This window comes from Camelus bactrianus, chromosome 30 (assembly GCF_048773025.1).
Source record: "Camelus bactrianus isolate YW-2024 breed Bactrian camel chromosome 30, ASM4877302v1, whole genome shotgun sequence".
NCBI classification, from domain to species: domain Eukaryota; kingdom Metazoa; phylum Chordata; class Mammalia; order Artiodactyla; family Camelidae; genus Camelus; species Camelus bactrianus.
In genome coordinates, this window is record NC_133568.1 from 20,607,001 (window position 1) to 20,895,358 (window position 288,358).

Consider the following 288,358-nt stretch of genomic DNA (forward strand, 5'->3'; position numbering starts at 1 on the left):
ATCTAATGTAGGTTGAGTTGTCAACAATGCAACTACCAAGGGATAGTGTTTACCAAAGCTATTGGCATGTTTTGTTTTAACACATGCTGCATGAATAAGCCAGAAACAAAAGGGCAAATATTGTAGGTTCCATTTATATGAGGTACCTAGAATAGGTAAGTTCATAGAAAAAGAAAGTAGAATAGTGATTACCAGGGGCTGGAGGGAGGGGAGAATGGAGAGCCATTATTTAATGGCAGAGAGTTTGTTCGGGTTGAAAGTTCTAACAGGTAGTGTTGATAGTTCCACAACGTTGTGAACGTACTTGATGCCACTGAAGTGTGTACATTTAAACATAGGACAAAATTGTACATTTTATGTTATATGTATTTAATATACATATAACATAATAAAAAATGCTTACTTCAAAAATCTAGAAAATAAGAAAATATAGAAAAATGTTTAATTAGTAATAATTCTACAACTCAAAGAGAGCTGTTTTGGGCTCTAAACTTTCCTCAAGACACCTTCTTGGGATGACCTCACAATACATGGCAGGGTCATTACGATAATAACGTTTTCTCTCTCTAGTTTCTCTTGCCCTGTTGTGTGAAGAGAGCGGGCTTCTCTTGCATGTGGAAACAGGCAAAACCATAATCCCCTGTGAAATACTTTCCTTCCTCCTGGCTCCTCTACCAACAAAGCCTATTCTTTTCTGTCACTAAAGAGATTAAGGCTAATACCTTTGAGAGCAACAGGAGAAAAGAGACTTTGTAGGCTACAGGTAGGAATGGGGACAGATGTCTCACCTCACAAGGTGGGAGGGTTAGAGCCACTCACTCCCCTAAGTGGCCAAACATCAAATGGGATGGCACTGAGGTTCCTGGCTCCGGCAGAGATTCTCAGACTTCGTTACTGGCGTGGAAGGGGAGAGCTGAGGGGCGTCCATTGACTTGAATAATAAAAACATCAGCAGCAGTCTTAGACTAGAAATTTATCCATCTCTAGGTATTTACAATCCTTGGATGAAGAGGTCTAATAAATAACAGTGATTTTCCTGACAACACAGCGGATTTGGATTTGATTTAATGCTAATGTAGAAATACGACGTTTTTGTCTTCTGGAATTTGTGAACTGAAATTTAGACTTGCCATTAGCGAGTTCCCATAGTTTCAACACCCTCTAAAGTGACAGAAAAGTTTGTCGAAAGGTTTTTCTCTATCTTGTAGTCAAGCTTATAGAGGCAGGAATCTGTGAGAACTAATGTTTTAACTCTTAAAGGAAAGGGGTGTGTGTGTGTGTGTGTGTCCCCTTCTATTAAGATTCTAGATATATCACCTTGGAGGTGAGCAGCTGTTGAGAGCTGTTCAGTTTTAAAGTTTTTATTTAATAATCTAGAGCTCTTTTGCATGTTGATACTTTTTTCACATAATCACTTTTTATTTTAGAATTTTTAAAGGCTTCTATAAAGTTGTCAGTGGATTCTTAAAGGAATTATTAATATAATTCCTAAGACATCCTACATTGGAATTACAAACACGAAAGCCTTTTAATGTTGCAACATCTGATGTCTTAGACCATCAATAATTCCTTTAAGAACTCACTGACAATTTTATAGAAGTCTTTGGAAAAATAGGACATAAGTTTTAGAGTTTTGGCAACTTTCCAAGATACAAGATACAACGATTCCCCTATCAAGGAATACCTTGATACCTAGTCTGAGCAAACAGAAGATGCCTTGCCATTTCAGCCAGAACGGTGCTCACTTGTATACAAAAACGACAGTTCCACGACCTTGCTCGTAGACAACCCATGGGTCTGTGTGGAGTGCTTGTGAAGTAGTGTCAAGACCAGTTGGTCATGGATTCTACCACTGCGTGTTTTTGAAGAAATGATCCTTAATCCTCCAGGCTTACTTATTTACTTCATCACATCTGCTTTACGTGGAGGTGTAAATGTGTGTACAACTTCAAAGTAAACTGCAGACTTCATGAGACTTCATCTCTCATCTCTGCACGTCCACAATGCAGGAGGTACCACCTAAAAACAAGGGCCCAACAAACATCAGTGTCATCACATACCGTGTCGCACCCAAGACAGTTACAGTTCCACAGTATCTGATACTTAGTTCGTATTCGGATTTCTTCAATCATCTCCAAGTTGCTTTTTATGGCTGTTTTTTCCCTCAAACCAGAATCCAAATCAAGTTTCACATGTTGCATTGGGTTATTGGGTTGCGTGTCTTCAGTTTCCTTTAATCTAGAAAAGTCCCTCAACCTTTACATTTTATTTATTTATTTTTTGTTTAATGACATTGACTTTTTGGAGAGACCAGGCCAGTTGCCTCGCAATCAAAATAGTAACTGTATGTGGTTATAAAAATAACCAGTATATAGCGGGCCAATAATATATATCAGCAGTTTCCGACCCTCAAACCCTCCTCAACTCCACCAGGGGTAATCACTTTCAATTTTTCAGATCTGGTTCTTGTGGCAGATTTTGTTTTTGAAAAATGGTATCTTCCAACTCAAATGCTCTTCTTACAGTTTCCTTGATACTCCTCACAGGTGGCATCTATATCTTCTGCCCTTCGAACAAGGGCTTTTGTGACTCTTTCAATCATTAGAGTGACAGTATGTGACTTCTGAGGCTATCATTAAAGGTGATACCACTTCCCCCTTGCTCTCTGGAATACTTGCTCCAGAAGACTTTGGTCTGACTGCCCTTTGGCCGCCATGCCGTGCGGATGTCCAAACTAGCCCAGGCAGAGAGGCCGCTTGGGGAGAACCTGAGACTTCATAGAGAGAGGTGTCCCACTGCCCTTAGATGCTTCGGGCCTCTGCACTCCCAGGCCTAGCCACTGTCTGACTGCAACCTGTGCAAGAAATCCTGGCCAGGACTGCCTAGCCAAGCCCTCCTGAGTTTCTGACTCATGGAAACCGAGAGAGAAAATAGTGTTTTAAGCCATGACGTTTGGGATTGCCTTACAATGCAGCAACAGAGAACTGAAGTAACTTTTTGGAGTTACCTCCATACATGCTCATTGTACTGTGTCTTGATTTATTGATCTTAGACATTATTCTGTTTCTTATTTTGATAGATGAGACTTTAGCTCACTTACATTAACCCCTCATTTACTTGTTTCTCTCAGTTTTTAAATATCACCATTTAGAATTCTTTTATTGGTTATCTTTGAAACTTTGTTTTTAAATCTCTATTTCTTGTTCCACCAACTTTCGGAACCTGGCATCACCACTTGTTCGGTAAGATTAAGCTTATATAATTGTGTCCTTTTCCACACAGCCCTTTCAGTTCTCAATTAGCTCATATATATCCTGTTTTTTCACTATGAAATATTAGGCAAACATAAGAATTTATAAACTATGTGAGCCCTGATATTCTCCAAAACTCACTTATTTTCTGCACTGTCCGTCCTGAGGAGTTAAATGGGCTTCTGGTAGATAATACCACATTCACGTCTTTAATGTCCTGGAGGGTGGTACGAGTTTGTGTAATTTCTACTAGTATTATAAATGCTGCTTTACTGGGTGGTTTTTTTTTTTTTTTTTTTTTTTCCCCTTAGGAGGGAGAAGTTCCAGGGGCTTCTTGACCCTTCTTTTTCCACTAATCTTTGCTCCCTGGGCCAGGGAACCACTATGGTGACTGACTGGGGGTACTTTAGAGTTGCACTGGGCCTGCTAGGGTGCAGACTTTGGTCACAACTCCCCTCCATTTATCACTTGCTCCCTGTAAGTCCCCTCTTGGACAGTGGGCCACAGTGATTTTCTGATTCTCTGGTGAAGTGTGAGCTCGGAGCCGGGTCCAGCGATCCCCGGCGGTCTGAGCACTCCCTCTCCCTACCTCACAGCAGCCCTGATACGCAGCCTCAGACCCTCTGGGAAGGCGAAGGGAGGCTCCCAGTGCAGCTGAGATGCTATCGCAGGAGCGTTCCTCAACAACACGAGTCTCCACTTCTTCCAAGTGGTACAGATTCTAGGACTTGATTCTGGCCTGGAAATTGAGTGAGGTGCTCCCTCATGACGAGCAGGCTTTCTGGTTCCACTAACGCAGCAATACCTTAGTGAGCTGAGCTGCCATTTATTTTTGCCCTAAGGACCCTGCCACCACTGAATCACTGCTCAGGATCCCTGTGGGAAAGGCCATCCTGATTACCATGCCAGCCCTGCTACCTAATGTGGTGACCAAGCCTGCCTGGTTCGTGCTGGCCAACTGCCACTGCTTGGCTTCTGCAACAGAGGATCGTTCCAGCTCCCATGAAATCAAAGACCCAGAAAACCACTTTGGAATGCCATCCTTTCATCCATCAAAGCCCTGGTTAAGGGGCTGGGTTAGGGCCTCCCCCAGGAACGCTGTGGCTTTGTGAGTGGTTCTCACGTAACACAGCCACTGCAGCGTTTCTATTTCCTAAAGATACTGGGTTCCTTCTTTGACATTAGTGGAGTTCAGAGTGGTCGACTGTCACATTCAGTTCCTTCAACTAGTCAAGCAGACAATTAAAAGCACTCTCAGCAGCTCAACCCAAAATGCTAAATTCAGAATCTGCGTTGACTGAACCCATTTTGGGAAGACTCAATCAAATCTGAAATTAGCTCACCAACATAATCCATTCCCACACGTGGTCCTCCAGACTTCCTGATACTCAGAATCCTCCAAATTCTCACAAATATGCACATTTCAGTAGTATGGGTCCTGCTCTTGGTTTGCTAAATTTCCCTACCTTCACAGAAAAAAGCTTGGTGAATCTGTGAATTCCACTGATATAAGTTGGCAACCTGCAGGGTCAAATACTGAGTTTCGCTTTTGATTACTTTAGTATCGTGGGTGCAAGAATGTTTCTTTGAGCAGTCCTGGAAGGTCTCTGGGTTTTCCATCCCTGCCTTGATCTCAGCTGGCAGTCTATGAAGTCCTCACGCCTTCATTTTGTCCTATAGCAGCTGCAAAACAGCTCCCCAATGTTTTGTCCTTACTGGACACTTCATTCCATGACACACCAACAATAGTGTCATTAGCTGTCTCACCATGGGCTGCCAGATTCCCAACCAGTTAGATGCTGTTGCTACTGCTACGATTCTGTTTTTAATGTCCTGCCATCTATGTGGTGCTCAAGATCGAAGGACCTGGGTGGCACCAGATAAGCCAAGTCAAGGGCCCTTGTGATGCCTGCCACCTAAAGAAGAAAAATTGGATCTCCCCACTTTGGCTCTGCAACGGGAGGCCAGGAGCCTTCCCAAAACCAGCAGGCAGTTTGGATGAACAGCATTCCTCCAAGGTACATTTGTTTGATGAATAGTTTTGCTGTTTTTTTTTTTTTCCTTTTTCTCTTTTTTTCTTAAAGCCTTTTCTATTATTTTACAGGGTTCCAGGGGAGATAAATTCCCGTGATCAGCTGTCAAGCTAATTCTTCCTTAACAACTATTTCTTATTTAATTTTGGGAAATTAAAATATTTAAAGATAAAAAAAGAACAAGTTAATGAGTATCCATATTTCTATCACTCAGATTAAGCCACTTAAATTTTTGACGTATGTTTTCATTTCTAGTTTTCTTTTTTTAAAAAAAGTAAAAATTGCGAGGTGGCAGGAAAAGAGAGGCAAAAATTATAGATGCTCATTGTAAAGTATTCAGACTTAGACAAAATATGAAGATTCATTCACTCAGTTAATATTTATTGAGCACCCAACAGGCACCAGATACTGGTCCAGATACTGAAGATACAGCAGAGAAAAAAAACAGACAAGAAAAATCCCAGCTCTCATGGAACATACATGTTAGTAGGAAATATTACAAATAAGAAAAATATTAAATTACACAGTATGTTAGATGATAAGTGCTACAGAGAAACACAGAGATTTGGTATGCAAATCATCAGGAGGAAATGCAATTTTTAATAGGATGACCGGTCAGGGGAGGTCTCACTGAAAGGTGGTTTCTGAAAATATACCTAAAGGAGGTGAAAGAGGTAAAGAAAGGAGAGAAGTCAACCCCAATGTCACTATCCACAAATAACATAATGAACATAAGGCGCAGATAATTCCAGATATCTAAGTCTATGCACAGGTATCTGGACGAATGATTATGGATGAACAGAACAACACAGCTGGGAGAAATACACTGTTATATAAAAGGGGTTGAAACTATAGATTTTTGGGGGGATCATCAATTATCTATTAAGCATCTATTTTTGTTTCTGGAGATACTCATGTATATGCACACATATATACATACATCTGCATCACCCAGATTCAGGTTTTGGATTGCATTGTATCTACAATCAATATGGTTAGAAATGATATATTCTTTTTACTGAAGCACAGCTGACTTGTAATTAAAAATATTTTTAATAAGTCTTCCAACTCATGAACAGGGCCCATCTCTCCATGTATTCAGGTCTTACTTAGTTTCTTGTAGTAAGTTTCACAGTTATCTATGTTGAGGTCTTATACATGTTTCAGATTTATTTTAAGGTATTTGATGCTTTCTGATGCTACTGCAATTGGTATTCAAATTTCAAACTGTTGCTAGAATACAGAAATACTGTACTTTTTATCTATTACCCATATCCTGTAATGTTGTTAAATTCAGAGTCTAAGTTTATTAATTTGGATTTTCTACATACACAATCATGTCACCTGAGAATGACAATTTGGTTTCTTCCTTTTTAGCCCCTAAACTTTTCATTTATTTTTCTTACACTGGCTAGAAACTCCTGCACAAAATGAAAAGCTGTGGTGACAGTAGGCACCTCTGTCTTTTGCCTGATCGCTGGGGAATAAAGTTTCCAGTAATTCACAGTTAAGTATAGTGTTTGCTAGAGTTTTGTTTGTTTCTTTGATAGATCCTCTTTATTAAGAAGCTCCCTTCAATTTCTAGTCTGTGAACTTTTAAAAATGCTTTTGATGACTCTACAGACTTTCTCCTTCACTTCTATAAATGTGGTAACTAATAATAATTTTTCAATTTTTAAACTACAGATAGTCCTTGCTTTTGCACTGCACCGTGTAAATGGAAATATGCTGATTTTTGTGGTCTAAATCACTCCCACCCTGGCAGAGTTCAAGCTACCAATGAGATGACTGACCAGGTGGGAAGAGAGATGTAAAACTGGTTGTTGTGAGCCAGGATGAGCCAGCACTGGCACACCTCAGACTTCAGTTCCCAGTAACCAAGACCAAAATTTATTACAACTTCACAGGACCAGCAAGAACAAAGCAACCTCAAGTTATCTATTTTATAAAAAGTCTCACAGATAATCTAAAAAGTTGATAAAATATGGATATAACCCCCTTAATGTTTCAGGCCTTTATTAAATACCTAATAAACAGCCTCTAGCACTATGTTAATGCAAAGGAAATGTAACTGTTCGAAGAGCTTACAGTCTAAATAACCTACACACAATGAACAGAATGGGCCTGAAATTTGGAGAAAAATCTTCAGATAGCTGCAGCAACTTAGCGCCAAGGAAATCTAAAAGGGTGGGGACAGTGTAGGAATTCTTCCTAGAAGAGATTATACTAGGGTCATGAGCTAGGTCTTAATGAAGATAATGGAATCTGGGCTAGCAGAGGGAAGAAGGAAGGAGGCAGGAAAGCACAAGGCACCCGGCAGCCGTGAGCTCGCCCGTGAGACGCTGGGCGCTCCCCGGTGCCGCGCCACTTGCGGTGCTTCCGGCGACGTGTCAGGGAGGGACGCTGCCGTTTCTCAAGCTACGCAAGTGCAAGTGGCTAAATGGTACCTCACGTTAGTCATCAAACGTACTCACTCTGCTTTTCTGCATGGACGTGATAGTGAACTCAAAAGTCCATTTTCTACTGAAATACTTTATAATTAAGGTCCTTAAGGGTTTTTAGGCTGAGACAAAACACATTCTTCAATATCCAGGGTACAGCTCAGAGAGATGATCAAGGAGGGTTTTTACTTGTTGACTCTGAAAACATCTACCCCAAATCATAATGGTCAAGATCCAGATAAACAGAGCCTGAACATTCGGTTTCCTCTGAGTATTTATCTGTTCATAAAGAACACATGGAAAAACCTATGCTCTACCATTCTAGAATAAGTCTACGATTATTAGATTCCAGAAACAGCTTGAAAACCAGAAATGTGGGAAGTGGAGCTATGGCCACAAGTGATATGGATTCTGAGCTAGAGTTCTCAAAGCACATAAAGAATTAAGTGTGATAAAGTACCCTTATTATCAACATTGTACTTATATACTATTTGGTCAATTTAAGGAAAATATTTTGCCAAAACAAATTTCGGATACACAAAAATTCTGGATTGCAACTACTATATAATTATTATAGTATAATTATGCTAATTCTCCTAATGATATGATTAATAGCAATACCATATGATTCTGAGGCTGATAAACTATATAAAATATCGTAAGACTTCTACAAAGAATTCAGTGTTAGTCTGCCAAGTTAATTTCCAATCCTCACATAAAAGTTACTGAAGTAGAATTTTCATGTATACATTCTTAATAATTTTTAATGATTTCTTTGTATCTAATCAATTTAGATAATATTTTCTCCTATACAGAAGACCCCAAAATAAAGAAGCATACACAGAATATAGCCAATAGTGGGTTATATCAATTTACTTCACATAAGAACAGCATTATTTCAGGCCTACGATTTCCATTTAATATCAATAAAAACAATCTGTACAGAAAACCCAAAGGCAACCATATAGCATAACATGTAAAATGTGCAAATATACTTTAAAATGCAAGTTATTCTATAGCATTTGCACGGCAGAACTTTATAGTAAATTAAGGAATCTACCTCATTCTAGCTGACTTACTAATCCTTTGTACGTAGAGCCAATGCAAATGTACAAGGCACAACTTAGTGTTGACACTAACACGTATAACACACACTCAGATTGTTTGACGATATTAAAATAACATAACATCATGTTTGCATTTTATTATTTAAGGAGACATCAGCTCATTTCTAAAGCTTCATGAAGCATTACACTGATAACATATGTGTGGCCAGAATAAACTGTTCCCTGAACTTAAAAGGTAGACTAAAAAGACAAGACCCTTACTATCCTATATTAAAAAAAAAATTTATATATATATGTACACGCACACCCCCACATCACACATAAGAAACTTTCCATAATCTAAAGGGAGGTTGTTCCTTTTAGTAAAGGTTCCCATTACAGTATTTCATGATAGTTATTTTAAAAGTACATATTTATTTACCACCTGTTTTGGTCAATCTTGCTACAAAGACACTGAAAGAGACAATTTTCTTCTTCAAGATAAAGACAATGTTTAATTTAGAAAGTCTTTCTCTTGAGATTGCACAGTGAAAGGTACGATTTAGTTAAATATAAAAGCTTGCTGCTTTCAAAGAAATGATTTAAATCTACACAGAGAAAAATGTCAACCTATCAAAAATCAGTAAGAATCTTGCCTAGAACACAATTCGAAATCTTTCAAGCCCAATCACAGTGCTCTGTGCCGTTTTATTGCCCATCCCTGAGAGTAAACCATTCTTAATTTTTTAATAAAGTAAATAAATTCTACATGGGTGAGAATGAAGCTTATGATTTTTTGCAAAATATGAAATAAGCCTCTCCATTTTAGTAAAGAAAGAAAGAAAGAAAAAGAAAGAAAGAAAGAAAGGAGAAAAAAAGAGAAGACAAAAAAGAAAAAAAAAAAAAAAAGAAAAAAAAAGAAAAAAAAAAGAAATGCTCTTTACAAAGACCACTCACTATTCATAGCAATTTAAAATACTTGCATTTCAATCAATTTTAATCTTTTTTTAACTGGGTAAATTTTTTTTTTTTTGCTGTTAATACTGGGTAATTTTTATTTTTTTTGCTATTTACATATCACTCATTTCCTTATAATCCATTATTTTATAATTGTTGTTAATAGGAGCATTTAATTGGTAATGGAGCAAAAGTACATATAAAACGTAAAGGAATGCTGAGTGAGATCTCTACTTCCCCGTGGTAAGAGTTTTTTTACAGGAAATAATCTGAATGCCATCCAAGAAAGGCAAAAATACCTAAGAGAGGAAGAACACACATGGTATACGTCTTCCTTGTTGTCTTTGGTTTAGCCTTCTTGACCAAAATCTTCTGTAAACTTCTTTAATTTCAACAAGTCGTGTTCATTGACTGTGGGTTTTGTGTGAGATAGTGACAGTAACATATCCGACTGCCAGGAAAAGAAGGGGAGAGCATTAGTTACAGATATAATCAAATAAGAAACATTGCATTATCATCGTTATTATTACTAACTCCCACTAAGGTTAAATCTAAATGTGTATAATGTGCAGCTACTGACGATAAACTCTCTTTTCTCCTAAAGGACATCTTTGACTACGTTACTCCTTTGCTTATAGATTTTCAGTTGCTTGCCTTGTCCTGGTCACAGTCTTCAAAGGTTCCTCAGCACCTAAGAACTACAGTCCGCTTATCTTGAGGATCAAGGCCCCCAGAGTAAGTCCCTGATCACTTTTCTTGCTGAATCTGTTTTTTCTTAAACAAGAGAGCAGTTGTTGAAGTGCAACTCAAAAGGAATATAGTCATTCACTTAACACTAATATGAAAGAGAATAATACCATTTAATCAGTATCAACTAATCAAAAATTTCACCTATTAGTTAAAATTACCATGAAAATGGTAAGAAAATATGCCAATATCAAGGATTCATTAAAAAATTAACTTTTAGGCCATGTTTCTGGTAAAATAGTATGGAAAATGATCAAAATAATTAAAACTTTAAAAATTAAACCAAAGATTAAAACAAAAAAGGGTTTCTGAATAATTTCTCAGATAAGCATTGTGGTTACTTAGCACATAAATATATCTATATACATACGCAAACTTATATACATATGTGTACAAATATGTCTACATATCTTATGAAAGTTTCCCCTTTGGAAGTTACTGTTAATTTTGACAAAAAGCTCTTTGAAAATCTGTAACTAAAGAAGATTTTAAAAACTGAGTGTTTATCAATAAGAAAACACGAACATAATAAATACTTTCTCAATCACAGTAAGTTCCCTAAAATTAACATGCATTACAAAAGAATCTTACGATCCTTAATTCCTCCAGTAGAAACTATAGAAATACAATTTTTATGAATATTTTAATTCATCCAATGTAAACTTCAGAAATGTAATTTTTTATAATAAAGACTTTGTTTTCAGACTTTTTAAAAACAGCACTGCAATATTTGAACTTTCTATGAAGCCTTGAGAAGTAAAAGAGAAAAACACCATTATGAATACTATGATACACACATTAGGGTAACTGGACATTTTATAAAATCTGAGATTCAGGGAAAAAATTTTCACCAATCCCACATTCTAGTTAATTAAGTCTTGACAATAATTTATGTGATATATATGAACATTTCAGTGATAATATCCCAGCTATAAAACTCATAATGTCAGAAACCTATGTGTTTTTAGGAAATAGCTTACTCTCTTAATATTTCCTCTCTAAAGCCCAAGAAAACATTTTTAAAATATTTTATGTTCAATTACTCTTTACAACTTTTTAAGTAGTTAGACTAAATAAACATGTCTGATCATATTAACATTTTTCTAGCTAATTTCATGTAATTGAAAATTTTATCTGTCAGACAAATTACAAAATACAGTGAGTGTTTTGAAATTTTTCTTAAAAGCAAACAAAATGTCAAACCATGGAAACAACTGGCTCCAAAAGTTTATCTCCAGGGACATCCATCCATGTCATTTCAATGGCACCAGGGTCACCTGGAGAACAGGGCGTTAGCAGATCATCTACTACGCTGTTAGGATCTGCTCGTGAAGGTCCGTGAACCTGGAATAAACAGGCATCTGAAATATTTGTTTGAACAAACTAAATGAACATTAATATTTAGATCCTTATTAGGAAACCTGAAAATGTACTGTTATTTTATATTTTGTTAAAATGTTTTCTTCTGAAAATAAATAAAGGGAATATACAACAAACAGTATAGTTGTCTCTGGGTGATGGGATAGATTTTGCTTGATTTTAATTGTTTTCTTGATGCTTTTCTGTATTTGAAATTTCCTGTAACAAATTACTTATATGATTGCAGGGAGGAAATAAGTTAAAATAAGAAAGACTTGCGTGCAGCTAAAATTTTTTTCTAATACTTAGTAAGTGCTAATAATCTTACAGACCCAAAATAGACCCACTCAAGAATTCTCTTAATTTTCTCTATTTTCCACAGCTGAGAAATTTGTGATCTTTGGAAGGTTTATTATTGTAAAATGACTGAATCTTTTTGTCTTTCCCAACAAAAATGCTTTCTTCAAATATAAGTATAAAATTAAATGCTAAATGTAATTTCAGTGGTATTTTATGATTCATAACTGATTTAAAATAAAAAGTTTTAGTAACATCCAGAAAAAGAAATTTTGTGACACAGAGTGACACATCACAAATATATAGACAGGGACACATTTGTATCAAATTGGGGGCTAGCTGCTTTCATTCTTATTTTAATATTTGTTTTACAATGATCAATCTTAAATACTGTCTGAGGACTAGGGCAGAGGTGAAGAAATAAACATTCTTACTTTAATTATGTGTACTTTACTGCTTGTCTTTCCTTACAAAAATTCCAGCAGCAGGGATTTTTGTGTTTTTTTGACTGTTGTACTTTCTGACTTAGCTCTGGGCTCAGATTAGTATTTCAGACATTTAATAAATAAAATAAAAACAGGCAAACTTGTTCTTGCTAACTGGAAAATGGAGCAGAATATGGAGCCACACAGAGACCTGCTCTAGTTGGTGATACAAACGGCCTGATGTTATGACTGAGTTGGCTGCTTCAGCTTTTTGTCCTCCTGACAGGGGCCTGGCTTCAGGGTCACATGAGCTATCCCCGGGAGAAACACAGAGAATGGGAAGCTCAGCAGGAAAGGGCTGAGTTTCTAAGAAACCACAGTGTCTAAATGGCAAAGAGAATTTAAGAAAAAATATGACAGCTGTGGAACAAGCTTTATATTTCTCTCAGCAACAAAGTGGCTGAAGAAGAGATGAGTCATATTTACTGGGCTACTCAGGTAACATGACAGGTGTTTTGTGAACATTATTTCATCTCGTTCTCATAACAGCATTTCAAAGTAGTGTTATTATCATCCTTATTTAAGGGATGATAAAAATGAGACTTGAAAAGGTAATACAATTTGGTCAGGGAGATATGACAAGTAAATTGTGGAGTCAGGCTTCAAATTTAAGTTTTAATTCAAGCTCATTATTTTAAAAAGAACTTATTTTATTGTGGCATATAACAGACATACATGTATGCATATGAGAGTCATGACCTCTTAGTCTTGTCATGTACAGCTGGATTAGGTTTGTTAACAGTTCAGGATTTTCACATCTGTGTTCATGAGCATATTGGAGACTTGTCCTCAGCAAGAGCGTTGGTCCAAGTTACTTAAACTATGTTACTTAACTGGACATTACAAGATACCCAATTTTTTCTTTTTAAACAAAATTCTGTCTCAAACCATATATATATATAGTTCAAGCCATTCACGCAGACAGGATGGTGCACGGCAGGGGTAGGAGAGCAGAATGGTGGTGACTTCAGATTCTGAGGGACACTTATTCAGAGCAAAGCCACACCTCTGCTCCTCTCTAGCTGTACCCTGGCAAACAGTGTTACCATCCAAGTCCCAGTTTAATCATGTTAGCTTCTCAGTCTCAGACTGACCATCAGCAGGTGGCCACCTGCACCTGTGGCAGAGCTTCTGTGAGGACCAGATGAGACAGAAGATGAGGAGAGGACGCAGGCCGGGCACGTGAACACTGAACACTAGCTGCTGTTATTTTCACTGTGTCACTGACGTGTAAACCTGCCAGATTCCGCTCAGGGGCATCTTAGTTACATCAGAGACAACCATATATTTAAGTTTCTATACTTACATCAGAATAGTAAATACTTCAAAAATCACTGCATACAAAGTTTTAAAACACTTTGGGAGAACTTATTTTCAATGAAATGGAAACATGTGTTATGCTAACCCACTTATGGTCTCAAAACTTGATTTTAAAAATCTGCGAAAAAATAGGTGAAAAGTTCCTTACCTTTTTAAAATGGGTAGCTGACTGGACTTTCCTGACTGGCTGCATGAGTGCGTCACGCACAATGATACTTATGTCTGCCCCCGAATACCCTTCCGTTTTCTTCCCAAGTTCCCGGAAGTCTGCTTCTGTCAGACTGTTCTGAGTGGTCCCCAAGTGCAGTTTAAACATTGCTGCTCGGGCGTGGGCCTCAGGCAAAGGAATATAAATTCGCTTCTCAAATCTTCAAATGAAAGAAAAATTACACCAAGAATATTACTAGATAATAATATTTGATTTCCACTGAAAATTAGTGTTTCAAGACACAAGGTATTTAGATATTCTTATTTGTACAAAGCTAAGCTGAATAAAGTAACCGGGTGTATATCCAGAGTTAAACACATGTATTTAGGTTAATAAAAGGAAAATATCCAGAACACACTAACAACAAACAAAACCAAAATAGCCAGGGAACCAGCTTGGAGTGGCTTAGTCTTTCTTTGTGATTTCAGAGTTATTTTGGCCAGAGCCCAGAATTCATGACATGACATGCCCTACAAGATTAGTCTCCCATGGAATGATACTCTGAACTCTGATCAAGGGACAAATATGATTAAAAACATGAAAAGAGATGACAAAATAATTCTCTACATTCACAATAGCAAAATTACTCTAAATCTTATCATTTTGTTTGCATTCTTAGAATTTCAGCATATGGAGCCAAGGAGGAAGCAACAAAGAAAGGACGTTTTCTTCTTCAGATAATTATTCTCTGTAGCAATAAGAATTTTAAGTCTCCAGTATCTCTAGAGATGGGCTCAGATTTAGGCAATCGTTCAGAAATAACCAGGGCCTTTCCCTTCTTGATACTGGATGGTAGTCTGAACATTCTGGCAAACCATCAAGTGAATGCGATAAAAGCAGCAAAAACTGCAGTGTTAATTTTTACCACACACAATTAAATGAACGGAAGAGGGAACTGTGAAGCACTGAAGAGCAATGAGTCTGTATGCCTTTCCTGTGGCTCAAGTTCCATATTCAGTTTAAAAATTACAGACATAAATTTAACTCAAAATATATCTGGTTAGCATACTTTATGTTGCATAATTGTCATTTTGCTAGAAGTTTGTATGAAGGTTTTTCATTGAAATATCAAACTATATTTATAAATTTCTGAAGTATCAATGCACCTACTAAGCATAATTATAACTAAAATAAGCATTAGGTAACATACTTTGCAATGTGAAAGATTCCAGTAGGTGTAAATCTCGTATCTTCAACACAGCAGGCAAATGAACAAATGCTTGCCTCTCTTCCCCAAAGGCAAAGGGGCAGTAGGGCTCGGGCGCATTAAAAACATTCTGAAGTTATCAGAATGCCTCCTCACTACACAGAGCGGGAGTTAGCAGCCACTTGTTACATTGTAGTCAGAAATAAGATATTTACTATGTATTATCATACCTTCGCCTAATGGCAGAATCCAGAACCCAGGGTATATTTGTAGCTCCCAGAACCAAAATGCCATCATTGTCCACACCAACCCCTGCATCAAAATAGGTAACATTTTAAATATTCAGTGTTCTTGAAACCTCTTCTATATGTTCTCTGATGAATGTGGTGCTTTAAGGTTAAAATGCCTCATCTTGAGAGTCTCTCTGAAAAAAACTGTATTTAACTGAATTTTATAAGAATATGATGCAAATATTCTGAAGAACAGATACTGTTTCTGGCATGTTATGAGTCAATGTGTGAATCTCTTCACTATCCATATCAGTGAGCTCTACAAGCCGGTTACAACTGGGTAAAAATTATGTATGCATGTGGAAGACAATCAGAAGGAAACACTTGGCCTATAAGAATGGAGAAATTCTGCTTAAATTTTTTTCTATTATTGTGAATAATAATGGCTATACAATGAAGAGAAACTTTAAAAAATCAGTAATACTACCTTGCATTTGAACTAGGAACTCTGTCTTAATTCTACGTGCAGCTTCACTTTCATTTTCACTTCTTGAACCACACAGAGAATCAATTTCATCAATGAAGATAATGGAAGGTTTATTCTCTCTGGCAAGCTGGAATAAGTTCTTAACTAGCCTAAAAATAAATACAAGCTTTCAGTTTCTAAAAAAAAATAGTAAATGACACATGATAATGAAAAAACTAATAATGGGAGAAAATATTTGCAAATGATGCAACTGACAAAGGCTTCATTTCCAAAATATACAAACAGCTCACGCAACTCAACAACAACAAACAAACAAGCCAATCAAAAAATGGGCAGAAGACCCAAACAGACATTTCCCCAAAGAAGATCTACAGAAGGCCAAGACACATGGAAAGATGCTCAACACAGCATCTTTATTAGAGAAATTATTAGAGAAATGCAAAATCAAAACTACAGTAAGGTATCACCTCACACTGCTCAGAACGGCCATCACTAAAAAGTCTACAAAAAACAAATGCTAGAGAGGGTGTGGAGAAAAGGGAACCCTCTCCTAAACCATAGTTGGGAATATTCGAAAACTGGTGCAGCCACTATGGAAAACAGCATGGAGGCTCCTTAAAAAACTAAATATAGAGTTGCCATATGATCCCGCAATATTACTCCTGGGCATACAACTGGAGAAAATTCTAATTTGAAAAGATACATGCACCCCAAAGTTCACAGCTGCACTATTCACAATAGTCAAGACATGGGAGCAACCTAAATGTCTATCAACAGATGAGTGGATAAAGAAGATGTGCTATATATATATATATATATATATATATATATATATATATACATATATATATACACACACACACACACAATGGAATACTACTCAGCCATAAAAAGAATGAAATAATGTCATTTGCAGCAACATGAATGGACCTAGAGGTTATCATACTAAGTAAAGTAAGTCAGAAAGAAAAATACCATATGATATCACTTACATGTGGAATCTAAAATATGATACAAATGAACTTATTTACAAAACAGAAACAGACTCACAGACATAGAAAACAAACTTCTGGTTACCAAAAGGGGAAAAGGGATGGGAGAGGGATAAATTAGGAGTTTGAGATTTGCAGACACAAACTACTATATATAAAATAGACAAACAAGGTCCTAGTGTATATCACAGGGAACTATATTCAATATCTTATAATAAGTCACAATGGAAAAGAATATGAAAAAGAATATATATATATAAAACTGAATCACTTTGCTGTATACCAAAAACTAACACAACATTGTAAATCAACTATACTTCAATAAAAAATTTAAAAAAAAAACCCAAAACAGAACAATATACTAAAATTATAGGAACTCTACAGAATAAAAAGCTTCATCATGTTTCGATCCAGAAAATAAGATTACTACATCTGGCATAATTAATTTTATAATTTAATACACTATAAATATATGCTATCTTTTCCCTAAGAAAGAAATTCTAAACTAGAGACTGATCTGACAGAGAAATGAATACCTGTGCTACGTCACTTCTTTGAATGTCTATTAATGACAGACATTCATAATGCAATCTATTACTTCATGTACTGATATAGTGACTACCAGGCAAAGAAGAACTAAAAAAATTGACTACTTACTTTTCACTTTCACCTAGCCACTTAGAAACAAGGTCAGAGGAAGATATCGAGAAAAACGTTGAGTTGTTTGCTTCTGTTGCTACAGCTTTGGCTAAATAGGATTTTCCTGTTCCAGGTGGTCCAAATAATAGGATTCCCCTCCAAGGTGTTCTCTTGCCTAAAATGTGCATTAGAAAAATAACATGAGAATTTCCAGATTGTTAATTTCAGTTACCACTGACATTATCCATAGTGAAGATTACTGTGAAGAAGTTTTCACTCTAAAGCTATCAATTTAATAAAACAAAATTTAAATAAATCGATCTAAGGTAAGTTATGTTTTAAATGTACTTCATTTACTTTTTCTAGAGACCACCTTGTCAAAAGTGTTTATCCAGCTATAATCCTTCTAACAGGAAGTTCATTGCTTGCTCACTCATTCAACCACCATGTATTGAAACCACTAGGTGCAGACAGAGAATTATGAATAGAAAAGGACTTCTACCTTCCATGGGCTTACAGTCTAGTGGGGGAAAAGAATTCAGTTAAAAGATACTTCTTGACCACCTACTATGTGCACTGCTCGATATCAGAATATTATAGGAGAAATCATATCCACAGGGGAAGGGCAGCTGTAAATATTTTCTTTTAAATATTTATGACCTTTGGAGGAGTGAAACTAACACAGTTTGGATGACTCATGAAGTTCTACTCAATTCGTGATTCGACAAGGAAGCACAGGTTACATTACACAGGGCATATTCCCTTTCCAAAGGCTAGGTAATGACAAGGGGGCTCCACCTTAAATCCTGGTTTTGCCCAAGTACAGCAAGTGAACAAATCAACTCTTTGTGTCTCAATTTTGCTAATGAGAAATTATACTGCTGCTTAAACAGACCAGGCTGGGTTACAACTGGCAATAAAATAACAAATACACATAAAAAAACTACTAGGTGTAAACTGTGGATGGGCACACGGTGTCTGCAAAAAAATGATATGCACATGACTGATGGCAAAACTAAATACTGTTCTGTTTATTGTTATGAAAGCCCCAACTTTCACTTGAATTCTATTTGCCTATTTCAAATGTCTGCAATTATACATCAGTATTCCCTTAAGTGTGGTGGCAGATGACATGCTTTTAGGTGGTTTACAGATACTTTTTATTTAAATAATTTTTTAAAATGCATTTTAGAAAAACACTACTTTTTCCGTTTACAGAGACAAAAAGAAGTCTTTTAAAATAAAATTACTAAGTCAAAACAAGTGAGATGATTCAAAAGTTCAAATACAGGCAAAACAATCTATGGTGTTAGAAGTGAAGAGAGTGATTACCTCAGGGGAGGAAAGAGGCAGAGAGGGATATCCAGGTTCTGATAATATTTTTTTTATCTGGGTGACGACTATACAGGTGTACTGTGTGATAATTTATAAAGCGGAACACTTGGGTTCCTGCATGTCTTCGTACATATATGCTATACTTGAGTAAAAAAGTTTGCTCTAAAAGTGAGTGATGTAAAGATAAATATTTTAAAAATGGTACGTGTATATGGAAAAATTCATGAAGATGATACACAAAGGACTCATGTTTGGGAAACACTGGTGTAAGTAACATAACATAAAATGAGTTCACCCATACTTTTGTACCTTTATAGGATTATGATGTCAACTTTTACACTGTTAGGCTCATATTCCTGAAGTGAGGTGGGAAGTCATACCTCGAAGCTAGGTGGACAACGAGTGGCCCACGGGTTCTCTGTTCATCACTGCTCTATACGACATCACTGCATGGACCTGTTCAGTTTGAGGCCAGTATCACAGATGTGCTCTCTACATAAACCAGCTTGTTTTAGAAGGATAAACCTCTGTTTCACTCTTAGACTCTGGGTATTGTCATATCACAAACACAAACTATCAGTCACAAAAAGGACAGTGGGAAGGAATGGCTTGGTGCAGCCAAATCCCCTACTGCTGGAGCTTGAAGCTCAACTACCTCCAAATGGTGGGCTGGCAGCACTCTCCTCACAGTGATGATGAGCTCCTACAGACCCGCACTCCCATCAAACTGCTCAATAAACCTTACTTCTCTTTTTGAGAAACAGACATACTCCTATAAACCTAGTACGTGTCCACTAAAAACAATTCAGATGAAAGTCAAAAGAAAAATCACCCATAATCTGATCTCCTAGGCATACATTAACATTTTTACATCAATCTGTCTACACTTCTCAGCACACACATTTATTTAACAAACGCGGACTCCTACTATACATATTGTATAAACTGCTTTTTAATCTCTACGATATATGTGGATGTTCTTCCATGTCAATTATAATGCAGTCCAAATTTCTTAATGGGGATGTAGACTCTATTTTCTTGAGTGCACAGTATTCTACTGCATGTTGGTGATTTACCTGATGCCCGACTGGTTCACATTTAGGTTGTTTCGCAATATATATAATAAATACACATACGCAGAGAAGACAAATACCTCTGTATAAAGATCTTCCACTGCCTTACAATAGAATTTAAGGTAATAACTCACGATATAGTGACAAGAATTCACAGTATTTTATCCTCAGTCATCGATGTGTTTTCTAAAAACCATCAAAAAAATTATTTAAAAGTCATCTCACCGGTAAAGAGATGAGGAAATTTAATAGGCAATATCACGGCCTCTTTCAGTGCTTCTTTGGCTCCTTCAAGACCAGCAACATCGCTCCATTTCACATTCGGTCGCTCTATAACAATGGCACCTACAAAGAATTATGCCATCTTTAAATTAAGGAGGACTAGGCAATCAAATTTAGAAGACATGGAATATTGATTTTAAAGAAATACATTATACATTTGTCTGGAAAAGTTTTACGCATTGAAAGTATTTTTGAAATAGTGTGATGAGGAAGTAGTTGTTGGGGAGCAGCCTGCAGGGGTCAGGACGGCGTGGCTGGCTAGACAATCTAGGGTAAAGTCACTCCACTTCCTCATTGTGAAATAAAAGTAATACCACTTGCCCAAACTACTCAGACGAGTTAGTGTAAAGATCAAATGACATCATGGATATTAGAATGCTTGGAAAAGCACCAAACATTACATCAAGTAGCTACAATGTTTGAATACACTAATTATGAAATACCTCCTATTTTTCCTTAAAAGAACTGGTGCTCTAATGCTTTTCTTAACCACAGAAAGAAAAAATACTTAACAACTGTAACTAAAGATAGGCAGAGGGATGGGTGAGTAGATAGAAGTGAGGAGGGGAGGGAGGGGAGAGGAGCAGGGAAAGGGAAGGGGGTGATGGAGAAGAGAAAGTGGACTCTTACAGATTTGCAATACTTTCCTGAGATTTGCCAGATTTTGTATTTGGCTTCTAAATAGATCTATTTACAGTTTTTGTACATTAACAATGTTATTTAAAAGATTTAGTTTTTAAATACAATGTATTCAAAAGTCACAGCAAGCTATTGCAGTACAAGTACACAAAAGATTTCTTTTACTATAGCTTACTGGCAAAACTTTCTAATTACCTTTTATCAAAAAAGCTTTTCCAATTTTCCACTATATAGAAATTGTTCAACTACAAATTACTAAGTAGCCTGTTCTCGGGTGACGTGTAGTTGTTTTGGCTTTTGGTTTTTTTTTTGTTTGTTTGTTTTTTGATGTATAATTGTTTTAAGTTTATCACTACTTACACAATCAACTAATTATCTATAAAATTAGTTTTATGGGTATCTTCTTCTCTTATGAAAGATCATCTATCGTTATTCTAAGAGTGCTAATACCCTGCAACTTACTTTCCTAAATTATGAAAATCTTTAGTTGTACATTAAAATTAGATGAAACCATAAACATTTTTTGCAGTCTAAGAGTTCAGATGAAGTATAAATTAAGAAAAAAGCCAATTTGCTTTTTCTTTCAGATTACATGAGAAATATACATGAGAAAATACTACATTTTCTGATAGGATTTTGTGTCAGTTAAATGAAAGTAAATTTATATATAAGCATCAGCTAGTCAGCTGAAGTTTTCTGTCATGAATTTTTCTAAATATGTCATATTTTAACTTCACATTTGATTAATATTTTTCTCCTTAAAGTTTAAACTAGGCGACTTTGGAATGTTTAGTGACAAAAGATTATTTAGCTAAAAGTAAAATTAATTATTAGACACTGATTAATGGTTTGCAAAATTAAAAGGAAATAAAAGTTTTATTTGGAAAATAAAAGCCAAGCAATTTGATTGTTCCAATTATAAAAATTTAGTCAGTCTTTGTTTACATACTATTATACTAAAATTTAACTTCAAAGTCACTGCATATCAAAATTAGCTAACGAAAACTCAAATCGTAAACTCTTTAATTTTAATTAATCAAAATTTACACTTTATGTCATAACCTAAAACAGAAGTAAAAGATTTAGAAAACTTTCAGGAAAAAAGAGGAAAGATTCAAAAAAGGATATTATACAATGAAATCCATCAGCAAACCAAGAAACTAAAAGATGGAAAAAAAGGATTCTCAGGTATGAAAGGCTAAGAATCCTTTCAAATTCTAATTCATCCTGAAATTCCAAATAAATTTCCTGACTTAAATATTCAAAGCGTTTGTATTTTTATACATTTCTGGGCCTTGTCATAACTGATAGGGAATTTAAAGAAAAATTCCCTATTAAAAATTGGATTGTATCTTTTTCAAAAGTAAAGATAACAATCCAATTTTTACTTTGGAGGGGATGGAGCCAGAAAGAGGGGGAACAAAATCAAAAAGAACAAATAGAAAAAAGCTTTTTGCCACACAAGTAAGATAAAGCCACTTGGCACAGACCACTGGGCTGCTCCTCCACAAAAAATTACTGAGGATGAAGCGTGCCCACACTGCTCCAGGCAGTGGAGTTACTGCCTGGACTACACCCAGAAACCCAGTTACTGCCCTTGGACTACACCCACCACTGAAGTTCTCAGCAGGTAAAATTATCCCTGTTAATGGTAGTGTTTTCAAGATACTATCATTACAGTATTCCCCTATACCTCCCAATAGGGTGGGTAAGACAGAAACATGACCAAAACAGAGAGACTAGAATAGCAAGGCTAAGGATCTGGCCAAGCTGGGTGTGCTCACCACTCACTAAGGCTGAGACTGTATGATAGATGTCCTTTCCAGTTACGCATTCTATTCGGCAAGGTTCAAATGAATAAAATACAGATTACCAATGATTGAGCATAAAATCCAACTTGAAAAATCATCAGCTACCATATCAAGGAACAATCAAACCTCAGTAACTAAAGAAGCAGCAATTAAATAGATGTCTTTTTAGATACACAGAGCTACTATTAACTGAGTCCTGAGAATTTCTCAGAATATTAAGCAGTTTTTACATTGTCATTAATCTTTTAACAGCCCTGAAAGGAAAGTACTCTTAATTTCCATTTTAGAGTTGGGGGTCTCAGAATCTTAGAGGTTAGGGAACTTGTCCAAGATGAGGCAGATTTAAGTAGCAGACCCCAGGGTGGAATCCAGAGCTGAATGGAGCTGATACCTATGCCCCCTCCATCACGCCACAACACTACAGCAGAGAACAAAAGTGCTTTTAAAGGTGTGGAAGTTAAAAAACTGAAAGCAGAGAGAGAGAAATGTAAATGGGAACACTTGAAGTAGGATCAAAAAGCAGATGAGGAAGACCAGGTAGAAAACATGAAATAAACCATCAATGAATGAGCTCCAGCAATAGCAGTAAAAGTCAAGTGTGAGCCCTAATTCATTCTGTTCCTCTTGACAGGAAATTTTAATACCATCAGATTTTATAGGGTGCTAATAGTATAACTGCTACCCTCTCTGAAAAGGGGCAAATAAGACAAAAAATCAAAGAGAGCAAGCTTTTTAAGGCCAAAATAAAACTAAACAATATTTTTACTGCATGGAAAAAACCAACCCATTAGGGACTCTATAGAGCAAACACTATAAAAATGGTCTCAACAAAGCCAGCACATGACCACTGGGAACCAAAGCCAGTTCTTGAACCTCCTTTAAATACAGGGGGGTTGGGGGTGGGGAAACAATTCAAACAGACAATTCACTGTGAGTTTTTCTTTTTTTAATAAGATAGTAAATTTAAAAATGAAATCTAAAGCAACCTTGAAGTTGATTCTGTAGTTTCTTTTTTTCAGGATCATCAGATTCTCCTTCCCCATCACTGTCATTCCTAATAAAAAGAATTTAATATATGCAAATGATCACTCATTGCTATCAAAATATGGCAAAAATGAAGGAATGATTAATCTGAAATATTTGTAATTTAAATGGCAAAATAAGACATACACATTAAAAGTTATTATTTTATTACTTTTAAGAGTATAAAGGAAACTATTCAATATCTTGCAATGACCTTTAATGAAAAAAGAATATGAAAATGAATATACGTATGTATATGCATGACCGGGACATTGTGCTGTACACCAGAAATTAACACATTGTAACTGACTATACTTCAATAAAAATTTTTTTTTATAAAAAGAGTATATTACACAAAATAGTAGCAGTCATATTGGCATCAATATGGAATCATGAACAGGAAGGGGACAAAAAGACCAGGATGAAGTCAGGAACTAGCTCCTAATTCCCATGACATATCTATGCATGCATTAACTCATAAATGACCCACACCTCATTCTACAAAAGATTTAAGATGAATTACATGAGTGTTGTAAACAACTACAACAAACAAATCAGGACCAGGCAAAACTATATATTAGAAAAAGAAGCCATTAACTAGAAGGAAAAAACCCAGAATATTAACTCTTTAAGGTACAAAGGTCAATAACCCTCAGTCTGGGGGTTCTGAAGGATGGATGAAGCTTCTGATGAAAATGAACTGACCCCGAAGAATAAGGAGATCAACCCAGTCATTTCACAACCAGGGATTTATTCTGAGGAAATGATCAGAGTTCAGGATATGACTACACGGATAATCATGCCCTTATTCTTCACAATAGGGAAAAAATTAGAAATAATGCATGTTCAATTGTAAGGATTAGTATATAATAAAATACATTGCAGTCTTTAAAAATGATGTAGAAATAGTTTGCTGGAAAGATGTTCAAGATGTTTAGTGACAAAGTGATAAAGCAAAAAATACGGCATTACATCATTTTTCACATATAAGATAAAAGGAGGAATAAAAAGCTTGACAGGTATGACCTCAAGATGGGATGGCTTGGTTACCACAGGATGGTGGTGTTATTTATAGGTGAAGTGGAATCTGCAAACTAATTCAGCCAACACTCATGCCAACCTCCTTCTCCCATGCTTTCTTGTGAAGGATGTACCTAATTGCCCTTCCTAGGCGCCCCTGCAGCTAGGGGGGCAAAGTGACCAAAGTCCTCCTAGAAGGTGCAAGCAAGCCACTGAGGTGCGGGCTGCCCACAAGGAGACGCAGCTGTAGACGAAACCACTGGCTTTGCTGACGGCGCCGTGGCAGGTTCTCCTGCCCGCTCCCTGGCACTGGACGTGCTTGGTGAGGGAGCAGGCAGCAGTGGTATCTCCTAGAACAACCCTGGTGGAGTGGGGCATCGCTCCCAGCTGTATGGCATCCAAACTTGTATGTTGTCACTTGGAACCACTTCTGGCACCATGAATAGAATGATCAGATGACGTGAGTAGACTGTTACCACTGCTCAGCACAGAGCTTGGCATGCATACGTTAGGTGCTGAATATACAAGTTCTGCTTCTGTAAGTGATATATCTCCCGTCTAGGAAGACATTTCAGAAATGGGTTTTGATGTTTATAAATTATGCTGTGTTGTTTTCTTTACAATGACAAAATAAAGCAAATTCGATGCAAATCCCCCCCAAAAACTTTACATAAGATATCCAAAAAATTACTTACATTATTAATTTTTCATTTTGTGCATGTGCTCAGTACTAAGAGCCAATACCACTAGTCAAAGATTCAATTCACATATCACTTCCGTAATTTTAAACTTTAATACTACATAATAGCCAGAGGGTAAAAAACTGAGTACCATTCCTACCAAATGTTTTTTCTACTACTACCACCAAGCAGTCACGGAGAGCGATCTGAGTTATATCACCCCCTGAGCTTGGTAAACAGGAGATTGACAAACTTTTTCTGAAAAGGACCAGACAGTAAATATTTAAGCTTTGTCACCCACACAGCCTCTTGTCACAACTACTCAGCTTTGCTGGGGCAGCACAAAAGCCGCCACTGACCACAGGTGCATGAATGGACGAGGCTGTGTTCCGATAAAACTCTAGTTAAGAAAATAGGCAGTAGGTCAGATTTGGCCCATGAGTCACGGTTTGCCAACACCTAGTTTAAACAAAAGGAATTTACTTCACAAATTAAATTTAACTTTATCTTGTAATGCGATACAATTCGATCTCACCCGGTAAAATACATACCCCTTCTCGTCAGCTGGACTTGGCTGTCCCTCCTTCACTGGCTTCTGTGGTTTTTTCTCTTTCTTCTTCAGGTACTCCTTTAGTTTTTCTGCTCTATCAAGATATTCTGTACACTTTGCCCTGATACTCTGCTTGGCTTTATCGCCCTGTGCTTCATCTATTAAGGGGCAATGAGAGATTTTTTTCCATTAGTATTCTACACAGACAGGTTTAAACTCATAGATACACTTTTCAACAAGGAAAATCTATTTTGGGGGAGAGAGAAAAGATCATCTCTAGCTCATGGGAACCAATGATGATTAACCTTTTCTACTCCTTCCTCCAACACGGCTGGATGCCAACGGTGATGTGAGTCAGAAAGAGATCTGAACAAGACACTAGGATATTTTAAGTTAATGTTAAATAATAATAAAAATTATTTAATATTCTGTGGGTTTCATATTCTTCCTTTACATTCTGGGCAGATAGCTGAAAGCTGCTTGTCTCACAAAACCAGTCAGAAGACAAACAGAAATAAAGAAATGTTAACCATTCCCATTAATGTCTACATAAGCTTGATTTCAGAGTATAAAAAGTGATAGAAATCCCATATGTCAGGTGTATCATCAGTACAGTAATTTTACTAAACAAAGTCCCCAGGGAGGCAAAAGGAGACTTCAGGGACATATGCAGTGCACGGCATTGGCCCCACCTTATACGTTATGTATGATTCATTCTTAGCTGCACTTTACTTTGACAGAAAAACTTCAGCATTAAATCGGGAAGCTCGAAAGAAAATACTAAATTATCCAATTGCTAAGATTTTTATTTAAAAATAACTAAGTTTGCCAGAAAGACACTTTTTAAATGTCTTATTTCACTTATGTTCAGCATTAGGTTTAAAATCCACAAAGGCAGCCATTTCTTCCTTACTGTTGAATCCCAGTACCCAGAACAGTGCCTGGCATATGGGAAACATTAAGTACAAGTATCCCCCAACCTATTTTTAAAACAGATTATTTTCAATGAGATGGTTATAAAATGAGTAGGTTCAGATTACATAATTTGGGTATATTACTAGCAAAATAAAAACTTACTTCCATTGACTATATGGCACTTTAATACGTTTAGGTGTCAAAGCTGTGCACATTTGTGGGCTGAGTACTTAAAAACTACTAACAGGCTAGTGGGACGTTTTTGCTAATGGTGATTTATAATTTTCTGGCATTGTATTTCAATTTTTTTGGCAGCTATATTGCTGATTTATTCTCTCCATATTTCAAAAGAATTTCAAAATAATAAAATAATTTTGTACACCATATAATTCAGGATACAGTTGGGCTGAGGGCACCACTTTATTTTTCACTAAGTAGACATATTTCAATTTTTATAAATGAAATAGAACAATCTTTTCTTCTAGTGCTTTTAAATAAATAAAACAAACAAACGAACAAACTATGACCTTACATTTAACTACATGGAGAAAATACTGTACAGCATGTTGGTAGAGCTGAAGGGCTTCCTCATAGTTCCCAGCTTTGTCTTCCTGGGCTGCTTTGCTAGCAAGATCTATTGCTTTCTGTTTGAAGGGAGGCAAAATCATACTATCAAAATCAAAGCATAGTGTAAGCTTGAAGTAAATAATCATGCTGCAAGTTTTCTTGAGAAATAAAAGCAACCTTAAAACAAAGCTATCCTTTTTTCTAAATCACAACTGCGTTGTATTGTAAATTGTAACTACACAAATTACATTCATTATATGGGTAAAAGCTATGTGAACACTGCTTTACCTAGTACCAATCACTAAGATTCTCAAACAATTTTTCACTCAACAAAAGTCAAACTCAAGGTTATTAAGGAATAATTGAATAATACGAAAATTCAAGTTAAAAGCATTTATGGAAATTCTCAAAATCAAATGCTGCTATATCTAAAGCATATAACAATAGTAAAATGTAAATGGTGTAAATCCTTTCAGAAGCAATGGGGCAATGAAAATATCAAGAATCTGGAAAACACTCAAATCTTTTAACCCAGTAATTAACTAAATGGTTTACCAAGCAAAGGCAATAACCAGAGAGGTCTTAAAAAACAAAAAACAAAACATGGAAACTTAAATTTTAAACAGCAGAAAGATACCACACAATATAATATTATAGAATTGTTAAAATAAAGTAACATTTGTGATAACATGGAAAAAGTATTTATAATGGAAGTTTTTAAAAAGCACAATACAATTTTTATATATAGCACAAGAGTATTTGAAACAATAGCAAATAGCACAGAAAAAAGATGAGAAGAAAATTTAACACAGCTTATCTTTGATAAAACTTAAGTTTTTCCAATTTTTATTTTTTCACATCTTCCAAAAATGTCCATAATTAATAATAGCAACAGTTGCAGTATTAAAAACAAAACTAACTCTCAGAAATAGAGCCATATAAATATGTCCAACTGAATTTTGACCAAGACACAGAAAAGCAAGTTCATAGAGGAAGGATGTAGGCTTTTTAAGAAATGGTGCCAGAGCAACTGACCATCCATAAGCCAAAAAAAAAAAAAAAAACCCAGGGAGAATACTCAAACTAAACTTCGCAGTTTATACAAAATTTACTCAAAAGGGATCACTAACTTAAATATAAAATATAAAACTATAAAATCTTTAGAAAAACAAAGAATATCTTCACAATCAAGGGCTAGGCAAAGAATTCTTAGACTGGACACCAAAAGCACTATATATATAAAGTATATACATGTACATGTATATATGTGTACATATATTTGTATATATACATAATGAAATCAGTATGATGTTGGCTTGAAAACAGATACATAATCAATGGAACAGAAGAGAGAGCCTAAAAATAAACCAACACATATATGGTCAATTAATTTACCACAAAGGAGTACAAAATGTACAATGGGGAAAAAGACAGTCTCTTCAATAAACAGCACTGGGAAAATTGGATAGCCCTATATAAAATGATGAAAACAGGCCACTATCTTACACCATACACAAAAATTAACTCAAAATGGATTTAAGATTTGAATCTACGACCTAAAACCATAAAACTTACTCCTAGAAGAAACATAGGTGGTAAGCTCCTTGACACTGGTCTTGGTGGTAATTTTCCAGACTTGATACCACAAGCAAGGCAACAAAAGCAAAAATAAATAAGTGCAACTACATCAAACAAAAAAGCTTCTGCACAGCAAAGGAAAGAATCAAGAGAATGAAAAGGTAACCCACTGAATGGGAGAAAATACTTGCAAATCATATATATCTGATAAGGGGTTAGTTAATAACCAGAAAACATAAAAAACTTATACAACTCAATAGCAAAAAACCCCAATTTGATCAAAAAATGGGCAGAGGATTTGAAAAAACACTTTTCAAAAGACATACAGATGGCCAACAGGTACATGAAAAGGTGCTCAACATGACTAATCACCAGGGTCATGCAGATCAAAACAATGAGATATCACCTCACACCCATCAGAATGGTCATTATCAAAAAGACAAGAAATAACAAGAATCAAGGAGGGAGGGTGTAGCTCAAGTGGTAGAGCACATGCTCAGCATACACAAGGTCCTGGGTTCAATCCCCAGTCCCTCCTCTAATACCAACCAACCAACCAACCTAATTACCCCCCACCCCAAAGAAAAGTATCGGTGAATATGCAGAGTACAGGGAACCCTTCAACTGTTACAGTCACTATGGAAAACAGTATGGAGGTTCCCCCCCAAAATTAAAAATAGAACTACCATATGATCTAGCATGTCCACTCCTGGGTATTTAACTGAAGAAAATGAAAATACTAACTTGAAAAGCTATGTGCACCCCCATGTTCACTGCAGCAATATTTACAATAGCCAAGACATGGAAACAACCTAGTTCCACAGATAGATGAATGGATAAAGAAAAAAATAAATATACATGAAATATTTAGCCACAAAAAAGGAAATCTTGCCATTTGCAAAAACATGGATGGAACTTGAGGGCACTATGCCAAGTGAAGTATGTCAGACCAAGAAAGACAAAAACCATATGATCACACTTACATGTAGATCGTTAAAAAAAAAAAACTCCAAAAAGCAAAAACAAAAAATGAGATCATAGAGAACAGATTGGTGATTGCCAGAGGTCAGGACTGGATGAAACAGGCGAAGGAGGTCCAAAAGGTACAAACTTCTATTTATAAGATAAATAAGTTATGGGGATGTGATGTACAGTATGGTGACTACAATTAGTAATGCTGTATTGCATATTTTTGAAAGTTGGTAAGAGAGTAAATCTTGAAAGTTCTTACCACAGAAAAAAAATCTGTAACTATGTATGGTGACAGACTAACGTTAACTAGACTTACTGAGGTGATCGTTTCACAATATATACAAACAGTGAATCATGTTGTACATCTGAAACTAATATAATGTTATATGCCAATTACACCTCAAACCAAAAAAAGAAAGAAAGAAAGAAAGAGATAAACTGGACCTCATTAAACTTAAAAACTTTTGGTCTATAAAAGAACCAGTTAAAAGGGTGAAAAGACAAGCTACAGACTGGGAGAAATGATAATAACCACATATTTGGGAAAGGACCAGTATTGAGAATATAGAAAGAACTCTCAAAACTCAACAGTTTAAAGACAACTGAAGTAGAAAATAAGCTAAATACATAAATAGACATTTCACCAAAGAGGATATACACATGAAAAATACACATATGAAAAGATGTTCAACATCGCTAGCTATTAGGGAAATGCAAATTAAAACCACAGTGAGGTATCACTAAACATATAGCAGAATGGCTAAAATTAAAAATAGTGACACTACCAAATGCTAGTGAGGATACAGAAAACTAGATCACTTACATATTGCTGCAATATAAAACGGTACAGCCACTCAGGGAAACATTCATTTTTTACAAATCTAAATATGCAACTACCATATGAATATGCACTCCTGGGCATTTATCTCAGAGAAATGAAGACTCAGCTCACACAAAAACTTGTACTCAAACATTCTAGATGTCCTTTGGAGGTTGCATGGTTAAACTGTGGTATACCCACACCAGGGAGTACTACTCAGTAACAAAAGGGAATGAGCTACTGATACATAAAACTTGGCTGAATCTTGAGGGAATTATGCAAAGTGAAAAGAACCAATCCCAAAAGGGTACATACTGAATGATTCCATTCATATAACCTCAAAATGACAAAATCAGAGATGAACAGTTTAGTGCTGTCAGGAGACAGAGACGTAAGTGGAAGAGAAAGAGAAGTGACTGTGGTTATGAAAGGGCAACTAGGCGGATCCTTCTGGACAGAACTTTTCTGTATCACGATTGCGGTGAGAGATACAGGAATTAGCCCACGGGACGGAATTCTGACAGAAATAACCCACTGGACGTGCATGCGTACACTGCCCAGCCCATACACAGGGGTACAAGTAGAACTGGGCAAACTGGAGTAAGATGGAAAAACACAATCAGTGTCAACACCCAGGTTGTGATACTGCCCTACAGTTTCACAACGTGCTCTCCCTGGGGGGACAGCTGGGTGAAAGGCACACAAGATCTGTCTGTATTATTTCACACAACTGCAAGTGAATCTATGATTATCTCAAAATGAAATTTTTATTAAAAAAAACTTTAATATCTTAAAATATGTAGAAATAAAGTACAGCATGGTTTATTAACACATTCCACCTGGTTTAATTTAGGTAGTAAAACTATATTCAACAGAAAGAGCCAGTAGAAAAAAACAATCATGGATATGCTATATTAGAAATAAGTATATAATTAAGGTAAGAAATTACCCAAATAATCAGAAAACTAATCATATATTAAGAATATTATATTTTGAAGCAGTTGCTTGTGAACTGCCTACAGATGGGATAAATGGCAAGAAAAAGCCTTCCATCTCAGGGGGAAGAAAAATAAATGGTGTATTTTAGAATTGATCAAATGTAGCGGTAAATGTTCAAACAGCCTGAACTTAAAGCTAAATTTTCAAGTTTGATAAGCTCAGCAGGATATAAAGGGTGGAGTCACAGCACGTGGTCAACTGGTGGTCTGGTGCACCTGGGCACATAAAACGCACCGGAAGGCTCAGCCGGCTAAGTCACGTAGCAGAAGTGAGTTCTTTCTTTTTCTAGCTGTAACTTCCTTCTCATATTATTCTGAATTGCTGTACCATTCACCTCTTCAGCCATGCATCCCCTTCATTTGCAGTCAGCCCTCTTTTAGGAACCAAAATGATATTTGCTGAAAGAAAACTCGTACAGTCAATATTTAACAATCTAGCTCCAAATATGGTGCCCATGACTTTAAAGCAGCTTTTCTCTGATGAGGGACATGTCTATATTTGCACTGTCCAATATAGGAGCCACCAGCCATATATGACTTTTGAAACTTTTGGCTAGTGTGACTGAAGACTGAGTTTTAAATTTTATTTAAGTAAAATTTAAATTGCCACGTGTAGCTACCATATTGGACAGTACATGTTAAACCTTTAATCAAAGATGATAATTTCAGAGCATGCATCTGTTTTTCCCCTGCTGAATGCTCCACTTCACACTTGTTTCTGTTAGTATTTTTCATTTGAAATTAAATTACCTGTGTCTTGCATGATTTGGGAGTGCCAATTACTCTTTCAGAATATAACCCTGACCATCTCCATCGCTACCATCCTAGCTCAATCCACTATCACATTCAGCAAACCTACCACCTTGCCTCCTCTAAGCGGTCAGCCTGCTTCCACACTCAACACACTGAAGTCCAAGCAGCACCAGTGAAAGGCACCTTCTGATGACCTCCCATTGCAAACAATAAATCTCAAATGCTGGGTCATGACCTACCTATCTATTTGGACCCTGGCTCCATCTGGGACTTAACCTGAAGCCCCACGTCTTCCTCTGCGTAGAACACTCTCCCCGCTCTTCCACAGATGGATGCATGAGGGTCTCCTTTTAGACACAGTTCAAGTGCCAAGTCCTCAGAGAGGCCCCTGATCCTCTATTTCAAAGGCTGCACCCCATCCCTGCTTTGGGCTCTCCCCTCACTCCTGCATGTGTCCCATCTCTGACTATCACTACGTTCCCTTGTATACGCATTTATGGGCCATCTCCTAATATACAGGGAAGGCCCACAAGGACAGGACTTCATCTGGAGCACTGCATTACCCCAGAGCGCAGCACAGTGCCTGGCACACAATGGGTACTCATAAAAATTGTTGAACACATGAAAAACTCCACTATTGCTTTCTGAAAATCGTCTTCCTTCTTGTTAGTCACCTCTGTCATGTCTAACAACTCTCTCCACTGGACATTTCCATCAGCATACAGACAGCCCTCCTTTAGAAATCCTTCACACTAAAAACCCTTCAGCTTGGTTCTGTTTCTCTGCCACCTTCAGAGCCCACGTCCCACCACGGTGGCCACTACTCTTTCCCGTTCCTTTTCTTCTACTTACTCCTCAGCTGCCAATCTATGCTCTGCCCCTTTTCTTATCAATAAAGCTGTTCATATCAAGGTTCTCTGTGATGCCAGATCCAAAGGCCACCTCTGTCTTCATCCTCATCTTTCCACAACACTCTACAAAAAGCATCACCTGTCTGGAACACTGCTCTCTGTTGAGCCCCCAAGCACCACTTTCCAGGTTTTCTTCCCCTCTCTCCCAAGCTCCTGCTCAGTCTCCTTTGCTGGGTCCTCCTCTTGTACCTGACACTGAAATAACTGGGTTCCTCAGGGTCTGGGTGGGAACTTCTTTCTGTTTACTCCCTCCCTGTGTGAGCTGTTTTCAATGATTTAAGCTGATTATCTTCAAGCTGATGAGACTCTCAAATGTGTTCAATTTTAAAACACATCACTCTTCTGCTTAAAATCCTTCCAGTGGCTTATTTCTGTACATGTGGATTTTGTTTGCTTTGGCCTGTCCTCTCCCATTAGAATACTAGCTCCATGAGCACAGGAGTCATGTCTCTTGTACTGGCTTTTTTACACTCTGGAGTCAAGCACAGGACCTGGCACAAGACTGACTGAGTCTATTACCCCAGGACCAGTCAGGATCCAGTCATCAACATGGAAGTACAAAGGCTGGTAACATCTGGGACTGAACTTTTCAGATTAGGAGACCATGACATGTCCACACTAGACAATCCCAAGAAACTGGGTAAATTCCAGAACCATCTATTTCAGGAGGAAAGATGTCCCAGCCCCTGTCTTTCAAGGCTAATTCTTTCCCCTGTGCTCTGGGGCCCACCCCCACCTTCCTCCTCTGACACTTACTCCCTCAACTATATCTACTCAGCTGTTCTCCCCAACCTAACCTCTCCCTTCCCAGGGGAAGCATTATTTAGCATAAAACCATATGCGAGTCCTAACTGAGTCATAGCTCAACACACAAATGGAAACACACCAGTCCTCCCCAGTTCCAAGGTTCCCCTCTAGCTACCATCTCACACCTCTTCACGTCCATAGCAAAGTCCCAAAGAGAACCCCAAGTTCATCTCGGTTTCTTGACTCCTCCTATGGCAATGCTTGCTGCTCCGTGACCATCAGATCTCTCATTTGTCTAGTTACAGGTAACGAGGTAAGCACTTGGCCCTCAAAAGACACCTGACACAGCCTCCTCTGGTCATGAAAGCACCATCCTCTCCAGGTTTTACTCTTGGCTGTGGCACAATTCTTTTTCAGGCTCCCTTTTCTCTCCCCTTAAAGGCTGATTTTCACTGGCTCTGAACCTTAGTCCTTGTTTTTTCCTCATTCTATAAACTCTCCAAGATGCCTTTAACCTCTGCTACCACCTGCATGCTGCTAACTCCCAAATCCTTATTCCCAGCCCAGCCTCTCTAAGTTCTACATATATGTAGCCAATGGACATTGGACTGCTCAATGGACATTTCCACTTGATTGTCCCCACCGATATTTCAAATCCAAGAAGCTCAAAACCACCCTAGCCCCTCAAATGCCCCCTCTTGTAATCCCCAAACCAATTCCTATCCACTCGGATATCCAATCCACGAAATCTGGGAGAAAACCCAGGCTCCTCCTCCTCCCTCACTTTCTAAATGCAAATCCAAGCCTGACTATTCTTCCTCTTCAATTTGTCCCTGATCAATCCTGTCTTCTCTATTCTAATAGGTACTGGACTATTTTGGCTCTTACCATCTCCCACCACACAGAACTCTGCCTCCTAACTGGCCTCCCGGCATCCAGGCTTGCTATCTGTCAAGCTGTCTCCTGTACACATACAACAGTTTCATTCTAAAACAAAAATCTGAGTATACTGTCTTTCCTGACTCTCCATCCACAGCAGGATGGGGACCAATCACCTCTGTGCAGCACACATGGTTCTGTGATGTGGCCTAACTAGGCTCGACCTCCCACCTGGCACACTCTCTTCCCATCACATCAAACTACTGCGAAAACACAGCTGGCTCAGACATCATACCCTTGTGTATAGTGTGTTCTCCACCTGGAATATGCTATGCCACTTCCCCCTATAAAACTCCAGCTTCTCCAAAACTCAGCCCAGTCATCATGGCCCTCCTGCTGCAAAGCCCTCTCCAGCACCCCTAGACGGCCTAGCCTATGCTTCCTCAGAATTTCCACTGCCTCTTGTACATTTGTCCAAAGGTCACACAGTATCCTAGTAGTCACTTTGTATGTCTGTTTTCACATCAGAATATAAGCGCCTGGAAGTCAAGGATGATATATTTCTCTTCTGACTCCCCAACACGAAGCAAAATGCAAGGCATGGTAGACATTAAAAATACTCAGGACTGAGTAAACTTTTGAGTTCTATGCATACTGCATTAGCTGCAATTTCTCCCAACCCTCTCCAAGGTTTATTATACTTTTAGACTGAAGCATATGTTGTTTTTCTCTGCCTGGAATGCACTCCAATTTCTTGTCCAAAGAGGCATAACTTTATAGTGAAAGAAGCACAAACTTATAAGCAGATAGATCTAAACTCAAAAACATCTTCAGTACTAATTAATTGTATGTCTTTGGGCAAATCATAACTTTAAAAAGCTTTGGTTTCTTATACTGCGAAATCAGAATAATATTCATCTTGAAGAGTTGTTCTGAGGACTAAATGAGATCACAGCAAATGCCAGGCAGACAATTAGCGTCAGTACCTTTCACTTTATCTGAGCTCACATCACCTCCTCTATGGAACATTTCTCCTTTATCCTTGAAGAGTTACACAAGCCCTTCCTTCTGCCCTCCTATACTAACCTTAATTCTATCGTAGCATTATTGCATTATTTTATTTTGATTTTCAGTTATCTGCATTTCTCCATTTGATTATAAGCATCTGGCTAAGGAGATTTTTGCCTTGTTTGGTGAGGAAGTTATTCATTATTGAATATTCTTCATCCAAATCCTACATTAGAAGGTTGAAAAAGTTGATGAGAAAGCGCACCTGTGACCCCAACCATTGATAAAATTGTAATTCAACGTCTCTTCCTGTTTAACACTAGCAACTATGCCTTTAATACGGGTCAATCTTCAGCTGATTCACTGAAAAACATCCAATAATCCCCTTCAAATATGATGTAAACTGATTATAGAATGAAACTGCAAATCCTGCAAAAGAAAAAAGCTAAGCAAATAGATAAAAGTTACATTGTAGAATGCCCAAACCACATGAAAAGTCTTGAAAAATTAAAAGATGGTGGACTATGTATAAAATAGATGAGCAGCAAGGGTATACTGTATAGCACTGGGAATTACAGCCATTAACTTGTAATAACTTTTAATGGGGTATGGCCTGTAAAATACTTACTATGCTGTATACCTAAAGCTAATATAATATTGTAAATCAACTACATGTCAATAAAATTTTTTTTTTAAAAGATGGTGGAACAAAACCATGCAGTTAACTGACAAACCAACAAGGATGAAGACAAGATGGGCACTTCAAAAGAAGTTATCTTTGATACTCAAAGGTACAATACTGTTCAACAGCAAGGCCAAGACAAGAATTCAATACAGGTATTCATGCTACTCTTCTGTTCCAAACTTACCTAGTGGACCAGAGCCCTCCAGGTTAAGTCACATTCTAAACCCCACTGCAGCCTCAGATCTATTCTAGAAATGGGAGACTGTTTCAAAAATTTCTCATCTCAATAAATTCCATTCCAAAGACCGAAGAATTAAGTCTAAAATCTTAACATTACATGATTATGTACAAAACACTGTGCTCACTGCAATAAGGGGTGGGAAGGCGTTGTCAAAAAAGAGCTTAAGAGTTCCCCTTGATCTTAACATACTTTGGGAGCCGTAACAGACTGCACATCAACGCACAGCTCAAAGAATTCACGGATTCCTCAGATTCGAAGGCTGTCTCAAGTTTCTATCCACCTGACAGCTCGAAAAGGGCTTTGCTATACCAACTTGAGAAACTAGGAGAGAACTCGGACCACTCTATTTTCAACTGGTTCAGAGCAGTGCTCTGGATACATTACGTTCTTTCCTTTCTCCCTTACACTGTTTGGAGCGTCCGTTGCCTCTCGTTCAAAGCTCTGCCCAGTTCAGTTCAAACTCGGCTGGCATAAAAAGGAAAAAAAAAAAAATTAAAAGCCTCAACAAAAGTCAAGAGTCTCACAAAGCCAGTGGGCTTGGTAGACCCCGGAAGTGGGCGGAAAGCGTCCGACTCTCCCACCTGCCTCTGGGCAAGGTCGCCGCCCTCTTCTGCCCGGCACAAGGGGCGCGGCCGCTTCCTCCCTCCTCCCCCGCTCCTCTACCCCACCCCACGCCCCGAGCCTCCCCTCGATCCAGCTCTCCAGGGGGCGGGAGAGTGGTGATACCTGGAGGTTGTTGGAAGTGGATGCCATGGCGGAGATTCGAGGCGGTTCCTGGAGGAGGAAAGGGGGCAGAGAAAGCCAACAGCACCACTGTCGATTCCGCCCGCAGTTGCCCCAAACGTGAGAAGGCTGGTGGCTCTCGGACCCCAAGTGGCGGCCTCCCTTCCAGAACTTGTTCCAAAACAACACTGCGCCCCGAGAACCGCCCGACCCTCCTCACGAAACTTCCGCAATCCCGAGCCCCTCGGGGCTCTGGTCCCGCCTCTGGCCTCAGAACTTCCGCTTTCGTCATCAGCACGCGCGCCACCCAGTCGGGAAGCCATCCTAGTCTCGCGTTAGCTCGGAGGCTCGCGAGGCCTGGAGAGGGGTCCCGAGGCCTGGCGGAAGTCAAGCTGTGCCCAGGCGCACTGCGGCTCCAGCATGGGAGCAAGGGGACCGACTGGAGCCGAAAACGGTTTGTTTTCCCCCGTTTTTTGGGTGTCTTGTATTTTGAGATGAGTTATTGGCTCAGGCTCGTTTTACTCGACGTCGTGGAGAGTGCTCTATCGCTCTGTGGCTTTTGTGTGAAAACAGTTACCCCGTCTCCCAGACCCAGTGTTTGGGAACTTAGGGCCCGTTACCATGTCCTCCTCTGAGAAGTGGGTAGTTAAGAGTACCGACCTCAGAGTTGTGGAGGACGCTAGTGCGGCGCGACTGGGCGCATAGCACGGTGATGGGAGAACAGGAAGGTCTCAGTACGCGTTAGCGCTTCTTACTGCTCACACTTAACACTTCATCCAGCAAGCATGTTTCCAGTGGTTATTGTCTTGGCTCTACGAGGCCCCGAGAATTTTAATAAAAATTGTGTATGGCCGCTGCCGTCGAGGAGCTTGGCAGTAGTCTAGTGGGGATGCAGACTCCCGAACACAAGTCTTGTGAAACTGTTAGGCCAGGTATTATTTATTCCAGTTATAGTTACAAGGAAGGTTAATAGCTTGAGAGGTTTAGTGCTTTATGTGAGACCACGGAAATCAGGGCTTTGGGGCAGAACTGAGATGAGACCTGTTTGCAGCCACAGTACTCTTTTTCTTCCTTCCTTTCATAGTTCAGCTTCTCAAAGGAAAGTGAAATAGGTGGTTAATCACTCTACCATTTTATTTCCTGCTCACTCCCTAATTCTCCTAAATAGTTAAAGTGCTTCCTCCTTCTTCTTATTTGGTATTGTCAACTACCCAGCTCTTGAAATCTCTTCTGTGTGGTGTCCTAATGTCCTTCTGTCCTCCTCACTTCCTCAGCTTCTTACTCTTAACGGCAGAATATCCTCAAGAGCATCCTCTTTTTTCTCACTACTCAATCTCTGCTAATGTTACTCCCTTTTTGGGCTTCAGATAGCAATATGATAGGAATGGCTTCAAATTTAAACCGCTCAGCCCACCCTGCCTTCTGCCCAGCATTTATAGCTACCTCTCAGAGAACTCCAAAAACCATAGGGTTTCCCCAGAAGACAAATTCAATACATTAGAAGTCAAATTAATTATCTTATACCCCAAACTTACTTCTCTGGTTTTTCCTTCTCAAAATATCACGAAGTCTCCATCATCCAGGTTCAAAGCTAAAGCCCTCTCTGCATGCCATCTACCAATGCTCCTCCTGGCCCCTTCATGTCCCCTTCCAGTTACTGATGAAATTCTGTAGGGACTCCAGCCCTTAGAATATCAGCACATAAAAGACACTTAATAAATATTAAGCTGTACAACTGAGCTCTTTAAAATCACTCGCTGGTTCCTTAAGGTCTTTAATTTTGCCTGAAGGTATAACCAGACTCCAATTTACCTTTCAATTCAATCCCTAAATTTTACTGAACACCCACTAAACACAAGTCTACTAGGCATTAAGAAACTATGAGGATGACTAAGATATGGTCTTTGCCATTTAGGATTTTACAGTTTAGTGGAAGGCACAGACATGTAATAATGAAAAGAGAATTCACTGAGATATTTGAGTACTACAATTGGGTATCACAAAGTGCCAGGCTGTTTTGGAAGCAGGATATAAACCAGTCAAAAATCCCTCTTTTATCACCAAAACGGTAGTAAGTCATGTTGATATCATGTACCCTCTAATGTGCAACGAGAAAAGTATCACCTGTGGTATTCTTAAAAGTCCCAAACCTGTGTCGTCATGAGAAAAAAACTGTAAAAACACAAATTGAGTTGTTTTTTAAACTACGAAATGCCTAACATCAAAGTCATGAAAGACAAGGAGAGACTGAAAAACTTGTCACTGATTGCAGGAGACTCAGGGACTGACACATAAATGCAATATGTTCTGGACTGGATCCTGGAACAGAAAAAGACAGTGGAAAAACTGATCCCCAAATCCGAATAAAGTCCATATTTTAGCTAATGTTGTTATACTGATGACAATTTCTTAGTTTTGTTAAATATACAGTGGTTATTTAAGGTGTTAGCAGTGGGGGATGTCGGGTGAAGAGTATATGCGAATTATTTATGTATCTTTGCAACTGCATCTTTAAATCTTAAAACTGATTTTGACAGTGGCCAGGCTATTTCAGGCAGGAAAAAAAGCATAAATAAAGGCACAGAAGTGTAAAATATATTACGTATTTGAGGGCTGGCTGGGATGTAGAAAGCAGGGGGAGCTGCAGGGAAGGGGTGACTGGAGAGAAAGCTAAAAATGCACCAGCTGGCACTGCCAGGTGCTCCAGCTTTGAAGATAAGGAGTTTGGACTTTGTTCTGTAAGGATTCACTGAAAGGTTTTCTCCTCCCTCTTTCTCTCTCTCCCTCCCTGTTTCCCTCCTTCCTTCCTTCTTTCCCTCTTTCCCTCCCTCCATAACTTTGTTCCTTTTAGAAGAAAGAAGCTAGTGGAGTCTTGATTTGGTCGTATACATGTTTCCCCTGCTCTCCAAAAGCAGCGTGTTCGTACGTGAAACCGTTCCTACATGAAACCTTTCATATTTCATAAGCTGAAATGGCCTAAAGCAAAAAAAAATCTTGCTAACAGATGCGTGAAATAAATCAAGATAAAGCACAGATGCTCACAGACACAGTTCAAAGCTATAGCAACTTGATGCTGAGATGCTGAATGTAGTTCTGGGGAAAGAGCTTGGCGGTGCCACTGCCCATGGTGGTACCTGGGGTGTGCTGCCTCTGTAATTCACTGCAAAACAAGCACTGAATGCTATTTTTTTCTGCATTTTCTTATAAAAGCAAAAGCCCTTTACAAATTTCTTTCAGTTAGCGAAAACGGGTCCTAACACAGGTCTTTTATAAAAGTGAAGTGGCACAAAGCGAATTTTCAAAATGCAGGAAGTCCTGTGTTGGTTTTACGGAGGTGGATCTCACAGTTGGTTTTATAGGAGGGACAGGGGAGACAGGAGGCAGGAATGTCAGGCAGGAAGCTACTGCAACAGTCTTAACGTTTTAGAAAACAAGGTCTTCAGAGATGAACAGCGTATTCCCCACTTCTGAAGCACAGCCCCAATTTGGACTTTGATTAATACATCCTCTCTCCCTCAGTTGTGTTCACCATTTCAGCCTGCTAAAAGCATACCTATTCTTCAAGTACCAGTTCGAGTGTCACTTGCTGAAGACAGCTTTGAAACCTCCTTGAACTCTCATCGCACTTTGGGACCTTGAATTGTCCTGAGACAATGCATGCTAAGTGTCGAATACAGTGCCTGGCGCATAACAGATACTCAAAAAATTGTTAGCCTCGCCTGCATAGTGTTCCTCCTTTCTAGGCTGTAGAGTCACCAGGGCTAAATCTTCATTTTATTCATTTTTCTAACGCCTCCCCCCTCTCCCACGGATACACACAGAGTATGTGCTTAAATAGCCAAGGTTTATTGAACAAAATGAAGTCTCCTTGTGAATGATCAAGGGCTTTGGAGGTTAGGGAGCTTGGTCAGCTGGCAGGTGGCATCTGTGACTCATCCTTCAGCAAGGTCTCACATCCAGCCCGTCCAGGACCAAACCCATCTCCCTCACCTTACAAGAAACACATAATACTGAAGTCGTCACAGCGTGAGTAGGGCAGCCACTCATCCACCCAGGAGTCAGGTCTCTGCTTGTGAGTCACCAGATCCCTCCCTGACCTGGGACACAGCTATAAGGAAGGCCAAGCACTGACAAGGCTGGTCATGTGAAGGAAGTGACTCATCCAGCTTCTCAGGCAGGAAGCCTTTTCTCCATATCAGGCAGCACACCTTTCTGGAACCAACCCAGCAACGTCAGTCAGCCCTGGAAGGGCGGGCGTGTCCGCTGAAGCAGCCTCCTTGTGGATTATCTAAGGTGATTATGTTCTAAGGCATCAGCTCAGAGGAGAAAAGAAGAGGTGCCTGCCATCGGAAGGTTACATGCCAACGCCATCATCCCCCAGACTGCGGATAGTTCAAATACAGAAATGTACACGTACACAGAGAATACATTTCAAACACCTTTCCCCACGACTGCATGACACAAGCCTTTCCTGAACATTTTCTCCAAGAATGTCTCCTTTGCTCTGGTGTTGGATTCAGGATTCAAGTGATTTTGCCTGATAATGTTCTACTTGTTGAAGGAAGGTGGAAAATATTTGATCTCTTCTCAAAACTCCCTCTTCCCTCTCAGAGAGTATCAGGTATGAGCTATCTTCTTTCAGTTTTCTTCTTCTTTCAAAGCCCTCAGCTCAGTTAATTCCAATTAATTGATCTTTGCCAATAGGATAGGAAACATGGCATTTTATAGTCTTATTAGATATTCTCTCTGACATATTTACAGATAAAATGACTTGCTTCATAATAATGCAGTGTAGGGGTGGGTAGGTTGAGTGTGTGTGTGTGTGTATGTGTGTGATAAATGAAACAAGAATGGCCTTGAATTGATGGCTTGTTGACCACTGCAACTGGGAATGGGTTCAGGGTGTGGGGGATGTTGAATGAACCAATGTCTCTGCTTTTCTGTATGTTTAAAATTCTCCACAATAAGAAATTTTTTTAAACAAGTTGCATTTCATATTTGTGTTGAACTCCTGTTCACATTCTTTGTCCAACTTTATATTGTAGTGTTCATTTTTTTCATCTTTCTTACTGATTTACTAAAATCTTTTGTGTATTAAGGAAGTTCATCTTTTGTTATATGTGTTGGAAATATTTTCCCATTTTATTCTTTCAGTTAGTACCTTTTTAGGTATGAGAAAGTAAGTTTCAACATAGTCACATTTATCATTCTTTTCTTTCATTTTTTTTTTGTTATGTTTACAAAGATCTGATACTAGGTTATCTGAAACAGCAGTACACCTGCCTGTTCTTCAGCTACTTTCAGTGTTTCATTGCTTCATTTAAATCTTTGCCCTCTCTGGAATTTATTTTGGTGTAATGATTAAGCTCAGGATCTAGCTTTGTTGTTTTACTTTTATTATTGTGAATGGGTGGTCAGTTGTCCAGGTATTATTTATTTAACACCCATCTTTTCTCCACTCATCTGAATGGCTACCTTTGTAGTATACCAGTTTCTCACATGGATTTATTTGTCTGAAATCTTGATTTTTTAAAAAAATATTCCTTTTCACCACCTTTCCTTATGCCAGCAAAACATTTTTTATGACAGTAGCTTTATAATACAGTATCTTGTGGAACTGCCTGACTTACTCTAAGCAGAACAGAAAACTAGCTAACGGCTCACGCACGGACGCTAGGATGCTTGGTTCAGACCTTGGCTCCCATGTGTATCAGGCAGTTACTTAGTCTCTAAGCTGCTGTTTCTGCATCTATGAAATGGGGCTAGTAACACTACCTGTCTAATGGGAGAATTAAACAGAATTGGGCTTGGAACCTACCAAATGTTAACTAACCATAGTTTTCTAGATAGTTAATATTTTCTCATATTTACTTTTCCATGTTAACTTTAGCATTATTTTCTCAAGGCCCACCTAAAAAGCTTATTGATTTTGTAATTGAATAGATAGATGAGGACAAATGAATATCTTTAAACTATTGAATTTCCCTCTGATACCAAAAACAGGTAATGTCTTTTTTTTTTAAGTCTTCTTGTATGCTTCTAGGTAGAGTTTCATTTTTTTTTCTTCATATAGTTGAAAAGCTCTTCTAGGCCTATTTCTAGGTATTTTATTGTGTTATTGTTGCTATCATAAGTAGTATATTTCCTTCTCATATTTTCTCACTAGTTATGGTTTTTCTAAAATTTTTATTTATTCTTGTGGGAGAGGTAATTAGGGTCTTAATTAATTAATTAATTAATTTATACAAATGGTGGTACTAGGATTGAATCCAGGACCTTGTGCATGCTAAGCACGTGCTCTACCACCAAGCTGTACCCTGCTCCACCCCAGTTATGGTTTATGTGTAGGAAACCATGGGAGCCAATGCAGATTAATTTGTCAGAGCTGTTATTTCTAATAGATTATCAATATATTCTCTTGGAGTTTCTAGGTAAACAGTCAAAACAGCTGCAAACAGTGGTATCTTTACCTCTCTCCCTGACAATGTTGAAAGTGTCAAGAGTAGTCATCCTTTTATTTTTCCTAACTTTGAAGGAAATGCTGGTAGTATTTCATAAATAATCATTTTAAATGGTATTGTATAAGTTTTCTATTTCTGTGTAACACATTACCACAAACTCAGCAGCTTAAAGCAACACATTTTCATTGTCTCACGGTTTCTATAGTTGGGAAGTCCGGGCATGTCCTAGCTGGGTTTTCTGCTCCAGGCCTCACAAGGCTGAAATTAAGTTGCAGGCTGGACTGTGTTCTCATCTGAAAGTTCCGTTAGGGAAGGGGTACTACATTCAAGCTCCCTGAAGTTGTTGGCAGAATTCATTTCCTTGTGTCTGTGGAGTTCATGATAGTTCACTTCATCAAAACCAGGAATACGCATGTGTACACACACACACACACACACACACACACACACTTGGAGTCTCTGCTGTTTCAAGTGTCTGACTTTAGGAAAAGTCTTAGACCCTCTTTTAAAGGGCTTCACTGATCAGGTCAGAACTATCCAGGATAATCTTCCTTTTGATTAAGTTTAAATCAACTTATTAGGACTTTCATTACATGTGCAAATCTCTCACCTTTGCCATATTCTGTTGGTTTGAAGGTAAGTCACGGGTTCTGTCTATACTTAAGGGAAGAGAATTATACAAGGATCTGACTCATTGAGGGTCCCTTAGGATATGTCCACCACAGTAATATTTCACAAGACATCTCTATAAAGGAGAAAGGAAAAAATAATATTCTGTTTTAACATAAGATAAATATGTAAGATTTCATATTGTAAGTACTATATAAAATTTTTATTGGTTCTCTATCTATCTAATTTATGTTTTACAGGATTCTGGTAAGTATTACATTTATTAAGATAACAAAACATAAATACTTAGAAAAATGGAGTGACTGCCAGAGAGAGACATACTGTATTTTATCACTTATGTATAGAATCTAAAAAATATAACAAATGAATGAATATAACGAAACAGAAACACTCACAGATATAGAGAGCAAACTAGCGGTTATTAGTGGGAGAGGGAAGAGGGAGGGCCAAGATAGGGGAAAGGAATTAAGAGATACTAACTACTGTATATAAAACAAATAAACTAGAAGGATATATTGTACAGCACAGGGAAAATAGCCAATATTTTATAATAACTTTAAATGGAGCATAATCTGTAAAATTTTCAAATCACTATGTTGTACATCTGAAACTGATATAATATTGTAAATCAACTATACCTCAATAAAAAAAGAAAAAAATAGCATGACTAAAGACAGGTGCTTATGAAGAAAGGCTTCATGAAATACTGCTGCCTTGGGAAATTGTATGCGCTGAAAGCATTTGGTTTATAAAGAGGAACCACTTCTCTGTACCTTAGAAATATGCTAACCAGTACATAATCTAGCAGCAAAACTGATTGAGACATACAAGCTCTTACTGTCCGCTGAGTTCGTCTCCAGAATGACTCACTCCTGTCTTTTGAGCAGGCGAAAGCTCCCCAGGTTGCTGCCACCAAATCAGCACAGAGGTCTGGAGTGAGATTGTTGGGGTGGAATCATTTTTAGTTCAAAAATTAACCTGCATTTACTTCTCATGGACCAGTTTCAGGAGCAGGATTTGGGAGAGTAACACCTAGCGCAGGATGGCACGCTCTCCCAAGAGCAACAATACCATCATCACGCTAATGACTGTCTACATTAGCAAAGGAATTTTGCCTTTTGTTATCTAAGCCGAATTTTCCCCAAGAATTATAGTCTAATTTAATTTTCATTGTCCCATTTGATTGCTAAATTAAGTCAACTCTACAACGAGATTAGGCAGAAATAAAATAAATACACTATAAGAGTAGCAATTATGTGTTTTACAGGAGAAGGCTCGAATATGATGTCTGTTTAGTGTGTTTTTTTTTTCTTAAAGTAGTGTAATGGTTTCTTCACTATCTTAGAAGCTCATTATTATCAACTTAAAGCAAATCGGTTGAGACTTTAAGCTTTCTTTCCATTTTCCTTTTCTTCCTTTACAAAGTGCATAAACATATCTGCAGACATTTTCAAAGGGATATCATTGTATCAGAAAAATAAAAGTTGGTTGGGGTTTTGTGTAGAAGTGTCATGATTTAATTATGAGCTAAACATCTAGTAAACAGCACTATGGTAAATTTCTGAGTAACTGGTGAAGGTAATACTCTGGGTGGAGAGGGGTATGGGGCAGGACTAGGGACCCCTGAATGAAAGGCCAACCTGACCACTTAAGATTGAAAATCAGCTGGCAACTTTCTGCTTTGTGATTTATCAGTATTTAAAAGCAGATTTGAAAAGAATACGTATCAATGGTGAGATGAAAAAACCAAGAATTGCCAAACCTAAAAAATGTTTTATTGGAAGCTACTGTTTCAGTGCAACATGAGGTCAATATTTTAACTAGATAAGCCGTTTAATCCTCCTGTTTCTACTCTGTAATTGTGTTAGTCTTTGGAATCAAAGCATGTGGGATGGAATTCCTATTTATATGTGTGAATAGGTGTAAACTCTGGGACTTTAAGAAGAGACGATAGAATTGGCGACACACCTATGCTTGGACCAATGATACTTTTCAATCACTCAACTAACTGGTACTAACTGAACTCCTGTTAGGTTTGCAGACCTGAGTCTGGTGTTTTAATGAATCCAAATGAGAAGTCAAACATGGCCCTTTCTCCCCAGAACTTTTAATATAATTGGGAAACAGAGCAGTTACAAACAGAAAGAAGTCTTCATGGGGCAAAACGAATGATAATACAATGTGCACCTTATGAGTTAAAAACAAGTGGTGAGAATGAAAAAGAATATGAAAACAAATACATGTATTTATGTGTAGCGGGAACATTATGCTGTACACCAGAAATTGATACGTTGTCACTGACTGTGCTTCAATAAAAAACAAACAAACAAACAAAAAACAAGTGAGAAATGTTGGCTGCATTGATCACAGAAAAGGCTGGGTCTGAACTGTGCCTAGAAAGGGAACTTTAGATGCAATGAAGGAATTTACATTTGTTCATATAAAGACATTCTGTGCTACTGCAGAGAGTTGTCCTTTCATATTATCCAAATTATAATTACAGAATGAAACTCTTGATAGCTCAAGTGTTTATTCATAATCTTGGCCAAATTCCACCTTGAAAGAGAAAGGATAGGTTAAAAACCACATCCAATTCAATTATTTAGTTTCATTGTATTAAAGCTCAAGGTTGTCAAATGGTCTCATTACCAAATTATATCCTAAGGTCATGCTGGGAAAATATGCTATTCAGTGCCAGACAAACTGCTCCCAAGGGAAACTCCTGGCCAGTGGTGTTTTTGAGGTTGCAAAAATGGCTGTGTTTTTCATTGGAAAATTCCATCCTCCACCCCACCCCCCCATACTCTTGGAGGGTTCTTTGGCTCATCCAATCTGGTGCAACAAAGCTTTGGGCCAAACAGTTATCATGTAAAAGACACTCAGTAACACATGAATGAGAACTAGAAACAATTGTAAAAGCAATTTTGTAGTAGATTTTACAATGGGACAACTTAGGTCTATAAAAATCATAGAAGAAAGCAGCAAATTGTAGTGCTAATGACAAATGCCTTCCATATATTGTTATCAAGTATTTACAGGTTGTTAAAACAATATAGTAAGAAAGTCAAGTGAAGGGAAAATATAAATAAAAATGTGAAAAGACTGAAATGTTCAGCTTTCATTCTTCGTGTTTTAGGATCTGTTTTTAAAGTGGTGGGACTTTGTAGAAGCAAAAAGTTCAGGTTCCCTCTTAAAAGAGAAAGTGTATACCCCTATCAAGGCAAGGAATACCCCCTAAAGAAAGTGGTTTTACTGTGCCAGTGAGAAATTCCAGAAAAGGGATATTATATATATGAGTCCCTAAGGGGTGGATTCAGGTCGGGGGAAATATATACCTTGGAGAGAGATGGAGACATTAACTTATTTAAGAGTTGGCTCTCTTCAAAGACCCCAGAGTGTTAAGTGTCATGTAATTGATCCAAGTGGACAATATGTCAATCAACAAATCTAAATTGAGTTGACTATTTGTGGAAGGCATTGAACCCTCCAAGCTCCTTCTAAACTTTCCGAATGAAAAAGGGCAGCATTGTGCATTGATTGTCTTAAGTAGTGGGTATTACAACACAAATATGTTCGTGATGTGCTGACGGTGATGTTGTAACTACTGTGCGGTCTCTGCACACTGTGGTGTGGTAGGAAGAGCTCTCTCTGGGCTGGAAGTCCTGACATCCTAGGTTCTAATCCTCACTGTCCCACTCAGCAGCTTCATGGCCTTTCTTAGTTAAGAGAGGAGTTGGAATGAAACTCTGTGTGATTTAATCGGAAAACTCCAGGTCTATACTCAGCTATGCCACTCCCTTTCTTTTTGACCTTAGGAACGTCATTATTAGCTTCTGTCGTTTTTAGTCTGCTTTTTTTTGTGTGTGTGCGAAGAAGATGAGCTAGATCATCTCTAAAGTCTCGTGTGGCTTTAAAGCAGTCTCTCAAGGCGTAGCATAATTGTATTACATGAAATGACTAGGGATGCTGAGACGTGCATCTTTGCTTTTAAGCCCGATTTTTGAGGCACTGTGGTATAACATTAAGTATTACAGTTTTTGAAATGAGACCCAAGGACAGGCACTTAACTGCTCTGAAACCTAGTTTTCTTATCTTTAAAACTGGCCTAATAATTCCTACTTTACAAGATTTCTGCAAAAAAAAAAAAAAATACAGATAATGAATTACTATGTCTGGCCCATTGTGGGCATTCAATACCTGGTCGTGCTTTTTATTTTTTACCTCCATGAGCCACCTGATGCCAAAGTGTAGCATTATTCCTATGGGAAAATAAAATAGACTTCATAACGATCTACAGTTTCTAGGGCAGTGTTGTGGCAGACAGAGCGTAATGCTATCTTTTGTAATGGAGATGGTGATCAGGTATGAAATTTTAGGAAAACTTACTAATGGGCTCCAGGAGGAGTCCATTACTTTACAGAGGTATTGGATGTTACCTCTGCAATGCCTTTTTCTCAGATCTTACAGTTAATTCTGACACTTAATGCCCATGGTTTCCACAGGTAGGTAGGCTCACTCTGGCAGGGCCCTAGTTACTTGAAGGGCTATGATGTGGATTGGATGAACCGCCTTGGTCTGGCATTTCTCTTCATCATTCTTTTCAAGATCCTCTTTTTTCATCCTCGTATATTGCATGCCCACTTCTCTGTGCTGCTACACTTTTGCCACATGTGGATACTGTTGGATGCTTCCTCTTTCTTGCACAGAAGAGCACACAGGTTTCTGCCAACCTCGCCACTTCCTCTGTTTGTAGCAATAGTGATCATTGTAAGGTGCAAAGTTGGAAACCCTTTGCATTTTACACAGTAACGCTTGATTCTGGTATCAATTTTGAATTAATTAATTTATCCCATTTTTGAGCATCTGTTGTTCTCTGTTCTGGGACCTGGGCTGCTTGTTTGTTCTCACAAGTGAGCGTGGTTTATAGTCCAGCTTTGATGGTTTCACTGGGAACTCCCTGTAGGAGGCATGATCCCAATTCTCAAAGAGCTTATAGTGCATCCCTGTATGGAGAGATCGGGGGTAGATAGTCCTGAGAGACAAGTGTGAGCTGCGTGTTACAGGCAGCAGTTGTTGTTGGAAGAAGAGATTGCTCTGGGCTAAGCCAGGCTTGGCCGGGCTGGCTACTGAGAGGCATGAAGTTGAGCTGGCTCTTTCCCAGTGGGAGAGGAGAGGCCCGGGTGGGTGTGGGGGTGGGATGGTGCCCACCATGTGGTTTGTGCAGATTGTTCTCCAGAGCAGTTTCACAGAAGATTCTTATTGCCCAAGCAGTTCATAAGCTCATCTCTGCTGGGGACATTCTTTTTAGCCTAATGCAGGGAAGGAGAGTCATGGGAAGGGTGCCCTGTACTGGATGCATGAACTTGCCTGGATAATGTGTCCATGGTTAAGTCAATTTCCTCAACAGTTATGCCCAGTATCAAGAGTTGATGTGACAATTAAGATGGAACACACGTTACTGGGAGAGATCAGCCGATTGATAAATGCGAGGTACCACTTGTCCCTCTGCTCCACATAAATACACAGAGATGATACATGGGGTGCATTAGTATTTATCACCATAGTGTATTTACTTTATGTGAGGATTTATCCACAAATTCACAGATTTATGTGAATAAATCCAAATGTGGTTAATCTGTAGATTTCCTAGCTCTTTGTTATTTCCAGAATATTTCTGTGAGGGATTGAGAGGTGTTAAAAAATAATTTAAAAGAACACCTGTCAAATGTCTAAGCACAAAGAACAGAAGATTGTGTCTGGGGTTTCTGGTGGTTCAGCTCCCAGACCACCCTTTCTTGTTAAGGGGCCCCCAGGGTCCTGGTGCTGCTGTGACAAAGCAGCAACCAAGGAGGCTGGAAGTCCCATGTCAAAGTGTTGGCCACGCTGCCTCTGGACGCTCCAAGGGAGGGTCCTTTCTTGCCTCTCCTGGTTCTCGTGGTACAATACTTGGTTGGTGGACCCATCATTCCAGTCTCTGCCTCTGTGTCACATTGTGTTCTTTTCCCGTCTGAACCTCTGCACCCCAAATTTCCTTTTCTGATAAAGACACCAGCCATCTTGGACTTAGGGATGTCTTGGATATCCAGTATGACTTCATCTTAATTTTTTTAATTGAGATGCAGTAGGCACATAACATTATATTTGTTTCCAGGATACAACATAATGATTTGATATTTGTATATACTGTGAAATGATCTCCACAGTAAGTATGGTTAACATCTGTCACCACACATAGTTACAACTTTTTTTTTCTTGCGTACCTCATCTTCATTTGATGACGTTTGTAAAGACCCTGTTTCCTAGTCAAGTCACTTTCATGGATACTGGAGGTGAGGACTTGAACATGTCTGTTTTGGAAGGGCACACGCAACCCACAACACCCAGATTGCCCAAGCAGAAGAGGGAGGCAGGGCCCTGCTCCTGGGTGGAGGCTGGGGTAGGGGGTGAGGAGACAGCATGTGGACGGAGCATGAACCTGCAACCTCAGCGTGGGTGTTCCTGCTTGAGCTTTTGAATCCTAAGCGGATGGTCCACAGCAGCAAGGTCAGACTCCATAACCAGCAGTGGGATGAGTGGCCCTGGGTGTGGCCGTGGCCCCCAGGTGGGCCAGTGGGGAGGTTTCTGGCCCCCTTTGGTTCCTGCTCAATTCCTGAACTGGATTTTCTGGCCTTCCCTTCAGTTCTGTTATCGTTCTAATATCCTTTCACCTTATTTCCTCTCCTTTGTTTAGATTAGACAAAGTCAGTTTTTCTTGTTTGCAAGCAGGAACTCTGAGTTACGGCGATATCAAATTAAAGTAACGTATTATCCAAACATTACCAGAAGGTTCCAAGGGGCAGCAGAACCCGAGGACAATTAACTTCAGAAGAGTAACTGCCATTAAGAACATTAGTTATGATGGGACATTAAATATTGACTACCAAATCACTCTTTTGTTATAAATATTTTATACAAATGACCAAGCATAAATCTCCTTTATAAAGTAAGTAGTTAACATCAGGAAATTTCAAAATTTTACTCTTAGGTATCTAGAGGTCTGAAAGGGGAATTCAAATTGTTTTTAAAATTGTAATTCAAAGAGTTTTAGGAGAAAAATAAGAGGAATGCAAATATTATTACTCCTTTTAATTATGTTTTGGCTGTTGAAGCAGTTCCCCAATGGCAGGTTCATGTGCAAATTTTAAATTCTTCCACTCAGTATGAATATATTAATTTTCTTATTTCAACCAATCTGTCTGTTAACCAATTAACAATGTGTTAAAATAACTGATACTCCTAGTTTTTCGGTCCTAAGTGTGGTAAGAGGTCCCTCTACTGGCTACTCACTGAAACTACAGCTCTCTACCCAGGCCACTGTTAACGGATTCGAAAGCAAGCAGTTTACCTTTTGTTGTAACTCCCTTGAAAACTGTCAGAAATAGTAGCCTCAGGGCAGGAAAAAGAAAAGGCACAGATTAGGAAACCAGCTGTGAAGCAAATTTAGGCCTACAGCTCTCTGGGTTAAAATGAAAAATGCATCTCTATAGAATAATGCTGTTCAGTAGAAAAATACTGCAAACTGGTTGCGAGGATGAGCCACATATTAATTTTACATTTCCTAGTGGCCACATTAAAGAAAAAAGTAAAGTGGAGCAAGCAAAATTCATTTTAATTATGTATTTTTATTTAGCCCAGTAGATATAAAACATTATCACTTCAGCATGTAATCTGTATAAAAATTAATGAGATATCTTACATTAAGTCTTCGAGATCTGGCTGTGCTGTCATTTGTAGCACATCCCACTTCAGACTAGCCACATTTCAGGAGCTCAGTAGCCCCGTGGGGCTAGTGGTGGTTAACTAGACAGCATGGGACCAGAGGAGCTCCAACAGTGGACAGGAGCATGAGAGATACATGATATTTGCCGTTTCATAATTTACAAATCACATCTCAGGGTGGCATCTCACAGTTTGTCCAAAACCTGTTTAGGAAAGGACCAGTTAAAAAATTGACCCACAGGAGCCTAGAGGTTCATGTTTTCTTTGCATCACTTTTGGTGGTGCTTTGTTCAAGGGCTCCGAATAGTGTTTTGACATCATGTTCCCACAGCTTTCAAACATGCAGAACTTCTGGGCCAGGGCTTACGCCTGTGGAAGTGGTAGCAGGGGATCTGTGCACAAGCTGGCTCTGGGTATCGAGCTCCTGTTGGACGGTTGCTAATAGCTTTTCGGCTTCCCATCTGGCACGTGTCTGTGGGCTCTTGGGATGGCCGCAGTCTTCAGCGGTAGAACTCCACCCACCGCCCGCAGGGGTAGCCTTGAGACTGCCGGCCACACTCTTGGCTGGCTTTCCTTCCCCCTTCATGTGGGGTCTGAGGCTGGGTGGGCTAGTTAAACGTAAGATGCTTACATAGAATTAAGCTAATGAATGAATATATATAATTTAACTGATTAAAATAAATATATCATTAAACTAATTGAACTTACTATTGACTATGAAGGTCTTAGCCCTCAAGGGCATTTTGGGTGGGTCTAATTAGAAGGAGCCATGGGTTATGGTGGAAGGACATGGCTTTTCCAACAGAGTCCACCTCCTTCTTCCCCACAATGGGAATCTAGCTTAGGTGTGACGGTTTTGTATCCCAGCTGCAAAAGGTCCCCGGAAGAGGGGGACCATAGCTTTTTCAGATGCCCTCCTGTGCCTGCACAAACTTTCGGGTGACAGGGAGAACCTCCCTGTGGAGCCTGCTACCTTCCTGGGCCTCCTCCAGGTTGTGAGGCTCAGGCCCTGCCTGTTCCTCACTTTCTGAAACTTCAAAGGAGGCCTTATCTCCCCCGCCTCAAAATGACTTGCCAAGGGCTAGGCAGCTTGTGTCCCACACTGAACATTACCTTCTTGCTTCCTTTTCCAAACCCTCCTCTTCCCTCGTCCCAAACGAGAGGGTCTTTTATTTCACTGGAGTGGGGAACGAGGTGGGTTCTATTGTTTCTCTTTTCACATCTTTTCTGTCTTACTCCTTTTGACATCTTTGTTTTCTAATTCTGGCCACCCTGGGGCTGGTGGGAGGGCCTGAGAGTGTAGATGAAGGATGGATAAACAGGATGGGAGCCACATGCAGTCACATCTCACAGAGCTCCCTCTTTGTTCACCAGAGAACAGGGATTCTGAAGTGGCCCTGTGCGGTAGGCGGTGGTTGAGGTGATATGGGTGTGGGGGAGCACTACAGCTGTCAGGACAGAGAAGTGAGCCTAGGAAGGAGAGGGGCAGAGGTTCGCACCATCAGTGATGGCAGGTACTGGACCCGAGGGGAATTCAGTCGAGAGAAGTGGCATGGTAGTCGAGGTGGAGGAATTCAGAGTAGACAGACAGACCTACGTTCCGAGCCATTCGTACCATGGTTCTAAAAGTTTATTTCTTTTTTTTTTTTCATGTGTTAAATTTAAAAAGTGTTGTGGTTGGAAACAGATTGCTTATTTTATTTCTTGGGCATTAAAACTTACTTTCTTTTAACCCTGAGTAAATGCCTAGATGTTTGAAAATGTAATAAATTAAAAGCATGTGGTAGCTTAGAGAAATATTACCACACAGCCACACACACACACGCGCGCACACACACACACACACACACACACACACAGTGTCTGAGTGGGTCAAATTGAGTGAATGTCTCTTCAAAATGTGCTGTCTGAATGAGGCAGCGATGATGTCACTCATTCATTGGCAGTAAAGTCATGGGGACCATCATTGAGGCTGACAGGAAGTTAGAAAAATGAGTCCCCAGGGAAACACGTTGCTCCACTTCTAGTTTCTTGAGATGTAAATATGTCTCTGGAAGTGAATACAGATATGCGTTATTTCTTATCACCCCATAAAAATTTATCCCTAAGGTAGAGTAAACGTCTTGATGGATCTGTATGCCCAGCAGTCCTTCCTCAAAGGTACAGCTCAGGAGCCTCATTCCTGGGGTGGCTGGGGACCTGAAATGTGATTCTTTTTTAATTGGACCCCTCACATTCCTTCCCAGCCCTTCTTCAAAGTGTGAGTTCCTTGTGTTGAGCCAAGATTAAAAAAAGACAGGGCTTGCCCCACGCCCTGATGAAATGTTCTTTTTGAATGTGTGACAGAAATACATTCATTCCTAGAAACTGGAATCTGGCCATTCTCTTGTAGGGGCTTGTCAGGGTAATCCTTTCCTGGAACAAACCCCACTGGGAACTGTGCCCGGTCCCTGGGCAGACAACCTGCCCGATCACATTCACATCCCAAAGCCAAATATCTTCTCTTATGAGCAAATGAGTGAGTTCTCTTAGATGTTTTATGGGAGCAGCAGAGGGGGTGGATTTGACCGAGGCGAGAAGAAGGAAGACTTGGAGAAAGAGAGGAGCAGATCCTCATTGGTTTAGAATTATTCAGAAAAAGTTGAGTTTAAGTAGGGAAAATTCTGAACTATGGAATATTTGGAATATAATTTAACCTTTTAAAACATACATAAAAACTAAAATATATATGGTTATGAGTCAACTAAATGAAAGGATGAACTTTTTTTTAGTCCTACATTGTATATTAATATAAGTATAAAAAATTATTTAAAACTTTTAAGCAAATACAAATCATAGCACCATATATACATGAAAATAAGTTTCAGATTACTGAAGTAAAAAATCAATGGAGCTGTTTGGCTTTTTACTAATATTAAAGTAATTATGGTTTAATAATTAAAATGAGAACGCCTCTAAGGTCTTTGAAGAGACATTTGAGGGGGAACTCCCCTTTCCAGTGGAACAATTTGAACTCAAAGGTCTGTAAGGATATACCATATTGGTGACAGACTCAGATACCAGGAGTGCTGATTCATTAGAGCTTGGTGCATTCTGTTTTGGAAAATTATTTATTATTTATTCAATTTCTCTAATAGATATAAATTGTTGATCACAGGGGAAGAATTATTCCCTGTGTTGTCTGTCTTATGCTGAATGCCGGCTGAGGATGTGCAGATGGGGAATCGCTCTGTTTCTGTTGGGGAAGAGGGACGGGAAGATTGTTGGGCCAGGAACTGTGGAAAGAAGACTTCTTTCTTGTGCGAGACCTTAAAGATGAGTAGGTGTTCACTGCTGGAGGGAGGGGAAATGAAATAGTCCTGGTGGACTGAAGGACATGGCACCAAAGCAGGAAAATAAATGGTTTATTCAGGGAACAGGGCACTTCCCTGGACGAGAATAGGGGCTCCAGGTCAACTGGCTGAAAGCCAATTCACTGCAGGATTAATTCACTAAAGGAATATTCTTGAATACATTCAATGAATATATATGTACATATATATGAATGTATATAAGAATATGTATATATATAGTGTGTGCACAATTGTGTGTATATGTGTGTGTGTATATACACACACACGTATATGTAATTCTAATGGATACATTGGTGAATATATTATTTTTAAATAAATATATTACTTTCATGTCTTTTCTCTCCTTGAGCTGCAGAGGTGGAAGAAGCTCAAAAGAGGAGAGGGAAGGTGGGGAATCGCAACATATTATTAACTCACATTCCTCCCCAGTTGAACAGGCAGCTGTGTCTCCTACCTAATCTTTCATGTTGAAATGTGATAGTTAAATTGGTTTAGGAATGTCCTCATCCTGAATACAGGTTTAGGCTCATGTATTGTTCAGTTGGTCCTTTCGATCTGAATGCTAGAAGTGGTGAAAGTCTAAATGAGTGAGCCCCCAACTCAGAACCTTTGCAAAGATACAACAAAAGATCGTCTTTTCTAGGGTGAGGCTCCGAGAACTGTCTTTTCAGCGGGGTTTAGGAAACACTGGATACACCCCACACTTTCGGTCCTGAATTTCAGTATACATTCTGTTTAACTGAGGAAGTTGTTAAAAATGGAGATTTGGGGGCTCCTCCCAGAAATTCTGACTCAGTAAGCATAGGGTGGGGCCCTGCCCTGGAATCCTCATTTTACAATCAACCCTGGTGATTCTGTTAAAAGTGATTCCTAGCTCACGATTTGAGAAGTAATTCTCAACCCTGGTTGCTATTTAGAATTACCTGGGAGCCTTTTAAAAATACTGACTCCTGGGTCCTACCCCCAGATCAATTACATCAGATTTTCTTGGGGTAGAGCTAGGAAATTATCTTTGTTAAGTGCTGCCAGGTAATTCTAACATGTAACTTGAACGAGGAGGATCCTGGCTAGACCGCAAATGTTTAGGGCGAAGTTGGCATTCGATTGCGTACGTGGAGAGACTGGTATTTACTTACAATTTAAGATGGTTATTTAAACCTCACAACAATTCTGAGTTCCCATTTTACAGGTGAAGAAACGAGGCTCAGAACAGTGTAATTAATCTGGGGACATTTATCTTATGAGTGTTGGAACCAAAGTTCTCTTGTAATACATCTTGCTGCCTCCTTGCACTGAGAGATGCTATGGACAAATGAAAAATTTGTTTGATTGAGGTTTGGAGTGAAAATAAACTGATGAATGTCTTTATATAAGGCCTATATAATATTTTATAAGCTGAGTTGGGTCATGTGCATGTAATGGGGTGAGTGATTAGACCAGTGGGACACAACCTTGTCAGTTGCTGACTTTCAGGCACCTTGACCATGTGAAAGAGAATGAGGTCTGTCTCTCTGAGACATACCAGTGACTTCCTCTCACTGCAGCCAGAGACCCCTCTTCCACGAGAGCCAGTCAGTTCCTCGCAGGCAGGGGCTGCCTAGGACAGTTGCCACTGTCCTGTCTGGTCCATAGTCGTTTTGAATCTCAGTGGAACATTCATTCATATATAAAAATGGAAAGAGAATACTAAATTCCTTGTCCTCTCCTTTGCAGTGTTTCACACCTGATCTGACACAACCTTTATGGAGGGCTGTGACCATAGCAGTCATCCGTCCCCTACCTCACCTGTGATGTCACTGGCTGCCAGACTAATGGGGCTTGGCCTTGATTTTGGACAGACTCATACTTGCTCACCAAGAGCTCCCAGTAGCCTGGGGCTCTTTAGACACTGCCATTAACTACCCGCACGCATTGCTCCCTTAACGCACCTGCTAAGAGAGGGACTCGATATCGTGCTTCTCTCCGTGAGATACAGGATTCATATATTTTCTGCGTTCACATAAGGTTTGGTTAGGTGCATTTTTCTTCGTGGATCATGACACAAAAACTTTGATGTCGAAGGTAGACTTTGAGTTTGAGAGAGAGACAGGGTTATTCCTAGGGACTAGGAATATTTTAGGTTTTAGATTTTTCTTTTTTTTTTTCATGTTTACTGGTTTATTGTAAAGTATATGAAAAAGAGTACAGATGAATAGTCAGATGAAGAGGTACACAGGAGGCTGTTCTGTAAATGTCTGTGAGGTCAAGGTGGTAGATGGTCTTGTTGAAATCGTCTGTATCTTTACTGATTTTCTGTCTACTTGTTCTATCAGCTCTTGCAAGTTGGGTTTTGAGATCCCCAGCTGTACTTGTGGATTTGTCTCCCTTTTACATTTTTATCAGTGTTTCCTTCACGTGTTTTTGGTCTTTGTTATTAGGTGTAGGTATCTTTGTAATTGTTACATATTCCTGATGTTTGACCCATTTTTCTCTGTGAAATGTCCCTCTTTGTCTCTATTAACATTTCTTTTTTTTTTTAACATTTTTTTGATTTATAATCATTTTACAATGTTGTGTCAAATTCCAGTGTAGAGCACAATTTTTCAGTTATACATGAACATATATATATATTCATTGTCACATTTTTTTCTCTGTGAGCTACCATAAGATCTTGTGTATATTTCCCTGTGCTGTACAGTATAATCTTGTTTATCTATTCTACAATTTTGAAATCCCTATCTCTTCCTACCCTCCACCGCCTTGGCAACCACAAGTTTATAGTTTATTTTCTATGTCTGTTAGTCTATTTCTGTTTTGTATTTATGCTTTTTTTTTTTTTTTTTTTTTTTTTAGATTCCACATATGAGCGATCTCATATGGTATTTTTCTTTCTCTTTCTGGCTTACTTCACTTAGAATGACATTCTCCAGGAGCATCCATGTTGCTGCAAATGGCATTACGTTGTTGGTAGGTTTTAGATTTTTCAACAGTGCTCCTAACTATAACTAGAATGCTACTGTATGATGTAAATTGCAACCCAAGCCATTCCCCAATATAGCTCTGCCCAGTGTAAATTTCTTCTCTCTCCTTCCCATGGTCTGAAGTGACAGCTTCAACCTGAGGGCTGAATGGCCACTCCTGCTGCTCACTGGCTCCCCCTGTCCATCTTCCAGGGATTGTCTTAGCATCATCTCAAAGTCTCACTTCCTATCTTCTTTTCAGAGCCTCTAAAACAGCCCCCGATGCTCAAGGAGCGTCCAGCAAAGCATGATTTCCCTCCAATCTGAAGCTGGCTTACCACTACTACTTATATGTCACTTGGACGTTCCCTGTAGGATTCTTTTAAAAAATAATAGCTTTACTGAGATATAATTCACATCATATAACATTCACTCTTTTAAGGTGTACAATTCACTGTGTATTTTTTTTTCAGTATATTCACAATTGTGCACCCAATACTGCCACCTAATTTTAGACATGGCCACCACCCCTAAAAGAAATCCTGTGCCCCTCAACAGTCACTCCCCATTTTGCTCCAACCTCCCTTCTCCTAGTCCTAGGTAACCACTAATTGACTCTCTGCCTCTACAGATTTGCTTATTCTGGGCATCTCATATGAACAGAATCACATAACATATGGTCCTTTGTGACTGACTTCTTCCACCTAGCATGTTTTCAAGGTTCATCCCTGTTGTGGCGTGTGTTATTGCTTCCCTTCCGTTCATGGCTGAATAATGTTCCATGGTATGCATATACCACATCTTACTCCTCCATTCATTAGTGGATGGACATTTGGATTGTTTTCATTTTTGGACATTTATGAATAATGCTGCTATGGACATTCATGGGTGAGTTTTTGTGCACATGTCTTTTCATGAGGAAGGTATATACTGAGGGCTGAAATTGCTGGGTCATGCATTTAACATTTTGAGGAACTGTCAGACTGTTTTCCAAAGCAGCTGTATCATTTAGCATTCCAACCAGAAATGTATGAGGGTTCCAAGTTCTCTACATCTTCAACATTTGTGGATTTTTCTCTTTTTGATTACAGCCATCTTCGTGGGCGTGAAGGAGTATTTTGTGGCTTTTATTTGCATTTCCCTGATCACTAATGAGGTTGAGCATCTTTTCTTGTGCTTGTTGGCCATTAGCAATATGAAAACGAATATATGTATGTATATGCATGACTGGGACATTGTGCTGTACACCAGAGATCAACACGTTGTAATTGACTGTACTTCAATAAAAAAATAAATATTGTCCATTGGTATATCATCCTTGGAGAAATATCTTTTAAAATCCTTAGCCCATTAAAGAAATTGGGTAGTTTGTCTTTTTATTGTTGAGAGACAAAAATTCTTTATATATTCTGATACAAATCCCTTATCTGATTTGCAAATATTTGCAATTTTCTTTTGTCTTTTTCACTTTCTTGGAGGTGGCCTTTACAGCACAAAATTGTGCTGAAGTCCTATTTGTTTATTTTTCTTTTGCTGCTTGTGCTTTGGATGTCATATCTAAGAAACCGTGGCTTACTGCAAGGTCTCAAAGACGTACTCTTATGTCTTCCTCTAAAAGTTTTACAGCATTTACTCTAATATGTAGGTTAGTGAGCCATCTTGAGTTAATTTCTGCATGTGGTGTGAAGTAGGGCTCCAACTTCATTCTCCCAGCACCATTTGTAGAAACGACTGTTTAGGCCACTGAACTGTCTCAGTACCTGGGTTAGTCAGCTCAGACTGCCCTAACCAAATAGCATAGACTGGGTAATTTAAACAACAGAAATGTATATTTCACAGTTCTGGAGGCTGAGAAGTTCAAGATCAAGGTGCTGCCCCATTTGGTGAATTTGTGACATAAGACAAATTATGTGTTTGCAAAATGTAATGGTGGAACAGGCATAGGCTCTAGACATTCCTATTCCAAAAGGGAGAAATGGGAAAGAAGAAAAGGTGATGGGTCCTAAGCAAGTCCAAAATCTAGCAAAGCAAATTCCATAAGATTTTAAGGCTTATGAACAATAGAAATTTATTTCTCACAGTTCTGGAGGCTGGAAGTCCAGGATCAAGGCTCCCGCGGATACGGTGTGGCTGAGAGGGCCTGCTTCCTGGTTCACAGATGGCAGTCTTCTCACCGTGTCTTCACGTGGTGGAAGGTGCTGGAGAGTCTGGGAGCCTCTTTTATAAGAGCACTCATCCCATTCATGAGGGCTTCACACTCATAACCTAAACGTCTCCCAAGGGCCCCAGCTCCTGATACCATCATACTGAGCATTAAGTTTCAACATACGCTTTTTTGGGGGGAGGGAGGCATAAATATTCAGTCTGTAGCAACTGGCTAACTCAAGTGTGCTTCTGTGTGTGACAAACAATTCTGACCATATATATAAACATACATATGTATCTATCTATATATATGTGTGTTTTTCTTCATCCTAGAATTTTCACTTGAGCATTTTCTAGTATGGTAAATTGCTAACCATTCTGGCTATAGGTAAGATTATCCAAAGGCACCCCAGATGTTAGGTGAAAAATCACAACTTATTCAAATTGGATTTTAGGTGTTGACAAACGTGTTCTAGATTAGAAAAGGTGTTGTGAATCCATGAGTAATCACTGTGGCTGCCTACACTTTTCTATGCACGTGTTTATAATACAATTGATTTATGACAGCAATAGCTCTTTCACAACTGTTGGCCATTTAAACTATAGCATTGTAAAAATGAGACCTAGATTTTGTTTCCTCTGTTTGTCCAATCTAACATATAATCATTTGTCTCAGAGAATTCTGGAAAAAAAACATATTTTCATATGCATAAAGGGTTCCTGTAGGTTCCTGTTCTAGCTTTACATGATTTTTTTTCATTTTTATAACACATCTAGGTATTATTTTGACTAAAATCACAATTAGTAATTATAACACATAAGTTTTTTTATCTAGAATATCTTCTTGGAAGGTTTCTCTTCTTGTCGCTTGTGCTGTGGGGTCTTAAAACATTACAAAAACTATGTACATTAATTGAAATACATTGGAAATATAAGGAAAGGAAGAGAAAAACAAATATTCTATGAGACGTGGCTACTCCTGACCTTCTTAAAATTATTTTGCTTTGGCTATGCTCATCCTTATCATCATAGTCAGGTTCTAAAGCTTCCTCTTGTCACTTCAGTGGGATGAGGAGAGCAGGGATGGGGGCTGGGAGGCTGGAGAAGGAAGCCTGATTGCCTTGGAGCTTGACTTTGGGTGAAAATGACCCGCCCCTGAGTTTGCCACACCAGAACTTCCTGTAGTCTGGATTTTGCTGATGGAATCTCTATGGTATAATTTAAAGTTATTTATTGTATTTCCTGAATTTTGTAATTAAATCTAGAAGCTTGATCGTATTCAAGTCTGATCTGTTTTGGTTAGACTACTTCAAAGGTGATGCTGTGAACTGCCATCCAGAAACACGCAATGTCCGACTTAGTCTCTTTTTTGTGATGGTATCAGCCATTGATGATCATAGCCTGGATGTGTTAATTCATTAGGGTGTTCTAATCTTATCATTTTTTCTTTTTTAAGAATGTATTGCACATTTATTTATTTATTTATTTATTTATTTATTTATTTATTTATTTATTTATTTATTTATTTAAGTGGGGGGGCAGTTAAATAAGTTCATTTATTTATTAATTTTTAGAGGAGGTACTGGGGATTGAACCTAATACCTTGTGTATGCTAAGCATGCGCTCTACCACTTGAGCTATACCCTCCCCCTCTTCATTTTTTTCTTTATTCATTAGCTAGAATACATCTATAGAGATGTGAAAAGTGGCACATGACTAAAGAGGAAGCTCTTTACCAGCTATGTGGTTATCTGAGATTGGCATTGGAAAGGCAGAATGCATGTTGGGCTCTTTCTCTTGCATCTGTTTTCTTTCTTTTTTCTTTTTTTTAACGCATCCATTTTTAAAACAGTTGGTTAGGACAGTGTATTCTTTAAGACGGTAGAAGTAGAAGAATGAAACTATAGACTCTGCTCATTTGCCAAGAACTAACCATACAAACTCTTTCAGTACAGTCTCATCTGTGGTTTTCCCGGAGGACATGCCAGTGCAAATGGAAAACTCAACATCTGCGGCCAGATAATGAGCACAAAGAGTAATGTGGCACTTTTCACCTTCAAAGCGTTTCAGGGCTAATTATTCCTCCCATCTCGCCAAGAAGTAGGTGTTATTACCTTCATTTTAAAGATAAGAAAATGGAGACCTGAAGAAGATATGAGAGCAACTTGCCTCAAGCTAGGAGGGCGTCACCATGAACGATAAGGATATAATTTGTGTATGGCATAATTTAAAATGTCACTCTGAGGAGGAGAGATACAGAGAGAGCCAAAGAAAAGAGGAGCTGGAGACCACTGACTCAGTTCTGACACCGTAAATTGTGCAGTGTGCAGGAATTTGGGGACAGCGTGGGCCATGGGGATTTTCAATGAAGCCTTTGATATTGTAATGTCTGACAAATGGTAGGTGATGAGCAAATATCTGTCAGATGACTAAAAATGAATAATTTGCTACACTTTGCCACTGTGGAGCTCTCTATAGTATGACAGGGACAGAAAACTCTCTGCTAGATTCACAGTTCTCAATTACTGTACACCAGCAGTTGGAAGATGATGGTCATTTTTTTCTCGAAGTTAGTACTATTTAGTGTATGCTGATTACTTCTTGTATAAAGCAAAGAGAGTGTTTCTATTAAACTTTAAATATGCTTTGTTCATGCTGACAGATCACCTATAATTGTGAGACTCCATCAAACAAGAGATGATGTAATTCTTGTGAACTGGTCTTCACACTGGCTTGGTTCTCAGATTTTTTTATGGTAGAGATGTTGAAGTTAAAATAATCCCAGCACTTTAGAGCTGGACTATACAAAATTTATGTTCCCCACCCAGATTAATTACCCCAACAGCCTGGCTTAGGATTTAATAATTGCTTAGACCTTGGATAAGCTTGCCTCATTATCACAAACACCACTGTCAATGGTTTGAGAGTGAGGGGAAAAGCAACATAGGGTGTTTTTCAAAAGGAAGAAACCCAGAAGCTTCTTTCTGACACTAAATCTGTCTTATGAGTCACCTAACAACACCTAGTAACCTAAAACCCACGTGGTGAGCTTTATGATGACTTAGTAATTTATCTCCTCTTTGAAAAGAATGGCTAATTCTTTCCATGTACTGTAGACTTATAACTCAGGAATCAGATGCTTCATGTTTGATTTATTGAGCGAGAAATCTCAGTTTAATTTGTACTCCGTGTTTCTTCTTTCTATTTAATTCTCAACTCCTGTGCCAATAACCCTATTTATTGAGTTTTTTCTAAGGAACTGCATTTGTTTTTAGCTTTTCTTTTTCCCAGCTGAAGGCTAGCCTTGCTATTAGGCTGCTCAGGTATTAAAGGCATCCTTGTAATCTTTTGGACTGGTAAAGAAGGGGGATCTTGCCATTCTCACACAACTTCCTCCTACTCCATATCTGTTCAAAGACTTCTCTCTGCTTTCTTCAGACTCCTTCTCTGGCTGATAGCACCTTCCTGTGAAGTCATGACTGGTGACAGTAGGTAAATGCTAGTATGCTCATCAAATCCTGGACTACTTAGAGCTTGAAAAAAGTATGTGTTAAGACTTATATCAAGAACACGGTATTTTGGGGGGATGGGTATATTTCAGTGGTTGAGCACATGCTTAGCGTGCATGGGGTCCTGGGTTCAATCCCCAGCACCTCCATTAAAGAAGAAAAAAAAAGAACATGTTATTTTACACAAGGAGAGTGACTACATCATCTTGTGATATTAACAAGTGGTGTAGCTGACAATGTAGCTCTGTTTAGGGCTGTGCAAGAATCAGGATTCCGTAATGATGTGGGGGAAGCGCCATCATGGAGGGCAGGGGAGACTCCTGGCCAGTGAACGGCACTGAGCCTCAGGCAGGATGGAGCTTGATTCTAACCAGGTGAGCCAGGATGGTGGTTCTGCTTGTGGTCAGTCTTTGGGCTTCCCTTTCTAGATTTCCTTTGAAAAGAAAACCTATAGTAAATGCGTAAGGAATTTTCTTTGTTTCATTAATTTTCTTTCATTCTTGATCTATATTTAGAATTCAGTATTTACCCTTAAACTTTTTTTTTTTTTTTTTTTTTTTTTTTTTTTTTAGCAGTGGAGGGTGATGTGGTATTTGTACAGGCTCAGGGTTTGGATTCTGGGTTTCTGGGTGTCTGCTGGACTCCATCTCTTACTAGCAATTACTTAAGTTTCCAATATCAATTTCCTCATTTGTAAAATTGGTACCATAACATATAACTGACTTTGAAAGGGATAATATACATAAACTTTCTGTATGAAAGTCGAAAGATGAAAAGGTTGGGTATGCAATAAAAACATATAAACTGCAAAACATAATATAAGTTGTCATAGTGGTAGTAGTGATAAATATCCATTATTTAATATGAAATATCAAATACAGACTCCTCTCTTCAAAGTCTCAATCCTCCTCTCTCACCACAGTAAACTTCACTTTTACTTGTTTTTCATATTTATTCTCTTTGCTGTTTGTAAGACACCCAGACCTAAATGTAGAAAGTGGAAATTTCACATAAATTGTGTGTGTATGTGTATGTGCATATGTATGTGCGTGTGTGATACAGTCAATAAGTCTTAATTCCTCTCAAGCTTTAAAGACTATCGATTTTTCTTCCAATTAAAAAAGTTGTACCCAGGGGAGAAGGTATAGCTCAAGTGGCAGAGCGCATGCTTAGCATGCACAGGTCCTGGGTTCAATCCCCGGTACCCCCTCTAAACATAAATAAATAAATCTAATTACCCCCCCAATAAATAAAAATTTAAAAACCTAGCCTTTTTTCTTTATATTTACTATAAAGGAAAAATAATCTCTCTGAGATATGTAACTTTAGTCCAGTTTTTAGAGAGTAAAAATCATGATGGTTAATATTTATTGGACGTTTATTGGTGGCAGGCATTAGTCTAAGCACTTTACCTGTGTTATCTCATTTAGTCCTCATCCTAACCCTGTGAGGAGTTGCTAATGTCACCCCCATTTTACAGATGAGACTGAGGCAAAGGGAAATTTTAGTGGTTTGCTGAAAGCCATGGAGTCAAACAGCAGAGCTGGGAACCAGCGAATCTCATACCAGAATCAGTGCTCACTATTGGATGACCTATGTCAGTGTGGAATCTGCCAGAAGCCTATGATTTGGAAAGTATGATCTGTGAAAATCCAGTTCTAAACCATGGGAAGGATTTCAGACTCCAGTCTCTGGGGGTTTGGGTCTGGGAACATGCAATTTGATGGCACTTCCTCTCCTGATTCCCCACTCCCCACGCTACGTGATTCTGTTGCACAACAGTGTTGAAGAATCAGTAGCATACACAAGCATTTTGATCTAACTGCTAAAAAAAGAGAAAACCTTGATTTACCTGCTATAATTTTTAATTCTTTGTGTTCCAAAATATTCAAATAGCTACTCTCTTTCTTGGAAGAGGACACCACTTCCTTTCATAGCGATTGTTGTCTGCACCATGCTGTAGTTACAAATAATTTACTGCTCTCTACTACTAGATCCCCACTCGTGTGTCCTTTTACAAATTTCAGACATGTTTATTTAACGTGTAGTGTGCAGAGCCCTGCGTGAGCTCTAGGAGGGGAGTAAGGATGCAGAGAGAAATCACATGTGGTCCTGCCCTTCCTGTGGCTCAGGGTGTGAATGAAGTGCTCACAATAAATGGGTGTGAATGAAGGGGTACAAGGACGGAATGGGGCACAGTGAAGAAATGTCTGGTCGTGAGTTTCTACACTGAAAGGACTTGGAGCTACAACAAGCGGATCCCAGAGTCCTCCAGGTATGGGGGCGTGAGGACACTGGATGGACAGAATCGCCCTTAAATCCCCTCTTAGGAGGTGGAGACCACGGCTTAACACAGATCCTAGCATGGTGCCTCCATACATAGGATAGGTGGATTCATACATTTCTTCCTCTTCCCCCTGACTCCTGGGAAGCCTCCTTGAGAATTCCTTCCCTTTCCACGTGAAGCCAGTTTGGCTTCATGTTTCTGAGACGTGTGACCTCTTCCATTCTCTCTCTCATTTAAGTGGTCCTGTCATCACATAGAACTAATGCTCATTAAAGGAGGGAGTACTTCTTACATTCCACAAAATAGAGCCCACATTCCACATTAAATGGGTACATTTAGTTAAATGTACCCATCTAATCTCAGATTAAACACAAGACTATGGTGATTAATACAGGTGGAAAGTTTAAGAGCATTACTCACCAGTCCTGTGCCTCCTTTTCATTTATAAAGTGGAATAAAAATAGAACTTAAAATGGTTATCACAAGACATGTAGTAAAAGGTCTTACTCATATCACTTTAAAAAAAATGCAAGGCACTGTGGGCCTAGGTTTCACTGTTTGGAGACAAGGGATTTGGACTGGTCCTGGCCAGGTTTCCTTTAGAGCTGAGCAGCGCTTCTCCTTGAGCGCCTTACTGCATCAGGTAGCGAGGCAGAGATGACGCAGCCACTGAGTCAGCACGCGGGCTGGTGCGCGGAGGAGGGAGGAGGTGGAGGAGAAAGATGGTCAGGCCTGTTCCCACTTGTGCTCCCCTCCTGGGGCGGGGATCTTCCCGGAGGTGCTCCTGTGCCCCAGCTCCTCGGGCTCCTGTCCTCCCTGGCCTGGCTCATTTCGGCAGCTGTCGGGATGGGTTGCTGTGACATCACTTCTGCTGGCGCATGGAGCAGTCCTAGACCTCGTCAAGGGAAACTCTGGAATTTCTACTGCTTAAGAAACACAACTTAAAAAAAGCTTGCGTAGCCTTTTATGAGCAACTAAAATAGAAAGTATCTGTTGTAGAGCACAGTAGTCATTGGTTGACTGGAGACTTCTCATGCAAAAGCCTAGTTGTAGCAGACAGCTTTTGGAAAGTAACTGGTTAAGAAATAAAACTTTTTAATCATAAGAAATGATACATGGTGACTGTAGGAAATTTGGAAGGTACAGGAAACTGTAGAAAGAAAATAAAAATCATCTTTAATTTCATTAGCCAGAGATAACTACTGTTAAAATTATTTTATGCATTTTCTTTAAATCTTGTAAGTACACAGACACACACACATATACATGTCAAACAATCTTAAATGCATTACAGCAAGAAACCAGAGTTCCCACATGTATATATATTTCTTAATCTACTCTTATGTAACTTCATCTTGTGAGTATTACTCTTTGAAAACTTTTATTTAGTCTTTTCCTTATTGACAGACGTTTAGCTAGTTTCTAGTTTTTCTGTTATAAATAATACTACTATGGACATGTCTGTACATTAATCATTGACCTTTTCTGTAATTATTTCCTTAAGAAAGACTTCTAAAAGCTGTTTTATTGGGTTGAAGGAGATGAATATTAAAAAGGTGACATATTGCTAAATTATTTCCTGGAAGAGTTGACCAATTTACATTTCTACCAGTTGTATTGAAACTCTTTATTTTTACTGGATATTTTGGTAAGATTGCATTTTGATTCTTATATTTATTCTTTTTGTCCTGTAAGAATTATACATGAAAAGAAAATTAGAAAATCTTTTACATATACAGCTATTTGAACAACTAAATGTGAAGTCACCAGATTACATTGCTCTGTCAACTAATGGATTAAAACCCAGTTATTAATGAACGAATATGTTTAATTTTTATTTAATTTTTTGTCACATCTAAAGGCATTCCACATCCATTTTCTAGAGTAATTGAGCTCTTTTGGGTTAGATAAAGGCAGGCTTTCGCTCTTTGACCGTTACATCCAAAAGGAACATACGGAGAAGGGGTCCAACCCCTCCTTTAGTTTCACTTTGCAAGATTCTGAGGCCCAGAGAAGTTGAATTTTTTGCTGATGATTAATACACAGCGAGCAGTGGAGTGTGGTTCAGAACCAACTCCAAGATGAATCGTCTTTCTCACACTGTCACTTCTCTTTTCTCCACATCCATCAACCAAATCCATGTGATTCGATACTGAATTTTCTGCTTGGCTATCACTTTACACACACTGTTAAGGATTTTGAAGGCAAATTACGCCACTTAAACCTTCTGTTTATCTGTGGATTACCTTTGGGGTCCTGTTCTTTATTTTTTTCCCACTCTTCATTATTATTTCCCCCTTAAGTTTCCTTCTTAGTAGACTTTCATGTAAATTTATGTAAATTAGCAGAATTCATGCCACTTATATTCCAAAACAGGTTATCATTTAATATAAAACATCTTCTAGATGAAATTTTAGGCTTCTCAAACACTAGAAGATGATAAGATAATAAGCAGGAAAGCATATTAAGCAGTTGGATTCTCGAAGTGGACATAGGGTAAAGGATTCTAAATCTGTGGTTCTGGACATTTTTTTTCTGTCTCAGTCAGAAGCACTAAGGTGAAGTTGCCTTATCTTTCCTGACTCAGTTTCTCCATGAGTGAAAAGGAGATAACAGTCCTCAGCAATGAGGGGGAACCTTTATTGTGCGATTTCTGTGAATTGTTGGAAACGCTTAAGGTTCTGGTTTATTTGTTGTTCGGGAGAGCTGTCATCTGCGTCGGTGGGAATCACACTCATCAGTGGGGAAACACTTGATGTTTTGTAGGTATTTGGGGAGAGTGCTCAAGAATTTGTGGCTGAAATTCGCCTTCTTGGAAAAGAAGAGAGAGAGAGGGAGAAAATGATTCTAAGCATGCTGCAACAAAGCTCCTTTGAGTTGTTCCCGGGAGTGCCTGGGTGTGTCAAGCTGTCCCCAGCCAGAGTGCTGAGTAATCAAGTTATAATATTTGCAATGTTTCAACCTATAGGTGAGAAAAAAGCACCAGCAAAACAGTCTCCTAGGCTATTAAATATTTGGGCTGATGACTACTTTTGTTGAACTACAGGAAATTATTGCTTGATAAAATTGTATAATGAACGAATGGATAATTCATGAAGTGGTATTTCTTCCCTTCTATCCCTTACCCCCCAAATCAATCTACTCTTTCAAATACAAAGTCAATAACATGGTTTTGTGGTAAATAAAAGAGAGATAAGAAAATTATAGATTATTTTTGGAATTATAGAGAAAATGCTTCCTCCTACAAGCAGGTATATCATTTCCCACTAATTTTTCTTTTAAAGAAACATTTATTTCCAAGAGTCAAAATTATGTTTGGGCTTCCTTGGGCATTGTGAATCCCTGTCTCTGGAAGTGTTTCTGACCAGGTTAGGCAAGCACTCAGCAGGAGTGTTGTAGAGGGAATTCAGACATCAAAAGGGACAATGGACAAAGATTTCAGATTTAAGATTTCTGATTTAAGTGCAAGTCTCTTAAAATTTTTGGATCACAGTAGCAAGCATGCAGCAGGTAGTCAATAAATGAGTGTAGTGAATTAATTGCGAATATTCTGCACCAGCCTTTTGGCCATCATGATGATTCTGCAAGCCTGTCCTGCCTGAGGACTAGGCAAAGTGGCAGTAATAACCACGTGTTGTGCCGTACACTTTCTATGTATTGTCTGTCTCTTCATGTATGGATGTGTCTCATTTTACAGATGAGGAAACTGAGGCTAGAGAGGTTAAGCACTCTGTCTAGGATTTCTCAAACAATGAGTGGTAGAGTCAGTTTCCAAATTTATGATTAGGCTCTTAAACCCATATTTCCCCACTACTGCTGGATAGTGTTATTTTCAAGAAATATCCTGCCCACATCACCCTCTTATGACCTTCTTGCCTCTATTTGCTCCCCTGATGGCTGAAATTCTACTTTCAGAGTTTAACTCATTTAATGTATGACTTTGATCCTAGTTGGTAATCAGATACCTGGGGCATGGGGGGAAGGGAAGCTATTAGTCACTCTTAGTTTAGCAAAATGTGTTGCTCTCATTCATTTAGTCGACACGCATTAATTGACTGCACATTGTCTATCCAGACCATACCAAGCGTTGGCATTACAAAAATGCATGAGTCTTGGTCCTTACCTTTAAGATTCTCATAGTGAGATAAAGGAGACCTACAGTAAAGAGATTATTATGAGACAGTGTGGTAAATGAACAACAGAGAATATTAGGTGAGCACAGCAGACAAGTAATTGGTTCAGTTACAAGTCCTTTCCCGAGAACAGCTTCTGTAGGAAAGGAGTGGGTCCTCCTGAAAGAAGGAGCTGAGGAAGACAGGAAAACGCAAAGAGCAGGCTCCACCTGCAGAGAGATTTCAGGACAAAGCTGGGTAATCCTAATCAACCTGTTTTATTGGGAACCCCATCAACAATTTCTTCCATCAGTTTGGTACTACATATTTTGCTAAGTATAATTAATTTAATTTATATATCTTCTTCTTTCTTTTGTGATCACCTTTCTGTTTGAAAGGTGGCTGCCTCTTTTGGCACCTAGCAGAATGAGGTTAGGGTGCTTTCTGTGGTGCCACCATATTTAAGAAGTATGAATTATTACGACCATCACATATTCCTTCTTCACCTTCCGGTCCCACATGGGTTTCTAGGATTACCCTTTTGTATATATGTTTTCAGCCCAAGGCTGGATCCACCGACAGCCCCTTCTTGCCTGAGCATGTTGGAGGCCTTTAGAAGCTGGGCAGACAACAGCAACTTCATCCTGAATCATTTTTTTTCAATCGCGGACAAGCTGCCAAGAGGCATGAATAAGAGCTGAGAATGCAGAAGTGGGAGGGACCGAGGGAGGGAAGGTTGGGCGTGGTAACAATGGGCGTGGCCCCGGGAGGCGCCCCAGGTGAGCCAGGCCTCTGCTTCTGCCCCACAGACTTCCTTCCACATCAAGGTCCTTCTGCACCTGGTTTTCCTTTCCCCTGCGTTTCCCAGGATCGCTATAACCTCAGGTAAGCAAAGTGTGGGTAGCAGGGCTGGGGATTTCCTCTTTGGCAAGTCTTAAAAGAAAATAATTCTTTGAGCTGATTTGAGATGGTGAAAAAAGTCGACAAAATGGCTTATTTTCAAGGGTAGGCTGTCGGTTTCAGTACAGCTATATACCCCCACGTGGGCTGCATTTCCAGCGCCCAGTCCTTTGGGAGCTAGGAAAGCCAGGCAGGGAGCAAAATCACTTAACTGCCCAAGGTTAAGAATACGAAGAAACAGCATGGTTGGGAGGTTTGGGTGGTGGGGGTGCCCAACGGTGATTTGCCAAGGAGAAGGTTATTCTGAGGGCATTTTCAGCCCTGCCTTGGGACTCAGAATGAGTTTTGCCGTCCTAGTTTCAGAAAGGGTGTGGTGCTCAAAACGTGGAGAAAGTGGAGCTGTGTATGAGTGTCTGGCTCCCCTTCCCGGTTGGCCCTGTGGGGTGAGATTCAGACTTCGGAAGTGCTCTTCTTTTGGGCATTTTAAAGCATCCAGTCAGCATCCATTTATTTGCAATCGCATTCTTCCAGGCAGCAAATATCCTCCCTCCCTGTTTCTGGGTGTCAGGATACTTGAAGCAAGTCACAGATTTCAGAGGTGTGTTCTCGGGCGACTTTTCGCATAGGTTGTTCATAGTTTTTTCCTCATTGATGCTTACTGTTTTGATGGCTTTCTTTAAGTGTGTCCCACTAAAGGTCAGCTTAACAGACTAGGCTCATGATCAGATTAGGCTCAGATTTGCAGAGCTGAGTGGATGAGGAGCAGGGACTCATAGCGGTAAAGCGGTGAACACAGTCCCCTAATTTATACAGGGCAGGATAAAGTGGAATCCAAGCCTTCAAACTCACAATGAGTGGACTGCTCCTGAACACCATGGATTTTTTTTAACAGCTTTGTCACCCCTACATCACTGAAGAGGTTTTGAGTAGAATTAGGCGTCCAAGCCCAGTCCCCACCAATATATGCAGGTGTTTGATGGGTTCTTGGTTGGGTGGAGAGATGGAAGCTTGTCTGAAGAAAGGATTCTCTGTATGAGTCAGGTTTTTTTTTTTTTTTTTTTTTAATCTTTGCTTCCTAACACCTAAATCCTGCCACTTCAGTCCCTCTGGGTTGTAGGTTAACTTTGATGGTATGAGTCTCAGCAGTCTTGGGTGTTCTGGTATGGCGAGCCTGGCTCCAGTTTACAGTTAGGCAGCAGTGGAATGGCTCAGCGGTCAAGATCAGGCTTCTAAGCAGATGGGAACAGATGTGATGTCTCAGAGCATCTGAGCAAAGCATAGGCTCCCCCACCATCTGAAATTAAAGATTAACATTGTTAAGAGCCACGGCGCCCTTTCCGGCTAACAAAGTACTTTCCATGTGCGTTTGCTTATTTCATCACTTCATTAATCCTCCTGATATTCCTTCACATGACAGAAGCTGCATAATCTCCTGTTTTCTTAATCTGCCTCTGACTTTTTTCCTTGTGAGTTTAGAAAGTGAACAGCAGAGGCTGTGTTTTTAGACATTTCATTATAGCTGTTGTAATAGGCAAAATTTCTCAAGGCATTACCTAAGGACCGGCTCCCCAAAAGGGCCTTTATCTCACCCGAATGGTCTACAGATAAAAAACCTCACTGAGAATCCTACTGTGAGTGTGCTGTCTCCCCTCGGGGCAGCACCATAACTTTGCCCCTCATCAAGACACTCAGCACGCCAACAACACATGCCATGCTCCTTGGAGGCAGGGACCATTCTGTGTTCACCTTGGATTTCTTAATATCTAGCTCAGTGCCTGACACACGTTATCAGGTACTCAGTTAATAATTAAATGAAAGCAATATAATATTAAAAATTTGCAACATAAATGGCAGAATGAGAACAAGACGTTCTTCAAGTAGGAAAATCAGGACAAAAGTTCTATGTTGATGAAAAAAAATGTAAGAAAGAAAAAAGAAAACACGTAAGGTATCTTATTATTTCTAAAAGAGTAATCAGGACACATAGGATTTTTGGAACTCTAAAGACCCCTGAGAGAACAAATGCCAACAAAGACGCAACTGCTGAGAAGGAGGGTGACAAGGTGTGGCCGGAACTCCCGGGCTGGGACACAGAAGTGAGTGCTAGGTCTGGTTTTACCACTCTCACTCCCCGCGTGGGTGGCCTGGGAGAATCACTTCATCGCTGTTGGCCTCCCTTTCCTCATCTGTAAAATGAAGAGGTGGGGCCAGACTAGATCCATTCCAAGATCTTGTCCCACTTTAAAAGTTTGTGACTTTAGGACATACTGCAAATTTAAAAAAAAACAAAACAGGCAACTTTACAATTAAATTCTTACAACTCTTTGTTGCTTGTGTGTTGCATTTGTATTACTACCTAAACTTCCATCTCATGTTTCCCTGATTCAAATAAAAGTGCCTTTTAAACCTTTAAGTGACTAAAAGATGTAGAGGTTTCTACATTGGAGCTGTAAATAAAATTCTCTTTATTTGTTATTTTCATTAGAAGGTTTTTATGAAAATGAAGGAAGTTATTTCTGTAACAATGTGATAATCAAATGAAAAAAGATCTGCAGAGATTTTAGCACTGAACACGTCATTAGACATGTAAATTTACTATTTAAGAATTGCTAATCTCTATTTTTGAACCTGTAATTTTTATAGCATTTGCTCATGCAAAATGGTCTGTGCAGGAACCTGACCCATTTTCCTGGGAATGTAGCGCTAAAGTTGCTGAGATTTGTTTAAATGCTTTGTGTTGCCGCACAGCAAGGTGGCAATTGCCCGTGGCCAAAATCATCCCTTGAACTGCCTGAAACCAGATCAGCTTGACAGTGTTTTTAGGTCACTTGGAACAAATTGCCACTAAGTAACCAATCAGATTTACTATACAGTATTTGATTGATTACTTAGCTGGTGATCATTTGCTGCTATGGACACCTCAGATGTCAGGTGTGCCTTTGATTTACATTTTCCGACAGGGACTGAATCTAAGCCTTGAATTGCAACACAGTGTTCATCATATTGTGTAATTAGCTGTACTAAAAGCCACCATGATCTTGTACTCACGTGGAGCCATTAGGTGAAATGAATCTCAAAGTGTTATAATGAATGAATAAATAATACCTCTGTGGAATGAAATGGCATTTCCTTACCCTCTTGGATCCACTTTTAAGTGTTTGCAGTCAACTCCCTCAGGAGATAACTCCAAGGCCTTAAAGACACAAAGGAAATCAGACTTTAAATTTTGTTATGAACTATGCAAAATTATTCTAATTTCTCCTCTTGGGTGGTTGGAAATACATGCTGGGAAGAACTACTGGTGTTTTTAAAGCACAGTTGGTATGTTTTCATATTATTATTAGTGTGGGTAGGCCTTGAGTTGTTGAAGTTTTGAGAAGTTCACGGGGATTTGGGTTTAAGCTTCTCTATTTGTTGAAGAAATAGCTCATTTAGGCTTTTCTATTTGGTGGAGAAATAGCTGGTGTCGAATTTTAGTCATAGATGAACTCAGCATTATCAGTGTAAAATTTGCAGCTGGAGATAAGCCAGATTTCTTGTTCTGAAAGTCTTGTCCTGAAAGCCTGTTTGGGATTCCCCAAACCTTTAGAGACGGTTCTTTTAATTTCCCCGTGGTGGACATACTGGTCGAAACGCCCCACATTTCTGTTCCTGTCTCCTTGCCCTCTGCTCACCTCGTGCTGGTCTGCTTCCAAGGAAGCAGACACATCATCCAGCCTCTGGAAAACACTGTGTATTTGTGAGAGATTGAGAGTGAAAGGCAAATAGTGTCTAAGTATTATCATGAAGCATTTTGACCTCATGGGCCCACTGGAAGGGTCTTAGGGACCACCAGGTGTCTATGGACACCACCTGGAGAAGCTGTGCATCAGAATGCAGGTTCTCAGACAGGAGCAGAGGCTCACCGCTGCTGTGGCCACTTTACCAGGCTCCATATTTTCAGCTGAAGCTGCCCTCTCTCTCTTTTTCCTTTACCTCCCATGTTCCTTGTTCTGCTGCTCACATGGCACAGGAAGCCCTGATTCCACGCATTTGTCTACATATCTTCCCAAAGAGATGGGAAACTCAGGGAAGTGGGTGGGGCAGAGAACTCAGGTGATCCTTACAACACGTTGTGTAGTATCTTCCACATAGTAGGTCATGTACTAACCACAGAAACAATAGCAGTTATTGTTTGTTAAACACTGCAAGGTGCCGGGTGCCCTACGAAGGCATTACTTATTGTATTAGTATCCTAGGGCTGTTGTAGTAAAGAACCACAAATTGGGTGGCTTAAAACAGTAGAAATTTATACTCCCACAATTCTGGAGGCCAGAAGTCTGAAATCAAGGTGCTGGCAGAGCCGGGCTCTCCCTGCAAGCTCTAGGGGAGAAACTGTTCCATGCCTTTCTCTTGCTTCTAGCGTTGCCCGTGATCCTTGGTGTTCTTGGCTCTTGGAAGCATCACTCCAATAATCTCTGCTTCTGTGGTCACATGGCCTTCTCCCTGCGTGTTTTCACATCATCTTCCCTCTGTGCATGTCCGTCTTTATGTCTTTCCCCCTGTTTTTATAAGGACACCAATCGTATCAGATTAGGACCACGCTGAAGATCTCAACTTGATTAAGTCTGCATAGACCCTATTCCCAAATAAGGTCACATTCATAGGTACTCAAGGGTGGGACTTCAACATATCTTTTGAGGAGGGGACACAGTGCAGCCCATAACACATACTAAATGTTAACTTGAACCACTCAAAACTGCTGTGATTTGACTATTTTTGATCTACAAAAAATTCAATTTTGTATGGTTGAACCTAAATCCTAACTAAAACAATATGGATAAATAAAACCCTTGGATTTTGATCAGTGCTGTCAATTGTTCTGACCGCATGCAGAGGAAGAGGCATGACCACTGGGCTCCCAAAAATAGCCATTGTAGCCAAGTGAACCCGAATTTGGAGATTTTGGGCAGAGCCGTACACACAGAGGACCTCGCACGCTGGACGTTCAGACCTTAGGACATTCGCTCAGATGTTTTTTTCACCACTGGCTTGAAAATTACTGAAAATTCCTTCCTCTTTTCTACCCAAGACCATTACTTTGTTTGACTACAATTTTTATTGCCTTGGCAGAGTGCAGTTGAGAACACATTAAAGATGCTTTAGAAATAACCTCACCCTTGTTCTTTGTTCCAGGCCCACAATGGACGCCCTGCAACTGGCAAATTCAGCATTTGCAGTTGACCTGTTCAAACAACTGTGTGAAAAGGAGCCAGCGGGCAATGTTCTCTTCTCTCCAATCTGTCTCTCCACGTCTCTGTCACTTGCCCAAGTAGGTGCCAAAGGTGACACGGCGAACGAAATTGGTCAGGTAAGACCCACACACCTGGTTTCTGCTTTGAGTGGGAGCAGACTTATTAGAACACGTAGGCAGCGCCCAGGGAGAGAGGAAGGAGGCTCTGCAGTCAGAACTGCTCAGGATGGCGCATTTCTCTCACTCACTTCATCTGGCTCTAAATGTGAAGGCTCCTTATCTGTCCTGCAGCCCATAGTGCCTGTTTAAAACAGACACTATGTTGTGCTAGAAAACCTGGGGATCCACTAGGTGATCACACGTTCTCCACTAACAGGTGGTCTTTGGCAAGTCGCCTGACATCTTTCTGCCTGTTTAGTTGTTAAGCATCCATCAAGATGATGTTTATCAGATGTTCTCCTGCAGACACCCCGACCAGCAAGAGTGTAACCCCGTACCCCTCTCTGATGCACAGAAGTCACTTGCGGCATCATGCTTTCTAGTAAGATGCAGGCTCAGCTGCATTCTAGTCTATAATGTGTTCTACCCTGTTCTAGATCCCTGTGGGATAGATGAAATATATCCATGCTGATTTCAATATAGAAATAACATTTAAAATGATCTGCCTTTAAGTAACAAGGATAAATAAGATGGGTTGTGCTTATTTTTGACAATACTCCCTGGGGCTTGAGAGTCCCATCTGAGAAGAATGGACTAAGACGATGTTTTACACACACACACATATGCTTATAGGTGTATGTATATACATGTGTACACATATAAATAAAAATTTTGAGAGTTTCTTTTTGGCTATGGTTGACTGTCTTTGTAAAATTCTTAGACCCTCAGATGAGATGATTTTCCAGGTTGTTAACATTTTAAGTCCTTATTTACTTTTATTTTATGATTCTTAAAAATTGAGGTATAAATGACATATAACATATTAGTTTCAGGTGTACCATATAATGATCAATATTTGTATATATCACAAAATGACCATCACATCACATCTAGTTAATAGCCATCACCATACAGAGTTAGAAATTTTTTTTCTTTTTTTTTTTTCACTAAATCATGTTTTATTTGGTTTGTTTCATATTTGGGCTTTCTTTTTCTTTTCTTTTTTTTTTTTTAAACTTTTTTTTTTTATTGAGTTAAAGTCATTTTACAATGTTGTGTCAAAAATTTTTTTCTTGTGTTGAGAACTTTTAAGATCTACTCCCTTAGCAACTTGCAAATATGCAATACAGTATTCTTAAGTATAGTCCCCATGCTGTGCATTACATCCTCATGACTTATTTTATAAATGGAAGTTAGCACCTTCAGAACCCCTTTACCCATTTCACCCCCATCCCCAACCAGTTACCTTTAGATAGTAAGTGGAAGCCCTTCTAATTCCATTCCATTATTATTCTTTGATCATTCTAGTTCAACGGATTCTTTCTTGCTGTGAGGTCATAAGCATTTAAAAAGGGGGTATCTTCTTATACCCATAAATCCCCCAAAAGCGTGGCCCACAGAATGTAATTTGGGTCAAGTTGAAGAATTTACACTTGCAATTGACTGGGACTTGACAAGGAAACTTCCTTTGTGGGAAGAGGAGCTGTATCTTCTCATCTGTCCTCCTCTTTCAACTCCCAATCCTTATGCCATCTCTCATTCCTCATTTCTCATCTCCCATTAGAGAGGGGACAGAAAGACGACTTCCTGGCAGGGAGTCTGTTCCTCAGTAATAATAACGAAGGTCTTTTCAGGACATGCAGTTGTTCGCCTGCGGTAGTCACTTGGGTTCTTTAATTTTCTGGTCCTTTTGCCTGTCATTAGGCATGAGAGTTAGGCACGGCCTCAGACCAGCCCATTTGTCCCTTCGATACTGAGGCTGTGTGACTCATCTGTACAGTGTGCCCGTTTAGTGATGTTACCTGAGGTGTGGCATCAGCACACGGTTATTATGAGTGAGGAATGAGGAGAGAATCACCTTATCCTGTCATCATGTTTTGGGCTCGATGAAACAGAGAGGACTCTGGGCTATTGATTGGCACAATGGAAAAGTTACGAACAAAATAAAAGGATTTAAGCCCCCAGGAGATAACATCCTAGTTTTATGTGGCTTAGAACATTACTGTAAGAATAATTATTAACGTTTTGAATCCATATGATATTTTAGGTGTGCTGCATATAATGTCTGTATGCCTCATAGCAACTCAGAAGAGTAGGTATCCTCAGTCCATTTTACAGAGGGGAAGGTGAGGTTCTGAACTGTTGAGCAGGATTGCATTTCTAGTAGGTACAGGCTGGGATTCAAAGGCAGGCTATCTGACTGTAGCCCTCCTGGGCAACCCCCCATCTCCGGCAGCTGCCTACATTCAGTGATGCATCAGCCATTTGGCAGTTGTTAGAGCAACGGAGGGGACTAGATAGACCCTGGCTAGAGACACCTCTATCCTGGAATCTGATTCCTGCCTAGTGATTGTCTCTTTGGAATTAATCTCTTTCTTCTTGTCTCTAAATTGGATAGAAATCAGAACTCAACTTCCCTCTTTTCCAAGTTTGGAAAAGGGCAGGGAGGCATCATTCTGAAGAAAGGGCTCATTTTCCTTAGAGTTAATTCAAGAGCAGAGTGCCCTTTATGGCAGGGTTTCTCAGCTGGGGACAGTTTTCCCCCTTCCCTACCCCAGCCTTCTCCGGGACACTGGGCAATGTTTGAAGACATTTTTGTTGTCACAAATGGAGGAAGGAGCGTTTCTGGCACCCAGTAGGCGAGGATACTCAGGAAAGCCCACCTACAACACAGAATTGTCCAGGCTGATACATCAGTGCTGCTGAGGTGGAGAAGCCTTGCTTTCCGGGAACAATCGATGCTCAGGATGAAGCCCCAGGAGGCTGACCATGACCATGTGTCCATTGCAGCGGGAAGAGGCGATGCTTCACGGGTCATGGGTTTTCCTCTCTTCACAGGTCCTTCATTTTGAAAATGTCAAAGATGTGCCCTTTGGATTTCAGACAGTAACATCGGATGTCAACAAACTTAGTTCCTTTTACTCACTGAAATTAATCAAACGGCTGTACGTGGACAAATCTCTGAATCCTTCCACAGTAAGTGGTTCAAAGCAATTAGAGAGATTTGACTGTTTACCAGGAGTGGCATTTTCTCATGCTTAGACCAACAACCTTTTTTCCCATGAAATTAATTCCTAGGATGCTCATTTATGATTTATTTAAAATAAATTAGTCCTAGTGGAGAGGTTAAATAGAGGAGGAATCAACTGCAGTCACATAATATAGCTTAAAATATAGGGAAGCTGTGAGCTTCCTTTTCCTTCTCAAACACTTGCAGGATCCCACCCTTCCTCTTAGCTTCCTCCCTGAGAGAAATGGAAAATGGGGTTATTAACTCTGTAATAAATGTATCTCTAAAGATGCAAGACAGCTCAGGATTTAAACCTCTTTCTCCTTAAACAGCAGGGCGTGTGGCCTGGGACCACACTTTAAGTTCTTTACCTCATTTGTTTATGCGCACAGTGTTCTCCTGATGTTTCTCAGAATCAAGAAGACAAATAGTAACTGTATGAATTAACGGTTTTCATCAGTCACAAATGGGTTCTGTTTATTGGACAAGGCTGGTCATGTGGGTATCTATATAAGGTAGCTGTGATAATTTCAGCTATTTCTTGAAGGAATCATATAAAGAACACGGTGATGCCCATAGCTTGATCCCAGAGTATATCATAATAGGTTTTAAAAATCTGTATTTGAAACACATAGCCAACATCCTCGACTATATAGATGTTCATTCTCTTCTTTAGTAATGCGGTGTTGGTTCAATCTGTGTTTGGATGGCCAGAATTTCAAGCTTTCCAAATCTGAAGGGGAGATTTCCGTTGCTTTCCGTTGCTCCTGTTGGTTGTGTATCATCTACCAATTTACTAGTAACAATACAAACAGGGTGGTCTGAGGAGGGCCACCTGTGTCAGAACTACCCGGGTGTTTGTAAAAAGTGCAAATTGCTATCCTCAGATCACTTGACTCAAGATCGCCAGGGACAGGATTTAGGGTTTTGCATTTTTAACAAGCATTACAATTAGAAGCACCGCTCTGTTCTGTAAAGCACTGTATTTCCAACTTTACTGTGTAGATGAATCACTTGGGAATCTTGTTAAGAATGCGGATTCTGATTCAGTAGGTCTGAGATGGGACTTGAGATTCTACATTTTTAACAAGGTCCCAGGTGATGCTGCGGCTTTTGGTCCTTGGACCACACTTTGAGTAGCAAGCACAGAATCGTTATTTCAGTGGTAAGATTTTTCTTCTCACACAGTTCTTTTTTTGGTACATTTCTTTTATCCTAAGACATACATATGTAAGTATATATGTATACTTACGTTTTATATATATTTATATTTTAACGTTTCTGGAATTGGAATCTATATTATAATTGTTTTGTGCATTTAGCATGGTGTTTCTTTTTTCCCCCCAAACTGATACTAAATTGATGGAGGCATTTAATAATTGATATTGTCTTGGAATTGAATATATGAACCATTAATACAAAGAAAATTCATTGATTTTTATATGAGGTTTCGATTTATATCGGGTTATAGATTTTGAAGGAGTATTCATGGTAATGGACGTTCAGAAGTCCTTCTGTTAGAGTTGTGTAACAGTGCCGTGCTCTGACGACAGGCCTCACGGATGTTGTGATTTTGTGAACTGGGTGTTTTTCAGGAGTTCATCAGCTCTACGAAGAGACCCTATGGAAAGGAGATGGAGACCGTTGATTTCAAAGATAAATTGGAAGAAACAAAAAGTCAGATCAACAACTCAGTTAAGGAACTCACAGACGGCAAGTATCTTTTACGTATTCTGCTATAACTCCACTAAGTAAACAGACCGTGTCTTCTCAGGCATCTTTCTGCTAAGTTATAAAATTGAACGTCTGGGGAATTCCTTGGCTGTTTTCGGTAACAAGCTAAATTCTTGCCCGTCGAGCCATTCCAACCACTTGGATTTCTGGGCATTTCCTGCATCATGTCATCACTTGGCAGAGGTTCCGGGTGCTTCAGTTTTAGTCTGCCTCGCCGTGCGAGCTTGCTCTCCAGCGAGCTGCCACGTGCCCTCCTGGAGTCTTAGCTGTGTCCCTGATGAAGTATGGCTTTGGGCAAGTTCCAGGCTGGTTTTTCAATCTGGAAATGAAGGGCTTGGACTATGACTTGATAATCCCTGAGGCCACTTTCAGCTCAAAAATTCTACAAATTTATGGTGGAAAAAAGGCAGACGGTCTTAGGCAATCAAGTACACATATAGAAAAAGCAAAACAAAACAAACCACGGTGGAAACTTGTTTTGGTTCTCATGACTTGCTGTCCCAGTCGGTCCCCTGATAGCCCCGAGGTCTCTTCTGCAGCCTCTACCTGGCCCTGCGTCTGGCTCAGTGCTTCCCCCAGGCCTCTCCCTTCCCCGACTCCTCCCTCCACTAAAATTCTCTGTGAGTTGTCCTTCTTGCTAGAAAGGAATTGAGGCCAAGATGAGTTTGGGGTGCAAATCAGTGTTCATGTGCTCCTTCCCGGGGGCATATTTGTATAGGGAGGGACCTCTTGTGACACAGCACCTGATTGTGAAAGAACAAACTGGGTTTTCAGGTGCCACTGCAGTGGCCCAAGTCTAAGGAGAGCTCTACTTCTGTGGCAAGAGACGCTGACTCCCTGTGAGGAAGGCCAGTGCGGTCCTCTTGCTGCACTGGCTCAGGAGTGATGGAGCCCAGGCTCTTCACTGAGTGGGGGCCTGGAAAGAACACGGTCTGGGAGTCATGCAAGACCTAGATTCAAATCCAGACACTGCCACTTATTAACTGAGGTATTTGGATATGGAGCCTCAGTTTACCAAACTGTAAAATGGGGGATATGTTATCTTTCACATAATTTAATTTTCACATGGTGGTTGTGAGGATCAAATTAGATAATGTATATGAACAAATAATATATGGTAGCCATAGAAACATATGCACACACACAAATGTATACATACATATGTATTTGTTATTAAAATGAAGTTTCTTTGGCTTTATATGTAAAGAAAAATCTGGTCTAAGTAATACCAGTTTAGGCATAATTCTAAAAAGTATAAGCAAAAAGCAGCTCCTATTTAAATTTCTGTGCAACAGTTTTGTCTTTAAAATTGTTAGATAATTACAGTTTCTCTCCAAGGTACATCCTCCATTCTGTGTAAATTTAAGGTTTTGACTGGAGAAGGTAGTTGAGTGAAAGGACTTCTGAATTTGAAATCAGAAGCTTGAGGTTCAAGTTGAAGCACAGCCTCTTTCTAGCCCTCCCCCTCCTACTTCTTCAGTGACACTATTACCTGTTCAACACATCATATAGTGCTGGCGGGCCCGGTCACATCATTTGCGGGTCCCAGTGCAAAATGAAAATGAAGGGCCCTTTATTAAAAACTGTGTTAAGAACTGTAAGATGGTAGCAGCAGAGCATGAAACCCCTGGAGGTTCTTCACACAGAGTCACAGGCCCATGAACTGGCCTGAGCCCTGGGGCGAAGATGGAGAGAGATTAGGTAAATGAAAATCCTTTGCGGAAAAAGTCAGTGCTCCTCAAAGGCGAGGACTTAATTTTGTTAAGGGATTATCACCTTTGAGCTGTTTCCACTGGGGGTTTTTGGTCGAAGGTAGTTAGTTGTTCTGGAGCCTAAGGTGGTGACTACTGACCTTGATGTAGCCACGGTGCGATTTGGGGAGGCGGGAAGAGGAGAGCGCTGTCCTGGCATCAGACACGCTTCACAGCTGAGTGACCCAGGAAAGCCACTTCACCTCTTTGAGCCTCAGTTTCCTCAATTATAAAATGGGGATAATGATCTTTGCCCCAAAGCATCATCCTGAGAGAAGTGGGTAAGACACGTGCCAGTACCAAGCACAGACCAGGTGGGAAGTAAGTGCTCTCACATTTTCCTTCCTGAGCACAGGTTTTGGAGTCACAAAGACCCAGCTTTGAATCCTGAATCACCCTTGGGCAAGTGATTTAACACCAAGTCTTAGTTTGCTGATCTGTAAAGTGGGGAGAAATGCATATGCGATGTCTAGCCATAGTCTGGGACAGCATAGGCATTCAACAGTGGTAGCTTGTGTTTTTCTTTTTCCTCCTCTTCCTTTCTTTTCCTTCCCTTTTCTCCCTCTTTCTCCTCCTTAGGTCTCTTTGATAAGTCTGATTGTGGCAAGATGGAAGGAGAGAAAGGGGTCCTTCTGAAATGAGCTGGTTTGGCCTACCAGACCTTACATGGTGGGCTCAGTATTAAATGCCCAGGGAGTGGACATGCATGTGCCCATGAGCTGTGGTTTGGAAGAATAACGCTGTACAATTTGTGGTTTCCTAAAATTGTTTGCAGGCCGCTTCGAGAACATTTTAGCTGACAACAGCGTAAATGACCAGACCAAAATCCTTGTGGTTAATGCTGCCTACTTTGTTGGAAAGTGGATGAAGAAATTTCCTGAATCAGAAACCAAAGAATGCCCTTTCAGAGTCAACAAGGTATGCGAGCTGCATGTAGCTTTCAAAGGATTCCAACTATAGATCCGTAAAATTATAGCAACCCAAGGGACTGTAGGAATTCACTCCGCTGAGAAAAATTAACATTAAAATTAATGTTCACTACCTGTGAACATAAGGTAGTGTGCTTTTCCTGAGATGAACAGCTGGGAGGCGAGTATAGAAAAAGAACCATAATCCAGAGCCTCTTACACTTTTTCCAGAATGTCCTCAGGGTCTGACTAAGTGAGATCTTATAGAACTTATAACACAGTGGGTGGAGCTAAATTACCAACAGGAAAATAGCTACATGTATTTGGGACCATTAGTAAGAAAGGAAGAGAAGAGAAGAGAAGAGAAACAAACTGAATCCCAGCATCAGAGGCCTTTGGATCATCATGAGATGCTGACTGTGTGGGAATCCTGCTCTAGGTTAATAAGGTCCTCTGTGATCTCATTTCGCACCTGTTAATTGTGAAGTCAGTGGTTCCAATATTTTATTTATAAGATGCTTTGAGGTAGGTACTTGGTGGCTGTGAAGAAAAAAGTATAGCTTATTCATCCGCCACGCTGGGAGTCGACATGGGGAAGAATTAGAAACCTGTATTGCAGGGAAGCCTTATAAATACTATTGAGTGAATAATGAGGCCATATCCCACATCAAAAATAATTCATATAAATCGGTAAAGTGCCTCTTCTATAAATGAAACTAAAGAACCGAGACTAGAAAATTGACCCATTTCCTTAGAGGACCTTAGAGGAAGCCCCAGGAATCTATATGATGGTTTGATTTGGTCTCATTTGATGAGATCTGAGTTGTGTTAAGAGCGCGGGCTCAGAACTGTGCTTGAGCTGTGTGAATGGATGTGTGGGCTAGCACTAGGGTTTACTTTCAAGTGCGTTCTGCCAGGCATGGTTTAAAGACCTTGTAATTACAGGCATCTATAAAGATGAAGTTGAAGTTTGCCTATATTTCCAGTCATCCTGTCTTATTTTTAATGTTTTATATATGCAAATACAGTATTACATTATGTACAGTTCCTATAATTATAAAGCACACGAATAGGTTTTCAAAAGAAGTCATAAACTCTTGACAGGACAGTCTCAGATGGCGTGGGTCCCCGTGGCTGCAGCTTCAAGCCATAATGATCTGAAATTATATCAAGAACAAATTGGTGTATTAAAAAAAAGAACAAATTGATGTATATGTGTGTATAGTTGTTTGTGTATATATACGTGTATAGATTTGTGTGTGTGTGTGTGTGTGTGAGTGAGTGTGTGAGTGTGGTGTGTGTGTGAAAAGCAAGCAGAGCAAATTTCTTCTCCTTTTACAGACGGACACCAAACCAGTGCAGATGATGAATACGGAGGCCACGTTCTGTATGGGCCACATTGACGGTATTAACTGTAAGGTCATAGAGCTTCCCTTTCAAAACAAGCACCTCAGCATGCTCATCCTGCTGCCCAAGGATGTGGAGGATGGGTCCACGGGGCTGGAGCAGGTGAGGAGGGAGCGGGTGTTGAGCACGCAGGTGCCCCGGAGCCTTGGAGACGCGCGGGCGGGGCTGTGTGCGGCTGAGGCGGGGTTCCCGGCAGCCCTCCTTACGGGCCATTTGGCTAGTCGTCTCCAAAGCTTTCATGGTTCTTTTGGGACCTTTTTCCTTAATATTAAAACAGCTAGTATTTATTTATCTGGCACTCACAATGCGCCAGGAACTGTGCCTTGCCCACGTGCGCAGTCGGAGTTAGCCACTCTTACCGCACTCGGGTTTACCAGTGAGGGGGCAAGGCACAGAGGGCTAGGTAACTGGTCCGTGGTCACAGAAGCCGTGGGTGGGAGGTGGAATCGGAATGTGAGCCCTGGAAGGTGGTTGGAATCTGTGTTCTTAACCGCAGGCTGACGCCACGGTTGTTTGCATCTTGCGTTAGTGTGGTGTGTGTGTTACAGTTGACCAGCCAATGCTGACAGATTTTTCGCTCAGGTCCACAGTTGACTTTAGGGGGTCGGGCTCCGAGTTGCACATTCTGTGGACTTTGAAAAGTTCTTTTAATGCATACACATGTCTGAGATTGTATTACACTTCTATGCCGGTAGAGGCACGGGGTTTAAGTAACAGCAGAGATCTCAGCAGATTGGAAGTGTCTTTCCAGCTTCCCCTCTGCTCTGGCAGCCCCGTGCAGCCCAGGGCCCGCTGGTCTCCTGCAGCCTCTCCCCTCCTGGCTCTCCCTCACCCACTCTGCCGGTCGAAGACCTTGGCCAGAAAGGAGCGGCTCTTGAGGGACCCACAGATCACCTGCCTCATCTCCAGTCATGCCTCCCTTACTCCCTGACTTTCCAGGGGATGATCTAACATGGTCCCCATCCTGTCTGCTTCTTTAGTTCTCATTATGTTTTATCCATCACTTTATTAGCTGAATTATAACTCCCATCTTCATTCTTCTTTGAGTCACTCTTCTCTCTCTTTTTTTCTCCCACTTCATGCCTTGGTCTCATTCTTTTCCTGCAGTGTGAATGCATGTCTTTATCTGTGTCCAGATTTTCCCTTCTTATAAAAAGGACACCAGTCATATTGGGTTAGGGCCCACCCTAATGACTGCATCTTAACTAATTATATCTACAAGAATCCTATTTCCAAATAAGGTCATATTCCAAGGCACTGTGGATTAGGACTTCAACATATACATTCTGGGGGGATAAATTTGAAAAAAAAGCTTTTTCCCTCTTCTAAATGACCTTTTTGATATATGGATGAATTTTCTCCTATCTTCTCACTGCCAGGTAGTAAGTGGGCAAAAGGATATGCTTTTTGGCTCAAAAATTCTAGTTACCCATAACACTCATAATTTGTCTTAAATGAAAGAGTTTCCATTGAAAAAAGACTTATCATAGATTAGCAAGAGAATCTAATGGTTCCTTCCTCCATTAAAAAAAGAAAAAAGAAAACTTGTGGCCAGCTTGTGACCTTGTCATCGCCCTGATTTTTATAGGCTTCATCTGAGTAACTGTGGTGCAGGACTGCCCCAGATATAACAGTCAAGGTGTTATCATTCTCTGTTGTATGCGTGTTTCTCCTCTAGCCGGTGGGGTGATTGGAAGGGCAAGGAGCAATTTAAGATTTGCTCAGTGAAGAATTTTATGACTAAATCATTTTATGCATCATCGCATCTCTTTCATTTTTAAAATAACCAACTGAAATGGACACATTCATCACCTCTGATCTAAAAGAAGGATCCTAGACAGTTCAAAGTCTCATTTGAGAAGGAGCACCTTAAGCTTTTATTTGGCTTATTAAATTTGATGCCATTCCAAGGATACAAATATTCTGGATTTCCTAGTAGAGAAAGTAAAACAAGCATTCAATAAATATTTTGCATAAAGCCCTTCTGATTTTTTACTTACTCCACTATTATCCATGTAACATCATAATCCATGCATTCATTTCTACAGTGCTGCTCTGTAGTTTAAAAGAGATGGCCTCATACATTTTAGAGCAAAGGGACCAATGTGGTAGAGTGAGTGGAGGAGAACGATGCTAGGTGGCTGCGTGGACCATTTTTAAGAGAACCTAGTCACAGAGCAGAACTGCAAGGCTGATTGCATCTTTGATGGTCCGTCTGTGCTGCTTTGAGACTGGGCTCACGATGACATTTTATGTTTTAAAACAAGCAGGATCTTTTACGATTGGAAATTAAAAAAAGGTAATTTCCTCTCCTTTTTGTCCTTCAGGTTGAAAAACAACTCAACTCAGAGACACTCTTGCAGTGGACCAACCCCAGCACCATGGCCAATGCCAAAGTCAAACTCTCCATTCCAAAATTTAAGGTGGAAAAGATGATTGATCCCAAGGCTAGTCTGGAAAACCTAGGGCTGAAAACTATTTTTAATGAGGATACATCTGATTTCTCTGGAATGTCAGAGGCCAAGGGAGTAGCCCTCTCAAATGTTATTCACAGAGTGTGCTTAGAAGTAACTGAAGATGGTGGGGATTCCATAGAGGTGCCAGGATCACGAATCCTACAACACAAGGATGAATTCAATGCTGACCACCCATTTATTTACATCATCAGGCACAACAAAACTCGAAACATCATTTTCTTGGGCAAGTTCTGTTCTCCTTAAGTGGCAGAGCCCAGGTTAAGCCAAACTCTGCATCCAGAGAATCACTTTCTAAATATGGTAAATTGTTAATATTGCTGAATCAAGGAACAGCTGGCACTCACACTAATAGACACTCTTTCCAATCCTTTTGTTGTTGTTCCCTCTCTTCCAACCCCATAAAAGACAGTGCTTTTAACGAAAATGAATCACCTTAGAGGAAAAATATGTGTTCATTATCTGTCAGACTGTCTGGGGTTTGGGGCAGGAATACAGTCTTCCACCAAGAAAATTCCTATAAGGAGGATGTGGAGGATTTTATTCCCAAAGCTTTGCCTTCCTTCACTGGGATACAGAACGTTCTAGACATTCTCACTTCCCTGAAAGACTAAAGACACCATGGTACGTGAGCTCCTCAGAACTTTTCCTGGCACTGGTGAAACTTGGGCACACGTTCAGGCTACTGTAGAAACACAGTTCCTTAAGCTAAACTCTGTGGGACAAATATTTTCTTCAAACTCTGATTTTTTTTTTGATTTTAGAAAGATAATATTTTGCACATACTGTATTTTATGGAACTCCACTGATAGAGGCTGGAACGGCCCCCTGAAAGTCCACATCTTAATATTTCTGCCACAAAATGTACAATATTTGCAAGAAACAGATGAGCAAAGATGCTAAGTAGCCCGTAAGTGTCAGGCTTGGTTGTCAGGAGCGTGCCACCAGCTTATGAGAAAACCTTTGTTTTCAGAACTTATTGAAATTTTGGGAGTGTGGGACAGGGAATTGCAGACTTCTAGTAGTTGACGGGCAGCACCTCATGGGGAAGTTCAGCTCTTATTAAAAACTCACTTTCACTTTTGCTAGAATGCCCACCTGGTCTTTTGGTTGGTGAGACAACTCTGGCACGGAATTCTAACCGACTCACAAGCTTTTGGGTGTCTGACCACCAGGCAGTTAAAACGCACAGGGGCTTTCACAGTAGCCAATAAAGGGATTTTATGAGTGTTGGAGAAACTGGTCTCTTTGTCTTCTGTGATAGTGGGAAAGGGAAAGGAACTCAAAGCTGTTAGAAAATGTAATTAAAGTTCTTTAAGTGCTCATGCTGTCATGACCGGGATTTTTTTTTTTTTCGAAGTCCGTGGGTTTAGTTACTGCAGATAGCTGATAAGCTACAACAATTTTCAAAGCTGGCCTGAGAAGTTACCTGTGTCACAGGCTCACACTTTAATTCACTACTGAAAGAGGACAGTACTGAAGATTTGGTGACAGTCCCTCCCTCCTCTCTTCTCTGGCTCCACTGTAAATTGGCTCAACTTTCTTCATGCTCCGAAGGTTCAATGTTGAATTTCTTTTTCTGCTGTTGACAATGAAATGTTATTGAACTTCATGACTTACTTTTCCCCATGAAGTTAGAGTTATTACTTTGAAATAGAACCAAGGTATCCATTCATAAAAGCATTCCTGGATGTAAATGCTTTTTTGGAGGGTACGGTGTAGAACAGAAAGGAGCAAGAAGAATGACTGCCCCGTTCTCTGTCTTCCTCCTGCCCACCAGCTCTTGCTGCATCCTTTGCTTCCCTTACGTCTTGGGGAAGACAAGACCAGGGACGAACTAGAATGACTCTCAGCTACATAAAAATATATAATGAAATGAGAGACCTTGCAGGAAGACATGGAACTTTCCTCCAGTTCTTTCCACTTTAGACCCCACCTCAAAATGTAATTTTATCAAGTAAGCTGTACATGCCTCAAATGGTTTTCTTATTAAGTCCATTTTCCCCCTCAATGTCATGTACATTTGTTTTCAATCCATTATAGCGTCCCTGAACCGAATATTCAGCGCAGCCCTTTTCCTGTCCCTATGGTGTGCTCAGATCGAATGTGTCCCCTCTTGCAATAAATGTTGACTATAAAAAGTGACAAATGCCCCCGGAATTCTAAAAAGAAAAGACCATTTGTGCAGGATTTCTGGGACGGGGGTGGCCACAACCGGGTTTTACCATTCTTGGCTCATGAGCCCCCTCTTTTAGGCTGTGAAATAGAAAGTGTGGGCGAAAAAGCTTAGTGAGTGTTTAGAGGAGGGGAGAGATTCGTGCCTCTTTAAGCCAAGTAAGTGTTCAGTGAGCTTAAAGTGTCTCCTGGAATTTGGAGCGCGCTGAAATTTTTTGATTAACTCTTGCCTGGGATAGTCTCTAATCCAGTGGTTTTCACCCAGGTGCACTTCTGCCCCCTAGGGGAGACATTTGGCAGTGTCTTGAGGACGTGGTTATTGTCGCAGCCAGAGGGAGGGGTGCTACTGGCATCTAGCGGATAGACCCAGGAATGCTGCTAAATACACGACAGTGCCCAGAACAAATAATAATCACACGACGCCAACAGCGCCGAGGTTCAGAAACCAGGGGCTCTAGCTAAAGCTCAGATGCTGGCAGAGCAAGGGGCCAGGTCTCCGGGGGAGGGGGGAGGGCAGGGCGGGTGACTGCTTGCTGTCAGCTACAGGGAGATGTGGAGGTAGCCAGGCTTGATTATTTTGAGACTGTGCTCAGCAGGTCTGCCCAGTGAAGCGGGGGTGGGGGTGGGGGTGGGGGGTGTGTGTCTCCAAAGAGCCCATAAGGGCATCCTGTGAGAAAGAGTTCATCTGCGACACTTCTTGTATGAGATGCTGGGTTACAGCGGCGCCTGTCAGGTAAGGTCCTTACTTCCTTACCGCTCCCTCCTCCCTCTGCCCCCACAAGTCGGGTGCCGTAGGGAGGAGGAAAGGAGCAGAGGAGCAAAGTAGGGGAGTCGGGGAAGCCCACCTCCGCTTCCTCTCCTCCGTGGTTAGAGAGCCCGAACCAGACCCCAGCTGTGGCGGAGGGAGACGCTTTCGATCAAAAGAGGGACTGCAGTTCTGATTTGGAAGAATTCGGGGCTTTTTCATTTCTGAAAATGTCTTTATTAAGATAAGAAAGTGGCTGGAGACGTGTTAGTCTGGGGCTGTTTCGGGGATTTGGTCGAGGGGCTGGGGAGGAGGATGCAGTGCAGTGGGCTTCAAAGGGCTCAGAAAAAGAATTCAGCTGCATGTGCCTCGCACCTGCCTGGTCCAGTTCACCAGTACGCTGACTACAGGCCTACTGTCTCATCTAATCATCGAAACAAACAGACGAGGAGGAAACCACCATCCCATCTCATAAACTAGGATAACGGAGACATCGGCATGTAATTGGCTCATGGTCCCAGCTCATGGAAACTGAGAACTAGATCTGAGCTCATGGAGACCGAGGCCAGAGCGAGGGCGCCTGACGTCGGTCCTGCATCCCAGCGTCTTCCCACTGGCACCCGCCCTTGGCAGAGGGCCGCTGAGTGCCCCTGGAGGAGTTCCTCTCTCTGCAGCACCGTCTCCGTTTTAGAGTTCCCAAATGGCTGTCCTTTTCTTTCAACCAAAACATCCCTCAATGTAACCAGCCCAATTAGGCCCATGTGTGGAGCATCTTTTAGGGGCCAGGTGTTGTGTTCTCACAGTAACCCTAGAGTTAGGGGCTGTGCCCATCTATTTCTCCAGGAAATGTGGGCTCAAAGGAAGTGGGTAAAGCCTCCAAATTGGGAAGTAGCAGGATTTGGCTGCAGCTTGGTCTGTCCCAGCAGCCCACTCGCCTTCCGCTGTGATTCAAGGCCTCGGATCACGATTGGGGGAGGCTCCCTCTGGACGGCTTTGCTGTGATCGGTGCATCACATGGGAACTCTGGGCGTCCAGTGTTGCCAACGTGATCAATCTGTTCCTGTCCTTCAGGAAAACCAAACCAAGCCTCCAGGCCAGGCCCTGTGCCTTCCCCGCCAGGACGCCAGGAGCAGCAAGACCTCTCTCCTGCTCTGTGTGGGTGCACAGGGGCCCTGGTGCTCACTGGCAGGATAGCCTATTTCTGCCTGAGGTGGCTGGACCCAGAAAGTATTGGGGGGGGGAGTGAGATTTTAGAAGGGCCTGGAGCCTTGGTCCAGACGTGGAAGGACAGAGTGGAGGCGGGGCTCTCATGAAGGAGATGTGCGTGCCCACTGGTTATGGGAGGAGAAGTGAGGTGACTCGTGGGAGGGCTCAGCGTGGCGGTGGGACCTGAGGGGATAGGCAGGAGCCCAGATTAAGCCTGTGACTGTGCCTGGGCACTGGCGTCCAGACGGCCTGATGACAACGGTGCTCAGGGTGGCGGTGTTGACGCCGGAGCTGCCTTGTGAATGACATATATTAAAATATAGCAAAATATAGCATCTATATATTTACACACACGGACACACACATCCCTGGAGATGGGGTTACTGAGCTGTGGGTTATGCAAATATTCAGCTTTGGAAGTTACTGCCAAAGAGTTTTCCAGAGTGGTTCTCCCAGTGCCCCTCTCTTTTATTATTATTATTTCATCATTATTATTAATGATTACTTTTTCCAGCTACAACTCTTATCAGCGCCACTGCCATTCTTGGAGAAATTATGAGCTGGGCACTGTGCTAAACATGACACATATCACAGCTCACCTTGAGGACCTGTTTGCGGTGAGAGGAACAGAGGATGAGACACACGAGGAGCCTGGTTGAGCACAGGAGGCCAGCGAGCTGTGTTTTGGGGATTTAAACCTCAGCTCTCTGCCTCCAGAGCCCAAGTGCATAATCTCTGTTCGTTTGGTTACATTAACAACATTTCACTTGGTGAAATAAAGCCACTTACCTTCGAGGGCGGATTTTCTCCTGTTTACGTTAAAAATGAAATATTATGCTAAATAGAAGACAAAAAGGAGTGTAGACAAAGAGAAACCTTAGCTAAACATTTATATCACAAACGAACCTTCTAGGGATGTTTACTTTTCCAACCTTTCTGGTTAAATAAACATAACACGTTTTTTGGAAAATTCTGTTTTTTTTTTTCCTCCTCTCAGGGGTCATATTCAGTCAACTGTATGCCATTTGCTATTCATACCAGACTTGAAAGGCTTCCCTTTTTCAGTTTTATTTTATTTATTTATTTATTTTCCTTTTTTCAGTTTCAGCTCTTAGGCCTTTCAGGTTTCACTGCTTCGACAACATTCTTGCCCTCAGCCCCACCCACCATCATGGGAAGGCGTGGAAGATGGGCGTTTCCCTGTTTGGTGGCTCCTGTCCCAGTGGCCACCTGCCACCCCGACAGCTGCTCCAGTTTGCGAAGGCTTTCAAGGGAGGGGGTCCAAGCCTGTTCACCAACAGTAAGCGACTCCTCCTGACCCGAGTTCTGCAACAGAAAAAGTAGATGGTATTGTTTCCCACTAGAAATGGGATAGAGCTAGATGTGTCCCTGGACCTTCTCGCCAACTTCCAGGAGCCTGGCCAGACCCACGCAGCCTGCGCCCGTGGGCCGAGCTCTCCGTGTCTCTTCCGTGGGCTTTCCTGCGCCTCCCACAGATGATAAATAGCAATACGTAATTTTGACTGCTGGGAAAAGAGCATCTGCTGGGACGGGCGACCCACGTGGCTGAGCTGTCGTGGCTGTCTCTTAGACCTAACAAAGGCTTCTTTGATGACTTAAAAAAAAAGTTATTCAGTATCTCTAAAGGAGAGTCTGGAGGAACAGTTGTTCTTCTGGGATGAGAAGCCGCTATGAAAATCGGAGTCCATGGTTAAAAAGTCTTGAAAAGTTTGTGCTAACCAAAGTGTAACATGTTCTGCAGTATTTTCTAAGGTTTTGAGAAGCCATTTGGTGTTTTGTGACTCTCTGGGGGAGGCTGTGAGACTGGTTTCTTAAATGTGTATGACCTCTGAACCTGCTAGGCACACTGCCTCTCAGAGGACTATAGTTTCGTGGAGCAGCTTTGGGAAAAATAAGCTTACCAAAATTAGCTCGAGCAGAAAGACCTTGGTGTGGCAGGTTGCCGTGTGGGTGCTGGCGCGGGAGGCTGTGGGAAGCCTGGATTCCAGCTCCAAGCTGCTCACCGTTTCTAGGGCTCGAGTTCCATTCAGACATGAGGGAGGGCCTTTATCTCAAAGATCTCTGAGAGTCCTCCGGACACCAGGAGTCCCCTGGGCCAAGGCAGATCTTCTCTGCCAGAGCCAGTCCACACCAGTCCTCCCCCAACCAAGAATGTGCAGCCAGCGGCCGCCTCCATCCCCGAGAGGATGGTCAGGGCTCTGACTGAGCTGAGTCTCCTCTTGACGATGGGAGCCCAGGCTGGCCTCTCCAAGGGGAAGAGGCGTGGTGGCCTTGACCCCCGACTTTGGAAGGAGGATGGAAACACCTGAGGTAGAGGCTCTCCTGTGCCAAGTCTAGGACCTCACCTCGGTGGTGAAAGGACCCCTCTCCCATCGGTCCCAGAGAGGAGGTTGTTAAGGTCAAGGCAAGAACGCAGGCTGCTTCTCCCCCACATCACAGAGTTGTTTTTTCTGTCTTATTATGAACACAGACCTGGTTCTTTTCCTGTAGGCTGCTTAGTCTTTTACTTTTGTTTTAAATGGAGGTACTGGGGATTGAACCCAGGACCTTGCACATGCTAAGTGTGCACTCTTCCACTGAGCTATACCCTACCCCCAGTCTTTTACTATTTATTTGGATTTCCCCTACGTAATCACTATTGCATGTGGTTATGTAGACTGAGCAGTGCGCCAGGGCTCCCTGAGAGGGTGAGGGGGGCTGAGGCCGAGCCGGCATACCATCCATGCCGCGGTGCACCAGGGTGCGGGGCTGTGTCTGTCTGCAGAAGGGCCACTTGTTTTGAACTCATACAGAGGTGCTATACAGGCCAACAGTGGCCCTGTTCAGGACACAGTAAAAATTTCCAAAGAAATAATAGCATCTTCACATCATCATTATTGCTACTATTACAATTACTGTCGCTGGTGTCATCATCCTTATCAATTCAATATTTCACTTTGTTAAGATAATGATCCTTGTGTAAAATGAACCTAATTAGAAGCAGATAGGGTTTTCCCTTGTAAACTATTGGTGTGAACGTAAAATGGTGCAGCCACTGTGAAAAATAGTATGGAGGTTCCTCAAAAAACTAAAAATAAAACTACCATGTGATCCAGCAATCCCAGTTCTGGGTATATATTTCAAAAAATTGATACAAGGATCCCAAAGAGATACTTGCTCTCCCATGTTCACTGCTTCACGATTCACAACAGCCAAGAGATGAGATGAGAACAACTTAAATACTCATCAGTGGGTGAATGGATAAAGAAATGGTATACACATACAGTGGAATATTATTCAGTCTTGAAAAAGAAAGAAATCCTGCCATATGTGGCAACATGGATGAATCTTGAGGACATTATAGTGAGTGAAGTCAGTCAGTCAGTCACAGAAGGACAAATCCTGCATGATTCCACTTGCATGAGGCATCAAAAACAGTCAAACTCATAGAAGAGAGTAGAATCGTGGTTAATAGGGCCTGGAAGAAGGGGTTCAGTGGGTATAAAGCTTCAGTTATGCAAGATGAGTAAGTTTTAGGTATTTGCTGTACAATGTCATGTCTACAGTTAACAATATGGTATTGTGCACTTCATTTGTTAAGAGGGTTGATTTCATGTTAAGAGTTGTTACCATAATTAAAAAAAAAGAAGTAGAAAGGTTTTAGGAGCAAATACGCTGATGAGAAATAGGCCAGGTTTTTGAGGACGTACCTTCCCAGGGAGAGAGGGCTAGAGAGGAGCAGGGAATCTCTGTGTGTGTGCTGAGGACTGGGGACAGCTGGGACTGTTGCGTGACCATCCTGCCAGCTGCCGTGACAAGTAGACACTTGACTTGATTCCTTGGTTTCACCCTTGCCCCCTCCTAGGTCAGCCTGTGGTCCAAAAGTGGTCATTACATCACTGTCTCTGGTCCCACTGCTTCTTAGGGAGGACATAGGGATAAACGGAGTTTTACGCCTGAGGATGAAAGCTTGGACATCGCAGGAGCTGGGCACTTTGTGTCCTGCACCCAAGTGAACTTTGATGTTGATGGCTAATTTTAATCCAACACTGAAGGCAGGTTATGGGGAGCTGGGCTGAGCTGCTTTCCCTGCCCTTAATTCTTCTTCTTTGCTGGCTTTGCTGACTTAGGGGAAAGCAGGAACTAGCTGAGTAGGTTAATTAGGTCAGTGGCTTTCCAGGTAGAGAACAGGTTTTCCCATCCTTGGGGAGGCATCATTACAAAGTCATGGGCAGGACAGTCAGCCTGTCTGGGCTGGGGAATGTGAGACCTTGCCGAGTGTCATTTGTTTTCTTTGCCGTAAACTTCATCCCAGTGGGAACACAAGCACCAGTTGTGGAGGTACAGCGGGCAGTGACTGGGCTTTACATTTCCGTTTTCAGTCATTTTAAGCACATCTGCCTCAATCATGAGTTATTTCTTCATTAAATAAAATCGTATTGAGCATCTAGGAGGTAAAGCTGTTTGCCCACCTGACTGTGAAACTACATAACTAATCTGTCATTTCGTGTCTCCATCTAGTCCACAGAGTCCTCAAGAAAATTTTCATCAATTCAATCATTCATTTACTCATTAATTCATTAGATAGACCTTTATTATATTAGCCACTGGCCAAAATGGGGGGAGATGACAGACGTGACTAAGACGCAGAGGCCATCATCACATGGAGAATGAACAATCTGTGGTGGGGAAATTAGACAGAGCACTGGAACACAGAGGGAGGGCACTCAGGCTGAGGGTGCCTGAACTGAGTCTTGAAGGTTGAGCAGGACTTGTTAAGGTGAGTGGCCAAGGGAGGGAGCAGCCTCTGCAAAGCAGACGGGCAGGCTCATGCCTGGTTGTTGGGTGGAAAGTATGTGAGGGACTCGAGATCACTCAGCACAACGCCCTCTGGCCCATCCGTGTCGCAAAAGGCAAGGATTTCCTTCTTTTTTATGGCTGAATAATAGTCCATTGTATGTACACACCCTGTTGAGAAGGGACTTTTATGCAGCACGTGGGAAGTGTCATATTTCATTCAGATCATGTGACCATCCTTGTAAATGAATGAACTCATTTTCAATTGAAAAGGTGTTTTTATTGTTTTTTTTTTTTTGTGCACAAAGGCCAAGGAAGCAAGAGCTAGAGATGTGTCAGTTTCATTAGAAGAAGGGTCCCCCAAACAGTTAAATGATGTCAGCTTTGTATCAGTGTCACGAGCTGTTTCAAATAGAAAACCATTTCCGGTAATTTCAGTAATGGTTCCCTTTTCTTTTGTCTGGTTCATAAAGCTTTTGGAATTTCAGTCTATCAAATATAAAAAATCTGACAGTATTATGAATTCAACAGTAAATTTAGTTAAAAAGTTTCAACATTAGAGATTAAAAATATTTATTTTTCTGGTGATAACAAATAAAAACTTTGGTGACCTCAATGTTACAGTGAAAACAGTTTTCTTTTCTAAATTAAAAGAATCTTCATGAAATAGCAATAGAGCTGAAATTGGTTGTGGTCCTTATAAAATTCACAATTGTGTCCAAATACGCCGATATTCTACCAAAATAGAAGTTACAGTTTTAAAATGTGTCAACTTTCAATGTACACACAGAGAAATGCAGAATTTTTGTGAAGCCATCATCAGTTGGGTCTTAGAAATACTTGAATCTTTGAAGAACTATGTTGTAAACCAATTCATGTGCTACAAAGTCTCAAGATTTTGTTCTCGTTTCTGGAAAATAAATCCTTTACCTTTTGTTTGCATTTTGTTCACTATCGGGGGAAGTCCCTACTCAAAACATGGAAGGAACAGCACCCCCTACAAACCTCAGCTTTTAGCTAATTGCAATGATTGGAAACAAAACTTGTAGACAGAAAGACATTTAAATTAATTACTGAAAAATAAAGGGGGCAACTGAACAAATTTAAGAACAAGAGTTGTTCCATCATGGATGGACCTGGAGGGTATTATGCTTAGTGAAAGAAGTCAGACAGATAAAGACAGATACTGTATATGTGGAATCTAAAAAATAAAACTATTCATTATAGCAAAAAACCCCCAAACAAACAAACCCCGAAACACCCAGGCTCACAGATATAGAGAACAAACTAGTGGTTATTACTGGGGAGAGGCAAGGTGGGTGGAACAAAATAGGGGTGGGGTAGCAGTGTGTATGAATAAATAGGCTACAAAGATATATTGTCCAGGACAAGAAATACAGCCAATATTTTGTAATAACTATAAATGGAGTACAACCTTTGAAAATTGTGAATCACTACATTGTACACCTGAATGTACGTAATATTGTAATGTATGTAGTATCAACTATAACTCGATAACAAAAAAGGAACAAGTTGTTCAACCATGTACAAGGTTTAATTTTGAAATTCTATAAATGCACTTGTGGAAAGAATCTTTTGATAGAACTTGTGTAATTGGATACATTTATATTTCTAACCAGAGTAGAATAAAACTTAGGCCTTCAATTTTGCCCAATCTGCTTTTGATGAAACATTCAAGAGAAGCATACATTGAGATAGTTTTTTTGACAAGCTTTGTTCTGTTGAAGAAATTTTCTCTGAAAAGAGATACAGAGACTGTCCCTGTGACAGTATTGGAGCTGGATTATTTAAGCACTGAAATACAGAAAATTTGAATTGAGAATATTCATCACGTAGCAGAATTTGCTTTGAGCTTACCAGGGACTTCAGCACTTGGAGAAAGACTGTTTTCTCAATAATATAAATTTTATTAATCATCAAATGAAACTTTGAAGAGAATTTCTGGCAATTTTATGAAAGATTTAAAAATAACAAATCATATTGAAAGACTACATTTTTCAGAAAAATACTAGTGACACAAATTTAGAGACGAGTATACTTAAAACACTGCTTAAACTACACAAAAATGCTTCTGCTTATGTTTATGATTTTTTAACCATCAGATAATTGATTCAAGGAAGTATTTTTCTTTCTCATATTTTACTTGGTGTGCAGAGATACAAATTATTTTAAAATATAAATTTATTTTTGAAAGTAATTTTTGTACAGAACTATTTTAAAGGCCCACCAATAAAATAACACCAGCTTGTCAGTCAAGTAAAGATTTCATGTATGTTTGTGTATGTTTGTTTTTTAATTACTGTTGGTGAACTTCTCACTTTCAATAGTGTCCTGGTTTGGAAGATTGACTATATGGTCATACTCTCTGTAAAAGACAATATGAAAAAAATGTTTTTTCCCCCTGAAAGTGTCAGAGAAGACAGAAAGGATAATAAAGTCCATGTAATGAGATGGAATAGTCAAAATGCTGTCAAGCAAAGGGCTTTTTAATGCCCAGCTCATGTGTCGCCGTGGGGGAGGTGTGTTTCGTTCTTGCTGAGCGAGGCTGTCTGGATCTGGTGGTTATCTCCGCCGTGGTACCACGGAAAGGGTTTGTTTCCCTGTTTGGGTTGATGCCAAGACTAAAATAAAGGAAGAGCCCTATGAGGTAGAGTTGAGGATAGGAATTTACTGCTGGAAGATTCTGGAACCGGAGGCGTCTGAGAATTCATATACGGCTTGGGAAGGCACTGGACAGTCCGCATGGCAAGGAAGGGGGATTTGATCCAAAACTTGTGAAGGTCTTAAGGGGCAGGGAGACTCCGGGACACCTCGGCTGTGGTTAGTCCGGGTCCGAGTGCTTTGTAATGAGGCTACTGGCTTAGGATATGACATGCCACCTACTAGTCCTCGCTCTCTCACTGTTGAGTAAATTTTGGAGAAATCAAACTTAGTCCGCCTGGCCTATGTGCCCTCTGTTCTAAAGTTCTTTCCAACTCCAGCACAATTATTATCAACAATCAAGACTTTTTAATTTTCTTTCTCGATAGTATGGTAACCAGCGATGATTCCTTGGAGTGTTCATCTTACCGTCCACTAGATGGCGCTGTTCGTCACGCTATAACGTGCTGCTCAGCGTCCCAAGCTATCCTTTGCTAACAGCTTTTAAGATCCTTCAACTCAGGCAGCGCCTTAGACCTGCCGCTGCTTCTCTGGGGAGAAGAGATCAGTAGCCACATGTAGCCAATGGCAACTGCATCGAGCAGCAGAGACACAGAACGTTATCACCACTGCAGACACTGCTTTTGGACAGTGCTGTTCTTGACCATCACTTTTATATTGTGGGAGCCCAATGATGCTTTAAAAATATGTGGAGGGAGGGACCTTCATGGGACCCAGTATTCCACATGGCCAGAGGAATAGTATGAAGATCATCCAGGCTGAAATAGGGGGACTCAGTAGGAAATAGAAAAGCTGGTTGGAGACTGTTGCCGTAGCACAGAATAAAGATAATGAAGGCTTTTTTTTTTTTTTTTTTTAAGATTCCACATATGAGTGATCTCATATGATATTTTTATTTCTCTTGCTGGCTTACTTCACTTAGAATGACAATCCCTAGTTCCATCCATGTTGCTGCAAATGGCATTATTTTATTCTTTTTTATGGCTGAGTAGTATTCCATTGTCTAAAAAAAAGAAACAAAGGACACTGTGAACTCTTCTACAAAACAGAAACAGACTCACAGACATAGTAAACAATTTTATGGTTACTGGGGAAAGCGGGTGGGAAGGGATAAATTTGGGAGTTTGAGATTTGCAAATATTAGCCACTGTATAGAAAAATAGATTTTAAAAAGTTTCTTCTGTATAGCACAGGGAACTATATTAAATATCTTGTAATAACCTTTAATGAAAAAGAATATGAAAATGAATATATGTATGTATATATATATGCATGACTGGGACGTTGTGGTACACCAGAAATTGACATATTATAACTGACTGTACTTCAATTTAAAAAAATTAAAAAAAAAAAGATAATGAAGGCCTAACCCAGGGCAGTGCTAAGAAGACCAGAGAATAAGGGAGCAGAGGTACAGAACGAAGGCTCCTACTGCCCAATTGAGGGTGGGGGTGGGAAAAATGGAGAAATTAACAGAACTTCCAAGATTTAAACTTCAGTAAATGAACAGGTAGTGACGGCAATCTGTAAGGTAAGACATAGATAAGGCTAAGACTTGAGGAGAAAGCCAGTTGGAAGGAAATAGAATTGAATTCAGTTTTGGATGTGTTGAATTTGATATGTTGACAGTTTTCTATTGGCCCAAACATCACCACTTCAGTATGCAATCATATATTAGAATGGCCTTTCATAAGCATAAACAACTGGTAAAATATGATTGCATAAACTTACAGAGTGCTGTGCGCAGGTGTGGGGAGGGGAGAGTGGCTTGGGGTGGGAAGCAGAGTCCAAATCAGTGAAAACGCAAGCAAGAAATTAAAGGTAAAATCATCGATCGTTCAGCAACTTATGTCTTGTTCATCACTTTGGCACACAAAATTAGGTTAGTTTGTTTTTTCACTGTATTAAAATTAAATGACTGTTGTTAGTCATCTTACTTATTGGATGAATATCTTTCTTCCCTTCTTCAAGTACTCCCTCCCATGACAGTTTCAAAACCTGCAAGATGCTTACTTGCTCCAAGGAATCATTGCTGGTTACCATTCTATCGAGAAAGAAAATTAAAAAGTCTGTAGAGGAGTCCTGTTCTGTCTCTACACTCGCTGTCCTACTGAAACCCAGAAATCCTGGGTGCCGTGCCTCCATCCATCACCAAGCAGCCTAGGTGACCCGGGCATGCAGAACACCAGCCAGGTCACCCCGCAGTGGCTGGTCATCTTTGTCCACTGATGCAAAGCTCTTTGGTGACCTAAGGCTGCAGCTCCCACGGCTGGTGTGAAGTTTTTTGGGGATAAGGTGGGTGATGTCTTTGCCCCCATTACCCTTCTCAGTTGTGAAGACCCCTCTACCACAGCTCTGAACTCTGTTCATGTACTCTGCTGTTTTGTGGCTGTTGTTTATATGTTAATTTATACACACACGGACATTTTTCTAAGGGATGCTATAGGACAGCCAGGTCCGGACCTACCCTTCTCCCCATGTCTCAGTCTTTGAAGCAGAAGATGACACCCCTTCCCTTGGATTCAGGGCTTGGATCCATTTCTTGTCCTAGGATGAATATCTCTCTACTCAACTTGTTAGACATCAATCAAAACAATATTAGCCGAAGTCAGAACTTGCTCTCACACTTCCGCCCTCCAATTACCTTCAGAGGGCTGCCCTCAATGGCTGGTATCATTAAGTTCTATCAGTCAGCAAATACTTATCAGGCTCTCTCAGATTGTGCAACACATCACGCACATAGACTCGGGCCCTCAGGTGACAAGTGTGTAATTAAGTAAAGTATGTCCACAGAAGGGCAGTAATTAGAACAGCATGTTTAACTGGGTTAGAGAGAGAGGGAATGAGCTGGGAAAGCCTTCGGAGGGGGCAGGCTCTGAACAGCTCAGATACTCAGATTGTATGTAATGAGCATTCCCTGGTCAGCTACCAAGCGCCAGGCACTTCCACCTACGTTATTCTGCTGTAAGAAAATAGGGCTCACGCTTAGGTACACAGTGTGTGGCAGGGAGAAACCACAGTGCTTAGAAATCAGCAGCGTAACCTAAGGCAAGGTAGACCTCCACCTTTCATGACAAAATTTGTAGCCTGAAGGACATAGCATGCCGGCCCGGATGTGCAGGGGTATGCCAGGGCTGGCAGCTGGGGTTGGCCAAATCCCCAATACGTGGGAGGGTTCAGTCGGTGTTTGCTGACAATAATAAATCCAGGCACACAAATAGATTAAGAGTATTCCCTTGGGTCTATTACCTTTCTCTCGCCTTACAGATCCTGAGATCTTTAAGCTTGAAATGCCAAAGCCGTTCTTAAATTCTAGTAAACTATGAATTAGTAATTTGTGCAGACTTTACAAGGAGGAAGAAAAAACTGCTGAATATATAAACGGGGTTGTAGTTTTCAACCTTGTTCAGGGATGGACCCCAATACAATTTTCACTATTAAACTCAAATAACATTGTGTTTTGGGTGCGAAGCTCTGGCACACAGTTTTGGAGGCAGCACAGATTTCAGAATAAGGAAGATGTGGGTCTGAATCACACAATTTAAGTTCAGCGAGCTTGTGCAAGTCACTCAACCTCCCCGAGTTTCCACTTCCCAGTCTGTAACATAGTGATAATGGCCCCAGTCTCCTACTGAGGGTTACAGGAGATAAACCAATAAAACACCGAGTTGGAGCCTGGTGCTGGTCCACAGTCAACAAGTATTTGTGACTTCTGCTTTTTCCATCATCTTAAATTAAATATCATCTTCAACCTACTTGTGATGTCAGTAACTTGTAACTAATGCCACAGGTTTAAGGAATTCTTTAAATGGAAACCATCAAATATATTAATATTTCATTTCTGTGAACTGGGCACATGTTAATTTAACTGCAGTTGAGGAACATTTTGATTCAAATTGTGGCACCCAGGATGCTGTGGGGGCCCAGCTCGAGAACATCCAGCCAGTGCGATTTAGGAACGGTGTTCTTCCACATTATATGGCAACTGTGTAACCACAGAATTCCCACTGGGTTAAAGGATTATTTCCGAGTTCTTGGGAATAGTCTCATTGTAATTAACACAGACCCATCACGTGGTACTCAAAGCCGACGGGGCTCTAGCTCACTTTTGCCCCCTTAGTCCTTATATCCTACTGGCTAATACTGAAGACATCACTTTGGTGGTGGACACCTACAGATATAGGACTTAATTATGTTAGTTCAAGAGAACCAGGGGTGGCTTACTTCTAGCTTATACTTACAAGTTTACATAGCTCTGATATTCTCTACCCCAGGTTTGAAAATACTCCCCATTGGTATGTTACTGGTTGACCATCAAGGCTAAGGGTGTCTAGGAAGGCCATACCTATTACAGGAAGTGTTCCATTTAGCACGTATCAGACCAGCTAGTTAACACATGTTCCACTTCAAAGGGAATGATGGAAAGTTTGGGGTCTGAGTGTTGGGGGTTTTGAGATACAGCAAGAGAATGCTGACCGAGGAAATGAGTATTACCTGGTGGAGTCCTGGTCTGGGTGTCCCAGGAGCCATGGGGACTTTGTAGGCAGAGAAGAAAGCTTTGGAGGAAGTTTGCCTGCTCCAGTTTTGTCTTTCACCCTGCCCTGTACTCATCCACAAATCAGGGTTGTTTGAGATTAAAGAGATCGTCTCCATGGTAGATGCAAATGATCCTTGAAGCCCAGTGCGAAGGGTTTGCTAAAGGATTGCTCTCAAGAACAATGACGAACCTCTTCTAAGGGTGTGTCTACAAATCAGGTGGTGAAATTCTGGCTGCTGGGCATCGTTTGAAATGAGGATGATTTAAAAATAAGGGGAACAATGGCAGCAACAACCGTAACAGCAGCAACAGCAAACCCAACACCAGCTTGTTTTTTAGAAACCGGGATATGTTTGTGGTGTGTCTGTAAACCTTCCCCAGCCGGAAAGAGTTTTGACCTTGGGAAGAATAGAATCGCCTTATAAATAAATCCTTGGTATACAGTAAGCAATCAGTATATGCGTATTAAATGAATAAATCAAGAGTTAAGTCCTCACGGTTGGGGGTGTGTAAGAAGGTTGAATCATGTATGTGGCAGTTAATGTCTTTCAACTTTGACATCTTGGTGGGATCACCAGTCAATCCAGCTGTCCTCCCATCCAATTATCACATGAACAAATATGGCACCTGATTATAGCTCACACCAAGTCTGAAATAACAGAATGTCATTGCTGAGATTTCATTCTGTCCAACCCCTTAATTTTACAGATACTGAAACAGAGGCATAGTTTTAAATCCTTTTGAAAACATGTTAATCCAGATTCCCTCATGACCTTAATGAATGGGTGCTGATCCTCATTGCTGACCCAGCTCCAGGGTTTTAGAGATTAGTTGGCAGAATTCCATCTAGATTGGGGCGTATCTGTAACTTGGGCACCCTCCCATCTCCTTTTCCAGAGCATCCTCCCAACTCTTGGATTTCCCCGGCCCAAGAATAGAATCCCCAACAGTAGAATTATAGAAACCTGCACAGGTCTGTGAGAAACATTCATATTTGGAGAAGGAGGGATATTTTTTCTCCCTAATATTTCTCTAGGTCTAAGTGTTCGTGGTCTTCTGAAAATTTGGGGTGTGGTCTTTTGAAAGTTTGGGGTCGGGGGGAGACTTGGATAAAGAGAACAGTGCCTGAGTGAGAATGGATTGAATTCTCTAACAGTTTCTCTTCTGCTTATCATTTCTGGAGAAAAAGTCTATGAGGAGGGGTGGTTGTGGGATGAACAAAGACTGCTGCGCTCAGAGTTTGGAATTCTATTGACACAGGCTACTGCTTCCAGTTCTGCTTGTCATGGGTTCCATTCTATTTTTGTTACACTGTGTGAGATTTTAAGTTGATAACCTGCTCACTAAACTCACGTGCCTTCTTGGAAAATCCTTCATCAGTACTTTCCAGTTAATGTGTCTCCCCTCACGTTCTCAGCATCCAAATGAAGAACAATAGCCAATCAAATGACCCAGTTATGCTTCAACAAGCTGTAAGTTAAAAAATTGGGCTTGCCTTAGCCACAAAGTCAGGTGTTTATTTTTGAGCACATTAACATGTACTCCTTGATGAAAATACTTTCCGGACCCCTTTTGCATGCTTGAGTGGATTTGACCACATCTTTAGCTCCAAGCTTACCAATTTTTTTTTATTATAAGTTATTGTAAGATATCGAATATAGTTCCCTGTACTATATATTAGGACCTTGTTGTTCAATTATCTTGTATATAGCAGTTTATATCTGCTAATCCCAAACTCCTAGTTTATCCCTCCCCCCTTCCCCTTTAGTAACCATAAATTTGTTTTCTATGTCTGTGAGTCTATTTCTGTTTTGTAAATAAGTTCATCTGTATAATTTTTTTAAGATTCCACATATAAGTGATGTCATATGATATTTGTTTTTCTCTGTCTGACTGACTTCACTTAGTGTGATAATCTCCAGGTCCATCCATGTTGCTGCCAATGTCATTATTTCATTCTTTTTCATGGCTGACTAGTATTCCATTGTATTTATATATACCACATCTTCTTTATTCAAGCATTTATTGATGGACATTTAGGTTGCTTCCATGTCTTGGCTATTGTTAAAAGTAATAAATGAAAGTTTGAGAACTCAATTAATTACCCACACACTCAGTTTCCTGTCTGAAAATTGACATGGTTGGACTTGATAAGCTCAAAAAATTCCCTTCACCTATAAAACATTAAAATGGTAAATACAGAATTCACAAAAATCTATGGGCAGAATATTTTTAATAAGGGAAAACTGTTAACAATCTAGATATAAAACATAGGGAAATTTTAAAGTAAACTATTATTTAGCCACGATAGAAAAATGACAACCAAATACAAAATTCTGAAGAGGATATCAAGAAAAAATCAGGGTATAGAATTTAATGATTATACTTAATAAACAGGTAAAAAAAGTATGAAATGAAAACAAGCAGGATGCAAAACTACTAATGTGACATGAATTCAACTATGTAAAAAGAGAGTATGTGGGAAAAAGGAAATTATGTGTTTAGATGGGCCTATAATTATCTTTATTTTTAAAACTTGTATTAAAAGTTTTAAATTTGTATTAAATTTAAAGTTAAAGATCTTTAATTTTCTCAACTGACATATATTGTTTAAAATTCATGTATAGCTCACTACCCAAAATTTCTGACCCTCTCCCTAATTCAAAACTTTTATTACTTTTATAGTTATAATCCCAGCTATACTATATTTTATGAGTTGTCTGACTTACGGAAATCCAATTTCATGTTTGCAAGTTACATGCTCCTTTAAGTTCCTGTAGCGTCTCTGATTCTCTGGTTTGCAGTCAGCTTAGGAGCTCACCACTTTAACATTCCGCAGAACTGTAGGGCTTACTTCTGTAGTGGGGTAAGGATTTCATTTTTTACACAATTACAGGCAGTATTTGCTCCTCAAATTATGATTGTCATTCACGCATGGCCCAGAGATGGGTTTTTACAGAACATTGAGTCCTGAAATTTCATCAAGAGGAAGAGCCTTTGTATGGAAGTTCAGGAGCACAGCTTTGCTGTAAGGCTGCAAAAGAACTAAATGACCTATAAATATCTCAAAAGTCCTCTTTTCCTTAAAATATGAGCCATATTTTGAAAAAGAGCTAATCTTGTTCTATGATGATGGGTAATATCTGGTGGGTTGTGCAAGTGAATTAATTCCTCTGAACTAGCCTAACAGAGAGAGAGAGAGAGAGAGAGAGAGAGAGAGAGAGAGAGAGAGAGAGAGAGAGAGAGAGAGTGAGGGCGCACGAGCGCACGCGCAATGGGGAATGGGTAGATGAGGAAGAAAGCGATCAAGAGAGGGAACCGGGGGGATGAGGGAAGAGGGGAGAACTTGTTCTTTTGCTAGGTTGTGTCTGAGATGCCAGCGTTGAGACAAGCACTGGTGGGGATGCTCAGTGAACTGCGCTGGACAGCTGTGGAGCTGCAGCCATGACTGAGTAGGTGGTACGGCATAGAGAAGAGTGGGCAATGCCTGGCTTCTCTCTCAGCCGCACTTTACTTTGCTTCACATTCTCTGAGACTACAGAGTTCTGTGGCCACTCGATCCATTTGCTGGAAGTGGATTGGGACCAGCTATGAAAACCATTCCTCTTGGGTTTGGTATATTCCGTGTACAAACTATGAACTCATGGGGTTTCACAGTACTTACTGGACTCTGTAATGCGTGTAGGGGGAGGGAGGGACAGAGATAGGAGGTCCAGGCTTTCTAGCAGACCTTTATAAAGGCTTCCTCTGTAACCTGTGGTTTCCAGGAAACGGCAGGCTGTGGGATAGCTTGTAAAGAGAGGCTGGCTAGTGTGATGCTCTATTCTAAAGGAGTGATAACTAGCGATATGGAGCAGTTTTTCGTGTGCCTATTGGCCATTTGTATGTTTACATTGGAGAATTGCTTGTTTAGGTCTTCTGCCCATTTTTGGATTGGGTTGTTTGTTTTTTTCTTATTAAGTTGTATGAGCTGTTTACATATTCTTTTAAGCCCTTGTCAGTCTCATTTTTTGCAAGTATTTTCTCCCATTCTGTAGATTGTCTTTTTGTTTTGCTTATGGTTTCCTTTGCTGTGTAAAAGCTTGTAAGTTTAATTAGATCCCATTTGTTTATTTTTGCCTTTATTTCATCCCTTGGGTAGACTGCCCTGGGAGAACTCCGCTGATATTTGTCAGATAATGTTTTGTTATAGGTGAATTTTGAATTCCATGCAGAAAAAGACTAGTTACTAAAAGGTGAATGATTACGGGTTACGATTAGCTCATAACTCATGTTGCGTCCTAAGATATCTAGGCGGAGTCATCTAATTTGACACTTGATGAAATCCTATTTTTACAACATGTTGACACAGAAAAACTTCTTTAGCTTGCCTTGAATAACACTGACTTCCAAAATTCCTTCAAACTCAAGAGTAATTCTCTGACACTTTGTCACCAATATTAGAGAGATGGACTCTCTTCAGTCACTCAAATGAGATTATGTATGCAAAGTTCCAAACGGTGCTTGACACATGGTAAGTGCTCAATGAATTCTCATGCCCTCTTTTAGTAATTTATCACATTACGTTAACATTTAGCTACATTTGGGGGAGAAATTCATCACTACTGATTGAACAATCTCACCACACAAATTTTTAGGCTTGTAGGGCGCAGTCATCTGTAATCAGATCTTTGTTGGATTATTTGAAAGGATGAACAAATGCAATCCTAGATTAAAGATAATCAAACAAGTGTTGGATCAGCTAGGCAGCCAGCAGCCTGATGTGATGTGAGTATCACCAGCCAACAAAAGCAAACATGATAACCAGACATCCAGGGAGCCAGGCAAACAAATCATGCTGTTCTAAATGTCAGTAGTACCCTTTTTGCATGGCGTTGCTGGACAGCAATAGCATGAAGTAGTTATTGGTCAACTGGTATGAATTATTAATTGATGTAGAGCTTAAATTTTTCCAGCCCCTTGTAACCAATGACCAAACTCAACTGAAAAGTGATGTTTTTTTTAAAGAAGTTTGTGGAAACAATTAGAGGGGAAAAAATTTCTAATGCAAAAGCGAAGCGAAAGGAAGGAAGGAAGGAAAGAAGAAACAGAAAGAAAGTGGGAGCATCTGGGGTGCCGAAATCCTTTGAGAAAAAAAGATGCAAGATGAGCAGGTCACAAGGTGCAGGAAGGGAAATTGGACAGATTTCCTGGCAATATTGGTACAAAATTGATCAGTCTTTTGGTTCCTAGCAAATTAGTTCTTTTCTAGAAAGTTCCCTCCTCCCACCACCCCTGCCCCAGCCAGGCTCTGTCAGTATGTCTTGATAATTTCTACCGTCTGGTTGTTACTCAGTTTTTCTAGTAGATAAATTAAATAGCAATCCCCTCCTCCACCTTCAGGTAAAAAAAAAAAAAAAAAAAAAAAGTGAAAAAGAAAAAAACAAACTATTGCTTAAAGCACATCCTACATGTCCTATGTAATACGTCTAAAAAAGTTTAGAATAAACTATAGAAATTCACATATAAGAGAATGTCCAAGAAATGGGATATGAAGTAAAATGGTTTTTTGCATCTCCATTTATCTAATATAAGGATTTGGGTTGAAAGATATGAGTCAAATATTATTATGAGGCCTCTATAAAGAGAACCAATTGGAAAGAGCAAAGAAAATATAAACACAGTAAGCTAAATATTAAATTTAGTTGAAGTCATAGAGCGTGAGAATTTGTTTAGAAGTATATAAGCCACACATTCTTTTTCTTTTTTTAAAAATCTATCAATGACAGTTTTACAATGGATTCCAAAATGGTACTTGGAACAATGCCGTAGTGGGAGGGACAGAGTTCATATATTTCCATTCCTGACAGGGTGTGGGTTGAAACTCACCTGGCCAGCTGTTAGCAGCAACTCTGAAGGCAAGGAGGTAAATGCTGACATTACCTAGTATCATTTTTAACAATGAATATGCATTGGAATTTTTACTTTAAATGATAGAAACCCAAAGGAGACTTGACTGAAACCAAAGAATATGCTATTTTTATTTTTATTAAGTCAAGTGTTTTTTAAAAAAGAGCAATTTGTTTTTTGATGCTTTGAAGTTTTTATAAATGTGGCAGTGGTTGCTAGGAGATATTAGCAATATCTGTCACCTCCCTCAGCCCCTGAGTACCTGATGTATTTGATTGATTTTTTTTAAAATGGGGATGTTTGAATATTTTTTTATCTTTACATACTAGATAGATTTTATTTCATCGTTTTATTAATTATTTCTGGAATATAAAATGGTAAAATACTTAGAATTCTATCTGTATTTTAAATCATATGAGTTTAAATTTCTCTTTTGCAAAATAAGTTGGAAATGCTTTTAATTGCATTTTTCACAAGTAATTCTTTCTTTACAGATACTGTTTATCATTCAGTTAATTATAACCAGGTTTGTATATTTATTCCAGCAGGGTAGCATCTACTTTTGTGAACTTTGAATTTCATTCTTGGGTTGTTAATAGCTTTGTGGTAATTATGGAAATTATAAGACATGAAATACTTTGGGGATATAAATTTTTCTTTCTGTACTATGTAGGCAGGAATAATTTCACTCAGAATATTTTGGGTTGTTAGAAAATCTATCTAAACTTTTACATTTTTTCTTTAAAGTGAACCATATTTTTAAAAAAATCTATTTAGCCTAAACTTTTACATTTTTACTTTAAAGGAAACCATACTTTAATAAATGAACTATTTTGGGTATAGTAGAAAATTAATTAAAAGCTGATTCTACTGTATAATATCTCTATTGATTATAGCTGCCTGCAGAACATATAAAAAGTTAACATGAAATATTAACATTAATATTTCAAACATTAGAATTATTTACAATGAAGAAGGAGCATATGATAGCAAATAAATCGATAAAAACTTACCAAGTGCTCATATGTGCCATCATTTGTATTCTTTACTGATAAGATACAAAGATGAATGAATAAAGACATGAAAACTACCCTCAAGAGAATTATGTTTTGAAAGCAAAAATAGAAATATCAAAAAGCAAATGATAAGCGAAATAGAAATTCAAACGTGTATACTTCATATCTATAGGAATATACATAAATGTTGTGAATTGCACATATGTATATGACCATGAAATGAGAAAGTGCATGGAGAAATAAAGGCAACTGATTTGTCAGTGTTGTGAAAGCAAAATTCAAGTTTATTGTACAGGCGGCAGAACCTCATATTCTGCCGTCTGTACAATAAATTTGAACTTTAGAATCAAAGTTCTTCTTTTACCTTATTAGAGGTTAAATAACAAGTCACTTCTTTGGGAAGTATTATAGGCAAAAATATAATTATATTTTATTGCTATCAAAGTGATATATTTTTTTCTGAATAAAATTTTCCCATTAGCTCCTCCCTCTGTAGCTATGGCTGGCAGGAGGTGATAATGGGACTGTAAGTATGAAATTATGGAAATCAGTCCCAATTTGGGATAAGGTGTTTACAGTCTTGCAATTCCAATCTATATTATGGTGCATTTGCATAGATTTCAATGCAATGTGAAAAGATTTTCCAGTAAATATTCAATCTAGAGAAGACCTCCTGGGTAGATCACCAGAGTCCTGGAAAAACAAATGGAACCTGAGATGCCTGAAGGCAGAGAGGTATTTCAAAGAGCCTTGATGGGGGCACCATGCTGGGAGGTCCTTTCTACAGCCCAAGACCCCAGTCAGAGACATCAATGTAACACGTACCTGCTGGCGGCAGCATCTCCCTGCCATGGAGCCGTGTGGCGGGTCACTCAGGGCGTGGCCTTTTAGGGCACCCGTGCCGTGTGCTCTGGATGGCAGCACAGTGTGGGAGGAAGAGGGTGGCTTTGAGAGTAGGCTGAATGGACCGGTTTGCACACCAGGTGCATCACTTAATGGTTGGATGTGAAATGAAGATAATTTCTAACTTATAAGATTTTTTGAGAATTAGAGACAACAGAGTGAGTAAGGATGCTTCCAGAATGAGAAACGAGGGCAAAGAGCATCTATTCCAGCAGACAGGATGGGCATGGCGCGGTCTTAGCCCTGCTTTGCTCTTGGCTGGTGTGTGATTGTGTGCAAATCACCTCACCTCTTCTGGCCTCAGGTTTGTTTTTTTTTTTTTTTTTTTTTTTTTAATCTTGAGAAGAAGGGAGTTGGCAGGCTTGAGCAATCATACTCTTTTTAAAGCAGGTAAGACACTAATTGTTCAGTTCTCTGCACCATCATGCCAGGAAGAAACACCCTTCCACTCTGATGCCAGGGGCACAGCTGTACCAGGGAACGAGGGTGACACTGAGCAAATAGCTGGGAGCAGAGGACCAGGTGGGGATCATTCAGCTTTTTAATACAAATCCCTTCTCTTCCTTCAATATCATCTGTCTGTAGTCTTCTTTTTTAAAAATGTAATTTAATTTATTTTTGGTTTTTTGGGGGAGGGGAGAGGTAATTAGGTTTATTTATTTATTTTATTTTAGTGTAGGTACTGGGGATCGAACCCAGGACCTCATGCATGCTAAGCACGCGCTCTACCACTGAGCTATGCCCTCCCCCCCAGTCTCCCTTCAATAGCAGTGAACCAAGAGCCAGAATGTCCATTGCTTTCCCCTCCTTTGATGCCAGACATTTTGATCAAATATTAACCTCGGTTGTACAACCAAGGCTTTACAAATATTAGGCTGCCTTTTATCCAACATTTTATGATTTAACAAAAGCCTGTGAAATCTCCTCAACTCAGATCTTTAATTTACTTGATTCCTCTACTTCCCTAGTGGACTTGTTAGTGCATGGGTAATAGGAGCTGTTGTTGTAGAGAGAACGTGATAGGGGTGAAGATATTTTTGAAGATATGCAATTGTAGCTTTCTGAGGTGTGAGGCATTTAATTTCCAGACACACCCAGAACATATGTTTCTTGGAAAACACCTCCCTGAACCCAGCTTTAATAGCACAAAATGAGAAATACAGTTATGTACAAATTTGGCAGAAAAAAATGTGAGATTAAAAACAGACCCTAAGCTGGACAAGGGGGAAAGTACCAGCATGTAGCAGGCGTGCGTTTGGCAGCCTGTCCCACGCTGAGCGCAACTTAGGAGCAATAGTAGATGCAATAGAAAGAGCACTTAATTTCCAAGTGCAAATGGGATTTGGTTCCTCAGTTTTCTCATCTGTAAAAAGGGAGCGATAATATCTACCCTGCAGAGTAGGATTAAAGCTAATATATATAAAACACGTCTGGCACATTTAAAACAAGTTACCCAATGCTATCTTTTTGCATTAGGTTTAGTAGACTGAAGAGTCCATATTAACTGGGAGGATGCTGAACCCAATGCAAGGGGTAGGTCCAAGGCAGGATCTGTGTAAGATTCTCTGCTACTTCTGGAATTGATTATTGATGGGGGAGCAAAGAATCTGTCCTAAACCAGTTACTCTCTTGCTTTGGTTTGGTGTTGCCTGTGGGTCTACACTGTCAAGAGAAGGCGTTAAACCTAATGACTGCTAAACCCCCAACATCTTTCAAGGTCTGTTATCTCTTGAACAATATCAGTGGCAGACCGCAGTGCCTCATGTCCTGTAAGTTGCATATGGAATGAGTCAAAAGGAGTAAAACAGGTAAAAAAAATGAGTAAAATATTACAAAGAACATGGCCCAGGACAACTGGCTGGGTGCATCCTCAGCCGTGGAACCCTGAGGGGAGAGTGCAGAACCAGGGAGGGCCTGGGGAGAAGGAGGAGGTGGAATGACGCTTCCTTGGCTGTTGACTTGGCTGTGGGGAAATGGTAGCCCATGACCTTATTTACCTGAATAAAGGAAGTCCTACCACAAAGCAGGTAGAATTGGCCCCCAAAAGATAGATTTAAGTCCTGATAATCCCCAGTACCTGTGAATGTGATTTATTTGGAAGTGGGGTCTTTGCAGATATGATCAGGTTAAGATGAGGTCATATTGGATAAGGGTGGGTCTTAAACCAATGACTAGGGTCCTTATAAGAAAAAAGAATTTTGCACACACACACACACACACACACACACACACACAAACACACACACACACACATGACACAGGAAAGAATCCAGGTGAAGATGGAGGCAGAGATTAGAGTGATGCCTCTACAAACCCAGGCTGGCTGGGAGAGAGGAGGCATGACACAAATTTCTCCCCGAGAGCCTCTAGAAAGAACCGACTTGGCCAAAACCTTGAGCTTGGACTTCTGGCCTCCGAAACTGTGGGAAAATAAACTTTTGTTGTTTGAGCCACCCAGTTTGTGGCAATCTGCTGTGGCAGCCCTAGGAAACTGGTTCACACCACTCCATGAAAATAGATCTCTGTCTGTATCAGTGGCAGTATCTCCATCTATATACCAGGAAGCTGGTGACCTTAGCTTTCCAGTTTTTAATAACATATCAGCGTAAGTGCACATGATGGCATCTCGAGTGCTTAAAATGAGAACTGTTTACCTACTGTGCCCTGATCATCATTTTCTCTCTCTCTTGTTTTGTTTTGTTGGTTTTAGACTGTCATCAGATTCACCATGGACTCTCTCATTGCTGCAAACACCAAATTTTGCTTTGATCTTTTCCAAAAGATCAGCAAAGATGATTATCATAAGAACATCTTCTTCTGTCCACTGAGCATCTCAGCTGCCCTTGGCATGGTCCGCCTGGGGGCCAGAAGTGACAGCGCCCGGCAGATCGACCAGGTACAGATCCCGGACTCTTGATCCAGGCTCAGAGTCAGACCCGAATCCCGCTTTGACCTGTCTCTCTGCTCCCTGTGCCCTGGGCTTGCTGGGAGCCCGTGTCTGCCCTGTGCTGTTATTTATGTCCCCGCCTTGCTTTCTCTGCCATCCAGCCTTTATTCAAGACTCACTTAAGCCTCCAACTCCTTCATGAGGCCTCTCCAGCCTCACCCATCTGACAGCTGTTCTCATTCATCTCCTCTGTCTCTGTCCACTCATCTTTCTCTCTGTAATTATCAAGACCAATATTGACAGTAATTTTTAATATGTGCGTGCATTTTCTCTCTCACTCCTTACACTAAATGAAAATTTATTAAGCACCAGTTGTGGTTCCAGACACTAAAGATGCTGGTGTCCTCCTTGACTTCTTGCTTTTTCTCTCACTTCCCATTAAATTTGTCAGAGCTTCCCACCATCTCCCCGAGGTCTGTCCCTTCTAACCTGGGGACGGCTTCCTAACGGGCTGCCCTGCTCCACTGTCGGTGTTCTCAACCCAGGTGCCAGGAAGCTCCTTTCAAAACCAGAGTCAGATCCTGTTTTCTCATTGGCTCAAAATATGGACTTTCCACTTTGCAAATGATAGAAGCCCCAGTCCTTTCAAAGGCCGATGAGGGTCTGGGGATCTGAGTTCCAGGTCAATTGGTGACCCTATTTCTCCCTATCCCCTCACTCCAGCCATACAGCCCACTCCCTTCCTTGGGAAATCCACACCTGTTCCTGCTTTGGGGCCCTTGCTCCACCCCCTTTGCCTGTTGTTTTATTTAACCCACCACATTCAAAATATTATCATATCAACAGGCAACAGTTAAACATTTAAATGAGATAGTTTACTTTTTTTTTCATACTAAGTCTTCAAAATCTGGTGTGTATTTTATACTCACGGGCAATTCAGGCTGGCTCCTTAGCTGCGTGTGGCTCTGTGGCTCCTGGAAGCCTTGATATTGATATTCTTTTGGTTTGGTTACATTCACTTTTAAATGCAGTCCCAGGGGTGGGGGAGCATTCAGCTTACTTCCCCTCCATTCCACCTCACAAACCTGGTCAAAAGAAACATCCACCTTTCTTTCAACTGCTGTTGATTGTTCTGTTTGACTATGTCATTATCGTCATTGCCACGTTGTAAAAACGTGTCTGAAGCTATTCAGACTTCCTGCCATTTGTACTGTCTGCTGTGATCACACAGGTACTACACTTCAATGAGTTTTCCCAGAATGAGACCAAAGAACCTGATCCCTGTCTGAAAAGCAAAAAACGAGAAGGGCATGTCGACAACTCTCTGGAAGGGCAGAAAAAAGAAACGACAGGATCTCTGACTCTGGAGGTGAGACACTGTGAACCCCTGCGCCTCTTCCTTCCGAGATGCTCAGTCTGGCGGCCCTGGGTTTGGTTACGGTTGCTTATCCCCAGGCATTAGGTCCTGGCTGTCATCATCAGCAACATCCGAGCAAAACTCCCGTGTGACCCACAATGCCTTTCTGATATCCTTGTCTGTAAGGACACAGTATCTCCTGCTCATGGCAAAGATCGTTAGAGCGTAGCCTCGGTACTGCCCTCCTTTGACAGGCGCCAGGTCCCCAGGGTGGAGCCTGGGTGAGGGTGAGCGGCAGGAAGGTGGAGGAGGCAGCTACGCCTCACGCTCTCTCCACTTCTGCCTGTTCTATTTCATGCTGAAATCGGCGCTGACACACAGACCTTTCATTGGTTGTCATAAGCCAGGAGCAGTAAAGATCCTCTCCAGGTTAGATATACCCCTACATTAGGATAAGAGGAGGATGGGGAGAAGATGACCTCTTTCTTGAATCGTTTTGAATACAGAGAAGAACAAAGTACACTGATCTAAAATCTAGTGTTCACTGTGGAGTCCCCAGATATATATTTCCTGGGTGATCTTGATTGGTATCATGGGAGCCGTGACTGGGAGCGTGTCTCACCCTCCATCCTCTCTTCTCAGCTTGCTCCCCGACGTGGTAACAGTGTGAAATGACAATGTGCTTTAGTGATGCTGTGACTCTTCCCGTTAGATCACGTTTTATTTCTTCTTCTGTTAGGCTGAGTCTTCAAACGACGAGAGTGGGCTGCTCAGCTGCTACTTCGGGCAGCTTCTCTCCAGATTAGACAGGATCAGAGTTGATTACACCCTGAGCATTGCCAACCGGCTTTATGGAGAGCAGGAATTCCCAATCTGTCCGGTGAGTTAGGCGTGACTGGTGATTGTAGACACCATGTAGGCTAGGATTTAAAAATCAAGGAGTAGCTGGATTACTCACTGGCTACCTAGAGCACAAACCTCCGACAGGAGGATGTGCTGGTGGGATGTCTGGGACCCATCTCTTTCTCTCACACACCTTCTGTTGCCCTCCTCCCAGTTTTCCAGCTTGCACTGCTTACAAGGCCCCTTGGGTGAAACAGAATGGGTGGAAAGAGGGTCACGTGACCAATAGCCTGGGAACCCGTGTGGGTTGGGTAATGGTGCTTTCTCCCGTGACAGCCCTTCCCAATCAAGGTGCCTGGTAGATGCACTTGGGAACCCCTCTTCCCGTTGGCTCCTCCCTCCCCACTCAAGGCACTTCTCTAAGATCACCTTTTGTGCCACGATCAGGCCACCTCCCTATGGAACTCCAAAAGGCGCAAGTCTTGTCTCTGTGGCTAAACAGCTTTGTACCTAGAGCAAGATGTCTCTGAATCTGTCAGTTTCCTCTCTCGCCACTAGAAGGAACCACAGATTTAGCAATAAACACGAGGGGCCTGACCATTGGGAAAGATGAGGTTGAGTGTTTAGGGCTGGTCTAGTAAGGGGAAAGGGGAGACTACTTCGACAAAATTAGTAGGTTCTCTTACAATGGAAATGAGATTTTATATGCTGGTTTTTTAAAAAAACTAGCTTTATTAAAATATAGTTTACAATTCACCTATTAAAAATGCATACAGCAATGGTTTTGGTATATTATATTACAATTTTTAAAAATTGTGGTAAAATATCTATAACATAAAAATTGCCATTTTAACCTTTTCTAAGTATACAATTCGGTGGCATCAATTACATTCAAAATATTGTATAATGATCACCATATCTATTTCCAAAACTTTTTCATCATCCTAAATAGAAACTCTGTCACCATTAAGCAGGGTTCTAACTCTTAAGGATTAGAAGCATTTTACAGCCAAGCCTCTAAAGTTACTTGTTATTTGACCTGTGATGTCCTGACAAATGGAATGTCCAAATCTGGTAGGAAAAGCTTGTGCCGTCGTAACTATGGATTGCTCCATGAATAAGCATTCTGTACCCTAAATTGTCACTACAACCACTGAAATGTTTCTTGTTAATTAAGACCTGGCATAGAAAGAGGCCACAGGCATCCAGTTTAAGTGGTTAGACACATCTTTCTTATTAGGCTTCTCATGACTGCCTCATTCCTAACTTTCTGCATAATTACATGATTTTATTGCATTATTTCCATTTATTCTAATTTGTCAGGAATACTTAAATGGTGTGATTCAGTTTTACCATACAACGATTGAAAGTGTTGATTTCCGGAAAGACACTGAAAAATCCAGACAAGAGATTAACTTCTGGGTTGAATGTCAGTCCCAAGGTAAGAAAGACTCAACACATTGGAGCTCCTATTCTTTCCCATTTAAGACAAACAAATCAGCCCAGCTTTTCAGATTGCTAGTCTGTCGGGACCAGATGCTTACATGTGTGGACTGGGTCCAAAGCTTATTTTGCAGGTGTCAAACAGTTAAAATGCTTAGATGTTACAGGTACTTATTGTTGGTCTGTTGCTCCACCATAAAGGTGAGATGCCTTTCATCCAGGCACAATACCAGCAGGTTGTCACTATTTCCGTTTTTTTTAAAGGGTCAGTAGAAAGATTGTGAAAAAATTTATTCAGAGGGAAATGGAAACAGTAAAATTCCAATTCTTATCAAAATTTCACTAGATACATAAGTGTTTTCTGGGTGAAGGGCATTTAGAGATAGTGATAAGTGGTAAAAAATCTGAGTTCAACATAAATGGAATAATTTTTCAATATGAAACTGCCCTGTCTGGTCTTTCCTTGGGGAAAGCACCCAAACTCCATATTTATTTCTCCTTACTTCTTCTACAATCCACAAAAATTCCCATTCTTTCAAGGTTCCACTCCGTTGCCAAGAGGAAATCGGGCTCACTGAAAATATTCGTACTAAGAAGTGAATATCTAGTTTCTCCTTCATTATTTTAGTTCACTTTCCCACGTACTTCAAGTGTAGGTGACGTCAGTGTCGTCTATTACTGTGGGATTGAAGTGGGACTCTTCTTGAGGTGGAAGAGTCTTCTCATCTTAAGACGTAGGCATGCATTCAAGTAACTGCTATATTGGCATTTTGAGGTGGGGAAGGATACATCCTGAAAATGGACGACTGCTTGATAGCATGGACTCCTCCAGTCTGCCTTAGAGCTGGGTTCTTGTGGAAGGAGCCCAGAGCTGGGCCAGGAGTGGGAAAGACTCTGGACTGATCCTAGCCAGACTTGCCACTGTTTGGCTGTGTGGCCTGACGTCTCATGGGATGTAGTTTATGCTTCTATAAGGAAGGGATAATAACATCTGCATCTCATGGTTGATGTAGGAGGCAATGGGAGATGGCATGTGCAAGTCCCTACAAAACAGAGTTTCTATCATGGTCTAGCACATGTATCTGCATTTTTGTTTATATGTGAGCAAATAGACTCTGCTGTGATGAGTGCTTGAGGTAGTTCTTCTCAAGGAGATTATAATAAAAAAATAAAATAAATTATAAAATAATAAAAAAATAAATAAAATCAGGTGGCAGGATCTATACGTTGAAAGATCAACCATGGAATAAAATATCTGATGACCAGTTCCAAACAACGATACAGAGAATCAGACACTCTGTCAGTTACAGTTCTCCTTTAGGAGGAGTAAGAGGGTCCCTTCCCCCCCATCACTCCCACCCTTACCTCCACTTCCACCCGACCCAGGTGGCCCTTTAGCTGAATCCTCTTGGATTAGTTCCTGAATGAGCCATGCTCCAGCCTTAGGGATGTTAAACCGCAGTAAAAAAAAAAAAAAAAAAAAAAGCCTGTGTAGATGAACACCTTTGCTACAATTCATATCCAGGTTATTCCCTGGAACCTTTTTGTTTTAAGGTAAAATCAAGGAACTCTTCAGCAAGGACACTCTCAACAACGCAACGGTGCTGGTGTTGGTGAATGCTGTTTACTTCAAGGCCAAGTGGGACAAATACTTTGACTGTGAAAACACGGTGGATGCTCTTTTCTCTCTGAATGAGGTACTGTGTGAGAACTCAGAGTTTTCCAGGCAGTCCCCTCACGGGTTCCGCTAAGAGTGATTGGCAGCAAGTATGATCCAATCTCAGCTTAGGTCTCTGGGTTACATCTGACATTTACAATAAGAGCATTTTGTTATGAGCAAAAATCAGCATGTTTACGAAGCGTTTTTTTGCCAGGAGCTGCGTTTTCCCATCATTATTTCATTTAGTCCTCAAAATAACATGAAAATGGGTGTCCTTATTATTTCCATTTAGGAACTGAGGGCAAAACAATGCAGAGGTGAAGTAACTGAGCCAAAATCGTGTGTTAGGATTCACATCTGTGAGTGTTTGCCTTAAAATCCCGTGTTCTAGGCTGCCGGGCTGTAGACAGGGAAGGCAGGAAGGATCAGATCCCAGCCCAGAACTTTCGATGTTATTCTTCCAAGCTCTGCACATCCTTCTCTGCAGAGTGAGGATCCCCCACATACTATGAGATTATTAGGAGATTATTATGAGGTGTAAGGACCTGGGGTGGTGCCCTTTCCTCTGACATAAGTCTATGGAGCAGGAGTTGTTATTTAATATATACAAGATTATTATTTAACCAAGGCTCCCACTGATGGGGCCTTTCAGGCCAGTAGGGGTATGGGGGTCGTGTGAAGCCAAGAGACTGGGATTGAGCAGGCATGGGAGATCGAGCTGGCAGGGCTAGTTTCTGCTGGCCACGCTGTGTGGGTAGACTCCTGGATGGACAGTCTACCAACAAGTGGTCCTGGAGCTGAAGAACCTATTATGGTTTCATCAGGTAGAAAGAGTCTTGACAAAGTAAGAGCCACCTGATCAGTGGGTGGGAGACATTTTTCCGTTCGATCACTGGTCTGGCTCAGAACTTCTGGTGAAGACATTTCTCATCTTAATGGGCTCCTTAGCATGGCAGTCCTGTGACTGTCTACCTTGTCCACTGCAGAACGAGAAGAAGAGTGTAAAGATGATGAATCAAAAAGGTCTATTTAGAATCGGCTTCGTAGAGGAGCTGAAGGCGCAGATCCTTGAACTGAGGTACACCAAGGGCAAGCTCAGCATGCTGGTCCTGCTGCCGTCTCCCTCAGAGGACAACCTGAAGGGCTTGGAAGAGGTAAATCTCCACTTCCATTTCTCTACCAAATATATCATCATAGATCTTTGGGGAACAGCATTACCTACTGTGTACCATCTTAAGGGAGAATGGTAGCTGAGCTATCAGAGAATCAAAGAATACGTAAGAATCTGATTTCGATGAGATATTTATTTCTCATCTGTTGAGAACTAAAGAACAAATGCCAAAAAAGTTGGATGGGATTTTCCTCTCGAATATCATGGTTCTCTGCAACTGGTTTTCCAGACCAAGGAATCTGGGCAACATGTAACCTGAAAATTGCTACGAATGAAACAGCTTTTCCTTTTGCCTGAATATCCTGACTTCTGGCCTCTTACTCAGATTGTTTTGCTGTGTCTCAGTTAAGGACCCTTTAGCTGAATCCTCTTTTTGGGCACGTGTGCCTTGACAGAAGTGGAGATACTGATACTGAAATAGGCTGCTCGCTGAGGTAGGAATTAATAAAGGCTGGGGAAGAGAGAGAAATACAGGGAGATGGAAGGACAGGTGTAATAATCAGAATAATAACCACGATTCAAAATTGTCATGGGTCAGCACGGTGTTAATGTGTTACTTGACATACATTATTTTGTTTAATCCTTGTAAGAGCCCAGTGGTATTATCTCTATTTTTATAGAAGAGGAGGTTCAACTCCAGAACATTAAGACTTGGTCAGAGCTCACCCAACTTAATCAAACGAGCTTGGCTGGGCTTTGAACGCTAGCTTGTCAGACACCAAAGAACCAGAACCCAAATTGTCCTGTAACTTTTAAAGAGGAGAGAGATTTGCTGAGGAGTTTTAAATGAAATCAGAGTATTTTGTGACTGAGGGAAAGACCTTGAGGCTTGTCTCCAACTGTGGAAACAGACCCAGACCCTTTGAAGTATTTGGGGCATCCTTGGCTGGCTCATCTGACCTTAAACATTATTTTCTTCCTCTTGTAGCTTGAAAGGAATATCACCTATGAAAAAATCATGGCCTGGAGCAGCTCAGAAAATATGTCAGAAGAAACAGTAGCCGTCTCCTTCCCCCAGTTCACGCTGGAAGACAGCTATGATCTCAATCCTGTCCTCCAGGACATGGGCATCACAGACGTCTTTGATGAAATGAAGGCTGACCTTACTGGAATCTCTCCAAGTCCCAGTTTGTACCTGTCAAAGGTTGTCCATAAAACCTTTGTGGAGGTGGATGAAGACGGCACCCAGGCAGTGGCAGCCAGTGGGGTTGTCGGCATGGAAAAGTCCTTAGTGTCCTGGGAGACATTTAATGCTGATCGCCCTTTCCTCTTTTTCATCAGACACAACAAAACCCAGACCATTCTCTTCTATGGCAGGGTTTGCAGTCCTTGAAGGGAGCACACTGCCTAGTACTTGGGAGCTGGAAGAGAGTGGCGATACTGTCTTCCCTGGTAGAACATGGGCGTTTGTTTTTTTTGCTCACATCTAAAGCTGACCGAATTCCATCACAACGCCACGCTCCCATTTTCCAGCCATTGGTCCTCGCTCGTCCTGACCTTTCTCTCACCCTGTAGCAGATTTTCATCTAAGTCCATTAGTATCGAAGGGCCCTTGCTCCTCCCTGAGCTTTCGAGCACATACATTCACCCTCTGTGATCTGAAGGTCAGCAGCATTGTGGATGATACTGCTTCTAAGTTACCTACCTCCTTATGAAGGAATCCTGAAAGTTCAAGTCCTTAGACCACTTCTAGGAAATGGCAAACTCAGAAAACACTTTTCCGTGGATGGCAAGAGAAAATGTCTAAATGGCATGTGCTTTGGAAACTCAGCTCTATTTCTGCAGCACTTAAAATCCTGTGCACCCCTGGCAGGATGCCCTGCCTCCCCCTCTTCCATCTTCTGCTGCGCGGAGGCCGTCCTGGGAGGCTCTTCTCACCTGGGAGAAAGTACAGCGTAAGGGTAGCTTTAAGGATGTCAGACCCTCCACCAGCACGCACTTGGCGCAGAGCAGGGGAATGGCATTTGTCTCGTGAATCTGACGTTGACTCAGGAGAGCGGCAAGCCAATTTAAAAGAGGTTAGTGCCAGTTTTCCCTCTTGAGACTCTGAGGCCATCATCATAAAGCACTTCCCTTGGTCTCTTCTCCACCCCCGGCCTAGAGAAGCCTACTGTTGTGCCTCCTAAATGCCCAGCGTGTCGAGGTCGGGAGGGAAGCCGGGCTCCCCTTTCTCCTCTCTCTGTCCTCTGGCCTCACAAGAGCAGGCCTGGGCATGATGCACACGGGTGCCCCTTGCCAGGAAGGCTGGTGGCTTCCTCTCAAGCTCTAGTCCACTAAAGGCCTGATACCGGAGTCTTTAAGACTCCAGGAGATGGGACTTCAGTTCTCTGATGTGTGAGTCTGAGTTCTTGGTCTCTGCCTTAGCTGCACGCCTAACTCGGAATCCGGCAGTCTCTCCTCTTACAGGTGAATTTCTAGTCTTGGTTGTGGCCCAGATTCCCAGCCCGAAGACCGTCCTCCTCCCAGGTGCCACTGTGCTGGCCGGGTGTGGCGGTAGCAGTTTTTGGGGGAGAAGGTAGGTTGACTTCACCCACTGGCCCTCCCCTCGTTCTCTCACTAGTGATTTCCTTGTGCCATGAAAGACGAGCGCCACAATCTCTGTTCAGGCTTCTCATTGTCCAAGCTGTTCATGGTGTAAAAAATTTCTCACTGATAACGTGACCCACTTCTTCCTAGTCCTTTATCCGGAATGCATGTCGCACAAGTCAGATTTATCTCAGGTAATCAAATATTTAGTCTCTCCTGCGGTTGCTTTTGGGGTTGACGTCTTGAGGGCTGATTCCATACTGACCTGGCGTGACAGCTGGACACGGAGTGAATAACCGTGACCCATGTTTAGGTCTGGCATCGCCCAGCGTTGCTCTTGTTCCACTTCTTTTCCTTAACAAGCACATTTTCTCATTTGTGTTGGGATTTTTCAAAATTTTAAACACAAGGGAAAAATGTATCTCTTTACAATAATGAGAAAAAGTGTGTTTCTTTAGTCTTTCGGTAAATCGGTAAACACGTTCTTTACTGACCTTTGATTGATTAAAATGTTTCCTAATGAGTAAAGCACTTTTGTCATTAATTAAACTATGTACCATGTGTTACCAACTGACTTTTCTCAGTGAAATAAATCTAACTTTAAAGCTTTTCATCCCCAAATGTAGAAATACCTACTCCATAAAGCTAACAATTCTTCTCAGTTATGTAGGAATAATGATGTACCTTGTGCCAGTAATAATTGTTTCCAACTTTCCACAATAATTACAGATGAAGGCACACAAAAAAGATGAAAGCTCACAACCATTGTAAAAACCAAAGAGTGATAGCCAATGGATCATCAGAATAAGGAAGACATTTCTGCTGACGAAAAGTTGAGGGGGTGGAGGGAAAGGTGTGGCTGGGGGGTGACCTTCTCACGCCCCCAGTGCTTCCTCCCACTGTTGCCTTCCCCTGAGTTCAGAAACATGAGCTCTCTGCCAGTCTAAGTGCTGGACCCCCATCTCTCTACTTCCTATTTGCTGCTGCCTCCCAGCCTCTGTCTTTCTTATGAGTTTGTTTTCTTTCTGCAGCCATTGGAGGACTGAGGGCAACTCCCCGAGGATGACTCAGAGGAAGCCGGGGACAGGCAGTGGCACTTTGCACCCTAGGCAGTTTGGTCACTACAAGTGAAGTACTTTTGGTGGGACAAGGGCAGAAAGAGCCCTGGTGGCAGTGCTCTTGGGTTTGTATATTTCTTCTACCCTCTCTGTTTAGAGGGTCAGAGAGTGAGATCATACAGAGAGGAGAGGATATTAACTCAGTCCCGTAGAACCGCACTCGATGCGAGCTTATGTGACACTGGGAACTAGGCTCAAAATGAGACGCCCTTTGACTATTCCTTCTTCTCACACCAGCAAGATGGAACTTCAATATGGCAGCCAGAGGCAGCCCGTCAGGCTGCTGTGACGGCTGGAAAACCAGCCAGAGCGTGCAGATCAGGGCAGGGAGCTCCTCCATTTCCAGGTCAAGGCTCTCTCCAGCCAGTGACGTTGATGGGTTGAACAAATGAGGCAACAGAGATTAGAAAATAATTGATTCAATTATGTCAACTATAACTATTCTGGTAGGAGAACCATGGATGTGTGGTGCCCAACAGGCTCCCTAGTAACCTGTAGTTCACAGGCTCTGTGTGTTCTATTTTATTTCAACCCAAGTCCCCCTTAGGATTTCAGATGTTATCTAATGTAAATTTGCACCTCAAACTCTGCTCCACACCAGTTTTTTCTATTTTTTATATTTTTTGAGCCGGGGCAAGCCAGAACATGTATTGCTCCATCCCTGGCTGCTGTTCACTTCTTTTGTATGTGTGCCATTTTAAAAATTACAATACCATTAACCGGTGGTGCAGGGCCCGTAACTAGGGCGACAGGGTGAGGAAGCTGTGCGATTGTCTCAGTGGACTTCTTTGCTCCATGGTTGAATGCCAACTTCGGACGTGTTCTTCATCCACATTACTCATGGGCTATTTTCATTTTCCCAAATCCACTGTCTCATTCTTTCCTTTTTACTCAATAAAAATAACAAAGTTTATCCCCACATACACACACCTCTTACCAAAGTGTTCTCTATTCTTAATATTTAAGTTAAAAGTTCTCATATTTTAGTACACCAATTCCCTTCTAAATAATGTTATTCAGAATGTGCATCAAGCAAGATTTCAGCCCAAGGTGGGTGAAGAGCATTTAAGAAGCAATCAAATGCATGACAGCAGGGTTGATGGAAACTCACACACCCTTTGTTGACAGACGTAGGTTCTAAACAAGCCAACCCATGTCCCTGGTTAAATAAGTGAGAAAAAACTGTAAGGTTATGGAAAAAAAGTAGTGTTGAATAAGGAAGGACTATATAACGCTGTGAGATGACAGTGATTTATGGCAAGAACCAGAAGAGGAGTTTAGACAACATTTTGGCATGATCAATAGGATTTGAGAAGGCATTATGGAATTGGAGCTGAAATCCATGAAGATAAACTGTGGTAGGACATGAAAGACCTGAATGAAATATAAGAGGACTGCTGGGAGCTAAAAATGCAATAGCAGAATTTAAATAGATTTGAGCGGCAGGCTGGAGCAGTAAGTGTGTCTGGGTGTAGAGGCGTCCCAGTGCCCCCACCGGTGACTGCCAACATCAAAGAGGGGAACCCTTGCCTGGAAGCAGATGCAGCCCCTCTGACTCTCAAGTTGCCAAAGCAGGTTGCAACAGCCACCAAACAGCATTTGTAGTTAGTCTGGGGAGAAGTCTTGAACACAGAGATAAGCATATAACCTAGATCACCAAATGGTTGAAGGAAATGGTCACTTGAAGAAAGAAATCAACCTCAACAGAGTTAAGAGGTCTAACAAGAGACATTAAAAAACATAAAATAAGAATAGGGAATTATTCAGATATTCACACAGTTATTACAAAAGGTCAGTAAGTCGACTGAGTACCAGAAGGAACACAGCCGGAAAGCCATCTGGAAGATTTGAACTGTGAAATTCTACAAAACCTAGAGTAAAAAGACAGAAAGTACTTTATTACGTGAAGAGCTCTGCAAGGTATTTTGAAGAAAGTTTCAACATTCATCCATGAACATTTCAGGAACAGAGAACTGAGGGGAGAAGTAGTCAAATTTATCAGAAAAGGAAATGTACAGAATTGGAAAAATGCCACACAGATTGAAAGGGCCCATTGAGAGCTTCCACGCTGTGGCACCATTACAGAAGTTCAAGGAAAAGAGACAGTGTTCTAGAAGCTTTGTGGGTTAGGAGAAATACAGTTCATAAAATGGAATGAGAATCAGATTGAGTTCAGGTTTCTCTTTGGCTCTGGGAGAAGACACAGAGCAATAATTTGAAGTGCTGAGAGAAAAAAACAATCATGAAACTGAAATGTGTGCCCGTACAAAATGTTATTCAAACATGATGCAAAGGCGTGAGGAAGGACCCCAAGTTTACTACCTGCAAACTTTAACCCAAAAGGATGTCCAGACGTTCCACTCCAAAGAAATTTAGAAGATGAATTACTGAAGGAAATGTGAGGTATAAGTAAGCGGGACCCCAAACACAAAAAAGAGCAAGACATGATTGAAGTCTAAATTAGAATTTGTAATCAAAAAAATTAAGATTCAGATGATCTCAGCATGAGAGGTGGGAGACGGTGGGGTAAGGAGTGAGGAGGGAATTAGAGGGAAATAAACCCTCCTCTTGTATTTCAGGGGATGAAAAAGTAGATCATCCCTACATATTAGTAGAAAACTACGTTCAATATTTGCGTTAAACCTAAGGATCACCAGCTGAAGAACTGAGATAGGCTGCTTAATCGGCAAAGCATTAGCAGAAAAAAGAATGAAAAACTCACGGTTTATTCAAAGAAATGCAAAAAAGAAGTAAAATAAGAAAGCATGGTGTGTACAAAACTTAAAACAAAATGGCACTGAAGTCCAAATATGATTAGTCCCAGGAAATGTGGACGAATTAAACGGGACAGTCAAAAGACAGACTGAATTAAAAAAACAAAGATTTATTCATAGACTATATATAAGAGGCAACAATAACATTAGGAAGATTAAAATAATGGCAGAGAAAAAGAGATACCAGAGAAATACTAACAGGAGGGGACTGAGAATTACAACCACCAGATAAAAACATCTAATCAAAGTCCAAAACAGTAATAGGGACAAAGATAAATTCCACTTCCATAAACGAAGCCATCCATCAAAAATAAAAAATACTGTCAACAGCATAATTTCTAAATATAAGGAGGTACACATAAAAGAAGAAAGTGAAAAATCTACAAAAATAATAAAGAACTTTGACACATCTTTTCTAGATACCAATAATTCAAATAGAAAAACTTACTCCTCAGAGGAAAATTTAAAACTTCGAATACAGTTATTAGAGAACAAGAAACCATGACAACACTTTTAAATTTTTTCCCCAGAAGTTTGAAAAAAGAACAACATACTTCACAAAGCCAAATAAAGATAAAAATGATTAAAGAAAGACAGAATTTTTTCAAAATGGAAGACAAACCCTTAAAAAAAAAAAAGAATTGGAGGTATGATAAAAAAAAGAATAAAAGCATTAACAAACAATCTAGGATGAAAAGGGACATATGTTATTTTGTGTTTGGGGAGGTTTATCTTTAAATTGCTAGGAGCAGACTCACTAAGACAAAGTGCAGTAATTTTATTTTAAATAAAGGTTGCAATATTTTATTGGCAAAAAATTTTTAAATGTAATTTTGTTAGCTGTTGCTGAATTCATATTATAAGGGCTACACCGTAGCACACTCATTAGCAATGTATGTAGGTGCCTGGTTCCTTACAAACATGCCAACAGAATGCTGTAAAACTTTTGGATTTTTGCCCCACTGATAGATAAGAAATGGTATATAGATTTAATTTGGGTCTCTCTTGTTCTGAGTGAACTTGAGCAGGTTACCCTATGTTAAGTCATTTTGTTTATCTTTTCTGGCGTGATAGCTTTTCATATTTTTTGGAACCGTATTTATGTAGGTTTTTTCCATTAATGTTTAAGAGCTCTTTATGTGTTAGGACAATTAACCCTTCATGTTAGCATTGGTTAAAACCTTTTCTCAATCTGTCATTTCTCTTTGACATTGCTTATTCTATCTATTTTTTCCTTGGCCCAAACCCCTCAAAAACCCAACCCTCAAACTAAAGATTTTTTTCTTTTATAATTTTCGTAAGCTGAATGTTCCCAGGTACATTGCAGGCCCTCTCAGTATATAGATTCAGGATTTATTTTACTTCTGGAATGCTTTCTTGGATTATAGTTTTAAATATGATTTCTACTCCACTGTTTTAACTTTGTGTTTCAGAGACCATACATATTTTATTTCAGTGTCCATATTTCAAAAATTTATTTATCTCAAACTGTGCATAATGGAGTCAAACTTGAAAATGTACCTGTTATAAGAACGGTATTAGTTCAAATATATACATGGATTCTCGGCAGACTGATTCAATATACAGACTGAATCTTTAAAATACAATTACGGAAAATAAAAGGGGGAAAGTGTTAAAATATCACAATAAATTTATCAGAGACCATACGTATTTTAGACCTGCTTGTCTTCTATTTCTATCCCAATCTCTCTGCCCCTTTTACGCCTTTCTTTACTTTGTTTCCCTGCTCTAGGCTACTTTTATTTCTCCCTTCTCTGTCCCTTGTTGTACTTTCTCCTCTAGGCAGCTTGCTACTCATCTAATTACTGAGATGATTTTGTGATTTGCATACTTTCTTGGATTCGGGCAGACCTCACAACTTCTTTCTTTTTGTCATTGCTGTTGATTCGTATTCTGAGTTTTTGAAATGACGATTTGTAGCGTTCTTCATATTCATGATTGCTCTTCAAATGATTTTTATTTCACAAGGTAGTTTTATGCTCTGGCTTTTTTTTTTTGTCGTCACGGTTGATTTCTTGGAGAATATTTTCATCAGCTGAAAAGTTTTGATTTTTCACTCTTTTATTTTTCTAGTAGTTTTGTATATCTGTTGAGCACCTTTTTCTGTTCATATTGAAATGTATAGGCGTTTTGGACTAAAAATGACAGGTGAAGGCAATTTAGTTTCATCACTGTTTTTTTGGCTCAAGAGTGCCCTCTTCTGTTGGTTAAGCACCGGTTTTAAAATAAATGGTGCCTAATTGCTATGCTTGTTGACCTGACTTATGTGCACAGATTTGACATTATACAGAGGAACTGTTTCCACCAGTGGACCAAATATTGGTAAAAAGAGACCAAGCCATTACTCAGAGACTTTATGATAATTTTTATGGAAAATCTAAGGGAATTAATGAGCTGACAATTTACTTAATAAGAAAGATCTTAAAGATGTCACTAGATAGCCAACATTTTTTTTTAAAAGCTTTTAAAAAAGCCAATAATAGCTATTGGCAAGTTAAATGTTTTATTTAATTCAAAAAAACTCAGTATTTGGGATTTTCTTTTACTTGTTTATTTATAGTGTATATCTCTCTAACAGAATGTGAATTTAATGGTAGATGAGATCTTTTATGTTTTATTCACTGACATACTTCAATTTCTAAATCAGTATCTGTCACAGAGAAGATGCTCAAAAATATGTGTTGAATAAATGAATAAATGGAAAAAACCAAAGACCTTATTCACAAGCATATCAAAACTATGAAATATCCATGAGTAAATTTAACCAAAAATGTCCTTTTGTGATGAATAACACAAATATGGAGTATTATTTTTAATATTTTATGTAAGTAGATAGCTCAACAAATTATTACAAAAGTGACTCTCCATTAAACCACCACTCAGATAAAGAAATAAAACGGTATCATCACTCAGCCCCACCTTGTGTCTTTTTCTAATGATGACTTCCGTCATCCTCTGTAAAATATAACTCATATGCTGACTTGTAGCACCGCAGTTTAGTTTTGCCTACTTTGGAACTTTATATAGAATCAGAGTATGCCTTTTGCATTTGGCTTTTCTTGTTCAATATTGTTTGTGAAATCCATCCATTTTGTTGTCTGCAGCTTTATTTCATTCATCGCCAGTGCTGTGCGGTATGTCTTCGTGTGAATGTCCCAAAATTTATCTATATGGCCAACAGTTATACACGCTTCCTGGTGCCTGAGAACACACATACCTGTTGAGTGTACACCTGAGGTGGAATTGCTGGTCAGAGAGAATGTATATACTTAATAATGTTTTTCGATTAATGAAACTTCAAAAGTTTTATGTAGCCAATTTGTTAATCTTTACTATTAATGTTATCACTTTTGTTGTGTTTCACATAGCTCTGCAATTCATTTCAAATGGATATTTTGTACATGGTGTCAAGGCAGCAGTTAAAAAACTTATTTTTACCCCATATGATTATCCAACTAAATCAGCATCATTTATAGAAAACACCACTCTCCCCCTACTGCTCTGCAGCAACGCTTTTTAAAGAAGTCAAGTGTGCACGTAAGTATAGACACTTTTCTGGGCCTTCGTTCTGGCCTACCCACACTTAAGTATTTAATGACAAGCCTTGCCATCGATAGAACAGGTCTCACCTCCTCTTCCTTCAAGAGCATTTTGTCTGTTCTTGGCTCTCTCTCATTTCATGTGAATTTGGAATCAGCTGATCAGTTTTTTTTTGAAAAAGAAAACCTCTTGGGATTTCATTTGCGATAGTGGTGATCAGTTGTGAGAGAACTGACATCTTTAAAGTTTCAAGTCTTCCAAACAAGTACATATATCTTTCCACAAGTAGAATATATCCCTCTGTTTGCTTAGATCTTTTTAATGTTTCTTTATTATGTTCAAACTTTTTCTAGATACAGCCTTGTACATCTTTGATTTTTAATAGGTACATGATGCTTTTTGATATCCTTTTAAGTCATACATTTAAGAAATTTTCATTTTCTCACTGTATGCTACTAGTATATGAAAAACATTTGATTTTTTACATTGACCTTGCATTCAGCAATCTTGCTAAACTCACTTTTTAATTCTTCTAATGGACGTGTTGATTCTTTTGTGAATGATGATTTTATTTTTTCGTTTTGAGTCTTGAAACTTTTAATTAATTAACTAGTGAATCAGTCAATTACCTTATTGCACTTGCTGGGATCTTTGGTTCAGTTTTGAATGGAAGGAGTGGTAGTGGGCACACTGGTTTTGTTTTTTGATTACAAATAGACAAGGGGTTCTCTCTCTCTCTCTCTCCATTTCTTTCTATCTAGAAACTCCATTGAGGGACACGTAAGATGAGCATGCTCCTTGCTCAATGGGTAGAGATGCCGATGTTCCCTATGTTCATGTGTCAGTGGTGATGGGTCCCCATCCAAATCCTCGGAAGAGTTTTCATAGGCCTCGCTAAACTGCTTCAGAATCTATCCAAAGGAAAATGCATGCCAGAATTGCCAAGGAAGTTTTGGAAAGCAAAAACAATGAGAGGGCTGAGCTAGATATGAAAACGTCTTTGTCTTAGGTCAGCTAACCCTCAAGGCAGAGCTGGAGACAGGGATTCTCATTCGGGGAACTTTGGGGGGCAGGAAAGGTGAGTGCTTCTTTGAGAGAAGCGGGACAGGGTAAGGGAACCATTCACCAATCGTGTGGGTTCCGCTCATGACTGGCTTCAGTGTGAACCCATAGGGGAGCTCTGGAGGACAAGCTGCACGACAAAACTGACCTTATTTTGACGCAAGGGGCCTATCCTGTCCTTTTATAGCCTCATGCCCATGAGTCACACCTGAAGTGTGGCTTAGCTGGCGGTGGGGTGCTGCATAGCTTCCCAGGCCTGTGGCTTCCGTTTAACTGGGAGTCATTCCACCAAGAAAGGGCAGCTGTGAATTATCAGCCAAAACAGCAACTGTGAGATCAGAGCACTGACTGGAGAAGGGAATCTGGTTGGGACCCAAGCAGCATCTATTACAACATTGCGACAGAGGAGGATAATCTTAGGGGCTGGTATCAGTAAAAGACATGGAGAGGTTGTGCCACAACTTGGGATGGGGTGGGGAGCCCATTGGGTACTCAGGTTACAGGCTTAACTACTTCCTTTCCTCACTCCTAAGCACAGAAACCATCATCATATTTTCTAATCATCAACGTGGTTTCTACCATTGGGATAGTTTTGGCAGAGGAAGGAAGAGACTGACAAAAGAGAAGAATGGGGAAGGGTCTGATGATTGGAGGTGTGATGACGTTGGTGATGACGCTGAAAATTAGAGAACAGGAATGAGCTCTGTAACCAGAGGGAGGAATTACAGAGGTCAGCAGTTTGCAGCAGGAGCAGCTCCTGGTGATGCTACCACCCGAAGTATGACCACGGGTATGGGCTGTGAGAGGAGAGGGCAGGTGAGGGTCAGGGAGGGAGCGATGCCTCCCACACGGAAGTGAAGACACTGGGAGGGGTGGTGGCAGTTGAGGGGGGTCAGCAAGACCATATGACAAATACTGGGAGGGCCTCTGGTTGGGGAAAGGGTGACACAGCGAGACAAGATAATTTCCAAAGGAAACTCTGAAGGTGATTGAAGGAGACAGACCTGAAAGAAGTAAGAGTAGGGAGGGAGACAAGGCATGAGGACCTTGTTTCCTGATCCCAAGATGTGAGTGTTTGTCCCCATGTGGCGACTTTGTGGGATGTGCTGGTCTTCAGGGGAAAGCCAGGCTACCCTGTGACAGTGGGGTGGTAGAAAAGATGCTTTAGGAAAAAAGCAGAGGGCTTATGGAAATAGCTGGGCGACAGAACAGGGAGGTGAGGGTCACAGAGAAAGGAATTAGAAGACAGAAACGATTGACAGACAAAAACATAAAGCATTATCGCCAACTCAAAGATTTCGTACCATTTAAAAAAACCTAACATTTTCATTTCATTAGCATCCAGGATTACCTCCATAACTGTTAGTTCTTTCTAAACCTTACTCAATTTGCATATTACTCAGCGGCAATAGAAAGCAAGCTAATTAAATACTGCTTGGAGTTTACTTAAAGAGCTATCATCAGAATATCCAAAAAAAAAAAAACAAAACCCCAAAACAAAAAAACAAAACCCAAAAAGCAAATTGTGAATATTGAGATTCGTACGTACATCACCCACACCTTTAGAAGTGCATTACTCAGCGGCTTCTTTAGACAGACAGGCGAGAGAAGAGCTAAGATGACCTTCTAGGATTTGCTCCCTAGCAATGATGACAAATCTTCACACCCTTTACCAAAGACCAGAGCTGAGAATAATCCTAGCTTTGTTTCTGTTAGTGAACAAGTAAAGCCAGCGGGAATGGCCCAGGGTTGGCAGGAAAAACCGGAATTTGGAGTTGTGATTTCCTAATGAGTTTTTTTTTTAAATAGCATTGTTTTCCTGAAATCAGTGAGCTTGTTGGATATTTATCAATTATTTGCACTTAGCCCAGTGTCTGGTACATAGTCGACTCTTCAAATGTTTGGTAAATGAATTAAAGGAAGAGATTTCATAATGAATGGACAGAATCCTTGAGAACAAGGGTGGTGAGTGTGTCTGGCTGTTTGCCCAAACTTTTCCCACTATATTTTCTCCTTCTTTTCTAGAAAGATAGCTTTGTTATATATATATTTTTTTCTCTATGCATTTGGCATCCCTAAAGAATGCAACTGCAAAGTTGACTTTATTACAGAGCCTGGTCTTGTCAGGACACAGCTCTGTACGTCTGTGGTAAGTAAAGTGTGATTAATTCAGAGCTTCACCCAGGCTCTAAACCAGTGGTTCGCAACCTTGGCTACACTTCACAATCACCTGAGGTCATAAAAATTCTGATGCCTGGTTCCCACTCCAGAGATGCTGGCTCAGTTGTCTCTAAGGTGGGACTTGGCCATAGATTTTTTCTTTTCATGTTTCCCAGGAGATTTTAATGTGCATCCAAGGTGCAGAACCAGTGCTCCAAAGAGTTCTTTTCAGAGGATCCTTGGTATCATTGGGGATGAAGGCCCTCTCATCTCAGTCTCGCCCAGAGTCTCCTCCCCTCTTGGGTTGTAATTCATTTTCCCTGGCCATTTTAGTCCTTTTAGTCCAGGGTTGATCTCCCGCTTTTAGTCTTATTTTGTTGTCTGATTAGTTTAGATCTCTTTATGCTTGGGCCCCCAAAAGAATTTCTAAGGGATTTTGGAGCAGTTAGAATTGAAACCCTATTCCTCTCTATCTGAGGTCTCTACTATTTGAGCTACAGTTCACAACATTTAATGTCTGACAACTTCAAGTGCATTAAATTTATGGCCGTGAATGAAAGAAATGGAAAATTAAATCCTCAGCTTTGTCATGAACCTTGCATGCTAGTTTTATTAGGGAGATCATCATTGGGAAACCAAAGGTTGTTTCACTGGAAATGCAAACTGTAATGACTAGGGAGAGGCACAGAGAGCTATAAATTAAAGATCTCAGCTTCTCATTTTACACACGCTTCCTGGTTCATTGCCTGCCACCCCTGTCTCTCCAAAAGCCAGGTAAGCTCTTCCTTCAGCTCCAACTTAAGAATTCTGTGTTTTGAGAACCCCACTGTTCGTTGATTTGAAAGAAGGACTTTTATTGCGCGTAACTTGCTTCGGAGTGGTTTGATCTCATACTGTGCCTTGTGGCCGTGACGATATATCTTCTACATCTTGTTTGGCAGTAAATCAATTCATTTTGTTTCTGAGCTAACCTGCAAGAAATCCTTGCAAGGAAACTCGGGGTTGGAATGGAAGTTTTAACAGCAGATGTTAAGCAGGGATCGGTCGTTGATAGCAAAACTCTCTCAGAATAGGTAGGCTTTCAAAAATTTTTATTCTGCATTAATCTCATTCTTGCTTTTAGGATTTTTCTTAAAGCTTTTATTAACTAGTTGTAACTTGGCTGGTGACAAAGAAAATATAAACTATGTTCTATTTGTTTATTTTTAGTAAGTATTAATTGCTCTTTAAAAATTAGTTTTTGGTGAGATAAAAGTAATATGAACTCATTGTATAAGCCTGAAACAATGTAGAAAATTATGAAAAAGAAAACTCTTTTGCCCCCACTTAATAATCCTTGACCAGGGATACGTCATTGCCCTTTTAAGGGAAGTTCAGTCCAAGGTCAAGTTTTCATGCATTTAGGGACTGGGGTTGAAGAGAATTAATTTATCCAGCCACTCTCTGCACTGAATTTGAATAAGCTGAAAAATACAAAGTATCAGTGAAGGATGACACATTTGGCTCTGCTCTTGTTAGGGCTGGATCTGAGAACACTGCCTGGACCTGAGGCCAGTGGGGGTCCTAGCCAGCGCCTTGCCTGGTCACAGGCCAGCAGCTGGACATTGGAGGGCAAGGGCTGGGCCTGCCTGGGGGAGCTGAGCACAGGGAGGAGGTGGCAGGCAGGCAGATACGGGCAGGTTCTGACAGAGAACGAGAGAGAATAAAACCACTTGAGGCATTAACCTTGCTCCCGGGGACACGAGAACTCAGAACCACGAGGTGATGCTGAATGATTCAGGTCTCCGGTCTGGAGCAGGGGTGAGATGCCCACAGCCGTGACCTTTCATTGCCAGGGTGAAAATCCCTAAGTTCTGGATCAAGGCAGGAAGAGGAAGCGAAGCAGGAAGAGTTCCCACGACATAAAGCAGCTCAAAGAAGTGAAAAATGCTGGCTTGGATTTGATTGTTTTTGCTGTTCTAGATCTTTCTGGAATTAGCATGGATTTGCAGGGCCCAGCAAACACTTGCTTTGGATTTGATCTTTTCAAAGAGCTGAGTGAAAAAAGGGGTGACAACATCTTCTTTTCCCCTGCGGGCATCTCAGCGGCCATCGGGATGCTCCTCCTGGGGACGCGAGGAGCCACTGCCGCCCAGTTAGAGAAGGTAGGATGGGCTTCCTTGCTTCCCTGGCACAGACTTGTCTCTGGGGGCAGCCCTCCAGCGTTACCTCCAGAATGTGCTCCTCTTGACCTGTGGGCCAGGAAACAGAAAGCATATGAAGACCTGGAGCAACTTCAGGTCTATCTTGAAGTCCTTTTCCTTCCTCACATGTAGCCATGCCATCTACTCCTTGATGCTTGAAATATCTTTGAGGGGATTGTCCTTGTCCAAAGCCATTAACCTCATCATTAAAGATAGAGCAAGAAGATCAGAACCTACTGGGCGAAGTTACCTGATCCCTGCCAGGGTATAAATGTGATGTCAAGGATGAATTCATGAAGGAATAAACCAATGTTGGCAACCCAGACTTTTTCATGGCTTTGCAAGGGGAGGAATGTTACCTGTATACCCACGAGGTTTCTTTAACAGACATCCACTTTCCTCTGACTGACTCTGTGCGGGCTTTTCTCCACTCTGACCACCGCCGTAATATTTTTTGTTTCTTCCAGATGCTTTTCTTGGAAAAAGACACAGAAAGCTCAAGAATCAGAACTGAAGAAAAAGAGGTGGGGAGACATATCTTATGGCCCCCCGTATGGTTGCTTTGTAGATGTGGGATCACTGGGGAAATGGGTAGAAGTAATACTTCATATTTACTGTTAAACAAGAATCATCAGAGCAACCAAATGAAGTTGCTAGGACCATATAGTGATAAGCTCCTAACGTGAAGAAGAGGCCTTAACTTACTGCACACTAACCACTGTGATATACACCTGTGAAAGCTAATAGACGGAAAAGGCCCTATGGCAGAGTGAATGGGTTTTGGAGTTAGATTAGGGTTCAAATCCTGGCTTGGTCACTTAATAGCTATACTAGTTTGGGCAAGTTATTCATCTTCTTCAGGCCTCTGTGAAGTACCCAGTAGAGCATCTGGAACACACTGGTGACTCACCCAGTGGTGTCTGCGGAAGTAGCAGGTGATATTATTACTATTTTCCGTTTTTATTTTAAGTTCCCTTCCCCACCCCTGCTGATGTTGTATTTAAAAAAAAATTAACACAAGACCAATGACCTCCCGCGGTCTCTTTCAGCTCGAGGATGGTAGTATTCCTCACCCAAAGGACAGGCTGCACAACCTGGTAAAGAGTCAGGGGAGGCTTTCAGAGATGGACGGAGCTCCCAGGAAGGGTACGGCTAACCTGACAGGTGTCATGACCCATTCCCAAGCCCTCATAAAATCATGACTCAAATCACCCAGCAATGTGAGCTGTTCATTGCACCATCTAATGTGGCCAGGTTGTCTGAGAGGCTCAGTCACCTAGATGAAGAGCCAGGCTTCCTCCACAGAGTTGGGTGGGATAGCTGCTCCACGGTCCAGTCATTCAGTCAGTGCTCACAGCTGTTTCCATCCTCCCAAGAATGGTAGCCCGTGCCGAATCTTTGTGCAAATTAGAAAAAGGTGCACCCCTCAGACAGATGCCCCGCCCCTGGGTGAGAGGCCTGGTAACTGGGATGAGGGTTGAATTTCAGCTTTGAACAGGGCTGTGTAGCAGCTCTGTCCACCCCCAGGGTTTTTGGGAGCCACAGAGCTATGGAGAAGAATAGATTCACTGCATGAGAGGATGTTAGGACTGGGACACATATTGGAGGCCATCACTCTGATCTTCTCTTTTACTAGATGAGGAAACAGATGAGTAAAGTGACTTGCCCAGAGACAGGTCAGATGTACATTCCTGTACATTTCTGGTTATCACATGAACTCTGAGTATTCTGCATCAGGCTCAAAACACTTGGAGATAAAGCCTTGAGACATTATGTGCAAAAGGAATAAGGGATAATGCATTCCGCAATTCTGAATAAGGCCATTCTGAATCCTCTTTAACCTGCCCCTCCAGGGGAAGAAATAAACCATTGCTAAGCAGGCTAATGCCCCCGGGCCTTTCCTTGAGCACATCCCCATCCTCTCCTGAAAGAGGAAGTTCCTCTATCCTGGATTGGTGTTCATTTTCCCCACATGTTTATTTTTCATTACACTGTTACTTCATGTAGTTTCTTTTTTGTTATTATTCTTTGCAACCTGATTATTTTTGACCTAGAATTCCATGTATAAGACATCTATTTTAAGGTGAATACTTGTAGCCCCAGTGGGCCGATTTTCACAGTGTTAATCCACTTATCCTTTTAATGGGTCCTCTTCTCCCTACCTCCCTCCCTCCCTTCCTTCCTCTCTTTCTTCTTTCTTTTCCTCCTCCCTTCCTACTGTTTGTAACAGTGCTAAAATGACCCTTATTAACTTAATCTCCAGTCCCCCTCCTTTTCCTGGAGGATGGAGGATGGGGCTGAAAGTTCCAAGCTTCTAATCATAGTTTGGACTTTCTGGTGACCAGTTCCTGTCTTAAAGCTATTCAGGTGCCCACCAAGAGTTGCTTCATTGGAACAAAATATGCCCCTGTCACCCAGGAAATTCCAGGGAATTTAGGAGCCCTGTGTCAGAAACTGGAGGCATAGACCAATTATATGTATGTTTTTTGTTGGGTCACAGATGTAAAATATCTCATTAATTTTCATGTTATTTTGTTGAAATAATACAGAATACTTATATATTAATATGTAATTATTATATTTGTATGTTAAAGTGGTGATGTTCTAGTTTGGTTTGATAAAATATTAAACTGGATTTCACCTGTTACTTTTCACTTTTAGGAATGTATTTACTAGAAAATTTTAGATTATACATGTGGCTCACCTTTGTGGCTCACATATTATTTCTATGGGATAGCGCTAGTCTGTGGGGTACACCTGGGAGGTAGGGTGTGGGCATGCTTACCTCATTATGTTTGCCAAAAAGATACCAATATCGATTGCTCTCAGTGGTGTATTCAAGCCCGTTTCAGTGGGACCTGAAATCCCACCGGATTCACAGTCCCCCAGTCATCCATATTCGCGCCTGCATACATACATACATACGTATGCATATTTTTTTTCTGTATCTATTGGTGATTATATGATTTTTTCTGTTAACAGAGTGAATTACATTGATAGAATTTCTAATGTTAAGGTATTTTTGCATTTGTGGGATAATCAACTTGGTCATGATTTTAAAAAATTGTACATTACTGAATCGGATTTGGTAATATTTTGTTAGGAGTTTAAAAAAATCTATGTTATAAACAAGATCAATCTGTGATATATATTCTGGACATTAACCTCTTATCAGATATATGATTTGCGAATATTTTCTCCCATTTTGTAGGTTGCCTTTTCAGTCTATTAATTTCTTCCTTTAACGAGCAGAAGTTTTTTGGTTTGATGTAGTCCCGTTCATCTATTTGTGCTTTTGTTGCCTGCATTTTTGACATCATACTCAAGAAATAATTACCAAATCCAATCTCTTGAAGCTTTCTCCTTGTTTTCTTCTAGGAACTCTATAGTTTTAGATCTTATCTGTAGATATTTAGCTCATTTTGCGTTAATATTTGTATATGGTACAAGCATCCAACGCAGCACTGTTGGTTGAAGAGGTGGTCCTTTCCTCATTGGGCAGCCTTGTTGAAATCATTTGGGTGAAAATTCTGTGAGCAAGAGCTTCTCTCTGGCTATTTTGTTACATTGGTCCACGTATCTGTCTTTATGCCAGCATCGCACTATCTTGATTACTGCTGCTTTGTAGTGTGTTTTGAAATCAGGAAGTGTGACGCTTTCAACTTTGTTCCTCTTTTTTCAGATTGGCTATTCAGGATCCCTTGAGATTCCATGTGAATTTTAGAATTTTTTTTCCTATTTCTGCAAAACATGCCATTGGGGTTTTGATAGGAATTGTATTGGATCTATACATCACTTAGGGTAGTATAAATATTTTAACAATATTGTGTCTTCCAATCTATGAGCATGGGGTTTTTTCATCTATTTGGATCTTCTTGGATTTCTTTTAGTAATTTGTTTTTGTAGTTTTCAATATATAAGTCTTTTACCTCCTTAGTCAAGTTTATGTCTAAGTATTTTATCCTTTTTGATACTATAGTAAATGGGATTATTTTCTTAATTATCTTTGAATTGATCATTGTTAGTGTATAGAGATGCAATTGATTTTTGTACGTAGATTTTGTATCCTGCAACTCTGCCAAATTAATCTACTAGTTGTAACATTATTTTTGGTGGTACCTTTAGAATTTTCTATATATAAGGTCATGTCACCTGTGAAAAGACATAATTTTAGTTCTTTCTTTCTGATATGCATTTATCTTATTTCATTTTCTTCTTTAGTTGTTCTGGCTAGGACTTCCAGTACTGTGTTGAGTAGGTTGAACAGCAGAGGTGAGAATGGACATCTTTGCCTGATTTTAGAGGAAAAGCTTTTAGTCTTTCACTATTGAGTGTGATGTTGTCTGTGGGCTTTTCATGTACAGCTTTTACTGTGCTGAAGTTGGTTCCTTCTATTCCTAGCATGTTGAGTATTTTTATCATGAAATGCTGTTTAACTTCTTCCCTGTCCCCATTTTCAGATCAACTCAGTCATACTTGGACCACTGGAGAAATACTCCCACTACATCTTTCTCTTTATATCAATCCATTCTTTCCCCAATGCTTCAATATCTTCACCTGCTCACATCTTATCTCAGTCAACCCAAGCAGCCACAGAGAGATCACAGCTATTTAAAGGCTCAGAGCAGCAAAGAAGGAGTCAAAGCACTCAGATATATTGTTAGAGCAGCACACTTTGACATTTTCACTTTGAATGCCTTCAAATCTTCATCAATTATTCACAAAAATTAATGGAGTGTCTTTTATGTGCCAGACACTATTCTAGGCATTGGACTACCAGCAGTGAAATAAAGAGAGAAAACAAAACAAACAAAGAAATGAAAACTCCCAGGCTTCACCTTCTAGAGGAAGCGGGCCTTTCTGTTCCCATCACCACCAGGAATACGCTTTTCAGTTCAAAATTAAAATGCCTCTTCTTTGCCTCCAGGGTGAATGGAGGTGTCCTGGCTCAGCTGGCTTTGCTCTGGGGTGCTCACTCCTCCACCTTCATTCCGAAAACTGATGGAGTTTACAAAAAATGTCCAGAAAAGTTTTTTCCCCCCTAGAGACAAGCACAAATCTCACTTCGTCCCAATGTGTAGCTCTGACAAATGGCTACTTATACCATCAGGAGTTACTTTTCTTATTCAGACTGGAACACAAATTACCACATGTTAAAGTAGGTAAGAATCATCCAAGAAATTATCTACTTTCTCAGGTGCTTAGAGTCTTGTGGGAAAGCTAAAGCCTAGCATACGAAACACTGAGCGGGCAATTACACTTGAGTTAGAAAACGCAACCCAAACCAGAAAAGTAGGATCTGTGGTGTTGGGCCAGGGGAGCAGGCTTCTCCGTGGACCTGAGATTGGTTGTTATTTACATTGTCATCTGATTTGTGTAAAAGTCACCTGGCATCCAGTGGCACCCAGAGGTCACATCAAACTCATGGGCCACCCTTAGGGCTGCCAAACTGAGGGAAGGACCCAGCAGCCTTGTCCTCCTGGGGGTGAATCCAGGCTTCTTTTTGCCCAGATAACTCATTGAGCTTTTGTTTTGATTTTGAAGATAGAGAAGACAGAAGAGATACATCACCAGTTCCAAAGGTTTTTGAATGAGATAAGCAAGCTCACTAATGATTATGAACTGAAGGTAGCCAACAGGCTGTTTGGAGAAAAGACATACCTCTTCCTTCAAGTAAGTTTTGCTTGAGTGGTGTTCATGAATGGCCTAGTGACCCTGTAAAGACTGCGGTCCTGGAGGCAAGCTGCCTAGGTTGACTGCCTGGCTCAGCCCACGTCACTGGTGTGCCCTGCTGCCTGTCCTCCAGACACCTGGGCCCTTTAGGAGCTTCTTTTTAATCCTGAGTCTAAATCTAATTTTTGCCTTAATTGCCCTATTACACCTGCATAAAAATGTGCATGGAAGTCCTAAGTGATTCATCCAGGTCTCTGCTTTTCACGTTGATTATCTTGATGTACAGATAAATTTATTTAGCAATGTTGGCAATGGATAAATTGAATTTTAAAGCTATTTCTATTCCTTCCCTGTTTTTCCTAAAGAAATACTTGGATTATGTTGAAAAATATTACCATGCTTCTCTGGAACCTGTAGATTTTTTAAATGCAGCAGATGAAAGTCGAAAGAAGATTAATTCCTGGGTTGAAAGCCAAACACATGGTAGAGTATGGATGCATCGTTCATCATAAAAACATTCTCACTGTGCATGAAGCCTTGTGCTGGGCCCTGCATGGGATGACAGGGGGCACAAGCTGTGGGAGGGAATTTGAGATGGGTTTTTCATGTTGGAGGGGCAGGGCTGGATATGAGGAATTGGAGAAGACACTGCAGAGAGGGGAAAGGTCTCAGCAAATGCAGGGAGATCCAAGGGAATCAGGCAAGAGACCACAGGAAACCAACTTCATGGAAATACTTAGCGGAGAGTTATTTGCACATAGCTGTGGATCGCAGTAAATTTGGGGCTCCTGAATTTGGGCTCGTGTCTGTCTTGGGTTCACATCTTTTATGTGCGAGCCTTTCCTTCCGAGTCTGGATCCATAAGTAAAAATGTCATAGAGGGTTTCCTTTCTCTTCGTCAAGTGGGAAACCTTAAGCTCTCCCATCAGGACCTGCCTTTGCCACCTGCAGCCAGGGCTGCTTGCTCACCTTAACATCATGTAGGGGTGGTAGCAACGCTGAGCCTCAAACACAGCAGAGAACTGGACGAAGCCCGCACTCCATCCTCCCCCTCCCCCTCGCCTAGCATGAGCCAATCACACGGGAAATCCCACAGAGGCAGGGTAACAGGAAATATGCTTTGGAGAGCAAGGCTGATGCTTCAGTGGTAACTTTTCAGAACACATTTTAAAAATTCCAGTTTTCGGGGAGACACCTGCTACTTCAGAACGTATTTTTTTCTTCACACTTAGTCCAAAGGAGATGAAAATTTAAAAAGCAGGGAAAGAGAAGCTTTATCAAAGGGTTGGTTGAAGGTAGTATTCTTTGGAATTCAGTGTGGGATGGTCTAAACCCAGAGGTGAAAACATCAGCCCCTTTTGCAATAAAATAAGAAATCTCTAAATCTTGGGTGGTAACTATATTGAATGGGTAAAAATAAGGATAGCTGACCCTTAGTGCTTCTTAGAAGCCAGATAATATTCTAAGTGCTTTTCTACATATTAAATCATTTACCCCTTTCAGCAACTCTATGAGGCAGGGTTTATTCCTGTTTTACAGGTGTGGAGACTGAGGCACAGAGAGCTTAGGTAACTTGTCTAAGGTTCCTCAGCTGATAAGAGGCAAAGCTGGATCCTAGCAGAGGCAGTCTGATTCCAGAGCCTGAACCCTTAACCATCACACCTCAGTTTATCCAGGGGGGATAAATTGGCAATGGCAAAGGGAGAGCCTCCCTATGATTCTGCCAGTGAACCCTTTGTCAGCAAGGCCTTCAGGTGCTGACCCGGCTGAGATTTGACTGATCGGTCAAGTTCATCGATGTCGTATCTGCCATGCGTAGCACTTGTAACTTTGAAGACGGGCCAATTTTGTTGCTGTTTTTTGTTTGCAGAAAAAATCAAGGACCTGTTTGCAAATGGCTCTTTGAGCTCCTCCACCAAGCTGGTGGTGGTGAATGTAATTTATTTTAAAGGGCAGTGGGACAGAGAGTTTGCAAAAGAAAATACCCAGGAGGAGGAATTTTGGCTGAATAAGGTATGGTCCTTCATTAATTTATGTGATATGCTGACACATAGAATGTAAAACCTGAAGTCGTGTTTGAGCAAATGTACATGGTAGACAGCAAAATGCCGGGTCTGAGGCTCTGATCTTTAGCAGGACTTTCTTTTTTTAATTTAATTTTTTAATTTTCTTTTTCAAGTTAATTTTTAATTGATTTTCTTTTAAATTTTTTTTAAATTTCTTTTTTAAAATTTAATTTTGAAACCTAAAAAAAATTAAAAAAAATTTTTACAATGTTGTATCAATTTCTGGTGTATAGCATCATGTTTCAGTCATACATATATATACATATATTACATTTTCAATTTTTTTTCATTGTAGGTTATTATAAGACATTGAATATAGTTACTTACACAGTATAGACTTGTTTATTTTATATAAAGTAGTTAGTATCTGCAAATCTTGAACTAATTTATTCTTTCCTACCTCTTTCCCTCCGGTAACTGTAAGTTTGCTTTCTATGTCTGTGAGTCTATTCCTGTTTTGTAAATAAGTACATTTGTGTCTTTTTTTTTTTTAAGATTCCACATATAAGTGATATCATATAGTATTTTTCTTTCTCTTTTTGGCTTACTTCACTTAGAATGATGATCTCCAGGTCCAACCATGTTGCTTTATTTTATTCTTATTTATGGCTGAGTAATATTCTATCATATATTCATATATTTATATGTATGTATCAACTTATTCAGTCATCAATTGATGGACATTTAGGTTGTTTCCATGTCTCGTTCAGCATGATTTTCAGTTGAACTTATTACTTTGGTGAGCCCGGTTGGTGGTCTTGTACCTCTTTTGACCCTGCGCTCTGTTGATTCGTTGCAGAGCACAAGCAAATCTGTGCTGATGATGACACAGCACCAGTCCTTCAGCTTCATGATCCTGGAGGACTTGCAAGCCAAAATTCTGGGGATTCCATATAAAAACAATGACCTAAGTATGTTTGTGTTGCTGCCCGATGACATAGATGGTCTGGAGAAGGTAAAACCTTACATCTCCCCACTCCTGCTTTCATTTCCTGAGGCTTGCATCCCAAAGCTTGTTTGTAGGTGAGCCTGGAAATAGGGCTTCTGATCTGGAGCTGATGAAACAGAGCTATTTCTCCCTCTGTGCCACAGGTACTGGTGTATCTAAAGAGGAACACTGAATGGGATCAGGTTTATCGAGAACAACAATACTAAAATATCTGGGGATGAGCTAACATGAATATTTAAGGTCATTTGGGAGTTCTAAAGATCACCCACCATTCTGAGAAGTGGTTAATCTCTGTCGACCTCTTTCCCAGGGAAAAAAAATCGCACATGGACATAGACAGCGAATTTTGCATTCTATTCAGTAGGCTATTGGACCTTCTGAATTTCCTTTTCAGACCTTTAATTTTTTTTAAAGACATTTTAAAGAGAAGCTTTAGGTTTATAGCAAATTGAAAGGAAAGTACAGGGATTTCCCATATACTTTCTGCCCCGACACTTGCCTAACCTCCCCCATGATCAACATTACTTACCAGAGTGGTACTTTTTTTTTAAACCAAAAAATAAGCCTACATTGACTAATAACAATCACTAAAAGTCCATAGGACCCTTAGTCGTGAACCCCTTGGTTTAGTCCCACACACTTTGCAGTTAAAAAAATTGATGTGGCTGGTAGCCTGTATTTTCAAAAACAGAAAGGCTTTGTTTCAAATCCTGGTTCCTCTGTTTAGTAGTTTTCTGCCCTTTGAAGCTTCTTAACTTCCTTGAACTTCAATATTTTCTCATTTATAAAACGGGTTCCATAGTTCTTAATGTGTAGTGTTGTTACACACACACACACATATGTGTGTGTGTGTATACATGTAGAGCAGCATCCAGTATTATAATAATATAGCATCTGTTGTTTATTAAGTGCTTTCCATGTCCTGGACCTATTCTGTCTCCTGGAATGGATCTGGGACATGGAAAAAAATAGTTCCTAGAATGGATCCAGTTCATGGAAAGCACTCAATAAACGATAGATGCTGCTTTATTGTGACACTGGTTGCTATTCTGTTTCTGTGAAATGTCTCTAGTAGCATTATATATTGGGAAATATTTTGGGATAGCAAAATGGCAGTATGTATGAATGCTTTAAGAGTATCCATAATCTGACTTCCCTAGGGAAATAATTCAAGAAAAGGAAGTTACTTTTTTGAGTCAAATCACTAATTTCTGCATTAAATACACAAGATATGTAGCTTGAAATTTTATTATTAGTATTGTATGTATCATAATTCTCAATATTAGAGGATTGTAAAGTGAATGAAAGGATGAATAGTAGATGGAATTTTTAACAACTTGATGGAAATATCTGCCAGTTTGAAGATATTTAGGAGAGATATGCAGCGGTGTGGAAAAGTCTACGTTGCAAAAATAAAAAAGATTTTTTGATGTGATTGCAACTATATAAATATATCATATAATATAAATTATATTCCTTATAATAATATATTTATCATATGTAATTTGTATATTATATATGTAGACAAAGACTAGAGGGGAACAGCAAAAAAAAGAAATTATATATATATACACATTAGCTTGATAGAATAAGAAATGACTTATTTCTCACCTTTAAAACTTCATTTAATGCTATAGAGTTTTCATACATACACAGGTAATTTAAGTAGAGAAATAGGAAGCAAGTACTCTATGTAAAGATAGGAGTTGAGTGAAATGAAATTTCTACTTTCATTTGTTACTAAAATTAGTAATTTTTGACTGGTTTGAATCAGTCGTACACTGTTTCAAATTTTTATTGATAATCATGCCATTCTTCTCTCCTTTTTTTCTTCATAGATTATAGATAAAATAACTCCCAGTGAATTAATTGAGTGGACTAGCCCAGGGCATATGGAAGAAAGGACCGTAAACTTGCACTTGCCCCGGTTTGAAGTGGAGGATAGTTATGACATGGAGGCTGTCCTGGCAGCTGTGGGGATGGCAGATGCCTTCAATGAGCAGCAAGCCGACTCTTCGGGGATGTCCTCACCCTCCGGGCTGCATGCCCAGAAGTTCCTGCACAGGTCCTTTGTGGAGGTCAGCGAGGAAGGCACAGAGGCGGCAGCTGCCACTGGCATAAGCTTTGCCATGACCTCAGCCCCAGATTATGAAAAATTTCACTGCAATCACCCTTTCCTGTTCTTCATCAGGCACAATGAGGCTGACAGTGTCCTCTTTTTTGGCCGATTTTCTTCTCCTTAGGACAGTCGCTGGCAGAAAACAACCATCACCAGTGCTGAAGTATTAATATGATTATGGAAATGGCCCATTCTTTTAAAATTTGTTTTACTTGCATTTCAATCTTACCATCAAAAATTGATGATTTAATGACTGTAATAGTGTGTGTGTGTTTATACTTTTCCTTGAGACTGAAGTGTCCTTTGGTTGTGCGATGCCTATAGTAAGTCAAGACTCCTTAATAATCTTCCATTGATTTCTTCTGAAAGTAAATCAATGTCTTGTAGTTCTGTGCACTAATGGAGAGAAAATCTCCTCAATAAAGTCTATGGACTAGTGATTTGGGGACTCCCACCAATCCTAGTATTTTGGTATATTTTAATGCAGAAGTAAAATAAAACAAAAATTACTCAATTCATGTGTTTCTTTTTTCTTTCTCAGCAAATAAAGTGGCAAACTGAATACAGGGAAGAGAAACTCACTAGCAAAATGTAAATCAAAACTCAAAAGCCAGAACGAAATGAAACAATACAGCAGGCAGAGAGGATTCCCATATCGTCACCCTCTGTTCTAACAGATTATCCATTGTCAGTTGCATAAGTGTTTTGATGTTGTGACATAAATGTGATCATAAAATAAAATGCATTCCTTTAAAGCCCAGAAGGTGATGAGTTATGATAAACGTGTACATCTGTGAAAGCACCGTCACGTCCAAGCTATGGAACATTTGCTTCACCCTCTGTGGTTCCCTTGTTCTGGTTCCTGGTCAACTGTCCCTATACACCCCCAGTCCAGGCAACTGCTGATTGCCTTACATCTCTACAGGATAGATTTGTCATGTCTAGAGTTTCATTCAAATGGATTCATAGAGTATGTCCTCTTTTGTGTCCAGATGCTTCTGCTCAGCATTATGTTTTTGAGATTCATCAAAGTAGTGGAGATATCCGTAGTTCATTACTTTCTGTTGGCAAACAGTACTCCATCAGATGGATAAACCGCACTTTGTTTATCCATTTACCCACTGATGGACATTTGTGTTGCTTCCAGTGTTTGGCAACTATACACAATGCTACCTACGCACATTTGTGCATGTAAGTCTTTGTGTGAGCTATGCTTTCATTTCTCTTGCGTAGACACCTAGGAGTGAAATTGCTGGGTCATATGGTAAGTACGTGTTTAAGTTTATAAGAAACTGCCAAAATGTTCTCCAAAGTGGTTGCAGCATTTTCCATTCCTACAGCAATGAATGAACATTCCAGTTGCTCTGCATACTCACCAGTGGGTGGTGTGCCAGTCTTCTTCATTATAGCCATTATAGTGGGTGGGAGGTGGTTTTAATTTGTGCCTTTCCCTTATGACTAATGATACAGAGCATCTTTTCACATGCATATTGACACGACGTGTATCTTCTTTTGTGAAGTGTCTGTTCAGATCTTTTGGCCATTTTTATTAGATTGATTTTCTTATTATTTGCATGTAATTATTTTTAATATATTCTGAATAAATTTCTCTGTCAGATGTATGGATTGCATTTTCTTGATGGTATCTTTGAAAAGCAATCTTAAATTTTAATGGAATCCAATTCATTAATTTTTTTCTTTTATAGTTTCTTTTTTCTGTCTTATTGAAGAAATCTTTGCCTATCTTGAGTTTCTTAAGACTTTCTTCTACAACTTTTATGGTATTAGCTCTTACATTTAGATCTGTGACTTATTTCGAATTAATTTTTGTGAAATAAGAGTTGGGCTGATTGTTTTTAACGTGGACATCCAATTGTTCCAGCATCACTTGTTGAAAAGGCTATCCTTACCCCCAGTGGATTAGTTACCTTGGAAACTTTGTGATATATATGTGTTGGGTCTGTTTCTAGATCTTCTGTTCTTCCACTGATCTATATTTCTATCACAAGTCACTACCCCTGCATCCCTGATAATAGCCCTTGTCCTGAGATTTAATTTGCTAAATAATAATGTAACAACTCAGGCTTTCATGTGGCTAGGGTTGACATGCTACGCCTTTCCCCATCCTTTCATTTAGCCTAAATGTGGCCTTATATTTAAAGTGAATTTTTCTTTTTTTTTTAATAGACATCATAGCGTGGGATGTTGTGGTCAGGTCATCCCATGGAGGTAAGATGTACTCCCCACAAAAAAGAGAAATTGGTTGGACATTGAGATTGATGATCCATGCCTGCATCAAGAAGGTATGAAGAGATTAATTACTGGTGCAATGAGGCTTTCTGGGGCGAGCGTGGCAGGGTCCCTGGCTGCAAAGAGCCAGGAGGGCTTTTATTGTGGTTGGGAGCTGGGCTCCAGTAAGGGTTCCTGGGCATGGTCAGGGCTTTCCTGGTGTGCACTTCTTACAGGTACCAGGGGAGGGAGCGCACGGCCTGCCTTACCAGCTGGCCCGATGTGAGCTGGAGGGAGAGAGAAATGGGTGGTGCTTGAACGCTGTCAGCAGGCAAATAGCGAAAATGAATCGGACCCTTTACTAATTTGGGTCTTGCTTTTTAAAATGTCATCTGACAGTCTCTGTCCTTTAAATAGAGTGTTAGACTATTAGCGTAGCTGTTTAAATCTACCACATTGTCGTATGTTATCTGCTTCTCGAGTTTGTTTGTTTCTTTTCTTCTTTCCCTGACTTCTTTCTGACTGAGCACTTTGAGTGTCCCATTTCATCTCCACAGCTGACTGACTAGTGGTTGCTTTCAAGTTAATACTGTACATATTTAGCCCCTCCCAGGCTATCTTGAGGAAATATTAACCCACTTACTTTTGAATATGACAACTTTACAGCAGGGTACTTCTCCTGTCCTTTGTGCTATTGTTATAGACTTAAGTTCTACATTTCTTATAAACCACGTAATAGATTGCAATTAAACAGTTAATTATCTTTTCAAAATGAGCAAAATGTCTTTTATATTTACCTAGAATTTTCCATTTGGACCATTCTTCATTCCTTCATGTAGAGCTAAGTTTCCCTTTGGTGTCATTTCCCTACTCCCTGGTGACGTTTTGTGGGGAAACTCGAGCAACTCTTTGACCAGAAGTATGGCGGTGATCTGACTCCTAAGGGCGCGTGGGATGGGCCCATGGGGACATCCGCTTGAACTTCTCTTACCTCGTTGGAGGCTCTCTCTTCCCAAATAGAAATATGAAACAGCAAGCAAGCATAAGTTTCAGACCTATAGTGTAGCCACCAGCCGCACGTGGTTACCTTACATTTAAATTAATTAAAATAATTAAAACCTTAGCTTCTGTATTAGTTATCCATTGGTGCCTAAAAAATTGCACCCAAATGTGACAGCTGAAAACGATAAACATTTCTGATCTCACATTTCCTGTGGATCAGGAATCTGGGCAGAGTTCAGCATCAGATGCTTATAAGAAAACAGAACTTCCTCTCTTCCAGGTTATGACTAGCACACACATTTCCTTTTAGTTCCCATGGCAGGATCCTGGTGAGACAAAGCATATATTCTTCACCACGGTGGAAGGTATTGGGGAAATAAAATTTCTGACTTTGCCTAGAAACCAAACCATGGCCGTCATGTCCTTTGCCACCATATTAGAAGCTGAGCTGCTATTGTTAACAGTTCTAAAATGTTAATTAACTTCAGGTAGAGAAGCATTTTTCTCTCTCTGCCTGATTTGTATCTCCACATCAATATTTGGAGGTGAGTGTTCCAGGACAACAGCGTGTGTATTCAGCCCATTGAAGGTGTTCAAAAGCTCTGGTTCACTAAGCTTACACAGATAAAACCCCTGAGTTTTGACAATATTCACTTATGAGCCTTTATTTGTGATGTGTTCTGCATCTCCAAGCAGATTTTACCTCTTTGCCACAACAGAAAATCTGTCACTGGGGAAGTGTTGATAGGATAACCAGCTCTGAAACTGACCTATGTACAATCTGCCTTTCCATGCCCCTCTCTGGGGGTCAGCAGGAGGTCCCAGGACCTCTGAGCCCTTAGTTTACTGCTGTATTTGTGTAGATGTGTTTTTGGAGAGTGGGAAATGGAGACAACGTCCACCATTTGTGCAACGTGGGATCTGCTCTGGAGAATGAGGAATCAGGGATGTTGTGACAGGCTTCATTGGTCCAGGGATGTAAAGCCCCCCTCTGGTGGAAATAGAGAGATGCTAGGACCCTCTGTGTTAGCTGCTTCAGCATTGCCTTCGAGGTCTTGGATTTGCCACCCCTGGACTGGACATAAACATCACTGCAGGGAGGTGAGAAAGCAGGCGAATCTCCGCTTACCATGTGCAATTGATTTTCACTTTAGGTTAGTCTGACCTCTGTATAACTTAGAATGTACCCCCAAAATGCAAGGTTTTATTTTCTTAAAATTATTGTGATACAAAAAATATAGGTTAAAAAATCCTTCTTGGGGAGGAAACAACTGCATTATTAGTCTCAAATGAAATGTGAATCATCTTAGGCAATATTTTGATTTATGTGGGTTTCTGGTTTCTACTCATTTAGGCAGATAATTAATTCTCAGGAACAGAGATAATACAACCTTAGATGTTTAGATGCCAGCAAGCCAGGGCCTGGGATGGGTGTCTATGCCCTGGGATGGCCCTACTCTCTAGGGGAGTCACATGCGCAGCCACTTGGAAAGGCAGAGCCCTCACTGAGTTCTGGTCTCTTGTGTCTATCGTGAAATGTTTCCTGAATATCCGAGTTTGCCTCCTTTATAGGATCCCTAAGTTTTGTGGATTTTTCTAGTTTTCTGACTGCCTACCAGCTATTTTTCTGTCTGATCTCAGTCACTTCCATGTTTGTATTGTACTCATCCTGCAGCTCTAGTTCCAGACCTTGAACTCCACCTTGGCCATCAACATTAGGACATTTTCCCAAGTTCTTGCCTGCTTGTGTTCTCAGTTTAGTTCCCCTGTTCTGGCCTTCAAGATTCTTTCTTTCTTTCTTCCTTCCTTTCTTCCTTCCTTTCTTTCTTTTCTTTCTTTCTTTTCTTTCTTTCCTTCCTTCCTTCCTTCCTTCCTTCCTTCCTTCCTTCCTTCCTTCCTTCCTTCCTTTCTTTCTTTCTTTCTTTCTTTCTTTCTTTCTTTCTTTCTTTCTTTCTTTCTTTTCTTTCTTTCTTTTTCTTTCTCTCTTTCTTTCTTTTTCTTTCTTTCTTTCTTTCTTTCCCTTTCTCTCTTTCTTTCTCTTTCTCTCTTTCTTTCTTTCCTCCCTCCCTCCCTTCCTCCCTCTCTTCCTTCCTTATTCCATCACACTACATCTGAGAACCCATTGCCTAGTCCAGTGTGGCACACAACTGGTACAGAATAATTGTTGAATGGCCTACACTGCACTAAACACAATGAGAAAGATAATACGTATTTTGGATGTTTATAATGTCTTGTATTATAGAAATACAAATGGGTTCTTATAGAACAAGTAAGAGGCTTCTTGCTCTTCTGTTTCTTAAAAATGATCAGCCTAAATTAATCCTCACGCCATATAGACACATTTTGGGGTGGTGAATTTCACTCCCCAAATATTTGTCTCATTCCACTCCTGACATTCTAATGGTTTACTAATAATTTCACTGTATCCACACTGTTCTTTCTTCTCATCCATTTACATCATAATAAGTAGATGTGTACTTTAAAGTTGCAGATATGATCTCTTTCTCCTTTTGGAAAACAAACAAAACCTTCAGTGTCTTTTCATTTACTTAAGGATGGAATGCAAAGTTCTTAACGTGGCTACAAAGCGTGCCATATTATGGTCCAGCCTACCTCTGCCACCTCATGTTCTACTCCTATTTCATCTTTTTCTTTTATATGATAGCATGTTTACAAATTGTCGTTCCTGTGTGGGGCAGGCCAGTTGCACTTTGTTGAAAATAAAGAAAGCAAAAAAGAAAAGCAACAAGTAATTTGAATAAGTCATTGTTTTATTGATATTGTATTTCATAAAATCAAAAATTTACACACATAAGGGTCCCACATATCACCTAAATTTAAATAAATGTGGGTATCTAGGTGAACGAATTTGAATAGTAGCTATAATTTTTGAAATAGCAGATATGATGTTTCAAATTTAGGTGAGGAGGGCATTGAAATACACTTTTATCATAGCTTGGACATTTTGTCCAAAGGGAAAATATCATAAAGTAGGCCAACATGTGATTGTAGAAAGAGAGAGACAGACAGACATGCTATTTCAATGGTTAGATTCTTAGTGGTGACCGTGAGGTTGGAAAGGGAAACACATCGAGGAGAACCTGTTGCTTCCAGCAATGAGTGTATCAGAAGGACTCTGTGCATGTGCCCCTAGGGCCGTGCAAGGGTAATCACATTTAAGGGGAAGAGACTCTGCCCAAGAAGAGGATGCTGTTGGTCTTGTTGTGTCTGATGAAGAACAGGAAAGCGTGATCACAATGGAAACGTTCATAATGTAATGCTGCAGTTTCACGAATTACTATGCCTGTGGCCGCTGCGGCCTCCGTGCCCTCCTCATTCACCTCCACAAAGGACTTGTGCAAGGCTTTAGACACCGCCAGCCTGTGTTTCCTGGTCATGCCCGAGAGGTCAGCATCCTGTGAACTGAAGGCATCCACCACCCCCAGGGCTACCAGCATGTCCTTGAGGTCATAGGTCTCTTCCACTTTGAACCGAGGTAAGTGTAAATCCACTTGACTCTTCCACATATTCTGTGAGCTCGTCCACTCTAATAATTTCTCAGCAGTGAGTTTATCTTCAAGCTAAAACGATGGAAAACAATAACATGGAGCCCAGCTTAACACTGGATTGTAACGTGTAGGGAACTTTTATCTTAACAGTAAGTGTAAGTACAGGAGATTCACTTCATTAGATTTAATCTGAGGAGGTAAAAGTAACATAGACTTGAAAATATATTATATAATCAAATAAAAGATCTTACATGTTCATGACTTAGCTATTTTTATCTATATGTGTACACATAATTAGTTATAAATATCTATACATGGTATATAGGTATAAATATATAAATATATACATATATGCAGCAACAGAATGATTAAATAAAATTATTTTGTAAAAGATGAACTGTTCAATTCTCATGCTCTGGATGTGTGACACGCCTCATTTTGAAAGACTTCTTTGTTAATGTCCTTTCCTTCATAAAATTTTACTTGTGCATTCATAGCTTACATCCTACTTTTGTTCTTTTCTCTTGCTTGACCTACTTGTAAACTTTTCCCGTAGAGATATATATTTCTCTAATCAGGTTTAAATTGTTACATGATACTTCATTTAATTCATACTCAGTGTATATATCTTTATTTAATGAACATCTATTTGAATTTACATTTACTGCGTGTCAATCCCTAAGCTAAACTACTGGTAATACAAACGTGTACCATTGTTCCTTGTTTAAAATTTTTCATTATTTTGAGCCACTTCTGTCCAAAAGCGTTTGCCTCATTTAGACTTGTTGCCATAGGCTAAATCCTAGAACTGGGGTTCCCGGGGTCCCGGATAATGGGGACCGCAGAGCTGGAGCAAGAGTACTCTGATGTTTGTTCACACTTATTGCCACAGGACTTGCCCCGAGGACTTCCGGTTGCCAGTGTCACTCCGTACACACTCTGAGTGTGGCAAGCTCACTGCCACGTCAGCGTCAGCGTCAGCAGCAGCTACTCCAGTAACTGCAGACGACCATTAACAGAATGTCCTTTATATGTAAGATATTGGCATTGTATATTGCCATTTTTACATATTAATTTTAACTATTATAACATGAGAATAGGAACATTCTCTAATTATTATTATTATTTTTTTTATTATTATTTTTTTTACTGCAAGCAGTGAGGCTCTGAGTGACTTTTGGGCTCCTTGGAACAGAATAATTTAAAATCGAAAAGTGGGGATCAAAATAAATCTAGTTGCCCACAGTCTACAAAACTAAAATTTTATGTGACTTAGTATGCAATATGTCACCTGTGTTATTTCCATTTCCTTGTCTTGTTTGTGAATGAACTTGCAAACATTTCCATCTGTCCCCTACATGTGAGTGTTATTTTCCTGTTTAAATGAGTGGACTGGAATATATTGCAGGTTGTTATGGCTGCAAAACATTAAGGTGTGCGCCTAGGTACATAGTTTTGTGAACTGACATTCCATAGTTTCATCAGAATATTAATGTGACCTGTGATGGACAGAATTTCTATATATTCTTCCTATCATACTGTGATCCATAAGGAATTTTTTTATTTGTTTCTTCTGTGCTGGATCTCTGCCAGCCAGCACCACCAATGTATGAACAGCCTATTTTGTTTGCATTGCTAGGAATCGAAGCAAAAGTAGGAAGACTTGGAGGTACACGGCTTTACCTTCTGCAGTCCATCTACTTCATTGGGCAGCAGCAGCATCATGCTTAGCTCCTCGCCTTTGTACGGTATTTCCAGGATCTTGACTTGCATGTCCTCCAGGGAGGTGAAATTGAAGTCGTTGGTTTCTTTCATCATCTGCACAGATTTGCTTCTATCCTGCAAGAAATTAATGTGGAAACAAGTGCCAAGTGAACACAAGTCAAAAAAAAAAAAAAAAAAAAAAAAAAGAGAATATTATTGAGATACCTAACCCATCCTCCTTCTAAGAGATGATTTGGGACATCTGTGAGTTACAGACAAGAGTTTCTATAAGGATCCCCAAGTAATTAAAGAAAAAATAATTACGTAAGGAAAGAGAGCCTTGACAAATTTGATTTTCTACGTGCAGTTGTACATTAATCATTATGTATGTATATTTCACATTTCAGCTAGAGCTGTATTATGTTATGAAAATAAATTATAAAGGGAGGGTATAGCTCAAGTGGTAGAGCCCATGTTTAGCATGCATGAGGTTCTGGATTCAATCCTCAGTACCTCCTCCAAGAATAAATAAATACATCTAATTCCCTCTCTTCATTAAAAAAAAATAGAAAAAAAATTTTTTAAAAAGAATATAAGTATACACAATACCTTGCTCAGCCAAAATTTTTCCTCGACAGTGTTTTCTTCCTTAAATTTCCGGTGCCACTGCCCTTTGAAATAGATGGCGTTCACCAGCACCAGAATGGTGGAGCTGTCAATAGAATCGTTGAGAAATAGATCCTTGATTTTTCCTGCAAAGAAAGAAAATGGAAGGTCTTCCTGAATGCACAAGTTGTTTTTCTTGAAGATGCTTTGAAAATTACAACTAATCATTAAACATTCACACAAGTCACCATATTAGGGACACCATGCCCAAAAGTTCATAAGGTGCCATTTCCCCGAGTCACCAGCCTGATGAAGGTACCCTCATGGAGACCCCTTCTTGTGACTGGGAAGCTGTTCAGTCTCTGTCTGTGGTGACATCCGTCATCTCACACTGAATGTGGATGAAGTGATTTCAGCTGATCTTTCCAGGATTCAATTTCCTCCCTCTCTCAATGTATCCTTCCTCCTGGTGCCCTCAACACCTGCTTTCCTCTCTTGTTTCATCCGATTTTGTTCTACTCTTCTTTTCTTAATAACTTCTCTCTTCCTTTCTTTGTTTCTTTCTTCCTTTCCTTCCTTTCTTTCCTCTCTTTCTTCCTTTCTTTCCTCTCTTTCTTTTTCTTCCTTCCTTCCTCTCTCTCTCTTTTTCTTTATGCCCTTTTTATCCCCCACATTTGACTCAGAGGAAATAGGCCTGAATGCTCTTCAGGATGAATGACATGGACCCTAACACCATTCCCCAGGGTGTCTTCCTCTTCATTCTCCACTTTGAATTGCTGTAGGTTTGACCTATAATTGGGATGGAGGTAGGACGTGGTTCAGAGGATGGAGACTTTGTCCAGACATCTGCCGTGGTTGGGGAGATGGCTGTGACCATCCCTGCAGGATGTGGGCATGGACAGTAGGTCATGCAGCTCTGCGACAGGTGACAAGAAGGACGGTTCAGAGGAGAGCTGCTTGTTTCCCAAGTAACAAAGGATAAGGGAATCCTTTTAATATTGTCTCTAACTTAAAGAAAAAAGTGTGAAATCAAGTGAAGCTTGAGCCGAGACTTGGGATCCACAAAGACACTGCACCCCCAGACTCCAGCTGTGTTTCCAGGAGCTGGTGCTGGGTTCCCTCCTGGGTCACCTTGTTTCTCTCCACATTTACTGGGACCATCCCACCATCTGCACGTCCTCCCCCATCCTCTGCAGTCTCATCTCACCCCTCTCCTGGCACCCCATGCAGTGTCCAGGTTGGGGGGCAGATCACACCCCCTGGGGACTCAAAAGGGATTCTTAGTGAGTGACCCTCTCATAACGTACCATTAGTTTGTCTTTCCACCCAGGAATTAATCATCTTTCGACTTTCTTCTGGAGCATTCGCAAAATCCGCAGATTCCACACTGGCTAGGTACAAGTTCTTCACATTATCCATGTATTCCTTTGACATGGGAAGGAAGAAAGGAGGAATTAAGAGTAATTCATGAGTAACTATGTAAGCATCCCCAAATTAAATCATGCTCAGTCATGACCAGAGAGAGGACGTGGGACCATCCCATCCCTGCTTCACTGGTGCGCAGTCAGGCTCTGGGACAACCCGAGGGTGGGTTGTGGTGAGGGAGCCCAATGTCCCCGGGGTAAATGCTCTCCGTGGGGGTCAGCCAGGCTCACCTGCCACTCCTCCCCCATTTGGAGACCGGGGGGGCAGAGGACAGGATGCAAATGAAAGGTGTGGGCAGGCCAGGGAAACTCACCTGAAGGAAGGGAAACTCCTTTCTGCCATAGAGCCTGTTGGCGACGTTCAGCTCATAGGCGTCGGTGGGTTTGTTTAATTCAGTCAGAAGCTTTTGAAAGTGATGATTTTCTGGATTTTCAGCCTTCAAACATCAAAACGAGAGCTCATCAGTTTCTCTCGATATAAATATTAAACCCACCTAAGTTTGTCAGATCTGTGCCTAAATTTTGGCACCCCCTCTGTGATGTTTGTCGTTATTCTTCAATTTTGGTGTATTTTACCTCAAATATCCTTCATAATCCTTACATTCAACCTTCTCGGAAATTCCTGCTGCTCTAACATACTCCAAACATTTCTCCTTTGAACCAGAGATGCAGCACCATTCCACTGCTGGCTGTGCCTTAATTGTCTCACAGTCAGATCTGGCTTCCCAGGTAACCCTAAGCGCTAGAACGAGACTGCATCCCTAATAGTCACCAGTGGTACAGGAGTGTCTAATTTGCATCATTTCCTATGCTGTGACATGAAGGCCCCTTGTACTTCTTGGTGGGATTACCTTCTAAGACCTACAGGTTGTGCTCAATGGCTGTTCACTCACGAGCACCACAGTCTGGGTGAGGAGCCATGTGTGGCGGGTACACTGCTATCGGCTTTCCATCAGCATCTCTTTATTTAGTCCAAGTGACATGAAATCAGGAAAGCTTGGATAATTAAAAAACTTCTCCCTGGAGAACAAATGTGCAGAGCCAAGATTTCAACTCAAGCCTGTCTGAATCCAGAACCTCTACTTGCTCTAAAAGTTATGGAGCATTTGGGCTGCACACCAGAACTCTCATTTAATCATTTTCCAAAGTATACTTGAACATATGGTTGCTCTTAATTTAATTTATGAGCTAAGTAAAATTATGTAATTTTAGTAATGTATTGTGATTACCATCATTATGTTTATTATATAATAACAGTATGTATCACCTAGCAGGCTTTTTGTTGTCCAGGCACTGTTGTCATGTTTTGCATGTGTTTGCATGTACAGCAGCAAATCTTTCATTGGGCTGAGGTCTCTGAGGCCCAGAGTAGTTGTATTTTGCCACGTTCCCCATTTGTGATCAGCAGAGCAGGAATTCGAAGCTACCTTTGGGCTCCAGAACACATGCTGTTAAGCAGAGGCTAATCACCTCTCAGGAAAACAGATGAATTAAATAAGTATCTAATATGAAATGAGAAACAATCCGTCCCATCTACTTTGCTTAAGATTCCCCTGAAAATACACTTTTCTCCGTTTATCTGAAATTCCCAGGGTAACCTGTGACCGTCTCGGATGTGTGACCTCCCTCAAGGCCCAAGTGCCCTGGGACTCACGGGATCCGCTGTGGCTCCTGCTGTTGGGTTCTCTGCGACTTCCTTAAAGTGAAGGGCCTGCAGGAGACAGGAAGTGGGACGAAGAAGCTTTACTCTAAAGACCCACCTTCATCAAAGAAAGACAGAGGAAGAAAGAACCGAAGAAAACAAACAAAACAAAAGCCCAAAGCAAACTAAAGTAAAAATCAATAAAGAAACAAAGACTTAAGAACAAAGTAAAGCAAAGTGTAAGCATTTTGCTCCTTGACGACCCAGCAAAGCGGGCTGATCACCAGCCACTTCAAAGAATCCTGATTCATTTTCACTCACTGCAGAGGGAGCACGCTGCCTCCCACGGAGTTTAGTCAATGTGTCACTTCTACCTGAGCTCTTCCCCTCTAGTTGGGGGGCAGTTGTAGGGGTTCATGTGGGTCCCAGAGGAGGGCTGGGCTCAGGGAAGTGAGGGGGGGCACTGGGGGAGACGTGTGTCCCCCACCACCCCGGGCCCACCCAGTCACGCGGCTGCTTGTGGCTCTTTGTGCGAGCCCTGGGGACTGCCAGATCTGGGACCATCTGCACACAAGACAACAGACGGACCAGTGCCAACTGTTCCAGGTAAAGGAAGCTGCCACCTACCTTCTGAAGTTGTGCAGCAGTGTTTCCTCGGGACCCCAAGTAAAGCATGCCAAAGGCTGACATGATGCTGAGCGGGGAATAGAAGATATTCTTCCCTCTTGATCTCTGTCTGATCTGTTCGTACAGATCGACTGCAAAGTGGCTGATTGGTCCACTGAGTGAATCCATGGTGTCTTGACGCTGTCGGGAGCTCCTGGAAAAGCATCTGACATTTTGTAATGACTTTGCTGAAGGGAAGGTTAGTCTATAATTTTCTTAAAAGTCATCATGCCGTGTATATGGGTTGTGGGATTCTGGTAACTAATGTTTATCTTCTTTTTACTTTTCAAGCCTTTTAAAGTGTACTTGTGTACATTTCATCATTAGAGGAGTATGGAAATTAATATTTAAAGACAACTTTTGTGAAAAAACAAATAGACTTTTATCTTTCCATCCTTGCTGACTGTACTAAGACTGGGTAGAAAATGCATTGTAACAGGTACCGAGACAAAGACTGATGTGGTGACATGCATCCATGTCTCACGAGGCACTTCCCTGATTTTTTCTGAAGGATCTGTGGGTGCCAGACATGCTACCCCACGATCCCATGTGCTCCTAATAGATTATTTGATTCTTTTTGGAAATAAAGAAGTTTCCTAAAGAGTAAATCAGATGACAAAGGCGTTTTCCTATTGCCCTGGCAGAGTAAATAAAGTACAATCAGACAAAATGAAACAGACCAATGAGACGATGCACATCATTGTTATCACTTTCAGAAGAGCTCCGTGCAGTGAAGCAGCGCTGCTGGCAGCCCTTACCTGTGATCCTGGAGGAGGCAGAGGTGGGCGGGGAGCCTACGGCGTCTGCGTGGTGAGCGGTGAAATGGGAATATATAGCTCCCTCTTGCACCTCCCACTGCCCAGAGCACTTGCAATTTCAAGTAAATCAACCTTTGGTTTCTTCACCAGGCTAACCACCAGCTTCCTGAGTAACAGTCACCTTCCTGAGGTGAAATCTCCATGAGCAAAGACAAGATTATTTTTTTAATCCTGTATTTCCTTTTCAGCAGCAGAAATTGGGACCTGCAATCATTGGCTCATAAGAAATACATGTAGCTGCCTTTCTATTACCAATGAGAAAACAGTTATCTCCAACGCCTTCCCATGATCCGAGCCACTACCCACAACCAGAAAGAACCCTTAAAATTCTTTCTTCTCTTACACATTGAATGTCTTTATGGTCACTTCAAATGTAAACAATTAAAAAGCTTATATTTTGTATTTTATGCTCTGAAAGGGTTTTTTTCAGAGATCGAGATCCTTCAGAATTATTCTTTATAACCAGAAAATAGCTTGAATTCTCAGCGTAAGAGATAAGGACGAGGTGTCTCAGCCATAGATGGAGAAGAAGCATCATCTGCCTTCCCTTAGCGGCTGGACCTTGGCAGTGGTCCTCCCGGTTGTGCCTCTTGCAGCCAAGCCCAGTGTTCCCTGATTTCTGAGTTCAGAGGGAGGCTCATTTCCCTTGCAGCGTTAACATGTTCTCAGTGAGAAGAACCATGGATGCCATCAGGAGCCAATTTGGTGGCAGTATTCTCATTTTTACACAAAGATGACACAGAAAAATAAATTGTTTGAGCTGCAGGATCACGACATGTCTTGGTCAGTGTGCCCCTGAGCACACCGGCTTCAGATTCTTGGTCTGGACAACAGAGTCTAATGCCTGAGAGAAAAAAGAGGAAAAAGTGTTCTTTGAATGCCATGGTTACGTGCCTTGTCACTGAAGCCTCAGTGTCTTCATGTATCTGGTGTTTCGGTAGCAAAATCATATTGCCTTTTACTGCGTGGGGTAATGTCTTCACCCCTTTCCGTCTTCAACACCTTTTGAGGCTGGTCCCTTTGTTTTCCCCATTTCACAGATGACAGAATGAGGCACAAAGTGGTTGAACTGAAGCCCAGGTTTCTCTGGGTCATGAATTGCACAGGCGAGCTGTCCAGGCAGGTAGCTGGCTCAGAAGTTAGACACACTGTGGGCTTAAAATGACATTTCTCCTCCTGTTTAAATGGAAGCCACCTGTCTCTTCTGCACTCTCCAGAGAGTTAATATCCTCCCACAACATCTGCTGGAGCGGGACTGGGTCAAACACGAAAGCCCCAGAACCCTCCTCTGTGGGCCCCAGAGTCGCTAGGAGGGGAGGCTGGGGCTCAGACACTCCTCTAGGGCTCCAATCAGAGACAACCAGGAGCAGGGAGTTGGGGATGGAGTTGGGATGTCTCTCTGTGTGTGTGACTTAGAGAGAGGACCAAATCCTGCCCACCCTCCATTCCCCCAAATGGCTCCATCCAGCTGGATTTGGAAGAAATGAGTAACTCTGAGAGGGACTAGAGGTGGACAGAAGTAAGTGTGTTTTTTCCCCGGAGTAGACTCTACCCTGAGACACGACAGTGGCAGGGGACAGCCTGTATGTCCAAGGCTTATGGCCCAGGATCTCCCCTATCACCAGATGTGGGAGGTTTGGACAGCGGACTGACTTTCCAAGTGGGATATCATGCACATACAGTCAGCTCTCTATATCCACTGTTCCTGCATCCGCAGATTCAACCGATCAGTTGGAAAATACATGTCAAGAAAATTACAGAAAATTCTAAAAAGCAGAACTTGTGTTTGCCCCACTCCAGCCACTATTTTACATTGTATTCATAATTATTGATGTACCTTTCCCATTGTCTGAGGTATTACAGAAATTGAAGGATGATTTAAAGCATAAAGGAGAATGTACATAGGCTTTAGGGCATTTTATACAAGGCCCTTGAGCATTCATGGACTTGGGAATCCTGGGGTGTCCTTGATCCAGTCCCCCATAGGTCCCCAGGGACGTCTGTATTGTAAGGTTCACCACTTAAAAATGTGCAAATCACTGGTGTTTTGTACCTTGATTGGGCTGTGCAACCACCAGCACGATCTGATTCCAGAGCCATTTTATCACTCCCCAAAGAAAGTCCTTCCATAGTTCTCCCTTCTCCCCCAGTCTCTGGAAACCACTAATCTGCTTCCTGTCTCTGTGGGTTTATTTATTGCGGATATTTCCTGTAACTGGAATTGCAGAGTATGTGACCTACTGTATCAGGCTCCTTTCACTTAGCATAATATCCTCAAGGTTCATTCATGTTGGAGTATAAATTGGTGCTTCATTGCTTTAGAGGACTAAATAGTGTTCCTTTGTATGATATACCACTTTTAAAACAAATCCGTTCATGTGTGGATTACTTTGGGTCTTGTGTAGCCTTGTGAGTTAGGCTGACATAAACTCTCATGTAGACATTTCAGTGTGGACCTATGTTTTCACACCTTAGGCATATGCTTAAGAGTGAAATCTCTGGGTCTTTTGGCAAGTCTATGTTTGATTTAGAAGAACTGCCCGAATGCCGTCCACAGCCGCTGCCCCACTTCACGTTCCCACCAGAATGCGATGAGCGTCCGGAGGCGTGAGTTCTGATTCTCTGCACCAGCCCCGTGACTGTCGACGGTCCTGTCGCTGAGTCTCTGTCTCTGCACGTCACGCATTCTCAGGAAGTGTCACCTACAGTGAGGTCCCAGAAGCCCAGGGGACGGAGACACGCTGTGAAGGGAGAAGGGATCTGTCTTCTACAACTGAAAGCTGTTTCTGCCGATCCCCCTGCCCCCAGGCTCTGCTCTTCTTAGGTCGCCTCTGTCTGTGGGTATAACACCTGAATGGGACTGAAGGAAAAAGACCCCTGAGCTGTGATTAGGTAAGGCTGAGGGAGGGTGTAGAGTATTGAGTCTTGATGAAGAGGTCCAAATCAGAAGGCAGTGGCAGGAGAGAAGTCCTTGGATGAAAAACTACAAACAGAAGGACCGGGAGCTTCTGTTCAGGGTTGGGCCGCACGTCACCATCACAGAGCAAGTGGAGGCTGTGAGTGGGAGGGGGATGGGTTTCTTTGGGCTCAAAGAGAAAGAGGCCCGACCCTAGAGGAGCAGAAGCAAGAAGCTCAGCCTGGAGCATGAGGGAAACGTCGGGGGACAGAGCAGCCCAGGTGGAGTATCGGGAGTTCCTGCCTGAGGCTGATTCGCCCTGTGGCTGAATCACGCAGGTTTGTCATGCGGTTTGTCTTTGAGAAGAGGTGTTGATTGATAAGGACCAGGAATTTGGTTACATTGAAAGAGAGTTCATTTAAATATGAAACCATGTCATACTTCTCCACCAGTCCTGGGGTTGAAAACTGCTCCTGGCAGGTAATAGATGAGTTATGACACGCTGATGTCGTACAGCGTCACAGAAGACTCAGCAAGTGTCACAATGGTTTCCAGGGCGGTACTTGCCGACCTAAGCCATCGGGTATTTTCTGCATATGCACCGACATCATTGTCTCCAAGAATCCAGAACCCAATAAAACTTAAGGGGAAATTACCCTTTCAGGACACACCCTGCTGTTTCTTATACCTTTACAGGTTGGTGAAGAAATATGTCCTGTCTTCCTAAACCTTCCTTCCTTGTGAAGGGCGGGAAGATGGTCAGCGTTGTTAAGTTGCACAACCTAGGAGGCAACTCCCTCTTCTTTGCTTTACCTTGGCCTTCCTGTCAGCTGCCAAGGAACCTACTGCAGCTTCCTCCTTTTCCTAGGACTGTCCCTCTCCCTCCTTGTTTGTCTGAAATAACTGTATGTCTCTTGATATTTTCTCAGCGGTAGCCTCTCAGTCCTCTGTTTTATACTGTGAAACCGCAAAATATTGTTCCCACTGCCTTTTCTAGCCAATATCCCAGTGTCCCTTTTAAAGTTTCTGGCCATGCAGGTAATTTACCAGGTTCCCACCTACCGTCTTGTAAGTTACTCCTCAATATTCACTCATAGACGGTTGCCTCCCCATCATTTATGTGGTGCCCTTCATCCCAAAGGCTTCTAGTTTTCTGGGTGAATTCAAAACTTTTCTTATAGAGGCAACAGATGGAATCCATGCTCATTTTATTTTTTTCAGATTTTTTTAAACATTTTTTATTGAGTTATATTCATTTCACAATGTTGTGTCAAATTCCAGTGTAGAGCACAATTTTTTCGTTATACATGAACATAGATATAATCATTGCTTTTTTCTCTGTGAGCTACCATAAGATCTTGTATATATTTCCCTGTTCTATACAGTATAATCTTGTTTATCTATTCTACATTTTGAAATCCCAGTCTCTCTCTTCCCACCCCCTGCCCCCTTGGCAACCACAAGTTTGTATTCTATGTCTATGAGTCTGTTTCTGTTTTGTATTTCTGTTTTGTGTTTTTTAGATTCCAAATATGAGCAATCTTATATGGTATTTTTCTTTCTCTTTTTGGCTTATTTCACTTAGAATGACTTTTCCAGGAAAATCTATGTTGCTGCAAATGGCATTATGTTGTCAGTTTTTCTGGCCTAATACTATTCCATTGTATAAATATACCACTTCTTCTTTATCCAGTCATCCACTGATGGACATTTAGGGTGTTTCCATGTCTTGGCTATTGTAAATAATGCTGCTATGAACATTGGGGTGCACGTGTCATTTTCAAGTAGGGTTGTGCCCAGGAGCAGATTCCTGGGTCATAAGGTAAGTCTATTCCTAGTCTTTTGAGGAATCGCCATACTGTTTTCCACAGTGACTGCACCAAACTGCATTGCCACCAGCAGTGTAGGAGGGTTCCATTTTCTCCACAGCCTCTCCAGCATTTGTCATTTGTGGACTTTTGAATGATGACCATTCTGACTGGTGTCAGGTGATACCTCACTGTAGTTTTGGTTTGCATTTCTCTGATAATTAGTGATATTGAGCATTTTTTCATGTGCCTATTGATCATTTGTATGTCTTCCTTGGAGAACTGTTTTTTTAGGTATTTTACCCATTTTTGGATTGGGTTGTTTGTTTCTTTCTTATTAAGTCGTATGAGCTGCTTATATATTCTGGCGATCAAGCCTTTGTCGGTTTCATTTGCAAAAATTTTCTCCCATTTCATAGGTTGTCATTTTGTTTTACTTATGATTTCCTTTGCTGTGCAGAAGCTTGTAAGTTTCATGCTCATTTTATTTTACATCACTGTTGTAGTTGAATCTCTTCGTTTGTGAAAATCGTGTCGAGTTTTTTGTTCTTTTGTTAATTGGATCCATGATGTTTCTTACCTATTTGAATATATTCTTTCTATACAGCAATATTAATATAAAGCAATATTAATTATTGTTGGTGTTGGTGTCCACAGTATTAATGAAGATGGAAAATTGTAAAAGTATAAAGAGATTTGATTCCCTAGGACAAAGATGTGCTGGGAACTTTATTTCCCTTCTCCAGTTTCTCCCTTCACTCTCTCAACCTCCTGTGGCCCCTGGTGGCAGAGATGCACAAGACATAGTCAGGGTCCTTGTCCTCTGGGGACATTGCATTTGGTCAGTGGGAGGCAGCAAGGGAAGACTCCCAGCTGGATATGGTAGGGAGCTTGGTCACTCGACTTCTTGTCAGCTGGGTTGTTAAGGGGTGGCTGACATTCCTTACCAAAGGCCACAGGTCTTATTGGGCAGCCTTTTCTGCAGCTACAGCCACTTCCTCTGGATTTTGGTCACCAGACCTGCCTTTGCCCTCCAGGTCCTGGGGTGGCACTGTCTCCCTGCTTTTGCTAGACCTGGAATGCTTCACCTATTCTCCATCTATTCTCTTAGCCCTGACCAGACATTGTATTGTCCCTTTATTATTAATCTTCCTTAATTACCCATTTGACTGTGACATTTGATAGACCCTTGACTAGTACAGTGAGTAAGTAGCTTTAGGAAAGACATCTTCAGATGGAATTTGAGGATCGAGTTGCCCATGTATTGAGAAGCACCTGCTGAGGGGAAATGGGGCACAGGTGTATGGCATGTAGTAGCATCAAGTGGTTAGTGATGGAGGGAAGACAGGAAGTGCAGGTGGAAGACAGGTGTTGGGACATGCGTGGCTGTGGTGCTCAGCTGTTATAGTGACAATGATGATTAACATGATTGTGGGATCAGCTGATTTCTTGTGAAGGGCATGGGAAAGTCATCCAACAGAAATCTGAAGATGATTTTTTTATGAATCATAAGAAGTAAATCTTGACAAGTATATACGTTTGCAGTAATAAGATGCTTAATCTTTCTCTGTAAGGAAAATATAATTAATGTAAACATGAGATTAACACCAGGAATGCTGATATTTGTTAAAAACTAAGGATTGGTGTGATGTAGAAGTAGAGAATTAGTATGAAATGCTGATGAAAATGTTAGTTATTACAAGCAACTTGGTAACCCTTGTTGATACTTGGTTAAGAGTCAGCAATTCTCTATTTAAACCTGAGACCTGGATACCCTCACATGTGGTGCTCAGGGATACGTGTATTGAGGGTTAATGGCAGTATTGTCAGCAATGGTAAGAAGTAGAGAAAATTATGACATTTAAAATGGAAGAATAAGGAAATCTAATTACCATGGGTTCACACAATAGTATATCTGACAGTGCTGAACAAAAATGAATCAGATATTCATGATTGATGATTCAAACATAATGCTCAGTGGAGAAAAATGCACATTGAAAACAGATGCATGACTATCTTTGTTGCTTTGTGGGTGGGGAAAGTGGGGAGACTGGCCACTGAACTGAAGTTCTGGGGCAGGAGGGGGCTTGCTCACTGGGGGTCCCACGACACCCACTTGTGACAGGGCAGCTCTGAGAGCCGTCTGCTGTCCATGTGGTTTGTTGCAGAAACACTGACAACATCTGTGGTTTGTCCTTTCGGGCTGAGGTTTACACCACGCGTGCAGATTCCCCATCTATTTCTGCATCCACTGTGGCCTCACCCCATTACACCTCTCAGTCTTTCCTGCTGAAGCCTAGCAGTGACTCCCTGTTAGCCCCCGAGAGTCCCACTTTACAGTGAATTTTTGAATTATTTGTCACTTGTTGACTCCTCTCCCTTGGATGCTACCTTCAGGTCTCCTCCACATCTCTGGCTTTCTGTCTTGCACTCCCTCTCCACTGCCTCCCTTAAGTGCAGGCTCTTTGCTTTTCCTGGGCGCCCACCGCAGGCAGGCCGTCTGTGCTTACCTGGTCATCTAGCCACTGTAACAGCTTCAATCCAGGCGCTCCCTAGTCCATTTCCCTCACCTTAGGGCCCCTCCTTTCCCTCCCTCCCAGCTCCAGGCTCCATCCCTCTCTGACGTCTCCCACCTCTACTGCCATTCACACAGCCCTTGCTTCCTTTTAGCTTTGGATTGATACCTAAGATTTGCATTGATTGATATCTTCCATGAACGAAGGATTGATTAAAGTCCTCAGGTAAAAAGTATTCTGTAACTTGTCACCTTATCAATAAAATGACACTACCTCCCCCCTCTTGTGTTACGGGGCTCTGTTACTGTTTCAGTGGAATAAGTGTGCTTTTTGGACACAGAGAGATTTTTTTCGTCCCGCATCTATCAGTAGCCAGGAATAACGGATTGTTGTCTTTGTACATTTTGATGAATGCTTCTTGAAGATTCAATTTGAATTTAGCAATGGTTTTATAGTATATGTGATCATATTTTTCTAGCTTCTTCAGTGATCCATTCTGTATACAGTGGGTCCTTAGTTACTTCGTGTGACTTCGTAGTGGGTTAAGTGAGGGGTCTCTAACACAGCGCTGGATGCAGGGACTCAGTGACAAGGGAGGTGTGCCAAGTTTCCCTTACTTTTGGGTCAGAAGTGATTTCCAAAGCCTCATGCCCTAAACCAAACTCTGAGACCATCTCATCACCATAAACTTGTCATCTTATTACCTCTGGAACCAGCCGCTGTTGTCCAAGAAATGATCTTGGTTTTAAGATGCATCTCACCCGGCCTGCCAGGAGCAGTGTCGTCACGTCCCTCAGTTTCTCAGTTGTTCAATATAAAATTTTACTGACCACAATGCCATGAACCTGGAAATCAACAACAGAGAAACAAAGGAGAAAAAAAGGAAAGCATGGAGATTAAACAATATGTTATTGAAAAAACAATGGATCAATGAGGAAATCAAAGCTGAAATTAAAAAATACCTTGAGACAAATGATAATGAAAGCACAACCACTCAAAACCTATGGGACACAGCAAAGGCAGTCCTAAGAAGGAAGTTTATAGCGATACAGGCCTTCCTCAAAAAAGAAGAACAATCTCAAATAAACAATTTAACCCACGACCTGAATGAATTAGAAAAAGAAGAACAAAAAGCCCCAAAAAGCATCAGAAGGAAGGAAATATTAAAGATCTGAGAGGAATTAAATACAATAGAGATTAACACGACCATAGAAAAAATCAACCAAACCAAAAGCTTGTTTTTTGCAAAAGTAAATAAAATCGACAAACCTCTGGCCAAACTCACAAAGAAGAAAAAAGAGAGAGCACAAATTAGCAAAATAAGAAAGGAAAATGGAGAAATTACAACAAACAAAATAGAAATACAGAATATCATACGAGAATATTATGAAAAACTATATGGAACCAAACTGGATAACCTAGAGGAGATGGACAAGTTTCTGGAAACATACTGTCCACCAAAACTGAATCAAGAAGAATCTGAACACTTGAACAATCCGATCACTAGAAAGGAAATAGAAATAGCAATTAAAAACCTCCCTACAAATAAAAGTCCAGGACCGGACGGTTTCACCGGGGAATTCTACCAAACATACAAAGAAGAACTCATACCAGTCCTTCTCAAACTCTTCCAGACAATTGAAAAGGAGGGAATACTCCCAAACTCATTCTATGAAGCCACCATCACCCTGATACCAAAACCAGGCAAAGACACTACCAAAAAAGAGAATTATAGGCCAATATCACTGATGAACATAGACGCCAAAATCCTCACCAAAATTTTAGCAAATACAACCCAACAACACATAAAAAAGATTATACATCATGACCAAGTGGGGTTCATCCCAGGGACCCAAGGCTGGTTCAACATATGCAAATCAATCAATGTAATACATCACATCAACAAGAGAAAGGACAAAAACCACATGATCATCTCAATCGATGCAGAAAAAGCATTTGATAAAATTCAACACCCATTTATGATAAAAACTCTCACCAAAGTGGGTATAGAGGGAACATATCTCAACATAATAAAAGCTATATCTGACAAACCTACAGCCAGCATAGTACTCAATGGTGAAAAACTCAAAAGCTTCCCACTAAAATCTGGGACAAGACAAGGATGCCCACTATCACCACTCCTACTCAACATAGTCCTGGAAGTCCTAGCCACAGCAGTCAGGCAAGAGAAAGAAATAAAAGGGATCCAAATTGGAAAAGAAGAGGTAAAAGTGTCATTATATGCTGATGACATGTTACTATATATAGAAAACCCTAAAAGGTCCACACAAAAGCTACTAGAGCTGATTGAAGAATTCAGCAAGGTAGCAGGTTACAAAATTAACGTTCAAAAATCACTTGCATTTCTTTACACTAACGATAAATCAACAGAAGAAGAAAGTAAAGAAACAATCCCCTTTAAAACAGCACCCAAAGTAATAAAATATCTGGGAATAAATCTAACAAAGGAGGTGAAAGAATTATACACAGAAAACTATAAACCATTGAAGGAAATTAAAGAAGACTTTAAAAAATGGAAAGATATTCCATGCTCTTGGATTGGAAGAATCAATATTGTTAAAATGGTCACACTGCCCAAGGCAATCTACAGATTTAATGCAATCCCTATCCAATTACCCAGGACATATTTCACAGAACTAGAAAAAATCATATTAAAATTCATATGGAACCATCAAAGACCTAGAATTGCCAAAGCATTACTGAAGAGAAAGAAAGAGGCTGGAGGAATAACTCTCCCAGACTTCAGACAATACTATAGAGCTACAGTCATCAAGACAGCATGGTATTGGTACCAAAACAGACATATAGACCAATGGAACAGAATAGAGAGCCCAGAAATGAACCCACAAACTTTTGGTCAACTCATCTTTGACAAAGGAGGCAAGAATATACATTGGAATAAAGACAGTCTCTTCAGCAAATGGTGTTGGGAAAACTGGACAGCAGCATGTAAAACAATGAAGCTAGAACACTCCCTTACACCATATACAAAAATCAACTCAAAATGGATTAAAGACTTAAACATAAGACAAGATACAATAAACCTCCTAGAGGAAAACATAGGCAAAACATTATCTGACATACATTTCAAAAATTTTCTCCTAGAAGAAATAAAAGCAAGAATAAACAAATGGGACCTAATGAAACTTACAAGCTTCTGCACAGCAAAGGAAACCAGGAATAAAACAAGAAGAAAACCTACGGAATGGGAGAAAATTTTTGCAAGTGAAACCGACAAAGGCTTGATCTCCAGAATATATAAGCAGCTCATACGACTCAATAAGAAAAAAATAAACAACCCAATCCAAAAATGGGCAGAAGACCTAAAGAAGCAATTCTCCGAGGAAGACATACAAATGATCAAAAAGCACATGAAAAAATGCTCAATATCACTAATTATCAGAGAAATGCAAATCAAAACTACAATGAGGTATCACCTCACACCAGTCAGAATGGCCGTCATTCAAAAATCCACAAATGACAAATGCTGGAGAGGCTGTGGAGAAAGGGGAACCCTCCTACACTGCTGGTGGGAATGCAGTTTGGTGCAGCCACTATGGAAAACAGTGTGGAGGTTCCTCAAAAGACTAGGAATAGACTTACCATATGACCCAGGAATCCCACTCCTGGGCTTGTATCCAGAAGGAAATCTACTTCAGGATGACACCTGCACCCCAATGTTCATAGCAGCACTATTTACAATAGCCAAAACATGGAAACAGCCTAAATGTCCATCAACAGGTGACTGGATAAAGAAGAAGTGGTATATTTATACAATGGAATACTACTCAGCCATAAAAACCGACAACATAATGCCATTTGCAGCAACATGGATGCTCCTGGAGAATGTCATTCTAAGTGAAGTAAGCCAGAAAGAGAAAGAAAAATACCATATGAGATCGCTCATTATGTGGAATCTAAAAAACAAAAACAAAAACAAACAAACAAACAAAAACAAAGCATAAATAAAGGACAGAAATAGACTCACAGACAGAGAATACAGACTTGTGGTTACCGGGGGGGTGGAGGGTGGGAAGGGATAGACTGGGATTTCAAAATTGTAGAATAGACTACACTGTATAGCACAGGGAAATATACACAAAATGTTATAACTCACAGAGAAAAAAATGTGACAATGAGTGTGTATATGTCCATGAATAACTGAAAAATTGTGCTGAACACTGGAATTTGACACAACATTGTAAAATGATTATAAATCAATAAAAAATGTTAAAAAAAATTTACTCTCATAGGTACCAGCAATTATGTCTTACTGGCCAGGAAACTCCTGACCTTGAAGCTGTCCCTTGAAATTATATATATCAAGATCACACATAAATGAAGGCATGGGGACAGTGAGACTAATGGGAATTTTGCAAAATGACGTATTTGAAATTTTGACTATTTTCCAGTTTGCATTCCTCTGTGCATCAAAGCAAAAGTTCATTTGAATTGCTGCTGAACACTAAATATGAATTTTCTACCTCTGAATTTACTTGTAACAAATTCTCTTCTATTCTTTCTGATGCTTATTTCGGGCACAAAAGTACCAAAAATATTGTGAAAAAGAATATGAAAATGAATATATGTATGTTCATGTATGAGTGAAGCATTATGCTGTACACCAGAAATTGATACAACATTGTAAACGAAGTATACATCAATACAAATATTTACAGAAAAAATACCAAAAAAAACTGGCAGGTTTACTGGCTTATATAGTTTTAAGTGATGTTGGATAAAGCCTGTGAATAAAAGCTATGAAATCTCTTGCAGATACGACGGACATTACTCAGTTGATACATAAAATCTATTCTATCGAATCTCATCGTGATTATCCTCCTGTGCAAGTGACTTGACTCTTTGCTCTATTTCCTCTCTAAAATATTTAATGATTCAATCTGTTATGAACAAGTTCCAAGAATCTATGTTTGATGCATAACCAGTGAGCCTTAAGTAGGATACACTTTTATTTTAAATGAAAAATCCAGAGAAATTTTGTTCTGATTCATCTCATTAAGAGATGCTGCTTCAATGTAACAACTTAGCTTTCATGTTGAATTATTATTCCTCCTATATTTATATTTTGGTGTCTGTTTTTAATTTATACATACAGCCAGGGTACTGATAACTCAATCCAAAAGAGTCCTTTGAAACATTTAGAGAAATACGGTCATGGGAAATGAAAAAAATCCATACTTTAAATTTCGGAACAATTTCATTGGAAAGAAGCATGGTAAAGTTATATTTTAAAATATAAAAGCATTCATTCTAATGAAATTCTTAGGAGAAAGTAGAATGAAAGTATATTTCCCATACAGCATGATTTCACATAAAGTATTTGACGACTGAAGGGGTTGTTCATGTGATTCAAATGGGTGACAGTGGGTATCATAGAGGTAGATTGCATTGGATGGATGTAGAAGTGTGACGTAAGAGTTCTATTTTAAAATAGCAACACTCGTAGTAGGACAGAAATTATATCCTTTCTAACTATTTACATTATGGACAAAATGTGTAGCTGTCAAGTAAAAAATATGGGAGGTTTGAAGGGGAAGTTCTGAGTTGTTCTTGAGCAAAGGGTTTGGCCATCACTGTTGCAGGGTCCAGATCCGGACATGGCGCTGCTGTGTGCTGCCAGGTGCTCCCCTTTCTGGCCACACCACTAGGGACACCGTGTGCAGGGACTGCAACAGCAAGTCAGCAGGACGAGACCTCCCGGGGACAAAAGAGATTTCAAGTGTTTTCTCTTTAAAGAAGCAGAAGGCTGATGACCCCCCCCCTACATCCCAACTTGGGAAACACCCTGCGGATCTTAAAATTATTGAGTGGCAGAATCCGGGAGAGAGAATGATGTTTTCATAGACAGGATGGTGGATGGATTGTATTTCATCTGATCATGAAAATGAATATGGTCCTATTTTTTCTTCACTAAATAATCATGGTTTCTTCCGTAAAAGAGAAGCCCTGGCCTAAAAGGATTCAATGGTCAGTTGTAGCAAATATTTTAGAAAATTAACACCATTCCTTCTCATACTCTACTGATACTTTGAAGAGGAGGGAGCATTTCCCCACTAATTCTTTGAGGTCAACACTACTTTGAAATCAAAGCTAGACAGACAATAGAAAAAATAAAACTAAGAGGAAGTATCTTTTATAAATACGAATCAAAAACCTAAATGTAAGAGCTAAAAGTACAAAATTCTTAGAGGAACGCATAGTAGAAAAATATGACATAGGATTTGACATTGATTTCTTTGATATGCACCCAAACACAGGGAACAAAAGAGAAAATGCATAACTTGGACATCATCAACATTTACAATTGTTATGCATCGTAAGGCACCGTCTAGAGAGTTAAAACAACCCACAGAACATGGAAAAACATTTCCAGCCATATATCTGATAAAGGTTTAACATTCACAATACTTCAAGAACTCCTGCAACTCAACAAGAAGAACAACAAAAATGAAAAAGCCAGTTGAATAATTGCAAAAGATTGAATAATAGACGTTTTTAGAAAGAAGATATGGAAATGTGCACAACAGAAGCTCGCAGTGTGGCAAGGACGTGAAGAACATGGGACACTTGAGAATTGCTGGTGGGAATGGTGCAACTATTCTGGGAACCAGTTTGAGGAGCCACCATACTGGTGACAACCACACAGCAATGTATGTACTTAATGCCACTTGACTGTTGGGTTAGAAATGATTAAAATGGTAAATTTCACTTTATGTCTATTTTGACACACACACACACACACACACACACATGGGCCATGATTTCTGATTTAAGCTGTTCTCCCAACAGTGTTTCCCAAACTTTCTATTATCTTGAGTCAGCTCCTTTTTGCATTTCCCTCAAAGCTCTGTAAACTTGCTTTCCTTTCTTAAATTCTCTACTCATCCCATAGCCTGAACATTTTCACTTGGTGTTTTTTCTTCGTGTTTCATTAAAGAAAAAATGAATATCATTTTGAAACTTCTTCATCTTCCCATCATCCTCTAAACTTCAGACTTTTGTGCCCTGTAACGTGTAACTCTTCCTTCTCTCTTTTTATTACCACCTCCATTTCCTCAGGAACAGTAATTACACACATTTCCTGAATGAACCTCTGTGTCTCGGGTGGGGCCGCCTCCTGGTGTCAACACATTGACATTCTCTCTCATTGTTAAGCAAGCAAAGTCCGTCTCTCCAGCCACTCCCTGTATATAAACTTCTTTTCTCCTTCAAGTTTTTGAGCGACTAGACTCCGTGTTTCTCCTTCTTCACCCTCTGGAATGTGGCTTCTTTCTCAATATTTTAATGGCTCAGTTTCTGCTTAAGTTCAATATATACTTTCTGAAGTCCTAATCCAGTAGACATTTCCAGCATTCCTTGTGTGCAAAGGATTCTTCTTGTGTGTTCCGCAGACTCCAGGAGTCCCCAGACCACAAGATCACAACCAGTTTCATGAAAACAGTAAGACAATATTTGACTTTCCCACTGTGTACAGTGAGAATCAAGGTTCTAGTCCCAGAGCATACTAGTGTACAGATCCTCCACTCCCACCTCCAACACCACACACACAAAAGCCATTTCAGAGTTACTGTCTTTTATGAATTAGGACACATTTTAAGTGGAAGATTTATTGAATCACTGCCTTTGAGTACACACCATTTAAAATTAAGTGAGATGAATGCAATGTTACTCAGCTATGAAAAAGAATGCAGTAATGCCACTTGTGGCAACGTGGATGGACCTAGAGTTTATCATATATCATAGTTAGTGAAGTAAGTCAGACAGAGAAAGAGAAATATCATATGATATGGCTTGTATGTGGAATTTTTACGAAATGATACAAATTTTATTTACTAATCAAAAACAAACTTATGGACATAGAAAACAAATCATGGTTACCAAAGGGGAAAGTGTGCAGAAGGGATAGAGTAGGAGCTTAGGATGAACAGATAGACACTATTATATATAAAAAAGATAAGCAACAAGGACCTACAGTGTAGTACAGCAAACCATATTCAATTTCTTATAATAACATATAATGGAAAAGAGCGTGAAAAGAAGAAATGTATTTCCATGTATATGTATACCTGACTCTCTTGGCTGTACACCTGAAAGTAACATTGTAAATCAACCACACCTCAATAAAAAAAAACTTAAAAAAATGTTTTTAAATAAAATAAAATTAAGTGAGATTAAATGGAAGTATACCTAATGCACCTTGAAAATTGTTTTCCTAAATAGGGGGCTGTCTTAAAAACAGCTTTAATTATGAAGCGTTTCCCTACAGCAGAAATAATTCTGAGGCAATACCTACTATGGGTGCTTTGTTCAAATCTCCTCCTCTATGTCATTCTTAATCAAATCTATTGAGGTGCCATTTACATAAAGTAAAATCCACACGTTATAAGAGTGCAGTGTGATGACTGTGGACAAATGCAAACCACTGTGATCATCATCCAATCAAGTTGTAGAGCATTCATCTCACTCAGACTATTTCCTTGGAGTTTTGAACAATCAGTTTCTTCCCCAAGTCCAGCCTCGGGAACCGTCGAGCAGCTTTCTGTCACCACACGTTTGTTTTCTTGTTCAGGGCACCATATAGCTGGAATCACAGGACGTGTGCTCTCTCTGTCCAGTTCCTGTTTCGCACAGCACAGTGCTGGGCTTTTATTCATGTTTCTGCAGGATCAGTAGTTTCTTCTTTTTACCACCAAGTGCCCCCCTTTAGTTTGCATTACAGCTCACCTGCTGACACAAACTCGAGTTTTTCCCAGCTTTTGACAGTCACAAATAAGGCATCAATGAAGATTTTCATTGTGTGACATGTGTATTCAGAGCTCTAGTGTAACATCAAGGCATGGAATTTCTGGATCCATTGGTAAGTGTACCTTTAATTTTATAAGAAAGTACTGACGCATGTCTCTTTGTACACTGGAGGAACACTTTGTCCACAAGTGCGTTGCTCAGCCATAGAGACTTAAAGATTTCTGGAGTGACATCACCGAAATTGCCACGTAGGAGACCCCAGCCTCCATTCCCCCTCAGAGAGCAACAATTAGACAGCCGTCCTTGATCAAAAACAGCTCACAAAAAGGAGATGGTAACGTTGTGATGTAATTGAGGCCTTAGCTAAAGCTATGGCGGGATCATTTTGCAGTAACTAAGTGTATCAAATCAATATGTTGTACGCTTTAATGAGAGTTGTGGTTGATCCACATTCTCTCCACAGAGAGTATGACCCGTCTTTTAATTTCAACTTTGGTCCATCCAATGGGAATGAGGTGCTATCCTGTGGGGTGGTACTTTGTATGCACATAAGCATTCTATCCCTTGTAAATTTCTATTATTTTTATTTTTTAGGCGTAGAATGCATTTCTTTTTATTACTTTCCTTTAAAACATAGCTTTATTGATAAATGATTGATACGGAATTTGTTCTACCTAATTGATGTGTACAACTTAATGAGTTTTGAGTTGTGTATACATCTATGAAACCATCACCCCAATCTATGTCATTAACATATCTGTCAACTCTAAAAGATTCTTCCTGTCCTTTCTTAAAAAGTTATGTTCTAGAAAATAAAAACTGGCAATACTTGACGTTTATATCTTGATGTACTTCAGGGTCCTATCTTGGTCCTCCTTTCTTTTCACTTTCTCCTTTCCAGTGTGATGCCATCCTTGCCTTTAGCTACAATGACCATATTTCTCTCGGTAACTCTAATCATATCATCAGCCTCACATCTTTAGAGATTCAGTTTTTATCCAGTCTCTGAGTTCTAGACTCATGTTTAAGTTCTGGACATGGGTTACAGAGCCATTCGTGTTCTGGTAGTGGCTTGCCTCTTCTGCGTCATCATGCTCTACTACCTTTGCATGTTTAAAAATGCAGTCATATATTTCTAAATTATTTTTTCTATGTGTGGTGGGTGCTTGCACTTTGTTGAAAAGAAAAAAGAGGAAAAGCAACAAATGATATGAGTAAGTCATTGTTTTATTGATAATGTATTTCATAAAACCAAAAGATGAGGACAGGTAAGTGTCCCACATACCACCAAAATTCAAATACATGTGGGTGTCTAGGTCAATAGGTTTGAATAGTAGCTATAATTTTTTGAGATAGCACATATGATATTTCAAATTTAGATGAATTTAAAGTGTTGAAATATACTTCTATCACATTTTGGACATTTTGTCTGAAGAGAAATTATCATCAGGAAATAAAGTAGGCCAACATGTGATTGTAGAAAGAGAGTGACAGACAGAAATGTTATTCCAATGGTTAGATTCTTAGTGATGACCATGAGGTTAGAAAGGGAAACACATCAAGGAGAACCTGTTGCTTCCAGCAATGAGTGTATCAGAAGGACTCTGTGCATGTGCCCCTAGGGCCGTGCAAGGGTAATCACATCTAAGGGGAAGAGACTCTGCCCAAGAAGAGGATGCTGTTGGTCTTGTTGTGTCTGATGAAGAACAGGAAAGGGTGATCACAATGGAAACGTTCAAAATGTGGTATTGATGCTGATGTTAAAGCCACAGTGATGCCTGTGGCCGCTGCGGCCTCCGTGCCCTCCTCATTCACCTCCACAAAGGACTTGTGTACGGCTTTAGACACCACCAGCCTGTGTTCCTTGGTCATGCCTGAGAAGTCGGCCTTCTGAGAACTGAAGGCGTCCACCACCCCCAGGGCTACCAGCATGCCGTTGAGGTCATAGCTCTCTTCCACTTTGAACCGAGGTAAGTGTAAATCCACCTGACTCTTCCACATATTCTGTGAGCTCGTCCACTCTAATAATTTCTCAGCAGTGAGTTTATCTTCCAGCTGTAATGATGGAAAACAAGGACACGGAGCCCAGCTTAACACTGGATTGAAACGTGTGGGAAACCTTTATCTTAACAGTAAGTGTAAGTACAGGAGATTGAAGTGATTAGATTCAATCTGAGGAGGCAAAACTAACAGAGACCTGAATATATATTATTTAATCAAATAAAAGATCTTATATTTTCACAACTTTGCTATTTTTATCAATATATGTACACATAATTAGATGCATATGTATAAATATCTATACATGTATATAGGTATAAATATATAAATATATATGTATATGCAGCAACAGAATCATTAAATAAAACTATTTTGTAAAAGATGAACTGTCCAATTCTCATGCTGCATATGTGTGGAACGCCTCATTTTCAAAGACTTCTTTGTTAATGTCCTTTCCTTCATAAAGTTTTACGTTGTGCATTCATAGCATACATCCTACTTTCATTCTTTTCTTTTTCTTGACCTACTTGTAAACTTTTCCCGTAGAGATATGTATTTCTCTAATCAGGTTTAAATTGTTACATGATACTTCATTTAATTCATACTCAGTGTATATAGGTTTATTTAATGAACATCTATTTGAATATATATTTACTGCATGTCAATCCCTAAGCTAAAGTACTGGTAACACAAGCATGTACCATTGTTCCTTGGTTAAAATTTTTCATTATTTTAAGCCACTTCTGTCCAAAAGCGTTTGCCTCATTTAGACTTGTTACCATAGGCTAAATCCTAGAACTGGGGTTCCCGGGGTCCCGGATAATGGGGACCGCAGAGCTGGAGAAAGAGTACTCTGATGTTTGTTCACATTTATTGCCACAGGACTTTCCCTGAGGATTTCCAGTTGCCAGTGTCACTCCATATACATTTTGAGTGTGGGAAGTTCGCTGCCACATCAGCGTCAGCAGCAGCTACTCCAGTAATTGCAGACGACCATTAACAGAATGTCGTTTAAATGTAAGATATTGGCATTGTATATTGAAATTTTTACATATTAACTTTAACTATTATAACATGAGAAGAGGAAAGTTCTCTAATTATTTTTTTTAAACTCCGAGCAATGAGGCTCTGAATGACTTTTGGGCTCTTCAGAACAGAATAATTCAACATTGAAAAGTGGGGATCAAAATAAATCTATTTGCCCACAGTCTACAAAACCACTGTGATTTAGTATGCAATATGTCACCTGTGTTATTTCTATTTCCTTGTTTTGTTTGTGAATGAACTTGCAAATATTTCCATCTGTCCCCTACATGTGAGTGTTATTTTCCTGTTTTTAAATGGGTGGACTGGATTTTACTGCAGGTTGTTGTGGCTACAAAATATTAAGGTGTGGAGCTAGGTATGTAGTTTTGTGAACTGACATTCCATAGTTTCATCAGAATATTAATGTGACTTGTGATGGACAGAATTTCTATATATTCTTATAATACTGTGATCCACAAGGAATTTTTTTATTTGTTTTTTCTGTGCTGGATCTCTGCCAGCCAGCACCACCAATGTATGAACAGCCTATTTTGTTTGCATTGCTAGGAATCAAAGCAACAGTAGGAAGACTTGGAGGTGCACGGCTTTACCTTCTGCAGACCATCTACTTCATTGGGCAGCAGCAGCATCATGCTTAGCTCTTCGCCTTTGTATGGTATTTCCAGGATCTTGAATTGCATGTCCTCCAGGGAGGCGAAATTGAAGTCGTTGGTTTCTTTCATCATCTGCACAGATTTGCTTGTATCCTGCAAGGAATTAATGTGGAAACAAGTGCCAAGTGAACACAAGTCAGAAAAAGGTATAATATTATTGAGATACCAAACTCATCCGCCTTCTAGGGGATGATCTGGGAAATCTGTGAGTTACAGACAAGAGTTTCTATGAGGATACCCAACTAATTAAAGAAAAAAAAATTACGTAAGGAAAGAGAGCCTTGACAAATTTGATTTTACACCTGCAGCTTACGTTAATAATTATGTATGTAAGTTTCACATTTCAGCTAGAGCTGTAGTACGTTATGAAAATAAATTATAAGTGGAGGGTATAGCTCAGGTGGTAGAGCCTATGCTTAGCATGCATGAGGTTCTGGATTCAATCCTCAGTACCTTCTCCAAAAATAAATAAACATGTAATTACCTCTCCTCATTAAAAAAAAATAGAAAAAGAAAACAATTAAAAAAAAATAAGTATACACAATACCTTGCTCAGCCAAAATTCTTCCTCGACAGTGTATTCTTCCTTAAATTTCCGGTGCCACTGCCCTTTGAAATAGATCGCGTTCACCAGCACCAGAACGGTGGAGCTGTCAAGAGAATTTCTGGGAAACAGATCCTTGATTTTTCCTGCAAAGAAAGAAAATGGAAGGTCTTCCTGAAGGCACACGAGGTTTTTCTTGAAGATGCTTTGAAAGTTACAGCTGATCATTGAAACATTCACACAAGTCACCATATTAGGGACACCATGCCCAGAAGTTCATAAGGTGCCATTTCCCCGAGTCACCAGCCTGTTGAAGGTACCCTCATGGAGACCCCTTCTTGTGACTGGGAAAGTGTTTAGTCTCTGTCTGTGGTGACATCCGTCATCTCACACTGAATGTGGATGAAGTGATTTCAGCTGATCTTTCCAGGATTCAATTTCCTCCCTCTCTCAATGTATCCTTCCCTCCTGGTCCCTCAACACCTGCTTTCCTCTGTTGTTTCACCCGACTTTGTTCTATTCTTCCTTTCTTAATAACTCCTACTTCCTTCCTCTCTCTCTTCCTATCTGTTCACTTTTGACTCACTACTCAGAAGAAATAGGCCTGAATGCTCTTTAGGATGAATGACATGGACCCTAACACCACTCCCTGGGGTGTCCTCCTCTTCATTCTCCACTTTGAATTGCTGTAGGTTTGACCTATAATTGGGATGGAGGTAGGACGTGGTTCAGAGGATGGAGACTTTGTCCAGCCACCTCCCGTGGTTGGGGAGATGGCTGTGACCATCCCTGCAGGATGTGGGCATGGACAACGGGCCATGCAGCTCTGAGACAGGTGACAAGAAGGATGGTTCAGAGGGGAGCTGCTTGTTTCCCAAGTAACAAAGGATAAGGGAATCCTTTAATATTGTCTCCTAGTGATAATAATCCAGAATTTAAGACTCTAATTTAAAGAAAAAAGTGTGAAATCAAGTGAAGTTTGAGCCGAGACCTGGGATTCACAAAGATACTTCACCCCCAGACTCCAGCTGTGTTTCCAGGAGCTGGTGCTGGGTTCCCTCCTGGGTCACCTTGTTTCTCTCCACATTTACTGGGACCATCCCACCATCTGCATGTCCTCCTCCATCCTCTGCAGTCTCATCTCACCCCTCTCCTGGCACTGCATGTGGTGTCCAGCACGAGGGGGTCACACATCATGGGGACTCAAGTGTTTTTTAGTGAGTGACCCTTTCATAACCTTTCATAACGTACCATTAGTTTGCCTTTCCACCCAGGAATTAATCATCTGTCGAGTTTCTTCTGCAGCATTTGCAAAATCAGCAGATTCCACACTGGCTAGGTACAACTTCTTCACATTATCCATGTATTCCTTTGACATGGGAAGGAAGAAATGAGGAATTAAGAGTAACTCATCAGTAACTATGTAAGCATTCCCAAATTAAATTATGTTCCATTATGACCAGAGAGAGGATGTGAGACCATCCTATCCCCACTTCACTGGTGGGTGGTCAGGCTCTGGGACAACCCGCGGGTGGGTTGTGGTGCGGGAATCCGAAGTCCCCGGGGTAAATGCTCTCTGTGGGGGTCAGCCAGGCTCACCTGCCACTCCTCCCCCATTTGGAGACCGGGGGGCAGAGGACCAGGATGCAGACGAAAGGTGTGGGCAGGCCAGGGAAACTCACCTGAAGAAAGGGAAACTCCTTTCTGCCATAGAGTCTGTTGGCGACTTTCAACTCATAGGAGTTGGTGGGTTTGTTTAATTCAGTCAGAAGGTTTTGAAAGTGATGATTTTCTGGATTTTCAGCCTTCAAACATCAAAACGAGAGCTCATCAGTTTCTCTCAATATAAATATTAAACCCACCTAAGTTTGTCAGATCTGTGCCTAAATTTTGGCATCCCCTCTGTGATGTTTGTCGTTATTCTTCAATTTTGGTGTATTTTACCTCAAATATCCTTCATAATCCTTACATTCAACCTTCTCGGAAATTCCTGCTGCTCTAACATACTCCAAACATTTCTCCTTTGAACCAGAGATGCAGCACCATTCCACTGCTAGCTGTGCCTTAATTGTCTCACAGTCAGATTTGGCTTCCCAGGTAACCCTAAGCGCTAGAACAAGACTGCCTCCCTAATAGTCACCAGTGGTACAGGAGTGTCTAATTTGCATCATTTCCTATGTTGTGACGTGAAGGCCCCTTGTACTTCTTGGTGGGATTACCTTCTAAGACCTACAGGTTGTGCTCAATGGCTGTTCACTCACGAGCACCACACTCTGGGTGAGGAGCCATTTGTGGCGGGTACACTGCTATTGGCTTTCCATCAGCATCTCTTTATTTAGTCCAAGTGACATGAAATCAGGAAAGCTTGGATAATTAAAAAACTTCTCCCTGGAGAACAAATGTGGCAGACCCAAGTTTTCAACTCAGGCCTGTCTGAATCCAGAACCTACTTGCTCTAAAAGTTATGGAGCATTTGGGCTGCACACCAGAACTCTCATTCAAACATTTTCAAAGTATACCTGAACTTATGGTTACTTTCACTTTTATTTATGAGCTAAGTAAAATTATGTAAGTTTACTAACGTATTGTGATTACCATCATTATGGTTATTATATACTAGCAATACATATTATGCATCAGGGTTTTTGTTGTCCAGGCACTGTTGTCATGTTTTGTGTGTGTTTGCATGTACAGCAGCAAATCTTTCATTGGGCTGAGGTCTCTGAGGCCCAGAGTAGTTGTATTTTGCCACGTTCCCCATTTGTGATAAGCAGAGCAGGAATTTGAAGCTACCTTTGGGCTCCAGAACACATGCTGTTAAGCAGAAGCTAATCACCTCTCAGGAAAACAGATGAAGTAAATAAGTATCTAATATGAAATGAGAAACAATCTGTCCCATCTACTTTGCTGAAGATGCCCGTGATAGTAAAGTCTTCTCCGTTTATCTGAAATTCCCAGTGTAACGTGCGACCGTCTCGGATGTGTGACCTCCCTCCAGGCCCAGGTGCCCTGGGACTCACGGGATCCGCTGTGGCTCCTGCTGTTGGGTTCTCTGCGACTTCCTTAAAGTGAAGGGCCTGCAGGAGACAGGAAGTGGGACGAAGAAGCTTTACTCTAACGACCTACCTTCATCAAAGAAAGACAGAGGAAGAAAGAACCGAAGAAAACAACAACAACAACAACAAAAAAAACAAAAGACCAAAGGAAACTAAAGTAAAAATCAATAAAGAAACAAAGACTTAAGAAGAACGTAAAGCAAAGTGTAAGCATTTTGCTCCTTGACGACCCAGCAAAGCGGGCTGATCACCAGCCACTTCAAAGAATCCTGATTCATTTTCACTCACTGCAGAGGGAGCACGCGAAGCTGCCTCCCACGGAGTTTAGTCAATGTGTCACTTCTACCTGAGCTCTTCCCCTCTAGTTGGGGGGCAGTTGTAGGGGTTCATGTGGGTCCCAGAGGAGGTCTGGGCTCAGGGAAGCAGAGGGGTCCGGGCACTGGGGGAGACGTGTGTCCCCCACCACCCCGGGCCCACCCAGTCACGCGGCTGCTTGCGGCTCTCTGTGCGAGCCCTGGGGACAGCCAGATGTGTGACCATCTGCACACAAGACAACAGAGGAACCAGTGCCAACTGTTCCAGGTAAAGGAAGCTGCCACCTACCTCCTGAAGTTGTGCAGCAGTGTTTCCTCGGGACCCCAAGTAAAGCATGCCAAAGGCTGACATGATGCTGAGGGGGGAATAGAAGATATTATCCCGTCTTGATCTCTGTCTGATCTGTTGGTACAGATCGACTGCGAAGTGGCTGATTGGTCCACTGAGTGAATCCATGGTGTCTTGACGCTGTCGGGAGCTCCTGGAAAAGCATCCGACATTTTGTAATGACTTTACTGAAGGGAAGATTAGTCTGTAATTTTCTTAAAAGACATCATGCCGTGTATATGGGTTGTGGGATTCTGGTAACTAGTTTGTCTTCTTTTTACTTTTCAAGCCTTTTAAAGTGTACTTGTGTACATTTCATCATTAGAGGAGTATCAAAATTAATATTTAAAGACAACGTTTATGAAAAAACAAATAGACTTTTATCTTTCCATCCTTGCTGACTGTACTAAGACTGGGTAGAAAATGCATTGTAACAGGTACCGAGACAAAGACTGATGTGGTGACATGCATCCATGTCTCATGAGGCACTTCCCTGACTTTTTTTTGAAGCATCTGTGGGTGACAGACATGTTACCCCACGATCCCATGTGCTCCTAATGGAGTATTTGATTCTTTTTGGAAATAAAGAAATTACCTAAAGAGTAAATCAGATGAAAAAGGCGTTTTCCTATTGCCCTGGCAGAGTAAGTAAAATACAATCAGACAAAATGAAACAGACCAATGAGACGATACACATTATTGTTACTACTTTCAACAGAGCTCCGAGTAGTGAAGCAGCGCTGCTGGCAGCCCTTACCTGTGATCCTGGAGGGGGCAGAGGTGGGCGGGGAGCCTGTCGGCGTCTGCGCGGTGAGCGGTGAGATGGGAATATATAGCTCCCTCTTGCACCTCCCACTGCCCAGAGCAGCTGCAATTTCAAGTAAATCAACCTTTGGTTTCTTCACCAGGCTAACCACCAGCTTCCTGAGTGACCATCACCTTCCTGAGGTGAAATCTCCATGAGCAAAGACAAGATAATTATTCTTTTCCTGTATTTCCTTTTCAGCAGCAGAAATTGGGACCTGCAATCCTGTGCTCATATGAAATGCATGTAGGTGCCTTTCTATTACCAATGAGAATATAGTTAATTCCAACGCCTTCCCGTGATCCGAGCCACTACCCACAACCAGAAAGAACCCTTAAAATTCTTTCTTCTCTTACACATTGAATGTCTTTACAATCAGTTCCAATGCAAACAATTAAAAAGCTTGTATTTTGTATTTTATGCTCTGAAATGTCTTTTCACAGATCAAGTTCCTTCAGAATTATTCTTTATAAGCAGAAAATAGCTTGAATTCTCAGCACAACAGATATAGACAAGGTTTCCCAGCCATAGAAGGAGAACAGGCGTCATCTGCCTTCCCTTAGCGGCTGGACCTTGGCAGTGGTCCTCCCGCTCGTGCCTCTTGCAGCCAAGCCCGGTGTGGCCTGATTTCTGAGGTCAGTGGGAGGTTCATTTCCCTTGCAGTGTTAACATGTTCTCGGTGAGAAGAACCATGGATGCCAACAGGGGCCAATTTGGTGGCAGTATTCTCACTTTTACACAAAGGTGTAACAGAAAATAAATTATTTGTGCTACAGAATCACGACATGTCTTGGTCAGTCTGCCCCTGAGCACGCCGGCTTCAGATTCTTGGTCTGGACAACGGAGTCTAATGCCAGAGAGAAAAAGGAGGAAAAACTGTTCTTTGAATGCCATGGTTACGTGTCTTGTCACTGAAGCCTCAGTGTCTTCATGTATCTCGTGTTTCGGTAGCAGAATCTTATTAGTCACTGTTGGGTTTTACTGCGTGGGGTTATGTGTTCATCCCTTTCCGTCTTCAACACATTTTGAGGCTGGTCCCTTTGTTTCCCCCATTTCACAGATGACAGAATGAGGCACACAGTGGCTGAACCAAAGCCCAGGTTCCTCTGGGCCGTGAATTGCACAGGCGAGCTGTCCAGGCAGGTAGCTGGCTCCGGAGCTGCATGTGTACCCACCCCACACACTACGTTAGACATAGTGTGGGCTTCAAATGCCATTTGTCCTCCTGTTTAAATGGAAACCCCCTGTCTCTTCTGCACTCTCCAGAGAGTTAATGTACTCCCACAGCATGTGATGGGGCGGGACTGGGTCAAACATGAAAGCCGCGGAACCCTCCTCCTTGGGCCCCAGAGTCGCTAGGAGGGGAGGCTGGGGCTCAGACACTCCTCTAGGGCTCCAATCAGAGACAACCAGGAGCAGGGAGTGGGGGATGGGGTTGGGATGTCTCTCTGTGTGTGTGACTTAGAGAGAGGACCAAATCCTGCCCACCCTCCATTCCCCCAAATGGCTCCATCAAGCCGGGATTTGGAAGAAATGAGTAACTCTGAGAGGGACTAGAGGTGGACAGAAGTAAGTTCGTTTCTTCCCCAGAGTAGACTGTACCCTGCGACACGGCGGTGGCAGGGGACAGCCTGTATGTCCAAGGCGTCTGGCCCAGGGTCTCCCCTACCACCAGATGTGGGAAGTTTGTAGTGTGGACTGACTTTCCAAGTGGGATATCATGCACATACAGTCAGCTGTCTGTATCCACTCTTCCCGCATCCACAGATTTAACCAATCCGATGGAAAAAATATATATTAAGAAAACTACAGAAACTTCCAAAAAGCAAACCTTGTGTTTGCCCCACTCCAGCCACTATTTCACATTGTATTCATAAATATTGATGTACCTTTCCCATTGTCTGAGGTATTATAGAAACTGAAGGATGATTTAAAGCATAAAGGAGAATGTACATAGGCTTTAGGGCATTTTATACAAGGCCCTTGAGCACTCATGGACTTGGGAATCCTGGGGTGTCCTTGACCCAGTCCCCCATAGGTCCCCAGGGACGTCTGTACTGTAAGGTTCACCACTGAAAAATGTGCAAGTCACTGGTGCTTTGTACACTGATTGGGCTGTGCAAAAACCAGCATGATCTGATTCCAGAGCCATTTTATCACTCCCCAAAGAAAGTCCTTCCATACTTCTCCTCCAGTCTCTGGAAACCACTAATCTGCTTCCTGTCTCTGTGGGTTTATTTATTGTGGATATTTCCTGTAAATGGAATCGCAGAGTATGTGACCTTCTGTATCAGGCTCGTTTCACGTAGAATAATATCGTCAAGGTTCATTCATGTTGGAGTATAAATTGGTGCTTCATTGCTTTAGAGGACTAAATAGTGTTCCTTGGTATGATATATCACTTTTAAAACAAATCCATTCATGTGTGGATTACTTTGGGTCTTGTGTAGCATTGTGTGTAAGGCTGACATAAACTCTCATGTAGACGTTTCAGTGTGGACCTACGTTTTCACACCTTAGGCATATGCTTAAGAGTGAAATCTCTGGGTCTTTTGGCAAGTCTATGTTTGATTTAGAAGAACTGCCCGACTGCCGTCCACAGCCGCTGCCCCACTTCACGTTCCCACCAGAACGCGATGAGCGTCCGGAGGCGTGAGTTCTGATTCTCTGCACCAGCCCCGTGACTGTCGACGGTCCTGTCGCTGAGTCTCTGTCTCTGCACGTCACGCGTTCTCAGGAAGTGTCACCTACAGTGAGGTCCCAGAAGCCCAGGGGACGGAGACACGCTGTGAAGGGAGAAGGGATCTGTCTTCTACAACTGAAAGCTGTTTCTGCCGATCCCCCTGCCCCCAGGCTCTGCTCTTCTCAGGTCGCCTCTGTCTGTGGGTATAACACCGGAATGGGACTGAAGGAAAAAGACCCCTGAGCTGTGATTAGGTAAGGCTGAGGGAGGGTGTAGAGTATTGAGTCTTGATGAAGAGGTCCAAATCAGAAGGCAGTGGCAGGAGAGAAGTCCTTGGATGAAAAACTACAAACAGAAGGACCGGGAGCTTCTGTTCAGGGTTGGGCCACACGTCACCGTCACAGAGCAAGTGGAGGCTGTGAGTGGGAGGGGGATGGGTTTCTTTGGGCTCAAAGAGAAAGAGGCCCGACCCTAGAGGAGCAGAAGCAAGAAGCTCAGCCTGGAGCATGAGGGAAAGTTTGCGGGACAGAGCAGCCCAGATGGACTAATGGGAGCTACTGGCTAAGGCTGATTCGCCCTGTGACTGAATCACGAAGGTTTGTCATGCGTTTTGTCTTTGAGAAGAGGTGTTGATTGCTAAGGACCAGGAATTTGGTTACATTGAAAGAGAGTTCATTTACATACGAAACCATGCCATACTTCTCCACCCGTCTTGGTTTTGAAAAGTGCTCCTGGCAGGTAATAGATGAGTTATGACACGCTGATGTCGTACAGCGTCACAGAAGACTCAGCAATTGTCAGAATGGTTTTTAAGGTGGTACTTGCCGACCTAAGCCATCGGGTATTTTCTACATATGCACCGACATCATTGTCTCCAAGAATCCAGAACCCAATAAAACTTAAGGGGAAATTACCCTTTCAGGAATCATCCTGCTGTTTGTTATATCTTTACAGATTGGTGAAGAAATATGTCCTGTCTTCCTAGACCTTCTTTCCTTGTGAAGGGCGGGAAGATGGTCAGCACTGTTAAGTTGCTCCTCGTAGGTGGCAACTCCCTCTTCTTTGTTTCACCTTGGCCTTCCTGTCAGCTGCCAAGGAACCTACTGCAGCTTCTTCCTTTTCCTAGGACTGTCCCTCTCCCTCCTTGTTTCTCTGAAATATATTTTCCTATGACTGTATGTCTCTTGATATTTTCTCAGCGGTAGCCTCCCAGTCCTCTATTTCATACTGTGAAAACACAAAATATTGTTCCCACTGCCTTTTGTAGCCAATGTCCCATTGTCCCTTTTACATTTCTGGCCATGCAGGTAATTTACCAGGTGCCCACCTACCATCTTGTAAGTTACTCCTCAATATTCACTCATAATCGGTTGCCTCCCCATCATTTATTTGGTGCCCTTCATCCCAATGGCTTCTAGTTTTCTTTGAGACTTCAAAAGTTTTATTTTAGAGGCAACAGATGGAATCCATGCTCATTTTATTTTACATCGCTGTTGTAGTTGAATCTCTTCGTTTGTGAAAATCTAGTCAAGTCTTTTGTTCCTGTGTTAATTGGATCCATGATGTTCCTTATCTATCTGAATATATTATTTGTATAAAGCAATATTAATATAAAGCAATATTAATTATTGTTGATTCCAGTCTCTGCAGTATTAATGGAGATGGAAAGTTCTAGAAGTATAAAGAGATTCAATTCCCCAGGATAGAGGTGTGCTGGGAATTTTATTTTCCTTCTCCAGTTTGATCCTTCACTCTTTCAACCTTCAATGACCCTCAGAGGCAGAGATGTAGGGAGACATAGTCAGGGTCCTTGTCCTCTGGGGACATTGCATTTGGTCAGTGGGAGGCAGCAAGGGAAGACTCCCAGCTGGGTGAGGTACGGCGCTTGGTCACTCGACTTCCTGTGAGTTGGGTTGTCAAAGAGTGGCTGACATTCCTTACCAAAGGCCACAGGTCTTATTGGGCAGCCTTTTCTGCAGCTACAGCCACTTCCTCTGGATTTTGGTCACCATCCCTGCCTTTGCCCTCCAGGTTCTGGGTGGCACTGTCTCCCTGCTGTTGCCAGCCCTGGGATGCTTCACCTATTCTCCGTCTACTGTCTTAGTCCTGATCAGACTTGGTATAGTCAGTTTATTAATCTTCCTTAATTGCCCATTTGACATTTGATGACATTTGATAGACCCTTGACTAGAATGCTGAGTAAGTAGCTTTAGGAAAGACATCTTCAGATGGAATTTGGGGATCACGTTGCCCACTTATTGAGAAGCACCTGTGGAGAGGAAACAGAGTACAGGTGTATGGCGTATAGTAGCATCAAGTGGTCAGTGATGGAGGGAAGACAGGAAGTGCAGGTGGGAGACAGGTGTTGGGACATCTGTGGCTGTGGTGCTCAGCTGCTATAGTGACAATGGTGATTATAATCATCGTGGCATCAGCTGCTTTCTTGTGAAGGTGTGGGAAAGTCATCCAACAGAGATCGGAAGGACAACATTTTTGGATCTTTCAACTAAATCCGAAAATACATATACACATTTACTGTAATATGATGCTTGATTTTTCTCTGTAAGGAAAATATAATAATATGTAAACAAGAGATTAACACCAGGAATGCTGATATTTGTTAAAAACTAAGGATTGGTGTGATGTAGAAGTAGAGAATTAGTATGAAATGCTGATGAAAATGTTAGTTATTACAAGCAACTTGGTAACCCTTGGTGGTATGTGGTTAAGATTCAGCAATTCTCTTTTTAACCTGAGCTGTGCATACCCTCACATGTGGTGCTCAGGGATACGTGTATTGGGGGTTAATGGCAGTACTGTCAGCAATGGTAAGAAGTAGAGAAAATTTTGACATTTAAAATGCAAGAATAAGGAAACCTGATTACCATGGGTTCACACAATAGTATATCTGACAGTGCTGAACATAAATGAATCAGATATTCGTGATTCATGATTGAAACCTAATGCTCAGTGGAGAAAAATGCACATTGAAAACAGATGCATGACTATCTTTGTTGCTTTGTGGGTGGGGAAAGTGGGGAGACTGGCCACTGAACTGAAGTTCTGGGGCAGGAGGGGGCTTGCTCACTGGGGGTCCCGCGACACCCACTTGTGACAGGGCAGCTCTGAGAGCCGTCTGCTGTCCATGTGGTTTGTTGCAGAAACACTGACAACATCTGTGGTTTGTCCTTTCGGGCTGAGGTTTCCACAACGCGTGCAGATTCCCCATCTATTTCTGCATCCACTGTGGCCTCACCCCATTTCACCTCTCAGTCTTTCCTGCTGAAGCCTAGCAGTGACTCCCTGTTAGCCCCCGAGAGTCCCCCTTTACAGTGAATTTTTGAATTATTTGTCACTTGTTGACTCCTCTCCCTTGGATGCTACCTTCAGGTCTCCTCCACATCTCTGGCTTTCTGTCTTGCACTCCCTCTCCACTGCCTCCCTTAAGTGCAGGCTCTTTGCTTTTCCTGGGTGCCCACTGCAGGCAGGCCCTCTGTGCTTACCTGGTCATCTAGCCACTGTAACAGCTTCAATCCAGGCGCTCCCTAGTCCATTTCCCTCACCTTAGGGCCCCTCCTTTCCCTCCCTCCCAGCTCCAGGCTCCATCCCTCTCTGACGTCTCCCACCTCTACTGCCATTCACACAGCCCTTGCCTCCTTTTAGCTCTGGATTGATACCTAAGATTTGTATTGATTGATATCTTCCATGAACGAAGGATTGATTAAAGTCCTCAGGTAAAATGTATTCTGTAACTTGTCACCTTATCAGTAAAATGACACTACCTCCCCCCTCTTGTGTTACGGGGCTCTGTTACTGTTTCAGTGGAATAAGTGTGCTTTTTGGACACAGAGAGATTTTTTTCGTCCCGCATCTATCAGTAGCCAGGAATAACAGATTGTTGACTTCGTACATTTTGATGAATGCTTCTTGATGATTCAATCTGAATTTAGCAATGGTTTTATAGTATATGTGATCATATTTTTCTAGCTTCTTTAGTGATCCATTCTGCATACAGTGGGTCCTTAGTTACTTCGTGTGACTTAGTAGTGGGTTAAGTGAGGGGTCCATAACACAGCGCTGGATGCAGGGACTCAGTGACGAGGGAGGTGTGCCAAGTTTCCCTTACTTTTGGGTCAGAAGTGATTTCCAAAGCTTCATGCCCTGAACCAAACTCTGAGACCATCTCATCACCATACACTTGTCATCTTATTATCTCTGGAACCAGCCGCTGTTGTCCAAGAAATGATCTTGGTTTTAAGATGCATCTCACCCGGCCTGCCAGGAGCAGTGTCGTCACCTCCCTCAGTTTCTCAGTTATTCAAGATAAAATTTATTCTCATAGGTACCAGTAATTATGTCTTACTGGCCAGGAAACTCCTGCCTTGAACCTGTCCCTTGAAATTATATATATAAAGATCACACAAAAGTTAAGGCAGGGGGACAGTGAGACTAATGGCAATTTTGCAAAGTAACTCAACTTATTTGAAATTTTGACTATTTTCCAGTTTGCATTCCTCTGTGCATCAAAGCAAAAGATCACTTGAATTGCTGCTGAACACTAAACATGAAATTTCTACGTTTGAATTTACATGTGACAAATTCTTTTCTGCTTTTTCTGATGCTTATTTCAGGCACAAAAGCACCAAAAATATTGGGAAAAAGAATATGAAATTGAATATATGTATGTTCATGTATGACTGAAGCATTATGCTGCACACCAGAAATTGACACAGCAGTGTAATCTGACTGTACATCAATAAAAAAATATATATATATACAAACACACCAAGAAAACTGAAATGTTTACTGGCTTATATAGTTTTAACCTTGAATACAACCTATAAAATGTCTTGCAGATATGATGGACAGAATTCAGTAAAATACATACAATCTATTTAATTGAATCTCATCATGATTATCCTCCTGTGCAAGTGGCTCTTTGCTCTATTTCCTCTCTAAAATGTTTAATGATTCAATCTGCAATGAACAAATTCCAAGAATCTATGTTAGATGCAAAACCAGTGAGGTTTCAGTAAAATACACTTTTATTTTAAATGAAAAATCCAGAGAAATTTTGTTCTGATTCATCTCATTAAGAGATGCTGCTTCAATTTAAAAACTTAGATTTCATGTTTTGTTATAATTGATCCAATTTTTGTATTTTGGTATTTGTTTTTAATTTTATACTACCAGTCAGGGTACTGATAGCTCAATCCAAAGAGACCTTGGAACATTTAGAGAAATATGATCATGGGAAATAAGAAAAATTTCTACTTTAAACGTAAAAACAATTTCATTGGAAAGAAGTATGGTAAAGTTATATTTTAAGATATAAAAATATTCATTCTAATGAAATTCTTAGGAGAGAGTAGGGTGAATATATATTTCCCTTACAGCATGACTTCAAATAAAATATTTGAACACTGAAGGGTTTGTTCATGTGATTCAAAATGGGTGACAGTGGGTATCATAGAGGTAGACTCCACTGGGTGGATTTAAAAGTGTGACGTAAGAGCTTTATTTTAAAAATGCAACAAGCATATTAGGACATAAACTATATCATTTGTAACTACTTCCATTATGGGTAAAATGTTAGCTGTCAACTAAAAAGTATGGGGAGTTTGAAGGGGAAGTTCTGAGTTGTTCTTGAGCAAAGGGTTTGGCCATCACTGTTGCGGGGTCCAGATCCGGACATGGTGTTGCTGTGTGCTGCCAGGTGTTCCCCTTTCTGGCCACACAACTAGGGACACCATGTGGCAGCGATTCCAGCAGCAGGTCAGCAGTACAAGACCTTCTGGGGGACAAAAGAGAATTCTGGTGTTTCCTCTTTAAACAAGCAGAAGGCTGATGACTCCCCTCTTCATCCCAACTTGGGAAACACCCTGCGATTCTTAATGTTATTGAGTGGCGGGATCCTGGGAGAGAGAATGATGTTTCGTAGACAGGATGGTGGATGGATTATATTTAATGTGATGATGAAAAGGAATGTGGTCTTATTTTTTCTTCACTGAAAAAATCATTGTTTTTTCTGCAAAAGAGAAGCCCTGGGCTGAAAGGATTCACTGGTGAATTCCAGCAGATATTTTAAAAAGTTAACAGTACTCCTTCTCATACTCTACCGATAAATTGAAGAGGAGGGTGCATTTCCCCACTTATTCTTTGAGGGCAACACTACCCTGAAATCGAAGCTAGACATACAGTATGAAAAAGAAAACTCCGAAGAAGTATCTTTTATAAACACAAATCAAAAACCTAAATGTAAGAGCTAAAACTACAACATTCTTAGAGGAACGCATGATAGGAAAATATGACATAGGATTTCACATTGATTCCTTTGATATGTCACGCAAACACAGGGATCAAAAGAGAAAATGAATAACTTGGACATCATCGACATTTACAATTGTTATGCATCTTAAGGCACCATCTAGTGAGTGTAAAACAGCCAACAGAACGTGGAAAAACATTTCCGATCATATATCTGGTAAAGGTTTAACATTCATAATATGTCAAGAATTCCTACAACTCACATACAACAGCAAAAAGGAAAAACCCAATTGAAAAATTTCAAAGGATTGAGCAGACTTTTTTCGAAAGCAGATATGGAAATGTCCACAACAGAAGCTCACAGTGTGGCAGGGACGTGAAGAACATGGAACACTTGAGAATTGCTGGTGGGAATGGTGCAACTCTTCTGGGAACCAGTTTGAGGAACCACCATACTGGTGGCAGCCACACAACAATGTATGTACTTAATGCCACTGGATTGTTGGGTTAGAAATCATTAAAGTGGTAAATTCCATTTTATGTCTATTTTGATACACACACACATGCACACATTTGGGCCATGGTTTCTGATTTAAGCTGTTCTCCCAACAGTGTTTCCCAATCTTTCTATTATCTTGAGTCAGCTCCTTTTTGCATTTCCCTCAAAGCTTCTGTAAACTTGCTTTCCTTTCTTAAATTCTCTACTCATCCCATAGCCTGATCATTTTCACTTGGTGTCTTTTCCTCCTATTTCATTAAAGACAAACGAATATTATTTTGGAACTTCTTCGTCTTCCCGTCATCCTCTAATCTTCAGACTTTTGTGCCCTGTAACCTGTAACTCTTCCTTCTCTCTTTGTATTACCACCTCCATTTCCTCAGGAACAGCAATTACACACCTTTCCTGAATGAACCTCTGTGTCTCGGGTGGGGCCGCCTCCTGGTGTCAACACATTGACATTCTCTCTCATTCTTAAGCAAGCGAAGTCCGTCTCTCCAGCCACTCCCTGTATATAAACTTCTTTTCTCCTTCAAGTTTTTGAGCGTCTAGACTCCATGTTTCTCCTTCTTCACCCTCTGGAATGTGGCTTCTTTCTCAATATTTTAATGGCTCAGTTTCTGCTTAAGTTCAATATATACTTTCTGAAGTCCTAATCCAGTAGACAGCATTCACTTGTGTGCAAAGGATTCTTCTTGTGTGTTGCACAGACTCTAGGAGTCCCCAGACCACAAGATCACAACCAGTTTCATGAAAACAGTAACACAATATTTGACTTTCCCACTGTGTACAGTGAGAATCAAGGTTTAGTCTCCAAGCATACTAGTGTACAGATCCTCCACTCCCACCCCCGACACCACACACACCAATATCATTTTTGACTTACTGTCTTTTATGAAACAGTAAACATTTGGAATTTAAGATTTATTGAATCTCTGCCTTTGAGTACACACCATTTAAAATTAGTGAGATGAACGCAGTATTACTCAGCTATAAATAAAATGCAATAATGCCATTTGTAGCAACATGGATGGACCTAGAGATTATCATATATCATAGTTAGTGAAGTAAGTCAGACAGAGAAAGAGAAATATTATATGATATGTCTTGTATGTGGAATTTTTATGAAATGATACAAATTCTATTTAGAAATCAAAACCAAACTCATGGACATAGAAAACCAATCATGTTTACCAAGGGGAAAGAGTGGAGAAGGGATAGAGTAGGAGTTGGGGTGAACAGATACACACTATTATATATAAAAAAGATAAGCAACAAGGACCTACAGTGTAATACAGGGAACTATATTCAATTTCTTATAATAACATATAATGGAAAAGAGTGTGAAAAGAAGAAATGAATTTGCATGTATATGTATACCTGAATCTCTTGGCTGTACACCTGAAAGTAACATTGTAAATCAACCACACCTCAATAAAAAAAATTGAAAAAATATGTTTTAAATAAAATAAAATTAAATGAGATAAAATGGAAGTATACCTAATGCACCTTGAAAATTGTTTTCCTAAATAGGGGGCTGTCTTAAAAACAGCTTTAATTATGAAGCACTTCCCTACACCAGAAATAATTCTGAGGCAATACCTACTACGGGTGCTTTGTTCAAATCTCCTCCTCTATCTCATTCTTAATCAAATTTATTGAGGTACCATTTACATAAAGTAAAATCCACACGTTATAAGAGTGCAGTGTGATGACTGTGGGCAAATACAAACCACTGTGACCATCATCCAATCAAGTTGTAGAGCATTCGTCTCACTCAGACATTTTCCTTGGAATTTTGAACAATCAATTTCTTCCTCAAGTCCAGTCTCGGGAACCGCCAAGCAGCTTTCTGTCACCACACATTCGTTTTGCTTGTTCAGGGCACCATATAGCTGGAATCACAGGACGTGTGCTCTCTCTATCCAGTCCCTGTTTTGCACAGCACAGTGTTGGGCTTTTATCCATGTTTCTGCAGGATCAGTAGTTTCTTCTTTTCACCACCAAGTGCCCCCCTTTAGTTTGCATTACAGCTCACCTGCTGACACAAACTCGAGTTTTCCCCAGGTTTCGACAGTCACAAATAACGCATCAATGAAGGTTTTCATACAGTCCTTTTGTGACATGTGTATTCAGAGCTCTAGTGTAACATCAAGGCATGGAATTACTGGATCCATTGGTAATACCTTTAATTTTATAAGAAAGTACTGACGCAGGTCTTTGTAGACTTGAGGAACCCTTTATCTACAAGTGCGTTGCACAGCCATAGAGATTTAAAGATTTCTGGAGTGACATCACCTAAACTGCCACGTAGGAGACCCCAGCCTCCATTCCCCCTCAGAGATCAACAATTAGACAGCTGTCCTTGATCAAAAACAGCTCACAAAAAGGAGATATAATTGTGATATAATTGAGGACTTAATTAAAGCTATGGTGGGATCATTTTGCAGTACCTAAGTATATCTAATCAATACGTTGTACACTTTAAACTTACTCAAAATTGTAGGTCAATTTTATCTAAATATGATGGAAAAAATGAAATTGCAAGATGCTTTCCATAGTGGTTGCATCTTTTGTATGCCCACAGGCAGCGCATGAGAGGTGTGGTTGATCCATATCCTTTCCACAGAGAGTATGAACAGTGTTTTAATGTGAGCTTTGGTCCATCCAATGGGAATGAGGTGCTATCCTGTGGGGTGGTACTTTGTATGCACATAAGCATTCTATCCCTTGTAAATTTCTATTATTTTTATTTTTTAGGCATAGAATGCATTTCTTTTTATTACTTTCCCTTAAAACATAGCTTTATTGATAAATGATTGATACGGAATTTGTTCTACCTAATTGATGTGTACAACTTAATGAGTTTTGAGATGTGTATAAATCTATGAAACCATCACCCCAATCTATGTCATTAACATATCTGTCAACTCTAAAAGATTCTTCCTGTCCTTTCTTAAAAAGCTATGTTCTAGAAAATAAAAACTGGCAATACTTGACGTTTATATTTTGGTGTACTCCAGGGTCCTATCTTGGTCCTGCTTTCTTCACAATTTCTTCTCTTCCAGTGTGATGCCATCCTTGCCTTTAGCTACAATGGCCATATTTCTCTCAGTAACTCTAATCATATCATCAGCCTCACATATTTAGAGATTCAGTTTATTTCCAGTCCCTGAGTTCTAGACTCATGTTTAAGTTCTGGACATGGGTTACAGAGCCATTCGTGTTCTGGTACTGGCTTCCCTCTTCTGCGTCATCATGCTCTACTACCTTTGTATGTTTAAAAATGCAGTCATATATTTCTAAATTATCTTTTCTATGTTTGGTGGGCGCTTGCAGTTTGTTGAAAAGAAAAAAGAGGAAAAGCAACAAATGATATGAATAAGTCATTGTTTTATTGATAATGTATTTCATAAAACCAAAAGATGAGGACAGGTAAGTGTCCCACATACCACCAAAATTCAAATACATGTGGGTGTCTAGGTCAATAGGTTTGAATAGTAGCTATAATTGTTTGAGATAGCACATATGATATTTCAAATTTAGATGAATTTAAAGTGTTGAAATATACTTCTATCACATTTTGGACATTTTCTGAAGAGAAATTATCATGGGGAAATAAAGTAGGCCAACATGTGATTGTAGAAAGAGAGTGACAGACAGAAATGTTATTCCAATGGTTAGATTCTTAGTGATGACCGTGAGGTTGGAAAGGGAAACACATCGAGGAGAACCTGTTGCTTCCAGCAATGAGTGTATCAGAAGGACTCTGTGCATGTGCCCCTAGGGTGGTGGAAGGGTAATCACATCTAAGGGGAAGTGAGTCTGCCCAAGAAGAGGATGCTGTTGGTCTTGTTGTGTCTGATGAAGAACAGGAAAGGGTGATCACAATGGAAATGTTCATAACGTGGTATTGGTAGTGATGTGAAACCCATACTGATGCCTGTGGCTGCTGCGGCCTCCGTGCCCTCCTCATTCACCTCCACAAAGGACTTGTGCAGGGCTTTAGACACCGCCAGCCTGTGTTTCCTGGTCATGCCTGAGAAGTCAGCATCCCGTAAACTGAAGGCGTCCACCACCCCTAGGGCTTCCAGTATGGCCTTGAGGTCATAGGTCTCTTCCACTTTGAACCGAGGTAAGTGTAAATGCACTTGACACTTCCACATATTCTGTGAGCTCGTCCACTCTAATAATTTCTCAGCAGTGAGTTTATCTTCCAGCTGTAATGATGGAAAACAAGGACACGGAGCCCAGCTTAACACTGGATTGAAACATGTGGGGAACCTTTATCTTAACAGTAAGTGTAAGTACAGGAGATTGAAGTGATTAGATTCAATCTGAGGAGGCAAAAGTAACAGAGACCTGAATATATATTATTTAATCAAATAAAAGATCTTATATTTTCACGACTTAGCTATTTTTATCAATATATGTACACATAATTAGATGCATATGTATAAATATCTATACATGTATATAGGTATAAATATATAAATATATATGTATATGCAGCAACAGAATCATTAAACAAAACTATTTTGTAAAAGATGAACTGTCCAATTCTCATGCTGCATATGTGTGGAACGCCTCATTTTCAAAGACTTCTTTGTTAATGTCCTTTCCTTCATAAAGTTTTACGTTGTGCATTCATAGCATACATCCTACTTTCATTCTTTTCTTTTTCTTGACCTACTTGTAAACTTTTCCCGTAGAGATATATATTTCTCTAATCAGGTTTAAATTGTTACATGATACTTCATTTAATTCATACTCAGTGTATATAGGTTTATTTAATGAACATCTATTTGAATATACATTTACTGCATGTCAATCCCTAAGCTAAAGTACTGGTAACACAAGCATGTACCATTGTTCCTTGGTTAAAATTTTTCATTATTTTAAGCCACTTCTGTCCAAAAGCATTTGCCTCATTTAGACTTGTTACCATAGGCTAAATCCTAGAACTGGGGTTCCCGGGGTCCCGGATAATGGGGACCGCAGAGCTGGAGAAAGAGTACTCTGATGTTTGTTCACGTTTATTGCCACAGGACTTTCCCTGAGGATTTCCAGTTGCCAGTGTCACTCCATATACATTTTGAGTGTGGGAAGTTCGCTGCCACATCAGCGTCAGCAGCAGCTACTCCAGTAACTGCAGACGACCATTTACAGAATTTCCTTTATATGTGAGACATCGGCATTGTATATTGCCATTTTTACTATTAACTTTTAACTATTATAACATGAGAAGAGGAAAATTCTCTAATTATTTTTTTTAAACTCCGAGCAATGAGGCTCTGAATGACTTTTGGGCTCTTCAGAACAGAATAATTCAACATTGAAAAGTGGGGATCAAAATAAATCTATTTGCCCACAGTCTACAAAACCACTGTGATTTAGTATGCAATATGTCACCTGTGTTATTTCTATTTCCTTGTTTTGTTTGTGAATGAACTTGCAAATATTTCCATCTGTCCCCTACATGTGAGTGTTATTTTCCTGTTTTTAAATGGGTGGACTGGATTTTACTGCAGGTTGTTATGGCTACAAAATATTAAGGTGTGGAGCTAGGTATGTAGTTTTGTGAACTGACATTCCATAGTTTCATCAGAATATTAATGTGACCTGTGACGGACAGAATTTCTATATATTCTTCCTATAATACTGTGATCCATAAGGAATTTTTTTATTTGTTTTTTCTGTGCTGGATCTCTGCCAGCCAGCACCACCAATGTATGAACAGCCTATTTTGTTTGCATTGCTAGGAATCAAAGCAACAGTAGGAAGACTTGGAGGTGCACGGCTTTACCTTCTGCAGACCATCTACTTCATTGGGCAGCAGCAGCATCATGCTTAGCTCCTCGCCTTTGTATGGTATTTCCAGGATCTTGAATTGCATGTCCTCCAGGGAGGCGAAATTGAAGGCGTTGGTTTCTTTCATCATCTGCACAGATTTGCTTGTATCCTGCAAGGAATTAATGTGGAAACAAGTGCCAAGTGAACACAAGTCAGAAAAAGGTATAATATTATTGAGATACCAAACTCATCCTCCTTCTAGGGGATGATCTGGGAAATCTGTGAGTTACAGACAAGAGTTTCTATGAGGATACCCAACTAATTAAAGAAAAAAAATTATGTAAGGAAAGAGAGCCGTGACAAATTTGATTTTACACCTGCTGTTGTACATTAATAATTACGTATGTAAGTTTCACATTTCAGCTAGAGCTGTATTAAGTTATGAAAATAAATTATAAAGGGAGGGTATAGCTCAAGTGGTAGAGCCCATGCTTAGCATGCATGAGGTTCTGGATTCAATCCTCAGTACCTCCTCCAAGAATAAATAAATACATCTAATTACCTCTCATCATTAAAAAAAATAGAAAAAGAAAATAATTAAAAAAAAATAAGTATACACAATACCTTGCTCAGCCAAAATTTTCCCTCGACAGTGTTTTCTTCCTTAAATTTCTGGTGCCACTGCCCTTTGAAATAGATGGCGTTCACCAGCACCAGAACGGTGGAGCTGTCAAGAAAATTTCTGGGAAACAGATCCTTGATTTTTCCTGCAAAGAAAGAAAATGGAAGGGTCTTCCTGAAGGGACAAGTGGTTTTTCTTGAAGATGCTTTGAAAGTTACAGCAGATCAATGAAACATTCACACCAGTCACCAATTAGGGACACCATTCCCAAAAGTTCATACGGTGCCATTTCCCCTAGTCACCAGCCTGATGAAGGTACCCTCATGGAGACCCCTTCTTGTGACTGGGAAGGTGTTCAGTGTCTGTCTGTGGTGACATCCATCATCTCACACTGAATACGGATGGAGTGATTTCATCTTGTCTTTCCAGGAGTAACTTTCCTCCCTCTCTCGCTATATCCTTCCCTCCTGGTGCCCTCAACACCTGCTTTCCTCTCTTGTTTCATCCGACTTTGTTCTATTCTTCCTTTCTTAATAACTCTTCCTTCCTTCCTCTCTCTCTTCCTATCTTTTCACTTTTGACTCACTACTCAGAAGAAATAGGCCTGAATGCTCTTCAGGATGAATGACATGGACCCTAACACCATTCCCCGGGGTGTCCTCCTCTCCATTCTCCACTTTGAATTGCTGTAGGTTTGACCTATAATTGGGATGGAGGTAGGGCGTGGTTCAGAGAATGGAGACTTTGTCCAGCCATCTGCCGTGGTTGGGAAGATGGCTGTGACCATCCCTGCAGGATGTGGGCATGGACAACGGGCCATGCAGCTCTGCGACAGGTGACAAGAAGGATGGTTTAGAGGAGAGCTGCTTGTTTCCCAATTAACAAAGGATAAGGGATTCCTTTTATTATTGTCTCTAAGTCAAAGAAAAAGTGTGAAATCAAGTGAAGCTTGAGCTAAGACTTGGGATCCACAAAGACACTTCACCCTCAGACTCCAGCTGTGTTTCCAGGAGCTGGTGCTGGGTTCCCTCCTGGGTCACCTTGTTTCTCTCCATATTTACTGGGACCATCCCACCATCTGCACGTCCTCCCCCATCCTCTGCAGTCTCATCTCACCAATATCCCCTGCACCCTATGCAGTGTCCTGCTTGGGGGGCAGATCACACACCCCGGGGACTCAAAAGTGTTTCTTAGTGAGTGAATCTGTCATAACGTACCATTAGTTTGTCTTTCCACCCAGGAATTAATCATCTTTCGACTTTCTTCTGGAGCATTCGCAAAATCAGCAGATTCCACACTGGCTAGGTACAACTTCTTCACATTATCCATGTATTCCTTTGACATGGGAAGGAAGAAAGGAGGAATTAAGAGTAATTCGTGAGTAACTTTGTAAGCATCCCCAAATTAAATCATGCTCAGTCATGACCAGAGAGAGGACGTGGGACCATCCCATCCCTGCTTCACTGGTGCGCAGTCAGGCTCTGGGACAACCCGAGGGTGGGTTGTGGTGAGGGAGCCCAATGTCCCCGGGGTAAATGCTCTCCGTGGGAGTCAGCCAGGCTCACCTGCCTCTCCTCCCCCATTTGGAGACCGGGGGGCAGAGGACCAGGATGTAGATGAAAGGTGTGGGCAGGCCAGGGAAACTCACCTGAAGGAAGGGAAACTCCTTTCTGCCATAGAGTCTGTTGGCAACGTTCAGCTCATAGGCGTCGGTGGGTTTGTTTAATTCAGTCAGAAGCTTTTGAAAGTGATGATTTTCTGGATTTTCAACCTTCAAACATGAAAACGAGAGCTCCTCAGGTCCTCTTGATGTAAATACTAAACCCACCTAAGTTTGTCATATCTGTGCATATATTTTAGCATCCCCATCAATAAGGTTTGCTGTTTTTCTTCAAATTTGGTGTATTTTACCTCAAATATCCTTCATAATTACACTCAACCTTCTCAGAAATTCCTGCTGCTCTAACATACTCCAAACATTTCTCCTTTGAACCAGAGATGCAGCACCATTCCACTGCTGGCTGTGCCTTAATTGTCTGACAGTCAGATCTGGCTTCCCAGGTAACCCTAAGCGCTAGAACGAGACTGCATCTCTAATAGTCACCAGTAGTACAGGAATGTCTAATTTGCATCATTTCCTATGTTGTGACGTGAAGGCCCCTTGTACTTCTTGGTGGGATTACCTTCTAAGACCTACAGTTTGTGCTCAATGGCTGTTCACTCACGAGCACCACACTCTGGGTGAGGAGTCACGTGTGGCAGGTACACTGCTAACGGCTTTCCATCAGCATCTCTTTATTTAGTCAATCTAACATGAAAACAGGGAAGCTCAGATAATTAAAAACATCTCCCTGGAGAACAAATGTGGCAGAGCCAAGTTTTCAACTCAGGCCTGTCTGAATCCAGAACCTTCTACTTGCTCTAAAAGTTATGGGGCGTTTGGGCTGCATACCATAAGTCTCATTTAATCATTTTCCAAAGTATACGTGAGCTTATGGTTACTTTCACTTTTCTTTATGAGCTAAGTAAAATTATGTAAGTTTACTAACGTATTGTGATTACCATCATTATGGTTATTATATACTAGCAATACATATTATGCAACAGGGTTCTTGCTGTCCAGGCACTGTTGTCATGTTTTGCATGTATTTGAATGTACAGCAGCAAATCTTTCATTGGGCTGAGGTCTCTGAGGCCCAGAGTAGTTGTATTTTGCCACGTTCCCCATTTGTGATAAGCAGAGCAGGAATTTGAAGCTACCTTTGGGCTCCAGAACACATGCTGTTAAGCAGAAGCTAATCACCTCTCAGGAAAACAGATGAATTAAATAAGCATGTAATATGAAATGAGAAACAATCTGTCCCATGTACTTCGCTTAAGATGCCCGTGATAGTAAACTCTTCTCCGTTTATCTGAAATTCCCAGTGTAACGTGCGACCGTCTCGGATGTGTGACCTCCCTCAAGGCCCAGGTGCCCTGGGACTCACGGGATCCGCTGTGGCTCCTGCTGTTGGGTTCTCTGCGACTTCCTTAAAGTGAAGGGCCTGCAGGAGACAGGAAGTGGGACGAAGAAGCTTTACTCTAACGACCTAACTTCATCAAAGAAAGACAGAGGAAGAAAGAACCGAAGAAAACAAGCAAAACAAAAGCCCAAAGCACACTAAAGTAAAAATCAATAAAGAAACAAAGACTTAAGAAGAACGTAAAGCAAAGTGTAAGCATTTTGCTCCTTGACGACCCAGCAAAGCGGGCTGATCACCAGCCACTTCAAAGAATCCTGATTCATTTTCACTCACTGCAGAGGGAGCACGCGAAGCTGCCTCCCACGGAGTTTAGTCAATGTGTCACTTCTACCTGAGCTCTTCCCCTCTAGTTGGGGGGCAGTTGTAGGGGTTCATGTGGGTCCCAGAGGAGGGCTGGGCTCAGGGAAGCAGAGGGGTCCGGGCACTGGGGGAGACGTGTGTCCCCCACCACCCTGGGCCCACCCAGTCACGCGGCTGCTTGCGGCTCTCTGTGCGAGCCCTGGGGACAGCCAGATCTGGGACCATCTGCATACAAGACAACAGAGGAACCAGTGCCAACCGTTCCAGGTAAAGGAAGCTGCCACCTACCTTCTGAAGTTGTGCAGCAGTGTTTCCTCGGGACCCCAAGTAAAGCATGCCAAAGGCTGACATGATGCTGAGGGGGGAATAGAAGATATTCTTCCCTCTTGATCTCTGTCTGATCTGTTCGTACAGATCGACTGCAAAGTGGCTGATTGGTCCACTGAGTGAATCCATGGTGTCTTGACGCTGTCGGGAGCTGCTGGAAAAGCATCCGTCGTTTTGTAATGACTTTACTGAAGGGAAGTTTAGTCTGTAATTTTCTTTAAAGACATCATGCCTTATATATGAGTTGTGGGATTCTCTTAAATAACGTTTATCTTCTTTTTAATTTTCAAGCCTTTTATAGTGTACTTGTGTACATTTCATCATGAGAGGAGTATCAAAATTAATATTTAAAGACAACTTTTGTGAAAAAAAGAATAGAATCTTTATCTTTCCATCCTTGCTGACTGTAATAAGACTGGGTAGAAAATGCATTGTAACAAGTACCGAGACAAAGATTTATGTGGTGACATGCATCCATGTCCCACGAGGCACTTCCCTGACTTTTTTCAAGGATCTGTAGGGGCCAGACATCATAACCACCCATCCCATATGCACCTAACGGAGTATTTGAATTTTTTTTGGAAATAAAGAAATTACCTAAAGAGTAAATCAGATGACAAAGGCGTTTTCCTATTGCCCTGGCAGAGTAAGTAGAATAAAATCAGACAAAATGAAACAGACCAATGAGACGATGCACATCATTGTTATCACTTTCAGAAGAGCTCCGTGCAGTGAAGCAGCGCTGCTGGCAGCCCTTACCTGTGATCCTGGAGGAGGCAGAGGTGGGCGGGGAGCCTGTCAGTGTCTGCGCGGTGAGTGGTGAGATGGGAATATATAGCTCCCTCTTGCACCTCCCACTGCCCAGAGCAGCTGCAATTTCCAGTAAATCAACCTTTGGTTTCTTCACCAGGCTAACCACCAGCTTCCTGAGTAACCGTGACCTTCCTGAGTGAAATCTCCATGAGTAAAGACGAGATTATTATTCTTTTCCTGTATTTCCTCTTCAGCAGCAGAAATTGGGACCTGCAATCCTGTGCTCATATGAAATGTATGTAGCTGCCTTTCTATTACCATTGAGAATATAGTTAATTGCAACTCCTTCCCATGATCCGAGCCACTACCCACAACCAGAAAGAAGCCTTAAAATTCTTTCTTCTCTTACACATTGAATGACTTTATGGTCATTTCAAATGTAAACAATTAAAAAGCTTATATTTTGTATTTTATGCTCTGAAAGGGCTTTTTCACAGGTCAAGTTCCTTCGGAATTATTCTGAACCAGAAAATAGCTTGAATTCTCATCGTAAGAAATATAGACGAGGTGTCTCAGCCATAGAAGGAGAACAGGCGTCATCTGCCTTCCCTTAGCGGCTGGACCTTGGCAGTGGTCCTCCCGGTCGTGCCTCTTGCAGCCAAGCCCGGTGTGGCCTGATTTCTGAGGTCAGTGGGAGGTTCTTTTCCTTGCAGCATTAACATGTTTTCAGTTAGAAGAACCATGGATACAAACAGGAGCCAATTTGATGGCAATATTCTCATTTTCACACAAAGATTAAACAGCAGAATAAATTGTTTGAGCTGCAGAATCACGGCATAATTTAGTCAGCCTGCCCCTGAGCACGCCAGCTTCAGATTCTTGGTGTGGACAACACAGTCTAATGCCTGAGAGAAAAAGGAGGAAAAAGTTTTCTTTGAATGCCATGGTTATGTGTCTTGTCACTGAAGCCTCAGTGCTTCATGTGTCTGGTATTACGGTGGCAAAATTATATTGACTTTTACTACGTGGGGTAATGACTTCACCCCTTTCTGTCTTCAACACCTTTTGAGGCAGGTCCCTTTGTTTCCCCCATTTCACAGATGACAGAATGAGGCACACAGTGGCTGAACCAAAGCCCAGGTTCCTCTGGGCCGTGAATTGCACATGCGAGCTGTCCAGGCAGGAGCTGGCTCAGAAGATGCATGTGTATCCACCCCCCACACTATGTTAGACACACTGTGGGCTTCAAATGCCATTTCTCCTCCTGTTTAAATGCAAACCCCCTGTCTCTTCTGCACTCTCCAGAGAGTTAATGTCCTCCCACAGCATGTGATGGGGCGGGACTGGGTCAAACATGAAAGCCCCAGAACCCTCCTCTGTGGGCCCCAGAGTCGCTAGGAGGGGAGGCTGGGGCTCAGATACTCCTCTAGGGCTCCAATCAGAGACAACCAGGAGCAGGGAGTGGGGGATGGAGTTGGGATGTCTCTCTGTGTGTGTGACTTAGAGAGAGGACCAAATCCTGCCCACCCTCCATTCCCCCAAATGGCTCCATCCAGCTGGATTTGGAAGAAATGAGTAACTCTGAGAGGGACTAGAGGTGGACAGAAGTAAGTTTGTTTTTTCCCCAGAGTAGACTGTACCCTGCGACACAGCGGTGGCAGGGGACAGCCTGTATGTCCAAGGCGTCTGGCCCAGGATCTCCCCTACCACCAGATATGGGATGCTTGAACTGCAGACTGACTTTCCAAGTGGGATATCATGCACATACAGTCAGCTCTCTATATCCACTGTTCCTGCATCCGCAGATTCAATCAATCAGATGGAAAATGTATATTAAGAAAATTCGAGAAACTTCCAAAGAGCAAAACTTCTGTTTGCCCCACTCCAGCCACTATTTTACATTGTATTCATAACTATTGATGTACCTTTCCCATTGTCTGAGGTATTATAGAAACTGAAGGATGATTTAAAGCATAAAAGAGAATGTACATAGGCTTTAGGGCACTTTATACAAGGCCCTTGAGCACTCATGGACTTGGGAATCCTGGGGTGTCCTTGACCCAGTCCCCCATAGGTCTCCAGGGACGTCTGTATTGTAAGGTTCACCACTGAGAAATGTGCAAGTCACTGGATTTTTGTACACTGATTGGGCTGTGCAACAACCAGCATGATCTGATTCCAGAGCCATTTTATCACTCCCCAAAGAAAGTCCTTCCATACTTCTCCCCCAGTCTCTGGAAACCACTAATCTGCTTCCTGTCTCTGTGGGTTTATTTATTGTCGATATTTCCTGTAAATGGAATCGCAGAGTATGTGACCTTCTGTATCAGGCTCGTTTCACGTAGAATAATATCGTCAAGGTTCATTCATGTTGGAGTATAAATTGGTGCTTCATTGCTTTAGAGGACTAAATAGTGTTCCTTGGTATGATATACCAGTTTTAAAACAAATCCATTCATGTGTGGATTACTTTGGGTCTTGTGTAGCATTGTGTGTAAGGCTGACATAAACTCTCATGTAGACGTTTCAGTGTGGACCTACGTTTTCACACCTTAGGCATATGCTTAAGAGTGAAATCTCTGGGTCTTTTGGCAAGTCTATGTTTGATTTAGAAGAACTGCCCGACTGCCGTCCACAGCCGCTGCCCCACTTCACGTTCCCACCAGAACGCAATGAGCGTCCGGAGGCGTGAGTTCTGATTCTCTGCACCAGGCCCTGTGACTGTCGACGGTCCTGTCGCTGAGTCTCTTCTCTGCACGTCACGCGTTCTCAGGAAGTGTCACCTACAGTGAGGTCCCAGAAGCCCAGGGGATGGAGACACGCTGTGAAGGGAGAAGGGATCTGTCTTCTACAACTGAAAGCTGTTTCTGCCGATCCCCCTGCCCCCAGGCTCTGCTCTTCTTAGGTCGCTTCTGTCTGTGGGTATAACACCTGAATGGGACTGAAGGAAAAAGACCCCTGAGCTGTGATTAGGTAAGGCTGAGGGAGGGTGTAGAGTATTGAGTCTTGATGAAGAGGTCCAAATCAGAAGGCAGTGGCAGGAGACAAGTCCTTGGATGAAAAACTACAAACAGAACGACCGGGAGCTTCTGTTCAGGGTTGGGCCGCACGTCACCGTCACAGAGCAAGTGGAGGCTGTGAGTGGGAGGGAGATGGGTTTCTTTGGGCTCAAAGAGAAAGAGGCCCGACCCTAGAGGAGCAGAAGCAAGAAGCTCAGCCTGGAGCATGAGGGAAAGTTTGCGGGACAGAGCAGCCCAGATGGACTAATGGGAGCTACTGGCTAAGGCTGATTCGCCCTGTGGCTGAATCACGAAGGTTTGTCATGCGGTTTGTCTTTGAGAAGAGGTGTTGATTGATAAGGACCAGGAATTTGGTTACATTGAAAGAGAGTTCATTTAAATATGAAACCATGTCATACTTCTCCACCAGTCCTGGGGTTGAAAAGTGCTCCTGGCAGGTAATAGATGAGTTATGACACGCTGATGTCGTACAGCGTCACAGAAGACTCAGCAAGTGTCACAATGGTTTCCAGGGCGGTACTTGGGGACCTAAGCCTTTTGTATTTTCTGCATATGCACCGACATCATTGTCTCCAAGAATCCAGAACCCAATAAAACTTAAGGGGAAATTACCCTTTCAGGACACACCCTGCTGTTTCTTATACCTTTACAGGTTGGTGAAGAAATATGTCCTGTCTTCCTAAACCTTCCTTCCTTGTGAAGGGCGGGAAGATTGTCAGCGTTGTTAAGTTGCACAACCTAGGAGGCAACTCCCTCTTCTTTGCTTTACCTTGGCCTTCCTGTCAGCTGCCAAGGAACCTACTGCAGCTTCCTCCTTTTCCTAGGACTGTCCCTCTCCCTCCTTGTTTGTCTGAAATAACTGTATGTCTCTTGATATTTTCTCAGCGGTAGCCTCTCAGTCCTCTGTTTTATACTGTGAAACCGCAAAATATTGTTCCCACTGCCTTTTCTAGCCAATATCCCAGTGTCCCTTTTAAAGTTTCTGGCCATGCAGGTAATTTACCAGGTTCCCACCTACCGTCTTGTAAGTTACTCCTCAATATTCACTCATAGACGGTTGCCTCCCCATCATTTATGTGGTGCCCTTCATCCCAAAGGCTTCTAGTTTTCTGGGTGAATTCAAAACTTTTCTTATAGAAGCAACAGATGGAATCCATGCTCATTTTATTTTTTTCAGATTTTTTTAAACATTTTTTTATTGAGTTATATTCATTTCACAATGTTGTGTCAAATTCCAGTGTAGAGCACAATTTTTTCGTTATACATGAACATAGATATAATCATTGCTTTTTTCTCTGTGAGCTACCATAAGATCTTGTATATATTTCCCTGTTCTATACAGTATAATCTTGTTTATCTATTCTACATTTTGAAATCCCAGTCTCTCTCTTCCCACCCCCTGCCCCCTTGGCAACCACAAGTTTGTATTCTATGTCTATGAGTCTGTTTCTGTTTTGTATTTCTGTTTTGTGTTTTTTAGATTCCAAATATGAGCAATCTTATATGGTATTTTTCTTTCTCTTTTTGGCTTATTTCACTTAGAATGACTTTTCCAGGAAAATCTATGTTGCTGCAAATGGCATTATGTTGTCAGTTTTTCTGGCCTAATACTATTCCATTGTATAAATATACCACTTCTTCTTTATCCAGTCATCCACTGATGGACATTTAGGGTGTTTCCATGTCTTGGCTATTGTAAATAATGCTGCTATGAACATTGGGGTGCACGTGTCATTTTCAAGTAGGGTTGTGCCCAGGAACAGATTCCTGGGTCATAAGGTAAGTCTATTCCTAGTCTTTTGAGGAATCTCCATACTGTTTTCCACAGTGACTGCACCAAACTGCATTGCCACCAGCAGTGTAGGAGGGTTCCATTTTCTCCACAGCCTCTCCAGCATTTGTCATTTGTGGACTTTTGAATGATGGCCATTCTGACTGGTGTCAGGTGATACCTCACTGTAGTTTTGGTTTGCATTTCTCTGATAATTAGTGATATTGAGCATTTTTTCATGTGCCTATTGATCATTTGTATGTCTTCCTTGGAGAACTGTTTTTTTAGGTATTTTACCCATTTTTGGATTGGGTTGTTTGTTTCTTTCTTATTAAGTCGTATGAGCTGCTTATATATTCTGGCGATCAAGCCTTTGTCGGTTTCATTTGCAAAAATTTTCTCCCATTTCATAGGTTGTCATCTTGTTTTACTTATGATTTCCTTTGCTGTGCAGAAGCTTGTAAGTTTCATGCTCATTTTATTTTACATCACTGTTGTAGTTGAATCTCTTCGTTTGTGAAAATCGTGTCGAGTTTTTTGTTCTTTTGTTAATTGGATCCATGATGTTTCTTACCTATTTGAATATATTCTTTCTATACAGCAATATTAATATAAAGCAATATTAATTATTGTTGGTGTTGGTGTCCACAGTATTAATGAAGATGGAAAATTGTAAAAGTATAAAGAGATTTGATTCCCTAGGACAAAGATGTGCTGGGAACTTTATTTCCCTTCTCCAGTTTCTCCCTTCACTCTCTCAACCTCCTGTGGCCCTTGGTGGCAGGGATGCACAAGACATAGTCAGGGTCCTTGTCCTCTGGGGACATTGCATTTGGTCAGTGGGAGGCAGCAAGGGAAGACTCCCAGCTGGATATGGTAGGGAGCTTGGTCACTCGACTTCTTGTCAGCTGGGTTGTTAAGGGGTGGCTGACATTCCTTACCAAAGGCCACAGGTCTTATTGGGCAGCCTTTTCTGCAGCTACAGCCACTTCCTCTGGATTTTGGTCACCAGACCTGCCTTTGCCCTCCAGGTCCTGGGGTGGCACTGTCTCCCTGCTTTTGCTAGACCTGGAATGCTTCACCTATTCTCCATCTATTCTCTTAGCCCTGACCAGACATTGTATTGTCCCTTTATTATTAATCTTCCTTAATTACCCATTTGACTGTGACATTTGATAGACCCTTGACTAGTACAGTGAGTAAGTAGCTTTAGGAAAGACATCTTCAGATGGAATTTGGGGATCGAGTTGCCCATGTATTGAGAAGCACCTGCTGAGGGGAAATGGGGCACAGGTGTATGGCATGTAGTAGCATCAAGTGGTTAGTGATGGAGGGAAGACAGGAAGTGCAGGTGGAAGACAGGTGTTGGGACATGCGTGGCTGTGGTGCTCAGCTGTTATAGTGACAATGATGATTAACATGATTGTGGGATCAGCTGATTTCTTGTGAAGGGCATGGGAAAGTCATCCAACAGAAATCTGAAGATGATTTTTTTATGAATCTTAAGAAGTAAATCTTGACAAGTATATATGTTTGCAGTAATAAGATGCTTAATCTTTCTCTGTAAGGAAAATATAATTAATGTAAACATGAGATTAACACCAGGAATGCTGATATTTGTTAAAAACTAAGGATTGGTGTGATGTAGAAGTAGAGAATTAGTATGAAATGCTGATGAAAATGTTAGTTATTACAAGCAACTTGGTAACCCTTGTTGATACTTGGTTAAGAGTCAGCAATTCTCTATTTAAACCTGAGACCTGGATACCCTCACATGTGGTGCTCAGGGATACGTGTATTGAGGGTTAATGGCAGTACTGTCAGCAATGGTAAGAAGTAGAGAAAATTATGACATTTAAAATGGAAGAATAAGGAAATCTAATTACCATGGGTTCACACAATAGTATATCTGACAGTGCTGAACATAAATGAATCAGATATTCATGATTGATGATTCAAACCTAATGCTCAGTGGAGAAAAATGCACATTGAAAACAGATGCATGACTATCTTTGTTGCTTTGTGGGTGGGGAAAGTGGGGAGACTGGCCACAGACTGAAGTTCTGGGGCAGGAGGGGGCTTGCTCACTGGGGGTCCCACGACACCCACTTGTGACAGGGCAGCTCTGAGAGCCATCTGCTGTCCATGTGGTTTGTTGCAGAAACACTGACAACATCTGTGGTTTGTCCTTTCGGGCTGAGGTTTCCACCACGCGTGCAGATTCCCCATCTATTTCTGCATCCACTGTGGCCTCACCCCATTACACCTCTCAGTCTTTCCTGCTGAAGCCTAGCAGTGACTCCCTGTTAGCCCCCGAGAGTCCCCCTTTACAGTGAATTTTTGAATTATTTGTCACTTGTTGACTCCTCTCCCTTGGATGCTACCTTCAGGTCTCCTCCACATCTCTGGCTTTCTGTCTTGCACTCCCTCTCCACTGCCTCCCTTAAGTGCAGGCTCTTTGCTTTTCCTGGGCGCCCACCGCAGGCAGGCCCTCTGTGCTTACCTGGTCATCTAGCCACTGTAACAGCTTCAATCCAGGCGCTCCCTAGTCCATTTCCCTCACCTTAGGGCCCCTCCTTTCCCTCCCTCCCAGCTCCAGGCTCCATCCCTCTCTGACGTCTCCCACCTCTACTGCCATTCACACAGCCCTTGCTTCCTTTTAGCTTTGGATTGATACCTAAGATTTGCATTGATTGATATCTTCCATGAACGAAGGATTGATTAAAGTCCTCAGGTAAAAAGTATTCTGTAACTTGTCACCTTATCAATAAAATGACACTACCTCCCCCCTCTTGTGTTACGGGGCTCTGTTACTGTTTCAGTGGAATAAGTGTGCTTTTTGGACACAGAGAGATTTTTTTCGTCCCGCATCTATCAGTAGCCAGGAATAACGGATTGTTGACTTCGTACATTTTGATGAATGCTTCTTGAAGATTCAATCTGAATTTAGCAATGGTTTTATAGTATATGTGATCATATTTTTCTAGCTTCTTCAGTGATCCATTCTGTATACAGTGGGTCCTTAGTTACTTCGTGTGACTTCGTAGTGGGTTAAGTGAGGGGTCTCTAACACAGCGCTGGATGCAGGGACTCAGTGACAAGGGAGGTGTGCCAAGTTTCCCTTACTTTTGGGTCAGAAGTGATTTCCAAAGCCTCATGCCCTAAACCAAACTCTGAGACCATCTCATCACCATAAACTTGTCATCTTATTACCTCTGGAACCAACCTCTGTGATCCAAGAAATGATCTTGGTTTTAAGATGCATCTCACCCGGCCTGCCAGGAGCAGTGTCGTCACGTCCCTCAGTTTCTCAGTTGTTCAAGATAAAATTTTACTGACCACAATGCCATGAACCTGGAAATCAACAACAGAGAAACAAAGGAGAAAAAAAGGAAAGCATGGAGATTAAACAATATGTTATTGAAAAAACAATGGATCAATGAGGAAATCAAAGCTGAAATTAAAAAATACCTTGAGACAAATGATAATGAAAGCACAACCACTCAAAACCTATGGGACACAGCAAAGGCAGTCCTAAGAAGGAAGTTTATAGCGATACAGGCCTTCCTCAAAAAAGAAGAACAATCTCAAATAAACAATTTAACCCACGACCTGAATGAATTAGAAAAAGAAGAACAAAAAGCCCCAAAAAGCAGCAGAAGGAAGGAAATATTAAAGATCTGAGAGGAATTAAATACAATAGAGATTAACACGACCATAGAAAAAATCAACCAAACCAAAAGCTTGTTTTTTGAAAAAGTAAATAAAATCGACAAACCTCTGGCCAAACTCACAAAGAAGAAAAAAGAGAGAGCACAAATTAGCAAAATAAGAAAGGAAAATGGAGAAATTACAACAAACAAAATAGAAATACAGAATATCATACGAGAATATTATGAAAAACTATATGGAACCAAACTGGATAACCTAGAGGAGATGGACAAGTTTCTGGAAACATACTGTCCACCAAAACTGAATCAAGAAGAATCTGAACACTTGAACAATCCGATCACTAGAAAGGAAATAGAAATAGCAATTAAAAACCTCCCTACAAATAAAAGTCCAGGACCGGACGGTTTCACCGGGGAATTCTACCAAACATACAAAGAAGAACTCATACCAGTCCTTCTCAAACTCTTCCAGACGATTGAAAAGGAGGGAATACTCCCAAACTCATTCTATGAAGCCACCATCACCCTGATACCAAAACCAGGCAAAGACACTACCAAAAAAGAGAATTATAGGCCAATATCACTGATGAACATAGACGCCAAAATCCTCACCAAAATTTTAGCAAATACAACCCAACAACACATAAAAAAGATTATACATCATGACCAAGTGGGGTTCATCCCAGGGACCCAAGGCTGGTTCAACATATGCAAATCAATCAATGTAATACATCACATCAACAAGAGAAAGGACAAAAACCACATGATCATCTCAATCGATGCAGAAAAAGCATTTGATAAAATTCAACACCCATTTATGATAAAAACTCTCGCCAAAGTGGGTATAGAGGGAACATATCTCAACATAATAAAAGCTATATATGACAAACCTACAGCCAGCATAGTACTCAATGGTGAAAAACTCAAAAGCTTCCCACTAAAATCTGGGACAAGACAAGGATGCCCACTATCACCACTCCTACTCAACATAGTCCTGGAAGTCCTAGCCACAGCAGTCAGGCAAGAGAAAGAAATAAAAGGGATCCAAATTGGAAAAGAAGAGGTAAAAGTGTCATTATATGCTGATGACATGTTACTATATATAGAAAACCCTAAAAGGTCCACACAAAAGCTACTAGAGCTGATTGAAGAATTCAGCAAGGTAGCAGGTTACAAAATTAACGTTCAAAAATCAGTTGCATTTCTTTACACTAACGATAAATCAACAGAAGAAGAAAGTAAAGAAACAATCCCCTTTAAAACAGCACCCGAAGTAATAAAATATCTGGGAATAAATCTAACAAAGAGGTGAAAGAATTATACACAGAAAACTATAAACCATTGAAGGAAATTAAAGAAGACTTTAAAAAATGGAAACATATTCCATGCTCTTGCATTGGAAGAATCAATATTGTTAAAATGGTCACACTGCCCAAGGCAATCTACAGATTTAATGCAATCCCTATCCAATTACCCAGGACATATTTCACAGAACTAGAAAAAATCATATTAAAATTCATATGGAATCATCAAAGACCTAGAAGTGCCAAAGCATTACTGAAGAGAAAGAAAGAGGCTGGAGGAATAACTCTCCCAGACTTCAGACAATACTATAGAGCTACAGTCATCAAGACAGCATGGTATTGGTACCAAAACAGACATATAGACCAATGGAACAGAATAGAGAGCCCAGAAATGAACCCACAAAGTTTTGGTCAACTCATCTTTGACAAAGGAGGCAAGAATATACATTGGAATAAAGACAGTCTCTTCAGCAAATGGTGTTGGGAAAACTGGACAGCAGCATGTAAAACAATGAAGCTAGAACACTCCCTTACACCATATACAAAAATCAACTCAAAATGGATTAAAGACTTAAACATAAGACAAGATACAATAAACCTCCTAGAGGAAAACATAGGCAAACCATTATCTGACATACATTTCAAAAATTTTCTCCTAGAAGAAATAAAAGCAAGAATAAACAAATGGGACCTAATGAAACTTACAAGCTTCTGCACAGCAAAGGAAACCAGGAATAAAACAAGAAGAAAACCTACGGAATGGGAGAAAATTTTTGCAAGTGAAACCGACAAAGGCTTGATCTCCAGAATATATAAGCAGCTCATACGACTCAATAAGAAAAAAATAAACAACCCAATCCAAAAATGGGCAGAAGACCTAAACAAGCAATTCTCCAAGGAAGACATACAAATGATCAAAAAGCACATGAAAAAATGCTCAATATCACTAATTATCAGAGAAATGCAAATCAAAACTACAATGAGGTATCACCTCACACCAGTCAGAATGGCCGTCATTCAAAAATCCACAAATGACAAATGCTGGAGAGGCTGTGGAGAAAGGGGAACCCTCCTACACTGCTGGTGGGAATGCAGTTTGGTGCAGCCACTATGGAAAACAGTGTGGAGGTTCCTCAAAAGACTAGGAATAGACTTACCATATGACCCAGGAATCCCACTCCTGGGCTTGTATCCAGAAGGAAATCTACTTCAGGATGACACCTGCACCCCAATGTTCATAGCAGCACTATTTACAATAGCCAAAACATGGAAACAGCCTAAATGTCCATCAACAGGTGACTGGATAAAGAAGAAGTGGTATATTTATACAATGGAATACTACTCAGCCATAAAAACCGACAACATAATGCCATTTGCAGCAACATGGATGCTCCTGGAGAATGTCATTCTAAGTGAAGTAAGCCAGAAAGAGAAAGAAAAATACCATATGAGATCGCTCATTATGTGGAATCTAAAAAACAAAAACAAAAACAAACAAACAAACAAAAGCAAAGCATAAATAAAGGACAGAAATAGACTCATAGACAGAGAATACAGACTTGTGGTTACCGGGGGGGTAGAGGGTGGGAAGGGATAGACTGGGATTTCAAAATTGTAGAATAGACTACACTGTATAGCACAGGGAAATATACACAAAATGTTATAACTCACAGAGAAAAAAATGTGACAATGAGTGTGTATATGTCCATGAATAACTGAAAAATTGTGCTGAACACTGGAATTTGACACAACATTGTAAAATGATTATAAATCAATAAAAAATGTTAAAAAAAATTTACTCTCATAGGTACCAGCAATTATGTCTTACTGGCCAGGAAACTCCTGACCTTGAAGCTGTCCCTTGAAATTATATATATCAAGATCACACATAAATGAAGGCATGGGGACAGTGAGACTAATGGGAATTTTGCAAAATGACGTATTTGAAATTTTGACTATTTTCCAGTTTGCATTCCTCTGTGCATCAAAGCAAAAGTTCATTTGAATTGCTGCTGAACACTAAATATGAATTTTCTACCTCTGAATTTACTTGTAACAAATTCTCTTCTATTCTTTCTGATGCTTATTTCAGGCACAAAAGTACCAAAAATATTGTGAAAAAGAATATGAAAATGAATATATGTATGTTCATGTATGAGTGAAGCATTATGCTGTACACCAGAAATTGATACAACATTGTAAACGAAGTATACATCAATACAAATATTTACAGAAAAAATACCAAAAAAAACTGGCAGGTTTACTGGCTTATATAGTTTTAAGTGATGTTGGATAAAGCCTGTGAATAAAAGCTATGAAATCTCTTGCAGATACGACAGACATTACTCAGTTGATACATAAAATCTATTCTATCGAATCTCATCGTGATTATCCTCCTGTGCAAGTGACTTGACTCTTTGCTCTATTTCCTCTCTAAAATATTTAATGATTCAATCTGTTATGAACAAGTTCCAAGAATCTATGTTTGATGCATAACCAGTGAGCCTTAAGTAGGATACACTTTTATTTTAAATGAAAAATCCAGAGAAATTTTGTTCTGATTCATCTCATTAAGAGATGCTGCTTCAATGTAACAACTTAGCTTTCATGTTGAATTATTATTCCTCCTATATTTATATTTTGGTGTCTGTTTTTAATTTATACATACAGCCAGGGTACTGATAACTCAATCCAAAAGAGTCCTTTGAAACATTTAGAGAAATACGGTCATGGGAAATGAAAAAAATCCATACTTTAAATTTCGGAACAATTTCATTGGAAAGAAGCATGGTAAAGTTATATTTTAAAATATAAAAGCATTCATTCTAATGAAATTCTTAGGAGAAAGTAGAATGAAAGTATATTTCCCATACAGCATGATTTCACATAAAGTATTTGACGACTGAAGGGGTTGTTCATGTGATTCAAATGGGTGACAGTGGGTATCATAGAGGTAGATTGCATTGGATGGATGTAGAAGTGTGACGTAAGAGTTCTATTTTAAAATAGCAACACTCGTAGTAGGACAGAAATTATATCCTTTCTAACTATTTACATTATGGACAAAATGTGTAGCTGTCAAGTAAAAAATATGGGAGGTTTGAAGGGGAAGTTCTGAGTTGTTCTTGAGCAAAGGGTTTGGCCATCACTTTTGCGGGGTCCAGATCCGGACGTGGTGCTGCTGTGTGCTGCCAGGTGTTCCCCTTTCTGGCCACACCACTAGGGACACCGTGTGCAGGGACTGCAACAGCAAGTCAGCAGTACAAGACCTCCCGGGGACAAAAGAGATTTCAAGTGTTTTCTCTTTAAAGAAGCAGAAGGCTGATGACCCCCCCCTACATCCCAACTTGGGAAACACCCTGCGGATCTTAAAATTATTGAGTGGCAGAATCCGGGAGAGAGAATGATGTTTTCATAGACAGGATGGTGGATGGATTGTATTTCATCTGATCATGAAAATGAATATGGTCCTATTTTTTCTTCACTAAATAATCATGGTTTCTTCCGTAAAAGAGAAGCCCTGGCCTAAAAGGATTCAATGGTCAGTTGTAGCAAATATTTTAGAAAATTAACACCATTCCTTCTCATACTCCACTGATACTTTGAAGAGGAGGGAGCATTTCCCCACTAATTCTTTGAGGTCAACACTACTTTGAAATCAAAGCTAGACAGACAATAGAAAAAATAAAACTAAGAGGAAGTATCTTTTATAAATACGAATCAAAAACCTAAATGTAAGAGCTAAAAGTACAAAATTCTTAGAGGAACGCATAGTAGAAAAATATGACATAGGATTTGACATTGATTTCTTTGATATGCACCCAAACACAGGGAACAAAAGAGAAAATGCATAACTTGGACATCATCAACATTTACAATTGTTATGCATCGTAAGGCACCGTCTAGAGAGTTAAAACAACCCACAGAACATGGAAAAACATTTCCAGCCATATATCTGATAAAGGTTTAACATTCACAATACTTCAAGAACTCCTGCAACTCAACAAGAAGAACAACAAAAATGAAAAAGCCAGTTGAATAATTGCAAAAGATTGAATAATAGACGTTTTTAGAAAGAAGATATGGAAATGTGCACAACAGAAGCTCGCAGTGTGGCAAGGACGTGAAGAACATGGGACACTTGAGAATTGCTGGTGGGAATGGTGCAACTATTCTGGGAACCAGTTTGAGGAGCCACCATACTGGTGACAGCCACACAGCAATGTATGTACTTAATGCCACTTGACTGTTGGGTTAGAAATGATTAAAATGGTAAATTTCACTTTATGTCTATTTTGACACACACACACACACACACACACACACACACACACACGGGCCATGATTTCTGATTTAAGCTGTTCTCCCAACAGTGTTTCCCAAACTTTCTATTATCTTGAGTCAGCTCCTTTTTGCATTTCCCTCAAAGCTTCTGTAAACTTGCTTTCCTTTCTTAAATTCTCTACTCATCCCATAGCCTGATCATTTTCACTTGGTGTCTTTTCCTCCTATTTCATTAAAGACAAACGAATATTATTTTGGAACTTCTTCATCTTCCCATCATCCTCTAAACTTCAGACTTTTGTGCCCTGTAACCTGTAACTCTTCCTTCTCTCTTTGTATTACCACCTCCATTTCCTCAGGAACAGTAATTACACACCTTTCCTGAATGAACCTCTGTGTCTCGGGTGGGGCCGCCTCCTGGTGTCAACACATTGACATTCTCTCTCATTGTTAAGCAAGCAAAGTCCGTCTCTCCAGCCACTCCCTGTATATAAACTTCTTTTCTCCTTCAAGTTTTTGAGCGACTAGACTCCGTGTTTCTCCTTCTTCACCCTCTGGAATGTGGCTTCTTTCTCAATATTTTAATGGCTCAGTTTCTGCTTAAGTTCAATATATACTTTCTGAAGTCCTAATCCAGTAGACATTTCCAGCATTCCCTTCTGTGCGAAGGATTCTTCTTGTGTGTTCCGCAGACTCCAGGAGTCCCCAGACCACAAGATCACAACCAGTTTCATGAAAACAGTAAGACAATTTTTGACTTTCCCACTGTGTACAGTGAGAATCAAGGTTCTAGTCCCAGAGCATACTAGTGTACAGATCCTCCACTCCCACCTCCAACACCACACACACAAACGCCATTTCAGAGTTACTGTCTTTTATGAATTAGGACACATTTTAAATGGAAGATTTATTGAATCACTGCCTTTGAATACACACCATTTAAAATTAAGTGAGATGAATGCAATGTTACTCAGCTATGAAAAAGAATGCAGTAATGCCACTTGTGGCAACGTGGATGGACCTAGAGTTTATCATATATCATAGTTAGTGAAGTAAGTCAGACAGAGAAAAAGAAATATCATATGATATGGCTTGTATGTGGAATTTTTACGAAATGATACAAATTTTATTTACTAATCAAAAAACAAACTTACGGACATAGAAAACAAATCATGGTTACCAAAGGGGAAAGTGTGCAGAAGGGATAGAGTAGGAGCTTAGGATGAACAGATACACACTATTATGTATAAAAAAGATAAGCAACAAGGACCTACATTGTAATACAGGGAACTATATTCAATTTCTTATAATAACATATAATGGAAAAGAGTGTGAAAAGAAGAAATGAATTTGCATGTATATGTATACCTGAATCTCTTGGCTGTACACCTGAAAGCAACATTGTAAATCAACCACACCTCAATAAAAAAAATTGAAAAAATATGTTTTAAATAAAATAAAATTAAATGAGATAAAATGGAAGTATACCTAATGCACCTTGAAAATTGTTTTCCTAAATAGGGGGCTGTCTTAAAAACAGCTTTAATTATGAAGCACTTCCCTACACCAGAAATAATTCTGAGGCAATACCTACTACGGGTGCTTTGTTCAAATCTCCTCCTCTATCTCATTCTTAATCAAATTTATTGAGGTACCATTTACATAAAGTAAAATCCACACGTTATAAGAGTGCAGTGTGATGACTGTGGGCAAATACAAACCACTGTGACCATCATCCAATCAAGTTGTAGAGCATTCGTCTCACTCAGACATTTTCCTTGGAATTTTGAACAATCAATTTCTTCCTCAAGTCCAGTCTCGGGAACCGCCAAGCAGCTTTCTGTCACCACACATTCGTTTTGCTTGTTCAAGGCACCATATAGCTGGAATCACAGGACGTGTGCTCTCTCTGTCCAGTCCCTGTTTTGCACAGCACAGTGTTGGGCTTTTATCCATGTTTCTGCAGGATCAGTAGTTTCTTCTTTTTACCACCAAGTGCCCCCCTTTAGTTTGCATTACAGCTCACCTGCTGATACAAACTCGAGTTTTCCCCAGGTTTTGACAGTCACAAATAAGGCATCCATGAATATTTTCATACAGTCCTTTTGTGACATGTGTATTCAGAGCTCTAGTGTAACATCAAGGCATGGAATTACTGGATCCATTGGTAATACCTTTAATTTTCTAAGAAAGTACCGACACAGGTCTCTGTGTACAGTTGAGGGAAATTTTGTCCACAAGTGCGTTGCTCAGCCATACAGATTTAAAGATTTCTGGAGTGACATCACCTAAACTGCCACGTAGGAGAACCCAGCCTCCATTCCCCTTCAGAGATCAATAATTAGACAGCCATCCTTGCTCAAAAACAGCTCACAAGAAGGAGATGGTAACGTTGTGATGTAATTGAGGTCTTAGCTAAAGCTATGGCGGGATCATTTTGCAGTATCTAAGTGTACCAAATGAACACGTAGTATGCATTAAACTTACACAAAATTGTAGGTCAATTTTATCTAAATATGATGGAAAAAGTGAAATTGCAAGATGCTTTCCCAAGTGGTTGCAGCTTTTGTATTCCCACAGGCAGCGCATGAGGGTTGTGGTTGATCTACATTCTCTCCACAGAGGGCTTGATTAGTCTTTTAATTTCAACTTTGGTCAATCCAATGGGAATGAGGTGCTCTCCTGTCAGATGGTACTTTGTATGTACATAAACATTGTATTTGTTGTTAAAACTCTATTATCTTTATTTTTATTTTTTAGGCATAGAATGCATTCCTTTTTATTACTTTCCATTAAAACATAGCTTCATTGATGTATGATTGATATAGAAAGTGTTGTACCTATTTAATGTGTACAACTTAATGAGTTTTGAGATGTGTATACATCTATGAAACCATCACCCCAATCTATGTCATTAACATATCTGTCAACTCTAAAAGATTCTTCCTGTCCTTTCTTAAAAAGCTATGTTCCAGAAAATAAAAACTGGAAATACTTGACATTTATATCTTGATGTACTTGAGTGTCCTATCTTGGTCCTTGTTTCTAGACACTTTCTTCTCTTCCAGTGTGATGCCATCCTTGCCTTTAGCTACAATGACCATATTTCTCTCGGTAACTCTAATCATATCATCAGCCTCACATCTTTAGAGATTCAGTTTATTTCCAGTCTCTGATTCTAGACTCATGTTTAAGTTCTGGACATGGGTTACACAGCCATTCACGTTCTGGTAGTGGCTTGCCTCTTCTGCGTCATCATGCTCTACTACCTTTGTATTTTTTTAAATGCAACCATATATTTCTAAATTATCTTTTCTATGTGTGGTGGGCACTTTGTTGAAAAGAAAAAAGAGGAAAAGCAACAAATGATATGAATAATTCATTGTTTTATTGATAATGTATTTCATAAAACCAAAAGATGAGGACAGGTAAGTGTCCCACATACCACCAAAATTTGTTGAAAAGAAAAACGAGGAAAAGCAACAAATGATATGAATAAGTCATTGTTTTATTGATAATGTATTTCATAAAACCAAAAGATGAGGACAGGTAAGTGTCCCACATACCACCAAAATTCAAATACATGTGGGTGTCTAGGTCAATAGGTTTGAATAGTAGCTATAATTTTTTGAGATAGCACATATGATATTTCAAATTTAGATGAAGATAAAGTGTTGTAATATACTTGTATCATATTTTGGACATTTTGTCTGAAGAGAAATTATCATCGGGAAATAAAGTAGGCCAACATGTGATTGTAGAAAGAGAGTGACAGACAGAAATGTTATTTCAATGGTTAGATTCTTAGTGATGACCATGAGGTTAGAAAGGGAAACACATCAAGGAGAACCTGTTGCTTCCAGCAATGAGTGTATCAGAAGGACTCTGTGCATGTGCCCCTAGGGTGGTGGAAGGGTAATCACATCTAAGGGGAAGTGAGTCTGCCCAAGAAGAGGATGGTGTTGGTCTTGTTGTGTCTGATGAAGAACAGGAAAGGGTGATCACAATGGAAACGTTCAAAATGTGGTATTGATGCTGATGTTGCCACCACAGTGATGCCTGTGGCCGCTGCGGCCTCCGTGCCCTCCTCATTCACCTCCACAAAGGACTTGTGTACGGCTTTAGACACCGCCAGCCTGTGTTTCCTGGTCATGCCTGAGAGGTCAGCATCCTGTGAACTGAAGGCGTCCACCACCCCCAGGGCTTCCAGTATGGCCTTGAGGTCATAGGTCTCTTCCACTTTGAACCGAGGTAAGTGTAAATCCACCTGACTCTTCCACATATTCTGTGAGCTTGTCCACTCTAATAATTTCTCAGCAGTGAGTTTATCTTCCAGCTGTAATGATGGAAAACAAGGACATGGAGCCCAGCTTAACACTGGATTGAAACATGTGGGGAACCTTTATCTTAACAGTAAGTGTAAGTACAGGAGATTGAAGTGATTAGATTTAATCCGAGGATGCAGATGTAACAGAGACCTGAATATATATTATTTAATCAAATTAAAGATCTTATATCTTCATGACTTTGCTATTTTTATCTATTTGTGTACACATAATTAGATGCATATGTATAAATGTCTATACATTGTATATAGGTATAAATGTATAAATATATATGTATATGCAGCAACAGAATCATTAAATAAAATTATTTTGTAAAGGATGAAGTGTCAATTCTCATGCTCCATATGTGTGGCAGGCCTCATTTTCAAAGTCTTCTCTTGTTAATGTCCTTTCCTTCATAAATTTTTACATTCTGAATTCATAGCATACATCCTACTTTTGTTCTTTTCTCTTGCTTAACCTATTTGTAAACTTTTCTGAAAGAGATATATATTTCTCTAATCAAGTTTAAATTGTTACATGATACTTCATTAAATTCATACTCAGTGTATATATCTTTATTTAATGAACATCTGACTCTATATACCTTCACTGCGTGTCAAACCCTAAGCTAAACTACTGGTAACACAAACATATACCATTGTTGCTTTTCAAAAATTTTCATTATTTTGAGCCACTTCTGTCCAAAAGCGTTTGCCTCATTTAGACTTGTTACCATAGGCTAAAATCCCAGAACTGGGGTTCCCGGGGTCCCGGATAATGGGGACCGCAGAGCTGGAGCAAGAGTACTCTGATGTTTGTTCACATTTATTGCCACAGGACTTTCCCTGAGGATTTCCAGTTGCCAGTGTCACTCCATATACATTTTGAGTGTGGGAAGTTCGCTGCCACATCAGCGTCAGCAGCAGCTACTCCAGTAATTGCAGACGACCATTAACAGAATGTCCTTTAAATGTAAGATATTGGCATTGTATATTGAAATTTTTACATATTAACTTTAACTATTATAACATGAGAAGAGGAAAGTTCTCTAATTCTTTTTTTTTAAACTGCAAACAATTAGGCTCTGAATGACTTTTGGGCTCCTTGAACAGAATAATTCAACATTGAAAAGTGGGGGTCAAAATTAATCTATTTGCCCACAGTCTACAAAACCACTGTGATTTAGTATGCAATATGTCACCTGTGTTATTTCCATTTTTTTATTACTTGTGAATGAATTTGCAAATAATTCAATCTGTCACCTACATGTGAGTATTATTTTCCTGTTTAAATGAGTGGACTGGATTATATTGCAAGTTGTTATGGCTGCAAAATATTAAGGTGTAGAGCAAGATATATAGCTTTGTGAACTGACATTTCATAATTTCATCAGAATATTAATGTGACCTGTGATGAACAGAAATTCTTTACATTCTTCCTATCATACTGTGATCCATAAGGAATTTATTTTATTTGTTTGTTCCGTACTTGATCTCTGCCAGCCAGCACCACCAATGTATGAACAGCCTATTTTTTTCTATTGCTAGAAATCAAAGCAAAAGTAGGAAGACTTGGAGGTACACAGCTTTACCTTCTGCAGTCCATCTACTTCATTGGGCAGCAGCAGCATCATGCTTAGCTCTGCGCCTTTGTACGGTATTTCCAGGATCTTGACTTGCATGTCCTCCAGGGAGGTGAAATTGAAGTCGTTGGTTTCTTTCATCATCTGCACAGATTTGCTTCTATCCTGCAAGCAATTAATGTGGAAACAAATGCCAAGTGACCACAAGTCAGAAAAAGGGATAGTATCATTGAGATACGAAACCCATCCTTCTGAGGGATGATCTGGGAAATCTGTGAGTTAGAGACAAGAGTTTCTATAAGGATTCCCAAGTAATTAAAGAAAAAAATTACATAAGGAAAGAGAGCCTTGACAAATTTGATTTTCTACCCTCAGGTGTACATTAATCATTATGTATGTAAATTTCACATTTCACATAGAGCTGTATTACATCATGAAAATAAATTTTAGAGGGAGGGTATAGCTCAAGTGGTAGAGCCCATGCTTAGCATGCATGAGGTTCTGGATTCAATCCTCAGTACCTCCTCCAAGAATAAATAAATACATCTAATTACCTCTCTTCATTAAAAAAAAATAGAAGAAGAAAAAACTTTTTTAAAAAAAAATGTAAGTATACACAATACCTTGCTCAGCCAAAATTTTTCCTCGACAGTGTTTTCTTCCTTAAATTTCTGGTGCCACTGCCCTTTGAAATAGATGGCGTTCACCAGCACCAGAACGGTGGAGCTGTCAATAGAATCTTTGGGAAATAGATTCTTGATTTTTTCTGCAAAGAAAGAAAATGGAAGGTCTTCCTGAAGGCACAAGTGGTTTTTCTCGAAGATGCTTTGAAAGTTACAGCTGATCAGCTGTGTTTCCAGGAGCTGGTGCTGGGATTCTCCTGGGTCCCCTTGTTTCTCTCCACATTTACTGGGACCATCCCACCATCTGCACGTCCTCCCCCATCCTCTGCAGTCTCATCTCACCCCTCTCCTGGCACCCAATGCAGTGTCCAGCATGGGGGGGGGTCACACACCCCGGGGACTCAAAAGTGTTTCTTAGTGAGTGACCCTCTCATAACGTACCATTAGTTTGTCTTTCCACCCAGGAATTAATCATCTTTCGACTTTCTTCTGGAGCATTCGCAAAATCAGCAGATTCCACACTGGCTAGGTACAACTTCTTCACATTATCCATGTATTCCTTTGACATGGGAAGGAAGAAAGGAGGAATTAAGAGTAATTCGTGAGTAACTTTGTAAGCATCCCCAAATTAAATCATGCTCAGTCATGACCAGAGAGAGGACGTGGGACCATCCCATCCCTGCTTCACTGGTGCGCAGTCAGGCTCTGGGACAACCCGAGGGTGGGTTGTGGTGAGGGAGCCCAATGTCCCCGGGGTAAATGCTCTCCGTGGGGGTCAGCCAGGCTCACCTGCCTCTCCTCCCCCATTTGGAGACCGGGGGGCAGAGGACCAGGATGTAGATGAAAGGTGTGGGCAGGCCAGGGAAACTCACCTGAAGAAAGGGAAACTCCTTTCTGCCATAGAGCCTGTTGGCGACGTTCAGCTCATAGGCGTCGGTGGGTTTGTTTAATTCAGTCAAAAGCTTTTGAAAGTGATGATTTTCTGGATTTTCAACCTTCAAACATGAAAACGAGAGCTCCTCAGGTTCTCTTGATGTACATACTAAATCCACCTAAGTTTGTCAGATCTGTGCCTATATTTTAGCATCTCCATCAATAAGGTTTGCTGTTTTTTTTTCAATTTTGGTGTATTTTATTTCAAATATCCATCATAATCCTTACACTCAGTCTTCCTGGAAATGCCTCCTGCTCTAACATATTCCAAACATTTCTCCTTTGAACCAGAGATGCAGCACCATTCCACTGCTGGGTGTGCCTTAATTGTCTCACAGTCAGATTTGGCTTCCCAGGTAACCCTAAGCGCTAGAACGAGACTGCATCTCTAATAGTCACCAGTGGTACGGGAGTGTCTAATTTGCATCATTTCCTATGCTGTGACTTGAAGCCCCCTTGTACTTCTTGGTGGGATTACCTTCTAAGACCTACAGGTTGTGCTCAATTGCTGTTCACTCACGAGCACCACACTCTGGGTGAGGAGCCATGTGTGGCAGGTACACTGCTAACGGCTTTCCATCAGCATCTCTTTATTTAGTCCAACTGACATGAAAACAGGAAAGCTCGGATAATTAAAAAACTTCTCCCTGGAGAACAAATGTGGCAGAGTCAAGTTTTCAACTCAGGCCTGTCTGAATCCAGAACCTTCTATTTGCTCTAAAAGTTATGGAGCATTTGGGCTGCACACCAGAACTCTCATTTAATCATTTTCCAAAGTATACTTGAACTTAGGTTACTCTTAATTTTACTTATGAGTAAGTAAAATTATGTAAGTTTAGTAACGTCTGGTGATTATCGTCATTACTGTTATCATATAATAACAATACATATCATGCATAAGGATTTTTGTTGTCCAGGCACTGTTGTCATGTTTTGCATGTATTTGCATGTACAGCAGCAAATCTTTCATTGGGCTGAGGTCTCTGAGGCCCAGAGTAGTTGTATTTTGCCACGTTCCCCATTTGTGATCAGCAGAGCAGGATTTTGAAGCTACCTTTGGGCTCCAGAACACATGCTGTTAAGCAGAAGCTAATTGCCTCTCAGGAAAACAGATGAATTAAATAAGCATGTAATATGAAATGAGAAACAATCTGTCCCATCTACTTCGCTTAAGATGCCCGTGATAGTAAACTCTTCTCCGTTTATCTGAAATTCCCAGTGTAACGTGTGACCGTCTCGGATGTGTGACCTCCCTCCAGGCCCAGGTGCCCTGGGACTCACGGGATCCGCTGTGGCTCCTGCTGTTGGGTTCTCTGCGACTTCCTTAAAGTGAAGGGCCTGCAGGAGACAGGAAGTGGGACGAAGAAGCTTTACTCTAACGACCTAACTTCATCAAAGAAAGACAGAGGAAGAAAGAACCGAAGAAAACAAGCAAAACAAAAGCCCAAAGCACACTAAAGTAAAAATCAATAAAGAAACAAAGACTTAAGAAGAACATAAAGCAAAGTGTAAGCATTTTGCTCCTTGATGACACAGCAAAGCGGGCTGATCACCAGCCACTTCAAAGAATCCTGATTCATTTTCACTCACTGCAGAGGGAGCACGCGAAGCTGCCTCCCACGGAGTTTAGTCAATGTGTCACTTCTACCTGAGCTCTTCCCCTCTAGTTGGGGGGCAGTTGTAGGGGTTCATGTGGGTCCCAGAGGAGGGCTGGGCTCAGGGAAGCAGAGGGGGCCGGGCACTGGGGGAGACGTGTGTCCCCCACCACCCCGGGCCCACCCAGTCACGCGGCTGCTTGCGGCTCTCTGTGCGAGCCCTGGGGACTGCCAGATCTGTGACCATCTGCACACAAGACAACAGAGGAACCAGTGCCAACCGTTCCAGGTAAAGGAAGCTGCCACCTACCTTCTGAAGTTGTGCAGCAGTGTTTCCTCGGGACCCCAAGTAAAGCATGCCAAAGGCTGACATGATGCTGAGGGGGGAATAGAAGATATTCTCCCCGGTTGATCTCTGTCTGATCTGTTGGTACAGATCGACTGCGAAGTGGCTGATTGGTCCACTGAGTGAATCCATGGTGTCTTGACGCTGTCTGGAGCTGCTGGAAAAGCATCCGTCGTTTTGTAATGACTTTACTGAAGGGAAGTTTAGTCTGTAATTTTCTTTAAAGACATCATGCCTTATATATGAGTTGTGGGATTCTCTTAAATAACGTTTATCTTCTTTTTACTTTTCAAGCCTTTTATACTGTACTTGTGTACATTTCATCATTAGAGGAGTATCGAAATTAATATTTAAAGACAACTTTTGTGAAAAAAAGAATAGAATCTTTATCTTTCCATCCTTGCTGACTGTACTAAGACTGGGTAGAAAATGCATTGTAACAGGTACCGAGACAAAGACTGATGTGGTGACATGCATCCATGACTCACTAGGCACTTCCCTGACTTTTTTTGAAGGATCTGTGGGTGCCAGACATGCTACCCCTCCACCCCAAGTGCTCCCAGTGGAGTATTTGATACTTTTTGGAAATAAAGAAATTACCTAAAGAGTAAATCAGATGACAAAGGCGTTTTCCTATTGCCCTGGCAGAGTAAATAAAGTACAATCAGACAAAATGAAACAGACCAATGAGACGATGCACATCATTGTTATCACTTTGAGAAGAGCTCCGTGCAGTGAAGCAGCGCTGCTGGCAGCCCTTACCTGTGATCCTGGAGGAGGCAGAGGTGGGCGGGGAGCCTACGGCGTCTGCGTGGTGAGCGGTGAGATGGGAATATATAGCTCCCTCTTGCACCTCCCACTGCCCAGAGCAGCTGCAATTTCCAGTAAATCAACCTTTGGTTTCTTCACCAGGCTAACCACCAGCTTCCTGAGTGACCGTCACCTTCCTGCGGTGAAATCTCTATGAGTAAAGACGAGATTATTATTCTTTTCCTGTATTTCCTTTTCAGCAGCAGAAATTGGGACCTGCAATCCTTTGCTCATATGAAATGTATGTAGCTGCCTTTCTATTACCAATGAGAATATAGTTAATTCCAACGCCTTCTAGTGATCCGAGCCACTACCCACAACCAGAAAGAACCCTTAAAATTCTTTCTTCTCTTACACATTGAATGTCTTTATGGTCACTTTAAAATTAAACAATTAAAAATCTTATATTTTGTATTTTATGCTCTGAAAGGGCTTTTTCACAGATCGAGTTCCTTCGGAAGTATTCTTAATAACCAGATAATAGCTTGGATTCTCAACGTACGAGATACGGACAAGGTGTCTCTGCAATAGATGCAGAAGAAGCATCATCTTCCTTCCCTTAGAGGCTGGACCATGGCAGCGAAGCCCAGTGTTCTCTGATTTCTGAGGTCAGTGGGAGGTTCTTTTTCTTGCAGCATTAACATGTTTTCATTGAGAAGAACCATGGATACAAACAGGGGCCAATTTGGTGGCAATATTCTCATTTTCACACAAAGATTAAACAGCAAAATAAATTGTTTGAGCTGCAGAATCACGGCATAATTTGGTCAGCCTGCCCCTGAGCACGCCAGCTTCAGATTCTTGGTGGGACTACAAAGTCTAATGCCTGAGAGAAAAAGGAGGAAAAAGTTTTCTTTGAATGCCGTGGTTACGTGTCTTGTCACTGAAGCCTCAGTGTCTTCATGTGTCTGGTATTACGGTAGCAAAATTATATTGACTTTTACTGCATGGGGTAATGTCTTCACCCCTTTCCCTCTTCAACACCTTATTGAAGCTGGTCCCTTTGTTTCCCCCATTTCACAGATGACAGAATGAGGCACAAAGTGGCTGAACCAAAGCCCAGATTTCTCTGGGTCTTGAATTGCACAGGCGAGCTGTCCAGGCAGGAGCTGGCTCAGGAGCTGCATGTGTATCCACCCCACACACTACGTTAGACACACTGTGCGATTCAAATGCCATTTCTCCTGCTGTTAAAATGGAAACCCCCTGTCTCTTCTGCACTCTCCAGAGAGTTAATGTCCTCCCACAACATGTGATGGGGCAAGACAGTCAACACGAAAGCCCCAGAACCCTCCTCTGTGGGCCCCAGAGTCGCTAGGAGGGGAGGCTGGGGCTCAGATACTCCTCTAGGGCTCCAATCAGAGACAACCAGGAGCAGGGAGTGGGGGATGGGGTTGGGATGTCTCTCTGTGTGTGTGACTTAGAGAGAGGACCAAATCCTGCCCACCCTCCATTCCCCCAAATGGCTCCATCCAGCTGGATTTGGAAGAAATGAGTAACTCTGAGAGGGACTAGAGGTGGACAGAAGTAAGTTTGTTTTTTCCCCAGAGTAGACTGTACCCTGCGACACAGCGGTGGCAGGGGACAGCCTGTATGTCCAAGGCGTCTGGCCCAGGATCTCCCCTACCACCAGATGTGGGAAGTTTGGACAGCAGACCGACTTTCCAAGTGGGATATCATGCACATACAGTCAGCTCTCTATATCCACTGTTCCTGCATCTGCAGATTCAATCAATCAGATGGAAAACACATGTCAACAAAATTGCAGAAACCTCTAAAAAGCAAATCTTGTGTTTGCCCCACACCAGCAGCTATTTTAAATTGTATTCATAACTATGGATGTAACTTTCCCATTGTCTGAGGTATTATAGAAATTGAAGGATGATTTAAAGCATAAAGGAGAATGTACATAGGCTTTAGGGCATTTTATATAAGGCCCTTGAGCACTCATGGACTTGGGAATCCTGGGGTGTCCTTGATCCAGTCCCCCATAGTTCCCCAGGGATGTCTGTACTGTAAGGTTCACCACTGAAAAATGTGCAAGTCACTGGTGTTTTGTACATGGATAAGATTGTGCAACAACCACAATGATCTGATTCCAGAGCCATTTTATCACTCCCCAAAGAAAATCCTTCCATAGTTCTCCCTTCTCCCCCAGTCTCTGGAAACCACTAATCTGCTTCCTGTCTCTGTGGGTTTATTTATTATGGATATTTCCTGTAATTGGAATCGCAGAGTATATGACCTTCTGTATCAGGCACTTTTCACTTAGCATAATATCCTCAAGGTTCATTCATGTTGGAGTATAAATTGGTGCTTCATTGCTTTAGAGGACTAAATAATGTTCCTTGGTATGATATACCAGTTTTAAAACAAATCCGTTCATGTGTGGATTACTTTGGGTCTTGTGTAGCATTGTGTGTAAGGCTGACATAAACTCTCATGTAGACATTTCAGTGTGGACCTACGTTTTCACACCTTAGGCATATGCTTAAGAGTGAAATCTCTGGGTCTTTTGGCAAGTCTATGTTTGATTTAGAAGAACTGCCCGACTGCCGTCCACAGCCGCTGCCCCACTTCACGTTCCCACCAGAACGCGATGAGCGTCCGGAGGCGTGAGTTCTGATTCTCTGCACCAGCCCCTGTGACTGTCGACGGTCCTGTCGTTGAGTCTCTGTCTCTGCAGTCACGCATTCTCAGGAAGTGTCACCTACAGTGAGGTCCCAGAAGCCCAGGGGATGGAGACACGCTGTGAAGGGAGAAGGGATCTGTCTTCTACAACTGAAAGCTGTTTCTGCCGATCCCCCTGCCCCCAGGCTCTGCTCTTCTTAGGTCTCCTCTGTCTGTGTGTATAACACCTGAACGGGACTGAAGGAAAAAGACCCCTGAGCTGTGATTAGGTAAGGCTGAGGGAGGGTGTAGAGTATTGAGTCTTGATGAAGAGTTCCAAATCAGAAGGCAGTGGCAGGAGACAAGTCCTTGGATGAAAAACTACAAACACAAGGACCGGGAGCTTCTGTTCAGGGTTGGGCTGCACGTCACCGTCACAGAGCAAGTGGAGGCTGTGAGTGGGAGGGGGATGGGTTTCTTTGGGCTCAAAGAGAAAGAGGCCCGACCCTAGAGGAGCAGAAGCAAGAAGCTCAGCCTGGAGCATGAGGGAAACGTCGCGGGACAGCGCAGCCCAGGTGGAGTAACGGGGGCTCCTGCCTGAGGCTGATTCACCTGTGGCTGAATCACTCAGGTTTGTCGTGCGGTTTGTCTTTGAGAAGAGGTGTTGATTGATAAGGACCAGGAATTTGGTTACATTGAAAGAGAGTTCATTTAAATACGAAACCATGTCATACTTCTCCACCCGTCTTGGTTTTGAAAAGTGCTCCTGGCAGGTAATAGATGAGTTATGACACGCTGATGTCGTACAGCGTCACAGAAGACTCAGCAATTGTCAGAATGGTTTTTAAGGTGGTACTTGCCGACCTAAGCCATCGGGTATTTTCTACATATGCACCGACATCATTGTCTCCAAGAATCCAGAACCCAATAAAACTTAAGGGGAAATTACCCTTTCAGGAACCATCCTGCTGTTTGTTATATCTTTACAGGTTGGTGAAGAAATATGTCCTGTCTTCCTAAACCTTCGTTCCTTGTGAAGGGCGGGAAGATGGTCAGCAGTGTTAAGTTGCACATCCTATGAGTCAACTCCCTCTTCTTTGTTTTACCTTGTCATTCCTGTCTGCTGCCAATGAACCTACTGCAGCTTCCTCCTTTTCCTAGGACTGTCCCTCTCCCTCCTTGTTTGTCTGAAGTATAGATTTTCCCCATGACTCTATCTCCCTTGATATTTTCTCAGCAGTAGCTTCTCAGTCCTCTGTTTCATACTGTGAAAACACAAAATATTGTTCCCACTGGCTTTTCTAGCCAATGTCCCCGTGTCCCTTTTAAGGTTTCTGGCCATGCAGGTAAGTTACCAGGTGCCCAACTACCATCTTGTAAGTTACTCCTCAATATTCACCAATATTCGATTGCCTCCCCATCATTACTTGGTGCCCTTCATTCCAACAGCTACTTCTGGGTGAATTCAAAACTGTTCTTATAGAGGCAACAGATGGAATCCATGCTCATTTTAGTTTTTTCAGATTTTTTTTTAACATTTTTATATTGCATTATAGTCATTTCACAATGTTGTGTCAAATTCCAATGTAGAGCACAGTTTTTCAATTTTACATGAACATAGATATGTTCATTGTCACATTTTTTTTGCTGCGAGCTACCAGAAGAGCTTGTATATATTTCCTTGTTCTATACAGTATAATCTTGTTTATCTATTCTACATTTTGAAATCCCAGGCTCTCTCTTCCCACCCCCTGCCCCCTTGGCAACCACACGTTTGTATTCTAAGTCTATGAGTCTGTTTCTGTTTTGTATTTTTGTTTTGTGTTTTTTAGATTCCACATATGAGCGATGTCATATGCTATTTTTCTTTCTCTTTTTGGCTTACTTCACTTAGAATGACTTTTCCAGGAAAATCCATGTTGCTGCACATGGCGTTATGTTGTCAGTTTTCATGGCTGAATAGTATTCCATTGTATAAATATACCACTTCTTCTTTATCCAGTCATCTGTTGACAAACATTTAGGGTGTTTCCATGTCTTGGCTATTGTAAATAATGCTGCTATGAACATTGAGGTGCACATGGCATTTTGAAGTAGGGTTCTGCCCAGGAGCAGATTCCTGGGTCATATGGTAAGTCTATTTCTTCTTTTGAGGAATCTCCATACTGTTTTCCACAGTGGCTGCACCAATCTGCATTGCCACCAACAGTGTTGGAGAGTTCCGTTTTCTCCACAGCCTCTCCAGCATTTGTCATTTGTGGACTTTTGAATGATGGCCATTCTGATTGGTGTGAGGTGATACCTCATTGTAGTTTTGATTTGCATTTCTCTGATAATTAGTGATATTGAGCATTTTTTCATGTGCCTATTGATCATTTGTATGTCTTCCTTGGAGAACTGTTTTTTTAGGTATTTTACCCATTTTTGGATTGGGTTGTTTGTTTCTTTCTTATTAAGTCGTATGAGCTGCTTATATATTCTGGCAATCAAGCCTTTGTCGGTTTCATTTGCAAAAATTTTCGCCCATTTCATAGGCTGTCGTTTTGCTTTACTTATGGTTTCCTTTGCTGTGCAGAAGCTTGTAAGTTTCATGCTCATTTTATTTTACATCACTGTTGTAGTTGAATCTCTTCGTTTGTGAAAATCTAGTCTAGTCTTTTGTTCTTTTGTTAATTGGATCCATGATGTTTCTTACCTATTTGAATATATTCTTTCTATACAGCAATATTAATATAAAGCAATATTAATTATGGTTAGTGCTGGTGTCCAGAGTATTAATGAAGATGGAAAATTGTAAAAGTATAAAGAGATTTGATTCCCTAACACGAAGATGTGCTGGGAACTTTATTTTCCTTCTCCAGTTTTTCCCTTCACTCTCTCAACCTCCTGTGGCCCCTGGGGGCAGAGATGCATGAGACATAGTCAGGGTCCTTGTCCTCTGGGGACATTGCATTTGGTCAGTGGGAGGCAGCAAGGGAAGACTCCCAGCTGGGTGAGGTAGGGAGCTTGGTCACTCGACTTCCTCTCAGATAAGTTGTCAAGGGTCGGCTGCCTTTCCTTACCAAAGGCCACAAGTCTTATTGGGCAGCCTTTTCTGCAGCTACAGCCACTTCCTCTGGATTTTGGTCACCATCCCTTCCTTTGCCCTCCAGGTCCTGGGGTGGCTCTGCCTCCCTGCTTTTGCTAGCCCTGAGATGCTTCACCTATTCTGTGTCTACACTCTTAGCCCTGACCAGACATTGTATTGTCCCTTTATTAATCTTCCTTAATTACCCATTTGACTATGACCCTTGACTAGTACAGTGAATAAATAGCTTTAGGAAAAACACCTTCAGATGGAATTTAGGAATCGAGATGCCCATGTATGGAGAAGCATCTGCTGAGAGGAAACAGGGCACAGCTGTATGGCATGTAGTAGAATCAACTAGTCAGTGTTGGAGGGAAGACAGAAAGTTCAGGTGGGAGACAGGTGTTGGGGCATCTGTGGCTGTAGTGCTCAGTTGCTACAGTGACAATGATGATTATAATGATTGTGAAGTCAGCTGCTTTCTTGTGAAGGGTGTGGGAAAGTCATCCAACAGAAATCAGAAGGACAATTTTTATGGATCTTGACAAGTAAATCCTAAAAGATATATACACATTTACAGTAATAAGATGCTTAATCTTTCTTTGTAAGGAAAATATAATTATTATAAACATGTGATTAACACCAGTAATGCTGATAATTCTTAAAAACTAAAGATTGGTGTGATGTAGAAGTAGAGAATTAGTATGAAATGCTGATGAAAATGTTAGTTATTACAAGCAACTTTGTAAACTTTGGCGGTGTATTGTTAAGTTTCAGCAATTCTCTATTTAAACCTGTGCCCTCTATTTAAACATGTGGTCCTCAGGAAGACACTTACTGGGGGTTAATGGCAGTACTGTCAACAACGGCAAGAAGTAGAAAAAATTTCAACATTTAAAATGGAAGAATAAGAAAAATGAATTACCATGAGTTCACACAATACTATATGGGACAGTGCTGAACATAAATGAATCAGATAATCATGACTGATGATTCAAATATAATGTTCAGGAGAGAAAAATACACATTGAAAACAGATGCATGATTATCTTTCATGCGTTGTGGGTGTGGAAAGTAGGGAGACTGGCCACTTAACTGAAATTCTGGGGTAGGAGGGGGCATGCTTGCTGGGAGTCACACGACACCAATTTGTGACAGGTCAGCACTGAGAGCCGTCTGCTTTCCATTTGATATGTCTGAAGAAACACTGACAACATCTGTGGTTTGTCCTTCCAGGCTCAGGTTTACACAACACATGCAGATTCCCCATCTATTTCTGCATCCACTGTGGTCTCACCACATTACCCCTCTTAATCTTTCCTGCTGAAGCCTAGCAGTGACTCCCTGTTAGCCCCTAGAGTCCCCCTTTACAGTGAATTTTTGAATTATTTGTCACTTGTTGACTCTTCTTCCTTGGGTGCTATCTTCAAGTCTCCTCCACATTTCTGGCTTTCTGTCTTACACTCCCTCTCCACTGCCTCCCTTAAGTGCAGGCTCTTTGCTTTTCCTGGGTGCCCACCGCAGGCACGCCCTCTGTGTTGTACCTGGTCATCTAGCCACTGTAACAGCTTCAATCCAGGCGCTCCCTAGTCCATTTCCAGCAAAGGCAGTGCTAAGGAGGAAGTTTATAGTGATACAGGCCTTCCTCAATAAAGAAGAACAATCTCAAATAAACAATTTAACCCACCAACTAAAAGAACTAGAAAAAGAAGAACGAAAAACCCCAAAAGGCAGCAGAAGGAAGGAAATTATAAAGATCAGGGAGGAAATAAATAAAATAGAGATTTAAAAAACCATAGAAAAAATCAACTAAACCAAAAGCTGGTTTTTTGAAAAAGTAAATAAAATCGACAAACCTCTGGCCAAACTCACAAAGAAGAAAAAAGAGAGAGCACAAATAAGCAAAATAAGAAAGGAAAATGGAGAAGTTACAACAAATAAAATAGAAATACAGAATATCATACGAGAATATTATGAAAAACTATATGGAACCAAACTGGATAACCTAGAGGAGATGGACAAGTTTCTGGAAACATACTGTCCCCCAGACTGAATCAATAAGAAACTGACCACTTGAACAAACCGATCACTAGAAATGAAATGGAAATAGCAATTAAAAACCTCCCTACAAATAAAAGTCCAGGACCGGACGGCTTCACCGGGGAATTCTACCAAACATACAAAGAAGAACTCATACCAGTCCTTCTCAAACTCTTCCAGAAGATTGAAAAGGAGAGAATACTCCCAAACTCATTCTATGAAGCCACCATCACCCTGATACCAAAACCAGGCAAAGACACTACCAAAAAAGAGAATTATAGGCCAATATCTCTGATGAACATAGATGCCAAAATCCTCACCAAAAAATTAGCAAATAGAATCCAACAACACATAAAAAAGATTATACATCATGACCAAGTGAGGTTCATCCCAGGGACCCAAGGGTGGTTCAACATATGCAAATCAATCAATGTAATACATCACATCAAAAAGAGAAAGAACGAAACCACATGATCATCTCAATAGATGCAGAAAAAAGCATTTTATAAAATTCAACAGCCATTTATGATAAAAACTCTCACCAAAGTGGGTATAGAGGGAACATATCTCAACATCATAAAAGCTATATATGACAAACCTACAGCCAGCATAGTACTCAACCGTGAAAATCTCAAAAGCTTCCCACTAAAATCTGGGACAAGACAAGGATGCCCACTATCACCACTCCTATTCAACATAGTCTTGGAAGTCCTAGCCACAGCAATCAGGCAAGAAAGAGAAGTAAAAGGGATCCAAATTGAAAAAGAGGAGGTGAAAGTGTCACTATATGCCGACGACATGTTACTATATATAGAAAACCCTAAAAGGTCCACACAAAAACTTCTAGAGCTGATCAAAGAACTCAGCAAGGTAGCAGGTTACAAGAATAATGTTCAAAAATCAGTTGCATTTCTTTACACTAATGATGAATCAACAGAAAAAGAAAGTAAAGAATCAACCCCCTTTAAAATAGCACCAAAAGTAATAAAATACCTAAATCTAACCGAGGAGGTGAAAGAATTATACACAGAAAACTATAAACCATTGATGAAGGAAATTAAAGAAGACTTTAATAAATGGAAATATATCCCATGTTCTTGGATTGGAAGAATCAATATTGTTAAAATGGTCACACTGCCCAAGGCAATCTATAGATTTAATGCAATCCCTATCAATTACCCAGGACATATTTCACAGAACTAGAACAAATCATAATAAAATTTATATGGAACCATCAAAGACTTAGAATTGCCAAAGCATTACTGAAGAGAAAGAAGGAGGCTGGAAGAATGACTCTCCCAGACTTCAGACAATACTATGGAGCTACAGTCATCAAGACAGCATGGTATTGGTACAAAAACAGACATATAGACCAATGGAACAGAATAGAGAGCCCAGAAATGAACCCACAAAATTTTGGCCAACTAATCTAAAAAATCTTTGAAAAAAGAGGCAAGAATATACAATGGAATAAAGACAGTCTCTTCAGCAAATGGTGTTGTGAAAACTGGACAGCAGCATGTAAAGCAATGAAGCTAGAACACTCCCTTACACCATACTCAAAAATCAACACAAAATGGATCAAAGTCTTAAACATAAGACAAGATACAATAAACCTCCTAGAAGAAAATATAGGCAAAACATTATCTGACATACATCTCAAAAGTGATCTCCTAGAACAATGTACTAAGCAATAGATATAAAAGCAAGAATAAACAAATGGGACCTAATCAAACTTACAAGCTTCTGCAGAGCAAAGGAAATCATAAACAAAACAAAAAGACAACCCACAGAATGGGAGAAAATTTTGCTGATGAATCCAACAAAGGCTCATATGACTTAATACGAAACAACCAAACAGCCCAATCCAAAAGTGGGCAAAAGACCTAAACAAGCAATTCTCAAAGGAAGACATACAAATGATCAATAGGCACAAGAAAAAATGCTCAATATCACTAATTATCAGAGAAATGCCAATCAAAACTACAATGAGGTATCACCTCACACCAATCAGAATGGCCATCATTCAAAAATCCACAAATGACAAATGTTAGAGAGGCTGTGGGGAAAGGGGACCCCTCCTACACTGCTGGTGGGAATGCAGTTTGGTGCAGCCACTGTGGAAAACAGTATGGACATTCCTCAAAAGACTAGGCATAGACTTACCAAATGACCCAGGAATCCCGGTCCTGGACATATATCCAGGAGGAACCCTACTTCAGGATGACACCTGCACCCCAATGTTCATAGCAGCACTATTTACAATAGCCAAGACATGGAAACAGACTGAATGTCCAGCAACAGATGACTGGATAAAGAAGAAGTGGTATATTTATACAATGGAATACTACTCAGCCATAAAAACTGACAACATAATGCCATTTGCAGCAACATGGATGTTCCTGGAGAATGTCATTCTAAGTGAAGTAAGCCAGAAAGAGAAAGAAAAATACCATATGAGATCACTCATATGTGGAATCTAAAACAAAAAGAAAAAGAAAAACAAACAAATGAAGCATAAATACAAAACAGAAACAGACTCATAGACATAGAATACAAACTTGTAATTTTCAGGTGGGGGAGGGTGGGAAGGGATAGACGGGATTTCAAAATTGTAGAACAGATAAACAAGATTATACTGTATAGCACAGGGAAATATACACAAGATCTTGTGGTAGCTCACAGAGAAAGAAATGTGACAATGAATATATATATGTTCATGTATAACTGAAAAAATGTGCTCTACACTGGAATTTGACACAAAATTGTAAAATGATTATAAATCAATAAAAAATGTTTAAAAAAAGGCTATGTCGTAGAAAATAAAAAGTGGTAATACTTGACTTTATATCTTGATGTACTTCAGGGTCCTAACTTCATCCTCCTTTCTTCACAATTTCTTCTCTTCCAATGTGATGCCATCCTTGCCTTTAGCTACCATGGCCATGTTTCTCTCAGTAATTTGAATCATATCATCAGCCTCACATCTTTAGAGGTTCAGTTTATTTCTAGTCTCTGAGTTGTAGACTCATGTTTAACTCCTGACACGGGTTACAGAGCCATTTATGTCCTCGTACTGGCTCCCCTCTTCTGCGTGATCATGCTCTACTACCTTTGTATTTTTAAAAATGCAACCATCTATTTCTAAATTATCTTTTCTATGTGTGGTGGGCACTTGCACTTTGTTGAAAGGAAAAAAGAGGAAAAGCAACAAAAGATATGAATAAATCATTGTTTTATTGATAATGTATTTCATAAAACCAAGAGATGAGGACAGGTAAGTGTCCCACATACCACCAAAATTCAAATACATGTGTGTGTCTAGGTCAATAGGTTTGAATAGTAGCTATAATTTTCTGAAATAGCAGATAGGATATTTCAAACTTAGATTAAGATAAAGTATTGAAGTATACTTGTAACACATTTTGGAGATTTTGTCTGAAGCAAAATTATCATGGGGAAATAAAGTAGGCCAACATGTGATTGTAGAAAGAGAGAGACAGACAAACATGCTGTTTCAATGGTTAGATTCTTAGTGATGACCATGAGGTTAGAAAGGGAAACACATCAAGGAGAACCTGTTGCTTCCAGCAATGAGTGTATCAGAAGGACTCTGTGCATGTGCCCCCAGGGCCGTGCAAGGGTAATCACATCTAAGGGGAAGAGACTCTGCCCAAGAAGAGGATGGTGTTGGTCTTGTTGTGTCTGATGAAGAACAGGAAAGGGTGATCACAATGGAAACGTTCATAATGTGGTACTGGTAATGATTTTGTAACCACAATGATGCCTGTGGCCGCTGCAGCCTCCGTGCCCTCCTCATTCACCTCCACAAAGGACTTGTGCAAGGCTTTAGACACCACCAGGTTGTTTTTCCTAGTCATGCCTGAGAAGTCAGCCTTCTGAGAATTGAAGGCGTCCACCACCCCCAGGGCTACCAGTATGGCCTTGAGGTCATAGGTCTCTTCCACTTTGAACCGAGGTAAGTGTAAATCCACTTGACTCGTCCTCATATTCTGCGAGCTCGTCCACTCCAATAATTTCTCAGCAGTGAGTTTATCTTCCAGCTGTAATGATGGAAAACAAGGACATGGAGCCCAGCTTAACACTGGATTGTAACGTGTGGGGAACCTTTATCTTAACAGTAAGTGTAAGTACAGGAGATTGAAGTGATTAGATTTAATCCGAGGATGCAAACGTAACAGAGACCTGAATATATATTATATAATCAAATAAAAGCTCTTATATGTTAATGTATTTGCCATTTTTATCAATATATGTACACATAATTAGATGCATATTTATAAATATCTATACAAAGGTATATAGCTATAAATGTATAAATACATACATATAAGCAGGAACAGAATCAGTAAATAAAATTACTTTGTAAAAGATGAACTGTTCAATTCTCATGCTCCGTATGTGTGGCAGGCCTCATTTTCAAAGTCTTCTCTTGTTAATGTCCTTTCCTTCATAAATTTTTACGTTGTGCATTCATAGCATACATCCTACTTTTGTTCTTTTCTCTTGCTTGACGTATTTGTAAACTTTCCCATGGAGATATGTATTTCTCTAATCAAGTTTAAAGTATTACATGATACGTCATTAAATTGATTCTCAGTGTATCTCTTTATTTAATGAACATCTGACTGAATATATTTTCACTGCGTGTCAATCCCTAAGCTAAACTACTGGTAACAGAAACATGTACCATTGTTCCTTGTTTAAAATTTTTCATTATTTTGAGCCACTTCTGTCCAAAAGTGTTTGCCTCATTTAGACTTGTTACCATAGGCTAAAATCCCAGAACTGGGGTTCCTGGGGTCCCAGATAATTCAGACTGCAGAGTTGGAGCAAGAATACTTGGATGTTTGTTCACATTTATTGCCACAGGACTTTCCCCGAGGAGTTCTAGTTGCTAGTGTCACTCCATATACATTTTGAGTGTGGGAAGCTCACCACCACATCAGCGTCAGCAGCAGCCACTCCAGTAACTGCAGACGACCATTAACAGAATGTCCTTTATATGTAGGATATTGCCATTGTACATTGCCATTTTTACATATTAACTTTAACTATTATAACATGAGAAGAGGACAATTCTCTAATTCCTTTTTGTTTTTACTCCAAGCAATGAGGCTCTGAATGACTTTTGGGCTCCTTGAACAGAATAATTCAACATTGAAAAGTGGGGATCAAAATAAATCTTTTTGCCCACACTTTACAAAACCACTGTGATTTAGTATGCAATATGTCACCTGTGTTATTTCCATTTATTTGTCTTGTTTCTGAATGAACTTGCAAATATTTCAATCTGTCACCTACATGTGAGTGTCATTTTCCTGTTTAAATGAGTGGACTAGATTATATTGGAGGTTGTTATGGGTGCAAAATATTAGTATGTGGAGCTTTGTGAACTGACATTCCATAGTTTCATCAGAATATTGATGTGACCTGTGATGGACAGAATTTCTATATATTCTTCCTATCATACTGCGATCCGTAAGGTATATATTTTATTTGTTTGTTCTGTGCTGGATCTCTGTCAGCCAGCACCACCGATGTACGAACAGCCTATTTTCTTTGCATTGCTAGGAATCGAAGCAACAGTAGGAAGACTTGGAGGTACACGGTTTTACCTTCTGCAGTCCATCTACTTCATTGGGCAGCAGCAGCATCATGCTTAGCTCCTCGCCTTTGTACGGTATCTCCAGGATCTTGACTTGCATGTCCTCCAGGGAGGTGAAATTGAAGGTGTTGGTTTCTTTCATCATCTGCACAGATTTGCTTGTATCCTGCAAGGAATTAATGTGGAAACAGGTGCCAAGTGACCACAAGTCAGAAAAAGGTGTAATATTATTGAGATACCAAACCCATTCTCCTTCTAAGAGATGATCTGGGAAATCTGTGAGTTAGAGACAAGAGTTTCTATAAGGTTCCCCAAGTAATTAAAGAAAAAAAATTACATAAGGAAAGAGAGCCTTGACAAATTTGATTATCTACCTGAAGTTGTACATTAATCATTATGTATGTAAATTTCACATTTCACATAGAGCTGTATTACGTTATGAAAATAAATTATAAGCGGAGGGTATAGCTCAAGTGGTAGAGCCCATGCTTAGCATGCATGAGGTTCTGGATTCAATCCTCAGTACCTCCTCCAAAAATAAATAAATACATGCAATTACCTCTCCTCATTAAAAAAAATAGAAAAAGAAAACAATTAAAAAAAAATAAGTATACACAATACCTTGCTCAGCCAAAATTTTTCCTTGACAGTGTTTTCCTCCTTAAATTTCTGGTGCCACTGCCCTTTGAAATAGATGGCGTTCACCAGCACCAGAACGGTGGAGCTGTCAATAGAATCTTTGGGAAATAGATTCTTGATTTTTTCTGCAAAGAAAGAAAATGGAAGGGTCCTCCTGAAGGCACACGAGGTTTTTGTTGAAGATGCTTTGAAAGTTACAACTGATCATTAAAACATTGACACAAGTCACCATATTAGGGACACCATACCCAAAAGTTCATAAGGTGCCATTTTCCCGAGTCAGCAGCCTGATGAAGGTACCCTCATGGAGACCCCTTCTTGTGACAGGTAAGGTGTTCAGTCTCTGTCCTTGGTGACATCCATCATCTCACACTGAATACGGATGGAGTGATTTCAGCTGATCTTTCCAGCTGTCAACTTCCTCCCTCTATCACTGTATCCTTCCCTCCCGGTGCCCTCAATACCTACTTTCCTCTCTTGTTTCCTCTGACTTTGTTCTATTCTTCCTTTCTTAAGAACGTTTTCTTCCTTCCTCTCTCTTTCCTATCTGTTCACTTTTCATTCACTACTCAGAAGAAATAGGCCTGGATGCTCTTCAGAATGAATGACATGGACCCTAACACCATTACCACGGTTGTCCTACTGTTCATTCTCCACTTTGAATTGCTGTAGGTTTGACCTATAATTGGGATGGAGGTAGGACGTGGTTCAGAGGATGGAGACTTTGTGCAGCCACCTGCCGTGGTTGGGGAGATGGCTGTGACCATCCCTGCAGGATGTGGGCATGGACAACGGGCCATGCAGCTCTGCGACAGGTGACAAGAAGGATGGTTTAGAGGAGAGCTGCTTGTTTCCCAAGTAACAAAGGATAAGGGAATCCTTTTAATATTGTCTCCTAGTAATCATAATCCAGAATTTAAGACTCTAATTTAAAGAAAAAAGTGTGAAATCAAGTGAAGTTTGAGCCGAGACCTGGGATCCACAAAGACACTGCACCCCCAGACTCCAGCTGTGTTTCCAGGAGCTGGTGCTGGGATCCCTCCTGGGTCCCCTTGTTTCTCTCCACATTTACTGGGACCATCCCACCATCTGCACGTCCTCCCCCATCCTCTGCAGTCTCATCTCACCCCTCTCCTGGCACCCCATGCAGTGTCCAGCACAGGGGGTGACACACCCAGCGGAATGAAAAATGTTCCTTAGTGACTGAACCTTTCATAACGTACCATTAGTTTGCCTTTCCACCCAGGAATTAATCATCTTTCGACTTTCTTCTGGAGCATTCGCAAAATCAGCAGATTCCACACTGGCTAGGTACAACTTCTTCACATTATCCATGTATTCCTTTGACATGGGAAGGAAGAAAGGAGGAATTAAGAGTAATTCATGAGTAACTTTGTAAGCATCCCCAAATTAAATCATGCTCAGTCATGACCAGAGAGAGGACGTGGGACCATCCCATCCCTGCTTCACTGGTGCGCAGTCAGGCTCTGGGACAACCCGAGGGTGGGTTGTGGTGAGGGAGCCCAATGTCCCCGGGGTAAATGCTCTCCGTGGGGGTCAGCGAGGCTCACCTGCCTCTCCTCCCCCATTTGGAGACCGGGGGGTAGATGACCAGGATGCAGACGAAAGGTGTGGGCAGGCCAGGGAAACTCACCTGAAGAAAGGGAAACTCCTTTCTGCCATAGAGCCTGTTGGCGATGTTCAGCTCATAGGCGTCGGTGGGTTTGTTTAATTCAGTCAAAAGCTTTTGAAAGTGATGATTTTCTGGATTTTCAACCTTCAAACATCAAAATGAGAGCTCATCAGGCTCTCTTGATGTAAATACTAAATCCACCTAATTTGTCAGTTCTGTGCCTAAATTTTGGTATCTCCTCAATGACGTTTGTTGTTATTCTTCAATTTTGGTGTATTTTACCTCAAATATCCTTCGTAATCCTTACATTCAGTCTTCCTGGAAATGCCTCCTGCTCTAACATACTCCAAACATATCTCCTTTGAACCAGAGATGCAGCACCATTCCACTGCTGTCTGTGCCGTAATTGTCTCACAGTCAGATTTGGCTTCTCAGGTAACCCTAAGCGCTAGAACGAGACTGCATCTCTAATAGTCACCAATGGTACAGGAATGTCTAATTTGCATCATTTCCTATGTTGTGAATGAAGCCCCCTTGTATTTCTTGATGGGATTACCTTCTAAGACCTACAGTTTGTGCTCAATTGCTGTTCACTCACGACCACCACACTCTGGGTTAGGAGCCATGTGTGGTGGGCACACTGCTAATGGCTTTCCATCAGCATCTCTTTATTTAGTCTAACTGACATGAAAACAGGAAAGCTCAGATAATTAAAAAACTCCCTGGAGAAACAATGTGGCAGAGCCGATTTTCAACTCAGGCCTGTCTGTATCCAGTATCTTCTACTTGCTCTAAAAGTTATGGAGCATTTGGGCTGCACACCAGAATTCTCATTTAATCATTTTCCAAAGTATACTTGAACTTATGGTCGCTCTTAATTTTACTTATGAGCTAAGTAAAATTACGTAAGTTTAGTAACGTCTTGTGATTATCGTCATTACGGTTATTATATAATAACAATACATATCATGTATAAGGATTTTTGTTGTCCAGGCACTGTTGTCATGTTTTGCATGTGTTTGCATGTACAGCAGCAAATCTTTCATTGGGATGAGGTCTCTGAGGCCCAGAGTAGTTGTATTTTGCAACGTTCCCCATTTGTGATCAGCAGAGCAGGATTTTGAAGCTACCTTTGGGCTCCAGAACACATACTGTTAAGCAGAAGCTAATTGCCTCTCAGGGAAACAAACAGATGAATTAAATAAGCATGTAATATGAAATGAGAAACAATCTGTCCCATCTACTTCGCTTAAGATGCCCGTGATAGTAAACTCTTCTCCGTTTATCTGAAATTCCCAGTGTAACGTGCGACCGTCTCGGATGGGTGACCTCCCTCAAGGCCCAAGTGCCCTGGGACTCACGGGATCCGCTGTAGCTTCTGCTGTTGGGTTCTCTGCGACTTCCTTAAAGTGAAGGGCCTGCAGGAGACAGGAAGTGGGACGAAGAAGCTTTACTCTAATGACCTACCTTCATCAAAGAAAGACAGAGGAAGAAAGAACCGAAGAAAACAAACAAAACAAAAGGCCAAAGCAAACTAAAGTAAAAATCAGTAAGGAAACAAAGACTTAAGAACAAAGTAAAGCAAAATGTAAGCATTTTGCTCCTTGATGACCCAGCAAAGCGGGCTGATCACCAGCCACTTCAAACACTCCTGATTCATTTTCACTCACTGCAGAGGGAGCACGTAAAGCTGCCTCCCACGGAGTTTAGTCAATGTGTCACTTCTACCTGAGCAATTCCCCTCTAGTTGTGGGTCAGTTGTAGGGGTTCATGTGGGTCCCAGAGGAGGGCTGGGCTCAGGGAAGCAGAGGGGGCCGGGCACTGGGGGAGACGTGTGTCCCCCACCACCCCGGGCCCACCCAGTCACGCGGCTGCTTGCTGCTCTCTGTGCAAGCCCTGGGGACAGCCAGATCTGTGACCATCTGCACACAAGACAACAGAGGAATCAGTGCCACCTGTTCCAGGTAAAGGAAGCTGCCACCTACCTTCTGAAGTTGTGCAGCAGTGTTTCCTCGGGACCCCAAGTAAAGCATGCCAAATGCTGACATGATGCTGAGGGGAGAATAGAAGATATTATCCCGTCTTGATCTCTGTCTGATCTGTTGGTACAGATCGACTCCAAAGTGGGTGATTGGTCCACTGAGTGAATCCATGGTGTCTTGACGCTGTCTGGAGCTCCTGGAACAGAATCTGTCATTTTATAATGAGTTTACTGAAGGGAAGGTTAGCTTGTAATACAATTTTCTTAAAAGACATCATGCCTTATATATGGGTTGTGGGATTCTGGTAACTAATGTTTGTCTTCATTTTACTTTTCAAGCCTTTTAAAGTGTACTTGTGTACATTTCATCATTAGAGGAGTATCAAAATTAATATTTAAAGACAACGTTTATGAAAAAACAAATAGACTTTTATCTTTCCATCCTTGCTGACTGTACTAAGGCTGGGTAGAGAATGCATTGTAACAGATACCGAGACAAAGACTGATGTGGTGACATGCATCCATGTCTCACGAGGCACTTCCCTGACTTTTTTCTGAAGGATCTGTAGGGGCCAGACATCATAACCACCCATCCCATATGCACCTAACGGAGTATTTGAATTTTTTTTGGAAATAAAGAAATCACCTAAAGAGTAAATCAGATGAAAAAGGCGTTTTCCTATTGCCCTGGCAGAGTAAATAAAGTACAATCAGACAAAATGAAACAGACCAATGAGACGATGCACATCATTGTTATCACTTTGAGAAGAGCTCCGTGCAGTGAAGCAGCGCTGCTGGCAGCCCTTACCTGTGATCCTGGAGGAGGCAGAGGTGGGCGGGGAGCCTGTCGGCGTCTGCGAGGTGAGCGGTGAGATGGGAATATATAGCTCCCTCTTGCACCTCCCACTGCCCAGAGCAGCTGCAATTTCAAGTAAATCAACCTTTGGTTTCTTCACCAGGCTAACCACCAGCTTCCTGAGTAACCGTGACCTTCCTGAGTGAAATCTCCATGAGTAAAGATGAGATTATTATTCTTTTCCTGTATTTCCTTTTCAGCAGCAGAAATTGGGACCTGCAATCCTTTGCTTATATGAAATGTATGTAGGTGCCTTTCTATTACCAATGAGAATATAGTTTATTCCAACGCCTTCTAGTGATCCAAGCTACTACCCACAACCAGAAAGAACCCTTAAAATTCTTTCTTCTCTTACACATTGAATGTCTTTAAGGTCACTTCAAACGCAAACAATTTAAAAGCTTATATTTTCTATTTTATGCTCTGAAAGGGCTTTTCACAGATGAACGTCCTTGCAATTATTCTTTATAACTGGAAAGTAGCTTGAATTCTCATCGTAAGAGATATGGACGAGGTGTCTCAGCCATAGAAGGAGAACAGGCGTCATCTGCCTTCCCTTAGCGGCTGGACCTTGGCAGTGGTCCTCCCGGTCGTGCCTCTTGCAGCCAAGCCCGGTGTTCTCTGATTTCTGAGGTCAGTGGGAGGTTCTTTTCCTTGCAGCATTAACATGTTCTCAGTGAGAAGAACCATGGATGCCATCAGGAGCGAATTTGGTGGCAGTATTCTCATTTTTACACAAAGGTGTAACAGAAAATAAATTGTTTGAGCTGCAGAATCACGACATGTCTTTGTCAGTCTGCCCCTGAGCACACCGGCTTCAGGTTCTTGGTCTGGACAACAGAGTCTAGTGCCTGAGAGAAAAAGGAGGAAAAAGTGTTCTTTCAATGCCATGGTTACGTCTTGTCACTAAAGCCTTGGCGTTTTCATGTGTCTGGTGTTTGGGTAGAGAATCATATTATTAACTGTGGACTTTTACTGCGTGGGGTAATGTCTTCACCCCTTTCCCTCTTCAACACCTTATTGAGGCTGGTCCCTTTGTTTCCCCCACTTCACAGATGACAGAAATGAAACACAAAGTGGCTGAACCAAAGCCCAGATTTCTCTGGGCCCTGAATTGCACAGGCGAGCTGTCCAAGCAGGAGGTGGCTCACAAGCTGCATGTGTATCCACCCCCCACACTACGTTAGACATAGTGCGGGATTCAAATGCCATTTCTCCTCCTGTTTAAATGGAAACACCCTGTCTGTTCTGCACTCTCCGGAGAGATAATCTCCTCCCACACCATGTGATGGGGCGGGACTGGGTCAAACAGGAAAGTCCCAGAACCCTCCTCTGTGGGCCCCAGAGTCACTAGGAGGGGAGGCTGGGGCTCAGACACTCCTCTAGGGCTCCAATCAGAGACAACCAGGAGCAGGGAGTCGGGGGTGGAGTTGGGATGTCTCTCTGTGTGTGTGACTTAGAGAGAGGACCAAATCCTGCCCACCCTCCATTCCCCCAAATGGCTCCATCCAGCTGGGATTTGGAAGACATGAATAACTTTGAGAGGGAACAGAGGTGGACAAAAGTAAATCATTTTTTCGCCAGAGTAGACTGTACCCTGTGACACGGCGGTGGCAGGGGACAGCCTGTATGTCCAAGGTGTCTGGCCAAGGGGCTCCCCTACCACCAGATGTGGGAAGTTTGGACAGTGGACTGACTTTCCAAGTGGGGTATCATGCACATACAGTCAGCTCTCTATATCCACTGTTCCTGCATCTGCAGATTCAATCAATCAGATGGAAAATGTATATTAAGAAAATTCCAGAAACTTCCAAAGAGCAAAACTTGAGTTTGTCCCACTCCAGCCACTATTTTACATTGTATTCATAATTATTGATGTAACCTTTACCTTGTCTGAAGTATTATAGAAATTGAAGGATGATTTAAAGCATAAAGGAGAACGTACATAGGCTTTAGGGCATTTTATATAAGGCCCTTGAGCACTCATGGACTTGGGAATCCTGGGGTGTCCTTGACCCAGTCCCCCATAGGTCCCCAGGGACGTCTGTACTGTAAGGTTCACCACTGAAAAATGTGTAAGTCACTGGCTTTTTGTACATTGATAAGGTTGTGCAACCACCAGCACGATCTGATTCGAGAGCCTTTTTATCACTCCCCAAAGAAAGTCCTTCCATAGTTCTCCCTTCTCCCCCAGTCTCTGGAAACCACTAATCTGCTTCCTGTCTCTGTGGGTTTATTTAATCTGGATATTTCCTGTAATTGGAATCGCAGAGTATGTACCCTTCTGTATCAGACTCCTTTCACTTAGCATAATATCTTCAAGGTTCATTCATGTTGGAGTATAAATTGGTGCTTCATTGCTTTAGAGGACTAAATAGTGTTCCTTGGTATGATATACCACTTTTAAAACAAATCCGTTCATGTGTGGATTACTTTGGGTCTTGTGTAGCATTGTGAGTAAGGCTGACATAATCTCTCATGTAGACATTTCAGTGTGGACCTATGTTTTCACACCTTAGGCATATCCTTAAGAGTGAAATCGGGTCTTTTGGCAAGTCTATGTTTGATTTAGAAGAACTGCCCGACTGCCGTCCACAGCCGCTGCCCCACGTTACATTCCCACCAGAACTCGATGAGCGTCCGGAGGCGTGAGTTCTGATTCTCTGCACCAGCCCCTGTGACTGTCGACGGTCCTGTCGCTGAGTCTCTGTCTCTGCACGTCACGCATTCTCAGGAAGTGTCACCTACAGTGAGGTCCCAGAAGCCCAGGGGATGGAGACACGCTGTGAAGGGAGAAGGGATCTGTCTTCTGCAACTGAAAGCTGTTTCTGCTGATCTCCCTGCCCCCAGGCTCTGCTCTTCTTAGGTCTCCTCTGTCTTTGTGTATAACATCTGAAATGGACTGAAGGAAAAAGACCCTGAGCTGTGATTAGGTAAGGCTGAGGGAGGGTGTAGAGTATTGAGTCTTGATGAAGAGGTCCAAATCAGAAGGCAGTGGCAGTAGAAATGTCCTAGAATGAAAAACTACAAACACAAGGACCAGGAGCTTCTGTTCAGGGTTGGGCCGCACGTCACCGTCACAGAACAAATGGAGGCTGTGAGTGGGAGTGGGATGGGTTTCTTTGGGCTGAAAGATAAAGAAGCCTGACCCTAGAGGAGCAGAAGCAAGAAGCTCAGCCTGGAGCATGAGGGAAACGTCGGGGGACAGAGCAGCCCAGGTGGAGTAACGGGAGCTCCTGCCTGAGGCTGATTCGCCTGTGGCTGAATCATGCAGGTTTGTCGTGCAGTTTGGCTTTGAGTAAAGGCGTTGATTGATAAGGACCAGGAATTTGGTTACATTGAAAGAGAGTTCATTTAAATACGAAACCATGTCATACTTCTCCACCTGTCCTGGTTTTGAAAAGTGCTCCTGGCAGATAATAGACAAGTTATGACACGCTGATGTCGTACAGCGTCACAGAAGACTCAGCAAGTGTCACAATGGTTTCTAAGGCGGTACTTGCCGACCTAAGCCATCGGGTATTTTCTGCATATGCACCGACATCATTGTCTCCAAGAATCCAGAACCCAATAAAACCAAAGGGGAAATTACCCTTTCAGGAACCATCCAGGTGTTTTTATACCTTTACAGGTTGGTGAAGAAATATGTCCTCTCTTCCTAAACCTTCCTTCCTTGTGAAGGGCGGGAAGATGGTCAGTGTTGTTAAGTTGCTCCTCCTACGGGGCAACTCCCTCTTCTTTGTTTCACCTTGGCCTTCCTGTCAGCTGCGAAGGAACCTACTGCAGCTTCCTCCTTTTCTTAGGACTGTCCCTCTCCCTCCTTGTTTGCCTGAAATATATTTTTCCGTGACTGTATGTCTCTTGATATTTTCTCAGCGGTAGCCTCTCAGTCCTCTGTTTTATACTGTGAAATCACAAAATATTGTTCCCACTGCCTTTTCTAGCCAATGTCCCAGTGTCCCTTTTGAGGTTTCTGGCCATGCAGGTAATTTACCAGGTGCCCACCTACCATCTTGTAAGTTACTCCTCAATATTCACTCATAAATGGTTGCCTCCCCATCATTTATGTGGTGCCCTTCATCCTAATGGCTTGTAGTTTTCTGGGTGACTTCAAAAGTTTATTTTAGAGGCAACAGATGGAATCCATGCTCATTTTATTTTACATCGCTATTGTAGTTGAATCTCGTCATTTGTGAAAATCTGGTCTAATCTTTTGTTCCTTTGTTAATTGGATCCTTGATGTTTCTTATCTGTTTGAATATATTATTTGCATAAAGCAATATTAATATAAAGCAATATTAATTATTGTTGATGCTGGTCTCTGCAGTATTAATGGAGATGGAAGGTTCTAGAAGTATAAAGAGATTCAATTCCTCAGGATGGAGGTGTGCTGGGAATTTTATTTTCCTTCTCCAGTTTGACCCTTCACTCTTTCAACCTTCAATGACCCTCAGAGGCAGAGATGTAGGGAGACATAGTCAGGGTCCTTGTCCTCTGGGGCATTGCATTTGGTCAGTGGGAGGCAGAAGGGATGACTCCCAGCTGGGTGAGGTAGGGCGCTTTGTCACTCAACTTCCTGTCAGCTGGGTTGTCAAGGGGTGGCTGACATTCCTTACTAAAGGCCACAGGTCTTATTGGGCAGACTTTTTGGCAGCTACAGCCACTTCCTCTGGATTTTGGTCACCATCCCTGCCTTTGCCCTCCAGGTTCTGGGGTGGCACTGTCTCCCTGCTGTTGCCAGCCCTGGGATGCTTCACCTATTCTCCGTCTACTGTCTTAGTCCTGATCAGACGTGGTATAGTCCCTTTATTAATCTTCCTTAATTGCCCATTTGACTATGACATTTGATAGACCCTTGACTAGAACACTGAGTAAGTAGCTTTAGGAAAGACATCTTCAGATGGAATTTGGGGATGAGGTTGCCCACTTATTGAGAAGCACCTGCTGAGAGGAAACGGGGTACAGGTGTATGGCATATAGTAGCATCAATTGGTCAGTGATGGAGGGAAGACAGGAAGTGCAGGTGGGAGACAGGTGTTGGGACATCTATGCCTTGTGCTCAGTTGCTATAGTGACAATGGTCTTTATAATCATCGTGGCATCAGCTGCTTTCTTGTGAAGGGCATGGAAAAGTCATCCAACAGAGATCTGAAGGACAACTTTTTATGGATGTTTCAAATAAATCCGAAAATACATATACACTTTTACGTAATAGATGCTTAATCTTTTTCTGTAAAGAAAATATAATTAATATCAACATGAGATTAACACCAGGAATGCTGAGAATTCTTAAACCTAAGGATTGGTGTTTTGCAGAAATAGAGAAGCTGTATGAAATGGTGATGAAAATGTTAGTTATTACAAGCAACTTGGTAACCCTTGGTGGTATGTGGTTAAGATTCAGCAATTCTCTATTTAAACCTGAGCCTGAGTACCCTCACATGTGGTGCTCAGGGATACGTGTATTGGGGGTTAATGGCAGTACTGACAGCAATGGCAAGAAGTAGAGAAAATTTCGACATTTAAAATGGAAGTATAAGGAAAATGAATGACCATGAGTTCACACAATAGTACATCCAACATTGCTGAACATAAATGAATCAGTTATTCATGATTGATGATTCAAACATAATGTTCAGTGGAGAAAAATGCACATTGAAAACAGATGCATGACTATCTTTGTTGCTTTGTGGGTGGGGAAAGTGGGGAGACTGGCCACTGAACTGAAATTCTGGGGCAGGAGGGGGCTTGCTCACTGGGGGTCCCACGACACCCATTTGTGACAGGGCAGCACTGGGAGCCGTCTGCTGTCCATGTGGTTTGTTGCAGAAACACTGACAACATCTGGGTTTGTCCTTTCGGGCTGAGGTTTACACCACGCGTGCAGATTCCCCATCTATTTCTGCATCCACTGTGGCCTCACCCCATTACACCTCTCAGTCTTTCCTGCTGAAGCCTAGCAGTGACTCCCTGTTAGCCCCCGAGAGTCCCCCTTTACAGTGAATTTTTGAATTATTTGTCACTTGTTGACTCTTCTTCCTTGGGTGCTATCTTCAAGTCTCCTCCACATCTCTGGCTTTCTGTCTTGCACTCCCTCTCCACTGCCTCCCTTAAGTGCAGGCTCTTTGCTTTTCCTGGGCGCCCACCGCAGGCACGCCCTCTGTGTTGTACCTGGTCATCTAGCCACTGTAACAGCTTCCATCCAGGCGGTCCCTAGTCCATTCCTCACAACTTAGGACCCATCCCTTCCCTCCCTCCCAGCTCCAGGCTCCATCCCTCTCTGACGTCTCCCACCTCTACTGCCATTCACACAGCCCTTGCCTCCTTTTAGCTCTGGATTGATACCTAAGATTTGTATTGATTGATATCTTTCATGAACGAAGGATTGATTAAAGTCATCAGGTAAAATGTATTCTGTAACTTGTCACCTTATCAGTAAAATGACACTACCCCCCCCCCCCCCGTGTTACGGGGCTCTGTGACTGTTTCAGTGGAATAAGTGTGCTTTTTGGACACAGAGAGATTTTTTTCGTCCCGCATCTATCAGTAGCCAGGAATAACGGGTTGTTGACTGCGTACATTTTGATGAATGCTTCTTGATGATTCAATCTGAATTTAGCAATGGTTTAATTGTGTGTGTGATCATATTTTTCTAGCTTCTTCAGTGATCCATTCCTTAAACAGTGGGTCCTCAGTTACTTCGTGTGACTTAGTAGTGGGTTAAGTGAGGGGTCCATAACACAGCGCTGGATGCAGGGACTCAGTGACGAGGGAGGTGTGCCAAGTTTCCCTTACTTTTGGGTCAGAAGTGATTTCCAAAGCCTCATGCCCTAAACCAAACTCTGAGACCATCTCATCACCATAAACTTGTCATCTTATTACCTCTGGAACCAACCTCTGTGACCCAAGAAATGATCTTGGTTTCAAGGTGCATCTCACCCGGCCTGCCAGGAGCAGTGTCGTCACGTCCCTCAGTTTCTCAGTTGTTCAACATAAAATTTACTCTCATAGGTACCAGTAATTATGTCTTACTGGCCAGGAAACTTCTGACCTTGAAGCTGTCCCTTGAAATTATATATATAAAGATCACATGTAAATTAAGACATGGGGACAGTGAGACTAATGGCAATTTTTCAAAATAACTGATTTGAAATTTTGACTATTTTACAAGTTTGCTTTCCTCTGTGCAGCAAATCAAAAGATCATTTGAATTGCTGCTGAAAATATGAATTTTCTACCTTTGAATTTACAAGTCACAAAGTCCTTCTCTTCTTTCTGATTCTTGTTTTAGGCACAAAAATACCAAAAATATTGTGAAAAAGAACATGAAAATGAATATATGTATGTTCATGTATGACTGAAACATTATGCTGTACACCAGAAGTTGACACAACAGTGCAAACCTACTGTACATAAATAAAAATGTGTTTTCAAATTACCAAAAAAACCTGGAATGTTTACTGGGTTTTATAGTTTAAACCTATGAATAAAAACTAAAATTGCTTGCAGATATGATGGACATTATTCAGTTAATACATAAATTCTATTTAATCGAATCTCATCATGAATATTCCTCCTGGGCTTGTGGTTTTTTGTTCTATTTCCCATCTAAAATATTTAATGATTCAATCTGCTATGAGCAAATTCCAAGAATCTATGTTTGATGTGAAACGAATGAGCTTTTAGAAGGATATACTTTTATTTTAAATGAAAAAGCCCAGAGAAATTTTGTTCTGATTCATCTCATTAAGAGATGCTGCTCCAGTTTAAAAAATTAGGTTTCATGTTTAATTATTATTTATCTTATTTTCGTATTTTGGGATTTGTTTTTAATTTTATACCAACAGTCAGTGTACTGATAACTCAATCCAAAAGAGACCTTTGAAACATTTAGAGAAATATGATCATGGGAATTAAAAAAAAATTCATACTTTAAATTTCTGAACAATTTCATTGCAAAGAAATATGGTAAAGTTTTATTTTTAAATATGAAAATACTCATTCTAATGCCATTCTTAGGAGAAAGGAGGTGAAAATATATTTCCCATAGAGCATGATTCAAATGAAATATTTGAACATTGAAGGCTTCATGTTTTTGAAGATGGGTGACAGTGTGTATCATAGAGGTAGATTCCACTGGGTGGATTTAAAAGCGTGACGTAAGATTGCAAATTTTAAAATTGCAACATGCATATTAGGACATGAATTATATCCTTTGTAACTACTTCCATTATGGATGAAATGTTAGCTGTCAACTGAAAAATATGGGAAGTTTGAAGGGGAAGTTCTGAGTTGTTCTTGAGCAAAGGGTTTGGCCATCACTGTTGCAGGGTCCAGATCCGGACATGGTGTTGCTGTGTGCTACCAGGTGTTCCCCTTTCTGGCCACACAACTAGGGACACCGTGTGGCAGTGATTCCAGCAGCAGGTCAGCAGTACAAGACCTTCTGGGGGACAAAAGAGAATTCTGGTGTTTCCTCTTTAAACAAGCAGAAGGCTGATGACTCCCCTCTTCGTCCCAACTTGGGAAGCACCCTGCGATTCTTAATGTTATTGAGTGGCAGGATCCCAGGAGAGAGAATGATGTTTCATAGACAAGATGGTGGATAGATTATATTTCATGTGATGATGAAAAGGAATGTGGTCTTATTTTTTCTTCACTGAAAAGTCAGTGTTTCTTCTGCAAAAGAGAAGCCCTGGGCTGAAAGGATTCACTGGTGAATTCCAGCAGATATTTTAAAAAGTTAACACCACTCCTTCTCATACTCTACCGATAAATTGAAGAGGAGGGGTCATTTCCCCACTTATTCTTTGAGGGCAACACTACTTTGAAATCAAAGCTAGACATACAGTATAAAAAAGAAAACTCCAAAGAACTATCTTTTATAAATACAAATCAAGAACCTAAATGTAAGAGCTAAAACTATAACATTCTTAGAGGAACGCATGATAGGAAAATATGACATAGGATTTCACATTGATTCCTTTGATATGTCACGCAAACACAGGGAACAAAAGAGAAAATGCATAACTTGGACATCATCAACATTTACAATTGTTATGCATCATAAGGTACTGTCTAGAGAGTGTAAAACAGCCAACAGAACATGGAAAAACATTTCCAATCATATATCTGGTAAAGGTTTAACATTCATAATATGTCAGAAACTCCTACAACTCAACAACAACAACAAAAACGAAAAACGCAATTGAAAAATTGCGAAGGATTGAATAAGCGTTTTTCGAAAGCAGATATGGAAATGTCCACAACAGAAGCTCACAGTGTGGCAAGGACGTGAAGATCATGGAACACTTGAGAATTGCTGGTGGGAATGGTGCAACTATTCTGGGAACCAGTTTGAGTAACCACCATACTGGTGACAGCCACACTACAATGTATGTACTTAATGCCACTGGATTGTTGGGTTAGAAATGATTAAAGTGGTAAATTCCATTTTATGCTATTTTGACACACACACACGTGCACACATACAGGGCATGATTTCTGATTTAAGCTGTTCTCCCTACAGTGTTCCCATATCTTTCTATTATCTTGAGTCAGCTCCTTTTTGCTTTTCCCGCAAAGCTTCTGTAAACCTGCTTTCCTTTCTTAAATTCTCTATTCATCCCATAGCCTGATCATTTTCACTTGGTGTCTTTTCCTCCTATTTCATTAAAGAAAAACGAATATTAGATTGCAACTTCTTCGTCTTCCCATCATCCTCTAAACTTCAGACTTTTGTGCCCTGTAACCTGTAACTCTTCCTTCTCTCTTTGTATTACCACCTCCATTTCCTCAGGAACAGCACTTACACACCTTTCCTGAATGAACCTCCGTGTCTCGGGTGGGGCCCCTCCTGGTGTCAACACATTGACATTCCCTCTCATTCTTAAGCAAGCAAAGTCCGTCTCTCCAGCCACTCCCTGTATATAAACTTCTTTTCTCCTTCAAGTTTTTGAGCGTCTAGACTCCGTGTTTCTCCTTCTTCACCCTCTGGAATGTGGCTTCTTTCTCAATATTTAAATGCTCACTTTCTGCTTAAATTCAATATATACTTTCTGAAGTCCTAATCCAGTAGACATTTCCAGCATTCCCTTCTGTGCGAAGGATTCTTCTTGTGTGTTCTGTAGACTCTAGGAGTCCCCAGACCACAAGATCACAACCAGTTTCATGAAAACAATAAGACAATATTCGACTTTCCCACTGTGTATAGTGAGAATCAAGGTTCTACTCCCAAAGCATACTAGTGTACCGATTCTTCACTCCCACCCCCGACACCAACACACAATTGTCACTTTTGAGTTATTGTCTTTTATGAATCAGTAAACATTTTGAATTGAAGATTTATTCAATCTCTACCTTTGAATACACACCATTTAAAATTAAGTGAGATGAATGCAGTATTACTCAGCTATAAAAAAAAATGAAGTAATGCCGCTTGTAGTAACATGGATGGAACTAGAGATTATCATATACCATACTTAGTGAAGTAAGTCAGACAGAGAAAGAGAAATATCATATGATATGATGTGTGTGTGGAATTTGTACAAATGCTACAAATTCTATTTACAAATCAAAAGCAAGCTCATGGACATAGAACACAAATCATGATAACCAAAGGGGAAAGGGTGGGGAAGGGATAGATTAGGAGTTTGGGATGAACAGATACACTTTTTATATATAAAAAAGATAAGCAGCAAGGACCTACAGTGTAGTACATGGAACTATATACAATTTCTTACAGTAAAATATAATGGAAAAGAATCTGAAAAGAAAAAAGTGTATTTGCATGTATATGTATACCTTTGTTGTACACCTGAAACTAACATTGCAAATCAACTACACCTCAATAAAAATTTTTTTTTAAATAAAATATTATTAAGTGAGATAAAATGGAAGTATACCTAATGCACCTTGAAAATTGTTTTCCTAAATTGGGGGCTATCTTCAAAACAGCTTTAATTCCGAAGCGCTTCCCTACACCAGAAATAATTCTGAGGCAATACCTACTATGTGTGCTTTGTTCAAATCTCCTCCTCTATCTCATTCTTTATCAAATTTATTGAGGTACAATTTACATAAAATAAAATCCACAGGTTATAACACTGCAGTTTGATGACTGTTGACAAATGCAAACCACTGTGACCATCATCCAATCAAGTTGTAGAGAATTCATCACACTAAGGAATTTTCCTTGGAGTTTTGAACAATCAATTTCTTCCCCAAGTCCAGCCTCGGGAGCCGCCAAACAGCTTTCTGTCACCACATGTTCGTTTTGTTTGTTCAGGGCACCATATAGCTGGAATCACAGGACGTGCGCTCTCTCTGTCCAGTTCCTGTTTCGCACAGCAGTGTTGCACTTTTATCCATGTTTCTGCAGGATCAGTAGTTTGTTCTTTTTACCACCAAGTGCCCCCCTTTAGTTTGCATTACAGCTCACCTGCTGACACAAACTCGAGTTTTTCCCAGCTTTCGACAGTCACAAATAAGGCATCAATGAACATTTTCATACAGTCCTTTTGTGACATGTGTATTCAGAGCTCTAGTGTAAAATCAAGGTGTGGAATTACTGGATTTATTGGTAAGTGTACCTTTAATTTTATAAGAAAGTACTGACGCAGGTCTCTTTGTACACTGGAGGAACACTTTGTCTACAAGTGCGTTGCTCAGCCATAGAGATTTAAAGATTTCTGGAGTGACATCACCTAAACTGCCACGTAGGAGACCCCAGCCTCCATTCCCCCTCAGAGAGCAACAATTAGACAGCTGTCCTTGATCAAAAACAGCTCACAAAAAGGAGATGGTAACGTTGTGATGTAATTGAGGCCTTAGCTAAAGCTATGGCGGGACCATTTTGCAGTAACTAAGTGTATCAAATCAACACGTTGTACACTTTAATGAGAGTTGTGGTTGATCCACATTCTCTCCACAGAGAGTATGACCCGTCTTTTAATTTCAACTTTGGTCAATCCAATGGGAATGAGGTGCTATCCTGTGGGGTGGTACTTTGTATGCACATAAGCATTGTATTCCTTGTGAAACTTCTATTATCTTTATTTGTACTTTTTAGGAATAGAATGTATTTCTTTTTATTACTTTCCATTAACACATAGCTTTATTGATGTATGATTGATATGGAATTTGTTCTACCTAATTCATGTGTACGAATGAGTTTTGAGATGAGTCTACATCTATGAAACCATCACCCCAATCTATGTCATTAACGTATCTCTCAACTCCAAAAGATTCTTCCTGTCCTTTCTTAAAAAGCTCTGTTCTAGAAAATAAAAACTGGCAATACTTAACGTTTATATCTTGATGTACTTCAGGGTCCTCTCTTGGTCCTGCTTTCTTTTCACTTTCTCCTTTCCAGTGTGATGCCATCCTTGCCTTTAGCTACAATGACCATGTTTCTCTCGGTAACTCTAATCATATCATCAGCCTCACATCTTTAGAGATTAAGTTTATATCCAGTGTCTGAGTTCTAGACTCATGTTTAAGTTCTGGACACGGGTTACAGAGCCAATCATGTTCTGGTACTAGCTTCCCTCTTCTGGGTCATCATGCTGTATTACCTTTGGATTTTTAAAAACGCAACCAAGTATTTCTAAATTACCTTTTCTATGTGTGGTGGGCACTTGCACTTTGTTGAAAAGAAAAAAAGAGGAATAGCAACAAAAGATATGAATAAGTCATTGTTTTATTGATAATGTATTTCATAAAACCAAAAGGTTAGGTCACATAAGTGTTCCACATCCCACCAAAATTCAAATACATGTGCGTGTCTAGGTGAACAGATTTGAATAGTAGCTATAATTTTCTAAAACAGCAGATATGATATTTCAAACTTAGATGAAGATAAAGTATTGAAATGCACTTGTATCACATTTTGGAGATTTTGTCTGAAGCAAATTATCATGGGGAAATAAAGTAGGCCAACATGTGATTGTAGAAAGAGAGAGACAGACAGACATGCTATTTCAATGGTTAGATTCTTAGTGGTGACCGTGAGGTTGGAAAGGGAAACACATCGAGGAGAACCTGTTGCTTCCAGCAATGAGTGTATCAGAAGGACTCTGTGCATGTGCCCCTAGGGTGGTGGAAGGGTAATCACATCTAAGGGGAAGAGACTCTGCCCAAGAAGAGGATGCTGTTGGTCTTGTTGTGTCTGATGAAGAACAGGAAAGGGTGATCACAATGGAAACGTTCATAACGTGGTGCTGATGTTATACCTATACCTGTACTGATGCCTGTGGCCGCTGCGGCCTCCGTGCCCTCCTCATTCACCTCCACAAAGGACTTGTGCAAGGCTTTAGACACCACCAGGTTGTTTTTCCTGGTCATGCCTGAGAAGTCGGCCTTCTGAGAATTGAAGGAGTCCACCACCCCCAGGGCTCTCAGCATGTCCTTGAGGTCATAGGTCTCTTCCACTTTGAACCGAGGTAAGTGTAAATCCACTTGACTCGTCCTCATATTCTGTGAGCTCGTCCACTCCAATAATTTCTCAGCAGTGAGTTTATCTTCCAGCTGTAATGATGGAAAACAGGGACATGGAGCCCAGCTTAACACTGGATTGTAACGTGTGGGGAAACTTTATCTTAACAGTAAGTGTAAATACAAGAGATTCAAACTATTAGATTTAATCCGAGGATGCAAAAGGAATAGAGTCCTGAATATATATTATATAATTAAATAAATGTTCTTGTATAGTCATGACATTGCTATTTTTAGCTATATATGTACACAAATTATAAATGCATACATAAATACCTTTAAAATATATATATGTATAGATTTCTATACACATACATATATGCAACAACAGAATCATTAAATAAGATTACTTTGTAAAAGATGAACTGTTCAATTCTCCCGCTCCGTATGTGTGGCACGCCTCATTTTCAAAGTCTCTCTTGTTAATGTCTTTTCCTTCATAAATTTTTACGTTGTGCATCATAGCATACATCCTACTTCTGTTCTTTTCCCTTGCTTGACTTATTCGTAAACTTTTCCCATAGAGATATATATTACTATGATCAAGTTTAAATTGTTGCATAATACTGCCATTAAATTGATACTCACTGTATCTATCTTTATTTAATGAACATCTGTGTGAATATACCTTCACTGCGTGTCAATCCCTAAGCTAAACTACTGGTAACACAAACGTGTACCATTGTTCCTTGTTTAAAATTTTTCATTATTTTGAGCCACTTCTGTCCAAAAGCGTTTGCCTCATTTAGACTTGTTGCCATAGGCTACAATCCCAGAACTGGGGTTCCCGGGGTCCCGGATAATGGGGACCGCAGAGCTGGAGAAAGAGTACTCTGATGTTTGTTCACGTTTATTGCCACAGGACTTTCCCCGAGGACTTCCGGTTGCCAGTGTCACTCCGTACACACTCTGAGTGTGGCAAGCTCACTGCCACATCAGCGCCAGCAGCAGCTATAATAGTGATGGCAGACCGCCATGTACAGAATTTCCGTTCATGTCAGATACTGTTTTGGGTATTTTTACATATTAACTGTATTAAAGCAACGCTAAGAACAAAATTCTATAGTTCCTCCTTTTTCAAACTCTTGGAGCAATGAAGGTCAGCATGGCTTCTGAGCTCCTAGGGACAGAATACTTCCACACGGAAATGTGGGCATGAAGATAAATCTATGGGCCCACAGTCTACAAAACCACTGATTTCATACGCACTATGTAAACTTGCCTGTTTTAATTTCTTTCTTTTGTTTGCCAGTGAACTGGCAAATACCTCCACGTGTCTCCTACATCTGAGTGTTAATTTTCTTGTCTTCCAATGAGTGGACTGGAATATGCTGCAGGTTGTTAGGGTTGCAAAATAGGAAGATGAAGAGCTAGGTATATAGTTTTGTGAACTGACATTCCATAGGTTCATCAGAATATTAATGCAACCTGTGATGGACAGATTTTCTATGTATTCTGCCTACCAGACTGTGATTCTTGAGAAATTTGTTTGTTCTGTGCTGGATCTCTGCCAGCCAGCACCACCAATGTATGAACAGCTTATTTTGCTTGCATTGCTAGGAATCGAAGCAACAGTGGGAAGACTTGGAGGTGCACGGCTTTACCTTCTGCAGACCATCTACTTCATTGGGCAGCAGCAGCATCATGCTTAGCTCCGCGCCTTTGTACGGTATTTCCAGGATCTTGACTTGCATGTCCTCCAGGGAGGTGAAATTGAAGTCGTTGGTTTCTTTCATCATCTGCACAGATTTGCTTCTATCCTGCAAGAAATTAATGCGGCAAACAAATGGCAAATGACTACAAGTCAGAAAAAGGGATAATATTTTTGAGATACCAAACTCATCCTCCTTCTAGGGGATGGTCTGGGGAATCTGTAAGTTAGACAAGAGTTTCTTCAAAGATTCCGAAGTAAATAAAGAAAGAAAAAGAGAAGAAAATAGAACCTCGACACATTCTATTTTCTACTGCAGTTGCCCATTAATCATTATGCATTTAAAATTCACATTCCTCGTACAGTTAGGTTACATTATGTAAGTAAAGTATAGACAATACCTTGTTCAGCCAAAATTTTTCCTCCACCGTGTTTTCTTCCTTAAATTTCCGGTGCCACTGCCCTTTGAAATAGATTGCGTTCACCAGTACCAGAGCAGTGGAGCTGTCAAGAGAACCTTTGGGAAATAGTTCCTTGATTTTTTCTGCAAAGAAAGAAAATGGAAGGTCTTCATGAAGGCACACGAGGTTTTTCTTGAAGATCTTTTGAAAGTTACAACTGATCATTAAAACATTCTCACAAGTCACCATATTAGGGACACCATGCCCAATAGTTCCAGAAGTGAATGTTCTCTCCTGGCACCGGGTTGACGGAGTTACCCTCGTGGAGACCCCTTCTTATGACTGGGAAGGCGTTCAGTTCTGGTGACATGAGTCATCTCACACCGAATATGGATGAAACGATTTCAGCTGATCTTTCCAAGTGTTAATTTCCTCCCTCTCTCACTGTATCCTTCCCTCCCGGTGCCCTCAACACCTGCTTTCCTCTCTTGTTTCCTCTGAATTTGTTCTACTCTTCCTTTCTTAACAACTCTTTCTTTCCTTCCTTCCTTCCTTCCTTCCTTCCTTCCTTCCTTTCTTCCTTCCTTCATCCTTTCTTTCTCTCTTTCTTTTTCTTTATTTCTTTCTCTCTCTTCCTTCCTTTCTTTTCTTTGCTTTTCTTTCCTTCGTTTCTTTCCTTCTTTCCTTCCTTCCTTCCTTCCTTTCTTTCTTTCCTTCTTTCTTTCCTTCCTTCCTTCTTTCTTTCTTTCTTTCTTTCTTTCTTTCTTTCTTTCTTTCTTTCTTTCTTTCTTTCTTTCTTTCTTTCTTTCTTTCTTTCCTTTTCTTTCTTTCCTTCTTTCTTCCTTTCTTTCCTTCTTTCTTTCCTTCCTTCTTTCTTTCTTTCTTTCTTTCTTTCTTTCTTTGTTTCTTTCCTTCCTTCCTTCCTTCCTTCATTCCTTGCTTTCTCTCTTTCTTTTTCTTTATTTCTTTCTCTCTCTTCCTTCTTTTCTTTTCTTTTCTTTTCTTTCCTTCGTTTCTTTCCTTCTTTCCTTCCTTCCTTCCTTTCTTTCCTTCTTTCCTTCTTTCTTTCCTTCCCTCCTTGTTTGTTTGTTTGTTTGTTTGTTTGTTTGTTTCTTTCTTTCTTTCTTTCATTCTTTCCTTCCTTCCTTCCTTCCTTCCTTCCTTCCTTCCTTCCTTTTTTCCTTTCTTCCTTTCTCCTCCCCCATCTTCCCACATTTCACTCACTACTCAGAGGAAATAACCCTGAATGCTCTTCAGGATGAATGAAATGAACCCTAAACCAGTCCCCGGGGTGTCTTCCAATTATTTCTCCACTTTGAAATGCTATAGCTTTGACCTATAATTAGGATGGGAGAAAGGGCGTGGTTCAGAGGATGGAGAGATTGTCCATCCATTGCCTTGGTTGGGGAGATGGCTGTGACCATCCCTGCAGGACGTGGGCACGGAGAACGGGCCAGGCAGCTCCGCTGCATGTGACAAGAAGGATGGTTTAGATGTTGAGGGAATCCTTTTAATATTTTCTCCTCATGATCATAATCCAGAAGTTAACGAACTAACGAAATAGGTGTGAAATTAAATGAAGTTTGAGCAGAGACCTGAGATCCACAAAGACATTTCACCCCCAGACTCCTGCTGTGTTTCCAGGAGCTGGTGCTGGGATCCCTCCTGGGTTCCCCTGTTTCTGTCCACATTTACTACGACCATCCCACCATCTGCACGTCCTCCTTGATCCTCTGCAGTTTCGCCTCACCCCTCTCCTGGCACCTAGTGCAGTGTCCAGCATGGGGGGGGGGTGTCACACACCCCGGGGACTCAAAAGTGATTCTTAGTGACTGACCCTCTCATAACGTACCATTAGTTTGCCTTTCCACCCAGGAATTAATCATCTGTCGACTTTCTTCTGGAGCATTCGCAAAATCAGCAGATTCCACACTGGCTAGGTACAACTTCTTCACATTATCCATGTATTCCTTTGACATGGGAAGGAAGAAAGGAGGAATTCAGAGTAACTCATGAGTAACTATGTAAGCATCCCCAAATTAAATCATGCTCAGTCATGACCAGAGACAGGACGTGGGACTATCCCAACCCCACTTCACTGGTGGGTGGTCAGGCTCTGGAACAACCCGAGGGTGGGTTGTGGTGTGGGAGCCTGATGTCCCCGGGGTAAATGCTCACTGTGGGGGTCAGCCAGGGTCACCTGCCTCTCCTCCCCCATTTGGAGACCGGGGGGCAGAGGACCAGGATGCAGATGAAAGGTGTGGGCAGGCCAGGGAAACTCACCTGAAGGAAGGGAAACTCCTTTCTGCCATACAGCCTGTTGGCGACGTTCAGCTCATAGGCATCAGTGGGTTTGTTTAATTCAGTCAGGAGCTTTTGAAAGTGATGATTTTCTGGATTTTCAACCTTCAAACATCAAAACGAGAGCTCATCAGATTCTCTCTTGATGTAAATACTAAACCCACGTAAGTCTGTTGGATCTGTTTCTAACGCACTGTATCCCCAACGATGACATTTGTTGTTATTCCCTGGTATTCGGTGTATTTTATCTGAAATATCCTTCAAGTCCTTACACTCAGTCTTCCTGGAAATGCCTCCTGCTCTAACATACTCCAAACATGTCTCGTTTGAAGCAGAGATGCAGCACCATTCCACTGCTGGCTGTGCCTTCATCGTCTCATGGTTAGATTTCGCTTCCCAGTAAACGTAAGCTCCTTGAAGGCTAGAAACGCACTGCATCTCTCACAGTCATCAAGGGAATGAGAACGTCAAAGTGTAAGTTATTCTCTGTTACGACAGGAAGCCCCGTTCCACTGCTTGTTGGGATGACCTTGTGAGACCTGCGCACTGTGCTCGATGGCTCTTCTCTCACAACGGTCAGACTCCCAGTGCAGGAGCCGTGTGTGCTGGGTAACGTGCCAATGGGCTGACATCGCTATCTCTAAGCCTTTAGCCCAATGCCCCTGAAAACAAGAGCCCTCTGAAAGTTCCAAAAGTTGTCCAAGGGGACAGAGTGTAGCAAAGCGAATTATGCACCTCAGGCCTGTCTGAACCCGGAACCGTCCACTTGCTCGCTGAGGGCTTTGGACTGTTCGGTCTATAATCATAACCCTCAGTCAATGTTTGTCCAAAATATATCTGGATGTGTGCTTATTGCTCTGACTCTAATGTATGAGTTAATTAAATTTACATCATTTTAGCCACATTATTCTGATTATGGTGATGATTGTGATTCTGTAAATAGAATACATAACACGTGTCAGGGTTTCCATCGTCCAGGCACTGTTGCCGTGGTTTGCATGTATTTGCATGTACTGCAGCAGACCTGTTACTGCCCCTAGTTAATTGGGATGAGGACTGGATGACTCAGAGCAGTTGTATTTTGCCTCTTCCCTCTTTGTGAACAGCTTTTGTGAGAAGGAATTTGCAGGTAACTTCGGGCTCCAGAGCCCATGATCTTAAGCAGATGCTAATCTCCTTTTCGGAAAACAAATGTATGAAATAAATATGTAATATAAAATGAGACACAACTCTCTCCACTCTATGTTGCTTAAGATTTTCCCTCAAAATGGACTTTTCTCCGTTTATCTGAAATTCCCAGTGTAACGTGCGACCGTCTCGGATGTGTGACCTCCCTCCAGGCCCAAGTGCCCTCGGACTCACGGGATCCGCTGTGGCTCCTCCTGTTGGGTTCTCTGCGACCTTATTAAAGTGAAGGGCCTGCAGGAGACAGGAAGTGGGACAAAGAAATTATAAAGATCTTTACATAAAAAAAAGAAAGAAAGAAGGGAAGGGTGGAAGGAAGAAAAAAGGCAAAACGGAAGAAAATATGCAAGAAAACAATCAAAATTCCCAAACCAAAGCAAAAAAAATAAAGAAAGAAACAAAGACTTAAGAATAAAGTAAATCAAAGTGTAAGCATTTTGATTCTTGACGACACAGCAAAGTGGGTTGATCACCAGCCAATTCAAAAAATCCTGATTCATTTTCACTCACTTCAGAGGGAGCACGTACAGTTGACTCCCACGGATTTTAGTCAATGTATCACTTCTAGCTAAACTCTTCCCCTCGGGTTGGGGGTCAGTTGTAGGGGTTCATGTGGGTCCCAGAGGAGGTCTGGGCTCAGGGAAGCAGAGGGGGCCAGGCACTGGGGGAGACATGTGTCCCCCACCACCCCGGGCTCACCCAGTCACGCGGCTGCTTGCGGCTCTCTGTGCGAGCCCTGCGGACTGCCAGATCTGTGACCATCTGAACACAAGACAACAGAGGGTCCAGTGACAACCGTTGCACGTAGAGGAAGCTGCCACCTACCTTCTGAAGTTGTGCGGCAGTGTTTCCTCGGGACCCCAAGTAAAGCATGCCAAAGGCTGACATGATGCTGAGGGGGGAGTAGAAGATATTCTTCCCGGTTGAGCTCTGTCTGATCTGTTGGTACAGATCGACTGCGAAGTGGCTGATTGGTCCACTGAGTGAATCCATGGTGTCTTGACGCTGTCTGGAGCTCCTGGAAAAGCATCCGTCATTTTACAATGAGTTTACTGAAGGGAAGGTTAGTCTGTAATACAATTTTCTTAAAAGAAATGCCTTTTATGTAGGTTGTAGGTTTCTGGCAAGTAACGTTTTTCTTCTTTGGACTTTTCAAATCCATTTTAACACACATGTAAACATTTCATCATTAGAAGCCTATCGAAATTACTATTTAAAAGAAAACGTTTGTGAAAAAGAAATAGTGTATCTTTTTATCTTTGTGTCTTTGCTGACTATACTAAGACTGGGTAGAAAACGCTTTACAACAGATCCCAAGAGAGGTGGATGTTGCCACATCAGCCTTCTACTGTGAGGAAACTCTGCTTTTTTCTCGAAGGATCTGTGGGGGCCAGACATCTTATCCCTGCAACACATGTATTCCTAAAGGATTATTTTTATGCAAATAAACACATTACCACCAGATTAAATCAGATGAAAAAGGCGTTTTACTTACTTTCTAGCAGAGTAAGTAAAGTACTATCAGACAAAATGAAACAGACCAATGAGACGATGCACATCATTGTTATCACTTTCAGAAGAGCTCCGGGCAGTGAAGCAGCGCTGCTGGCAGCCCTTACCTGTGATCCTGGAGGAGGCAGAGGTCGGCCGGGAGCCTGTCGGCGTCTGCGAGGTGAGCGGTGAGATGGGAATATATAGCTCCCTCTTGCACCTCCCACTGCCCAGAGCAGCTGCAATTTCCAGTAAATCAACCTTTGGTTTCTTCACCAGGCTAACCATCAGCTTCCTGAGTCACCTCCACCTTCCTGAGGTTAATTCTCTGTGAGTAAAGACAAGAGTATTTTTTTAATCCTGGATTTCCTTTTCAGCAGTAGAAGAAATTGGGACCTGCAATCATTGGCTCATAAGAACTGCATGTAGCTGCCTTTCTATTACCAATGAGAATATAGTTAACTCCAACGCCTTCCCATGATCCGAGCCACTACCCACAACTAGAAAGAACCCTTAAAATTCTTTCTTCTCTTACACATTGAATGTCTTTACGGTCAGTTCAAACACAAACAATTAAAAAGCTTATATTTTGTAGTTTAGTCTCTGAAAGGGCTTTCTCACAGAGCGAGTTCCTTCGGATTTACTGTTTGTAACCAAAAAATAGCTTGAATTACAGCATAAGAGATGTTGACGAGGTGTCCCTGCAATAGATGGAGAACAGGCGTCATCTGCCTTCCCTTAGCGGCTGGACCTTGGCAGTGGTCCTCCCGGTCGTGCCTCTTGCAGCCAAGCCCGGTGTGGCCTGATTTCTGAGGTCAGTGGGAGGTTCATTTCCTTGCGGAGTTAACATGTTCTCGGTGAGAAGAACAATGGATGCCAACAGGGGCCAATCTGGTGGCAGTATCTCATTTTTGGCAGAAAGAGGAAGCAGCAAAATAAATTGCTTGAGCTGCAGAATCACGACATGTCTTGGTCAGCCTGCCCCTGAGCACGCCGGCTTCAGGTTCTTGGTCTGGACAGCAGAGTCTAATGCCTGAGAGAAAAAGGAGGAAAAAGCGTTCTCTGAATGCCATGGTTACATGTCGCCACTGGAGCCTCAGTCTCTCCATGTGTCTGACTTCCCATCGCAGAAGCACATTGAGAACTGTTCCATTTCACTGCATGGGGATATGTCTTCACCCCTTTCCCTCTTCAACACCTCCCTTTGTTTTCCCCATTTCACAGATGACAGAAATGAGGCACAAAGTGGCTGAACCAAAGCCCAGGGTTCTCTGGGTCGTGAACTGCACAGGCGAGCTGTCCAGGCAGGTAGTTGGCTCCGGAGCTGCATGTGTATCCACCCCCCACACTATGGTAGACACACTGTGGGCTTCAAATGTCACATCTCTGTGTGTTTAAATGGAAACTGTCTGTCTCCTCTGCACTCTCCAAAGGGACAATGTCCTCCCACAAACTCTGAAGACAGGAGTGAGTCAACTTGAAAGCCCCAAAACTCTCCTCTGGGGACCCCGTAGCCCCTAGAAGGGAAAACTGGGCATTCAGACAGACACTCTTTTAGGGCTCCGGCCACAGGCAAACAGGGCCAGTGAGAGGTGGACAGAACTGGGGTGATTTCCTTATACATATGCTTTAGTTTCCCAGGTGCACACCTGAGTGCGAGATCTCTGGCTCACGCGGCAGGTCTGTGTGGATGTAGAGGGGCTGCCAGTTTGGTTCCCACCACAGCTGCTCCGTTTTACGTTCCCAACAGAATGTGATGGAGGAACGTGTGTTTCGTGTTGTGATTCTTTGCACGTCGCCACCACTTCCTACTGGCGACACCTGCCACGATCAGAGCCTGTCTCAGCACATCACGTATTCGCAGGAAGATTCACCCGCCAAAGGCCCTGAAGCACAGGAGATGGAGACGGGGGGGGAACAGGTGGAACGGGGACTTGAGTTTCTAACACGTAAAGATTATTCTGCCTGCCCCCCCAGCCCCCAGCCCTGCTACTCTTAGGTCTCCTCCGTCAATCTGTGTGTAGTGAGCCTTGAATTCTCCTGTAGGTAAAAGATTCCTGAGTTGAGACTGGGTGGGGGTGAGGGGGGATGTAGACTCCTGAAGTTTGGATGAAGAAGTGAATCTAAAAAATAGAAGAAAATGAAAAGAAAATGATCCAGAATGAAAACTTACGAACATGAGGAATAGGAGCTTCTAGACAAGATTGTGTCACAGGCCACAGAGAGAGTTGGGGTTCCTGGAGAAGGAGAGGGAGGGGTCTCTTTGGGCTGAAAGATAAAGAGACCTGATCCCAGGAGGACAGAAGCAAGAAGCTCAGCCTGGAGCTCGGGGGGAGGAACAGGGGCACAAAGTAGGATAGACTGGCCTTCGAAGGAACTTTCAGCTAAGGATGAATTGTGAAAAGAAACTTCTAAGATTCGTCATGCAGAAGTTGGCTTTGAGGAAAAGGGACTAATTGGTAATGAGCAGACGTTTGGTTTAATTTAAAGAGATCTTGAGATAGTTCAAATAAGAAGCCATGGCATAGGTTTCTGTTTTCCCCAGTCTCTGACGATGGCTTCTGGCATGTAATGGACAGGAATATGACATTCTAATGTCATACTGTGTCAGAAGACTCAGCAGTTCTCAGAAGATTTTGCAAACGAATAATTTCCAACTCATGTCTTTGGGAATTTTCTAAATATGCACCATCATCCCTGGTTCTCGGAATCCAGGAACCCAATAAAACTCAAGAGCAAGTCACACCTTCAGGAACTATCATGCTCGTTCTAATAGATTGATAGATTAGTTAACACATATCTTCTCGGGTTTCCTGGCACTTACTTCCTCGTGAAGGGGTGAATGTCTGTCAGTATTGTTAAGCTGCACATCCTAGGAGGCATGTCATTTCCTCTTTGTTTGCAAGTACGTGGTTGTGCCTGTGTATAGGGAAGCTGCTTAGTGCAGAAGATCCTCCAAGCATCCAGCAGTCGAGTATCTTCTGTAAATTCCCTACAGATGCAGATACAGGCGTGGACCTGTCCACAGTGAAAAGTATCAGAATGGGGTTAATAAGCTTTGCTTGAATTTTCACAGAGGAGAGCCAACTCCAGTAATCTGTTAAAAGACACTACTTAGGGAATTGGTGGGTTTATGAAGGCAGAATGAGACAGAGTCATATAACCTCCACCCCTCGCCTGATTCCCACGTCTCCGATACCACCCAGACAGTCACCCTTCTCTGCTTTCAATCAAATACAGTGCTGTTCCTCGGTGATATTTTGCAACTCCCTCCCTGTTTGATCCTGCCTTTCCTGTTCTGCTGCCCAGAAAAACCAATGCAGGCTTCCCCTTCTCCTGGAACTGTCCCTCTTCCACGTTGCTTTAGCTGAAATATGGATTTTCTCTACGATTGCAGGTCCCTGATCTTGCAGAGGCAGCTCCTTTCTCCCCCATGTCCGTACCCTGAAGCCCGGGTACATGGTCTTCTATTTCGTTCATTCCTGCTGCCTTTTGTAGCCATTGTTGTTTCCCTGTCCGAAAGCCCTGCTTCAAGTTTCTGGCCAATCAGGTAATTCACCATGTGCCCACCTACCTACCATGTTGGATGTTACTCCTTAATGTTCACTAAGGAATTTGTTGCCCCTCCGCCCTTTATGGGTTTCCCCTCCAACCTAACTGCTTCCGAACTGGAGGACCGCAAAACTTTCACTGTGTTGGCAAGAATTCAACTCATTCTTATTCCATTTTACATCTCCTTTCCAGTTGAATCTCCTCCCTTTAGAAAAAAAACCCTTAAAAAAATTAGACCCATGACCTTTAATATCTATTTGAATATATTGTTTATATAGAGGCAATATTAATTATTGTTGATTTTGCTATGGAGTATTAATGGAGATGGAATGTTCTAGAGAGATAAACCAATTTGGTTACATGGGATGTGGGTGTGCTGTGGATTTTATTTTCCTTCTCTGGTTTCTCCCTTCACCCCCTCAACTCCAGTGGCCCCAGGAGGCAGAGATGTAGGGAGACATAGTCAGGGTGCTTGTCCTCTGGGGACATAGCATCTGGTCAGTGGGAGGCAGCAAGGGAAGATCTCCAGCTGGGTGAGGTCAGGGAGCTTGTCACTCAATTTCCTTTCAGCTAGGTTGTCAAGGGATGGCTGCCTTTCCCAAGTGTGTGATTGCTGGATCATATGGTAGGTCTACTTTGAGTCTTTTGAGGAAGAGATGTATGAAATGTTCAGAGCAATATGATCTTGGAAACTAAGAATATTTCATATTTTACATTTATATTTTCATTGGTTACAAGGCTGACAAAGTTATCAATAAAAGACTTTAGAATACAAAATTAGGATAAAATTCTTTGGAGAAAGTGGAATGGAAATGTCATTTCCATGGAAGAAGGAATGATGTAAAACATTCGAAAGTTAAGTGGGCTGTCATGTGTTTTGAAAGTATTCCACTGCATGTATTTGGTAGTGTGTAGAATAGTTTTATTTAAAATAGCAACACTCATAATAGGGTAGGAATTATATCCTTTCTAACGATTTACATTATGGACAAAATGTGCAGCTGTCAAGTAAAAACTGTGGGAGGTTTGAAGGGGAAGTTCTGAGTAGTTCTTGAGCAAAGGGTTTGGCCATCACTGTTGCAGGGTCCAGATCCACACATGGCGTTGCTGTGTGCTGCCAGGTGCTCTCCTTTCTGGCCACACCACTAGGGACACCGTGTGCAGGGACTGCATCAGCAACTCAGCAGGACGAGACCTCCCGGGGACAAAAGAGAATTCTGGTGTTTCCTCTTTAAACAAGCAGAAGGCTGATGACTCCCCTCTTCATCCCAACTTGGGAAACACCCTGCGGTTCTTAACGTTATTGAGTGGTGGGATCCCCGGAGAGAGAATGACGTTCTGTAGATAGGATGGTGAATGGAGTATATTTCATCTGATCATGAAAAGGAATATGGTTTCATTTTTTCTTCACTAAAAACTCATGCCTTCTTCCGGAAAAGAGAAGCCCTGGGCTACGAGGATTCACTGGTGAATTCCACCAGATATTTTAAAAAGTGAACACCATACCTTCTCATACTCTACAGATAAATTGAAGAGGAGGGAACACTTCCCAAGTTATTTTTTTGATGGCAACACTACCCTGAAATCTAAGCTAGATAGACAGTATATAAAAACAAACTACAAACAAGTATCTTTTATGAATACAAGTCAAAACCTAAATGTAAGAGCTAAAAGTACAAAATTCTTAGAGGAATGCATGATAGAAAAATAGGACATAGGATTTGTTAATGTATTCTTTGATATGCCACCCAAATACAAGCAACAAAAAAGAAACTGGAAAACTTGGACATCATCAACATTTAAAATTATTATGCATCGTAAGGAACCGTCTAGAGAGTGTAAAACAACTCAAAAACATTTCCAATCATATATTTGATAAAGTTCTAATATTTGCAATACTTCAAGAACATCTTCAACTCAACAACAGCAACAACAAAAAACCCAACTGAAAATTTGCAAAGTATTGAATAGGCTTTTTTCTAAAGACAATATGGAAACGTCCACAACAGAAGCTCACAGTGTGGCAAGGACGTGACGGACATGGAACACTTGTGAATTGCTGGTGGGAATGGTGCAACTATTCTGGGAACCAGTTTGAGTAACCACCATACTGGTGGCAGCCACACAACAATGTACGTACTTAATGCCACTTGACTGTTGGGTTAGAAATGGTTAAAATGGTAAAATTCATTTTATGCTATTTTGACATACACACACGTGCACACATACGGGGCATGATTTCTGATTTAAGCTGTTCTCCCTACAGTGTTCCCATATCTTTCTATTATCTTGAGTCAGCTCCTTTTTGCTTTTCCCGCAAAGCTTCTGTAAACCTGCTTTCCTTTCTTAAATTCTCTATTCATCCCATAGCCTGATCATTTTCACTTGGTGTCTTTTCCTCCTATTTCATTAAAGAAAAACGAATATTAGATTGCAACTTCTTCGTCTTCCCATCATCCTCTAAACTTCAGACTTTTGTGCCCTGTAACCTGTAACTCTTCCTTCTCTCTTTGTATTACCACCTCCATTTCCTCAGGAACAGTAATTACACACCTTTCCTGAATGAACCTCCGTGTCTCGGGTGGGGCCCCTCCTGGTGTCAACACATTAACATTCTCTCTCATTCTTAAGCAAGCAAAGTCCGTCTCTCCAGCCACTCCCTGTATATAAACTTCTTTTCTCCTTCAAGTTTTTGAGCGTCTAGACTCCATATTTCTCCTTCTTCACCCTCTGGAATGTGGCTTCTTTCTCAATATTTAAATGCTCACTTTCTGCTTAAATTCAATATATACTTTCTGAAGTCCTAATCCAGTAGACATTTCCAGCATTCCCTTCTGTGCGAAGGATTCTTCTTGTGTGTTCTGTAGACTCTAGGAGTCCCCAGACCACAAGATCACAACCAGTTTCATGAAAACAATAAGACAATATTCGACTTTCCCACTGTGTATAGTGAGAATCAAGGTTCTACTCCCAAAGCATACTAGTGTACCGATTCTCCACTCCCACCCCCGACACCAACACACAATTGTCACTTTTGAGTTATTGTCTTTTATGAATCAGTAAACATTTTGAATTGAAGATTTATTCAATCTCTACCTTTGAATACACACCATTTAAAATTAAGTGAGATGAATGCAGTATTACTCAGCTATAAAAAAAAATGAAGTAATGCCGCTTGTAGTAACATGGATGGAACTAGAGATTATCATATACCATACTTAGTGAAGTAAGTCAGACAGAGAAAGAGAAATATCATATGATATGATGTGTGTGTGGAATTTGTACAAATGCTACAAATTCTATTTACAAATCAAAAGCAAGCTCATGGACATAGAACACAAATCATGATAACCAAAGGGGAAAGGGTGGGGAAGGGATAGATTAGGAGTTTGGGATGAACAGATACACTTTTTATATATAAAAAAGATAAGCAGCAAGGACCTACAGTGTAGTACATGGAACTATATACAATTTCTTACAGTAAAATATAATGGAAAAGAATCTGAAAAGAAAAAAGTGTATTTGCATGTATATGTATACCTTTGTTGTACACCTGAAACTAACATTGCAAATCAACTACACCTCAATAAAAATTTTTTTTTAAATAAAATATTATTAAGTGAGATAAAATGGAAGTATACCTAATGCACCTTGAAAATTGTTTTCCTAAATTGGGGGCTATCTTCAAAACAGCTTTAATTCCGAAGCGCTTCCCTACACCAGAAATAATTCTGAGGCAATACCTACTATGTGTGCTTTGTTCAAATCTCCTCCTCTATCTCATTCTTTATCAAATTTATTGAGGTACAATTTACATAAAATAAAATCCACAGGTTATAACACTGCAGTTTGATGACTGTTGACAAATGCAAACCACTGTGACCATCATCCAATCAAGTTGTAGAGAATTCATCACACTAAGGAATTTTCCTTGGAGTTTTGAACAATCAATTTCTTCCCCAAGTCCAGCCTCGGGAGCCGCCAAACAGCTTTCTGTCACCACATGTTCGTTTTGTTTGTTCAGGGCACCATATAGCTGGAATCACAGGACGTGCGCTCTCTCTGTCCAGTTCCTGTTTCGCACAGCAGTGTTGCACTTTTATCCATGTTTCTGCAGGATCAGTAGTTTGTTCTTTTTACCACCAAGTGCCCCCCTTTAGTTTGCATTACAGCTCACCTGCTGACACAAACTCGAGTTTTTCCCAGCTTTCGACAGTCACAAATAAGGCATCAATGAACATTTTCATACAGTCCTTTTGTGACATGTGTATTCAGAGCTCTAGTGTAAAATCAAGGTGTGGAATTACTGGATTTATTGGTAAGTGTACCTTTAATTTTATAAGAAAGTACTGACGCAGGTCTCTTTGTACACTGGAGGAACACTTTGTCTACAAGTGCGTTGCTCAGCCATATAGACTTAAAGATTTCTGGAGTGACATCACCGAAATTGCCACGTAGGAGACCCCAGCCTCCATTCCCCCTCAGAGAGCAACAATTAGACAGCCGTCCTTGATCAAAAACAGCTCACAAAAAGGAGATGGTAACGTTGTGATGTAGTTGAGGCCTTAGCTAAAGCTATGGCGGGACCATTTTGCAGTAACTAAGTGTATCAAATCAACACGTTGTACACTTTAATGAGAGTTGTGGTTGATCCACATTCTCTCCACAGAGAGTATGACCCGTCTTTTAATTTCAACTTTGGTCAATCCAATGGGAATGAGGTGCTATCCTGTGGGGTGGTACTTTGTATGCACATAAGCATTATATTCCTTGTGAAACTTCTATTATCTTTATTTGTACTTTTTAGGAATAGAATGTATTTCTTTTTATTACTTTCCATTAACACATAGCTTTATTGATGTATGATTGATATGGAATTTGTTCTACCTAATTCATGTGTACGAATGAGTTTTGAGATGAGTCTACATCTATGAAACCATCACCCCAATCTATGTCATTAACGAATCTCTCAACTCCACAAGATTCTTCCTGTCCTTTCTTAAAAAGCTATGATCTAGAAAATAAAAACTGGCAATACTTAACGTTTATATCTTGATGTACTTCAGGGTCCTCTCTTGGTCCTGCTTTCTTTTCACTTTCTCCTTTCCAGTGTGATGCCATCCTTGCCTTTAGCTACAATGACCATGTTTCTCTCGGTAACTCTAATCATATCATCAGCCTCACATCTTTAGAGATTAAGTTTATATCCAGTGTCTGAGTTCTAGACTCATGTTTAAGTTCTGGACACGGGTTACAGAGCCATTCATGTTCTGGTACTAGCTTCCCTCTTCTGGGTCATCATGCTGTATTACCTTTGGATTTTTAAAAACGCAACCAAGTATTTCTAAATTACCTTTTCTATGTGTGGTGGGCACTTGCACTTTGTTGAAAAGAAAAAAAGAGGAATAGCAACAAAAGATATGAATAAGTCATTGTTTTATTGATAATGTATTTCATAAAACCAAAAGGTTAGGTCACATAAGTGTTCCACATCCCACCAAAATTCAAATACATGTGCGTGTCTAGGTGAACAGATTTGAATAGTAGCTATAATTTTCTAAAACAGCAGATATGATATTTCAAACTTAGATGAAGATAAAGTATTGAAATGCACTTGTATCACATTTTGGAGATTTTGTCTGAAGCAAATTATCATGGGGAAATAAAGTAGGCCAACATGTGATTGTAGAAAGAGAGAGACAGACAGACATGCTATTTCAATGGTTAGATTCTTAGTGGTGACCGTGAGGTTGGAAAGGGAAACACATCGAGGAGAACCTGTTGCTTCCAGCAATGAGTGTATCAGAAGGACTCTGTGCATGTGCCCCTAGGGTGGTGGAAGGGTAATCACATCTAAGGGGAAGAGACTCTGCCCAAGAAGAGGATGCTGTTGGTCTTGTTGTGTCTGATGAAGAACAGGAAAGGGTGATCACAGTGGAAAAGTTCATAACGTGGTATTGATGTTATTCTTATACCTGTACTGATGCCTGTGGCCGCTGCGGCCTCCGTGCCCTCCTCATTCACCTCCACAAAGGACTTGTGCACGGCTTTAGACACCACCAGGTTGTTTTTCCTAGTCATGCCTGAGAAGTCGGCCTTCTGAGAATTGAAGGCGTCCACCACCCCCAGGGCTCTCAGCATGTCCTTGAGGTCATAGGTCTCTTCCACTTTGAACCGAGGTAAGTGTAAATCCACTTGACTCGTCCTCATATTCTGTGAGCTCGTCCACTCTAATAATTTCTCAGCAGTGAGTTTATCTTCCAGCTGTAATGATGGAAAACAAGGACATGGAGCCCAGCTTAACACTGGATTATAACGTGTGGGGAACCTTTATCTTAACAGTAAGTGTAAGTACAGGAGATTGAAGTGATTAGATTTAATCCAAGGAGTCAAAAGGAAGAGAGTCCTGAATATATATTATATAATTAAATAAATGTTCTTGTATATTCATGACATTGCTATTTTTAGCTATATATGTACACAAAATTATACTAGCATATATAAATACCTTTAAAATGTATATATGTATAGATTTCTATACACATACATATATGCAACAACAGAATCATTAAATAAGATTACTTTGTAAAAGATGAACTGTTCAATTCTCACGCTCCGTATGTGTGGCACGCCTCATTTTCAAAGTCTCTCTTGTTAATGTCTTTTCCTTCATAAATTTTTACATTGTGCATTCATAGCATACATCCTACTTCTATTCTTTTCCCTTGCTTGACTTATTCGTAAACTTTTCCCATAGAGATATATATTTGTGTAGTCAAGTTTAAATTGTTGCATAATACTGCCATTAAATTGATACTCACTGTATCTATCTTTATTTAATGAACATCTGTGTGAATAAACCTTCACTGCGTGTCAATCCCTAAGCTAAACTACTGGTAACACAAACGTGTACCATAGTTCCTTGTTTAAAATTTTTCATTATTTTGAGCCACTTCTGTCCAAAAGCGTTTGCCTCATTTAGACTTGTTGCCATAGGCTAAAATCCTAGAACTGGGGTTCCCGGGGTCCCAGATAATGGGGACCGCAGAGCTGGAGCAAGAGTACTCTGATGTTTGTTCACATTTATTGCCACAGGACATTCCCCGAGGACTTCCGGTTGCCAGTGTCACTCCGTACACACTCTGAGTGTGGCAAGCTCACTGCCACGTCAGCGCCAGCAGCAGCTATAATAGTGATGGCAGCCCGCCATGTACAGAATGTCCGTTCATGTCAGATACTGTTTTGGGTATTTTTACATATTAACTGTATTAAAGCAACGCTAAGAACAAAATTCTATAGTTCCTCCTTTTTCAAACACTCCGAGCAATGAAGGTCAGCATGGCTTCTGAGCTCCTAGGGACAGAATACTTCCACACGGAAATGTGGGCATGAAGATAAATCTATGGGCCCACAGTCTACAAAACCACTGATTTCATACGTACTATGTAAACTTGCCTGTTTTAATTTCTTTCTTTTGTTTGCCAGTGAACTGGCAAATACCTCCACGTGTCTCCTACATCGGATTGTTAATTTTCTTGTCTTCCAATGAGTGGACTGGAATATGCTGCAGGTTGTTAGGGTTGCAAAATAGGAAGATGAAGAGCTAGGTATATAGTTTTGTGAACTGACATTCCATAGGTTCATCAGAATATTAATGCAACCTGTGATGGACAGATTTTCTATGTATTCTGCCTACCAGACTGTGATTCTTGAGAAATTTGTTTGTTCTGTGCTGGATCTCTGCCAGCCAGCACCACCAATGTATGTACAGCTTATTTTGTTTGCATTGCTAGGAATCGAAGCAACAGTAGCAAGACTTGGAGGTGCACGGCTTTACCTTCTGCAGACCATCTACTTCATTGGGCAGCAGCAGCATCATGCTTAGCTCCGCGCCTTTGTACGGTATTTCCAGGATCTTGACTTGCATGTCCTCCAGGGAGGTGAAATTGAAGGTGTTCATTTCTTTCATCATCTGCACAGATTTGCTTCTATCCTGCGAGATATTAATGTGGCAAACAAATGCCAAATGAGCACAAGTCAGAAAAAGTGATAATATTTTTGAGATACCAAACTCATCCTCCTTCTAGGGGATGGTCTGGGAAATCTGTAAGTTAGACAAGAGTTTCTTCAAAGATTCCCAAGTAAATAAAGAAAGAAAAAGAGAAGAAAATAGAACCTTGACACAGTCTATTTTCTACTGCAGTTGCCCATTAATCACTATGTATTTAAATTTCACATTCCTCATACAGTTAGGTTACATTATGTAAGTAAAGTATAGACAATACCTTGTTCAGCCAAAATTTTTCCTCCACCGTGTTTTCTTCCTTAAATTTCCGGTGCCACTGCCCTTTGAAATAGATGGCGTTCACCAGTACCAGAGCAGTGGAGCTGTCAAGAGAACCTTTGGGAAATAGTTCCTTGATTTTTTCTGCAAAGAAAGAAAATGGAAGGTCTTCATGAAGGCACACGAGGTTTTTCTTGAAGATCTTTTGAAAGTTACAACTGATCATTAAAACATTCTCACAAGTCACCATATTAGGGACACCATGCCCAATAGTTCCCAAAGTGAACGTTCTCTCCTGGCACCGGGTTGACGGAGTTACCCTCGTGGAGACCCCTTCTTATGACTGGGAAGGCGTTCAGTTCTGGTGACATGAGTCATCTCACACAGAATACGGATGAACTGATTTCAGCTGATCTTTCCAGGAGTCAATTTCCTCCCTCTCTCACTGTACCCTTCCCTCCTGGTGCCCTCAACACCTGCTTTCCTCTCTTGTTTCCTCTGACTTTGTTCTATTCTTCCTTTCTTAACAAGTCTTTCTTTCCTTCCTTCCTTCCTTCCTTTCTTCCTTCCTTCATTCCTTTCTTCCTTTCTTCCTTCTTTCATTCCTTTCTTTCTTTCTCTCTTCTTTCCTTTCTTTTCTTTCTCTCTTCTTTCCTTTCTTTTCTTTTCTTTTCTTTCCTTCTTTCCTTCCTTTCTTTCCTTCTTTCCTTCCTTCCTTGCTTCCTTCCTTTCTTTCCTTCTTTCCTTCTTTCTTTCTTTCTTTCTTTCTTTCTTTCTTTCTTTCTTTCTTTCTTTCTTTCTTTCTTTCCTTCCTTCCTTCCTTCCTTCTTCCTTCCTTCCTTCCTTCCTTCCTTCCTTCCTTCCTTCCTTCCTTCCTTTTTTCCTTTCTTCCTTTCTCCTCCCCCATCTTCCCACATTTCACTCACTACTCAGAGGAAATAGGCCTGAATGCTCTTTAGGATGAATGAAATGAACCCTAAACCATTCCCCGGGGTGTCTTCCTATTATTTCTCCACTTTGAAATGCTATAGCTTTGACCTATAATTAGGATGTGAGAAAGGGCGTGGTTCAGAGGATGGAGAGATTGTCCATCCATTGCCTTGGTTGGGGAGATGGCTGTGACCATCCCTGCAGGACGTGGGCATGGAGAACGGGCCAGGCAGCTCCGCTGCATGTGACAAGAAGGATGGTTTAGATGTTGAGGGAATCCTTTTAATATTTTCTCCTCATGATCATAATCCAGAAGTTAACGTACTAACGAAATAGGTGTGAAATTAAACGAAGTTTGAGCAGAGACCTGAGATCCACAAAGACACTTCACCCCCAGACTCCTGCTGTATTTCCAGGAGCTGGTGCTGGGATCCCTCCTGGGTCACCTTGTTTCTCTCCACATTTACTGGGACCATCCCACCATCTGCACGTCCTCCCCCATCCTCTGCAGTCTCATCTCACCCCTCTCCTGGCACCCAATGCAGTGTCCAGGTTGGGGGGCAGATCACACCCCCTGGGGACTCAAAAGGGATTCTTAGTGAGTGACCCTCTCATAACGTACCATTAGTTTGTCTTTCCACCCAGGAATTAATCATCTTTCGACTTTCTTCTGGAGCATTCGCAAAATCCGCAGATTCCACACTGGCTAGGTACAACTTCTTCACATTATCCATGTATTCCTTTGACATGGGAAGGAAGAAAGGAGGAATTCAGAGTAACTCATGAGTAACTATGTAAGCATCCCCAAATTAAATTATGCTCAGTCATGACCAGAGAGAGGACGTGGGACCATCCCAACCCCACTTCACTGGTGGGTGGTCAGGCTCTGGAACAACCCGAGGGTGGGTTGTGGTGTGGGAGCCTGATGTCCCCGGGGTAAATGCTCACTGTGGGGGTCAGCCAGGGTCACCTGCCTCTCCTCCCCCATTTGGAGACCGGGGGGCAGAGGACTAGGATGCAGATGAAAGGTGTGGGCAGGCCAGGGAAACTCACCTGAAGGAAGGGAAACTCCTTTCTGCCATAGAGCCTGTTGGCGACGTTCAGCTCATAGGCGTCGGTGGGTTTGTTTAATTCAGTCAGAAGCTTTTGAAAGTGATGATTTTCTGGATTTTCAACCTTCAAACATCAAAACGAGAGCTCATCAGATTCTCTCTTGATGTAAATACTAAACCCACGTAAGTCTGTTGGATCTGTTTCTAACGCACTGTATCCCCACCGATGACATTTGTTGTTATTCCCTGGTATTCGGTGTATTTTATCTGAAATATCCTTCAAATCCTCACACTCAGTCTTCCTGGAAATGCCTCCTGCTCTAACATACTCCAAACATGTCTCGTTTGAAGCAGAGATGCAGCACCATTCCACTGCTGGCTGTGCCTTCATCGTCTCATGGTTAGATTTCGCTTCCCAGTAAACGTAAGCTCCTTGAAGGCTAGAAACGCACTGCATCTCTCACAGTCATCAAGGGAATGAGAACGTCAAAGTGCAAGCTATTCTCTGTTACGACAGGAAGCCCCGTTCCACTGCTTGCTGGGATGACCTTGTGAGACCTGCGCACTGTGCTCGATGGCTCATCACTCACAACCGTCAGGCTCCCAGTGCAGGAGTCGTGTGTGCTGGGTAACGTGCCAGTGGGCTGACATCGCTGTCTCGAAGCCTTTAGCCCAATGCCCCTGAAAACAAGAGCCCTCTGAAAGTTCAAAAAGTTGTCCAAGGGGACAGAGTGTAGCAAAGCGAATTATGCACCTCAGGCCTGTCTGAACCCGGAACCGTCCACTTGCTCGCTGAGGGCTTTGGACTGTTCGGTCTATAATCATAACCCTCAGTCAATGTTTGTCCAAAATATATCTGGATGTGTGCTTATTGCTCTGACTCTAATGTATGAGTTAATTAAAATTACATCATTTTAGCCACATTATTCTGATTATGGTAATGATTCTGATTCTGTAAATGGAATACATAACATGTGTCAGGTTTTCCATCGTCCAGGCACTGTTGCCGTGGTTTGCATGTATTTGCCTGTACTGCAGCAGACCTGTTACTGCCCCTAGTTAATTGGGATGAGGACTTGATGACTCAGAGCAGTTGTATTTTGCCTCTTCCCTCTTTGTGAACAGCTTTTGTGAGAAGGAATTTGCAGGTAACTTCGGGCTCCAGAGCCCATGATCTTAAGCAGATGCTAATCTCCTTTTCGGAAAACAAATGTATGAAATAAATATGTAATATAAAATGAGACACAACTCTCTCCACTCTATGTTGCTTAAGATTTTCCCTCAAAATGGACTTTTCTCCGTTTATCTGAAATTCCCAGTGTAACGTGAGACCGTCTCGTATGTGTGATCTCCCTCCAGGCCCAAGTGCCCTGGGACTCACGGGATCCGCTGTGGCTCCTCCTGTTGGGTTCTCTGCGACCTTATTAAAGTGAAGGGCCTGCAGGAGACAGGAAGTGGGACAAAGAAATTGTATAGATCTTTACATCAAGGAAAGAAATAAAAGCACGGAAGGGTGGAAGGAAAAAAGAAGGCAAAAAGGAAGAAACTTTGCAAGAAAACAAACAAAAGCCCCAAACAAAAGCAACAAAAAAAAAAAAGAAAAGAAAAAAAAAAAAAGAAAGAAAGAAACAAAGACTTAAGAACAAAGTAAATCAAAGTGTAAGCATTTTGATTCTTGACGACACAGCAAAGTGGGTTGATCACCAGCCAATTCAAAAAATCCTGATTCATTTTCACTCACTTCAGAGGGAGCACGTGCAGTTGACTCCCACGGATTTTAGTCAATGTATCACTTCTAGCTAAACTCTTCCCCTCGGGTTGGGGGGCAGTTGTAGGGGTTCATGTGGGTCCCAGAGGAGGTCTGGGCTCAGGGAAGCAGAGGGGGCCAGGCACTGGGGGAGACATGTGTCCCCCACCACCCCGGGCCCACCCAGTCACGCGGCTGCTTGCGGCTCTCTGTGCGAGCCCTGCGGACTGCCAGATCTGTGACCATCTGAACACAAGACAACAGAGGGACCAGTGCCAACCGTTGCACGTAGAGGAAGCTGCCACCTACCTTCTGAAGTTGTGCGGCAGTGTTTCCTCGGGACCCCAAGTAAAGCATGCCAAAGGCTGACATGATGCTGAGGGGGGAGTAGAAGATATTCTCCCCGGTTGAGCTCTGTCTGATCTGTTGGTACAGATCGACTCCAAAGTGGCTGATTGGTCCACTGAGTGAATCCATGGTGTCTTGACGCTGTCGGGAGCTCCTGGAAAAGCATCCGTCATTTTATAATGACTTTACTGAAGGGAAGGTTAGTGTGTAATACAATTTTCTTAAAAGAAATGCCTTTTATGTAGGTTGTAGGTTTCTGGCAAGAAACGTTTTTCTTCTTTGGACTTTTCAAATCCATTTTAACACACATGTAAATATTTCATGATTAGAAGCCTATTGAAATTACTATTTAAAAGAAAACTTTTGTGAAAAAGAAATAGTGTATCTTTTTATCTTTGTGTCTTTGCTGACTATACTAAGACTGGGTAGAAAACGCTTTACAACAGATCCCAAGAGAGGTGGATGTTGCCACATCAGCCTTCTACTGTGAGGAAACTCTCTGCTTTTTTCTCGAAGGATCTGCGGGGGCCAGACATGTTATCCCCGCAACGCATGTATTCCTAAAGGATTATTTTTATGCAAATAAACAAATCACCACCAGATTAAATCAGATGAAAAAGGCGTTTTACTTACTTTCTAGCAGAGTAAGTAAAGTACTATCAGACAAAATGAAACAGACCAATGAGACGATGCACATCATTGTTATCACTTTCAGAAGAGCTCCGTGCAATGAAGCAGCGCTGCTGGCAGCCCTTACCTGTGATCCTGGAGGAGGCAGAGGTGGGTGGGGAGCCTGTCGGCGTCTGCGCGGTGAGCGGTGAGATGGGAATATATAGCTCCCTCTTGCACCTCCCACTGCCCAGAGCAGCTGCAATTTCCAGTAAATCAACCTTTGGTTTCTTCACCAGGCTAACCATCAGCTTCCTGAGTCACCTCCACCTTCCTGAGGTTAATTCTCTGTGAGTAGAGACAAGATTATTTTTTTAATCCTGGATTTCCTTTTCAGCAGTAGAAGAAATTGGGACCTGCAATCATTGGCTCATAAGAAATGCATGTAGCTGCCTTTCTATTACCAATGAGAATATAGTTAACTCCAACGCCCTCCCATGATCCGAGCCACTACCCACAACTAGAAAGAACCCTTAAAATTCTTTCTTCTCTTACACATTGAATGTCTTTACGGTCAGTTCAAACACAAACAATTAAAAAGCTTATATTTTGTAGTTTAGTCTCTGAAAGGGCTTTCTCACAGAGCGAGTTCCTTCGGATTTACTGTTTGTAACCAAAAAATAGCTTGAATTACAGCATAAGAGATGTTGACGAGGTGTCCCTGCAATAGAAGGAGAACAGGCGTCATCTGCCTTCCCTTAGCGGCTGGACCTTGGCAGTGGTCCTCCCGGTCGTGCCTCTTGCAGCCAAGCCCGGTGTTCCCTGATTTCTGAGGTCAGTGGGAGGTTCATTTCCTTGCGGAGTTAACATGTTCTCGGTGAGACGAACAATGGATGCCAACCGGGGCCAAACCGGTGGCAGTATTCTCATTTTTGGCACAAAGAGGAAACAGCAAAATAAATTGCTTGAGCTGCAGAATCACGACATGTCTTGGTCAGCCTGCCCTTGAGCACACCGGCTTCAGGTTCTTGGTCTGGACAACAGAGTCTAATGCCTGAGAGAAAAAGGAGGAAAAAGCGTTCTCTGAATGCCATGGTTACATGTCGCCACTGGAGCCTCAGTCTCTCCATGTGTCTGACTTCCCATCGCAGAAGCACATTGAGAACTGTTCCATTTCACTGCATGGGGATATGTCTTCACCCCTTTCCCTCTTCAGCACCTCCCTTTGTTTTCCCCATTTCACAGATGACAGAAATGAGGCACAAAGTGGCTGAACCAAAGCCCAGGTTTCTCTGGGTCGTGAACTGCACAGGCGAGCTGTCCAGGCAGGTAGTTGGCTCCGGAGCTGCATGTGTATCCACCCCCCACACTATGGTAGACACACTGTGGGCTTCAAATGTCACATCTCTGTGTGTTTAAATGGAAACTGTCTGTCTCCTCTGCACTCTCCAAAGGGACAATGTCCTCCCACAAACTCTGAAGACAGGAGTGAGTCAACTTGAAAGCCCCAAAACTCTCCTCTGGGGACCCCGTAGCCCCTAGAAGGAAAAACTGGGCATTCAGACAGACACTCTTTTAGGGCTCCGGCCACAGGCAAACAGGGCCAGTGAGAGGTGGACAGAACTGGGGTGATTTCCTTATACATATGCTTTAGTTTCCCAGGTGCACACCTGAGTGCGAGATCTCTGGCTCACGCGGCAGGTCTGTGTGGATGTAGAGGGGCTGCCAGTTTGGTTCCCACCACAGCTGCTCCGTTTTACGTTCCCAACAGAATGTGATGGAGGAACGTGTGTTTCGTGTTGTGATTCTCTGCACGTCGCCTCCACTTCCTACTGGCGACACCTGCCA

At 40.9% G+C, this 288,358-nt stretch overlaps 11 protein-coding genes across 27 annotated transcripts; 3 read left to right on the forward strand and 8 right to left on the reverse strand.

Annotated features, from left to right (window-relative positions):
• Positions 1–381: 381 nt before the first annotated feature.
• On the reverse strand, positions 382–38,057 carry VPS4B (vacuolar protein sorting 4 homolog B). 3 transcript variants are annotated; one of them, XR_006727079.2, is made up of 12 exons: positions 37,853–38,057; positions 27,500–27,611; positions 26,054–26,210; positions 23,766–23,833; positions 20,273–20,392; positions 17,658–17,814; positions 16,009–16,157; positions 15,522–15,603; positions 14,085–14,304; positions 11,679–11,819; positions 10,028–10,179; positions 382–2,019 (listed from the first exon to the last, which is right to left on the reverse strand). XR_006727079.2 is itself a non-coding variant. In XM_010961280.3 (11 exons), exons 1-11 carry the CDS (start codon positions 37,877–37,879, stop codon positions 10,078–10,080), a joined length of 1,335 nt encoding a protein of 444 aa, XP_010959582.1. In that variant the 5' UTR covers positions 37,880–38,056; the 3' UTR covers positions 8,574–10,077. The 3 variants fall into 3 exon arrangements, 1 of the variants encoding a protein (XP_010959582.1); XR_835732.3 differs by lacking the exon at positions 382–2,019 and adding an exon at positions 5,639–5,940; XM_010961280.3 differs by lacking the exon at positions 382–2,019 and having other exon boundaries at positions 8,574–10,179; positions 37,853–38,056.
• Positions 38,058–38,147: 90 nt separating this feature from the next.
• On the forward strand, positions 38,148–89,944 carry SERPINB5 (serpin family B member 5). Of its 4 annotated transcripts, none has more exons than XM_045521460.2 (8): positions 38,285–38,303; positions 71,853–71,928; positions 77,119–77,293; positions 80,174–80,311; positions 81,941–82,058; positions 84,606–84,748; positions 86,080–86,247; positions 88,473–89,944. In XM_045521460.2, the coding sequence occupies exons 3-8, from the start codon at positions 77,126–77,128 to the stop codon at positions 88,863–88,865; spliced, it is 1,128 nt and encodes a 375-aa protein (XP_045377416.2). In that variant the 5' UTR covers positions 38,285–38,303; positions 71,853–71,928; positions 77,119–77,125; the 3' UTR covers positions 88,866–89,944. The 4 variants fall into 4 exon arrangements, with proteins under 4 accessions (XP_010959581.1, XP_045377416.2, XP_074211437.1 ...); XM_074355336.1 differs by lacking the exon at positions 71,853–71,928 and adding an exon at positions 58,884–58,997 and having other exon boundaries at positions 38,286–38,303; XM_010961279.3 differs by lacking the exon at positions 71,853–71,928 and having other exon boundaries at positions 38,148–38,303.
• A 20,669-nt stretch (positions 89,945–110,613) lies between these two features.
• SERPINB12 (serpin family B member 12) lies at positions 110,614–125,062 on the forward strand. Of its 2 annotated transcripts, XM_045521451.2 has the most exons (9): positions 110,627–110,666; positions 113,001–113,091; positions 115,280–115,465; positions 116,688–116,825; positions 117,553–117,693; positions 118,980–119,097; positions 120,654–120,796; positions 121,746–121,913; positions 122,859–125,062. In XM_045521451.2, the coding sequence occupies exons 3-9, from the start codon at positions 115,298–115,300 to the stop codon at positions 123,261–123,263; spliced, it is 1,281 nt and encodes a 426-aa protein (XP_045377407.1). In that variant the 5' UTR covers positions 110,627–110,666; positions 113,001–113,091; positions 115,280–115,297; the 3' UTR covers positions 123,264–125,062. The 2 variants fall into 2 exon arrangements, with proteins under 2 accessions (XP_010959578.1, XP_045377407.1); XM_010961276.3 differs by lacking the exon at positions 113,001–113,091 and having other exon boundaries at positions 110,614–110,666.
• Positions 125,063–135,796: 10,734 nt separating this feature from the next.
• Positions 135,797–148,635, forward strand: SERPINB13 (serpin family B member 13). Of its 5 annotated transcripts, none has more exons than XM_010961275.3 (8): positions 135,797–135,905; positions 137,094–137,275; positions 137,782–137,838; positions 142,859–142,987; positions 143,353–143,470; positions 144,858–145,000; positions 145,853–146,008; positions 147,841–148,635. In XM_010961275.3, the coding sequence occupies exons 2-8, from the start codon at positions 137,111–137,113 to the stop codon at positions 148,243–148,245; spliced, it is 1,173 nt and encodes a 390-aa protein (XP_010959577.2). In that variant the 5' UTR covers positions 135,797–135,905; positions 137,094–137,110; the 3' UTR covers positions 148,246–148,635. The 5 variants fall into 5 exon arrangements, with proteins under 5 accessions (XP_010959577.2, XP_045377410.2, XP_045377413.2 ...); XM_045521454.2 differs by having other exon boundaries at positions 135,838–135,905; positions 136,967–137,275; XM_045521455.2 differs by lacking the exon at positions 135,797–135,905 and adding an exon at positions 135,990–136,204 and having other exon boundaries at positions 136,967–137,275.
• A 5,488-nt stretch (positions 148,636–154,123) lies between these two features.
• On the reverse strand, positions 154,124–161,761 carry LOC105073894 (serpin B4-like). The gene is made up of 8 exons (XM_074355318.1): positions 161,662–161,761; positions 160,865–161,057; positions 160,250–160,306; positions 158,910–159,032; positions 158,479–158,596; positions 157,175–157,317; positions 156,545–156,700; positions 154,124–154,933 (listed from the first exon to the last, which is right to left on the reverse strand). Exons 2-8 carry the CDS (start codon positions 161,030–161,032, stop codon positions 154,529–154,531), a joined length of 1,170 nt encoding a protein of 389 aa, XP_074211419.1. The 5' UTR covers positions 161,033–161,057; positions 161,662–161,761; the 3' UTR covers positions 154,124–154,528.
• Positions 161,762–178,993: 17,232 nt separating this feature from the next.
• On the reverse strand, positions 178,994–186,469 carry LOC141575588 (serpin B3-like). The gene is made up of 8 exons (XM_074355153.1): positions 186,429–186,469; positions 185,633–185,825; positions 184,994–185,050; positions 183,656–183,778; positions 183,225–183,342; positions 181,977–182,119; positions 181,367–181,522; positions 178,994–179,783 (listed from the first exon to the last, which is right to left on the reverse strand). Exons 2-8 carry the CDS (start codon positions 185,798–185,800, stop codon positions 179,373–179,375), a joined length of 1,176 nt encoding a protein of 391 aa, XP_074211254.1. The 5' UTR covers positions 185,801–185,825; positions 186,429–186,469; the 3' UTR covers positions 178,994–179,372.
• A 12,829-nt stretch (positions 186,470–199,298) lies between these two features.
• LOC141575615 (serpin B3-like) lies at positions 199,299–206,823 on the reverse strand. 4 transcript variants are annotated; one of them, XM_074355244.1, is made up of 9 exons: positions 206,750–206,783; positions 206,588–206,628; positions 205,952–206,141; positions 205,328–205,384; positions 203,989–204,111; positions 203,558–203,675; positions 202,343–202,485; positions 201,732–201,887; positions 199,299–200,145 (listed from the first exon to the last, which is right to left on the reverse strand). In XM_074355244.1, the coding sequence occupies exons 3-9, from the start codon at positions 206,117–206,119 to the stop codon at positions 199,735–199,737; spliced, it is 1,176 nt and encodes a 391-aa protein (XP_074211345.1). In that variant the 5' UTR covers positions 206,120–206,141; positions 206,588–206,628; positions 206,750–206,783; the 3' UTR covers positions 199,299–199,734. The 4 variants fall into 4 exon arrangements, with proteins under 4 accessions (XP_074211345.1, XP_074211346.1, XP_074211344.1 ...); XM_074355245.1 differs by having other exon boundaries at positions 205,952–206,144; positions 206,750–206,778; XM_074355243.1 differs by lacking the exon at positions 206,588–206,628 and having other exon boundaries at positions 206,750–206,823.
• Positions 206,824–224,280: 17,457 nt separating this feature from the next.
• Positions 224,281–230,998, reverse strand: LOC105073891 (serpin B4). 3 transcript variants are annotated; one of them, XM_074355246.1, is made up of 9 exons: positions 230,963–230,994; positions 230,801–230,841; positions 230,165–230,357; positions 229,541–229,597; positions 228,199–228,321; positions 227,768–227,885; positions 227,327–227,469; positions 226,713–226,868; positions 224,281–225,129 (listed from the first exon to the last, which is right to left on the reverse strand). In XM_074355246.1, the coding sequence occupies exons 3-9, from the start codon at positions 230,330–230,332 to the stop codon at positions 224,719–224,721; spliced, it is 1,176 nt and encodes a 391-aa protein (XP_074211347.1). In that variant the 5' UTR covers positions 230,333–230,357; positions 230,801–230,841; positions 230,963–230,994; the 3' UTR covers positions 224,281–224,718. The 3 variants fall into 3 exon arrangements, with proteins under 3 accessions (XP_074211347.1, XP_074211348.1, XP_010959569.2); XM_074355247.1 differs by having other exon boundaries at positions 230,165–230,354; positions 230,963–230,981; XM_010961267.3 differs by lacking the exon at positions 230,801–230,841 and having other exon boundaries at positions 230,963–230,998.
• Positions 230,999–242,026: 11,028 nt separating this feature from the next.
• Positions 242,027–249,456, reverse strand: LOC105073892 (serpin B4-like). Of its 2 annotated transcripts, none has more exons than XM_074355163.1 (8): positions 249,418–249,456; positions 248,614–248,818; positions 247,990–248,046; positions 246,650–246,772; positions 246,219–246,336; positions 244,978–245,120; positions 244,367–244,522; positions 242,027–242,791 (listed from the first exon to the last, which is right to left on the reverse strand). In XM_074355163.1, exons 2-8 carry the CDS (start codon positions 248,779–248,781, stop codon positions 242,381–242,383), a joined length of 1,176 nt encoding a protein of 391 aa, XP_074211264.1. In that variant the 5' UTR covers positions 248,782–248,818; positions 249,418–249,456; the 3' UTR covers positions 242,027–242,380. The 2 variants fall into 2 exon arrangements, with proteins under 2 accessions (XP_074211264.1, XP_010959572.2); XM_010961270.3 differs by having other exon boundaries at positions 248,614–248,806; positions 249,418–249,450.
• Positions 249,457–262,147: 12,691 nt separating this feature from the next.
• LOC105073985 (serpin B3-like) lies at positions 262,148–270,249 on the reverse strand. The gene is made up of 8 exons (XM_074355248.1): positions 270,117–270,249; positions 269,323–269,515; positions 268,675–268,731; positions 267,295–267,417; positions 266,864–266,981; positions 265,012–265,154; positions 264,564–264,719; positions 262,148–262,992 (listed from the first exon to the last, which is right to left on the reverse strand). The coding sequence occupies exons 2-8, from the start codon at positions 269,488–269,490 to the stop codon at positions 262,582–262,584; spliced, it is 1,176 nt and encodes a 391-aa protein (XP_074211349.1). The 5' UTR covers positions 269,491–269,515; positions 270,117–270,249; the 3' UTR covers positions 262,148–262,581.
• Positions 270,250–278,959: 8,710 nt separating this feature from the next.
• Positions 278,960–286,809, reverse strand: LOC105073893 (serpin B3-like). The gene is made up of 8 exons (XM_074355255.1): positions 286,659–286,809; positions 285,863–286,055; positions 285,188–285,244; positions 283,808–283,930; positions 283,377–283,494; positions 281,826–281,968; positions 281,378–281,533; positions 278,960–279,804 (listed from the first exon to the last, which is right to left on the reverse strand). Exons 2-8 carry the CDS (start codon positions 286,028–286,030, stop codon positions 279,394–279,396), a joined length of 1,176 nt encoding a protein of 391 aa, XP_074211356.1. The 5' UTR covers positions 286,031–286,055; positions 286,659–286,809; the 3' UTR covers positions 278,960–279,393.
• Between the last annotated feature and the right edge of the window lie 1,549 nt (positions 286,810–288,358).

Coding starts and splice junctions, on each gene's coding strand:
- VPS4B (XM_010961280.3), bottom strand. CDS start 37,879: ATGGCATCCACTTCCAACAACCTCCAG. Junction 20,393..23,765: donor ACTACAGAATCAACTTCAAG/GTTGCTTTAGAT, acceptor AATTCTTTGTAG/GTGCCATTGTTATAGAGCGA. Junction 10,180..11,678: donor TGGAGCCAGTTGTTTCCATG/GTTTGACATTTT, acceptor TTTTCCTGGCAG/TCGGATATGTTACTGTCACT.
- SERPINB13 (XM_010961275.3), top strand. CDS start 137,111: ATGGATTTGCAGGGCCCAGCAAACACTTGCTTTGGATTTGATCTTTTC. Junction 145,001..145,852: donor AGGAATTTTGGCTGAATAAG/GTATGGTCCTTC, acceptor GATTCGTTGCAG/AGCACAAGCAAATCTGTGCT. Junction 146,009..147,840: donor ACATAGATGGTCTGGAGAAG/GTAAAACCTTAC, acceptor TTTTCTTCATAG/ATTATAGATAAAATAACTCC.
- LOC105073893 (XM_074355255.1), bottom strand. CDS start 286,030: ATGGATTCACTCAGTGGACCAATCAGCCACTTTGGAGTCGATCTGTAC. Junction 283,931..285,187: donor GAGGAGCCACAGCGGATCCC/GTGAGTCCCAGG, acceptor TGATGTTTGAAG/GTTGAAAATCCAGAAAATCA. Junction 279,805..281,377: donor AAGTAGATGGTCTGCAGAAG/GTAAAGCCGTGC, acceptor CCATCATTACAG/CTGGAAGATAAACTCACTGC.
- LOC141575615 (XM_074355243.1), bottom strand. CDS start 206,119: ATGGATTCACTCAGTGGACCAATCAGCCACTTTGCAGTCGATCTGTAC. Junction 204,112..205,327: donor CAGGAGCCACAGCGGATCCC/GTGAGTCCCAGG, acceptor TCATGTTTGAAG/GTTGAAAATCCAGAAAATCA. Junction 202,486..203,557: donor GGTGGAAAGACAAACTAATG/GTACGTTATGAC, acceptor CTTTCTTTGCAG/GAAAAATCAAGGATCTGTTT.
- SERPINB12 (XM_010961276.3), top strand. CDS start 115,298: ATGGACTCTCTCATTGCTGCAAACACCAAATTTTGCTTTGATCTTTTC. Junction 115,466..116,687: donor GCGCCCGGCAGATCGACCAG/GTACAGATCCCG, acceptor GTGATCACACAG/GTACTACACTTCAATGAGTT. Junction 116,826..117,552: donor CAGGATCTCTGACTCTGGAG/GTGAGACACTGT, acceptor TTCTTCTGTTAG/GCTGAGTCTTCAAACGACGA.
- LOC105073892 (XM_074355163.1), bottom strand. CDS start 248,781: ATGGATTCACTCAGTGGACCAATCACCCACTTTGGAGTCGATCTGTAC. Junction 246,337..246,649: donor AGGAGTTTCCCTTTCTTCAG/GTGAGTTTCCCT, acceptor CCCATGTCAAAG/GAATACATGGATAATGTGAA. Junction 242,792..244,366: donor AAGTAGATGGACTGCAGAAG/GTAAAACCGTGT, acceptor CCATCATTACAG/CTGGAAGATAAACTCACTGC.
- LOC105073891 (XM_010961267.3), bottom strand. CDS start 230,332: ATGGATTCACTCAGTGGACCAATCAGCCACTTCGCAGTCGATCTGTAC. Junction 227,886..228,198: donor AGGAGTTTCCCTTTCTTCAG/GTGAGTTTCCCT, acceptor CCCATGTCAAAG/GAATACATGGATAATGTGAA. Junction 227,470..227,767: donor GGTGGAAAGACAAACTAATG/GTACGTTATGAG, acceptor CTTTCTTTGCAG/AAAAAATCAAGAATCTATTT.
- LOC141575588 (XM_074355153.1), bottom strand. CDS start 185,800: ATGGATTCACTCAGTGGACCAATCAGCCACTTCGCAGTCGATCTGTAC. Junction 183,343..183,655: donor AGGAGTTTCCCTTTCTTCAG/GTGAGTTTCCCT, acceptor CCCATGTCAAAG/GAATACATGGATAATGTGAA. Junction 181,523..181,976: donor AAGAATTTTGGCTGAGCAAG/GTATTGTGTATA, acceptor AATTCCTTGCAG/GATACAAGCAAATCTGTGCA.
- SERPINB5 (XM_074355336.1), top strand. CDS start 58,969: ATGTTGCTGCAAATGGCATTACGTTGTTG. Junction 58,998..77,118: donor CAAATGGCATTACGTTGTTG/GTAGGTTTTAGA, acceptor TCTTTGTTCCAG/GCCCACAATGGACGCCCTGC. Junction 77,294..80,173: donor CGGCGAACGAAATTGGTCAG/GTAAGACCCACA, acceptor CTCTCTTCACAG/GTCCTTCATTTTGAAAATGT.
- LOC105073894 (XM_074355318.1), bottom strand. CDS start 161,032: ATGGATTCACTCAGTGGACCAATCAGCCACTTTGCAGTCGATCTGTAC. Junction 158,597..158,909: donor AGGAGTTTCCCTTCCTTCAG/GTGAGTTTCCCT, acceptor CCCATGTCAAAG/GAATACATGGATAATGTGAA. Junction 156,701..157,174: donor AAAAATTTTGGCTGAGCAAG/GTATTGTGTATA, acceptor AATTTCTTGCAG/GATAGAAGCAAATCTGTGCA.
- LOC105073985 (XM_074355248.1), bottom strand. CDS start 269,490: ATGGATTCACTCAGTGGACCAATCAGCCACTTCGCAGTCGATCTGTAC. Junction 268,732..269,322: donor CTGCCGCACAACTTCAGAAG/GTAGGTGGCAGC, acceptor TGTCTCCTGCAG/GCCCTTCACTTTAATAAGGT. Junction 264,720..265,011: donor AAAAATTTTGGCTGAACAAG/GTATTGTCTATA, acceptor AATTTCTTGCAG/GATAGAAGCAAATCTGTGCA.